The sequence below is a fragment of the Indicator indicator genome, chromosome 19 (genome assembly GCF_027791375.1).
Source record: "Indicator indicator isolate 239-I01 chromosome 19, UM_Iind_1.1, whole genome shotgun sequence".
In the NCBI taxonomy this organism is placed as follows: domain Eukaryota; kingdom Metazoa; phylum Chordata; class Aves; order Piciformes; family Indicatoridae; genus Indicator; species Indicator indicator.
This window is the reverse complement of record NC_072028.1, coordinates 5,837,623-6,096,655: the sequence shown is the minus strand read 5'-3', so window position 1 is coordinate 6,096,655 and position 259,033 is coordinate 5,837,623. Positions and strand designations below refer to the sequence as shown.

The 259,033-nt window shown below is 42.4% G+C and overlaps 3 protein-coding genes across 4 annotated transcripts; all 3 read right to left on the bottom strand.

Annotated features, from left to right (window-relative positions):
• Window positions 1–33,448: 33,448 nt before the first annotated feature.
• Window positions 33,449–167,404, bottom strand: CMIP (c-Maf inducing protein). The gene is made up of 21 exons (XM_054389606.1): window positions 167,108–167,404; window positions 95,637–95,762; window positions 85,350–85,400; window positions 68,131–68,292; window positions 66,967–67,008; window positions 64,537–64,599; window positions 63,023–63,103; window positions 59,633–59,736; window positions 58,958–59,062; window positions 57,393–57,746; window positions 48,453–48,518; window positions 47,351–47,377; window positions 46,833–46,881; window positions 45,328–45,435; window positions 42,557–42,673; window positions 40,994–41,134; window positions 40,009–40,056; window positions 39,123–39,269; window positions 37,500–37,605; window positions 36,284–36,354; window positions 33,449–33,780 (listed from the first exon to the last, which is right to left on the bottom strand). Exons 1-21 carry the CDS (start codon window positions 167,402–167,404, stop codon window positions 33,727–33,729), a joined length of 2,319 nt encoding a protein of 772 aa, XP_054245581.1. The 3' UTR covers window positions 33,449–33,726.
• Window positions 167,405–205,879: 38,475 nt separating this feature from the next.
• On the bottom strand, window positions 205,880–233,171 carry GAN (gigaxonin). Of its 2 annotated transcripts, none has more exons than XM_054389804.1 (11): window positions 233,005–233,171; window positions 219,384–219,534; window positions 218,222–218,572; window positions 217,293–217,510; window positions 216,261–216,382; window positions 215,662–215,774; window positions 214,477–214,626; window positions 214,057–214,193; window positions 213,456–213,584; window positions 206,846–206,955; window positions 205,880–206,061 (listed from the first exon to the last, which is right to left on the bottom strand). In XM_054389804.1, the coding sequence occupies exons 1-11, from the start codon at window positions 233,169–233,171 to the stop codon at window positions 205,880–205,882; spliced, it is 1,830 nt and encodes a 609-aa protein (XP_054245779.1). The 2 variants fall into 2 exon arrangements, with proteins under 2 accessions (XP_054245779.1, XP_054245780.1); XM_054389805.1 differs by having other exon boundaries at window positions 219,384–219,498.
• Window positions 233,172–237,928: 4,757 nt separating this feature from the next.
• BCO1 (beta-carotene oxygenase 1) lies at window positions 237,929–253,987 on the bottom strand. Its single transcript, XM_054389818.1, is given in 13 exon segments — window positions 237,929–238,101; window positions 238,791–238,902; window positions 241,071–241,165; window positions 242,013–242,115; window positions 243,841–244,098; window positions 244,937–245,157; window positions 245,514–245,661; window positions 246,541–246,688; window positions 248,357–248,486; window positions 249,803–249,931; window positions 253,425–253,524; window positions 253,526–253,586; window positions 253,935–253,987. Coding segments are annotated over 13 exon segments (1,731 nt in total).
• Window positions 253,988–259,033: the final 5,046 nt, after the last annotated feature.

The following is a 259,033-nucleotide window of genomic DNA, read 5'->3' as shown; positions in this document are numbered from 1 at the left end:
TTCCAATATAGATATCTACCAGCAGCACCAGTTCAGTACCACAACGCCAACAGCAATCAACTCACAGGTCTCTGCACAAAGCTTTACAATGCAGCTGCCAACCTCAGAGTCCTGTGGTCTGACAAAAAGCAGGGGAGCGGAACCACAGCAAGACAGTTGCTCGCCTGCCGCGGCCTGGCGGGCGCTGAAGCCCTGGCCCCAGGCTGGGGCCCTCACTCCTGGCCAGAACTGTGCATGATGTAGGGCTGCTGTGAGGCACACGCCGACACTGTGAAGATTCCTTTCCTTCTTCACTAGGCGGACCGGTGGCACAGAACGGCCAAACCACAAGGTGCGAAGTGTCTGAATTACTTCTGAGAGCCCCCAGATTCTCTTGCCCATTCCAGGCCCGGGCCCCTCCAGCCCCTGGCACAGCCCTCCCTCACATCCCACAGCCCTTCGCCTCCTGCCCAGCCCTCTCACCGAGCCACCTCATGCCGACAGCCTTCGCCTTCCCTCACAAGCTCGTCCCTCACACCCACCGTCCCCGATAGGTCAAATCCGCGCGGGACACAGCTCCCCGCCCCAGCTCTGCGGCACCTGCTGCCCACCGCTGCCCGAGCAGAGCCCCTCACCTCCACGGGGTGCGTACTGCTGCGGGGCCACCCCGCGCCTCAGGGGACGCCCTCACCTGCTCAGAGGCGGGGAGCTGCCTCCCGCGGCGACGCCGTGCCGGCGGCTGACAGCTGCCGGTGCCTCAGCACCCCGCACCCCAAAGCGCCTCTCCGGGGCTCCCACTTCTGCTTCTGCCCCAACCGGGAAGGGGCGGGGTCACGTGGCCCCCGCGGCCACCTACTGGCGGCGGGGCCGGGCGGAGGCTGGTGGTGAGGGCGTCCCTCGGCCGGTTCCCAACACTGGGGGCTCTGCTTCGCACTGCCCTGCCCTTCCCCTCAGCGGGGCACGTCTCTGTCCTTCTGACTTCCCCGGGGCTGCAGTGAAGCTACGAGCTCCCTGCTGCCACTATTCACTCAGGGGCCCAGGCGCGGCCACTCTCCCCCGTTGCTCACAGCCGTCCCCTGAGGCGGGAAGGAGAGGTGCAGCTCGGCTGCTGTCCAGCCATTTGCGGTAGATAGTTTCTCCCGCTCCTCGGAGGGCGAAATTTCACTAGTTCAGCTGAGTGTCGCTAAATGGTTAAACAAAACCTTGAGACACTGCCTTTAGAAGAAGGTTTTGAAACTTTACTGTCACTGGAGCTAGGTTTTCATGTTAAAATTGACTTGCTTTACGGGATCCACTACAAAGTGCACTGCATCACAACCATTTCATTTTACAATCCGAAATACTAAACATATTTCCCAGTTTGGGGTTTGGAAGAGTAGTGACAGGACATGACATGCTGTTTGCAGGTCAAGTCCAGATAGTGCCATGAAACTTGAGATACCAGTCTTGGCCCAGACCTATTTGATAAAGTTGAGGGAAAACCCTACAGCCACAGGCAGAATATCAAAGTCATCACAGAGAACAAGTCTTGCTGGTTCAGAACACTACCAAACAAATGCCTAGAAACCAAAGCTGGAGATGGTACAGTGTTTGCAAGGGACTCCTTTCCCCACACAGAGGAAGTCCTTGGCCATTTCTGCAAGGGCCACTCCACATTGCAACAGCAGAACCTGAGGTTAATTCTGATGGACATAGCTCTTCATCTCTCCTTCCAACATGTGGTAGTCGGCACAAATACAAAAGTCTTCCATAATTTCAGTTAGCTCTCTAAAATAGTTGAACAGTGGTCAAACATTATTTTTTTTCTTAATACTTTTACCCTATACATGCAGAAACTACTGAAACAAATTGATACCTGGAATAGGGTTGTGACAAGTACTGCAACGAACACCAATACTAGAAAGAAAAGAAAACGTGCATTTTATCCAGCAAAAGTCGTAGGAACAATCCTGGAAACTCTTCCCAAAACCAAACTAACAAGGCTTTATCATAGTTTAAAAAGTCAGAGGGCTTCAAATGAGTCTGACTTATCAGGAATGGAACTGAAGATTGCATTTGAAATACACCACCTCAAAAGGAAAAGAGCCTAAAACCCAATACGTGTGAAGGGTGTGGATCATTTTAAATGCAAAATTAAAAGATCACCATTACAATTTCATCATTGTTCACTATTTCATGAACTATTTTGCTAAAGACTCTTCACATTTTTCTGCAGCAGAATGGGTATCAATCACACCAAAGCATCTCTTCTATATTCTGTTTTTAGCTCTTCATCACTGAAAACTTCAGTGTTTCACATTGAAGCTACCTTTAAAATATGATGAACAGTGACAGAATACTACTGACAAACAACCAGCTTCCTCAGCTGCAGAAGTTAATACCAAAACATTCACATGATCAAAGCACTAAGGCACACACCACCATGCACCACAGAGTGCTGAAGAGCATGATGATCCCAGGCATTTCACAAGCAGGAGATAAGAATATTCCCTATATCCCAGCTGTCAGATCCAGGATTCATCTGGGCAGGTTGACAGTAAATCTAAGTTCCAGCAAATACCAGTCTCAGCAGCCCTTCCTGGTTCTGCTTCACTAGGCTAGGTACCAACAGGCTCCTCACCAGTCATATGGTGTAGCTTTGGCACAGGAACTACCCTTGAACAACCTGCAAGCCCCACAGGCACCTAGTTGACCAGCTTTATGGTATTTAGAGGGCTTGCTACAGTTAAGCAGTTAAGCACTGCTGTAAAGTATACCAGACTTGGGGCTAGACTTTCTTCAGGGTAGTTCTTCCTCAGTGGTGTCCTGAAAGGAAGACTAAAGCTTATCACCTCCCAACATCTTGCACAACCTTAGGCTTACCTTATAAAACTCTCTCTCTTGAAGCTGAACAGTCGTTATATAGTCAAAGAAAATACTTACATGGAAGAATATCATGGCTGCTGTGGGGATCATAACACTGAGTTCTGTAAATTGCTGGATGTAACAAAATCTCAGACATATAGATGAAGTAAACAACCTTTAAAAACAAACCAGTAAGACAATAACTTTTAGAAACACCAGCTGTCACTCAGTACATCCCCTACACCAGAAGTAAGAGTTCTTATACACCTTTGCAATCACAAGAGAAGGTTCATTTAGTCAGAACCAGCAGCTCCTACCATCCAACTTTCAAACCGCAAAAGTAGGACCTTCCAGGCAAACAACAGAATATGGACCTCAGAGTCATAGAAAATTATTAGTTGACAAGCTCAGTAGCAAAAAAGCCTGTGTACATGTGCTGAGGAGAGGTGTGGAGAAACTAATTCTCTGAGTTGAAGAATGTGGCCTCAGCAAAGCCTGTGTATTTGAAGAAGAGGAGATTTGCCACTAAAATAAATCCTTCTTTCTTCTTTTTCTTTTTTTTTTAACAGTTTTACTTCTTACAATTTTAAAAAGCTCCTTGGATTATTAAAAATTATAATCACAGTTCATACTACAAGAACTGAAAAGAGAGTTTTTCAGCTGGGAGTACATTTTTACATTTCAGTCATAAATCCCTCAAAAAAAAAGGGAATTTATAGTGTTAACACTGACACTTTCTTAATTACAGCACTGGAAACTTCAACTGTCTTATTGTCGTATTTGGTAATGAAGTGCTGGTTGCTTCCCCTGAAGAATAAAGCAAGGCATGAAAGAGAATCACAGGACTGGCTAAGCAGCCTCATGGGTGTAACAAATAATGGTCACAAAACCGATGCCACTTCCTCACAGGAGCTATGAAGAAAATATATCTTCTGTGTAGAAGACAGAAGTTGAATAGTTTTATCCCATCAATTGTGAGAAATGTTAAAGAGTCATTAGGCAAGAGGAACGAATATTTTAGAAACTGTCACTGCCAGATTATCTAGCCTAAGTACTTATGCACCACCACAGTATTTACTGTCCTTGGCAGGATGTGCATTAGCTCAGCTAGATTTTCTTATTAGAGCTGCAAGACCTATAAGCAGAACTTTCATAAAGAAAGCAACGTTTTCAAGTTTATCTTTCATGAACTCTTCATCTGCAAGACTCTGAAGAAGCAGATTTTACACTCATCGTCAAGAGAACTTGCTTACCACCATCTCAGGATTAGGCATCAGTCCAGTTTCCTATCAGAAAGCAAGTGCCAATTTGTGAGGGAGAAGTTTGTGATCAGTTCTTATAAGTGGAGTGGTATTACCTATGCATCCCTCTTGCATGGTTTTATGAGGGCACTCACACACATACATCCCCATGAACTGTTTGACTGCTGGGATTCTGATTCTAGGGGCCAGTGAATGCAAAGAATGTGTTTGGTTTTGATAGTTTTTATTCAAAAGCTCATTTATTTTATCAAAGTTTTTGTCTGCCAGAAAAAAGATTAGATTACTTATGAACAGGACATAGTAATCAAGGCTAGTCCAAGACTTGAAGTTGCTTGTGGTGGCCAAGCAGCCATTGCCCAGTTGTTCTGTTCCAGAGAAGAGATGCAGCAACTGCTGTGGTCTGGAGGGAGAAGGGGAAGAATGTCACTTCCAGTGGCTGTTGTCACTGGTGGAGCAATCCTGTATGATCCCCACTCCTCATGGTAATAGCTTTAGCTATACTGGAAAGCCTTGATAGTGTTGTAATGATCACCTTCAGTGGTCTCAGAGGGCCTTCATAGCATGAAGCCGACCTTTGAGAACATTCTCCAACTGTATCAGCACAACTTGAGTAAGGAACTTCACAGGGAACCCACCTTCAAGCACGATTACACCTTAGCATATCTTCTCAGCATAGCAGAGTTCAGGCTCCTTGCAAAGTGTATGTCTTGTAAAAATTGTTCTAGTGTGTATGCTTGGCTCCATTCTTATCAAAGTTTCATTTAGTCTTGATAAATTATTGTCACTTAATCATAATATTTAAAGTAAATATTGATTTAAAGCAGACTACTTAAGTTGCTAGCAGAAAAGCTGACAAAAAGGAAGGGAGGTTTGTGTTTTTTAGTAGTTGGCCTGTTGCCTGCTCCAGTGTTTGTCTGGGTCCTAAAACATTCAGCTACTCCTCAGTTCAATCACCCTATCCCTTGTTACTTGCAAGCACTGCATTTAAAATAACTTCTGAGGAGTTACTGCCCTCTGTCCTCACACACAAAATAATCCCTTACAATTTCTGTAACAATCTTCATTTGTAGCTGTCAAAACATTTTCTTTTTTTTAACGGAAGTCATTATTACCCATTTTCAAAAGCATCAAGATCAGAGAGCAAGGAGGTTTGCCACAGATCCCACACCAGTAGGGTGTCTTGGGCAGAGTATAGCTTCCAGTTTTTATACCAGTGTCCTGACTTAGGCATGGCATTTCCTGATAGCAGAGCTAGCTATGCCAGAATAAAACTTCTCTTTTGTCAGAATTATTTTTTTTAAGCTTCTATTGAGGAGCAACTCTGCTGTGTGATTCGAGATGATCAATAAAAACCTAAAAGTACATGCAAAAACATTTGAACTAAGTGTCAAAGTATGTGTCTAAAAAACATACTAACTACCTATTTACACAGCATCCTGAGCTGGTTTTGCTGGCTGCACAAAAAACCCACTGTAGTTAAAGGGCTTGCAATCACCCACCTTCAGATGAAATATAAAATACTACAGCCACTGTATTCACAGTGATAAAATGCCAGCAGCTCGTTACCAGCACTGCCAACTGTGAGAAATTCAATGTTACCAAGGCCTCAGCAGAACAGGAAAACTACAGGAAGCTCTGCAGGGAACCAGGAAAACTTTTCTCACGAGTTTTTTTAAGCCAATAAAATGAAACTCTTTCACAAAAATGACAAGATTGCAAGTGGGAAGCACTGAAAACCCCTCAGCATTTGACAAGAGTTTTGAATGAAGTGAATTGCAACTCAGCAACTGGGTCTAGATCTTCCACCCCAGCCACCTCTCAGCCTTTCATTTTTTGCCTGCTACAGAGTATCACCACAGGCGAGTTTGAGAGAGAAAAACACTCTGTTACTCATTATCCCTGTAAGCTCTCAGAGGCATAAAGAAGGGTGAAGTAAGGCAGGCTGGGCAGGGGGTTGAGCTAGACTGTTCAGGCACTGCTCTGAACAGGCAGCCAGGGTGGGATCTTGCAGTGTGCTGCACTGACAGGAAGAACATACACCAAGCATTACTGCAGTGTGCTCTGTCCCTGGTCATTTGCAATTTTCCTCCCGTTCTGCTGAAGCCTTCTTACCACTGACTTTGCTGCTGCTGGTAGAAGCTCTTCTGGGACCATTAAGCAGACATAGCCCAGGTCTTTCTGTACTTTATACATGGCTGGCTGCAGGGATTTATTATTGTCTAAGGCCTTCCCTCAGGGCACACAGGAAGGGAGGAGAAGTTCCTTGCATCTGTGCTCACTCATGCAAAGCTCAGCTTTAATCTGACACATGCTACATCAGAGAAAAGTTTAGAAAAGCCCTCCAGCTGATCAACCCACTAGAATTATCTGGGGATGGAGAGAGAGCGAGCACTGGTCCTAATACAGATCAGCATGTAATCATGTCAAAAATGTCAAAATCTCAGTGAAATCAAAATATGATTGAAAAATTAATGATGTACTTGAGTTATAATTTCTGAATAGAGATTAGATGCCTTAGATGATTAGATGATTCTGAATAGATGCCTGTGCCTTGGAAGAGCATCCATCTGGTGTATCTCTAGGATCAGCATATTTGTATAGAATGCAAATCGTTATTGCACCTCCTGTTACCTTCATGCACTGCAGTCAGAACCAAACGAGTCACACTAAAGGGTCAAAACCCTCTGTTCCACTTTTTATGATAAGCATCTTTTTAACATACAGCAGTGAGAGATCCTGTGCGTCAACAGGTCATGTCAGGAGCTGGTATTGGGTGAGGCATGACAGAGCCTGGCACAGGAACCCAATCTTACTAACATTTGTTAACAGTTTAAAAGAGGGAATAAATAAAGGGGGAGGAAAATTAGATAATGTCTACTAATGACTAAAATCTTGAGATATCAGATATTTGGGATAGGCTGCTTAAGTTTTCTAGCTTGCAGAACAAATCAGAGTAGCTGCATTAGAGGGTGCTGGGTGGGGATGGCATGATACTGCAACCTGCAGAAATTGCTGCGGCCCATGGTCTGTAATCACAGCCTTCTGAGTGCCCTGTGGAACAAATTCAACTTTGCAGCTTCAGAAGAGCCTCTGTTGGCAAAGGTCTGTTCTTCAGAAATTCAGACAGATAGCAACCACCAGGTGATATTCCCAAATATATGTGTTCACATATAGGTAGAGTCATATTATTTCACTCATCTTATTAATAACCATATCTATGAAAGCTTCCACATCTCCCAACAGATTTTACTTGTGCTACAGAATTCAGAAAGTTCATGGTGTGCAATTGTCAGCTACCAACACCTTCTCAATCAGTAACATTTGACTGAATATCTGAGTTGATGCACTGTGTGAGCTGTTTTAAAAACCAAACACTAAATCTGAACTTTACTCCATCCCACTCTCAATGGAAAATGTCTAACGTGTCTCTCATTGAACAGGAGACAATGTCTAAAGAACCTAGTGATCTGAATGTGCAAATGCTCATTTAGCCTGATCTCCAAATTGGAAGGAGTTAAAAATAGCTCCTTTTTCTTCAGCTGAGCATCCAGGACTTATTTGCGTGTGTTCATAATGATATTAAAAACTTCACAGACACACAAATTTTTTCTTTCACTTTCTTTTTTTCATGAACTGTACTCATAATTTTAAGATATTATCCCCCGTTTTCAAAGAAAATGTTCTTTAGATTTCCTCTATCATTGAGAAAGTCCTTTTATTCTGGAGCTAAGACACAGAATATTTTACAGGAGAGAAGACAAAAGCTAGACCACAGAAGTCTCTGCCAGGTAATTTAAACCCCACTGCCTTCTCTCCAGAACCTTTCTGCCACACGTCAGGAATTATTTAACCCCATTTCTGCAAAGGATGCCTGCCCTGCTGAGTCTTAAAGGCAGCAATACAGAGCTTACCTTTAATCCTGTGCAGAATAATGAATGATGCACTGCTGAGATTAGTGAGTCAGTGTCAAATGGAGGTTCCTTCCTCTTTGTATTTTGATTCCACCTGAGTAAAAGCACACTTTTAAGACCCCTTAAGCATACAAAATCTCAAATCAAGTTTTCAGCAGCCTGAGCCTTTCAGTTAATTTAAAATTAAAAAAAAAAAAATCACCTTTGATGACACTCTCTTCTCCTTCACAAGGACAGATTTTGTTATAGCTGTTGCTAACAGGGGAAAAAATAAAAAAGGAAGTCATAAGAAAGTGGAACATTAATACTGAAATATGCCACTTCCAACCAGCAAGACTCTCTCCTCTTCTACCACCTTCATGGGCTGAGTTCTTCTCATGCTATGCAACTTGCATCATGTATTAATAATGCAGTAGTGCATTAAAAAAATCCCCCACCTGAGATCAACACAACAGTTGTTACTTTGTCTTAGGCAAATTTTGAGCTCTTTGCTTTCTGGTTTCTAAACCTTTGGGATGCCTCCTCTTCCTGTTTTCAAGTTTTTGCTGCAACCAAGGGAGCTCATAATTTACTTGTCCTACAAACAGTGAGAGTCTCATGGACTCTGCCAATTCCAGCAGCTGGGATTTAAGAAAAAACATCTAGTATCTTTAATCCTCAGGGGAAAAAAAAAACTTATGGAAATTTAAAGCACTCATTTCTGGTCTGAGATACACATTTATATTATGTATATGCAGCCTATGTTCAGCCACGTGCTGTCAGGACAAAAATGGCTTACACGTGGAACTGAGGATGTAAAAGTTAGACCAGAAGACAACTCCTGGTTTATTACACCAGAGGGAAGTAGATTAAAAGAAAGTTCCCTTTGTCAACAACTGACAATTTCCACCAATTTTAACTTTTAGTTTAAAAACAATGAAAATATTGAAGGTGAGTAATACTGAATAACTTTCTATTCATTTATACTCAAACAATAAGCATAATTTCTAACCAGACTTACAGATAAATCCATTTCTAAACAAATATAATTTTAAACAGACTAAACCACAATACAAATATTTGCATCAAACCAGAGTTCAGATATGGCAAAACAGAGCTTTTTGGGGGGCTTTATGAAAAGCAAGCAAAACAACAACACCATTTGACCAGAAAGAAAATACATAAAACAAAATGTAAAATTAAAATATCATGCAGAAATATAAGTGGAGATCTGGTTCCTTATAGGACCTCTAAAGAAAAGTATGAAAAATCTGCTCCCTGTACATGACAGGCACCAGCTTCCACTGGTCAGGCAGCACAGATGGAGGTAACACACAGAGCTGCTGACTTGATGACTGGAGTCTTTGGTGGAAAGAGGATAACTTAGCTACTCCTGTGGAAGGAAAGCCTCAGTTAGAGAGCAAAGACAAGGGCTAGTTGATGATTGCTGTAGTCTATCAATAGCTAGACTTCAGCATCTGGCATTGCAATAGCAGAGTTGTTGTAGAAAGGATATATTTTGCTAAGAAAAGAGCCAAAATAAAAAAAGCAGGAAAAGAAAACGCTTTGCTATACAGAAAGAGAAAACCTAAAGGTTTTTAGTTTCCTCCTACAGTGGAATCAGCGAGGTACTGTGATGTCAGGGAGGAGACCAGTCAACAGAAGCACTAAAGACCAGGGATGGAGAAGTGGATGTCTCAAAACCTTCTCCTCATGTCCAGTCTTTAGCTTACCTTCTTGTGCAGTGCAGTTTTCTGCCTGCAGAGGATGAGAAATCAGGTCAATGGGAAAGCAAGGTATGGCCAGGCTGTGGCTAATTTTTTTATTGTTTGGTTTTGTTGGGGTTTTTTTGTTCAAAGAGAGGAAATAATGCTTGCAGAGCAGCAGTGGTTCACACTGGGTCAGCCAGGAAGTGTGGGGCTGGGCATTTAAAAGACGTATTTTTGTTTCAGGTTCTCTCAGAGAAGAAGAAAACTTTTTTTTTTTTTAGCTAAAAAAAATGCAAAATTTGAGTTCACTTATAGTTAGCTAAATTATCAATGGACACCGTGGTTCACACTGAAATGCCACTTCAAGTGAAATACTTTGCCTCTGCAGCTGCAGTTATTATAGAATTGTAGTTATTATAGCTAAACTCATGCTCCTTTGGATCACAGCACAGATGACAGCAGAAGAGAGGACAGGAAAACAATGGGAGATCATTATATCTGTCCCCACAGGTGAAGAGCTGAGGCATAATTGGTTTAAAGCTGAAGTTTCACATACATTTTCATCCAGCACTAATAATAAAAAAAGGCAGCCTCTCCTCCTGCTGTCCTTGCCTGCCTCTTGCTGTCTCTACTCTGGCTTGGCCCACAGAGATAAGAAAGAAGAGAGGTAATGCACCTGGAAATACAAATACAAAACGGACTTTGTGAATGTTGCAAGTAATGGAAAAGAGACTCAGCTGGAGGTATGTCTCTTTAAATTGCCAAACAGCTTTTAATTTGGCCTTGCACGGTCATTACGTATTAGCAGTAAACTAGCTGATAATCTTTACTGCTGTAAATGTTCATGAAGAATTAATGCAACAAAGCCACTCAGAAGCTCACACCAAGTCCCTGCACAGCATAGCTGAAATACCAGGGATTGGATCTGCATGTTACACAGTCAGTTGCACCTGCCTGCTGATGAGGAAGCTGAAAAGAAGTGACTCTGTACTTAAGCAAAGCATTGTGTGTCTGGAAATTTGTTAAGGAAAAATCCACCCAGCCAGCAAACAACTGATTCTTATGGTGACAAAGCGAAAATGTAAAACCTGTTGTGCCAAGCCATCTATGAATATCTTAAAATGCATTAAGACATCACAGCTCATTTGAAAAAAATAAAAATAAACAATTTGTCAAAAAGCATTTTGCAAACAGAAAAAGAATCACCAAGTTTTATTAAAACCTCCATGATGATTAAAAAAAATCCCAAACCAACACACCAATATTTCAGTTGAAACATTCAGACAGAAAAGTTGAGGGTAGAACTGCCTTGGAAATGCTGTTTCTTGCTGGCATATCTTTTACAAATTTTTTTAGACCTTCAAACATCATGGCTTTATTTATGTGTGCACTGAGAACACATTTGCTGTGTTCCCAGGCCTGTTCAAAACTTGTGTTTAATCATTCTATCAAAAACCAGGCTCTGCAAAAAGAAATGGATGAGCTGAAGATAGCACAAGCTACAATTGCACCTCAGTGTGTGGGGGGCCCCTGGCATCACACTGGTTTAACCCTTCTTTTCATTTCTACTATTCAAGGGAAGGATGAATATTTGGGGCATAGTTCTACCAGTGTAATGAAGATGCCTTCTAATTAATGTTCACTCAAAGTGGAGAAAACCAGCAGTGCTTCTAGATACATTTTAGTTGAGAAAAGACAAGGAAATAATGGCTGTAGTTCTTGTGCAGAAGTGCTAGGTTACTGCAGAAGGAGAGGAAGGCTCAGGCAGGGTGACAATCTGAGGTTGACAAGAAATGTTTCTTTTTCAGACATCAAATCCATATCTTTAGCAGCTGATTTGCAACAACTTGTTCAGAAAAATACCCTAAAATCCCAAACACAGGCACTCTATTTCTGTAGGGTTTGCTAGAGGCCCCTGAGAACAAAGAGCATCATAATAAGACACAGGACATAACCAAGGCTGTGCGGTGGGTTTGTAGCATTGGGTCACACTTCAAGCACCACCATCTGACGTGCTGCTGTTGTGTGACCACTGTCAGGCCTTTTATGTTCAGATGAGAGCTGAGGTGGCTCATTTGGTTGTTCATACCATGGTGGCCAGAAGTCAGAGTAGGGCTAAACAAAACTCTTACACAGCATCAAGGAAAGCCAGTAAACTCCATGGAAAGCAGCTGGCGGTTCATTTGCTTTCCTTATTTGACCTCAAAATGTTTGGACAACAAATATGATGGAGGTGGATACGGTGAAGAGGGCAGGGACAAGTCTCTGCAGAAAGCACTGCAGAGGCATTTTGAAACAAAGGCAGCACTGGAAAAGGAAGCCTTTTTCAAGGGACTCAAAACATCTCTTTGCAGCGTGGTCTTCCTGGTTTCCCTGGCACAGCCTCTGTGTGGGTGCCAGTGGTCTGCACAGCACAGGTTTTGTGTGTCGAGGCAGACTCCCTCCTGGGATTGCAGCTGTGCTCTTCTCCCCCCAGCTCTACAACTGCTTCTCAGTGACTTTGTGCAAGCCAATCTGTGCCTCAATTTCCCCAGCTGTAAAAAGGAAACAAGGATACTTCTTCTTTGCTGTGATATTCTTGCTTCAAGAGCACAGGAGGCAGTATCTGTGAATACAGAATTTATCAGCAAGACACTACCACTAATGTTGGCATTACCAATTAACAGTGCTGGTATTTTACTACTCAAATGGAATCTGTGCTAACAAATACTATGTTGCTGTATTTAGAAACTAAATCTGCTTGAGTGCAGCACTGAAAAAAGACAATTTGTAATTCTGAGGCCAGTATGCCAAGTATATTTGTCCATACTTCTGTTTTCTCAGCCACCATATGATAGAATCATATTGGCAAAAAAACAAATTTACTTTAAAACATCAGTTGTGTGTGGCAACTTTAACATTTTCTATGCTGGCTTCCTGAAGAAAAGGATTATGTGATCAAACAAAGTCAATATTACAGCACTGAGGTTTGAAATCAGCATGGTAAATTTAATTTTTAATCAGTACAGGCCCTATCATGTACTTAGAGATAAAAAACAGAGGAGATGATTTATAGGTGCTGCCACTGAGAATACAGCACAAGAGGAGACTGCTAAAGTAATATTCCTATTCATCTACGTCACCTTGCATTTATATGTCCCTTCTGTTATGTTTCCTAGAGCTAGAAAGCCATGGTGAACAGCCTCAGCCAGCAGACTCAGCTGCTGTGTTTTCAAGTCAGTGACCCAGAAATACCAGTGAGCAACTTTGTGTTATACAGATCCCTGAAGTTCTCCTCTCCCGGGAGGCTAAAATTCCATCTCTGCTTTGCGAGCACCCTAATGCTTGCTGTTATACCTACCAGGATTCATGCCCTTTCTCTGGCATCATCTCCCTGTAATGATAAACTAGCTAAGGCTGGATGACTCCAAACATACCAGCTGTCTCCATCATCAAGATCTGTTAGTTGTGCTGTGCATTTGTACAAGTCATGAAGAAGGCACGTTGGTTCATAGGGGGAGAGGAGGACATCAGGGCAGAGAGGAAGGAGCAACACAAACTCCACTGCCAAATGATTTTACTCCCACAACCTGCAGTGTACACAGCTTATTGTGGCTGGGTGTATGAACAGGACACTGAAATACAGGTGGGCTCCTCATCCTGAGAATAACCCGTCCTCAGCTTCTCATCTCTCTCTCTGTTGTGTCTAATCATCTCAGGGTTTTGCTCTGCTGCTTCTTCATCTGTGATACCACAATGCCACTCACTGCCTACATCCAGTATTAGCAGACTCTGATCAGATTCGTTTAGCAGGAACGTTGCTATCTCAGCAGGAGTGTACAAGTTTCTGGCTTAGCTCCTAAGTGCTTTTCTTCATGCTGTGCACCCACTGGATCTTTTTTGACTGGTCTCTTTCTAAGAGGAAACGTAACTGAGCAGCTAAAGCTAACTGCATCAGCAAAGTCACCTCCAGACACCTCAACAGCCACCAGCACAAAGTCTGCTCCAGTGCTGACAGCAATGAAACTAAACCAAAAGAGATGCACTCTTTCTGTCTGTACCACAGCCCTTCATTGATCTACAGAGATGACATTGCACGTGACCAAACACTTACATCCCACCTCAGCAGCTATATCTGCTCATCCCAAGGGTGCTGCATTTGCACAGACACATGGTAAAACAGATCAAGGAACTAATCCAGAGTAACATCAGCCATGTTTTGTTTGCCTAACAGCAAGAAAAGATATCTACCTTTTTTCTGCCTTGCACTTCTTACAACTATGGCATTACAGTAGGTTTTAGGCTTCAAAATCTTGACCTTCTCTGTGATTTTTCTCAGGTTTTAACACATCTACACAGGCTACTTAGTACCTAGTGATCTCCTTCAAGATCATTTACAAGGATGGATTAAAGATCAGTTTAGCTATTAGCTCATTTGATGTAGTCTTTTCCCAGCTTGACTTTCCCACAATGATAGGCCAGTTTAGGAACTACTCTTCTCAAATCTGCTCTTGCACCTATATTTGAATACAGCAGACATCCCATGATACAATGGGTTTGTGCCTTTGTATGCTATTTGTTACAAACGAGCTTACTTTGGGTTTAGTAATTGCTACAAGAGCATGAATGCAGTTGGGCATCATATTGCAAATATTACCTTGGGATTTAACAACAGGGAAGTAAGCAGTAAAAGCAGCTTTGTACTAAAATTAAGTTTAAATAAAACAAAAGGAAATGTCCACTAGGTTATAACCAGCAATGTATGTGGAATACCTCACTGACCACATTCAGAGCACTAGAGTTTCTCATCAGTGAGATGCAGACTGAATTCAGACTTTCTTGATAGTTAGATCTATAATATGACACTTGTATAAAATACAGTTTAGTAGTAACAGCAAGAAGAAGACCCTAGTGCTAACAAAATTTTTATTCTTACCATCAGGTTGGAATATCCTTCTTTTTTATCTGTTCAAAGCAAGGCTTGAGGCTGTGTTTAGTCTTCAAGATAAGTAATATGTTCCTAGGTAACGATTTGCTCTTGGGAGGTCTAGCTGATTAGCTTCCTGATAACCTTGGATGGAGAGCATTAGTGAAGAGCAAAATGACATTACAAAGAACAAAACAAAACAAAAGAAGCTGGCCAAAAAGCAGACAAGGACTCCCTGCCTGGGCAAGCACAGATTGATAGGCTGTTTTGTTAGGTATATATGTTAATACCTTTCTTACAGAAGCTCCGATTTATTACTGAGTACGGCTTTGAATGTGTCCAAGTCCAGCGACGATCAATTTTCAGTATTGTTGCTGCAGAGAGGGTTACAGCAGCCCTTGCAGCGCCTGCGAGCCTTTCAGCATTCACAAGTTTTCCAGCGTAGGCTCATTTTCTTTCCGAGCCGGGCCATGTGAGGGCAGCAGAGATTGAGGAGCGGGGAGCTGCTGCGCAGGGGCTCAGCAGCACAGGGGTGGCACTGCCCGAGAAGGTGTCCCCACCTACCCTGCCTCCTGCCTTGACTGCCTTCGCGGCTGCTGGGGACAAGCTTCAATGCTCCTGCATCCGTGCTGGGCATCCCACAGGGTGCAGAAGCTGTAAGGAACCGGAGTCAGTGTCCGGAGAATCAGATGATTGGTAAATATCTGCCAAGGCCACAACTTTTTAAACTTTTAATGGTTTTGATTTAGTTCTGATGGGAACAGCACAAAGCACGCACAAAGCATGGCTCTGCCTCGGGCTAGCAGATGCCACATTCCTGAGCTGAAATACTGCACAAAAGCAAAGGAAAAGGAAAGTAATGACGTTTGAAAGCCTGTTTTAGAGCAGCACATTCACATTCTCTCATCCTGTGTCCACAGCTAGTATATTTTAGCAGTAATTTCTTCAGAGCAGACAACTAGGCCTGCAAATTTTCAGCCTCCCAAAAACTCATAAACAAATATTAAGAAATACATGAAAATGGAGTAGTAAAATAGGAATCATAGAACCATAGAATTGTTTTGGTTGGAAAAGGCCTCTGAGGTCATCAAGTCCAACCATTGAAGTTGAAAGTATCAGGTTGCTTTCTGGTGGGCAGCATTACTCATCCCACCTGCAGCACAGATTGGGGAAACAATGCAGAGCAGCCCAAACCTGCATGAACCTTCATGCCTTGATTATAAAAAGCTCAGCTCTGAGATTTGGCTACCCCTGGTTTCCTGAGTCCATTTCTCTTGGTGACTCTCAGCGATTACTTTCAGGAAGAAGGAAACAGCGTCATTCACGAGGCCAAAGCACAGCTCTCGTTCTTTCCTTGCCCATTTGTGCAGCTGCCATGAGGTGGAGCCATGCACCACATCCATCCCAACTGCGAGTACGCTGCTGCCTAGAGCGTTTTACCTCTCTTTATTTCTACTTCAGCCCGGACGACCCTAAGCCTCCATCCAAAGCCAGCTGATTGCTTCCAAGCACCAATAAATCAAGCAGAAAGCGCTGAGGATAATGCTGGTGGTTATTGATTGGGTGCTGTAGGTGATGGTCTGGGGAGGGTTAGGTGTTCCCTAGGTAACAGGTAACAGGTTTGCCTCAGGATGCAGTCAGCCACCAAGGAGCTGATGAGATAATGCTTTGGGTGCTGTTTCAGTGGCTGTGTTGTGCTGTGCTGATTACCCTTGGAACAGCCACTGTTTTCTGAAGCTTAAAGAGGGCTGCACAACTTTGAGTGGAGAAACTACAGGTGCTTTTCTCTAAGCTGCCTCTTGACCCTGTAATCTTCTTGTCCTCTAAAAACTGTAATCTTCAGCTTTTCCTGTAGGCTACAGTGTGATTCCTTTTGCCTTTACAGCCAAGGGCCTCTGCGTTTGCTGGCTGGCGGGACTGCATCTTTACCCCCAGAAGATGACTGCAGGTGCCTGAGGAAGCCAAGCCTGTTTGCAGAATCTGGTGGGTCAAAACAACTGAACATAAATCCCATACACCTGATGGCAGCACAGGCAGGGATGGGCAGCTGTTTGAAACTGCTCCCATCAAGCACTGTGATTTGGTTTCATTTGGACTGCTCCACCTTGAAATAGCTCTTCTATTCCTGGTATAATTTTCATGAGGGAAAATTGAAAAGCTGCAAGATTTTAATTTTGCAGGAGCAGTATTTTCCACCTAAAATATTTCCACTTGGAAATATTCCCAAGAAGGTCTGGGTAATAAGGCTGTAATATCAACAGGCATGAACCCCAGGATGGTTATTGTCTTTCAATGCCTGGGGTCTATTTAACCTATAAATCCCATTTGATATGCACAAGGGCAGCTACTGAACATCCAAGTGAGAGGTGTGATTTGTCTGCAAGTGCACCACAGACTAATGTGTTCTAATATTTGGTGTAATAAAGGAAATACTGTCGTCGGTTACCTCACTGACATGTAACTTTCTGTTGGCAAATCTTTCACAGTAAGGTTATAATAACATCACTCTTTGGCATCTCTGCCAGATACTCAACTCTTTATTTTCTGTTCTGTCATATAAGCTGCATAATTTATACGCCTGTTCAATACAAAAGGTGGTTATTATATGTTTGAAGAAAGAGATTTGACAATACCTGCCTTGTAAGAAATACCGAGTCATAGAGAGGGAAGGCAAAGGAAAATGTTGTAAATCAAAAGGTAATCTTCCATCTGCAGATGGAAGATTAGAACACTGTTCAGGGTTCCACAAACAAGTATGTTGAATTACAGACAAAAAAGCCACTTTCTAGCACTGTGTCCTATTGCTGCAGTCCTTTTAGGGACATAAATCCCACTGAAGCCAAATCGGGTCTATAAACTAAATTCCAAAATTAATCCATAAGTAGAGTCTGTCATGGAAATGCTTATTATTAGTGTGATTTGTACAAGATGTATAGATATGATTTCAAATACAAGCAACATTATGGAAAAAATTACGTCAATTGCAGTTTCGCCTGAATCAGGACTGCACAGTATGAATGCTCTCCCAAAATAACACATCTGCAGTCATCTAACTGGAGCTGAGCTAACAGTCCCTGCACTGTATTTTTACACAGGTAATTTCATGCAACTGCTTAACCACAGCTCTAAAAGGACATCGATCCCCAAACTCTGTCAAAGGCATGGCAGGAGAGCCCCTTGCTCTACCTCCTCAGACAGAGCAGTGATGGACGCTGGCCTGAAGCCAGAGCTGCTCTTCAATCCATACAAAGATGCAAGTAGATGTATTTTAACTGAGGGAGTAAAAGCAATTTGCTGTTTGCAATTCTGCTAAAAACCTGCCATCACAGGTCTGCCTCCTGCCATGCAGGCCGGCATCTGGGCACACAACTTGGAGAGCTTAAACAAGGCAAGAGGAGGAGGTGAGAGAAAGCCCATCTGGGTGTGGGACTGGGTGGCAACACAGCTACGAGGGAGCTGCAGAAAGCTCCTGCCCTGCTCTGCCTTGCTGCTGCTGACCAGGTCAGTTAACCCCAGCCCAGCAGGCAGGACTCAGAGCATGATGTATTAGGTAGGTTGGGAGCCAAGAACTGATCATTCACACTGCCTTAATCCCCCTGAGCAAGGCAAAGGAAAATGCCTGAGCACCGTGGGAAAGAGCAGCTCATTGTGGACAAACATCCAACACTGTCAATCTAATGCTGAACTCCTCTTAAGAGGCTCATAGGAAATGACTACCTAGCTTGTGCTGGTCTATACTGTCCTACTTTCCAGCCCTGTTCTGCTCTGTCAGCACCCACCTCTTGGGTAATCTCGGTGGGGACCATCCTGTTTTTCCTGGGCCCTGGACACCACCCTCCAAGCTGGTGGCCCTCAGCAGCTGCAGGGATCAGGGCTCATCCTGCCCCTGGGGAGCACCTGGCTTTTGCAGCATCATAGAGAAACAGCAGACCAAGGCATGGGAGGAGAAATTCACCCTTCAGCTTGCCCTTGCCAGCAGAGACATCATTTCCCATTCTGAGACTTGGAAGTCCAGCCCTGATTCAGAGACCAAGGCAAGCTTATATTTAGCTCTTAGTTAAAACAGGAAGATCATTGCCACTGAAGATGGAAAGAGAGATTCCTGTCTCAAAAAAGTCCACTTGGAAAAGCACCCTCACTTCGCAGTGGGGAGAAGAACACAGGTGGATGCTCTTTTGAAGTGGTAGCTCAGGTGGAAACCTGGTGGCAATGGATGTAATCCTTCCTTTAGAGGAGCTGCTGAACTGTGAGCATGCAGAAGTGGATTTCCAAGCCAAGCAATACCTGCTGTCTTGAGTGACCTACTTTTTGCATGCCATGTGAATAGGGTTAGGCAATAGTTAATTCAGTGCTGAAAGCTAACACTGTTAGGCTGCAACAATTGTCTCACATTTGGAGAACGACATTTGGAGAACCCCATGGAGAACCTTACTGCACTGTGACAGTGGTTACTGGGCAATGCCCCAGTTCAGACCTATGCTTTGGGTACCCATCTAGCAGGATCACAGACATTTTCTAAATTGAGCATAATCATTCAGATTCATTGATGAGATCCAACAGCTTCTTGCTATACACAGTAATTTACCAAATGTAGAGTTTTTTATGTGATCTCATCAAGGCATTTTCATGCTGAGCATCCAAGCAGTGCTGTGCCTCTGGGTGAGCAAGGCTGTCAGCAGGATGAGGACACCACAAATCCACCTTTCCTAACAGCCTTGCTACCACTAATCACACCATCTACAAAGTCCCACCTTATGCCCTCTCCTGGCCGTGTGCTATCAGGTCTCTCACAACCCTTCCCTGCCGTTGCTTCTTCTCACGTGGACCAGTGAACGCTCAGCTAAATGTGTACTGAGCCATCACTAGCTGAGTTTCCACTGAGACTTTAAATGTCACCTGTACAAGGAGGAGAAATAAATTAATAAGTAATCACCCCTTGGGACTTTGAATTAGGTGCCCATGCTAAATGGCTAACAGCTGTTTCAGAAGTTGGGATCTAGTATAATATTTGCTGACACTGTGACTCTGTACAAATTTTGACTTTTGAAAAAAATCTAACTTCTTCCTGCACTGGCTAGTTGAACAGCTCTCCTCAAACAGCTCAGAAGCCCACTATATTTTATCTCCTTCTTTTTCCCCCTCAGAACAAGATCCTGGCACCCTAATTCGTAGGCACCAGAGCTGATCTCCACAGAGAGTCACAATCAAGTCAGCTCTTTCTTTGCAGCACAAAGGAAATCCTATTTCTTTGAAACGCTGAGGAAATCTGAATGTGTGTTCCTGTTTAGCATGATTAAGGTGTCACATAGCACTCCCACGCACCCCGACACACAGAACTTCTTGCCGGCTGCTGATGTCAAAGCAAATCAGCTGCAAACACGGGGGGGTTCTGAGAAACACAACTAGGACGCACCAGGCAGGCTGCCAACGAGCCACGCAGTGTCACACAGACCAGGGAACCTCAAGTGCCACCTCCACACCGGGTGGAGGCAACACTGCAATGTCCTCTGCCCACCCCCAGCAGGTTTTTAATACAGGTGTTCACTGTGCAGGCATTTCGGCATGTGAGCTGCTAGTTGCTGGCTGTAACCCCTGACAAATAACACCTCATGTGCCCACAGCACTTGGGAAGAGCACTGAGAGGTGCTCTTCTTTGCTTTGGGGTTTGCCCAAAACCTTCTTTGCTTGTCCCTGTCACCTGGGACATCTCTCTCTATCCCAGCTCTGTCTCTTATCACCCTCATGGTTCCAGCTGCCACTCTCTTGCTTTCCTTCAGCTCTTCCTCCTGTGTGTATTTGCTTACGTCCTGCGGTTTGTCCACTATTAACATTAATAATTTAGGGAATTGTCTGTTTCTGCTAAAATAAATCCCTGTGCTACTGCTGCTAAGTGCTGAACCTGGGCCAAAGAATTGTTGTGATGGGGCCCAAACAAAGCAAGTAAATGAAACTAAAGGAGAGGAAAGGAGGCTCTTCATCCTTCACCACCCTGTGAATTTGGGTGGGGATGCCCAAAGCCTAAGAAACATGAGCATCAAAGTCCAGTTGAAAACCTTTCTTTTTCCAAGCTCTCCCATGTATGTGTTATGGTCCTCATGCTGAAAGAAGTCAGCTTCGGTGCAGGAGCCCCACAAGCTCCATGTTACCCCCAAAACAAAGCTGCTTAGATACAGGCAATGGAGCTGACTCAGTGGAAAATACTCTGCCTCTGCAGGCATTCACATAATGGACATTGTAAAGGACCAAAGTGCTCGTGCAAAGCTACGGATCCAAGGGGCTCTAAGCTACCTGTCACACCTCCATCCCACTGCTAAGAACCATTTCCAAGAGCTACACCAACCTCATGCAGAAAACCTTATTTTAGGCTGTTTGCCATCTTGATAGCAACCTATTTCCTTGCAAGAGGCAGAGGAAGAAAAGTACCTTGTGTCTCAAAGTGTAAGCCACTGGGGATCAAGTTCTTCTTACTATTTCCTTCTCTGGCATACACAAGCACGCTGCTGCAGGCCACACATGGGGACACTGTCAACAGCAGAGGTCATGGACTCTGTCTTGGGGAGACGTTTTATGTTCTTAAGCCCAGGGCTTTAACAGCTCTGTGAAGGAGACAGAATAAACAACAAGACAACACAGACAATGATTTAGGGACCAGGTATGCAGACAGTTTGACTAAGGCTGAGAGGATAAAGTCATCTGATATAACATCACTGTAGCTCAACTGTCATCCCTGTCACTGAGCCATACAACTGGGTCTCTGTTCTTGCTTGAGTAGCATTTTAGCAGGAGGACGTTTTAATAGTTTATTAAGAGGCTGGATTAAGGTGCTGTCCCTGAAGACAGACAAGCTGCAGCTCTCCCCTGCTGGCAGCAGATGTTGGCTGGAAAGTGGAGGACTTGTGCAAGGTCTGGAGCTTGGCTCCCAGCAGGAGCTGCCAGCAGCCTGCAGAGGGACCAGCCCCAGCTCTGCATAGCCTGGCTCATCCCACACCCCAGGGCCTGGAGGATTACTGGGATCACACTGGGGAGCAGGCATGCCAAGGAGGGTGTGGACACCCAGTGCTCCACTTGCCTCTTCCTAAAGGGCTTGGATGAAGTCCCCCTGGGCCACAGGCCTGGATGCTGGGGACCTACCTCTTCACTCACCAAGAACTCAGCTGGGTTCAAGCCGTGTCCTTGCTCTGGTGTTTGCTAACCATCCACAGCACCTGAGAGGCAGAGATGTGAGGACACACTTCCCTTCCCCACCGGTGTTTGAATCACTTGGAGGCTGGGCAGGAAAGCAGTGCCAGTTGCGATGGGTTATGGAGGGAAGCCAGGGCAGCATACCATGGTCACATAATTAAATAACAAGAACAGATTAGGCAATCTCTGAGCCTCATGTTGACAAGCCTGAAGGAAACAGCAGAACATGTAATCAAATGAGGAGGGTTCATTCTTTCTTGATTTTGAAAGAAAGACACTGTAAAAGCAATAGCAGTGGTGGCATAGCATGCACTAATTATGCTGCCCTGGATGTTTCTTTCTTGCCAGTCTGAGGAGAAAATGGAGATTTTTATGGAAGCACTAGGGAGCAAAGAGCTGGAGGAGCTGGCATTCACTGGGAATGAAGCACCCAATTAATTTAATTTATTTAATTCAACAGCTCATGCCCCCTCCTCTTGGCCACCCTGTGTAAGAACACGTTCAGCTCTCACATCAGCAACCTGCAGCTAGAGAAATGACTGATAATGCAGCTTCCTCCAGGAGCAGACCGATACCCACATGGTCTTCTTCATGACAGATCAGGCTAAATAAAAAGCAGATTCCCAATCTGCAGTCAGGAAACGTCAAAGGCTTCCTTCTTGTGCTGATATCTGCAGAGGTATTCCTGCTGAGTCACTAGGTTTGCAGTGTCATGTGCTAGCAAGTGCTGTGAGAGCAAACCCAGGGCAGGGGCTGCCTGCTGCTGCTGCCACCACCAGCTGTGGAGGCTGTGGGAGATGCCAGGAGGACCTTGAGTCCTTTCCTTGGGTCAGAGTGAAACTGTACCAAAGAAATCATCTAACCCATACAGGAGGCTTTTCAGAGGAACTGCTTCACTGGCTTAACAGGCAACTAGACATCAGTTATCCATTTCCCAAGCCAAGGATGTGATGTGATGACTCACCACAGGTACCAGCAACAACAGCTGGGGGTTTTCCCTAAATAACTGATTTCAGATCTGTAATTTATTTAGATCCCATTAAAAACCTGCTCCTGATTATTGTCTTTGTGGTGCATCAATATCAAGTAACACTTTCTGCAGCAGTGACCTGGCTTACCCTAGTTTTGGGAATCATCCAGACAAATGAGGCTCTCTGCTTTTTTGAATCACCCTTCTGAAGTGATCTGAGGAGAATGATCTGCCTGAAAAGCGACAGCCCCAGATTGCTAATAAACATCCCCAGGCTTTAGCAAGCTTGCTACAAAGCTCGCTGAAATTAGCCCAGCAGTTCTGCTTCAGTAAAGACCTCCTGCAAGGTGCCAGACAGGTAGCCTAGGCTGCAGTGATACTCACAGCAGACCTGCAAAGAGGCTTTTTGCCCTATTTAGGACATTGCTGGCTAAGTTATGGATGACACCAGTCACTCTCACTGTCATTTATCCCACCACCTTTTCAGTGGGAAGACAACTCATCACAGCTGAGATGTGTGTGGAGTTGCCTTATTTACTCTCTTGGGATGGCATGAATCAGAGTTGAAAAGTGCAGTATGTTGAAGCCAGCCCCAATTCCCATGATGTGTGAGCATGAGTCACTCAGCGGGGAGATTCTGCCAGGGTCCCTCCTGGGCGACCCAGCTCTGCTAAACACACCGGAAAATCCGTGGATAAAAACAGCCCCAGTGACGCACAGGAGCCGAGCAGGATCCCTGCCTTTTTGGGGAAGCTTCTGAAACGCCAGCGTTTCCTCTGGATCAATAATCTGGCTGACAGAACAGGGCTTTGAAGCAGTCCAAAATCCAGAGCTTTCTGCTTACACAGCCACTGCTGTTTCTGCCCAGGAAGGTGACAGGCTGGGTCGCTCCAGCACAGGCAGGACAAAGGATTTCTCTTCCATGCATCCTTAAAGCCTGGCACTCCTGTAAGAGCTCCTGCTCACAGAAAAGATCACACAGGCTTCCTGTGGCACGTGCAAAACAATAATTTACAAAAGAAGTCCCATCCCAAGTTCCCACCTCTGATTTCTGCTTTTCCTCATCATCTTCTTTCTCCCTTCTCTCCCCAGTAAATACCACTTGTAGGGTTACTGATGGAATTAGGGAGCAAACTGGGCTGTGTTCTGCGGCAAGTCAGCCTGAACATTCAGAATGAGATGTTTTGCCTTAAATCCATCACTCATCTGATCCTGCACTCTCCAGAGCTGATCCTGCAGGCCCCGCAACCATCACAGCAAAGGCACCGCTCTCCTCAGCCATGAATTCCACACTACTGTCCCGACTCAGACTACAAAGAGAAAAGCCACTGACAGGAATATTTCCAGATAAATATCTCATTAATTTCAACCACAGGCAGCCATGAGTCACTTCCCCTTGACTACACTCCTCTCTCGTGACCAGAAATCTGGTAGTAGAGACCTGGTACTGTGTGAAATTCATAATTACTTTGAAAGGCTATCAATAATTAATCTTCAAAATTCAGATCGAAAAGAACCCTTTGTTTTCTCCAGAGATTTGCTGGATTTCCCTTTCCCTTTCCCATTTCCTTTCCCTTCCCTTTCCTTTCCAGCAACTGGCTCAGCTCACCCGTGCTCTCAGCAGCAGCACGACTCAGAGCCTGATTAATCGCAGCCCCCGAAGCCTGAAGGCCAGAAGCGTTTTATGTGTATCAGCAGATGTTTCTCTTTGAGAGGGACTGGCTCTGCCTTCCTTTTCTTCCCCCCTTTTCTTCTGAACTACCAACAGCTTGACCAAGATCCAAACCCCCAACTTCTAAACTAAAAGCTAGAGCAGTACCTCAGTGTGCAGGCAGGCAACCAGAGGGGCTCTGAAGGGGTCACCAGAGCTGGCTGCTGCTGTGTTTAAGGTGACCCAGGGGCATGCACAAGAAGTCACTCAAGCCATTAAGCCTGTAGTCAATAACCACTTAAAAAAAAACCCAACACAAACAAAAATCTCTAGATTGCTTAATAATCACTCAGGCCTGCCTTAAAATAAACTTAAAAAAAAAAACCCAAACTTTTTTCCATTAGCTTCTGTGGGATTTGGATTAATTTTTCATTGAAGGTGATTTCATGGCAGAACAGACCCCTTGGCCATCAGTCACCAAACAACCTCCCCTGATGCTGGAGAGGCCTTGGGATCCTTTTGGGCTGTGAAAGCTGCTGTGGGAGCACTGGTCAGGATGCTCACTTGGCCAGGCTACAGCATGGCTGCAGCTGAGCCTAGCACTGAAATCAGAGCTTTATTCAGACCCAAGCCTCTCACCAAATATTTTTCTCACTTCAGTTACTGCTTGTTAGCCCATGGGTTCACCCTGGTGACTAATGACTGCTCTTGTGTGACATCAGTGGATTTCAAGTGAATAATCAAACTTTAGGAGGAGTTTCTAATTTGTAGTGATGAAAAGGGGGAGAAACATGGTGGTGAGGGAGGATAAACAGAATTGCTTCACCTCATGAATTCTTCTGGGGGGGTGATTCCCAATGCTGAGGGCACTCACAGCTTTTTAATACGAATCACAGGGCAAAAAATGGCATGGAGCTGTGTTGGCACAACCTCTCAGTAAAGAAATAGCCACAGATGAGCTTGCATTGTGCTGTATTTCAAGCCATGGGGGAGTTTGAAATGTCCTTCCCACCTGCTGCTCCATGGGTCATGCCTGCAGCCACTCACTGCCCCACAGATGGGACCACAGCACACTGTGCCTTGTAGCTGGTGCTCCCCTAAGACAGACAGGGGCCCCACACCAGGCTGGTCTCCCTGTGGCCCCTAAGCCTGGTGTTGGCCCAAACCAGGCCCCAAACTCCAAAGAAATTCAATTCCTGAGCAGGTGGGTGCCAATAGCTTTGTCTGGACCTCCATGAAGATGCTGGAGTCCATCCCCAGGGCGCCGGCAATGGCAGGTGACAGAACCACTGTGTCACCATATCTCTGCCGATGGCAGTGCTCCCTCCTCATTCCCGGGACACAGTGGAGCTGCTGGGACAAAAAATGGGAGATTCTACCAACTAACCGCCACGAGGGACAGGGAGCAGGGCTCAGCCTAGAGCCCCTAGCAGTGGGGCAGGGCGAGGAGGAAGAGGAGGAGGAGGGGGAAGGCCCCAGGGCCGCTGCAGTGGCTATGTGCTGGAGCTCGGGCGGGTTTCCTTGGCAGCCGCAGGCTCAGGGTGCTCACCATACCTAAGTGAAGATTTTGTCACCATGGCAACATTGATGTCATCAGCTCTGCAGCAGAGAGCAGCGCTAACCTCAAGTGCAACTTTTTTCCTTCTTTTCTCTCCTCCCCCCCACCTTGGTCTGGGGTTTTTGTTTATTTGTTCATTTCTCTCAGGAGATGACCCTGCCACCAGGGCCTGCAGCAGCATCTATGGATGTCTACCAGACCCAGACCTCTCCTTACAACATTTGGGGGTGGTGGGAAGCCCCGTCACTAGTTGCAGAGGGACAGGGCTGTACATTGGAAACCAAGTTATTTGGACCATCCTCTGCCCCACACATGCTGACATGTTCCCCTTGTCCTCATAAACCAGGGGTATTTCCAAAGAAGGTGGTTTGGAAGCTCCAAAACATGGAGGTGACCTAGGGAGAAGGTTTGCACCCAATGAAATGCTTCACACTGGCAGGTCTGTTTTGGAGAGTGTTTGCATCTCACCATGCAGGAACCCAACAAGCTTGCTGTCACACCATGTTACAGCAGAGCCACCACCACTTGCCCATCAGGAAGGCTTAGATGGCCCCACCAAGGGGGAAAACCCACATCTGTGCAAGGCATGCAATGACTGACTCATGGCTGCACGGTGGAGGCCAGGCTCTGCTCTTGGCACTCAGCTGAGATCCCCACATGCACCAGCACAGTGTCCTCCCAGCACTAAACCAAAAACTCCTCTTCAAACGACACATTTTTTGAAGAAAAGATTGGTGAGGGACTGGGACCTCACTCCCTCACCAGGCTTGAGCAAGGAGCCTCCAACCTCTGCTGGCCCCCATTCCAGGGGTGTATATAATCCCATTAGACAAGTCCTGGACTGCCCTGGAGCCTCCATTAACTTCCAGCTATCAGGCCTACAGTCATTAATAGCGGACCACTGCAGAAGTCTGGGTCAGGCTGTTCCAGCCAAAAATACTCTACAGTTCAGGGTGATGTTAAAACACATCTCCCCTAATTGCCAGGGCAGGAGTAATGTAACAGCAAAGCTTGGCTGTCTTGGCTGCCCCTCTCAGACACAGCTCTTCTCCCTGAGTCGTTTTTGGTTTAGCTGTAGCTGGATTTTTATGTAGATCTAATTCATTTCTTTTTCTGTTACACTGGAGAAATCCTGCTTCTGCACTAGCTCATCACAGCAGAGTGGGATCAGCTCTTTTCCTTACTGGGAAAGGAGATCTTGATGGACCTCATCTGCCCAGCTCTGGGGACCAGGAGGCTCATCCAGCCCCACAACTGCTAATCCTATCCCTCAGGGCTGGTGAAAGCACCACATGGAAGGGAAATGGCTGGTAAAACAGGATCAGAGAATGACAGAAAATCCTAGCCCACAGGCTAGCTTTACAATACTTTTCGTCTTCTGTGAACAACAATCAGCCAGAACTTGCATCTTTCTAATATTATGATGCTTAAACTGGGAATTCAAAGCATTCCTGATAAATTTGTCTCTTCAGCCTTCAAGATTCACAACCTTGCTTCTCAGTGCAGCAGTAGTGAAGTAAACCTAGATCCAAGATCTCAAAGCACCTGGCAAAGGAGCCAATAACATCAGATACCCTAAATATCATCATAATTGGTAAAATATGGGAAGAAAAGTATCCCTAAGCCAAGATTTCTGTGCTTTAAATACAAGGCACACTACATACCAGAGACACCAGCAACTCTTCTATTAAAGAGAGGCAGTCAGCAGGTCTCTGACCCCATAGTCAGAGCAAACTTTTCCCTTAGAAGAAATTAATATAATTGAATACCAACGCAACGATTCAGTACTAGAGGCATACATGAAAAGAGGAGATTCTGTGTGGGAGAGGCTGCTAAGATTTAAAAGCATCTCAGTTATCTGCTGTGAACAATTCAACTTCAAATGTATGCTGTGTTACACTCTAAGGGGTAATGCTTGATATTATACACCAGCTGGAAAAAAAATTAACAAGATACTGGTTACTATACCAACTGCCTGCTCTCTGAAGCAAACTGCTTCATTTAGGTGTTGAGACCAATTCAGTGCTACTAATGCTGAAGATGAGCTGTGTCCTGCTATCCAGGTTGGTAGGAAAAGGATGGGGATTCACACTGGCAGTGCTGCATCAACAAGGCTCATTCATGAGCAGTGGATCCCTGTGAGATTTCTCTACATAGGTATTTAAAATCTAACAGGGCTTATTTTAAAATTACAAATCTCTTCCAGTACTTGTTCTAGCTGGCTGCTGAAAAGCATGAAAGTGAGATCACCTAAAATAATAATAATTTTTAAAAAGCAAGTACCAGACTGGCAGGAAAAATACCTCCATGTTTGATATTACTGGCAAAAAGGGTATTCCAAGATCTGTTATGAATAAAAATGGCTTATCTCAAATATTTATTTAAGATGTTCAGTAGAAAAGAAAATGGAAAAAGAAAAAACAAAATAAAACAACCCTGCATGGTAACATCCACTTAAAACACTCTCCCACTGGAAAAAATCATTAAAAATTCAAACAGCAATGCAGCTGATGGATGTGTTCTAAAAGGTACAGCTGGTTGGCTTCAGGGAGGCTGGGAGAGGTCAGCATTGCCTTCAGTGTGGGAACGATGGCAGCACTGTGGTCTTATTGCTTATTGATGTGTAGAACATTTCGAGAAGCTTCCCCCCCTCCCCAAATTAGAAATCCTTCTACATAGAGAACAGGAGGTTACTTCTGCTTCCAGCCATTAGGGGAGTGAACATCCCCAAGATGGAACAGCCTCACCTCCTGCTGCTGTCCAGAAGACAGAAGTCTTGGGTGGAGCTGGCATCCATTCATGCTTTGCTTTTGAGCCCATCATTACTATTTCATACCTTTACTGCATTTAGGGATTGCCAGCCCAGAGTCCAGGCAGACCAATCTACCAGCTGGATCCTTCTACTCACTTCAAAAACCTTCCTGCTGTATTTCCAAGAGGACTTCACCTGAACAGAGACTTGATGTTCTCTGTGAAGCATGTGGAGTGAAGAATATAAGACCTTGGTTTTGTGCTGAGGCTCAGAGATGGAGCCTCTCCTCTGCTTGGTAGGGGTGGCCCTGACACTAGGGGCAAGGCCTGCTCAAAGCCTGGTACAAGATTTGCCTGCTCTGGGAACACACAGCTGGCTTTTAGATGGAGATACTCATAGACCTCAAGAGGGCACTGAGCAACCTGAAGACCTGCCCTAAGGACAGCCCATGTGCTCCACACCTGCCCTGGTGCCACCAGCTACCACATCTCCAGAGGTCCCACAACCAGCCTTAGGCAGATAGCCCCAGGTCCTCATGCACAGGACTTGTAGATAACTCAGGCTCCACCTTGTGTGGAAGGACCATAGGAACATGGCAAACCAAGCTCTTACCTGGTGAAAATACAACCAGACAACAGTTCAGGTCAGCAGCTGTGCCAGCACTTGCCTCCAAGCAAATCCACACTGAGCTGTCAGAATTTGAGGTGAGTATTTTACTCTCTCAGCAATGAACAAGCTGTACCCACCCAGCCAGGAAACTGGAGGCAGCTTATACTTCGTGAGAGTCATCTCTGCATTTGGTCTTCTGAAATACAAAACATAGCTGTGAGCTGTGGCAGAAGCAATAAGAGGTAGGAAAACTACCAGGGTTTTAACGAGGACATGAGAAAATTGCTCCTGAAACAAGGTAGTGCTGCAGCTTTGTGCTCTTTGGACTTGCATCAAAGCTGTCGCACTAGTTTGGGTTGAAAGCCAAAAGCTGCAGGTAGACAAACCCCTGGTATTCAGAGTTCCTGGGAAGACAGGCTGCAGTAACCTCCCAAATCAAATCAGGCAGCTTTCTAATGGCTCAGAGGATGAGGAAGCAGCAGCTGAAAGGCAGACAGAAAGGCATGATCCAGGCAAAATCACTGCAGCCCTCTGCAAGCCCCAGTGCCGTAGTAGAAAAACCTCCGAAAAGCCTTTCGGAGTGCAAGCTGGGATAGAGCAGCTCTTGCCCTGCCATGTCTGATCCTGCCTTCTGTAATCCATATGAGAACCCCTGACCCAAGACAATGCTCACAACTCCCTGACAGTGCTGCACCTGCCCTGCCAAGAGGCAGCTCGGTGAGGTGAGGCAGCCACAGCTACCATTTTACGGACTAGCTGCTGGTTCAGGCGAGGGAACGAAGCACAAAGGAGAGATTTGCTGGAGGTCTTGGTAGGATGCAGGACCAGGGGGTGATCTCACATCCCACCCTTTCCCTGCTCTCTCTCTCTCTCACCCACGTGGCATTTGTATGGGGTTTGGCTGAGCTGGAGCTGCTTCTCCCCAGAACTCTCGCTTCAGCGTGCAGCCTTTGCTTTTTATCGCATCAAATTGCTTCTATCTTGACTCGTGGGCCTTTGCTATATTCTCCCTGTCCCCTCTCCATCTAAGAAAGGGAGGGGCAGAGCAGCTTTGGTGGGCATCTGGGCCCCAACCAGGGCCAAACCACCACAGCATGACAGTGAAACCAGCCTGCTCTGCTTTTTCCGGCTTCTGCCACTGCTGCCCAGCCAGCTGGTGTTGCAAAACCCAACTGCTGGCACTGATTCCCCAGAAGGCAGAGCCAGGGGAGCAGCAGGGAAGAGGATCACTGCCCACAGGAGGAAAACCAGCCATGTCCAACACTTTCATGTTTCACCAAGGCTTAGGGCTCTCCTTCCTTGGGCAACTTAGTCCCTCATGCAACACCATGGTGTATTTTTGGCTTCTCAGGGTCCAGAGGGCTCTGAGAAGTCCTGGCTCTTCTGAGGTAGGACAGAGCTCATACACAGCAGTGACTGCTCAAGGGGAGAAGACTCAAAATACCTGACAGCCTCAGCTACAGCTGTGTTGTTTCAGTGGAGAAAAAAATGAAGGCATGCTTTATTCTCTTTATCAAGGGCCATCCTGTGAGGACTTCTTACCTTAGCTGAACACAGTACAAGTGCTTGCATTTGTCTAGGTCCTTTGTTTTGTGATATAGGACAGAAATACAAATGAGAGTATAGGAGCCAGGTAACACAGGTGATGAAGGTGGCTCTCAGCACGTCTGCAAGAATTGGTTTCAAGCAGAGCTTGTTTATTTACAAGCTGAAGAAGTTCAGTAATTGTCTAATGACCAAAGCAGAGTTGTGAAGCTCCAGCTGGATTTTCTGCTGGCATCCAGCCCACACACGGGTGTGCTTTATCAAGGACGGTGAGCAGAATGCAAATGCAGCTCATCTCTCCCTTTGGATGCGTCCCTTAATAAGCAGAAACCCCTCTTGAGGCTGGAAATGCCCCAGCATTTCCAGTCCTGCCTAATCCAGGCAACCAGTGCAAAAACCCCACTAATGCAACTGTTTTGATGGCAAGTGCAGGAACTCCTTGAGCCTGTGAAGGATTAGGAATGGTGCAGAGATAAAGTCTCTGGGAGGGATGCAAGACTCAGCTGTCCTCCTCTTCCTCCTCCTCGCCCCTTCTAGGCAATGGTGCCTCAAAACCCGGTGCCTGGTGGGAATCACCCATGATGGGTGCCTGCTGGTCCCTCTGCTTTACAATGGGAGGAAGGAGCAGTGCCCAGGCACCGGTGTTGGGAGCAGAGCTGCAAGAGCACATCCCTCAGGCAGGCATTGACTGTCCTCTGGCTCTGACGCCTCTGCACCTCACACAGCATCCCCACGTCATTTGGGCCAGGGAAAGCTACCTTCAAAGAAAACACAAAGCACACAGCTAAAAGATAGTCACTTACAGTTTATTTTTGCCTGAAATTATTTCACATCTCTTTGTACACAGCTACAGAACAGTAGTAGTAAACCATTGGTAAAAGCAACAGTGCTAAGGAAAATGTTGGCATCATTTTTCTTCTCTCTTTTTTTTTTTAATTTTCTTTTTTCTTCCCATACTGCATCCACACAGAGTTTGGGATCTGAAGGGAAAAAAAACACACAAAAAAAAAAACAAACAAACAAACAAAAAAAAACCACCAAAAAAACAAACCAACCTGGCACACTACATGAGTTAAGACTCAATTTCTGTTTCATTTATTAAGAAAAAACAAACCAAAACAAAAAACAAAACATGACTTGGGCAGGGGTTGTCTATGCAGCAACAAAGTTTAAAAAAAAAACAAACAAAAAAACCCCAAAACCAAAAGCTTGGCTTCCATTGAATAAGATTAAATATATATATATTTATATATAAAAAATTACATTGCCTGTATGTGAAACCTTGAGGTGCTGAAGAATAAAATAAAGGTGTTAAACAGAGGAAAAACATTTTATCCTTTTTTTTTTGTTGTTGTAGGTTTTTGTGTTTTCTTTTTTAAATAAGCAGCTCTGTACAATGAAGGCTCATTATGAAAAAAATAGTCGACAGCAATAGTTATAAAAGAAACCACAATTTTTAAAAAAAGAATCATCTTCTAAGCAGTTGTGGAATTTGAAAAATGGAGCAGTCACATTTACAGACAGGTCAGAGCTATCGGATCAGCACAACGCGAGTTTTTCAGTCTCCCCAGAGGAACATGCAGAACAATGCGTGCACAGAACAGGTAGAGGGGAGGGAAGGGAAGGCAGAGAAGAGGGGGTGGGTAGGAAAACAAAACAAAACAAAACAAAACAAACCAAAACAAACAACAAAACCCAAAAAACAAACAGAAAAAAGCTGATGCACAAAATGGAGGGAGAACTTTTTCTTCTCTTTCTGAAATCTTGGACGTAAACAGAAAACAACTGAGGCCAGTTGCAATAAAATCTACAAAGTTTTGTGAGTACCCCACGGGCGAAGTCAGCGATGGCTGCTCCCCACCTCCCGTGTTGCAAACTGAAATGGCTTAAAAGACTAAAGAAGAGTTTTCAGACTTTGGAAGGAAACGTGACTTTTATTAATCCCTGCATCCCTTCCCCCAACAACCACACCCCACACCCCTCTTGATAAGAGATTTTTCCTTCCTATTTGATAACGTTTGAGGCATTTTGAAATCCAAGACAAGGTGATGATGAATGTTGTGACAGAGAAGGAGTATAATACAGTATGCATTACTGAAAGGCAATTCTTCAAGAAGGACATTTCCTTTAAAAAAAAAATTAATAATAATAACAACAAGACAGCAAACTAGTTTATACAGTACTATATGCAAAAAAAAAAAAAAAGGGTAAAAGAATTAACAATTCATAAATAAAAGACAGGTCCCAGACCTGTTATTTGTGAACCATTTTCTTAAATAGGTGCATTATGTAAATCTTATGTACAACAAAATCACTTTGCATAACAACTGCAAGGACACAGGGGGAGGTGAAAATCATATTGGTTTTGGTTTTCTTCTCTTGAGATTTTTTTTTTGTAAGTTTGATTTTTTTCTGTAGCAAAACTGGTGGAAGAAGAGTTCTGACTGGACAGCTGCCAGCCAAGGAGACTTGGGTAAATAATGAAAAATTAATATTTTTTTTTTCTCTCCACACGGCATAAAACACAAAGGCAAAGAAAATCCACAAAGATGTTTTTTTTCCTCTTTATAATCCTCTTGCTGCTACAGTGTCCTTTCTTTTTTATTTTCCTTTTCAATGTAAATTATGTTGATTCCAAAAGCACAAAGCTGCAAGAATCCGGCTGGGTCCAGGCTTGCCCTGTTCCCCCCAACACATACAACGTCACTCCTCTACCCCACAACCACGACTCCTACCACCAAGTCCCAGGACTCACTGCTCTACAGGTATTAGCCAAAAAGTTATTTTCTGGTTCATTTTTCTCTGTTTGTTTTAAAAATCTTTTCCTTCTCACAAGAAGCAAAAGAGAAGAGTCGAAGGCAGGGAGAGTTCACCATGCTTCGGTGTAGCGGACGTCCACTTCTTTCAGATTGGGTAGTTTAGCCTGTGCAGGAGGCAGGAAAAGGTCAGAATTAGTGACACGTGTTCAGCACTCAGCAGAAGTTCCTGTCACAGCTGTTCTGTCAGCAAACTGGGAGGCCACAGACTGCAGGGAGATGCGCTATGAGCTCCCCCCTCCAGAGCAGCACTGCAATCCAGCAATTAGGCTTAAAGGTGTGAACGGAGGAACAAGATGCTGAGCCTTTCCAGACACACAAGACTAAGTCACACCTGAGACAAAAGCCAGTGGCTGCAGTAAAACCCATGCACCAGCCAGCCAGCCGGCCCAGATCAAGACCTCCATCTTCACTTTTTATACCCAGCAAAATTTGTCTGGCAAACTCCAGCCATGAAGGCAGTGGACTCAAACCGCAGCAGCCAGCCAATGTTCCTTCTTCAACCTCCACACTAAGTCACTGCTTGATTTTTTTCCCCTCCGTGTATTAAAAGAATTTGGAGAGTGTCAGCAACTTCTGGTGTCTTTGTGGTCTTCTCTCCACAGCTCCACAGCATTTGGATGTATTGTTCCTGAACAACCCTGCACGAGGTAGAAGGCAATGGGCTGCTTGCGTTGTTCCTACTTGTTGATCCCATTTCCATGCTTTGGCCATAATTGCACAGCTAATTCTCTCAAAACAAATAAACATGTTTAATTAGACTAGGGCATAATTGAGGAGTTGGAAGTTTCTAGGAGTCATTATTACCTCACTCCTTGATTTATGTGCATGCATATTTTGATAAGAGCTAGTCATAATCCTACAGACACTGCCAGCAAATAATTTTTCAGTTAGGCAATAATGACTTCAGTAGTGGGTGTTTATTTATTGTCTGGTTCAGCCTGCCTGGTACATATGTGGGAGTCTGTGTGTGTGCAAGCGTGTTTAGTGGGGTGGGGGATGGAGTGGAGAGGAAATGTCATCACTGGCTTGTGCCCCAAATACTCTGCAGACCAAGGGGAGAAGGAAAGACTTGTATCAAGACAATGTTTCTTTGAAGTCTGAGCTGTTCTGTACAGACCTACAAACATGTGCCCCAGGGAAAGAAACTGTTACCCTGCTTCTGAACACACACAGAGCTCTAAAATAATGGCCACTAAGATAAGTCTCAGTGCAGGAGGTGAGAGGGGAAAAAGTGACACACGCCTGTTCTCTCTTTCGATTCTCTCCAATCATCAGGACTTTGCTCACAGCCAGTTTTGCTGTTTGCCCTGGCAAGTCACTTTGTGTTGCTGCTAAGGACTCTTAATGCAATACCAGAGCAGAGGGAACCAGCTAGGAAAAAATGAGTTTCGGTATGAAGTTAGTGGCAGAGGGGCTGAGAAGCAGGGCTAGGAGTGGGGGAGCCTTTCAATAGACTTGATTTCAGAGCCTCGGGCCAAATGCAGCATTGACCTTGATTGTCTGTAAATGCCAGGGGCCTAATACAAGCCTCATTGTGTGAACCCATCTGCAAGCCAGCTGTTAATTCCAAGGACGATGTCTTTGCATATACAACTGTGACACAAGTTTTGAAAACTTGATCTTGAAAACTCCATGCCAGCAGCATTACAGCCGAGTCCCTGGGGAAGCCCTGGCTCCACAGCCAGAACCAAAGATGTATGCTTGCAGTGAATTCTGAAAGCAGAGCTGTTTCAGGACTTGCCTCAAGTCTGAAACTGAAGCCAAGGTTGCGACCTTTTAGAGTAAACCTAGCATGAGCTGAGGTTTCAGCACACAAGACAACGTAACGTTGAGTTTCACTTTGAGTGCTTGGGTTTGTGAAGTGAGACTTTGGCAGATGTGACTTAGTGCTAGAGTGAAGACAAAGTCCATGGGAAGTCACGAAAGCCAACACATCCCAGGCAGTCTTTGTCTGAAACCACCTGGGACCATTTCCCTCCCATAGCTACCTTCTGGTTTTTTACACCTTTCGCCCAAGTGGTTGTGAATTCAAAGTACAAAGAGTAACACCAACCACCTTACATGGCAAACCTGGGCCTTCGTGCAGGTGTTTCTGCTTAAACTCCTGTTCCAATCCATGAGGTACCAAGTTAAACTTGCCCCTCCCTCAATGCTTTTAATTCTCCCTTTGCCCTCTGAATCAAAGCTCCATCGTGCTGTTTGCCCATGCTACTTTTGGTCCACTTAACAGTACAGGAGATGGCTTTGGGGTCATGCACTAGGTTTTACCTGTCTCTGTATCCTCACTGGAAAGAACCAGTATGTTCCTAGTCATGAAACCTTTACTGTTGATAGCACTGGTGAAAATGTTCAGTTTTTGATTCCACCTCATACTCATCTACTCAGCACGTTAAATATTTCCTGGCTCTACTGAAGCCAGCAACTCATAACTGTTTTCAGTCATTCTCCTCCCTCTCTTCAGGTGACTTTCATGCTACCCACTCCATGGGGCCAGTTCTCTCTTCACTATCTGCTACCACCAGGCACTTGCTAAACGTGTACACCAGGACTTGCTAATCCTCCTGGACCAGCTACTTCTCATCTTTAGTAGATGCAATTCACAAGTACCTTGAGATCTTCATAGGTATCTGCCGAAAGTTTGGTGCTGTTCATATTTAAACTACACAGACTCTTCATGGCTGAAAGAAAAAACACACAAATATTTATGACCATGCTGCATTTTCTTAAACTTCCAGGCTTAGAGTAGGCCAAAGCCTAAACAAGACAGGACTATGTGCAGCACTCTCAGGAAAAAGCTGAATAGGGTAAAATATAGAAGTACAAATGGATAAACAGCTGTTTGGGCCCTCATCCAGGAAAAAGTCCCTATTTAGGAAGGGCCATTAAGCATATGCTGAAGGCAGCTGACTTCAAAGGAGTTGAGGCAACTTCTCATAATCAGTTTCCTGCACACTGTTCTGAATAGTGCCCCTTCTCAGTGCTCTGCATGGTGCACGCAGGGGCCATGCTGATCTAGCAGACCTCCCTCACCCCTTCCTCCCCCCCATTTCCATTTCAGGCTCCAGTACTTAGCAGAATAGTTTCCTAAGATGAGCCATAACTACTGGCCTGTCTGGCACGTCTGTGTAGGATCAAGCCTATTAAAGGAGCCCTTTAAACCCAGTAGGCAAGGGTTAAAATGCACTCTTGGATGTAGGAAAGAGTCTCATTCTGGCACGTTGAGCAGCTCTCAGTGCACAGGGGAATCCCAAATGCTGCTGAGATGGCCACACTCTGCCTTGCCCTGTGTAAATTAAGAATTGCATGAGTTTCACCTCCTCAAAAATGAAGGAACAAAACATGCCAGAGAGGGTATGAAACCTGCTGCATAGGGTTCTAAGCTCAATAGTAAGGTCATGTGGCCTTGCAATCTTCCCCTCCTGCAGCACAATGCCAGACTCCCCCCCAGAGAGGACAGCCACAGTCGGGCATGGGAAAAAAATCTGGGAAGTCCCAGGGTAACAGCTCACCATGTGAGATGGAGACAAGTGCCATCAGCAAAGTCAGAGGCAAGAGCCAGAGTACAATCTGGGGCAACAGAGCCCACACGAGGTCACTAAGCTTTGTCAGGCTCACATCACCTCCTGTTCCCCTTGCTTGCAGCTGCAGAGCCACTTGAGTGGGCAGGGAAGGGGGAAGTTTAAATCCAAACACAACCACGGCTTGTCCTAAATCCCTGTGGAAGCAGTGCTGTGGCAGCCAAGAAATCAATCTTCTGCCTGAACCCATGTAAATTCCTCCAAAGCCACATAATTTTCCTCCATGGCTTATTTTGGTCACTTACAGCTAAGTGCCAGCAGCCCAGCATCCGTGACAGGAGTCTCACACAGGTTGAGCACTTGCAGCATGGTGAGGTGTTCAGACAGAAGCCGCAACCCTGCGTCTCCGAACTGCGGGGTGCAAGAAAAGTTGTTTTCAAACAGAGCAGGAACATCGTGTGCAAGCACCTCACTGCAAGCAGAGCACACTAAAACCACCTCTGCAGAGGAGGCTTCAAAGCCACACTCAGATTATTTACCACAATCTCAAATGACAGGAGAGAAAGCAAATAGTTTTATCCCTGTTTTGCAGATGGGGAACAGAAAAGTGACTTGAGTGCACTTAACCACAGGCCATCATTTAATTAAAGTGCTGCCTTTGAAGTCTGGACTTTGTATGAGAGAGCTCCCACCCTGGCTATTCAAGATGGTTATGGCAGTCCCAGCCAGTTCCAAACCACATCACACACAAAAAGGCATGATGCAAGTGGTATTAATTAGTTATTTTGGTCTCAAGAACAATGTACTATTGATTGGCAATTGTTCTGCTGACCCACTTCATTTCTGCTGTTTCTGAATTCTAGATTAATGCAAATGAGGGTATCACAAAATAAAATGGAATCTAAACATTTTTTTTAATTAAAAAAAAAAAAAGAAATCCTACAAAACCCAGGCTCTTTGTCCAGTGAAATCAAACTCATTTTGAGCAACAAGCATCAAAGTTTTCAAATCCAAAAGTTACATTGTTAGGACAAATCTGGAGGCAATACAAGGCAGTCCTAAAACAAGCAAGCAATCAGATTCTATTTCATATTCCCCACACAGAAAGAGGAAAGTTATGGGATACAAAAGTAGTTTGGAAAACAAACCAAGCCATTTACATGAACACTTGAGTGAACAAAAATGCTGCTTTTTGTGGATAGACAGAACAACCCTATTTGCAGTCAGTATTACGAATAGGTGCTAATAGAAAATGGGGAAAACCTATTCAGTGGAGAGACCTCAGAGACCAAAACCAGTAGAGAAACGTAGAAGAAAATTGTAATTTCCAAAGATTTTCTCAATTAACAGCTGAACCATTTATTCAGCTCATTTGGCGTCTTTTTGCTTACAAAATAACCACATTATCATTATCTTTTCCTTCTTTTTATTCACTATTTCAGTTTCACTTTGTTACTGCTGTTTTAAAGAAAATCTGGCTGATTGTGGTTCAGGGCAATTCACTGCCTACACTGCACAGACTCTGTGTTTTGCTTGACCAGAGGAGCTGCAGCACAGCATCACTTTTTTTATCCTAAATAGGTGAACGCTTGAGTGTTTCTCAGATCAACAGCAGCAGGTGTGCTGCAAAGTCCACAACATCAACAATGCCTAACTGGAACATACAACCCAAGGCAACAGCAACCCTTTTATAATTAAAAATAAAACAAAAATTTTAAAAGACTTTTGAAATGGAAAAAGGGAAAAAAAAAGAAAAATCAGCCTCTAAGGTGAGCTAGACCACAGAAAGGCCCTGTAAAAATATCATGAGGACAAATTCATTCTAAGCAAGCCTCTTCACACACTCTTCTGGGTGCTGACGTAATGTGAAATTTCAGAATTAGTCAGCACTGGTTCCTGCTCTGAGTTTCAGTCTGCAGAGCACCTACCTGAGTCGACCACAGGTTCAGCTGCTTGAGTGAAGGCAGTTTAATGAGGTGCTCAGCACAAGCACTTGTCACATTGGTGAAGGCCAGGCTGAGGTTTTCCAAATTTCCAAAAGATCCCGAGCTTAGCAAGCGGGCCAGGTCTGCATCCTGAAAGCAAACACCAGATTGATAAGCAAGATTATTGACTCCTCAGCCTGCAAGCATCTGCAGTGGTGTCACTGATACTGTTAACCAGCAAGGGTTGCACAATTACACCACTTGTTTACAGTAAGAGAGAATCACACAGAGAAGTTTCTGCCTCTTTGGCAAGCAGCTGGGCTCTTGTGGCAGCGTTGCTTCACACACCCTGGGAAAAATTTATCCAGAAATCAGGACGAAAATTTTCTTTGCATGTGTATCCTTATGAGACATGAAGTGGCAGAATAAATGTCAAAGATGGGTCTTTTAGTTTAATGAAGATTTCACTGCAGGTCCTAGATCCAAACTGTTCAGGACTGTTACTTGGCCTTGGTAAAGTTAGTCTGGGTCTGTACCCAGTGCAACAGCAAAGGGTCTCTTTCAGACCCAGAACTGTACACTGTGAAGTCTGCTTTCGTACTGCAAAATTCTGTCCCCAAATCTACCACCACATCCTACTGTAACTTCCAGATCTGCTCACCAGTATAAATCTGACAATCTGATGCATGTGTTGGCCTTGGGAAACTGCTGCACAGACCCAAGAGTAGAAATGTGCCCTTACTTGTGTAAACTCCAGTTGTGTTCACAGAGCAAGCAGAATGGTTTCTCTCTCGAATGACCAAAACCACTGTGCCACATGACAAACATAAATTAACTGCTTAAATATGGAAAGACAAAGCTTCTTTTTCTATTGACATGATTAACTTACTGTGGACTTGGATGGCAGTGTTAACCTTGTGGGACCACCTTTTCTTTGCTGTAAGAGAGAAGATATTTTGGTCAAACAAGTTGCCATTCTACATTTTAGACCAAGCAAAGCTTAGCAAGCTCTTCACTAAAGTAAACCCTGCTCTGATTTCAAAGTTCCCTGCCAGCCCTTCCACCTCTTCCCTGCTTTTTCTGCACTGACAGATTTTTTTCTGACTGTGCTAGATGCAGGCCTCTTGCTACCCAGGGGACATCCACCAACCACAGCTAGTGGTCTTCATGCCATAGGTCAGCATTCTGCTTGCTTCAGCCTGCCACTATTTGGTTACTTTCACTTTAAAGGAAATAGCCTTAAAATGCTGGACTAAGATAGCAAAGGGGTTGAGACTGCACAGCTGATAAAATAGTTTGTTTGACTTCAAAAACAGCATATACTTTTCAGGCTGGGAGCAGAGCTTAAAGACTAGCTTAAAGCTAAATGTGAAAGAGGGAAGAGGAAGATGGTGGGTATGCTTGCATAGGTGAAAAAGTGCTAATCAGAACAGATCTATCTCCAGTCTGCAGACCTTGTCTTTTTTTCATAGGCTTTAGCTCTGAGAACTAGGTCTTAAAGACCACCCTCAGTGAAATGTTGTGACTGCTGAAGCATTAAGAAATGCTGGCCAGCAGTAGAACCATTTGCTGCTCATATGTCAAAAGGTGGCAGAATTTGACAAGCTGACTTGTAAGACAGCAGGACTTCACCTTTATTCTTCCACACAGATTCTAAGCAGGTTATTGAATATCACTCATAAGCACAGTGTGGGATTAGACACATCAGTAAATATCACACAGGATACATATCCCCAGCAAAATCCTCCCAATACTGCTCCCATCCTGTTGTTAACTGGGAATTTCACACCCTGCTTGTCCTTCTTTTGTAGGTCCATTTCTGGAGAGTACAGAGCACAATGTGCTATGGCAATACCCCATGCAGGGTGACATACCAGCTCTTTTAACTCCCTCTGCCTGTCACACAGCTGTTCATACATTCTCTTTCCCACGTCTGTGCTTTCCAGGGTAGAGATGATCTGGAGCTGGGTGTCGTTATTATCGATGATGTTGTATTCCAGCATCAAACACAAAATCTAGCAGCAGAAGGAGAGAAGAGTGGTCACTGCAGAGCTCACATGACATTTCTTTCAAACATGCTAATGACACTGGGCATGCTAGTTTAAATTACTGGGGAAATTATTCATTATGCAGGTCGGATTAGAGGACAGTAGCAACATTTATTGACCTTCCAACATAAGAAACCATTTTTTTATTCATAAAGAATGATCTCTGATCTCTCAAAGTCAGTCTATCTGTCCTGCCTTCCATTAAGTGCTCATTCTTTCAGACCAAGAGCTGCAATTACTTTGCATCAGCCCTGGAAGATGGCTTCATGCCATGGCCCTCTTCAGAACAGGTACAATCGATCCAGTACTTCCCAGGTACATCAGCTAGACTGCAGATTGGCAGACCTGGGACATTACACATGAGCAGTACAGCCAAGCAGTCCTCTCAGTGCTGGATTTTTCTGTCCCTCAGTGCCAGCAGAATGCATCTGAAGGGTATCCAGCCTGTGAGGCAGGATGGGAAAAGGCCAGAGAAGCTCTGAGAGAAGATGATGCTGGGAGCTCACTGCTGTGGCAGGACACCCTCCAGCTCGCTGGGAACACCTCTGACTCACCCCTGGGCAAGGGGCTGCCAAGAACAAGTTAGATACCAGCGAATGATTCCAGTGGGTCACCATGGGCTTAGGACACAAGCTCCCCTCTCCAGGCTGCCTTTCCCTTTCAGCTACACATCAGACCATTGCAATCAAAATGCAGATCTTTTACTCCCTCCTAATCTTAATTATTTTTAATGAAAAAAAAAAATCAAGGAACATAATATTCAATTCATGCAGCACACTTTTATTTACTGGTTTAAATTAGCATGCACAGATTTAAGTCAATGAAAAATTATAACTTCTTCCAAGTATTTAACCACTCTCTATTTCCATTTAAAATAGATGATGACATTAATCAAGAAATTCTCTAAAGAAACCTAGAAAAATGTGTCTAAACTATTAGTGAAAAAAAAAAAAAAAAAGAACAAGCCCAAAACCAAACCAATCATACCCAGGAAAAAAAATGTGTATTAACTCAGGTCCATGAGGTTTTGTAAATGCACTTCTTGTGCACTGCTCTGTTTGCAGGTGGCAATACAAGCATCAGGCATTTAGTGATGGAAAACCCTTGCAGTTCTGGGTTCTGACCCCTTACCAGAGTCTGTACCATCATGGATGTTTATTTCCCATCCTAGCCTCTGCAACTGAATTACAGTAAACAATCTCTCTCCAAAAAGTCTTGCACACTCAGATCTGCAGAACAATGCTATTCCATTCCACCTAATCAAAAGAAACACAACTGCCTGAACTCATCTTCTCTAGTTTCACTAGATCTAATTCTGGGAAAGGCAGTGTGATAGAGAATCTGAATACTGCTCAGAAACCCTTATGACTGTGTATGTTTAGGGCTTACCTCAACCATTGTCTGGTTACCCCTCAAAGCCAGTAGCATGCAAGGTCCTAATTTATTTTCAGCCAGGGAAAGCAGGAACTTCTTCGTTTTATAGCAGGATCCCATTAAAATATGAACCTGTTTGAGAAACAGCTACAATTAGAGCTGTAAGCCTAAGCAACACAGATACCTCTAGAAGGGACATTGTCAAACAAATCCAAGTGCTTAAAACAAATGTAAAGAAAAGGAGGTCCTCACTATGACTATGGTTGCAGCCTCTCAACAGCTTTATTGCTGACTGGAAGTGACTTTTTGGAAAAGGTGATGCCTACAGATATCTGAGGGAGCAGGTAGTATTCCTCCATAAAGGAGCTCAGCTGATAGCCCAGAGGCCTGATACAAGCTCCACAGGAAACATCAGCGCAGCTGTGCAACTGCCCCTGGTCCTAGTAATGTGATGAACCCAACCCCAGGGGAACCACAGGAGATTTTGCTTTGGCATCTGTTTATGGCTCAGTTTCCCTCTGCAACAATGCCAGCTGGTGAGCAGGGGTTGTGTGGGCTGGACGTTTAGTTAAGAGGCCGTGTGCTGGCAATCTGCTGGCTGAGCTGGCCTTGGTTAAGGGGTGGTGATGGTCAAACTCAGAATGACCAGACAGGAGCTGACTGGGAAAGGAAGGAGTGCCTTAAGAAAACCCAGCAGTCCTGAGCCCTAAGTCATGTGCTTTCAATGCTCTTGGTTCATTATCTTGCTTTCCCTTTTGCTCAGTTTTCCCTGAAATGAAAGAAATGCTGAGAACATGGCCTGAATAAGACTCCTTCAAGTCCACTAGCAGACAAGAGTGCCCTGCAGACTCTCCCAGCTCCAGAAGCATTGGATGATATTGCATAGTACCACCTACAGCAGAAATGCAAAGCCTCTCTACAAATCAAATATGAGACGCCCTTCCCACAAAAGAGGATGGCAATATTCTTCCCCATTTAAAAGCCCTAGGGATTAGCTGCAGAGAATTTTGGGTTCCTAGCTGAGAGTCTTATTTTACAGCCCAGATGGCTGATTCACCAGCTTGCTGGCAAAGCACTGTGTGAGAATTTGTAGCTTCCAATACAAGAGCTCTATTATGTAGCCTCAACATCAGCACCACTCTACAGTAAGCTTGTAAATGCTTTCTCTGGTCCCTCAGGTTCACAGTATTGCCTGGACTATGTTCAGTACTGCTGAAAATACTGCAACCATGCCATTGGTGGGGTCTGTTTTATGTGGACCATATGCTACCACGCAATTCTTTCTCCTCCTGGCTTCCTTACCAGCAAGGCCAAAATACAACAACTATTTTTCTTAAGTATCCATCAGTTCAGGTGGCTTTTAAAAACAGTAAGTTTCAAGCCACAAAGGATTTCATGTCCTGCATTTATCATTGAGCCTTTTTGGAGGTTTTCTTTGAGCTAGGGAAAATACTGAAGCTGACACTAATGCAAGGCCCATCTCAGAACAGGATGTTTTTCAAACTTTATGGTTAGTTGTTAGCAGCTCTTTAAGTATTTATCAACAGCCTTGCAAAGGGCACAGAGTACTGCACATTAATGTGTGTTAGCATTGTGCTTTCTCATGCACACCACCTCCTGATGCTCATAAATATCTTGGACCACGAAAGCTCTCAGGAGAAATGACATAGTTCTGAAGAAATTTTCTGTTCAAGCACAAAAGAAATGGAACCAGTGAAGTGGGATCAAACCTTTTGCTACCAGTCTTTGTTCATTATCTGTTTCAAAGGTATCCGATGGATCTGAATTTAAGTCTAGAGCATAGACAGACGTGCATGCTCTTTATGTTCCAAAATGCTCAGCATGTGGATGATGCACCAAGTGTAGATCCCTCCTGAAAGGCACTTTGTGTATACACAATAGCCAGCTTCAGCAAATGTTTTTCCCTTTACCAGAGAAAGGAAGTAGCATAATTTCCATCTTACTTGCTATATGGAGAACTCATACACAGCGAGCCCTACGTGACTTGACCCAGGTTGCACAAGAAAAGAGTGCTATCATCAGTGATTAAAACCTCTCATTTTCTGTCTATAGAAATAACTGCAGGAAATGGAATGCTGGTTTCTGTTACAGCTCCCCACAACAATGGAACTGGGTAGAAAAACTGCTAACATCTTTCTATCTCTCTTTCTTTCTCCTTCCTGCCTTCCCCCCCTTGCTTTCCTTCTTTTTCTTCTTTGATTAATTCAATGTTGCTGTCTTCCCTGTCTCCTAGTATTCCATGCTCTCTGAGAGAGTTTTATTATACAGACACACAAGCACACATATTTATAAATACAAAAATACATACACAGCAAATCACAGAATCATTTTGGTTGGAAAAGACCTTAAAGACCATCAAGGCCAATTATTATCTAACTAGCAAGTCTGGTGCTAAACCATGTCCCTCAGCACCACGTTTAAACACCACCAGGAATGGGGATTCAACCACTTTCCTGGAGAGCCTGTTTCAGTGTTTGAGAATCCTTTCAGTGAAGAAGTTTCTTCTAATATCCAATCTAAACCTGCCCTGGTGTACCCTGAGGCTGTACCACACAGATACATAGATGTGTGGTGTTGTGCATTACACTACCAATGGGAAAACTCACCAAAGTTCAAAAAGAGAGAGATAATATGTTAACCAAACTGTGGCTGTGAGGAAGTATGATGAATTTGGTGATATAAAGATTTAGATTTCTTACTGCCAGCTATGCATTAGCTACTTACTGCAGAGAAGTTACTAAGCTCACACCATTACAGACACGTACCATACTGGCAAAGAGCTCTCCATCATCATCACACGCCACTCCTCCAGGGCTGTAGAGCTGGAACCAGCCATCTTTGCCAGCCCGCACACTCAGCAAACATGAGTGGACCTGCCAAAAAGCGAAGACATTGGGAAGGTTACAGCTCCTGCCAATAATCACCAGCATCTCCCACACTGTGCCAAAAGAAGTAACTGCAACACCAGGGACTGATGGAAACCTCATGGTTAATATTCCAACCTACAGAGCTGCAGGCAAGTATCCACTCACAGAATCCATTTTTTTCAGCACAAACAGGGAGGGAAAATGTATCATTACCAATCACATGGCCTTTGCCATTCCCTTTACACAAACCAACCACAAAATGGCTCTAATCTAGAACAGCTCTTTTCACTTAGGAAAAAAAAACACAACCGAAAACCAAACCAAAATCTCAAATTTCTGAGCTTCTGACATTTATCCCCCATCCTCCCTGCATGTGTGTCTATACCTCTGATGTGATCTGCTATAATAAAATTTGACCAGAGTCAGGGTGAAGGAAGTTTACCAGAAAAATTCAGCAGGGATATGTAAGACAGAAAATGCACAGAACTGGCACCAGTGAGCAACTATTAGTCTAAATTTGACCCACAGTATAAATTACTACATCTAGTTCCACAGTCAATAGGAGTTATAATCAAGCTTTTTTTCCCCCCCTTTGAAGAGACAGGTGTTCTACTTCAATTTTTGAGGAGGGGCAGAGAGAGGTGAAGTCCAGGCTCCTTCCTTTGGGAATGTAACACCAGTGACAGATGAAGTCCTTGTGCCATTCTTAGACAAGAAGGTCTCTCTCTTCTGACAAGGCTGACTCTGCCCACAAAGCATAAAAAACAGGGCTTCTGGGTAATGATGATGACAACACAGCCTCCTCACCCACAGTCTGGGGGAGCTTTCTCCTCTTTATGCCAGAACCAAAAATTAATGTGGATGAGAGGTTCCCTCTGACTCAGCCAAAGCTGATGATGTTGAATAAGCTACGTGTGAAGCTATAAAGAAGTCAGCCGCCATGAGGCTACAGCTACGCACTCCAGTAACACACCTCCCACCTCCTTTCTCCTGCTAATTCATGAGGATTACGGTCATTTGCACATAATGTAACTAAAATGCAGCTAAATAAAACCTGTTATTTTGTAAGCTGTATGGATCCAATGATTTTGCTTTCCTTTTTTTTTTTTGGTACCCAAGACGAAAAGCTCTGAAAGATTCAACAGAGTGGGAAAACCTTGCTGGTTGCAGTTTACTGGAGAGCAAGGACATCAGCTGATGCCAGAGAAGGAGGACATGAGGCACGTTTATACATAGAGCAAGAAACCATTCATACCAAGACTGTGTGCCCTGAGTGGCTATTACTCCCTAAGAGACTTCAGCACAGCATAATCACACCATGTTCTGAAAGAAACTACCTAAAGAGAGAGCTTCTGAACAAGCACACTTGCAATCCCTCCAATTAATACCAGCAATAAACTCACTTCTTGCCTCGGGTCTTCTGCGAATCTCTGAATCACGTATTTCAGCTCCCTGAAAAACACAAAACAAAACAAAGTTAAAAGGACAAGGTAAGCAGTTGCTGGTTACAGCATTCACACAAGTGTCATATTTCTCTTGGATTACACTTTAAATAATATATATTCATGCACCTTTGAGAGAAAAAGTTGAACTGCTTCCACAGGAAGGAAACATGAGGTCTCCTAATTACAAAGGAGAGTGTCTATTCACAACAGCCTATGAAAGCTTTCTTTTCAGACAAGTGCAGTAACAAACTAATTTCTAAATTCTATCAGCATCCCAGTCCTTGGGTTCTTGCTGTCACAGTGAATTACAAAGAAAACTGTATTTTTTATTGCTAACAGAACATGCTTACAGCCCCTCACAGATGAAAAACATTAGAGACACAATATTGAATAATGCATCATTGCTATTACTGACTAGTACAAGTATTTTAAGTAATTACCCCCTTCAATAAAACAAACCAACCCCACAAACTTACTTTGTGAATTTCTCATGTGCAAGAGCCCTGAAATTTAAAACAGAAGAATATGAGGATCTGGGAGAAGGGGGGGGGGGGGAATGAAAACCCAAACAACCCCTTTTCAGTTCTTTCCAAATAATAAAAGGATGTGCTAAGCAATCACAGCACACAAGACAAAAAAAAGTATAATCTTTCCAAAAAAGATCAGGTAAAGTCTCCTTCATTAATCTAGGGTGGAAAAATAAAATAATCAATTGGAACAAACCTCAAAGCTTTTCCTGAGTCCTGCCTTAGACAAGGCTCTGACTAACGTCAGTGGGAGCTTTGGGTCAGAAGAAAGTTAAGTAAAAGGCTCATAACACAGCTATGTAATTAAACCCAGAGTTTTGGCTACCTCCAAGAGCCAGGTGAATTCTCTAATTGCAATGCAATTAAGGTACAGTCACAACTAATGAACATCAGACACCAGTAAGGCAATTAATGGCCATTTTGTGAAATGCCTTGCATCATGGTATGGTTTACACCTCCCCCAGGACTGATGTTTGACTTAGATAAATGATGTCTCTGTTGCCTATCTCCAAGCTCTTGCTGTAGCCCAGGTAACCTGGCATGGACGATTAGACCTCTCTGATTCAAGACATTAGGGGATGTGATAAGCTGGCAAATTGTACAATTACAGGTTGTAATGTTTGTCCGTGGAGGTCTGCATTTCATAAACACTACTGTTCACTAATAGGTTTCTGAGGGAGCTTGGCTGATCCGTAGGGTAGCTTCTTCATTTAATGCAAAATACAAATGGGACAAGTCTCTGTGACGCCAGGAAAGCATCTTCCTCCACTAAATCTCCCACTGTCTCCTCACCAGCTTCCCTTCCTCTCCTGTCTGCCTGTCTCTAGTTAACCAATTTTCTCTTCAGGATCATCTTAGAGAAATGAGGACCGGAGACAAAGATGGGGAAGTCTTCATGCCCCTCTGCATCAGCCAAAATCAGCTCTAGATTCTCAATCCGTTATTAGAGGCCCAAAGCTCCTATTACCATCAGTTTTTATTTGACACTACGTCACCATAAAACAACAGTAACAAGAATAACCCAGTAAATGCTAAGACAGTACAAACTTACTCCTTGGGAAACGGGATAGGTTGAAGCAAGCTGGCCAGGGCTGGTCTCCAGTCATCGTAGTCTGACCTGAAAAACGAACATTTTATGAATGGGTTATCAAGTATTACATATTGTTTGTCAACAGTTAGTTTAAGGAGTCAGAAGTTTTTTATTGCAGGCACCAACAACCCTTCTGCTTTACTGAGACACTCTAAAGATCTACAGTGACATTTCCCTTTCCACTTTCAGCACATTCTCCACTGAGGCACAATAAATCTGGTATTTACAATGACCTCCATAGAGAGGCCTTCTTTATGTCAACTTGAAGACATTTGCTGTTTATGAAACCTGTTGACATTTAATCACTAAGGAATACTTTCAAAGTTGGTACAGCAATTACCAGTCCATTGCTATTTGCAGCCCTGCTCTGCATTTAATTGGATTTTATTTAATTTTTTTTTTTTTGCTATAAGCCCATTTCTAAAAACAAAGACACCCCCTTTTTTGAGCTTGGCATGAAGGAATGGGTCAACTTAAACAGTACAAAGTTTTTAGCTTAAGAGGCAAGACACTAGACAAGGAAGTATTGTCAAAATCCCCGAGTGAAAAAGGCCAAGTGAGGAAAACCATAGCAGAGCGCTCGGGCCAGGGCGCGCAGTAAGAAGTGTCCCCTCTCTGCTGTGTTAGCACCACAGCTCCCAGCTGATGCACTTCATTTTCCTCTCTGCTGTCAATACCAGAACTGCCCTTCTATGAGGAGACATCATCTGAACCCAAATAAAGAAAACATTTTGCTTTACAGCAGGCCAGTGGCAGCACATCATCTCAATCTAGTTGCAAAGTGCCAGCACACCTGGCGACACAGGTATGGCTTCTTGTGTAGGAAAGGCACTCTGCACACTGCCACCCCTCCCCTTCACATCATCTCCAATATTTAGTGGTTAGTTAGCACTACTTAACTGATGTGCAAAGGACATAGATTAAGATGGATGAAGTGAAGAACACATAAGATAACAGAATTTGGCAAGTCAGCACCAAAACAGGGTACAGCCCAGACACCAGCACCGCCTGCTAGGCCACTCTCACTCCGATCAACACCAATGACCACACACAAAATAAATCTCCTGGGGGTGCAATGCCTTGGGATGCCTGAAGAAGGCAATGCAGAAGAGCCTGTTGTCTCCTCTTACTGCTGTTACCCTTTGGATCCCAGTTTCAAATGCCAGACTGTTGCCTGCAGTTTACTGCAAACTTGGCACAAAAGTATGGTGTTTCTTTAGGAAGGAACGACGTGTGATGTTCTCAAATGGACAGTTACCTACTGATAGCATTAGAAGCAGACAACACATGCATAGGAAACATTCCAAAATAATGCATTTTTTGCAAAGAGAAGGCTCTAGCCCAAAGAAATTGAAGATGGATGCATTTCTAAAACTCTCATAGTTTTTTTGTTTGTTTGTTTGGTTTTTTTGAACCATAAACCCCAGAGATTTCCATGAACAGCTGATGCAGGACAGTCCACAAGGGCATGTCCATAGGTACAAAGGAAACTTATGTGCATGAGCAATGTATTAAGAAGCAATATGCAGAGAACCTCTAATTGAAGGGATGATCAACCAGGGAGGAAACTATCACCTGCCCAAGAGTGGTATGAGTTCAGGTTACAAAGATCTGTGATGTTTCATGCAAGTAACCCACCTACAAGAACAACTGTGATCTGATAGTAGCTCCATATATTAAAAAACAGATGAATGCCATAAAAAAAGCACTGTGGGATGGATAAGAGTAGCTCTTCTTCCATGCCACTGTGCAAAAGTCTCAAGTTCAATACAGACACTTTTCCTCTGTAGGCAACTTCAACAACTAGTCCTGCCTCTTTCATGGGTGCATTACCAGGCAATCCTGGTACACACTTTCCAATCTATTCCGAAAATCCCTCTACCAAGAGGCCAAGAACCACAACGTTGTGTTGAGTTCCAGAGGATGTCTCCTCCCCCATCTGCAGCTGTTAATCATAAAAACACTTAGATACAAGGCTGGGGCTTAGAGACAGGCAGTTCTGGAACTGAGGTGGCACTGGCCAGGGAAAAATCTCAGTACTAGTTCTCTTCAAAACACCAAACAAATAATATTTATTTATTATGGAACATCACTAAGACTCTCAAATCTTGTTTTCTTTTCTTTTTAGCATTTGAGGTACACAGCATTGCACGTGTGAAGCTCCACTGATGCAAAAAAGAAACCTCAGGCCCGTGTCAGTTGTGCTAAAAGCCATTGAGTCTAATTTTCATCTCCATCAAAAAAATCTGTTCTCTGGTCTAAATTAGGAGCAACTCTTGAGATAAGGGGTATTACATCAACCTAATGTGAGCACGAGTCCATCACAGACAGACCACACCGTGATCATTGATTTTCAAGGTTCTTTTCAGAGACAAAAATTCCTTTCCTGCTTGGACATGAAACATGAAGATCATCAACTGTGTTTAGTGCTTCAGAAAAGCAAGACATGAAGCAGGACTTCATTACAAAGGGTTGTTTTTCCACTTTGTCTGTGTAAAGTGACTATCATGAAACACTTGAGGATGGAGCTTGCCATATAAACTGAAAATAAATCAAGGAGACCTCTGACATAACACTTCTAAGATGAGCTCTCTGGGTTCTTTTAACAAAGCTTGGATTAACTAAGGCTCTCTACAGGACTATTTTCTGTTTCTAACCTACAGACAAATTGAATGAATTAGCGACAGAGAACTCTGACCTGTGTTCAGTTTCATCTCAAAGTGTCTTGTTTACCTAACAGGTCTCTGTAGGAGACAGAGGATGCAACAAATTTAGAGCTGCAGCCACGAGAAGTGCCAGAGGTCTCTGCTGCACACTGCCTGGGTTTCACTACATTTGTTAGGCATGACAGCATAGTCCAGACCACAAATAGTCTGACTTTGAGCTGGCACCACACTTCCACCCAAACATCCATCTCTGTGCTCAAGATGTTTTGTGTTCCTCCTGTTACCACCTACATCCCCAGAAGAAGTTAGTCCCCTGGTGCTGTCCTCTTGGCATCACTGCTGTGCTGAAGCCTCAACTCTCTCCCCACTTCTCACAAGAGACCTCTGGATGCAGCCTGAGCACTGGCCCTGAAGAGCTCATGCACGGACCTCAGTGCTGGCACTTGGGTCCTCAGAGAACTGAGAAGTCTAATGAGCAAGTGCTTTCTTTTTTTTTTTTTTCTTCTTATGAGAATTCTACTAAACCAGTATCTGAATTTACTCTAACTGCAAACAATTTAAGAGCAGATTTTTGAGCAGGAGAGATCTGCAAGTTAGAAGGCTGAATTAGGAAATCCAGAAGTGTTAAAGGTGTTTCACATTACACGAAATACAGCACCTACAAATCTCTCCTAACAGAACTTTAGAAGCTGAGACCCACTTGGAAACTCAGTTGCTGCAACCTCTCAAGTTAAGCATTACACCACTCAAATTCCTCCTTGAGCAATCTGGAGAGTTGTGATTAGTAATAATATGAACCAATCAATTTTTCATGGCTGATCTTCAAAGGAAACTGCAAAAGGAAGAAAAAAGCTGCTTTGTAACAGACTAAGAGCGAGCGAAAAGCTGCAGACAGAATTGGGCAGCATCACCCCCTGACTTCTCTTGAAGCTGTGAGTTATGTGTGGCAGCCATTTGCAGAGCAGGTCTCTGAGGGGGCCGTGAAAATAAACCATGGCCTGTTTTCTAGGAGGAGAAGGAAGAAAACCATTTCCTATTAAATACATAGTTTGGTCACGTGAGTGGGACCTGAACATAGAGTCTACACAGCCTGTAATCCCTTCAATCTGAGCTAGGAAACATGAAACAAACACAGCACAAGAATAAAACTAAACTACTTATTAAAAGCCTACGGTGTTTCTCCTCCTCCCACCTATTCCCTTTTTGAAAACATCTTCCTCTGTCTCTGCTCATCTCATCTGCACTTTTCTTTTATTCTAGACAGTTAATGTTTTTCTTTTTTTTCCCCCTTTTTTTTTTTTTGGCCCATTCAAAGCTGTAGCACAAGACAGAAGTGTTTGAAGCAGGCAAAGAAAGGGAGATAGATGAGCTCTGGCTGCAGTTAACCACCACCTCAATGAGCCAGACAAAGAGACCATGCCAGGAGGAGGAGGGAGCACAGAAGTACAGGGAGAACTCAGGAGAGTGCCTATGACGAACTCCCTTTGGAGCTCTTCAAAGGGTGCTAGGCTGAATGCTCACACTCAACTCACAGCCTAAATCCCAGGATTGGCCTTATAAAAGAAGAGGAGAAGAAAGACTCCCTGATGTACTCACTGGCTCTGATTTTTGCAGGATGTGCAATTTCAGGCAAGTCAATCTGGCAGCAGTCAACCTGCAGCCCAAGCTCTGGGTTCCCTGGAACTGTGCGCTGGGCTGGGGGTCAGGGTGTGAAGCAGCTGAAGGCTGTCATAACAGTCACCTGCTACTATACACAGCTTTACTTATCCAGAAACCCTTTTTTAAGGAATTGGCCAGAATACTGACCAACCATATAATTAAATAATCCCAAACTGTAGTGCCTTTGAGCCACCATTGCTGCCAGCATGATACATTTTCCTTCCCCAGGATCACCTTTCACCAAAATGAAAACCTGCCCATATGTCATGTGCAGCACAAACAATCCAAAACATATTAGCAGCCCAGGGCAACCCTGATAAACATGACATAAGAGAATCCACTTGGGATATTCAGAGCATGCCACTGACCTATTGGGGAATGTGGAGAAGGCAGGGGAAGCTCCAGTGGGTGCTCACATTCACAAGGCTGTCAGTCTTACTGCTCAGAGACTGTAAACCCCTCTGCTTTTAGAGGATAATAAAGAGACAAGGAGCAACTGCTTGGACACAGGTTGTTTCTCCAGACTGAGCAGCTTGACAAGGCCAGGAATCTTTTAGATAACTCCTCTGTTACCAGGTAATAATAAGATGATCAAGTCCCCCACTGTGTACTTTATCCCTTCTTTCCCTGGCTCCAGGTTCAACTCCTCTGAGTTGCACAATACAAGGTTTAGCTCAGGGCTCCAGAGCAGGATGAGAAAAAGCCCCATCAGACCCCCTGTCATATAAGACAAATCTATCTGCAAAACACATTCAGCCTTCTTTTGAGCTGGGTTTGTTCACTCAGACAACCAAATTTAGCACCATTGAAAGGCTCTGGAACGGTCCTGCCCTAGCTATTGAGGACAGAAAAGTCCTCCACTGCTCACAGTTGGCATGGCAGCATTAGGAAACAGCAATGTAAGTCTGCCCAAAGGAGCAGACTCTGCCCTGGTCACACAGGTCCCAGAGAGGGGTACAAGTGTTTGGGTATCTGGAAGGGCCCTTGCTACTACAGGCAGCCAAGGAAACAGTAAATAACACAGACGAAGGGTGACAGCTTATGATATACCACCAGCAGTGCCACAGCCTCCCTGTCTATTCAGGCAGCCAGTTTCATCTGCTACTTGTTGGCACAGCTTAAGTGTCCCCTGTGCCCCCTTCATATGCTGGGGTGCTGCCAGGGGAATCAGCAGGGTGCCTCAGGTGACACACAGACATTGAAGTTTTCCAGTCCAAGGAAGACAACTCACAGCTACTTTTACTGCAAATTTCTCTAATCTGAATTGTGCTGTTTGGCTGTACAAGAAATTCTCCAGTGCATAGAAACATTAACGTGCAAGTGGGAGCTGGACAATGCTAAACAGCTCTCAGAGCCTCTAATTTAATACGATGAACAGAAAGATTTCAATTCATTTAGTGCATTTACCACACACCAGTTTGAGACTCGTAGCATTCAGGAGGCACTGATGGCATCAATAACCCCTTCAGGGTCCAGAATAGAGAATTTTGACACAGAAGTTTGATCCACTTTTGAGTTCAAGACAAAAATACCATCTTCAATTAGAGATTGTCTCCTTTAAAACATGCCCAGACTTCAGGTCATCTGCCAACATCTTTAAACCCATGATTTTCTCTTTTGCTTTAGTATGCAATAGTTGTGTTCTGTTACTCAACTGCACTGGAAAAAGGGTCAAAGATGTTCTTGGTGCTATGATAACAGCCACACAGACGAACTGTCTAATCTGCATTTAGCCTTCTGTGCAAAAAGTATTGCACTGATTATTAAGTAACTGCAGTTATATTTTTATCAATATAGAAGTGGGGGTTTTCCACCCAAAAAAAGTATTGTGTGAGAGCTAGGTGAACAATAAAATGTCCTCTGCTGAAGACAGTGTTAAGAATTCTTTTTTGTTACACTTTCAATAATTAAAATCTGCTTAAATAGATAACTCCCTGCTGCCCTAAGTTAATTATGTTAAAAAAGATATAATTGTTGGTGACTCTCTTGTCTTGCCTAAAAGAACAATTAAATTCAATGCTAAGCAACTTATTTATGTTTGGCTTACCATTGTTATTAATAAGAACATTTTAGTGACTGTCTGATAAAAGCTCAGCTCCTGAATAGCACTTGGTTTATGTTTTCTTCTTACTGGCAGGTTCTTCAACCCTCTTTCTTCATATTCTCAGTTTTCAAAGTATAGTGATAGTATTTAGTGCACCAAGAGGAATTTAAATAAGGAATCAGCATCACAGCAGCATTATCTTACATTTTTGTTAATAACTACTAGCACCTCTACAATGCTTTTACATCACTGGTTTCAGAGTGTAAAAAAAACACCATTCAAAATCTTTACCTGTATTTTACAGATAAAGAAATTGAGGCACACAAAGAAGTGACTTATTTAAAATCTCCACTTATTTTTTTCTGCCAGTGGCAGAAACAGGAGCAGAACTCCTTTCTTCATTGCTGCTTTCAGGTCCAGAAAAAAATAATCAAAGGATGAACCATAACAGAAGGGAATCCAAATCCTACAATGGCTTAGGCTGGAAGGCACCTCAGAGATCATCTACTCCAACCTCCCTACCATGAGTAGGGACACCTCTCAACTAGACTCGGCTGCTCAAGGCCTCATCCAACCTGGCCTTGAATACCCCCAGGGAGGATGGAGCTACAATATATACCAGCCATGGCTCTGCCTTAGAAATGCTCCTCTATTCTCACAGCAGGGTGTGGACTCTGGCAAGGCAATCTGAGGAGAGCTACACCAATTCTGTCGTATCTCTGGTCCTTCACTCTATGCACCCTGTGGGCTTCACCCTTCAGAATCCCCATTGTACAAGATGAAAAAGGACACAAAGCTGCCCCCATTCCTACAACCTGTGCAGTAACAGATTCCCACTCTCACTATTGCTGTTGAAGAGCTTGACTTTATAAAAGACAGCAAGCACATTAAAAAAAACCAAAACAAACCCCAAACAAACACACACTATTTTCAGGTATGGAGTGAAATAAGAGTTCTTCGTGTAGGAAATTATATGGGAATTGAGACCTGGTATGTGCGATGCTTAAAATGTGGAGAGAAGGTGAGGAAGAACATGCCCATTCCTGAATTTGTTTCTAAGTGTGTGTCAGCTGCATGATGAAATCAAAACCGTCAATGCTTAGTGAGTCAGCATCCAAGCCAGCATCAGGACTGAGAGAGCCCGGAGTGTTTATGGAAACATCTAGAGTCAAGGGGATGGGAATAAATACAGAGCATGTTCAATGCAGCAACTGGGTCTGTGAAGGCTTACAAGCCACCAGATGAAGCAAAGTCAGATGCTGTGCTTTTTTAATGCAAAAGAGGCTAGGCCAGGGGTGTGGGGAAATAAAATTAGCCTTCAGCAACTTCCTGCTCAAGAATCTAATGGGAACAGCATCTGGGATTCACCTGTCCTGTCTCAAGTTCCGAGTGTGTGCTTATGTATGCATTTGCAAGCCAGCTCTGCAGTGAGTGAAGAATTATGTTGAAAACTGGTACTGTGTACTGGGAGGGAAAAAAAGAAATACATGGAGCGAAACTTCCACAAAAAGCTTCCATCATGGCAGCTGAACTTCATTAAATTCCTCGAGAACAAACACCCAGATTTGCATTTGACTTCAGTGTAGCCACATGCTCGTGGTTTACAAACAGAGCCCAAATTTCACCCACTTTATCTTGCATTCTAAACTCCTCAAATACTCCTTCATTAAGCCTTACAGGGTGTAAAAATTATTGATGTAGAAATATGCCCAAAGACCTACTGCAACTCAGTCGCAGCAGAGCTGACTGTCAAAGTCAACAAAGTTGCTGTGAGTTGTTTTACTGCACTTCCATTCTAGAGTCCGCCTTTAGTGTTACTCCTTTTCATTCATTTCTCCAAGAGAAAGACAAGCTTTTCCTAAAGAACTTTTTATTTCATATTTCTCTTGAAAACATTCAGAGGATTTGCCTCCCAGAAAATTGTGGAACCATCATTCTGTAGAGACCATTTGAGCATTTGTTCTTTAACTCAGGGCTGCCTTAGCGAAGCAGCTGGTTGACCAATAGAGGCTCCACTCTAATACAAGTAAATCTGAACAAGTCATAACACTTCTACAAACACGTGAAGGGAGAACACCTAAGAAAAGACCCTAAGCTGATCCAACTCCTTCTGAAGCCAGAGGAGCAGTGCTGCCTATCACTGCACAGGCACTAAGCCTAGCACAGGTCTGTGTTTTCTAGCTCTGTGTTGGGCAATCCTGAGAGCCCTGAAGGAGAACAAAGGGATTTTTAATATTTTTTTTTAATTGGGCAAGAAGAAAACAGAAACCACTTGCAACAACATACCATCTTCTCTAATATGCCTGCAGCTCACTGCACAAATAAGCTTTCCATTTTCATCTCCCCAATGCTATTTTTAGAACATACTGGCAGTGCCAGATGTCTCTTTCAAAGGCTGGACTCTCTAGAACTGGATTTAGATTTAGACCATGTGCTTGCTGGCCACAGATGTTGGAGATGACAGGCCTGTGGGAAAAGCCCCCCATTGTTAAGATGACATTGTTCAAAAAGCTGTTTAAACTAGTTACTCACAGCATCTTGAGTATTTCCACATAACAGCCAAGGATCCTGTCTGCCTGGGCACTCAGCTCAATGCTCATGGTGCTGCAGGTAGGACTGACCATCAAGCAGTCGATCAGATTTGGCTCACTGTCATTGCCAACATTAGCTGTCATCTTCTGATTAGCTGTGTTGTTTCGCTCCAGTTCCACGTGGATATCATTAGAAGTGACAATAACTGGTTTGAGGCGGGACTCAGTCAAGGTGGCCTCTTGAGAGACCAGGTCAGGACTTGTGTGAAGAAGGCGGAGGGGCAGATTGGGCTTTCGGTCACACTGCTGCTGGCAGCCATTCCGAATTTCCTTCAGGCTTGGCGAATTGTCTCGACTGAATTTCAAAGAGAAACAAAGAGTTTCAATAGACAGACAAAACAGCAGAGAGCAGGAGAGAGTGCAACACTGAGAAACCAAGAGCATCTGCAGCTTTCCCAGTGCACTTCACCCCACCCCATTAGACTGCTTTATTCCATATAATCAGATTACTGAAATCAATTAAAAACATTAAAAGGGTCCAATAGGACTGTTCTCCAGCCCCAGTTCTACCAAGATTCAAGCCTTTCATTACTCTAATTGACATGCCAGATTAGTATAAAGGTGAACTTTCCCATCCAAGTTGTGCAAAGCTGTAAAAGAATCCATGCCCAAGTATGTATCTGGCTACAGTACATGCCCAGGCATTTGTCTGAAGCCCTTGCATCTGGAATCTTTGTTGGACACTAAGCAGCCCCTGTCCATGTTCCACCAGGAGGAAAGTCAGATAGGCATAAACAAAGAGGAAGCACAGCAGAGGGGAACCCTCAGTGTCTACTGGAAACTGGCTCATGTGTCAAGAACTGCAGCATCTCTTTCATGCAGTCAGGAATCAAACTTTCCACAATAACAAAGCCAGCATCATGAAAGCAGCTCAGGTTCAAAGCTGCAGACACACAGACACTTACAGACAGCCCCTCCTTCAAGATCCCATCCTTCCCTTTGCTTTTAACAGACACCTCATGTGCCAGAAAGGGAGCAAAACAGACACTGCTCTGGGTAGTGCTTAATTCCAACAGACTCTTCTGGAGCACTCTCATCTTCTGCTGGTTATGGCTGCAGTCTGCCTTAGAGGATCATCTCAACAGCACCTAAGATCAGCATGCAGCTGGCTTTTGAGCTTCTTCTGGGAAGTTACAGTAGCCTGCAGTACTTCTGTCCCAGAAACTGCTGAGCACCACCAGCACTTCCCCCATTTTAAAGCATGGACGCCAAAGACATGCAAGAACAGATCGCCCTGCTCTGTACTCACCACAGTGAACACAAGCAAAGGGAAGGTTCAGCACCTTTTGGGTTTCCAAGCACATAGAGTGTAACAAGTATCTACAGAGCTATAGAAACATGCATGTGACTGACCAGAACATGCAGCACTAGTCAGAAGCAGAATGAGACTAAAGACACACTGGACACACTCTCACATACCCACAGCCATGCTCACACCAATCTTGTTTATGGATGTCATGGGTTTGAAAGTGAGTAACACATGGTCAGCTGGGAATTCATACTGACCTGTTGATAAATTCTTCATAACATGAATAAATGGCTGCTAAGCAGACAGCTACAAGGTTTGGTAGGACCCTGGGATGGGGGCATTGTCCAGTTGGACCGTGCATGCTGAAAAACAAAAACCAAGGCATCGTTGTGAGGAAGATTTCTGTGAGGATAAACCAGGCAGAACACAGTGACAGAGGGGAACAGACAACCTTGGGGAAACTTCAGAAGGGCCACAGCAGAGAGTTATGTTAATCCTATAAATCCCTACCCAACAGCCTTATTTACAAACAAGGCTAATGTGCATTGTTACTTTATTTGGTGTGCTAGCTCTACAGTCCTCCCAAAATCTCACATACGACTGAGCATTGTGATCTAAAATTAATAGGAATCTCTCTAAAGAAGTTCTGAATCTAGATGTATGAAAAGGCTGTACACCCAGCAAAGTCCATTAGCTTCTAGTGTGTAAGTAGGCAGAACCCCACAGCCGTATCTGAGAACTGAGGGTGTTTTTAAAAAAGAGACTTTAGCAACCTGCCTCATGGACTCTTCTAATTTATTTGCTGTTTTCCAGTACCAAAAAGAATCAGCTACTCTTAACAGCCAGTAAAGAGATAAGCAAGGCTGGGAGAAGTGACACAGCAAAGCATGTACACAGAACTGGAGATCTGCCATAAACCAAAGGTAACTAACCTATGAATAAACTTCTTCACCACCTCCATTCCAGCATTCAGCTCATTCAAAGCCAGAATATACTCCTGAGTAAACAGCCGCAACCGAGGGCACTTCCCAAAGTCCTGTCCAAAAAAGGAGACTCAGTGAAGATGGTGAAACATGCCTGCAACATCAAAACTGTGAGTTCTCAAAAGAAATCAGCTCAGATACAAGTGCCTTAAATATTCACTTTGTTGTTATGCTGACAGCTTTCAACAGCACAGTATCACTCTGTGCTAAAGTAACGATCTTCCCACTAATAGTGACATACTTTCAAAGTCTCCTCTTTCACCTTGAAACAAAAGGCATCTAATGAAAAAAAAAAAGAACAAAAATTCCTACCTGCACATATATTTCTTTGATACACCTTGATTATACTTGTATTTCAAAATGCCTTTTTTTTGTTATTTCATGGTTTTGCTTCAACTCATAACTGCTTTTTTTTTTTACAAATGAAACCCCAAAATAATTCTTAACTTCCATGTTTGACATCATCATACCCATTCTGAGTTTAGAGAGCATCTTTTTGACAAGCTATCAATAAGCAATCACATATAAAATAGAGATCAGTCCTTTCTTCAGGGATTTTACTCCAGCTTCTGTGTGAACTTGACAGGTGAGCTCAACAGCCCCTTTCTTCAAATCCTGCAGTCGGAAAGGCACCTGCCAACTGAAATCCTGCTTCTCCTCACATCACATGCTATTTTTAGATGTGAAAGCAGCAGAATCTACTGTCTGGTGAGTGTTATTCCACAGCACATTTCTTCACATTTACACAGAATTAACCTTATTACTCAGGTGTTACAGAACTTTCACAAAGCTAGATTTCCAAGTGGGGAACAAGGCCCACCGAGGGAGGACAAACAAACCCCCCCAGTTATCCCCCAAGCAGGTGGCTGTGGAAAAAAAACCATCCTGAAAAAAATAAATGGCAACTGAAATTTTAAAGGAATGCCACAAGTGGTAATGAACTGGTGATCTGTAAAAGGGAACACACACTCCCGAAACACTGAAACCTTCTGTTACCTACTTTGGTTTCAGGCACTCCTATAGCACAACCTAGGTTAAAGCAGGATGGTATGAACAGCAGGAGATTAAAACTCAGCCTATGACACATCTCATAGGTTTTACAAGAGAGAATTGCCAAAAATGTGAATACCAGCCTAGGCAGAACAACTCCTTGAAGTCTAAGTGTCACTCTTTGCTGGTACCAAAAGGCTACCTGGTAACTTCACCCAATAAAGGGACTGTGGATGATTCCACTGTTGGTATTGCAACTAAAATCATTACATTTCTACCAACTCATTCCAACAGGTGCAAATACACTAGGTTCAGGGGCATGGGAGCTGTGTGTTTTGTGTATCATTAGGTGCCATTTCGTTTCATGAACACTTCCTGCAAGACTGCTTTGGCAGTTGCAATTTGTTTAGGAAAGTTTTCAGCCTGTATGAGCGTTCTAACTGTCCAAGGGATCATAAAGAGGTGACCACTCTAAAATAAAATCTCTCTCTAAATAGAACGATGCCCTTCCACTATACCAGTTACAGAACAATACACACCATCAATATTTTTTGGTATAAAAATATCTAAACAATAGTCCTTATATTCAAATATTTGGGCTGAGCCTACAAACAGTTGAAATCCAGAGCTGAGCACTCCCCAAATGTCTCTTTATAAAATAGTCTCCAGTCCTGCACATAACCACTAGTATCAGCCAGACAAAAAGCTATCCTTGTTCTTTTGAGACTTCAAGATGAGAGATAAATGAGGTACTCTTTTCCCACTTCATAGGTGAGAAACTGTGTAATAAAACTTCTCATGAAGTTATCAAAGAGTACAGAGCACATTAGTGCCAAAGGTGGGGACAGACAGCTAGGTCTGCCCTAAGCACACTGAAATGCATGGGGCCTCCTAAGGTTATGAAGTTTACTGCCAACAACACTGTTCACCTAAAGGATAACTTTATTTACATGCACACACACATTCTCTAAAGGACTATGCAGTACAGAAGTCCCTGGAGAGCAGTAAAGTGCCCAAATCCACTCCAATTAATAGAGGACACCATAAAGTCCCTGCCTGCACACTGCGGTACAGACATGTTGATTTTCAATCTCCAAATGCTAAGTATGGCAAATACCTCCAATTCTCTGAAGCTAACCAAATACAAGCATTCCACTATGCATTTAGATTTTATTTGAGACCCCTCAAGAGCTCTGGATGCTTTAAAAAAATTCCATCTGGAATCCAAGAAAAACAGCTACAGAATATTTCACTGAACACTACAGAATATTTTAAAATGTTTACATGTCTGCAGAGTGCAGGCACAGAGCCAGGAACAGGACCTTTCTGCCATCTTAGGCTTTCTACCTAGTTCTGTAAACTCATGAAGTTAAATAATAATACTACTGTAAAAATAAACATGAACTGATTTCTACTGTGATGATGCTAGATACAGCCAGACAGCAGGTGGTCTCTAAAATTATATTAGTTAGCAAAAAAAAGTTGATTGTGGCCTTACAGAGGTATGAGATCACTGCCAAGTCAACTGACTGCAGTATTTTATTTATTTCTTACTCTTTGGCACAGCATTGCGAAGTAAAATTTCTACATGTAACTTTAAAAACTATGGCAGGAAACTTCAAACACCACATAAGGATGGGAGGGCTGGTAAACACCCAGACATCTCTTAGGGAAGGAATATGGATGATGTAAGAACATCTTCAGACTCAGTGGGGCAAAACCTTGTATACAGGGTGCAGAAAGCAAAGCTGGCAGCGAAGTCTCCTAGCATTCATTTGAGTTACTAGCAAGGAACCGATCAGCAGTAAGAACAAAGAAAGCCTGAGAGAGAATAATTATAAAATTACAAGTTCCTGGAAATGAGAAGAAAGAATAGGAGAAAAGCTAAGGAAATCCAGGAAATCTTGGTAATAACTCATTGGACATGAGTCTAAAGAAAAATGCAATCCAGAGCTGGAGGTCTTAAAGAAAAAATGTTGAGAATCTCATCTCAAAATCAACAAAATCTTTAGTCTGATTTTGTTAGTTAGTAGATTTTAAACCATTATAACTACAAGCACGGCATCTGGAGAGTAAATAAGGAGCCAAGAGCCAGGAGGGAGAGAGAGCTGGAGATGCACTTGCTGGCACTACTGCCAAAAGAAACGTTCCTCACATCATGGCTCTGCTTAGATGCTTTTGAAAGTCCCACTGAACGCTTACTTAGTTCTGCATTTATAAAGCAACACACATCACGCGCAGCACTCGCGATTCAGGACATTAGGTTTAGGTATCGCTGTGCTTTGTTCATTGCAGGTAACAGAACAGTAAAACTTCTGCAAGCTCAGTTCCCACAGCATGCACACTCACCATGTTGTGTTTGAGAATCCTCTGTACCACCGGTGTGAACACTTCTATCACAACCATGGACCGCGGGCGCTCTCGGCAGTGCTGTAAGGAGCAACGAAGTCATTTTGTGAGCTGCAGAAATTACGATAGGTTTCCTTTGGCTTCACACCCCATGCATGGATTACCTCAAGATTAACAAGATCCAAGAGCTAAATTAATCTTCCCCGGGACTAGGGTACTTGTAATACTGCTCCCTCCTATGGATTTGCTGGCATCTAATAGAATATTACCATGGCAGCCTACTTGAGTTTCTTCTGCTACTGCCTAGTCTGCACAAAACTCACTGGAATACAATATTTGGGGGATTTCTAGCACTTTTTACATTTTGGTTGAAACTTGCAAAGAGTTTTAAAAGTAAAGGAGTTGGGAACAAAAAGATATGTAGACACAGGCAACGTAATGGCACAAAGATCCTTTGGGACCCAGACCAAAAACCTGTGATGGATCTTGGAGGGTACCAACCATTTCCCATCAGAGGCTGAAATACACAATCCTAATGTATGATTCAGAGTAGCGTAGGTTAGAAAAGACCTTTGGAGCTCATCTGTTCCAATCCCCTGCTCAAGGCATGGTCAGTTTTGAAGATCTATTAGCCTTGTCTAACTTACTTCTGAAGAGGGAAAGTTCATAACTTGTTTTCCTTCCTGCAGGTATACACAGCCCATTCCACACATTTCAACATAATTAGGTGCCTAGTTCTGGTGCGGAACAAAGGCAAAAAAAGAAATTAAAAAAATCCCAGGAATAAAAGTGTCTTGAGAGTCTGAGGCTAGACATACTTCTAAAACTGGCTTATAAAAATGCAATAGTCAGAGGAGTGTCTGAAATTTGAATTTCTGTAGGAAGAAGCTGCTGCTGCTGAATAACTCTGGATGGAAATCAAAGGCAGCATCCAGAATGTTTGACAAATGCACACTCAGTCATCAGTAAGTAAATCTAAGCAGACTTGAAACTGAAATACAAACAAGCCTAAAGGAAAAGTAGGCTTTTCACATTCAGAAGCTGTGCAAGCCAAAGTACTCAGAAGTTTATGGAAAAGATGCAAAGTGCAGCACAAGCATGCATTCACCAGAAAAGAAGATGGGTTCTTACAATTTCCCCACTGCCATTACCATCAACACAATACCATTAGGGCTCAGCTGTGCATCCCACTACTAATTCATGTGAACACAGTGAAAACAATGATTTTTGCATTAGCTCAACAAAAGATGCAGTAGGACATCTTCTCTACCCAGACTGAGGTGTGGGAGTCTGAAGATTTTTACCTCTCAGAGTATTAGGACTATGCAGCCTGATGTACTAAGGACATGAATCTATTTATCATGACAATGCTGTTAACTATTCCAATCTCACTGGTTGTTCACCAAAGCCTGCAATCGATTTGGAGATGATATAAGAACAAAACCAACCAGCTCCTCAAAGAGCTATGCTCATGTACAACAAGGAGATTTCAGAAAGCAAAGCTGTTCTCATACCTTGCAGAAGAATTCACAGAGGTCAGGAGGAGGATGGTTGTTTTCCAGCAAAGGTGCAATTGCCTTTAAAAGAGAGAGAGAAATTTAATTAAAGACTTCAACCAGAGTAAGCATTTTCCAGGAAAGTACTTTTCTTGGGAAAAAAAAAAAAAGCTCACTTCTAAAAAAGGACAAAAGCATCAACAGAGAAATTAGAGGTGGCCAGTGTTTACTTCACACATGAGCTCAAGCACACTTCTGCTATGAATCCCCTGGAAAATTTTGCTTTTAACAACATCACTTTAAATACATAAAACACCGCAAAAGGAGTACAATTTTTATAATGGTTTGAATGAAAACCATGAAGAGCAGACCATTTGTTTTAGAATGTAATACAGCAAGGATGATTCTGGCTCACTGTTTTAGTTATAAAAGAAACCAAAAAAATGAAACCCACCACAGATACATACATCCTTTATGAAAGGGTTCTTTCTGTGAGAAATAACTCACTAAAAGTTACATAGCCCTGTTCTTACTTTGGAGGACCTTATTCATCAAAATAAAGCATCTAACTTTGTGACAGCTGAGATCAACCAGTCCTTCTTTGTTGCTACACAAACCAATGTGCTCAGTAGATACGTTAGAGGTCATGAACGTATCTTGTTGTTACTTCCTTTGTAAATTAGAAAATGGTACTAGAATCATATGATGGTGCCTTTGGCCTTTTCCAGCCTGGATCTAAAGGGATTCCCAGTACCCATTTAAAATCAAGACTCTAAAGACCACAGCTAGGACATTTTGTATTAAGCTACTGAACACCAGATATTTTATCTGGATGGCATCTAGAGTTTTACTAAGGCAGCCTGCTTGGGTTTTTGCTCCCCCTCTTGGTCTTCCCTTCAGGATTTCAGTCCCTGTGAGTCTGCTCGCAGTGAGGAGGTTTCACAATAGCTGCTTTCCCACATAAACAGGTCAAGATTAATGTGCATTTTAACAAAGAAACCCAAGCACATCTGCAAATGTCTGGTTTGTTTTCACATAACATTTGTGGAGTTTCTGTTCATTATCATATGTCATCCTTCTGCAGCTGTTCACTCTGCCTTTCGTGGTGGTCCAGCAACAGTGAACTGATGGAGAAGGAGACACTATTTGGTGAGACTAGACTATCCTCACTCCCCAGCCAGCACCTGACCTCAAGATCTTCCTTGAATCCATCTTTTGGGTCATAGAACCTCCCAAACCACAGGAGCCATGTACTGCAAAATCCCCATTTGTTTATACCTGTTTGAGAACTGTCAGGGGATCATTGCATCAGAGCTGTAACTGGCTAGTTGTCAGTCTCACAAAAACAAACTTTATTGTTCCAGCCCAGTCCTTACTGAATGTAGGGAATGGCCACCACAGATACTGCCAAGGAGGTCATGGCTCAGCCTGCACTGTAGGCTGAAAAGACCTTTGGAGGCCACCTGGTCCAACCTCCCCACTTACAGCAGGGCCAGCTTTCAGCTTTTATTAAAAAAATCCTTAGCTAAAATAACCAGCTGTAACTGGGGGCCTGAATTACCCTTGGCACTAAAGTGAGATAGATCTCAAAGAAAAGTAAATACCACTTCAGAATCTTATCTCAGTGACTGATTCCAGCTAAAACGGTATCTTAAGCAGCAGTTAAGCACAATTCACACCTACTGCACCTAGATGCCATCTTGTCATTTTGCAGAAAGAGTCATGGAGATGTGATACAATCAGGTGGTGGTGAGGTTCTAGATTAGATTACTGGGAAAATCTCCTGGAAGTTGCCAGTGACTGGCAATAAATTACAGTGTTGGGGCAACACCAAGTGCTGCCCCTCTCTTTAATTGTTAAGATTTTATATTTTGTTGCACAAGGGAGAGAGTTGCTATTTGATTCACTTATTTCTATGTCTAAATAAATGCAGCCTACACAAAAGAAACAAATTGAAGAGTATATTTTTGTAAGTCAAGTAAGCAGGAGGTTAAACTGCAGTGACAGACATATAACCACACTTACACAAACAGTCCCTTGCTCACATACCATCAGCAGTGTATGGAAGCATCAGACCTTTACGAAACTAAGGGTTTTATAGGGCACATCTGGAAATGATGGAGGGTTTTCTGACTATTTAAAGTACATCTAGAGATATGAACATTGCACTGTATAGCCTCATAAGGAGGCCACTCTGGGAGACCCTCAGTATGCTGTGAATGTTTCACATAAGGTGATGAGGAAACCTTACTGTTACTCATCTATGAAACAAGAAAACATAGATGACAAAGCCACATTAAAAAAAACACAGTAAAACAAACAGGTTTAATCCTGCCTAAGTTAACCAGCATTGGTGGAAATACTTTCATATCTGCCCTACTTCACTGAAGCACAGAAGTATCATCCAACAATGCAGGTTTGTCTTCAGATTTTGACAGAGATACTCACCACAATAATGCTCTCATGGTCTTGAGTGGTTAAGTTGTTGTTCTGAAAGAGTTGAACAGAAGAAATGAGTGAGCTTGAGTTGGCACATCAGCATACACAGTCCTCTTAGCTACCACCAGACACAAGCAGAAAGGCTTAAGACTGCAATTCCTCATATCCAGAATAAAAATCATCAAATTAAAATCATTCTCTTGAAGTGTGGCGTACTGCCTGCTAGAGAAGTTGTGCAAGCTTCCATTTCTCCCCTCAGCACCATCAGGATCAAGTCACCCCAGCCACAAAAGCTGAGCATAGGAATACCAGGATGTCAGAGGTGTCCGTCAGTTGGAAAATTAAAGCCAGCAATACAGTTCTCAAAAAGGTTCTCTCAAGATAGGCTGTATGTTGCTATGAAACTTAATAAAATGATTGTTGTGCTCTTGTGTCACATTTGTTAGGAATAAACTAACTGCTGCAGTTTTCCCAAAATTCCTTCTTCAAACACGGAACCAGTAAAGGGCAATCAATTTACTCAAAGAGTTTGGTTTTGGCTTTCTCAGCAGCAAGATCCATTTGGAGTTTACAGACTCGTGAGCTGCTAATATCTCTGCCTGCTGCAAGACAAATAGCTAGCAACTTTTTTCCTTATCACAAATCTTTGCACATCAGAGCTCAGACATGAAACACCTGCGTGGCATTACATTTCCTGTTAACAATCTGAAATAGATGCTAAAGAAGGAGGATAGATGCCCCTGAAGAAGGAAAACATTTTTCTTTGTCATAAAATAGCTACACAATGAATTTATTGGTATCCAAATACTGCTACAAGAATTATTGGTCGTGGAAACAAAGCCAAAGGAATGGAAGTCAAAGGGAGTTTTAACACTGACTTGAAATAAGACTTAAATCAGACCCATAATAAATTTACCATAAATAGTCAGCAAGAACAAAAAAAGCCCCAAGAGAAATGTGTTTTGTTTCTAGAGATCTACCTAACAGGGGTCAAATTCTCCTTCTGCCCAGCAAGTACAAATTCCATTCAAGTCAGCAGAAGTCACAAGCAGACTCAAACGCAGAATTTTGACAGCCCAAGTTAAAATAAAACCCACTCACAAACTTCTAACTGTTTGTCTTTCTTCTAAAGGTGAAACTAAGTGTTTTTCAGGAGCACTGCTGAGGTCATACCTCTGAGAGCAGTTTTGAGACAATCTCCAGTGGTGCTTGGTGAATGGAGTCATCCTGAAGTGGCGACGTCAGTGCCATGTCCACCAGCGTCCTGATCTCCTTCAACACCACCTCCCAGCGGCTGGGGTTACTGAGCACCTTCTTGTACTTGTAAATCTTCTTCTGCAAGAAAAAATAAAAGGGTCACACTGACATCACTACAAAACCCTTGAAAAAAATTGACTGGATATATACCTCCCACAAGCAACAGTCAAGTGGGCTCCTTTGTATTTTGAGTTTCGTATTTTTTGTTTGTTGCAAAGCTGTACTCGAAACATTTAAATGGAAAAGAAAACCTCATATGCCTAAACCAATTTCTTCTGTGGAAGCAATGAAAACTGTGACTCTCTTTTTTTTACTTTAAAATATATTTTTAAACTCTACAGCATCTTTCTTCACATCCTCTCCTCTTGCACACACCTTGTTTCTCAGACTAATAACTGATGCCTGCTATTGCACTGTTTCCAAAGCTGTAGGTTCTTTTCACAGGAGTTAGTTAGTCATTAAGAAAGGAGAGAGAGAGAGAAAGGTCATCGAAGCACCATTCGAGAGATACTTTACTGGACATTGCTAACTGGTGAGTTCACATTCATTATTACTTAAATTCCATTTCATTAAAGTGCAATATTTCAACAGACCCACAGGTGGTTTTTTTCTGTCTTGAAGGATGCTGAAAAATCAACCATCACCCTACAGCTGTAACAGAAACTAGCTCATAAAGTCTGCAAGTCTTTCGGGCAACAGCATTTCCTCTCAAGCAAAGCATTCCTCACTGCCTAACCCCAGCTGCTCCAGGCCCCTGCACACCCCTGCCGTACTTCTGGCCATGCCCAAGCTGCTTCAGCAATTGCCCGGTGCACAGACCAGCTGGTAAGCAAAAGACAATCCTTACCTCCTCGGCAGCCATGTTGCCACAAATGACTGGAGCAGAGGCTGCTTAGCATTATAAATAGCATTCTTTAGAGAAAACCCACCCTCCCAAATTCCCAGAGGTGGCTTGATGAAACTCTAGAATTTGAAGGAAACGATGACGAGCGATAAAACGCCACTCCCAAAACCAACATGGAGCATGCACTGGAACCAGGAGAGGCTTGCCAAAGCAGGCAGTGCTGGAGCTGGCCAGGAAGCAGATCTCCTGGCTGATGGAGAGTCACTGCCAGGACTCTGGGCTGTTGTTTAGTCCACACACCCTTCCACTGCTCTCTGAACGTGAGTCTGGTCCTCTGGTGAAAGGGATAAGTCTGATAGATGCTCAGGTTCATTAACCAGCACAGGCTGGACACTTCTCTGTTTACATGAAAACATCAGTGTTTTGCACTAAAAATGGATCTTGCATTTCTTGGCAGCACTTCCAGGGAAATCACAAACACTGCCCATATCATGCAGCTTGCAGATTCAGCTGCACATTTTGGGCTATAGGTTGTCAATGTAGTAAAGGCAGAGGATTTTCCAAAGGGTCAGTCTGCTCTGCTTGGTTTATTTTGTTTTGGAGCTTTGCTTCTACAGGGCATTTCCCTCTCAGTTCACAGCGGGCAGCCCTGCAGGAACCATCTGAACAGGCTGGCTCTCTGCTTATGAGCTGTTTCCTTCCCACTGTGGCACCAGATCTGATGCTCAATACAAAACAGTCACTTCCGTACCTCTATCTGAAACATGGCAGAAGAGAACAATACAGAAAAATACAGAGGGGAGAAGAGGGTGGCACAGCACTGACATGTAAAGGCTGATGAAACAACCCAATTATCTTTTTAATTAAAGCCATGCAAGTACAAAAGCACACTAGCCGTAGTTTACACTTTCCGGTGTACTTCAAGGCTCTGAAAAGCTAAAGGAACATAAAAACACAGGTTGTGGACACCATTGAATCTGTTTGGGATTTCATAACTGAGCAAAAATCTTTGTACTTCTGAGCCCCTTGGGGCAGAGAGGGTCCACCAGCTTTTTTTAAGCTCATACCATAATCAGAGAGTTCTCAGACTCTTTAGGAAACTTGAGTTTCCTCATAGAGTTTAATTTATCTTATTCATGAAGTGCCTCTTTTATGGTCTGTTAGACCCACTCCAGCACTGAATAAACTCTAAACTTCAAAGCCAACCAGCCAGCTCTGTAACTTGAAGCAACTCCTTCCTGACTGACTGAGGGCACCAAACAAAGCCAGCTCAACAGATACATTTCCATGCTGAAATGTATTCCTTAGTCCTGTACAATGATGGAACAAGATTCAAAGCACAATTCAAAGCTCCATAAGAAGTGGGGGCAGGGGGAAGATGAGAGCTAGACCACTGGGTTATTGAATCCCTGCCTGCTCTGTGCTGCCCCTTACTTGGGTGAGTTACAGTGCAATTCTGGAGAGCAGCTCCTTCAGCCTAGGGGACAGCTGCTGAAGGAAACCCTCTTGCCCAACAGGACGCTGCTCAGACAGCCCTACCACAAATATCTTTGTTCTGCTGTCAGATCCACTCTTGCCTGGGGGGAGGGAGGAGCATAGGAGGTTTCCTCTCCCTTTCAGAGATGTCCATTAAAAATCAAAATTCTGATGCTGCTGACGTACATAAGGGGAAAAAAAAACAGCAAGTGCTGTACTCCCTGCTATGCAAGGGAAACCTACAAAAGCTGCTGCTCAGTGCAGGCAGACAGCAACTAAGAGGTAGCACCAGGGGACAGCTACCTTTGCAGATGTGCTGAGCCTGCCATGAGCAGAAAATCCAAACTTATCAGTCTCTGCTCCACAGTTTCAGTGCAGAGGATCGCAGTGCACTGATAGACTGAGCTGCAATCTGCAGGCAACATTACAGAAGTCTTGAATGATGGTGGGAAAGCAGCAGGGAAATAAATAAATAAATTGAGAAGCCATCCCCAAGAGGCTTGAACTCTGCTGTCCTGAACCTTTGCCCATGGTTACACTGCTGTTTTTCTCAGCAGAATGCTTTTCACTGTTCAGCGCCTTGCTGAAAGCCTCAATTAAAGCTTGAAACCTATCAGTAGGTAACAGAAGCCAATTTGCTGTGTATCAGCAAGCACTTAGCCATCTGCTCTATTCTACCTGCACTGACTCCAGAGCAAGGAGAAACAATCACTCACAAGCTTAAAAGCAAAGCTGCCTGGTAAAGACCCGTATGGGGGAAGAGGCACGTCAACACGTGCGAGGAGGGTGCTCCCCTCTGTGTGGAGGTGTACAAGAAGATGCCTTCGGTTGCTGAAAATGCTCACACGACATTCGTCATTAACAGCACGTACAAGAAAAATACTGGAGCGGGAATCCAGTTTCAGTGGGATTTCGCTAAAAGCAGCAGCCCCCCTGACAATTTATGTGAGTGAAAATGACACATGCCAGCTTGGAATTCGACCCTCCTGGTTACTGACCAGCCAGAACCGCGCGGCTAGCGGCATGCCGAAATCTTGGTATGCTGACTTTAAAAGCAAAACCACGGAATTTATTAAGTACCTAGGAGCAGCAGCATAGGGAATAGGTGACACTGACAGTGCATCCTTCATTCTCAAATCACTCTAATTAATTAAGTCTTGCAGAAACCTAAAGACCTAAGTCTCGGTGCTATTTTAGAGGAGGACAAATTGAAGTTCATATGAGAAAAATTACTTTCCTAGCGTTCTTAAGCAAGTAAATGTGACAAAAGTCTGTAAGCAGTGGGTTTTCCCATCAGCTTAAAAGCTCCTGAACACTTTTGTGAACAGAAAGTTCAGGAGAGCCTAGGAAATTTTAGCCTTTTTTGAGTTACATCCTCATATGTTTTTCTATCCTATAATGGCCTCATCCTGCAGCCCTTGCTCATACACCACTTCCTTGAACAAGGATGATAATCATGATGTAGTTAACATCTCTCTAAATAGACTCTAATGCACAAAATGGGACAGCATGGAACAACTGCCTTTTTCAGCCCTAGCAAGCTCTTTCATGACAGGAACATCTCAAAGCAGCCGGCGCAGCTGATCCAAAAAGGGAAAGATGTGAAGTTAGCCTTCTTGATGACCAAAGTTCATCCCTGTTTGTCCCTGTCCTTCATGGTCAGGAAATGTTCTGTACTCTTGGGAAGTTGTCTTCCCGTTGGCAAATACTATCTTCATTGCATTAAAAAAATTAATTGCCAATCATCATCCAGAATGGCCTGTTCAATTCTAGCTCTCTGCTCTTCAGCCCTCTACTGCGCAATGGCACACAACTAATCACTTCTTTATTGGAGAAACTGGAGCTACTGCAGGAACATACACTGACTTTGAGGGCTGTGTGTGCCAGCAATTGTTTATTTCTTGCTGAGCAACGAGGACAGTTCCAGCAAAAGGGAAAAGGTCAACCTCCCGCACAGAGGTCCTCCCCAGCTCATTGCGGGGATGGCTAAGCCAAGCTAGTGTTACAGTTTCATGTTGATGGTGCTTGTGTAAAATGGAGGCACCTCTTCCTAGATGCAGATATACAAAGGGAAAAAACCACAGACAGCAGACACCAGAATGGTTTTCTCCACTGCATTTCGAACATTTTGTTAAAACCCTGTTTAACAAGAAAGAGGAAGAGTTGGTTGCTATGTTCAACACACTCGCTTGGTTTGTCCTACAAAGTCCAGGAGCTGTACCATGTATTCTTCAGCACCATCTGCTGGCATTTTGTCTATTAACTCGTAACCTTCATGAATAAAAAAGATGGTATGGCATCCCCTAGATCCATATGCTGCTTTAAACACTAGCAGGCATCACTTAACGTCATAGTGTTCTTGAATAGTATGTAAGAACAACTCGTTGCTAACAAGTTTCCCTGAGAGCCAGAGATGGGCTTAAATCACCATGTGGATCCACTGGAAGCCTTCTGCACTATGTTAATTTAACAATATTAAATTTTAAAAAACCCCAAACAAACAAACACTAAAAAACAACCAAACAAAACCCCCCCAACCTTAGCTGAAAAGTCTAAATCTATAAAAAGTTCCATTCTAGGCTAAAAGGTCTGGGCCAGGCCAAAATCAGAGAAGCTTTTCCAAATCGTGGATTTCACAGGCTGCTCATACTGCAGTAATCAAACTTTTCAAGACCTTCTGAAGGTTTTTCACAGCAAGACTAATGCGCAACCTCTCTGAAACAGTTACAAAACAGCAGCAGCAGAATTTTCCACTCTACCATGTTTTCATTTTACTCAGCGCTAAATGCTGAAGTGCATCAACTTCTCTGCTTTGTCTGCTTCTCTGAACACAGTTGCTTTGGTTGAGGCTCACTTGCCCACAAGCTCCTTGCCACAGGCCAGAGAACTGACGGGAAATATTACAAGGTAGACAGTTCCTGATTCTCACTCAGTTAAGCTCTAAATAAACCTTCAGGTTTTGCCAATTCATATAAAAAAGATCTTGATGAAATTGCCATTGTTTTACTGCACTGAGTTCGGCACCCAGGAATCTATGCTCTGAATAAATGTATCATATGGCAGTCTCTGCCCTGAGCAGCTCACAGTCTTGATGATTAAAAGCAAGAAGGAGAAACAGAGCAAGAAAACCAAGGTGATTTCCTTGAGGTCATATGGTGCATCAGGTCCAGAGCAGAACTGAGGTCTTCTGATTCTCAGGCCTCCAGGGTAACTGCTAGATCATGGCACCCTGAAGTAAAAGCACCATCGACACGCACTGGAGCCACAACAAGCAAGAGAATGTTGGTAAGCTATTACTGTGCAATGTCTTCCCATCCCCCTCTTTTTCAGTCTACATTTGTTCACCTTTTTTTTTCCCCACCAGTGTCTACCACCTTGCTCCAGACCTCAGCTAATCCCAGCAGGAACACACAAACTCTCAGATCAGCACTGCTTCAGAGCTGGCAGAGTTCAGTGGGTTCAGCAAGTGGTGGCGTGGGTTCAGCTGTTACTAATGCACCAGCTGGAACAACCACCCAGATACTTCCCACAGGCACAGAGTTTGTCCTTTGCTCAGACACCACTGGGACAGTACCACTGGCAAAGTAAAAGAATGCTGAAATAAACAAAATTTTAAAAGGGACAAAAGACACTTCTGCTTGGATCAAGAGAAGGGCAAAGTGGAATTGGGACCAGGGAGCTCACAGAGCAGCCTCCTCACTCACCTCCCAGCATGACACTAGACAGCTGTGGTATCAATGCATTTTAGAACTTGCTCCTGAAGCATATTATGTATCTACATATGTATGTCCACCTCCTTTGCACACAGCTGTCACCTGACTGACCACCCTTCTGGTGGGTGATCAAGACTACTGCAAAGATATTCTTCAGCAACAAGGGGGATGAGAGGATGGGAAGGGAAGGCTATTCCCTCTGGAGGAAAAAAAAAAATAAAATCACTGGGCAAGCAGATATTAAATTTATGGGTTCCACTGAATACAAACCTACATGCAAATACAGTGAGTGCACCTCTAAAACCTGAAAGTAATTAAAAAATTGTGGCCTTCTTCTAGTCCCCTAAGAGGGAAGGCAAGAGGTCATCTTTGGCAGACCATCCCACTATCAAGCAAGAGCAACTGGGCTTTGTTTTTGAGGGGTTTTGCTGGGCTTTGGTTTTGCCTCTCTCTCAAATCCCTGCGTAAAGGAGCACAGCTGGCCCATCCAAACTCATCTCTCCCTCAGCCATGCAGTTGAGATGCCACTTTCCCAGCTAGAAAAGCAAAAGCCCCAGCGTGGCTCCAGCTGCACTCTGCACAGGCTAAGGCAGCTTCTGGCGTAATCAGACCTGTCCACAGGGGAGAAGCTTTTTGGCACGGCCGACTTTGATGCATTCCCCGAAACCCTCCATCCCTGCTTCCATTTCCTTTTGGCAAACACTCCCATTCTTCAGGCCCCAGTTCCAGCACCAGCTTTACACTTCAGGTTGGCAATACATCAGCTTTCATCCTGCACACAGCAACTGCTGTTCCGTAGTTTTCGTGCTGGAGCCAGGCTGGGGTTTGTTTTTAACGTTGCTTTGGCTATGCGGAATTTCACTATGACTGCAGATACATTTCTAGCAGGAGCACAAGCCACTCCCTATGTGCAAAATGTGTTGGTAGAGACACAGCTGCAATCTTGGGTTGCAAATCACATGCAGCATCTCCCCAGAAGAATAAATACTTAAAAAAAAAAAAAAGATGATGTTGTCCATGGTCATTTGAGTGGTTTGTTCTTAGGTTTGGTTTGGTTTTTTAAGCAAAAGTCACACAGTATCTCTTCCTCCTGATGTTGGACAGGAGGAAAAGCCTCAACAACTTCAGTACAACAGTTGTCCCACGCATACAAGAAAGATCTACCCTAAGTGCAGGGTTGGAGGGGGTTACAAACCCTCCTGAATTGCTTTACATTCTTACGAAGCATGAGGGAGAAAATCTTTACATCAAAGCTGCTGGACTCACACAATCAGGGAGGAGCCAGTCACCCTGCTTGATCTACAGCACTTTAACAAGCCTCTGACTCATCATCAGAGGGAAGGTTTCAAACATGTTTAGGCACAACTACCTCCTCCTCTTTCAGGACCTCACTGCTGCCTGCTGCAGCATTTATGGCCCTTTTCTCCAGAGCAGCAAATGTTCAACACGGACACTGTGTGGACATCAGGATCTGTGTTCTGGCACAACCTACAGTTTCCTGAGGGGTGTGAGTTTGATGTGCTCCTGTATTTAGGATTATGCAGCAAGAGCTGGACTCAGCAAAATCGTTCCATTTGAAAACAAAACAAAATGGCAGACTACTAGATGAAAAGCAGAAATATGTGTATCATATACATTTTATTCTCTACAAAACCTTCAGTGGACTAACTGCACTGCAGTGTAAGGCTGGAAATAGCATTAAAGAAACTATAGCAGACACTGTATGCCTGTGAAGTTTAGCTTGCATCAAATAGAAAGCAGAAGACACAAAGCACTGCGATATTAACTGCCACCTAGATGTGGTCCTTGCTGTGTGCTTTATGTGTAGAGACCTACCATTACTGAGTGCCTCTGACACAAGCTGAACTGATCCTGGTTCCTAATACCTTTAACATTCACACACTTTATATTCTACACATGATGGCTGTGTTTAGTCCTTGGCATTCACCAGCCCTCAGCCTGTGGTGGGAATAAATGACTTTGCTACTGCAGAGAAGAGATATAGCGTGTAGGAAAAAAAGCACAATCTTATCGTCACTGCACTTTGACCAGGTCTGCCAAAGGGAAAGCTGTGTGCAAGGCCACTGTGGAAAATGGCCAGGCAGCATACCTGCTGTGCAGAAAACCCCACACTGACTCTACACCCTTCAGATCCCACTCAAGCATGAGAGAGCTGGTCATTACCAGGAAAACAGGATGCTGCCTCATCTGCAAGGCTGCAAAACATACACCAGTAATTTCAGGCATGTGAGAATTCTGATTGGAAGAACTTGCCACCTGAGAAACCATCTCAATTTGGTATAAAGTAGCTACTAAGGCTACACATTGTAGTAACTGCTAACAAAAAATAATCTCTGAAAGATAATCTATCCCCTTTCTACTTTGCAGGAAATGCCAGTAAGCTTAGGCAGCACTGAGGAGCACACAAAGCAATTATTTCTTCCCAGATATGCAAACTGGATTAAAAAGCCACGTCATCCCTTTGCCTTATTACTTTGCACTGCTAGCAGTGGGCACCCTCAGCTTCTCCTGCCCTCCTCCCTTCTCACCCGTCAGCAGAACCTTCCAAATGGACATTTCACCTGTTTCACTTTCTCCTCCTAGGCAAATATATTATTTTACTGAGTTTCTAGCTCTTCAGCACCATAAATGGCTTTGAAATTGGCTTCTCTCTCTTGTGCACCTGCATCATCAATGTCGTCAGCAAGAGAGATGTGCACGGCTCAAGGAACATGTCTGTGTCAGAAGGCAGCTGCAGAGCCTTAGGGAGAGCACAGATACTGGATACTGATGTGATGCTTGCAAGCATCTTAAAAGGGATGCAGAAAGGCAGGGTATTTCCATCTTCAGATCACTGGGCTTTGGAGCTCTGGATGTTCCAGTTTCTCACAGGGAGATACCAGATTTCAGAGCAGCATTTGCATCTGAAACAGTCCCATCACTTTGTTCTGTTTTTATACTGCATCTTATTGTGCCACATCAGCACAAACCCCCAAACCTCCTGCAACTCTTTAGCCTACCAAAACGCCACTGAAGCTCTGCTATTTGCTTGTTTTCTTTCTCCTTTTCACAAAGGCTGCGCTGATGAACCAAGTCTCACAGCATTCAGTTTTCTGATCCCATGGCAAGCTTCCTCCAGAGGATCAGAGATCACTGAGGTGCTACGGGAACCACTGCCCACCTCACTGGTGCAAGTCACTAACAACGGTTTCACTGTCCTTGATGGATCTTGCCTCTGGTCACACAGCCTCATCTAGTATTGCCATCTTACATTCTACAGTAAAGATCAGCAGAGAGCAGGCAGTGGTAAGTAGCTGTGATGCAATGGCTTACGAATGAGGACAGGCATTATTTTCACTAGTGTTGTTTTCTGATACTTTTTGTTTCATTATGAAACAATCATTATCCTGGGGGAAAAAAAAAAAGACAAGGAGGTCTGACAGACAAGATGAACATGTGACTTACAGCAAGAGCTGGAGCAGACAATACAGGCTGTGACACTTGAAATGTACTGTTTCAGGGGGGGTTGTGTTGGCAGCAGTTTCATAATCCTCTAATACATTATGTATACTAGGATGCACTCAACACTCATTTTATTAGAAGGAATAAATGCAAGGACAAAGCTGTGCAAGAAGAAAGACATTTAAAACAACACTTAGATCCCCTTTGCTCCTTCAGGCTCGTGTAGATTTTCTGACACCAAGAATCCTCACAATGTCCATAATACAGAACTGGGCCCCATGACAGCAGCTTAACAAGGCACTTAGCATGTGTCAATTCCCAGAGTTCAGTTTTCACACCCAATGCAACACGTGAGGAGGGTGACTGCACTGCCGGGAAAGAGAACCAATTTTGCCCTGTCTTCATAAGAGATCTCTTGAAAACAGATTTTTCTGCAGCTAGGAACCTAACCAAGAGACTCGTTTTGGTGCAGCTCTAAGTTATCACTGCTACAGATGAGAAATTGTAATTTAGTGAAACTAGTGGTCACCATGACCTGTAAGGCCCAAATTGCAAAGAATTAGTCACAAGGTCACTCCTGGAATAATGCAGAGGAGCAATTTACCAGGACAAAACCAAGAATCCCTCTTGGCCAGCAGTTCAGCATTCCTGAGAAACAACATACTCCAGCAATTGTATTTACTCCTCTTTAGAGCTGAGACCTAAGTACACAATAAGAAGTTGACCTGTTTATTCAGCTGGTTTTGACACCCCTCTATCTTCAGACCTAATATTAGTTTGCATAGGATAGCATCCAAGTCTAGAGGGGAAAATTTAGGGCTGGTCCTGACATAGCGAAAGCAAGACGGAAAATAACTATCTAGTTTCAACTCAAATTTCACTACTAGGCTATTAATTGGCTCGAGTTCTGTCTCCTTAAAAAAGCCTGTTTTGGCAATGCAGGAGAAATCTATGGGTATACAAACCAAGCAGACATATGGCTGGATGAGGGCAGAGCAGCTCAGAGCAGCAGCTCCCATCCAGGCTGGCATCTATCTCAGCATGTTGCCAAGAGCCTCTTCTGGCTGGACAAAGTGCTGTGCTGACACAGATATGCAAGTCCCAGATTTAAAGTGATTCATGTTGAGCCAATGCAGAGCACAGAGGGTGATCAGCTGCCACTGTTGCAGATGTATCTTATGGGAGGAACCTGCCCCAATGTTCCCCAGAAATAAGGAGGTCTTTTCTTAAGGCAAAAGCAATGAAAGCTTAAAATAACCTAACCACTCTACTTGATACAGATCTTTAAACTGCACCATTAAAATTAAAAAAAAATTCTGTTAACATCTTGTCTGATTTTCACCTATGCATTTCCACTTCCCAAAGTGAGATCAATGCCATTCTCCTACTACTTCTAGCAAACCAAGATCTCAGCAACAGAAAACAAGGCCAAGATTTTTCACGTTACTTCAGGTAACAGATGGTCTGAGACTGTCAAACCTGTGCAGGAAAATGGGAGAGTCAATGAACTTCACATGTTCATGAAGAAGTGGATTTGCAACAAGGTTGTTCAGACTACAGACCCGGCAGAGTTATCAATCACCGCATGAAGAGCAAGGGTTTGTCACTGGATGAAGAGCCCCAGCTGCATTTCACATTATCTTGCAAATACAAAAGAAGAATGAATCTTGGAAGTAAACATTGACCTAACTATGAGAGGGACCACTGTGGTCCATTGGAAAGCTCCAATTGGTACCAGCTTCTCTTCCTGGTAACCCAGATCCATTAACACTACTTGGACTCTGCATCTGTTCCCTACGGTTTGTAAAGTTGAGTCTGAAACTCTATCAGGATGCTCAAAGTCCTGCAGGGAGGAGGCCCTGGCTATCTTAAAATCTTGTTCATGGTCTCTCACAACTGGTACTGGGAAGAGTAAAGCCATCAGACAAAAACTTGTGGGCTGCCATTTATCTGTCCAAGCAAGAAATTTGCTCCTCCAAAACTTTTGTGTCCAAGTCCTAAGGCTTTGAAAAGCAAAACTTAATCCTACAGCATAGGTTTCCATCAATATACTGTTGACTCATACACAAACACAAAAGGAAAAAGAAAAAATGCAAAGAAAGAAAACAATCCACAGTTGGCCTAATTGTATGATCACAATCTATTGTTTAACCTCAAAATAACAGAAAATGGGAACTTCTGCATTCTGTGAAAATGCCTCTGGTTTTCAGCTAAAGAAAGCAAAGAAGCAGCTAAGACAATAACAGTTGTGTGTGCTGTGAAACCACCAAGGAGAGGGTCGAAGTCCAGGAACTGCCACTCCAAAGAACTGCTGAGCTCTTTGAATAATATCTTCACCATGCAGTACAGCTCAAGCCTACTGCACTGTTACAGGGTATCAAAGCTTCCTCTCTCAGCTCATAAACCAGGTGATTAAATACACATTACAGACATGGGTTCTTTTAACCATAACCAATGTGATTTTTTTTGCCTGATCTCATAGTTTTGAGGCTATCAATTTCTTTAATGTCATAATTTAAATTCTATACAAACCCCACTCCTGTATCAGCACTATTTTTAATCATTTCCATGGTGACAAAACCTTAAAGGTGCTTTACACAACGAAGGCTTTACCACACGTTTGAGAACAGCTTCTCTCAACTTCATTTTTTACAGTTTTAAAGCACAGAAAAATAACTCCCTCTGAACTTTCACCATTAGAAACAAAAAAAAATATACTCACCCACACCTATTGTATAAAAAATATTTGGGAGTAATAAACAAGGAATTCACACTCTGGACACAGTAAAGACCAGTATAAAAAAAATATTCAGGACTAATAAACAAGGTATTCACACGCTGGACACGGTAAAGACCAGAGAGTATATCATCATTCACGTTAAGGGTGACTTTATATGACAGTGAAGCCCTTTGCAATTAATAAAGCTGCTCATGCATGGAAGTACCTGCTTCCTGAAAGCACAGAATACAACACTCCCCTATGAGAACCAGAGAAGTATTAATCAAAACCTGAAGCTCTTGAATGAAAGCCAACATTGCTTGTTTCAGCATTCAATGCAAAATGTTTGCAAATTCCAAATGACAGCGGTGTTCCAGTTTCCCAATATATGGGAATCACAACATAGCATCTGTGTAGAAAATAAATTCTAAAGCAAAGGTAATGTGACTGTTGACTGCAAGGCAGGGATGTGCACAAGCACAGGCAGCTCCCTTCCACCCAGCACTTCTGAGATCACAAACTGCTTGTTTGGGGCTTCACAGCTCAGCTATACAGGCTCTCAGGCACCTCACATTGAGTGAGAAGTAGGACAGTGCTGGTTCAGAGAGGACTGCATGATGCACAAAGGTCCCTTCTCACCTAAACAATTCTACAGTTAACACATTTATGCTGTCTATGCCAACTGATGGGGAAAACCCCTAATAAGCAGCACTACTCATTAGGGGACAGTCAAGGACTGCTTAATAGCATCTGTAGGAAAGGCAAGGTATAGGCAAGCCTTTCTAGAAGATCCAGGTCAGAGGCACACAAAGCTCAGCTTGAGTCATGCTTTGTGTCTTACTGCAGACCTAGATCTGTTCTTTCTGTGTTGTGTCAGTTCAGGACATTTTCCCAAAGGCTATCAACTGACATGTTTCACTGCTGCATCATTCAGCTAACTAGAAAACACAAGCAACCCACATCCCGCAGCGAGGATGGTGCTCAGAGTATATGATCAAGCACGCCGGAAAATTCAGCATGCTGTGTGCAACCTCTACCTATACTGTCTACAGTAAGACAAGACCTAAAAAGCCCTGGAGAAAACCTCACTGGCGTCTCTTTTATAGTTCAAGTGCAACATGGTACTAAATCAGTCAAGAGGGTCTTTTAATGACTAATACTTTAGGCATGTGGTATAGTAGGGCTCAACGTTTTCTTCAGAGGATGGTCCCTCTATGTGCTAGACACTGTACAAATACACAGGAAGCCCTTAGCCTAAAGACAGCAAGATAAAAAGAAGCAACAAAGCAGATGGATACTGTCTGGCAAAATGCCAAGGGTACATATTTGCTTATTTGTGTGTGTCCCAAAACTACTAGAAGCCAAGCTTAGCTGTATTCATCCCCTACAGAAGTGGCTGGTTACCACTCTTATCTAGCCTAGATCCATAAAGGGCAATGAGCTGCATGTGTTACTCCCTTCTGTATATTCACAGAAAGCCTTGTTATCTTTATTGATACACTGTTATGACTTATCAGCTTCCACACACCAAAGATTACCTATCATGGTTTCAATCCAACCTCCCTGGTTGAAAGGACCATTTCTTACACAATGGATCTGTTTATGTTTGAGGATCTGGACACCTGTTGAAGTTGTTCTGTTTATTTTCTGGACAAAGATAGTTTGGCTTAGCTGTAACTTGAAGGAAACCAGGATTTCTAAAAACAGCCTGAGGTGACCAATAATCCTTCAGAAATTGTGAGACACACTGATAGATTAAATGAGGAATTATGACTAAACCTTGGTGGGGGGAGTGGGGTGTGAAATGGAAAATCCAAAGAAAAAAATCACTACATAAGGAACAGTCTGTCCCCACATCCATGCTTTCTTCCATGAGCACTGTATTCAAGGAGAAAGTCACATCTAAAAAGCTGCGTAAGCATCCTGACAGCTTGTTAGTTGGATGACACATAAAACCTCTTGGAGCTGGATCTAAAACATGGATAATTATGTGTTTGGCTTTCTTTTATTTCTGTTTATCTGTAGCATCTATTATTCTTGATTTTTATTTCAATGTCTGCCTCTAGAACAAAAATTATTTCCAGGTTGCTGGCTGGCCAACTGAATTCCCACAGCATGTTAATCTTTGCAGCTACACCACCTAAAGGCTCTCTCACAGACCTTAGCACCTTCATACAAGACCAAAGGACAACCAGCATGTGCCTGAGTCTAAAGATATTTAATATTAAATATTTAATATTTAATAACACAGCTATTCACTGGACCCAGCCATTTTCCAGGTAGCTCATATTATGTGCAGCATCTGACTCCCAAGGCTTCAAAGTGCAGGAAAAGAAGCCAGAATGACACTGACAGAAAACAACTCTGCTCCCACTGTTGCAATTCAGGAGGCAGGGGGCAATCCCTACTGCTGAAAACTCTCAGAATATCAGTTTGGCATCTGTATAACACACTCCCCCAGCCTCGTTTGGGCAAGGTAGGAGAAGTGAAAGTCTCCTGCTCCACTGACATCCAGTGTACATCCAGTGAGGTTCTGGGTTTAGCTGGACCCCCAAAATGCTCCCGGCTACAGGAGTACAAACAATAGCAAGCTCATCTCTGTTCAATGTTTTTCCCTTGAATAACTGCCTCAGCTATCTGCACCAGCTTGCATCTGCGTTCTGCATGCCCGCAGAAATGTTTTGACCTATTATTTGCAAGACCACTGGACAAATATATCATTCATCAGCACAACCACCCAATTATAATACAGCTGCAGCAATCTCTCTGCCAGCTGGTGCTTTGTGTAAATGGCCCATTCCAGAAGAATAGGTTTCCTAGTTTTTTGTGGGTTCCCTCACTACCTGCTTAATCATCAAACCATACAAATTATGGAGTGAGATGAGCCTTGGCACCTGGCTCTTAAAGTCACAGGCTGTGGCGCTAGTAAGGGGATAAACTTCGCTGAAATAGACCACAGAACTGTACTCCACTACTCTCCATCTAGATATGCTGCTTGTCTGCCTCTTGGTTCTGTTGTGACCTCACTTAAAGCATGCCAAACATCAAACTACAGAGCAGAGAGTCACCAGGTCCTCTTCCTCTGAACTCCAAAACAAAACCCATCACAACTGCCTCCATTTTAGCAAAGAGGAATTTGTTAGTGTAAAGTACCTGGGCAGTGACTAAACCCTGTCACTGCTCTTATGGGAAAATGCTACTTGCTATTCTTGGTAAAGGGAAGGTCTTTCAAATCAAGATAATGTTTCACTTGTTTTTCAGAAACTAACTTAATGGGGGTGGGGAGAGAGGCAAGGAAGCAAAAATAAATTCTACTTTGCAACAAGTTATATTACTCAGAGTTTTCCAAAATGAGATGCTTGGTCAGAAGCACTGGAAAGTTTAAGAAATACTCCTTTAAAAACAACTCCCACAGAGCAAAGCTCCCTCTCCATGGCCAAAAGAAAGGCATGTGAGCAAGCCAGGTCATTCTGTCTAGGCTAATTTTTTTATCATTTAATTGATGGGGTGGGTGGTGGTGGAGCCAGGTTGCATCTTTTACCACTCTTCACTGTTTTTTCAGAGCAGCCACCTCCAACCTTGATTTTCTCCTCATTGAAAGAGTGAAGTGGACACAAGCCCCAAGCACATTTTACCTGGGGCAAGGCAGAAAAACAAATTCCATCTTCTTTTTCTGTCCATGCTTTCTCTGATTATCCTTGTCTGCACAAGCAAGTGGGAAAATAACTACCACATGGAGAAACTGTCTCTGCATGCTTTAAGCTCTTTGTTATCCTCAGGAGCTGCAAAGAAAGCTAGACTGGCTAAGCATTGTGCTAATGATACTGCCAAGAGGCCAAAATAAAGTGCCACGCCACAGCCTAGCCTTCTGCTATCAGCACTACTGCCCCACACTCGTTGGGGCAATCAGAGTAACAGGCTGGAGACTACGCCAGTGGTCTGGAAAAGGAGATCTCGACACTTGGCTCCTACTGATAAGAACCTGGATCCACTCCAAATATGATTGTGCCAGGCACTGATCACCATACAAAGCACACCAGTACTGTAGTTTTTGCCACACAACTATTTTGCAACTATCGAGCACACCTACAACAAACCCAGTTTGGTGGGAGGGACTTCCTTGTATTTTCACATGTGGTTGCTGCCAGCAGGCTGGAATCTTGATAAGCAACAGTCAACCTGGCTGACTTCACTGAAACCTTGCCGAAGACAAGTCCTGAGCTGAGAACCTACTGCTTGTGTTTCCCACCACAAGACAAAAGGGGACAACCATAGTCAGCATCTGGCCAAAACTTGTTTCCAACTGCATCAAAGATCCATACAGATTCCATCCAAAGGTCAGCAGCTACAGTTCTCAATGAGGAATGTGCTGCTTTAGAGAGACAATGTTGTCACTGTGATCCACTTCCTTTACTTGGGGCAATCAGTCAACTGTCCACACTGAAAATGAGAAAGGGCTCGAGACCTCTCAAATGCAAACTGCCTTTAAATTCCAATTATCCTAAAGCATAAACACAAATTGTTGATGCTTACAATAACTTTCTCAAAAAAAGAAAAAACAACCAAACAAAAAAACCCCAAGTATCCCAAGATTCCAGAGGATATGATTAGGCTGTAGTCCTTTTGCAATACCTCTCACTTCTGAGTATAAAACCAAAAGCATCCAATCTCTGTTCTCTTTTAAAAGTGAATTTACTGGCTATTTACTATTTTAAATCAATCACACACTGATAAAGCTGGGCCATGAAATGAGTTAACTTGTCCATTTCACAACATGAACAAGTTGAAACTGCATACATGTTCTGATTTAGGTTTTCTGTAAAAGACTTTATCCATTCAGGGCTCTTACAATGATGGAACAGGAAATGCTAAAAAGTACATTTAGAGCCAGACAAAGAAGACAGTGAAGTGCAGAACTCACCTTCCACTGCAAAGAATGGAACCACTGATCCCTCAGGTAACTGTTTGCAGCCTGCAACAAACAAAAGTTACAGAATCATTAGTTTCTACCTGTGTTTTAGATCACTCAGCCAAAACTAAGCGCATCACCCATGTATGCCCGAAACCCAATAAGGCTGCGCTCAGGAGGCTCTTCTGAACTTTATAACCCCAGCTAACTTCATCCCCAGTCTCACCAGAGTAAGGGAAATTCCTTGCTCAAAGCTACAACTTTACATTATAACCAGTTTATTTCCACAGAAACCAGTGACACAAAGACATTGGTGTAAATGTAAATAAAATACTAAGCCAAAACCTTACAGAACATTAACCTCACCTGAAACCGTGTCCAACCCAAAGACTGTGAAAAACCTGCCCTGATTTCAATCAGGTCTTGGTCAGACCTTTCATATCTGTAGAACATTTGCCTCTGCTATTAATCATCAAGAGCACAGTAAGAAGATGGGTTGACATTTTAGGAGGAAGGGTGGGGTTTTCCATATTCTAATTTCCCTTCTTCTCTCCTGTTCCTCAGGTAGCCCCCAAAGCAATTCAAGTAACATCTCAGCTCTTTCAGCGCTATTAAAACAAGAGTGAAAAGCACAACACACACAGACGTGCAGATACATGCACAGACTGTTTGCAGCAATGGCATAGATGTTGCAATAATCACTCCCAGCGAGCCCTCCTTTTTGTCAGTATTAAGCACAGCTGCCAGAAACTCAGTGTGCAGCCAGGTTCGTAGCCAATGAAGGAATAGTTCAACGCTCCCAAAGGTCAAAAGGCTTGGTATCAAAAAATATAAAAGGATCTAGAGTGACGTAAATATGCGTGCCTTAACAAGGTGACATCAGCTTGAAGTATTTGAGTGGGTAGAGATGCCCTTTGGCTTCTCCACTTCTATCACATCGCTGCTGCTGGGCAATCTTCACTTAAATCACTTTACACGATCAGTGAAATTTCAGGATAGCTTATAAATCCATCTCAAAAAAATAAAAGTGAGGTTCTGCACCAGCTGAAAACCATCTACTTTTTCCAAATAAAAGCATCATTCAACAAATTTCACTCCCCAAGACCTCTGCAGGTAAATATTCAAAACTCACACCACAGAATGAATTTCATTTCCCAATGCTAGTTCTGTTCACTGATAATGGCAAGAACACTAGAAGTTAAAACATCGCATGGTTACCAAAACCATGTTTAATAATCTCAAGGTCAGATGGGAGACAAATGTGGACTGATTTATCTGAACTAAATGAAGTAAAGCTCTTTTATATGTGCACTATGTATTATTTAATTCCATATTAATGAGAATTGATTGCTCCTCCAGTAGCTCTTTAAGCAATAAAGCAGAAGAAATCTATCAGAGACAATCTTAGATGCCCACAGAGTTTATAAAAAACAAACTTTCCATATCAGCATACGAATTTGCTACAAATGGAAACAAAAACTTTTCTTTTTTTCTTGCCTTTTCTTTTCCGGCCTTTTTTTTTCCTTTGCATGCAATGAAAATTGTAAAATCATTGAGTTCAGATTCCCAATATTTAATTATTTTCTTTATTTACACAGTATTTAATATATGTGTGCTTTATAACATATAAAACAGACCTTTTACCTCTGTATGTTACAGAACTGAATTTCAGTTCAAGAGATTTCATCCTTTATTTGAATATAGTAAAAAGATAAAAAATAATTTGCCACAAAAAGCTTGAAAAACCTTTTTAACATGAGAGGCATGACGTATATATGCCTAGATATTTATCTTTGTCCAGACAAAATGCTTTAAAAACCCACTAGATTTATCTGACACATTCAGTTTCAAGTCAAAGTTCTTTTCCTTTTCTTTCTTTCTTTTTTTTTGTTTTCAGGAAAAATGATAGCATCAAAGTCATCTAAAGAATAAGTAAAACTGAATTTTTTTTTAGGCTTCGGCATGTACAGTAAGACAGCACCAATAATACTGCAAGACATACATCCCTTACTTCCTTCAAACATACACGGATAATTGGGAGCTATGTAAACTAAAATATTGTTACTTATACTAATAAAATCCAAAATGTTACAGGGAGATGAAGTACTTCTCTCAAACAGGCAAAATGTCAGCCTAATTTAGGCCCTGAATCTGACTATTTCATGACTTGAACCAAAAGTGAATGAAGTCTGAAGTAAGAGCAAACACTAAAATCTTAAATGGGAGCCGTTGAGAACTTTTAATTTGTTCTCTGGTGTCATTCAAAACCTGCCTGGATGCTGTTTTGTGCAACCTGATCTAGGTGAGTCTTCTCTGGCAGGGGGGTTGGACTGGATGATCTCCAGAGGTCCCTTCCAACCCCTATCTTTCAGTGATTCAGTGTGATTCTCCTATTTTGGGGATGTCAGTAGCTACAGATTATAAAACCATGATGAATAATTAGAAGACACTACGTGTAGATAGAGTGTGCAGCTGACTGAAGCCTCACATAACCTGGATGCCAGAAACTATTACTGAGGACAACAGCATCAGGCAGATGTAGAGACAAAAGTGGACTGCAAATACTGAAGAAGAAAACAAACAATAATGCTATAAAAGGCAAAGCCAAAGCCAGCAGAGGAAAGTCTTGTTTAACTTAACAGCAGCAATATACAAAAAGCATTTAAGAAATAAAATTGGCAAAGTGACCAGGTTCCAAGGTGTGGGACTAAGCACCAGCTACATAGTGCTAGCTATTGTAGAGAAGTGATGAAGAAGAAAACTTGAGTCTGGATATAGGTTAAGAGCTTGAACCATTCTAAAAACAGAAACCCTTAAAGCTCAGGCTGCTGTTCAAGACCACTCCCACATAAAATGAAGTCAGAGTGAACATAAAAGTGGAAAAACAGACCTGTAGGGATTCCCCACACTTCTACTAATGATGAGGGCTCAGCGGTAAGAGGACTCGGCAAGTCAACGGTCATTTCACCAGGGCTCTTTCCAGAGTGTTCAACACAGACAGACTGAATGCATTTAACCCAGTTACTGTTATCTGGATGGAGCTGTGAGACACCAGCATTCCCCACTTCTCCAGGCACCAAAGACTAATCCTTCCAGTGCACCCTTCCGCCTGCCTGACTCCAGCAAGCTGCAAAACCACAGCAATGTGCAGGAAATGCTGGATCTTTCGCAGAGGACAACGAAGAGCTTGCCCTCACACAGCCTCCTTTGTTCCTCCCTTCTCTTTTTAAGGCTTACACTGAGAAAGGGACTAAAGAGGGATATTTCTTTCCTACCAAAAGAACTGGGAGCTTCACCAAGGGATGACAGAAGAGCCATCAGGCTCTTGTCAGCACTCATCCAGACTTTGCACATACTGACTGACTTAAGCATTCAAGTTATTGTGCAAAAAGCTTTCTGAAGTTAGGAGCGCTAAGCACCAAACTGTAAAGCAGTGGAGGGAACTACAATTCATTTACAGGGGCTGCACATACACGATTTATCTGATGTGTGTTCCCAGAGCCCAGCACTTCAGTGCTGAAGTCATCATTTAGCAGGAACTCACAGCTACATTTTTTCACTCCAGCTGAGGGCATAACCTACTGTATTTATTCAACTCCAGGGTACAATGAAGAGGAGAAAATGAGACACAAATGTCTTTAAACCAGGCTTTCCTTAGGCATTCTAACCACACAAAGAAAGTTTTTCCTTAACCTCAGCCCTGCCCACACAGTGGGTCCGGTTCTGCACCGCTAATCTTCCAGTTACCTTTCCAGCTCAAAAGATTCAACCTGGAAACGTTTCGCCTGCCATTGTTACAAATAGCCAAGAGACAGGAATGAAGGACAATGGAGATTTATAACCTGTCTATGTAAAATAAGACTTTGAGCCCTCTGTGTGTTTGACATGTTTAGGCCTCAGTTCTGTTAGAATTTTGTTGTCAAATGCAATGGCCTTAGCAAGGTTGTGGCTTCCACATGATCCAACTGATCAGAGCTTCTTGCACAATCAAGGCCTCCGGTTGTTTTTGCACAACCACAACATAGTAGAGAAGTACTTTAGAAAACAGGAAAATGTGGCAGAAACGCTCTTAGAAGGTGCAAGAAGATTCAAACTACTCGTAGCTCTACTGTATGTAGTATGAATTGATCCTGGAACTGTGTTCTGAAAGATTTTATATCCTAATTTTTGGGGTGTCAGTCAAGAGAGGAAAAGGCACCTGGGATCAGCTGCAGTACCAACTTTGCTCATAGGATTAACTTCATCAGCTTCCAAAAGACTGCCCACAGGAGGAAAACTGTGCAAGAGATTAAATGCCTGTGTATGTAGAGTTTTGGTCAACATACGTAAATTTACCTCTCTGCTCAAACAGGGAAGTATTTTTCGCTGCACTCAAATGACTTCCTTTCTTAGTCAATGGGTAAGAATATAATTCTTCATCAAAAAGCAGCACACTTTTTTAAAAGCAGATTTTCTTTTAGCTCACAAAAATAGGAAAATTAAACACTTGTTTTGTGCCAATGTTACAGCCCCTGCAATAACTTCCATCCAGACAAGAAGACAAAATCAGAACCTGTGTGCCGTTGAGAAACAGAACACCTGAAACGCTGCAAGAAACCAACCACTCCAGAAATGATGGTGAAGACCTTCAGCTAATATAAATAGTCACAGCTCCCCTGATACCAGTAGGTCCATAGCAACAAGCACCAGCAGAGTATTTGTCATTTCCACCACATGTGCCATGCTATTGGGTTTCTTTAACAGTAAGTAGCACTACAGCATCCCTTTTTACTGGCATGTGTGTTACTCAGAAGAAAACACGAACAGGCTTGTCCACCTACCAATAAGCTCCGAGATTTATCCTTACAACAGCATCCTTCATATATAACCTTTAAGGGATTTACTCATCTGAAAAGATTTGGCAGTAAGTGGGACGATCCAGATTCTGTTTTTAACTCTTTGGAGTTTATTCTCTTTCTCTCCCTCACTTCTCTCTGGTCAGCATGATGGGGTTTTGTGATGCTTTCCTCTGGTTGATACTCATTACTGGAAATCAAAATATTGCAGGCTTCTCTGTATCAATTTATTATCAGCTACAGGAACAGTGGAGCAGAGCAGCTCAGGGGTGCAGGAAGTCAAAGACCTATGGCACACACACACCCCACTGCCTCATGCAGACTGTACAAAACCTTCAATCCCAGCATTGCACCTCCACGACACAGGCAGGCCTGCAAGTGACATCTGCCAATCCTCTGGCTTAACTCAAGGTATGGACAGACTTGCTGTTAATTGCTAGAAATGCCATCCTCCTGAAAATATTCCCCATCTCTGCTGGATTCTGGTCCTTGCATGACCTCTCCACACTGGCAACAACAGCTGGATTTGCACTTAAAACAAAAGCCAGGTTCTCCAAGGAGACTGAAATTAAGTGTTACTAAAAAATCCAGTGGAAACATTTACTGTGGGGACTCCCTGGCAAAAACAGTGTGCTCAAACACAGAGCTGAACGTGTGACTGTTGTGCTTGTCAAGGCTTCCTGCTCTGTTTGTTTTTCCTTCTCACTACACTTGATTGCCAAGAAACTAATAAAACAACACTAGTGATAGGAATGGAAGTGGCAGCATTGAGGACTTTAGGACCCATTTGAAAGAAAGAACACCACTGGAAAGCAGGCAGTACTGTCCTGACTGAAATATCAAAGCCTCTTTCCTGGGACTCTTCCTACATTTCATGCTAAGCAGCTTGTGAAATTACACTAAGTTGTTTTCAATCTCTTTCAAAAGGCTATTCCTGTTATTTCACTACCAATAGCAGCATCGTCTTCACAATCATCCACCCAATACTATAATCACACATTGTGCTTTACAAAAGCAGACAAAAGAACAGAAGTTGAGCCCAACTCAAGGAGGCCCTAATATGACTGATACTGAAGAGCTCACACTTCTTCAAAGGCTAAATTTAGCTCCCATTTCCTGGCCTGAAGAACTTGTTACCTCCAAGCCAGCTTCAGCAACACCTTCTATCAGAACCTGCTACCTCAATTGTAGAAATGAAAAAAAAAAAAAAAGCCAAAAACTACTGACAGTTGATTGCTGCTCATCAGAAAGACCACAGACCACATCATTTGGCAGGAGAAAAAGACTATGACTTCCACAATGGCTGATCAGGATCCCCAAATGCTGGGCAGTGAAACACATCAGTGGCTCAGACAGTTGTGCCTAAACAACAAACACTGAGTGGGAAGCACACACACAAAGACAACTTTTCAGTGTGATCCCAGCTCAGACTAAGCTGTTTGCTGCTTGAGAACCAAATCCTCCTCTGAAGCTCAGGTAAATATCCCCTATTACAGTGATAGGATTTCCTAAGAGGACCTTCATCACCTCCAGTGCTGCTTGCCAAACTTCATGTGATAAAATAGGTTGGGATGGGTCAACATTGCTATGGGAGGACAGTAGGATGAGGTAAGGAAAGGCACTCTTCCTTCCCTGACTCATTACTGTGCAGTAATGAGCCAGAAATAGACCTCGGTGACAGCAGACAGGGGGATGAGAACTTCACATGGACTCAGACTCTCTTGTGGCATTTGTCATGCCTAACACAGACAAATACATGAAGGATGCTCTGACACCACAAGCTGGCATCCTCCCACAAGCATTGTTGGAAATTAATTTCCATCTGAGGCAAACACCAGTTGTCCACAATTTGCTTCTGCTTCAAATCAGCAAAGCAGAAGCTGAAATTTTAGATTTTTCCACAAAATGCAAAACAAACCAACAAAAAAACCCCACAAACCCACACACAAAAAAAGAACCCCAAAACACAAAACCCCAGGAAAGCCTATGATTCAGAACTACTAAAATGTTTCATTTTATGTCAAACCATGTCAATAGAATTCCACAGTATTAAAGAATTTACAATACAGCATGTGCAAATACATGCATCAAAATAAACAATTGAAATTAATCAATTGGGGGCAGGGGGTAGTCAAAACACTTCACTTAAACATTTCTATATATGTATCAATCTCATTTAGATCAAGTCTTTAAAGAAAAATTGACTTCAACAAAAGCATGCTTCAGAAGAAGCAGCACTGGGAACAAGTTTTGGACTAGTTTGACTTGTTCCACTATTTAACACTTCCTGATACTAGATTTGGACATTACATCAGAGCACACTGCTGCTCAGGCTAGCAGGGCAGAGTGATTTTATATAAGATCAGAAGTCCCAATTTCCCATAAATATGTTGAAGTCTCTCGGAAATCTGGAAATAAAACTGAGGTATGCAAGGACTAATTTCTCAGCATCTCAGTTTCCCAACACCCCACTGGCTGTGTCTTTTGGATACTTAAGATTCTTTGTCACACATTCTAAAGAAAATCTGCTGAACTCTACTGCTTGACAAATCCAGTTTTTGCATCTTGGTTTCTTAAGTACACTAAGCATAACTTTTAGTACTGTTTTGGCTTTGCGACTACACATTACAACTCTATAAGGGAAATCTATTTTTATACACTCTCCAATCTAACCACATTTGATGAATTGAGACACTACCAAGGACCAAGTCATACTAAAAATATTTTTCAAGTTTGTATTTTCAATTATGTTGAAATTCCCATAGAGTTATAACGTAATCTGATCCTGTCTGCACAGCCAGCCAGCAGTAAACATAACAGAAGCCCAGCTCACTCCACTTCTTTATCAGCTCCTGAGAGGTTACATAAAGACACTGATCTTTTAGAAGAAAACAGCAAAGTGTCCACCCTAGGATGTTAATTAGTCACAAATGTTATTATTTATCTGTTTGGTTTGCTGGGTTTTGTTTGAAGAAACAAATGGCAGGCAGCTCCAGATTAAAGTCTGCACACCCTACCAATTTCCTTTAAACTCAGCAGGGTGCTGTGGGTTCAGACTTTATCTTGTTTCCTATTAAGCAGGCCAGTAAAGGCAGCCACCATAAACTGCAGAATAAAGACTTAGAAACAGAATTTGGAAAGGCAGGTGTAACTATACTAGTTGTTTTCAAACAGATATAAACATCAATGTTACCCCTACTAAGGAAATTTATGAAGAGTCAAAATTACCACATGGAAAACAAAAATAAATCAAAGTCATCCAACTTCACAATCGGGTTTCTTACTAATTAGTTCATTTAACAGATTAGGTAAGGCAGAATTTGCCAATAATGAGGACCCTAAACTAGCTGTTGGGAAACCAGAGCTTGTCTTCCTCCCTTCCCCAATGTCATGCACAGTAGAAGCTTTTCAAACCACAGAAGCAGGACTTTGATGGACCTGCAGCAGCCTGTCTGAAATCCAGTCTCCCCACACTCCCCAGTAACACCTAAAATTGACCTAAGTCAATTTTGAGCCACAGAAATTGCCTAGGCACCAAGCAGAGGCAGCTACATATACATGTGCTCCAAGGACATGTGAAAAGGCACAACAATGCCACCTATGCACCAGGAGAGTCCACAAAGTTAGATGTTCTCAGGCCATTCCAAACTAATTTAACTGCACCATTTTCAGATTAAAATGGGGGAATGGCTGCAGCCCCCTATTGCAGGGCTGCAAAACCCCAGGATGACATCTGTGCAGTAAATGAAAGGGAGCTTTAGAAATATACTCCACAAAGGCTGTGTGGCCATGAATTTTTCCATGTCCACCTCTACCCATTTCAGAGTAAAAGTGTATTTCCTATACTGAAAATCATCGAACCCTCATGATATTTTTATGACATTCCAAACTCATCCCAAACCCCAAGCAAAGGAACCACATGAAGGGCTGTGCCCTCTGGGCTGCTGGTAAACAGCTCTGCATATGGACAGACCCATCAGCTTGTCTGAAAGGAAGGCAAGGGAGAGCTGGACCTAGCATTAGCACAACCTCCTGTTAGTCATGGTGGCTTCCCAACTCAGAGGCAACTTTGTTGTTCCACGCCTCTACAGAAGTCTATAGTACAGAAAACATGGAGCAGCTTGGCACCTAGCCTTGGGTTACGGAATGATATCACTTGGGTTAGTTTTCTCATGATCTGCAGATAAAGCCATTTCAGAAGAGCTCTAACTAAATCCTCCCCTGGATACAAATGGTGTCACACATTTTGTGGCTCTACAGGAGCTTCAGCAAACAATTCAGTACCACAAAATAATGAAATGCTGAACTGTGCACTATGCATCAGTGTACTGTGTACCATGATTTTCTTGGGCAAATGATGCAGCAGACATGGTCACCACAGTCATTAGAGTATCATTCAGGATGTTCCCATCTTTTTTGTCTGCTGGACTACATTTTATGCAGAAGTGATATCACACCCAACTACACAAGCTCTATTATGATCAGTTCTTTGAAGCTGTTCATACTTCTTCCAAGAAAAAAAAAAATAGGCTTTTTAATTTTTTCATGAGTTATCCACAGTTTAAACTGATCTCCCCTTCACATTTTCTGCAGAAATTGCTCACATGGTCTGTTTTCAGTCCTTCCTACATGAACTGCATAAACACAGAAGCCATGGCTGCATATTCAACTGAAAAAGTGAATTCCCAAAGGGTAACAACTAACAAATTGTCTTTGAAACAATATTGAAAACTATGGTAAGTGTTAAGACGGACTGAATTCAGTCATTTTAAACTATGGCTGTTCAACTTTTCGAGGGACGAAGCAGCTGGGGTTTCAGTTGCTTTTCTTTTCCTATTCTAAAGCAGTTCCACAGCTCAGTGCTGTGGAGTGTTTTCTGTCACTACAACTTGCAACGACCTTACTGAGTCCTAGGAATTCTCACAAGTGGATGAGGAAATCTGGAATAATGTGAACACAGTGTCTTCTGTTTCAAACCAACGCTTAGAGAACTACCATATGTAGACATCCACACAAATACACTGGTATCTTCCAGTGAAGATCTAATATTTTTCATTAAAAAAAAAAAGATGCCTGTCAGTTCTGGTGCAAGTTGTGGGATTCCTGTATGAACTGAAGGATGTCAGTTTCAACTTTTTTCATGCAGGAACAGGACTACATGTGAAAATGCAATTGCTCCAGGCCCACACCAATGTGCTTTGCCACAGAGCACTATTTTGATGCACAAAATCAGCAAGAAGATTTAATCACTGCAGCCCAAAATTCCCATTCTGACTGCCAGACAACAGGAAGAGTTTCAGAGCTACCACCCTGTGCAAATTTTGTGGTGGTTAGGTAATCTGACAGAAATGAGTTCTTTACCTTTTCTGAGTCCATCTAATTAACATTTCATACATAGCAAACAGAATTTAAAGGAGATTCCCAGTAAGAGAGAAAGAGAATTACACTTCTGTGTTTACGGTACCTGCAGTAAGACGGTACCCCCTGGGATCGTGAGCTGTAAACAGTACTTAGGGGCATTCTCCCAGGAGAGCAGTTGAACATCTTCAATAGCACTGTAGGAAATGGAGTTTTCCATGTACCCAGTTGGCTGCAACAAAGATGGAAAAAAAAAATAATGTTTACTTAGTCATCAGAAGTTTCACAATTTCAAAGTAAGAACTGCACTATCAAAATAACTCTTGGTTGTTGAAAATATCTAAATTCCTATACAGGTCATTCAACAGAAAGATCCATCCTGCTACCTTCATCCAATCCATTCAAGTGTTAAGATCACTCACACAGAAACAAAACCAGACCAGACCTAGGTGCCTGGAACACAAAAATGTCAAACTGCATTTGTTCTGGGCCCCAAATCAATGGAACATAGTCCAAAGTTGAACTGAGCTATGAAAGGGTCTGGCCACACACACACTATCCATGTATGAAGCATCTTCATCACCCAGCCAGAACAGCAGTGTACTACATTAAGGGAGTTTTATTCCATGCATTCTTGTTCTCTCTGGCTGCAAGGTTAATCAAGCACATCATCAGAATCTACGCTGCTACATCTGACAGTGGTTCTTGGGGCTCCAAAGATTCAGCCCTCAGCTTTTAGACTCAAGCAAAAGCAGAGCAATCAACCTACTCATCTCAGCTTATACATAAGCGCTGGTTTGCTCCACAGGCTACTGAAGCTCAATTTAAAGTGAAAGTCACAATTAAAACATAAATAAGTAACTCTGCTTTGCAATTACAAGTACAATACAAATTGATAGCAGCAAGGAAGGAAACTTAAACATGAAACTCCTTATTAGTATCCCCATAATTCTTAGGCATTACAGAAATACAATATTCTCTGAGATAAGTTGAAGTATAAACGTATATAATGCAAGCAGACATAAAATTATGTTCTAAATACAAGTAAATACACAGAGCTATAGCTGTGATACAGTAGCGTATGCCTACACAGACTGTACTTCATGCAAGTCTTCATATTGTTTAAGCCATTTGAGTAACAGAGATCCTCGAAGATGTTATTTATTTTACTTGGCTACAGCATGAGCAAACTAATCAGTATTGCTATGGCAGAGAAACTATTTTCATACAGAAACGATTAATCCCACCACGTGGATAAACCCTTGGGTTGGCCATGTCTTGCAAGAGAATAGAGCTCACTATGTTTATGAATTAATTTTCTTGCTTTACTGGTTTACATATAGCTTAAACTTCTCAAACTTACTCCCACTGTGCCCAATACATAAGTTATTTTTAACTGACAGTCTTGAAATAAAGAAGGCAAGGGAGAAACCACATCTATTTCAGGGTCAAACAAGGCCAACTCTTAAAATCACAACACAAGATTCCTGGGGGCGAGTGTGAAATAAGCAAATTGCATTTGGAACATCTCTGCTTCTAATTGGTACAACATTCTTCCATAAGTTAAGTAGGTGGTGCAGCTGGAAACTGCACTTTGAAGTTCTACACTTCATACATGTTCATAAGGCCACAAACGTCATCTGCCAAAGTGCAGTGATGGCTCTGTCCTCCACTTTTGCTGCTACAACAAGTCAGCTGTCTCTCCAAGAAGGAAAACGTGGCAAGAAGATGGGATTGAGCTCTCAGTATCTTTTCAACTAACTTTTGCTGTGGCAGTGTTTGTTTTACGCTAGTCCTGGCTGAAAACAACCTTCGTTGTCTCCTTAACGAAACCCTTGTGGGGCAGGAAGTCTGATAAACTTCTGCTTATTCATTTACCCACAATATTGTTCTACTCTAGTGACTGGAATCCCCGTGGCTTACTGCTGATGCTGTACGTCACGCGTTGCCTACTGGAGAGTAATTATCTTGCTCCAACAGGAAGCCAAAGGCCCAAGATCCTTCGGTAATCAGCATTACAACACTCAGGGAAAAAAGATGAAAACAGCCAGCATAAAAATCGAGTATGCTCAGGAGGCAAAGTTATCAAAAACATGCTCTGAAAGAGTGGAGAAGGAAGAAAACCAGAACTAGCTGAGGCAAATACAAAATGAAATGAATCAAAGCAATTCAAATTTATCTTAAGAAGGTGCTGACTGCCCTTAATACCCTCCATTAACTTCAAAGAAGATTTGAAAAATTCTCACAGAATCAGTTCCCAAGAGAAGCTTCTGTACCTTAAACCATCCATTTAAAGAGCATTAAAGGCAACTGATCCACTTCAGTCACAGCTCTGTAGCCATACACAAGCCATTTCATCCCAGGCATAAACCTCTTCTCAAAGGACAGTCGTCCTTTTTGTTACATAGGATGGGGGAACATCAAGCTCTGCAGTTGGCACAGGGTGGGAAGACTACCTAAACCATAATGTGGAATTACATAGATGGTTAATCTCTCCTTAGGAAAGTACTATGCCAATGAGGTAGTCTATATAAGCCCTTCTATGACCTCACTTCCAGACCTTCTGTCTAGCCACACCACAGGCAAAGTTTCATTACAGTTGTTTGCCATCTTACTCAAAAAACGAATACCCTAGCTCTGCTTTAATCCCTCTAAGCAATGTTGTATGCATTGCTTCTGCTTTCATTAACAACACTGTATTATAGGAGGTGAAACATTTTCAATTCTGAAAACACCAGCTACACCAGAGGCAGCTTCACCTCTGCTTTACATCCAAAAGAGTCTAAAGAAAAGTGATTTATCACTGTGTAGAGCTCCTTGAAATTGTGCTTCTAGATGCTGTCAAACACTGAAGATTATACTCCCACATGAGAGCTGTGCAGAAACGCTCTGACAAAGCACTGAAACAAGAGCTGCACTTGGACCCGAGACTTCCTGAACCTCACAAGGCTATGGTGCTCCTCACAAAGAGCCCATGGCACCAACGAGGTGAAGGTCAGCCCCACACAAAGGAGGCCTTTCCCTAATCCCTGCACACACACAGAGGAGAGGACAGAGTCGTGGTTCCCCAGTTGTGTTTTCCCAAGACCAAGCACAGCTCAGCTGTTTATCAGGAAATGGCCTGAGGTAAAACCACAGCCTGAGTCACTGGTTCCTCTTAAAACACAGGCTATTTTGACGTTCAGGTATGCAAACGTCAATCATGGTGAATCATTGTGGTAAAAAATAAGCAGTGCAAAAGTGTTGCATGTTCTCATGTTCCAGCTGGTCTTGCTTGCACACACCCCCAGAAGACTCATTGTCAACCTCAGGTCGCTCCATAGGAAATTCAGATTAGAACAATGCACAAGAAAAGTGGATTCAGAGATTTAAAATTACCTAAAATGAGACAGATCCTCAGTGGGCCACCAAGAAGCATGTGGCATCAATACTAGTCTTAAGCATTATTCCCATCTCCATCCACCCACTTTGTCTCTGCCCATACTAATATTTGTCTGGCTGTGGTGTCAGGCAGATCAGGGAACACATGCAGCAGTGTCCAGATTACTTTTTAGCTCCTTCAGTCCCATTTATAAGATGAAACAGAAACTACTCCGTTAACACAACTTAGAAGGCAGCATGCCATGGGGAAGGGAGTGAACAGTAAAGATCTGAATATTTCAGTCTAATTATTTCCATGAGACAGACTAAAGCTACAGCATCTCTGAGCAGTAATACCTCAAGTTCAGTTGAAAATATCTTTATATGATAAAATAGTAATTCTTATTTTATAGCTGTCATTTTTGAAAGGAGATTTAAATTTCTTGCCAAAGTCAGAAATCTATCAAACAAAGCAAGATAATGCACTTTTCTCATTCACTTTACTGAATTAATCCTGACTTTGGAAACTTTGGCCAGAGAATCTACATATGTCAGCTCACAGATTTACAGTTTTAACTTCTGGCTGTTTGCTGCAGAACACATACTGAAAAACTGCAAGAGATTCAGAAATGAAAATCAAATTTATTACAGCAAACAAAAACCTTAAGTCAAGGCAACGTTTTTCTCTTCACATTAGCCTTTAGCCTCCTAATGAAACTGCTAACTTCTCCGCTGGGAAATCAGGTATGTTTGAACCTCAGTGAGAACTTTGTCTTTTTTTTTTCAGTTCCATAAAGACTTATTAATCATCCAGCTTTGAAACAACTTTGTACCAGAATAGCCACAGACCAAAATCTCCTATAAATCAAATCATAGGGGAATCCAATGCTCCCAAAGCTGGGGAACATGCAGGCTCACACATGAGGGTAGTTTTCCCTTAGCGTTTCTGGGAAAAGTCCGCAGCAGCAGACTACTCAATAATGCAAAAAATCTGCCCACTTGTTTCCATGGGAAATTCTAAAAGGGAAAAAGAATAAACATGACGTCCGTCGTTAATATGAGCCTTGTATGCACTTACTCTTGTAATAATGCACTCAATCTTCAGCTGTGTATAAGTATCTAGAAAAGATGAATTCTGCAAACAGAGAGGGCTATTTGCATTAAAACATATTTTGACTGACAACTCCTACCAACACAAAAACAATGAAGAATGATTTTCCCAATTAAGTACTCCAGATGGTGGAGGGAAACACGGTTGTTCCAGACCCGTGCCCTTCCACTGTCAGGTGCTTCTTTCTTTTGGCTGCTTCTAAGGACAGGCCATGCTGCTGTAAAACCCAGGATGACAAACATTCTGTATTACATGTAAGCTCTCCACACCCAAGTAGGAATCAGTTCTGATGAGTAACGTGTAGGAAGAGTCGATTGCCCTCAAAACTTTGATGGGGGTGGAGACTATTCAGTTGGCACACTGAAGAGTAATGAACTCTAAAACTGCTGAAAACAATGGGTGGTTTGAAATAAATCTGTTAGAAGACATCCATGGCTCCAGAGAACGCCCCTGCAAATGTAGCTATTTCAGATAAGAGCAATTAACATCTCTGTTCATTAACTATATAACCTATCAGAAGACATTTATCAAGTTAAGCAATTAGTAGTACTACACCATAATATGCAGCACAGTACAATTTGTCTCACTCTTGATATGGAAGAATTTACTGCCATGCTCACTTGTCATAATGACTTGAAGGGGTTTAAAATCAGTGTTACTCTCAGAGATTAACGTGATAAGGAGAACACAGAAAGACTAACAGCAGGGAGACACCAAACTCTGCCCCAAAGCTGCACAAAGGAATTTCTAAGCTTCCTTGGATCAACATTCTCATCTAGTCTGTCACAGTTCCCAGATCCCCAGTCTGCCCATCATCACCATTCCCTTCCCACTCCTCCCTATAAGTAGGTGGTTTCATGTGTTGGAACTGTAAGACCTCACTTGCTCTGTGCCTTAGGAGTAGGACTACATGGGGTGAAACAGGTGCTTAATCCAGGAACCCATGGGGAAAGGAGGGATCCCTCCATGGAGTGAAGCTAAATTATTTCTGCTTGGAGCTGCTTCGTTCCCAAGTGTCTCCAAGTCTGATAGCAATGCTTGGTGAGGTTTTCTTTGGTTGGTTTTAGGAGCTTTTTGGTAAGTGGAAACAAATTTGGACACAGTGGCCCAAATTTTCAGTGAGGCTGTACCCTTCCATGCCAGTGAAAGCCTGGGGTGCACCAGTGCCTAATTAACCACAAAAAAAGAAGGAGAGCTTTTCCTACCACTTTTATTTGTATCGGGGTGACTGTGTGTATAAACATCTGTGTGTGTGGATAAATGTACACCACACACCCTGGTCTTTCTTCACAGCCACACAAAAACAAGAGCCAGTGAAATACAACCCGTATTTTCCTACACAAAAATACAGCAGCAACTATCATATGCTCAGCGCAAAGTAAGTGGCACCACTTAACCAAGAAAGGCCAGACCCTCACTCAGGTGAGCTGATCACCCAAACGACTTCAGTGGAACACCACTGATTTATAGCAGCTAAAAATCTAACACAGAAATTCAACCAAATCTAGCTCTGCAGCAAGAATTTGCTTAAATCTCTTACTTCCCTCTAAGTATTTGAGACAACTAAGTCTGGAAGCTGTTGCATTGATTAACCTTCCAGAACTGATAAAAATGTAAGAGCTGCCAGTAAGAAACAGATTACTCCAGATTGTGCAGAAAACAAAAAATCCTTCCCAACTGCAGTCAGGCTGAAGCACCAGTTCTGTGGAGCTATCAAAAATGGACAGGTCAAAACTGTCATCAAAGAGCTGACAAGAAAAAAAATGGTTTCACCCTGAGGACATACAAGCTACAAAATCTGCAAAACCAGTGCAGCAGGCACTAGCAATGGGAAGAACTTCAAATTAAGTCAGATCTGAAACAAGTTTAAAGCACAGAATTGAAGTTCATCATCAAGAAGAGAAAATAAGGTCATAGTATTGGATATGTACCATGACAGGAGAGTTAAATAAGGGTGAAAAATTTATTATGTTAGCTAAACGTATATAGATTTTATTTTTTTGAATGAGGAGAAGGAGAGCTTGTGAGTGCTTAGTTTCCTTCATCAACAAGAACTACTTGAATTTCTGAGGGTAAAATAAGACACTGTACCTTGAAGATTTTCTGAAGATGTCCATCATCAGCTGTGTCTAAGTAGCCCCTAAGAAATCACCTCTTTCTCTCTGGCTAGCTTAGCATGGCAGAGGGAACTTCTCCACTCTGACTTCCAGTAGCACTGACTACTTAAACAGTTGCAGTGCTGGTATTTGCAAAGCTCTCTCTCAAGAAGCCTACATAAGAAACCCTGTCTCCCACTCTCAAACCTCAGCTAACAGGGATGAGAGTACGCTGCAGGGCACACTTGCATCATGCTGCAGGGCTAGAGGCTGGTCACAGCTTGCAACTGAGATGGTGGCCAATCTTCTACATCACCACCCATGGGCAGGAAGGCTGCTCCCAGGCCACTGATCAGGAGCAGGAATAGGAAAGAGCTGTGTTTGACCCAACCTGCCAGACACAGGCATGACTTGCCTGCCAGGTGGAGCACCTCTGCTTGAAGCAGTGATTCTCCAAGCATGTGCTGCAGCCTTCAACCCCTCCCAATGAATGCAAGGAAACTGAAAACAATTACTGTCCCCCACTGATCAGCTTAGAATAAAATCTCAGTTAGGGTTGTAGCTGCATCGTGCTCTTGATTGTGCTTTAAATAACACGAGAAGCCTGACAGATGTGGGAAAAGGGCTCAGACTACCTGACTACAACCACGTGAATCTGCTCCAAGTGCATCTTCCTCCTCCTCCAAAACTGCATAACTGATTCATAAGAAGGATCATTCTTCATGCAGGGATCTCCATCCCTTTGTGTTTATCACTGCACTCTATATGCCATCCCTCCTGGGAAGGAAATACCCAGTAACCTTGATGAGATGGGTAGGTTATTTACCCACCTTCCTTGAAATTACTCCAGGAAGGAAAGGGCACTACCAGCTAAAACACAGCAGATCCACACCTTCTCACAGAAGCAGCAGTAAATTAACAAGACTAACAGGTACTCATTGCAGGACACCATACCCACATGTACTTCTGTAAAACAACTGTTAGAGGAATGTTGGAAAATCCCAAAGTTTTGCTCAGAACATGAGACATCTAGTGACTGCTAAACAGATCTTTCCTAAGTCACCATAGCAACAACAATGTGACAGAAAACAAAACTGCATCCCCAAACTGTTCTTGACTCAGGACTGCTCTTTATTTTCAATTCTCTTTCAATAAATCAGCGATGTCACATGCCATGAAACGTATCAAATGCTGATAGACCAGAGACAGGAGAAAGGACTGGGAGTAAGGATTTCAGATCAAGCCAGTCACAATGTATGCTATAGTAAAACACCACCCTTATATAACTGCTTTAACCAGGGGCAGCCCTGAGAGCTGGAAATGAAAGACCATCAGCTGGTTTCAAATGCAAAGTTGGTAGTGGAAAATAATCAGTCTGTCAAACAACCAGAAACATGGCCAAACTGACATCTACTACAAACAGGAGATCTCTGTTCAGCTGTGTTTTCCAGTTTCTGTTGTGCATTGTCCTCACTCTCAGAGTGTTTTTATGTCTGGTTTACAGATCTCCAAAGGCCTATCATTCATTATCTCCAGTAGGTCAACAAAAGGTGAAGAAGGAAACCGCCTTTGTTATCAGTAGGGTCACATCTGCTGTGCAAGTATCTGCACCTCCCATGGAAAATTTTAGGGTTGTACAAACCAAAAACACTGAATGCAGCTGCAAGGGAAGCCATACATTCACCTCTGTGCCTTTGAAGACTAACCTGAAAGATGCCCCAAGTCTAAAATAGTGGATTAATAAGACGCTGAGCTATCCAGGATCCCAGGAGCCACCAGAAATACAGAATTCGACTCATGGATTCTTCAATCCTGATGGTTCTCACCATCTTCTTAAGGTGCATCCCAGCTCATTTTTTACTATGATTTATTTACAAGATCTAGAAATTCACTTGTTGCAAACATAGCATAAATGTACTCATATATATTAAGCTCCTGTTCTTCATTTCAATAAGCATTCTCCAACACTTATCGTGTCCATGCCTTTTACCTAGAGAGTCATGAAACCTTCTGACACTATCCATGGTCAAATGGTTTCTTTTTATTTTTTATGCACCTTTCACTGTGCAGTTGCCTGGACACCATACCTCAGTCTGATGAGCAAGTACAGGACAGAAAGTACAATAACCCAACTACACTTCTAAGTTCCCAGCAGAAAATGCTCTTTTCTCCAAAAAGTATCAGAATAGATGGGCAGGTCTTGAGTTCCCAGCAAAATATTAATACAGCTCTCTGTTGTACATTCGATGAGAGAAAAAACACGCAGCAGGGTCTTCAAAAAAGCTATAGATATTCTGTTAATGATAGTCTCATCAAACTCTCAGTGGTTCTGGGCAAAAAAATCCAAGGACCTCCTGAGGATGAGTCACAGCTGCTTGAAATCACATTCTGCTACAGGAGGAGGACAGAAAACATAGTTAAAGTGACAGTGTTTTGTTTCAGGTCTCTTACTCAACAATAATTTGGATGGTTCTATAAAATTTTAAGAGATGTAGCTCTAGTGTCTGCAGCAGTGATTTCCCCTTGATGCTGTCTCTCCCTCAGCATTACAGAATGACATCCTGACACTAACACAAAGTGTCCTTTTATTCTCTTCAGCAGGAAGGCCTCTGCAAAACTGTGCCTGCATACTCCTGGTGCCACCCATAACCTCCTCCAGTGTTGGTCTTCCTCATTGTTTAATGACTGACTGACTGTTTGTACTGGAAGGGAGTGCTGTTATTTAAATAGAGGGTAACTGAAACGTGTGATACTTCCATGGAAAAGAGATGGTAAGGGAATGGAGAAGAAGGAGGAGAAAGAAAAAGTCTTTTCTTCAAGGAAAGATTGGATGAGGCAGGCATTTAGTGCCATGGTCTAGTTGACTGCATAGGGCCGGGTGATAGGTTGGACTGGATGATCTTGGAGGTCTCTTCCAACCTGGTTGATTCTATGATTCCATGGCAACTGCAGTGAAATATCACAGTAAATATTTGACAAAAGTGTCATTTGCCATGAAAATGCACCAGTTAGAACATCAATTACTTTGGTAAGTTCCATTAACTATGCAAAATGATACAACAAAGAATTTAAAGTTACATTTTCTCTTTGGTTCAAAAAAAAATTCATTAAATATGTAGCTAAAATCATAAAGGCATTGTGTTTAGAGAATACAGTGGTAGGAAACTGGTATACTCAACTAGCAAAGTTTTTGTTCCAACACAACTTTTATTGGCCTAGCAAGTTATTTTTCAAGACAGCTAAATAAGAGTGCTTAAAGAGAAGCACAGGGACCTGCTTATGAAAGGTGTACTTATCATCATCTCAACAGACACACTTTGAAAAACAAAACAAAAAGCAGCCCTACAATTATTTACTGTGAAACTGACAAACTCTTTTATTCAGGTGGCTCCTGAAAGGCTGAAGAAGAATTCCAAGGAACTGCAACAGTCTCCTCAGGGATCACAATGCACATGGCTCCAAAGAGATGCCTATCAGACACTAATGCATCATGTGCTGCTCCTCTCTCTCACACTGTTGTTTTTTGGGGGGTTGTTTTGCTGGTTGGTTGTTTTTTTTTTAAACCAAACAGTCTTACTCCTCCACGAGTATTTTCTGCTCCAGCTGGATGATTCATCCCTCAACAAGCCACACTCATTTATTTCCCCCATATTCTCTGATACATGGCTCACATATGGACAAAGAAACACAGGTACCTGCCCTCCCTACTACTGTTTCAAGAGACCAACCACGGGCTCACACTACACATCAGGCCATGCAGATGTGTCTCTAAGTGATGTAATGTGGCAAAAAAAACCCAGCTACTTACCCAGCCAGCAGCTAGTGTTGCATAAAGATGGCCACAACACTACTGCTTACAGGAAAAAATATTTAGCACGCTACATACCAAAATAGTTTATATGGTATCACTTGAGAGTTAAATGTTCAGTGAAAAAACACCCTCCCTACAAAGCAGCTTCATATACTAGACTAGGTTGGTTCCCCTCCACCACTTCTGGTTTCATATCAAACTCTGCTTTAAAATAATTCCAGCCTTTTAGACAAGCTAGACCTTCAGGTTGTGGCAGCACAATGGTTGTAGATTTCACTCCCACCCTTGGCAATTACGCTTTGGTTTTCAAGCTCAATTATGCTGTCAAGTAAGCTGCATAATTCTGCAGCAACATCCTTGCTCTCTGTCAAGATTATTTTATTAATTTATTTACTACCCCTAAAGGAAGTAGATCATTTTTGCAAAACCTTACATATTGCAAACACAACTGTGTAGGCTGTGGTTTCAGAGCCTTCGATCTCCAAAAACTGAACAGTTATTGTTATCCTCCAAGAAACGTCTACCAAGGAAATCTGAGTGGTCTTCAGTGACCTGTTTGTCCAAAGTTAAACTAGTCACAGCTTTTCCAAAAGAAAGTTACCAGAAAGCAAGTATCACCAAAGAGCGTTAGTATTGAAATTTGAATCCAAACCACTACAAACTGAAAACTACCACTGAGTCTTGTGATATGGATTCCAAACACTGATGAAAAAAAACAAGTTGCTTCCCCTCTGTGGCATTTTGGGGCTATTTAGTCTTGAGAAGACTGAGAGGGGATCTCATTAATGTGTATAAATATCTGAGGGGTGGGTGTCAAGTGGAGGGGGCCAGGCTCTTTTCGGTGGTTCACAGTGAAAAAACAATGAACAATGAGTTCAAACTTGAACATGGAAGATTTCACCTCAACATGAGGAGAAACTTCTTTACAGTGAGGGTGACACAGCACTGGAACAGGCTGCCCAAGGGGGTTGTGGAGTCTCCTTTCAAACCCCACCTGGATGCATTCCTGTGCAGACTACCCTGAGTGATGCTGCTCTGGCATGGGGGTTGGACCTGATGATCTCTTGAGATCCCTTCCAGCCTCTGATATACTGTGAGACTGTGATACAAAAGCTTCCAAATCAGACATATGTTTGAACTTCACCTGATACACATCCTGGGTTTTGCCCACTTCTGCTTGCATCACTTTTACCCAAGGCAGGAACAGAGAAAGGCCAACCGTTCCTGGGCTGCTCTGTAATTAAAATCCACAAATACCACCGGGTCCGTGTGTGACACTGCTGGTCATAACGGTGACTGAGGAAAAGCCTTGCTTCCTGCTAACCCACAAGTCAGGCTCCCTGCAGCTAAGGACAGCTCTGTGACACACACCTGGCCTCCTTTTCTGATGGCAAAGGGTCAATGGCACAAAGGCCAGCCCTAAGGTACAGCCAGGCAATCACACAGAGTTGTGCACAGATTTGTTCCTCATCTTTCACTTTCTTAACGTTTCATTCAATAAACTCAACTCTCACTAAATTGTTTGGCTGAACAAAAGGTATGTATGAACTTGCTGTTAGCATCAGCTTTCCTCCTTCTGGTTTCTTTGGCTACACGTTACTGCCACTGCAGAGCAAAAGCCAGCGACTCAGAAAAGCCACCAGAGCAGAGTTAGTCGGAAGGGCTGGGCATCAAGAATATAACAACTTTGTTTTCTTACGTACATCTTCCCAGATAATGTTTAAAGAAGAACGCTTAATATAGAGACTGTTTATCAATCATTTCCCCAGAGACAAACAAACATGTTAAATATAAAGCATCTTAACATAAGGCATAACAACCATGTTAACCTCTGAAAAAAGCCCCAGTGATCAGCAAGCTTCAATTAGATGTTATCAAGGCATTTTAGGGAAGTATTACAATTGGAAAGCGAATACAGTGCTTGTATAAGAAAGTAACCTCTGCCTTTTTCTCTAGCCTGCATCCTGCTAAGAAAGACCTTTCTGCTTTCTGTTCCTGAAAAATACATAATTAAAAAATATATAACTTTGAATTCTGAATCAGACTTTGTTCTTCTTTCCTTGCAACAGATTACAAGCGCTTAGTGGAAATAAAACAGAAACTAAAACCAAATTCCATGCTCTAAACACTGTAGCAGATTATTTCCAAATACTCCCCATGTTTTGCAAGATTTTGGACCACTAAACCTAACTCAAAAGTTCAGAAAACAACTGAGAAATGTGCTTCTCTGCTTCAGATATGAGTTCAGGACCTTAACCTCAAATTCTGTTCCTTGCAAAATGAAAACATCAGCCTCAGATCCAAAGCACCAATATAAAGTTTTGGGTTGACCCACATCCTAACACCTCTGCAGCAAATGCTAGTAATTTTCTGCCAATATCTCTTTCAAAGTACAGATCAAAGGCTTTACTGTACATTCAGAATCATTCCTGTGATGCAAGTATTAGGCATGAAGAAAGAGAGTCATATTTTCAACTGCCCGTAAGAGTATCTTGTGCATATCAGAGCATTAGAGCTCAGCCACAAACGCAACTGCCAGACAAACCACACCTCTGAAATTCTCGTCTTGTCTCCCATTTTCTTTTTTATCTCATCTAAGCACACTGTCTCTACATGCCCAGTTACAAGGAAGATCTACCCAGTCATCAACCCCCACTTTTTATTAATATGTTCATCGACATTTCCAGTTCCTTTCTAGTATAACATTCATTTAGGAGGTTATTACACCAAGCTGGAAACACAATGTTCCAGCCTGCTGCTGTGACCCCTGCAAGAGGCAGCGATGCAGCAGTAATGCCTTAATGGCAGCAGATGTACTGTAGATGTCACTGAATTCTAACAGCCCTTCTTAAAACACAGCCTGCACATGTAATCCTGGCAGTAATCTAGTGCAAGATTAAATATACTGCTGTCAGTCTAGAAGCATTATATCTGACTCTAAAAAGACAGCTGCAGATGCACAAGTTTCAACAGCACTGCATAGAGAGTCCTGTCTCTAGGAAGAATACAAGCCTTGGTGCTTCCAAGAACAAAGGCTGCATCCCAAAGCATCAAATTGTTTATTTCAATGGCTGCACTAGGCTCTACTCAGGTGAAGAAAGTGAGACATAACTCTGTCCTTCAGCACTACAAGCAGCCTGGATAATTCATTAGGAAACTGTTGGTGCACTTCATTTAGAAGTTCAGATCCTGCAAACGCATTCTGAGGCAAGCCACCAGTGGCTGCAACAACCTTCATCACAAGTAAAGAATGGAGATTCAACTCCTAAACTCGTCATCTATCCCCTCACACTTTCACGAACAGAATGAAAAGCCAGTGAACTGCAAATTACCAATCAACGCAGAACTCACTGGATGAGGTTTTGAAGACGTCAGACCAGACAATCACAATGTTTCTTCTCAGGCGTTAAAAACTACAGTCCTTGACTAATGCTGTTTTCCTGGCAGGAAAGAATCATACTAGGACAAAGAAGAATGGCAGCTGTATTGTCCTTCCTAAGAACTAAGTACCACAGGCTATCAACACTGCCACAACAAATACACAGAGCTATTGACAAGGTACATTATGAGAACTGTCCCTCAGCCTTACCAGACACGAAAGCATTAATAGTCATGTCAGACCATTAAAGTGTTAGATAAGAAGAGCAGAACATGACGCTTTTACTGCCAAAAAAACCCTAGTGTTTAACTCACACACAAATCATACATATCACTAGTCAATGCAGGATGAACGCTACCCTTGGCTTTGTGAGTCCTCTAATACCACCCAAATGTGTTCTGAGTATCTTGATGCAGCTCAGAGCTGCTGAAAGTCTACGGGGGGAAAAGGAAACCTCAGTGACTGAAGGTTTATGGAGTTTATTTTTCCCTAATAATCTACATCACACAATGCATAATTAAAATGCCTTTGAAATTACAATTCAACAGGAATCTTGGATGCAAGTTATCAGACCATTCCCAGAGATGACTCTAGTTGCTCCCCAAGTCAGACACAAATGATCAGCAGATTTTATGCCATTACACTTGGAAGTTTGAACTCCTTGATCTTAATTGTCTTATGAACCATTTTAATCGATTAATCATTCACTAATATGCACTGATATTGTCCGGAGACAGAAATAAGCAGCTCAGTCATGAGCAAAGCTCGAGAAGACTGAGATTGAACCTAGCTGAGGATGGAGATGACTCAGGTGATATCTACATGACTAATCAGAGACTGACACTTGTCTTGTGCTGTAACCAAGTCTAATGCTCTCCACAAAAAGAAAGCATTGAAGGTGTGAATTCAAGAGACTAAAAGACATCCCTCTGAGTTATGTAAATACAAAAGCAGAGTAAATCTAGTATAGCCACATGCAACTGCATCACAGAAAATAAGAAACAAATACTCCTTGAACTTCCTTTTGCCCTTGAATGGCCCCAAAATGCTCTAAGGCTATCATTTAAACCACAGGCGAAGCCTGAGAATTTACTAAGATGACACTACTCTTCACTTCTCCAGTTTCCACATGCACTTGAGTCAAGGCCAGAAAAATCCAGACCCCAAATCAGGTGCCCTAGTTTCTGTACTATGTTCCAGTCTTGGCATTTCCCCATGTCACCAGAACCAAGCCCATTCAGGTCACTGTCCAGGAAACAGACATTCACACGACAAAAGCTGCACTTCTGATCTTACTTGTTCAGCTGGCCAAGCTTGTACACATCCTGCCAACATCCAGTGCTACACATTCCTCTGTGCTTACACTTTGATCTCAATAGAAAACTCTTACAGAATGTAGGATCTCAAAGTTTTGAGACCAAGTGGCTTTTAGCAGAATTTAAACTTGGGTTTCCAGAACTGGCAAACAGCAGCAGCAGAAGTCCTTTCTCCTGGTGTCAGCAGGAGTCCTGCCCTTTCCCCTGGTGTCAGCAGGAGTCCTGCCCTTTCCCTAGAGCCCAGAGTGCCCAAGACAAAGCTAACTTCTATGCTGAAGAAGCCTACCCTCTATAAAATTCTTCCAAGCACCTTATAACATGTCACAGATTTTTCTTCTAAGTTTTTTGTGTGTCTGCAGTTCACAAAACACAAAACCTTACCAAGTGAACCTGTCAGTTTTCACAAGTCTCTTACTTCACTACATTTATCTGAAATGGTATTTAGAGATGAGTTTAGTATCACCCAGCAGAAATGGTAAAAGTAGAGAGAGGAAAAACAGAAAAAAGCACCAAAACCTCAATCATGTAAAAAAGTTACCACATGTTGTTGGGGTTTTTTAATTTTTTTTCTCCCAGCAACATACATCTCCAGAACAATAAATTTGCAAATGCATTGGGACTGATCAGAAATTCTGCCTCCTCAGATGTTGGCAACAATTCATCAAAAACATGCAACAACATCTCCTCTACCAGAAGAAGGTAATTAGGACAAGAAGGAATGGCTTTAAGCTTGAGGAGGGCAGATTTAGACTGGATATTAGGAGGAAATTCTTTACAGTGAGGGTGGTGAGACACGGGAACAGGTTGCCCAGGGAGGTCGTGGATGCCTTCTTCCTGGAGGTATTTAAGGCCAGGTTGGATGAGGCTTTGAGCAACCAGGTCTAGTGAAAGGTGTCCCTGCATGGCAGCATGGTTGGAACTAGATCTTTAAAGTCACTTCCAACCTAAACCGTTCTATGAATCTATGAACTTTCTACAGCCATTGTTCAAATATAAGCCTTAAATTCCCAAACAGGGCAAGCACACTGAAAAAATGAAACCACTGATTTGGTAATAGGTAATGGCAGGTCTTTTGAGCTCTCCTTCTACAACACTGCACTTCATAACTCATGCAAAACTCACATTCACAGAAAAACGAAGAGCAAAAGCGCCATATGGTGACAAGCAGCAGAACTGAAAATAGTCCCTCGCTAGATGTTTTAATCCTCTTCTGTTAAAACAGTGTGTTTGTATCATGCTAAATAACAAATGATGTGTCTGTAGAATCAGGCTCCCTTTTCAATTATGCGCTCATTATTTCAATACTACAAAACAGAAAACCCCAGTCATCTTTCCTGCTCCACTCAACTTCTTCATAAATTAGTCTCAAAGAGCAAATGAGATTTCTCATTCCATTTGCATTCCAACATGATCAAGACATACTCCTTTCAGCTCAGAACCTGTAACACCCTTTCATTTTAGGGACTATTAGAAATAAAGGGATGCCAATATTTTATCTGGCAGTCAAGCAAGCCTTTGAAGTTTGACGTCTACAATGTCAAAAGACAAGTAACTACAGAACTTAATTTGTGCAGATGAACAACTGTTTAAAAACCAGCAAGGAAAACTTCAGCAAAACCCAGTCCGGATCTGGGCTCTCTGAATGGATTCCAGCAAACACTCCCACTTCCAACCAGAATGTTCCTGTACACAAGGGTGTGAGGTGGAGATGGTGACCCTGAATACACACGAGAGGAGTTTAACATCCACTCTCTACATGCTTAAAAAGAATGGGGGGGCGGGGAAAGGCACAAGCAGTACGTGCTGTGAGATCTCACGGGGTAGGGACGGTGCTGGATCAGCCGTCTGAGATGCTCGGCTGCTTGAGCGGTGGGGGTGGGGCTGGGACTGGACAAAGGGGGGCGGACTGGGGCCGTATCGCTATCTGCATCTACTGGCACACACGGGGGGCCTGTGGTTTGGGCAGGAACACAGTTGTTTGGCTTCCCAGTTATCACGGATCACTGGTAATCGTGTGGCGGAGTTGTTTTTAGCTAAGGGTGCCCAACGCGTTGGTCGTATCCCCCTGAGGTGGCTAGAGGGGGCATCTATTGCTCGTTTTTCCACGGGGATGTTTATATTTTTTTGCTCTTTATTTTTACTCGTCAGTCTATTCAATCCTTAGCGAGTGGTGGTGGTGGTGGGCGGGGCCGCGGGGTGATTCTCTATACTCCCATGGCATGGGATGGCCTCATCTTCGGTTGGTGGCGGGTGTCCATCAATATCCAATGATCAGCAGGGAGCTATTAGGTGGGATAGTTGTGGACAGTTAGCTGATGACACGTAGGTATCATTGGGGTGGTTTGGCGGGTTCTGCATATTGTATATTTATGCTAGGCTATTTTATTCATGTCTCTATATTTTTTGCCCCACATCGGGGGGTCTTAGGCGTTGGGGGGTTGGGAAATGTTAGCTGATGATCGGCGTATAGAAGGCGGGTATCCAGCTGCGGCCTGTTGGCATGATACAAATTTGGGTGTTCATGGTGCCTACGGTTAGTAGGAGACGTGCCCATAAGGTTTGGGTACAAGGACACTGTGTCACGCTGTCTCCATGTTAGGGGTCTTGGCAGCAGCTGGATGTGTGCATTCAGCTTTTGACTGAGCGAGTCCCCAGCCACCAGGTAACCACTGCGTGTCACAGCAGGGACAGCCTCACTGACACAAAGATTACTGCACCCAGCACTCAGCCCCAGAGTTCTGTATGTTTTACACACCCACCAAGTCTCCACATTCCAGCAGTATCAGCTCCTCGTGCCAACAAAGCACCCAAGGGTGGAGGAAGACCATATTTACTACTCCGTATCAGTGTTGTGATGTGCGACTTTTGAAGCTGTTTCTCTGCAGTGACGTGGTCTGCCTTCCCACCAAAGATTAAGAAACCACTTTCAATCAAAGAGCTTCCTCCCTCACATGGCCTTTCAGGACCAGCAAGGGGAGCGCTGAACTCTGCAGCTAGCACTCCCTAATTGCTTCATCAAACGCTGAAAGACGTCAGCAACTGGACTTATCCCCTGAGAAAGCAGAGAAAAATCTGCAGAGAGCAAGCCTCCAATTTCGGGTTTGGTGTGAAAAGCAACCTGATGGTTGGCCAGCCATGCAAATAAGATAAAGACTGACCTTGCAGGCAGCAAGCTGTGGTGCCTCACCAGGGCTCAGCAAGGGTTACTTCAGCAAGCACAACGTCACAATGTACCGAGAGTGCTACTATACTCTCAGACATCTACAGCTAAACAAGTCCCAGGGGCAGAAGCAGATCTTTCAAACAACCAAACCTGGAAAATCTGAAGTGTTTTAATTGCATGACAACAGAGAAGAGCCCATCAGCTACTAAGTTTGACCAGCATGTTACTGCATTTCTGGCAGCTTTGCCCCAGCGTCCATCCATCTAGCCTGCTGATTTTAGCAGATTGCTTTGACCTTTAACGCTCTTGAAGTTTTCTAGGTTTCATACACCTTCCTTTAGGCCATGCCTCAGTCTGTATCACCAGCCACCCACAGAGTTTCAAAAAGAGCTAAGCAAGAAAGATCTCAGACCCACAATCTACCCTCTCTCTTAGGAGAGTTACTTTTAATCTTGGCCAAAGGAAACAGAGTATGTCAAATACAGAAAAAATAAATTACTCCAACCCATTTGCTGTCAGAGAGAGATAGTTGCTTTGTCTTTATTTTGTATAAAATAATGAAAAAGGCACAGCTCCAAACCTGAAGTATCTGTCAGAATAAAAATCCTTTCACACATAAGATGCCTTATCACAAAGCAGCAAGCAACAGCTGAGCTTGATTTGCTTTCTTAAACTGCTTAAATTAACTTGGCAAAAGTAAGGACAGCACCACTCATAATGTAGCATTGTACAAGCTTACACTACGTGCCATTTCTATGAAGCAACCATGCAGCCTGCAAGCTGCACACCCTTACAGGCACTGCTAACCCTAAACTTCTCAGCCAACACTGTCAACTTACCAGCAAAGAGACAGTTTCTTTCAAAAAACGACAAGGGTTACTGGGATCAGCTCTCCATAAGAGCCAGACACACAGTCAGAGCACACTCTGGGAATCAAAGTGCAGATACCAGCAATATCCTGGATGCAGCTCATCCTGCCCCCCACATCACTACTGATAATATTCCTGCAGGACACTGACTACCTTATGACAGCAAACAGAACCTCTTGCTTTGACCAAGTTGTCAACAGATTTCAATGCAAATGAGTCCAAGCGGTGTTTATAGTTCATTTAATTCAACAGCAATCAGTCCATAAACTATACTGGTGTCAGCTTTCGATGAAGCACAGGTACTAAATCCTTGGACCACAGAGAATGCACATCCCAGCCATCAGCACAGGTGGCTGTACTGACCACAGGTGCTTCAAGCAGAGAGAGCACAAAGGACATTTCACTGCAAGTTACATAAAGTGGGGGAGAAACAAGGGAGAAGCATACCCCCTAGGACAGGAGACAGCATTCACATTGGTGCTCTTGATCCAAAAGCTCTTGTTACAAACCCAACACTGAGGCTTTGCAAAGTGACATCTGGCTATCAATGAACAGAAGGAAAGCAACGTCATTCAGTCTCAAAATCTCTTTGTCTACCCCACTTAATTTCTTTGTGCTAAAATTTTGGAACACAGCAAATATAAAGCCACCACATATTTGTCTCTGCAGGAAAAGAGACTGGTACCAGTTATGCTAGACAGACCACTGTCTAGAACAACTGCACTTGGTGTGGACTAGGAGTGATGAGCAAAGACAGAAAAGAAGCCAGAAGAAAAATTGGGTCAGGAGTGTTAAAGCACCTCTGACCTTGCACGCTGTCCCCAGTGAGCAAGGATAGGATGTGTACTAGAGGAAGACTCTATTGTTGATTGCTGAAGAGCCCTGAAGATAAACAGAAAGATTCTGGCAGCAGATAAACATATTTCATCAGGATTAAAACAGATACATTTCAGAGCAATGTGCAACTGTCACTGATCCCTATCAGAAAGTCCTCTTTTGACTTCAGTTTCAGAAAAAGATCAGCTTACACACTGAGAAACAGCACTGCAGCTAATAACCACTCTCCACTTAGACAAGCAAAGCCTTGCCTAACTATATGTGGGGTTATTTGACTACGTCACAGAATCTGTATGTCAGTGAAACCACTTCACCAGACACCTTCTGAAAAAAAAAAAGGCATCAGAAAATTAAATGCGACACAACTCTCTTTGCTCCTCTACTATCCTACTACCAGCTCTAGAGAAAATGGGAGGTGACACCGGCATCAAAGGAAATAGAAAACCCAGCAGAAAACACGCACCTAACTTGCATGCAACAGCAATCTCCAGAACCACAAACTACAACAAAATCTGAGAGGCTTCGAAGGAAATTACATGTGACATTCATTCAGTTAGGAGAAGAAATGCAAGACAAATCTTCTAGAAAAGGATGGGCACGCAGTTACACAGCATGCAGCACAAGGGTATGCAAGCAGTTCAGTAATGGTAGGCACTTGTACAGAGAGTAAGTGCCACTGAGTCTGCTAGGACTCAGAAGACCTGGCTTCCCCTTGGGTTCAGTCACCGTCAAGGTGGATATTGACTTTGCATCTCTGTGCCCCAGGTTCCCCATCTTCTAATATGAAGGAACTTTCTTTGTACGACACTTGGAGATCCACAGATGAAAGACAGGGCTGCAGAAGTAGGTCAGACGATGCTGATGTATGCAATTATCTCTGCAATTCACACGGCTGGGAAGAGTAATTAAAATGCTAGATCCTTTTTCTCAAAGGTTCAGAATAAGACAGGGTGGTTATGATTCCAAAACTCAAGACATATACTTGCACTTTGGTTTGTAGAGTTGCATAACAACTTTTTAAAGTAAATGCTGCCGTTTAGAAGAAAGCAGAGGACAAACCTAGGGATTAGCTAGCAGCTACGTCATTTCCTATGACCTATCTATTACTTTACCAAAAGCTTTTTAAAAAGAAAACACCACCACACACACACCAACACAAACTTCCTGTCTTCTAACCACTGAATGAGCAAGCACAGTTACACTCCAAGAGATGTTCTGGGTAGTTGTTCTATTGCACAATCCACTGCATACAACACCCAAACCCCAAATCCGGAGTTGTTGGTTTCTTCCAGGGCTACCTCACCATAAATCAAAAAGCATGGTTGCGTGCACCAGTTAGACTGGGCCAAAAGGATTTCTCTTGGAAGACATATGCAAGCTACTGCCTTCATGGTGGCATGCAGCGATACCAGAACGTACACATTTCGGCCCTTCTCTTCTTCAAGAGCAAATCCCACCGGTTTCCCTGATTTCAGTAACTAGTAGACAGCACAAAAACCACCACCACAGCTGGCAGCAGCCAGCACCTTTTCAAAGAACATCTGTGGAGAAGCCCAGAAATGACTGGCACGGGATCTCTTAGAGGTGGTCTCACCACAAGGGCAGCGCACTGCAAGGAAACCTCTTTTTCCAGCCCTCTGCCCTCACTGCACACAGATGACATCACTCGGCGAGGCTGCCTGCAAAGCGCCTCCACCAGCAGTAATTCCAGCCGTAGGAACGTACCGACTACTCATAACCAAAATTATCAGGCTCCATCTCCAATGCAGCAGCCAACACTGCCTTTGAAGTGGAAACCGAAGCCCAGGGCTTTTTCACTGCGTGAGGGTGCAGATAAACAGAAGCAGCCTTGGTTTCCTGGAAGAGAGGACAGGATTGAGGGGAGCAGTGCCTGGCTGGGGAGGTCTGACATTTGATTCAGCTCAGCGTTCAGCCTCCTCTACTTGCATACCTTTGCACAGAGGGAGCTGGTATGTTTACAAAGGCCTCTGCTTGCTCACTGGAGGTATGACAGCGACTGGCAGCTTCTGCTCAGGAAGTGACCAAGAAATGTAGCCACTCACAGAGACAGTTGTTGCTTCCCCCATGCTTCAGTAGAAGAGATCGTCTCTCTGTTCATCTTTTCCTCCCCACTGACTCCCCAGATTGCAGGAGGACAAGACACAACAAATCAAGCAGAAACTGATGTACTATTTCTTCTTTTTAAAGCTGGTACAAACTATGTTTCTAGGCAACAAATTCAAAACACAAAGAAGGTAAATTTAAGTGAATACTCCCAGAAGTTACTTATTTCAGTGGGCTGAATTTATTGGAGGGGGTGGGGAAACAAGTTATGAAGCAACACTCACCCAGAGCTTTTTTCCTTCTCTGGGATACACACAAAACCATAGGTAAGGCCATTTTACAGGCCACTGACAAGGAGAAAATGTAGGGAAATGGACACAGGTAACTGCATAATCCTTCCTATTGCCCAAAGGGTTAATGCTAGTCTGGATGATCTCCAATTGCATCAAGATGATGTACTCAAAATGAAAAGGCCAGGCTGATGTCCCCTAAATATTAAGGATTTTTTCCCTCTTCTATCTCAAGTATGTCAGCTGTTACAGAAATTTATTGGTTAAAATGGCAGCAGAAGACCATTTAAATGAAAAGAAACATAACCACAAGGGAATTTATTTTATGATTTGCAATGAGGTGCAAATCCTGCCAACCACTTTAAACAATCAGAGCAAACCTAATTTCCCTGCACTGGAAGGACAGAGAGTATATAAATCCAGAACAAACAGAAAAAGGTTTGTCTCACTTCTGATCCACATATACTTTCCTGGTAGCAATTCTGATGAGTTGTGTTATGACTCCTGCTTTTTGGACAGGAAAACTAAGACACAAAACAGTCATTTCTTCTTACTTAGCAAATCAATAACGTGGCAGAAGGGCTCAGGTCTACTGCAGGTTGTCACATCTGCCAGCCTGTGTATGTCCTGGACATCTTTAAGCATAAAAATGGCCCCTCACTCTTATGTACAGGTAACTGAGTCGCATCCTTTGTAACTAATGCTCCAGAAAAATTGTTTAAGACTGCACTCCCCTCTCCTCTCCTCCCTGTTTCAACACCATTAAACTCTTAAGAACATTAAACTAAAACAAAGGTGACAGAACAAGGTTTTCTTCAAAGGGCTGGCACTGGGGAAATGAAAACAACCTGTTAGAGATGCAGTTGTATACACCAGCTGCACAAACCACCATTGAAATTCTCCTGTACGTTTGGCATCTGTCAGAAAACAAACCAGGGAAAACAAAAAAAAGCAGAGTCTTTATGGGGCAGCACACTCCCAACACTGTTTATGGACTGCCTCTTGTCAAAATGTTGATTTGTATTGATACATTTAGAAGGGTTTTAAATGCAAATGCTCCCTACCTCATGCTGGTCTTTCATGGAGTCCACTGGTTACATCTGTTAGTATTTATACCAGAAACAACAACAAAAAATTTGCAGCTCTTGCAAACATGGGTAACCAACACATTATTGTGTGTGTGACTGTGGTGCATTTCTACATTCCTTGTGGTGGAGATGAAAAGGCAGCAGAGGCTGCAATCCGAAAGCACCACGCAAGACCAGCTACTCCAAAGAGCTCAAACATCAAGAAGCCTCCACTGTCCCACAGGAGCTCAGCAGCTTCCCTCTGTGTACTGGAGCCTGTGATGCAGCCCATTGCGGCTCTGTCCCAGGAGTCAGCAGGCAATAAAAGTGGCACTCTGCTTTGTATGCAGGCAAACGAGTGCTCTCTCTTAATAACTCCTTCTGACTCAGAGCAGGACAAGGTGAGGGACACATCGATCTGCTGCCATTTACGCCAGTGACTGGCTGACCTGGACAGAGGCACGGCACCAGCACATTATCAGGGAAGGCTGCAGGAACGCTGCGGTCACACCCGGATGAATTACTTAAGGAAGCTACCTGATGTCATTAACATTAGTTTCAATTCAGGGAAAAGGATACATCAAAAAGGGCTTCTTGCATTCATTAAAACAGGGCAGAGCCTACAGCCAGGACTCCTGTCTCTCCTAGACATTTACTGCTGTACCAAAAAGACATGCTTGAAAATCAAAACCACAAAACTGGGAAGGACCCAGTCACAACTCTGACCACAAACGAGCTGATTCCATGGTGCACACCACAAGGATTGGGTGCTTCCCCACCACCCAATTCTGATTACAAAGACTGGGCACAAATAGGCTATCTCAGAGAAATCTTTTTAATCTGGGAAAGGAATGAGAAAGCAGAGATTAGTCCTCCTCCACTCATGGCCAGGAAGCCTGAGCCAGAAAGGCAGAGGTGAGCCTGCAAGCAGAACTGAAAAGAGGATTTCCAGTGCCAGAGCTGGTTGCTGAGGAGCACGGGAATCATTCATAAATGCTGCTGTTCCAACAAATGGCCTCAAAAGTGTGGCCACTGCATATTTACACAGTTGCTTTATCTACTGTAGCTAACACGGCATGTTTGCTTCAGTTTTTAGAAGTACAAAGTACCCACAGACAGGAGCACCACAGCGAAGATAAATTAAATAAATAAATAGAAACCTAAAGAAAGACTCTCCAAGGAGCTGTCTTCCCCACCTCACCAACAAAAACAGACACTGCAGTGTCCACAGAGCAGAGGTCCACAGGTCACGGGTTAAACCCTACTGATCATCCTAAGAAATTACCTCTTTGCCTCAGTAAAGATTCAGGCCTGAAACATGGGTAGATACTTGCACATCTAGCTCTGCATATTTGGGATGCTTGTATTACAAATTGCTGTCATCTCAAGAGGTCAGCATCAAGAGGAGAGAAATCACCTGAAGGTCAGCACTGCCTATAAGTAAACAGAGGAAGAGAGACACACACCAGGAGGCAGAGCCATGTACGAGGGTTCCTGCTTGTGCACAGCTGCTGCCTCTAACAAAAATCAATTGCTGTGTGATTGGAAATGACTGCGTGCCTGGTCTGAGGGCTAGATGGTAAATGCACAGCATGGGTGTTGCTTCCTGTCCAACTTGTTGTAGGAGTTGTTGATTGGAGATTATTTTTGTTGTTGTCCTTGCTATCAGCCTCTAGGAAAATGTTAACTAAGTTTTCTGTGCAAAAGATAAATGAGTTCAAATACCACGTGTCAAAAATCCCAGTAGGAATTGCAAGGCATTGACGAAGAACAATCAAGTGAGCAGTGTGACAGACAGATTAGACATTTCAGGACGTTAGACTTCTAGGCCTGCAATTAACCAAAACCTCATCACAACTCCTAAATTAACTCAGGTCAGAAAAAACTACCGTTAGCCTGTAAAAGAAGACAAGGGTGTAAAAGGGAAGTAAAGTATGTAAAAATAAGAACAAAGAAAGTACCTCAGGGTAAACAGCTAGTTAAATTGATTACCCAGCTAGTTAAATTGATTATCTTGTTGATTCAATCTTCTAAAACAAAGATTACACACTCAAAAAGAAACCAGAAAGTCATTTGTATTTCATGCACAGAGCTATGTTTCACTCTCTGCTCTAGCAAATACTATTTGAGATATGACTAAGTTTCTTGCAATCAAACATTTTTGGAATTTCCCATTAATTCTTGGTGCTTATTTCAGCCAACAGGACCTAAAGGGGGTCTACAAAAACACTGGAGAGGGACTTTTTACCAGGGCATGTAGTGATAGAACAAGGAGTAATAGCTTAAATGGAAAGAGAGTAGACTTAGACTAGGAAGTTCTTCACTATGACTATAGTGAAGCACTGGAACATGTTGCCCAGGTAAGTTGTGGATGTCTCATCCCTGGAAGTGTTTGAGGCCAGAATGGATGGGCCTTTGGGCAACCTATTCTAGTGGAAGGTGCCCTTGCCCATGGCAGTAGAGTTGGAACTAGATAATCTTTCATGTCCCTTCTAACCCAAACCATTCTATAATTCTATGACCTTGCCATCTAGAATACAGGCCCCTGAAGCCCTCATCACAATCAGGCTTAGAAGATATGCAGCTGCTCTGAAAATGGATCACAAGTACCTTCAAATCAGTCACCCAAATCTGGAGTCAACCAAGCAGCCATTCACTTTCAGAGCTTATCTTCCAGCACATCAGTTTCCCCTCAATTAAACTAGGCTATTAAAACTTAACTGTAAAAGGAGCTATTCATTAAAGTTTTGTCACATCCTTGGATGAAAATGTCCAAAACAGATGTAAAGAGTTTCAAGATTTGCCCTCACATCTGAACCAAAAATAAACGTAAATAATTCTGGTACATTTGCATCCAGCATGGGAGATTCCCCCTCCTCCTGTCTCCCTTCAAGCTCCAGTGCTCCCTTTTCAGAGGATGGCAGCTGTTAGGAAAACAATGAAGGAAGTGAGAGTACAAGAATATTTACACCAAGAATGTAAGATTAGATCTCAGCAAGCAATCTTCTCTCCTACTCACACTAGCCAAGTACTCAAATACGTATATATGTACACATGCACAAAGGATTTGGGAAGAAGAGAGATCATCACCACAGTTTGCATCCTTAGTCAAACACTGTTAGAAATTACTAGATGTTCAAGTTCTAACTGTAATCTCTATTTACACACTAAACAGTAAAATGATTATGGTCTCCACCCAGCTGCTGCAGCACACATCATAATAAAGGCCATGCACCCCAGGTGTGTATGAAACAGTGGAGAATTCCTCCCAGATTTATTTCTCCAGAGTCTGTGATCAAAACCAGACAGAAGTTAGTGGGAATGGTATAAACATGCATTCTTTGGAATCAGAAACGCACTTTACAAAGTATAATTTGCAAAAATCACTGTTACGTGAAAAATAAAATATTACATAGATCTAATTTTGTAAAAAAAAAAAAAAGACACCTCATAAAAATCTGTTGTACTTCAAAAGAGTAAATTCAGTATGTTGTCAGCTATCAGAAATTTTTCCACAACAAATGTACTTTACCATCACATTTGCTGGAAAGCAGGCCTACTTCTGAAGTGCTACCACTTTCCTCTAATGACCAATAGCAATTACAGTAGTCAAATTTCCTGAGAAACTTGAGCAAATTATGTCTTTGGCAACCACAGAGAACACTGCATTTCTGTTCATGCTCTTCCATCTTCTCTACTCTTTGCCTGGTGCAGGTTGTTCACATTAGTGTTAGCTAGAGTTGAACATAATCCAGATGCTAGAACTGAAGCACCATTCCCAAAAGAAGTGAAGCTTCTTCTTCATGTGCAATCTCTGTGCAAATCCATGAACCTTCCCCACACATGAACAGACCCACACTGCAATGGCTGAATTCATTCCCACCTGCCCTGAACTGGTTAAGTGTGTGACACGAAGAAAGGAAAGCAGGAAGAAGGGACTGGATTGAAAGCAATGCAGAATGGTATTTGAAATGTAGTTGATGGAGAAGTTTAATAGAACTGGTACATGAGTTTGCTGGGAGAACTATTACGCAGGTTGTGACCTTCATCAGCCCAGACTTTTATCGAAAGCCATATTATGAGAATGTCAGAATGCCACACCACATTGCAGCATTCACATCAAGTCCCTTCTCTTGGCCTCTCTCACTCTGGAGAGCTGAAAGCTTCATACAGTGCTGAAAAGACTATATATACATCTATGATCCAGCAGATACTGGGGTAAAACAAATCTTCTGCTCAACTGTCACAGGAAAGGTTCCCCAGAGTTCCCAGGAGATGGATCAGACACATGTGTTGGTGTGCCAAAAAAGCCAGAAGTTTGTTCATGTGCCTAGGTAGGGTCAAAGACACAGTAAAATACTCCCTGCCCAAGCTTATCTTTATTAGCCTGCTTAGGCCATGGGTGGTCCTTCAGAAGCCGATTTGTCTATCTGCAGTAATTAACAAGTCTTCTGTGCTCCTTTGGTTTTCCACTCATCAGAGAGCCCTACCCAGCAAGGCAGCAGTTCCTGGCAGCCAATGCTGGCACTGAAAGTAAAAAATACAGATGCCAATTTCTCAGCTCAGTGAAAGACAGTGAGAGTGAAGCCAGATAAATTGAGCTGTCTTTCTCTGAATGTTCCCATATGAGGCCTCTTCCCACCACAGGTCTACTGCCACCAGGAAAATCATTTCACCTTAGCAGAGCACTTTCAAAAAATAAGTAAAATTATTTCTCTGGAGAATGAACTTTAAAATGTTGCCTCATCATGGACACTGGACCAATTTTTTTTTTTTCCTTCATACAACTGCAGATATTTATACTGGTTAGTAATTAATATGCAAGAGTTTGGGGCCCAAACTCCCTAAATATCTACAGATCGTTCCCAACTGGCTCAGAAGAGCCATTTGGGGAAAGGCAAGAAGAAAAATATCCCTTCTCAACATGCTTTTGATAGCCAACCATTTATCTATTTATGGTAAAAAACCTTCCAAATCCTTGTGTGGCATATGACACCAGGTTTGGAAAGGAATAGAGCACTCAGGAATAGGAATAGAGCAAGTCAGTGAGCTCAAGCAGGAAATTATTTGTGTCTGACTTGTGTATTAGTGAAACTTTGCTGATCTCAGTGTAGGTAGCCTCAGTGGAGTTTACAACAATGAGCAATCAATTTGCAAAAAATGAATGGTGAAAAGCAACTCTTCCCCATGAAGTTAGTTCTGTAACAGTTTACATCACTCCAGAAACTGGAAGCACATTAATCTTCTGAAAAAGAAAGCCAGTTAGCAGTGTCTGGCAAAAGCTGTGCTAAGAAAATATGAGATTTTAAAACCAAAGTATTAGCTTTTTAACTAAAAGCTTAGTATGACATGCCAGAGGGTCTTGGACATTGTATTGGCTATTTTTGGATAAATCTACAATTGATGCTATGATTGGTAGCTACAGGGGCTGGCAGAATTAGCTTCTCTCCCCTGCAGTCCAGAAAGGAATCCTTTCGCCTGACATGAGCTCAGGGAGATACTTCCTGGGGTACAAAGTCATCGACCCACCTTTACATTTTACTTTCATAACTCAAGGCTTGACAAAGCAGCAACCCTGAAAGTCAATCTGACATCAACAAGTTAATCCTTTCTAATTGCACTGTTGCCTCCAGAATTTAATATATTACCTGATGAGAGAAAAGAGAGGGGAAGAAAAAAAAAAAGAGGGGGGGGAACCCTTCTCACACACACAGAGACTGCACCACACCTTTCCCAGCAGGATGGTGCTGGGAGGAGATGTGCATTTTAATGTACCTGGTGTTTCAGCATGCAGTTTAAGAGTCGTGACTTTCTGGAGCAGATTGGTAGGTGACTTGCCAGTTCCACATCCTTCATTGCTTACTTGGGTACCAACAGTAAATGGCTGAAGTAGTCACAGAGAAAGGAGCAGAAATGTCCTGCTTCAGTTTTCAGTCAACCCTACTTAACTTCCTCTTTTCATCTTTTTTTTTTTCTTTTTTGAAAGGGATAATTTAGCTTTAAAATTCCCAGTACTAAACCCACAGTTATAACAGAACTCTAATTAATCTAATTATTACAGGAACAGTGTAGTAAGAACACATACCTTTACTGAAGCTCATATGGCTGAATTTGTCCTAATGAAAGCAGAACTAGGTGAATGCTAGATAACCAAAGCCTGAACTCTCCCAAAAAGTTTAGCTCTGAAATTCACTGAGCTGATCAAATCAGCTTTATTTTTAAAGAAAATTTGCTGCTTGGAAAATGAATGTCATAAAGCCACTTCTATTGCTTACGTGACCCAGAACAACATAAAATAAACTTCTGGCCGAGAAGCTAACCTTGAAGGTCTTTATTTAACCTATTTGGCTCAGAGTTGCGATCTAATCTGTTCCCTCCTCCTGCATCCCATTTTTGTTTTACCATTGACCCCTCAACTGGGGGTTCAACCATTTGCAGGCCTGGAAAGTAAATGGCATCAGAGAACTGATCCAGGCCAAAAATAATCCCCTCCTCCTTTTTTCAGCACTGATGAATTTCTTGACCTCACTCACCCAGCTGCCTGTATACAGCTGGACCACCCAAGCAAAAGATGGGGTGGGGGTGGACAGGAGGCCTGGACAGGAGGCCTGAGGAGCTTCGACTAGCACTTAAGACAACTTTTCAGCTGACAGCTTTAGTCAGTGTGGTGATGGTGTTTTCCACCAGCTCAGAAACACCCTGTTCTGATCATGGTACCCTCCTTCAGAAACAAGGAAACCCCCTCAATTCACACATTTCCTTTCCTAAACCTTGCTTTACTTTTAAACTTGATCTCATTTCTCTGCAGATTTACACTGTAAAGGATTTGTTTCTATTTACAGTCTAGGGAGGGGTTGTAAAGCACCTAGTTCTCAAGCATTTGATTTGGCTTCACAAGACATATTCAGCCGGTTAACCACGAAAGAGCTGGATGGCCATGATCCCCAGCATTCATCCTTGCACTGTGTTAAGAACGACCAGGGGCACCCTGAGCACAGATTTAGAGAAGAATGAACAGCCACCCACACATATGCTAGATCTCTACATGTGCAAGACCAGACAGCTCAAACGGCTGAGCAGCTACCAACTCCCAATGACAACAATGCTATTAGAGGCACTGCAGACCCTGCTCAAGGTGCAGGCATCTAGTTCAGCACATACTGATTTCTACTAATTGCTCACCAACTCTGAAAGATACTACAAGAAGTACTTCGGGCAACATTTCTTACAAGTAACTTCACCTTTTACAGCCTACATTGAAGATGGTTGAAAGTTAACTAAACTTTTTCAGTGGTTACCCAAACTGAACAATCCAATGTAGTGAGAGGTCAATGAGTAATTTCAGCTTTACATTCACACTGCTTCAATAACTTCTCAGTGCTGCAGTGGTTTGTCTTTTTTAAAGAATCCCAATTCAAAGGCTGAGAAGAAATGCAAACACAACAAGCTCAGTCCCATGCAGAAGCACAGACAGGAATTAACATGAAGGTATGCATGTCATTCAGCTCTGGCAGCCTACTTCTCACAGCTCTGAAGAGCTTTGCTTAGGTCAATGATGAAACACGAATCAAAGCTGAAAGCAGAGCCCAGGGTCCATACAAAAGTGTGGAAAACCAGTTAGTTTCCTCCATGGTTAGGCCTGCCTGTGAAAGAATTTCAAGCAGCAATGACCTATTTCAGTGTTTTATCCTTTCCAAGTCCAACAACAGCTGACAACACAGGACCCATGTTACTCAAGTGATAAAGATGAGTAAACTCACTATCCAAATATCACTGGATTGGTCAAACACAGTTCAAACCTGAAGCAGTGTGGTGAGAGCCTGCTTTAAACTGCTGTTAGAGCAGGTTATTGCAAAAGTAAAAATTCCTGAGGAATCTAACGCCCCATCTGCCCACTCTTTAGAGACAGCACTGCTCTGGCTCCCAGCAGTCACAGACCTGTGTACAAAACACTCATTATCTGGTATTTCATAAAGACCATTTAGACACCACTCCAAGTGTAGCAAAGGAAACTGCTCTCCTTGTGCTGTTGATGCTCCTCTCTGTCCAAACCCAAAAGAGTGTGTTAAATTTAACACGTTTTCAGAAGCACATTTCAGTATCCCAACAGGGAACTGGAACAGTTTTAAAATACTTGTCTTACTTCAAACTATTTTAATAGAGAGCAGTTCTAAGCCTCCAATAGCACAAGTAACATTTTCCTAAGAAGCTGAGTATTCTCCCAGATACACACACATGCTCCTCTATTCAGCTCCACAGCCAACCTTAAAAAGTGCAAAGGCAAAGCACAACCAGCAATGGTTTCCATTCAAAACGCCCTTTGTAATCCAAACCTGGGGATGGCACACAGAGAGGAGATAGGGTCTCCAAATAAGAATGCTGAACTAGAGGCCACATTTGAGAAACATTGAGCATTCCGTGGCATTCTTCATCAGCACCTCCAAAGGGCTCCACTCTACTGAAAATTTAGGCACTTTAGGTTTTGGCCAAGAAGATTCCAAGTTTTAGGTATGCTTGAACCAGGAGGTAGGGCACTTTATCTGCTGCTCTGTATTAGCACAGCCAGGCACATACAGATTCAAAAGCCTCTGCACCTGTACAAAAGTCTTTGCATTATTTAACAGAGAACCTTGAATGCATGTACACAACTGTTGCCTGTCGACCTCCAATGAACCTGTAGACATGTTGATTTTATCTGTTTAGCAGATTAGGTTTGCACTGACAGATGGACAGTGCTACTGTTAAATTAATTAAAAATGAATACCATTAATGTTGGATGAGCATGAAACAAATTACCTTTGAGGTAAGACCCTCCTAAATAGAGGGAAAGAAAAGCAGTTAATGAGGTTTGAATAGCTTCCAGTACCTTTAAAGATATTTACTTCCAATTTTTCCTTTTTCTTCTGTTTTTCCTTTGGCAATGCTTTTAGCAGCCTATACTCCTGCGTTATCTATTTTGTTTGTGCTAGCTAACTGCTAGTGTACTTACTCAAATTTACAGAATATAATGGCAATGCAAATCATTTCAAATGTCCCTTTCATAGAATAAAACATACTAGTCAAGATTTAGAGAACTATTAAAGCTACATCCAATCACTCCATTTTCTATCATCAGCTTTCTGTTAGCAAAAATCAAATTAGTATCTCTTTCAGTTTCTCCTAACTGGCACTTTTACAAGGCCCATAGATCACTCCAGCTCTCACTCTCCTTACATTTCTGAGGCAGAAGATGTAGGCTTCTGGGTAACATGCAGCTGGTAAATGTTTCTGACATCACCACCCACACAGTTTTGTGAGTTCGCCCATTGAACCATTGTTAGCAAGCAAGTCTTCAAAATTACTAACCAGGGCAAAAATTCTGTAGTGCCAAGAAGCCAAGCTGAGCTACTCATTTCTTAGTATCCACAATACAATTAGCTGCAAATACCACACTAGCAGCAAACTAGTATTTCAATTTCTGCTGGCACATAACTCTATAAACTCATTTTAGTGTTTGGATTTAATACAAGTAACCTCTCCAATGCATAAATCTTTCCAAAAGAAAGATAAATGGGAGCGAGGGGGAGATGAGGAGTATTTTAAGATCTGTTATTTTAAATCTAAACTATGAGATCCATGACTGCTGCAATTATGAGCTTTGCATTTTTATATCCAACAATGGAAGATTAAATATGTGGTAACAGAAGACAACTGTATCTCCACAATGATACCCAAGTATTAGAAATCTGATACATGCTACAAGCCTACAATGTAAAGAAACTAGAGAATAAAACTTTCCAGTGGTCATCCTGGGAAAATCAACCCAAAGAGATGAGGACTCACATTACTAAAAAGGATGTTCTTGACTTCAGTGGCAGCCACGTACATGCATAAACTTTAGTGATGTACATAAAGGGCTGTCAGACACATTTTATGGTCCACAACAATCAATATAAACTGGCAATAGATGGCAGGGTTCTGTATATTTTGGCCCCAGCTGTAAAATTAGCTGAAATATAGTATTTGGAATTCAAGGTAGTAAAAGACCTCGTAGCCCACACACTGCACAGGTAGGTTACTGTAAGGAAGAGTAACGTGCAGAATATGGGCAACAGCATGCAGTGTAGTTTTGATAGCTCAATCTTCATAAAACTGTATGTCTCAGGGTCTTCAATGAAATGTAAAGGAACTTTTGCAATCCACCTCAATGGCAAGCACAAGTGATAAAGCTGCCACATTTTGGCATCAGCTGAATACCTACAACACAACCAGCTTTTTACAGGCCCATGTATGATTCTGGCATTCTGTGTTTCTGCTCAAAATGGCACATTTTCAGCACATTACTCAGTGCAGCACTTAATTAAATACACTTTAGATTACTGACAGGGATTTTTTTTACACTTTTCATGTAACTATTTTGCCCTAAGGTCGTCTAAAATCCTTCTTTTATATTTCTTCCGTGAGGGCAGGGAGGGGGGAGGACTGGAAAGAGGTCTCAGCTCAGTTTCTGGAATGTTTGTTTTCCTAACTACTGCTTTCCATTGACTTTCTTTGGCTTACACTGCTACGTTCCCACCTTTCAGACACAGTGCCAGAGTACTAGCAGCTCCTGGCCCAGCTGTTCACTCATGCAGGCCAAAGTAAAATATTGGTATTCTCTCCATGGCACAAGCTCACTGGTAACACTGGACAGTAAGAGCACCTAAAACACTTGTCACATAGGCTTTTTCTCTGGCCTCTTCAGCTGCTGAACTGCTCATGAACTTTGCTGCTTTTGACATGTGCCACACTTAAGAAAGAGTAAGAGAGAAGCTGTTAAACAACCACTTTTGACATCAAAGAGCCATCCAGCATCCCTATTGAACACAGATTAACAAAGCCTGTTTGCACTCCAGTTGTCACCACATAACTTAGACCAGTGACTTGGTTTCAAAGGTGAACCTGAACAACAGATATGAGGAGGTGAAAGGCGTCACAATGAGGTCACCACCCTATTCCACCAGAGAGCAACCTCTACACACATAGCAAAACAGCCTACGTCCTTCGGTCACGTCTTGACTGAGTCTTGCATCCAAGAAGCAGTGACATTTGAACCTCCACCACCAGTTTGTTCTTTGGCCTCTGATCCAAGTCCTCCAACAAGAATACTGATAGCTGCCGTGGAACTGCAGTTACCTGATGCTTTGTTTGAATTTTCAGATAGCACAAATACAGATTCACAAAGGGACAGAGGTGATACAGCTCTGCAGCACCTAACTTCCAGGAGCACATCGTCCCCACGGAGTGCATGCAAAACCAGTCCAGGACTTTATTGTTCAATCATCACACAGTTACCTCTCACCAAAAGGCACCTGTGTGCATAAGAGGCATTCCTAGAGAGGACAAAACCTGCATCAGGTGTGACCTGAGGTGCACAGACGTGGAACACGCTAATAGTTTTCCTGTGAAATCAGCTAATCCGCTTACACCCTTGCTGCTTCTGGGTAGCTACAGGGAGAGAGTACAAATTAAAGGGAAAAAATCCAAAACATGCAATTCAGTTATCAAAAATAACAACCAACTTTGCTGGATCCTGAGATGCACTAGATGCCAGACAGGCAGTATCAATGCCAGTAGAGATCAATACTCCCACCAAACAGTGTTAGGCTATGCCTAGAAAGCAGAGGGAGTAGTAATAGATATCTAACACAGAAACACTCAACTCTCTTCAAGAATAGCTGTGAGAGTGCTAGGAATGATTGTACCATTTGTACAAGTAATTACTGTCAGGGCTCCATCTGGATCAAAAGTTTGGCAATAGTTTTACTACAAGTTAAAACTGAATTTTTAGTCATGAGTCAGTACCTCCCTCCAATTCTCCTTTCTCCTTCCGGTACAGCTACAGAACTTACCTAAGGATACTTTTTTTTTTTTTTTTTTGGTCTTTTGTTCTCATCATCCAGAAGAATTCTGGTTCACCCAAGAAATTTTAATTCAGAGGTACAAGCAATATTTATTTTCACCATAAACAACTCCACTTTTCATTTCCAAACTATTCTGTCACAACTGTTTTGTGCTCCAAATAAATATAAGATCAAAAGAAAAGCAAACAAACATGCAATCTAAACTTCCCTCTCTCAGATCCAAATGAAAAGAAGAGAAGCAATCCCTGCAAAGCTATAAAGCCAGGGCTTTCAGGTGAAACCAGGGGGACTCAGGTTCAAGCTTTGTTGTGTCCAATTTCCTGCCTTTTATAAAGTTCTTATTAGTGAAGAAATGAGATCATGCAGGAAGAGCTAATTAACTGTACTTTCTCACTACTGCTTACCTTGCAATAACTTATCTCTGTGGAAAAGTTCTCAGAGCAGAGACTCGAAACCCAGTCTCCTCAGTCTGACCAAACTAAATACTCTTTCTTAGATGACATCTCTCCTGGCATCCAGTGCTAGAATTGCTTCTCATTACTCCCTGGCAGAGAGAGAACTTAAGCCAGCTCTGCTGACAAGCTCAACATGCACTTCATCCTCTTCCTCCAACACTGTCCACCAATGTGTCTCTAGAAAAGAATCTAACAGGGAACAGTGATTTCCCTCGTAATACTTTTCCAGCCTTCAGCATCTCCTGGCTCCACTGGAGAGAAAAAAAAAAATACCAGTCCTACTATGAAAGCCCTTAAACTTAAAAATAAAATTAAAAAAAAAAGTAGGCAATAAAAATCAAGGTCAAAAAAGTCAGTTTTCAGGTCTATTCTGAATAGACTTCTTTTCATACACCAGTTTTAAGATCTTTATTCCTTCTTCCACAATAAAACCACCTTAAAAGCCAGAACTACAGTAACCCTGGCACAACCTGGAAATTGTGTACTGTGCCACGGAACAGGCCACAGCTACTGAAAGAGTTCAGATAGCACATGGAAAATGACCATCTTGCTTTCTAGTCCCAGTGTGGGGATTCTTATTTGCAGTGACAGGCTTCAAATAAATATGTCAATATTGACCAAGAGAAGCTGTCTTTACCAGAAATTATTATTAATTGCTGCCTTTTTTAATTCCTTTTTTTTTTTTTAATAGCCTTTGCCTCCTTGATATTAACTGAAGAACAACTGAGTTCAGTATTACATTCCAGGGTAGGACTCTGTTTTTGAATAAAGGGACATGCCAAGTTGTATGGAGCAAAAACAAATTATGCTGCAGTTCCACCTGTAAGGACCTTTCTTTATCACACTCACAAGCTCAAACTGTGCCTCAGAAGTTCACCCTGTAACACTGGTAACTCATCAACCACTTCCTGCTGAGCCAGCCTCGGCCAGCTCCCTCGCACGGCTCCCGATGGCTCACACCGCAGTCACTCCTTTCTCCACACCAGCACTACAACAGGAGTGTACTCATCTAAGTGACTATGACACTGAAGACAAACCCACTGCCAGAACACTAGATGATTAATACTTTCATAACCTATGGTGCAAAGAGTTAAAGATTAATACTGGTTTACAAGGAAAGAAACTTAGGTGGAAACAGAACATAAATACCACTCTGAAGACTATACACAGGGTCAGCAGCTAGTTAAAAGTTCCTGATGTATCACTCAGTGAAACACACAAAGTTATTATCATGAGACATGCAGAAATTACTGATGCCCTAAGAGATCAACTGCAAGTAAGCAGAAGTTCACATCCATTCAAAGGTTTCATGTTCAAGTAGAATTAATAACTGATTAAGCTAAAATTAATTAGAAAGGTGAACAGAGTCACTGCCAATCTTTGAGGAATCATGACTAATTCTTCTTATGTATTGAGGACATGATACAACACTGGTTTTCCTCATGCATCTCAAGAACTCTTTCCTCAGCCCTCTGGCATTGTTTTTCATTGAAATCATACCCCATCTCTGCTTCACCTAAAATTAAATCAAACAAGAAATAATGAACATGTGTGTCTGTTATAGACCCTTCAGCGCCCGAGGAGCATGAGCTGGAGTTGAAAGTAATCACCAAGGATGGAGCTTTTTGGGACCCAGTTCCAATCTGTCTGTGTGAGCATCACTTGTATAGGAGGCTAATTTAAGAGCAAACCAGTGAGTGCCAGGCTCAAGAAGTCAGGATTTGGATGGTAGGGGTGGGGGCCCAGGTAATGTTGTTTTTCACTTGCCTGCCAAGTTCCCATGCAAGTCAATATATTTATGAACCATGTTTTGAGACACCAGGTAAAGCCTCGTTAGTAATCAAGAGAATACAGGAATACAGTATGCCTGAATAGTAATCAAGAGAACACAGAATACAGTATGCCTGAAAAGGATTTAGCAGTCTTGTGTTTAATCCTCACACCAAAAAAAAAAAAAAAAAAAAAAAAAAAGTTAGCCTTCACTTCAAGGCTGGTTTACTAACTATAACTGTTTCCTACAGTGATGTAAGTCAGTGTGGCTTTTCCAGTAAAATAGGAATAATTTGGACCATCTTCTGTTCTGATTAGAGAACTACCCAAGAAGCTGAAACACTTGGTTATCTATGTGGCACAAACAACCTTACCCAAGCACAAGTATTCTTCTAGAAGGAAACAACCAACCTCAAAACACAAGTGGAAAAATGCAATGTCAGCACCATATTGTTTCCTGAACTGTTCTATATTAGGTAGTATGTTATTTTCATCTTGGATACACCTAAATTACCACAACACCTCACCTAAAAATGGGAAGACGCCTACTTAAGGTCTATTGCTGTTCCAAGATGAAGGGAAGCAAAGGGCAAGCATATTCTTCCAACAGCACTACCATCTTCTAGGGTTCACCCGGGACAAACCCAAAAATGTAACACTTGAAAATACAAACAAGCATTCAGGCTGAGTGTGAGCAGGTGAAGAAAAGTTCTAGCCAGTGGTGTCAAAAAGTGTAGTGAGGAGAAACAAGATTTAAATAATAGTGAAAATACTACAAGGCCATTGCATCAGACTGATCCATTACAAGGGATTAAGGAAAAACCCTCCCTGTGACACTTGGCCTGAACGGACCAAGGTATCACTTTACCCCTCTTGACTGCAGAGCTCCTGACAGAGGCTTTCCTTGTGCTCTGCATCAGTACACTGGAGCTCACAGATGCATCATGATACAAGGAATACAAATAGCAACTGATGAAACACTGTTGTTTATAATACTGCACTGAACAAGTGACCCTATCTCAGAAACATATGAAAATCTCCAAGACTCCAGAGACAAATAAATTGCTTATTTCCAGCCCACAGGTCTGCCTCATATTAATTTATTGTTGCATGAGTTGAACAGCAGCAGTACTGTGCTGCCAAACCTGAAAACCATACATTAGAGAAAGCCAAAGTTTTAGCAAAATAATTTTGGTGGAAACTGAGGGATTACAAAACAACTCCAGATTTGACATCTTCCCAACAGTTGTTAGACTTTTAACTGTCTGCAAAATAGATTGCTCAATGTACAGAACATACATAAATGGATTATGTATGCAGAGCATTTATGTAAGCAAAAACACATGTCATTTACAAACAAAGAAGAGCAGCTAACAAGAGGGGTTTAATTTTAAAAAGTCTTGTCTCCCTGTCATTGCAACTTGTGCTCCAGAAAACTAATTTGCATGGCTTCCATGGTAACACTGCAGTACTGCTCATTTTGACAAATAATGATCCAGCCACAAAAAGAGCAGCAACTTGAGGCTTTTTCTAAGGTCAGTCTCAAAAGGAAAAGAAAGGGGGTCTGGGGGGGAAAGAAAGCCAGCAAAGTCCAAAAATCAAACAACTTTACATTGTTCAGCATCATCAGTGAAAATTGCAAGGCTCCTTCAAACCAGGACAAACAAGCTTATAGAGTCAATAATAACTTCCCATGGTCATAAATACAAGCTGCCTGCTAAGGTCCTTGGTCATCTGCCATACAGTTGAGAACAGCAGCAGCAGCAGATTCACATCACATAACAGGCAGCACTCATCTTTCTGCTGCTAAGATTCAAACCCTACCTTAACCAAGGCTGTAAGACAGCTGATAAAAGTCTGGGGGTTTGGAATGGGATGTTGAAGATTGGTAGCAACTGGGAAAACTCTGTGCAACTTCCATGGTACCTCACCTGTGGCACACAGAAAGGTGAAAAGGGTTTTGGCCACAGGTCAACTACAAGGAAAGTTACACTTCTGCTGCCTTTTATGTCTCCTCATTTAAAAGACATAATTGTTTTAAATGGCCTCTTGGTTGCATGTTGGGTTCAAACTTTGTTCATTATGCTCAGGTAATAAATCCAATTCCTCAACTATGATGTTCTGAGTATGTGTTTTTGCATAATTATTTCTTTTGTAAAGACTACACTACCACAGAGAGCCCTTCTGGCCAGAACACAAACACTGCTTGCCTCTTTTTTTCCATGGAAGTCTTTCCTCTGACAGTTTGCAATGCAGGAGCATCTCAACAAAGAAGTAAGCTTTAAAAGCAAGGTCACACGAACCTACTGAAAGCACCCCATCATTTAATGGCCCTAAGGTAGGGGAGCAGCACTATTCACTGAACTGAATCACTTCCCAGCCTTTTGACTAAATTTATTTTAGATCTGGATTTATATCTTTTCTGTTAACAGAAACATAGCCAAGATTCCCAAGACACTGCTCCAAAACAAACATGCAGTCATTTATGCTCACCAACAGTCAGCCTTCAAGGGTTTGCTTAACAGAAATGCTACAGGATGTTTTAGGTACTATTAATTTGATTTCATTAAGATGACACTCAAAAAGGAGTCCAACCAGCAGCTATGGGGAGAAACACTTGTCAAAGGACTGTCATCATCTCACAGTGTCCCTGTTAGTGTTTCTCAGATCTGCCCAGGAAAAAATTCAGACAAGTTACCAGCCTGCCAAGGAGCTCAGCAATGGGCCATACACTTTGGGGGCATCTCAAACAATCAACATATCAAAAATTGGACAAACACTCCCAAACAACAGTGTCTGTAACAGCTAAAAGGTCTTTACATAACAAAATTGTATAGTCACTATCCAAGCAGGCCAGGCTTAAAATGGGATACAGTGTAAAAGCTTTGTTAATTAGTAGTTTCTTCATCTCTGGAGGTTTTCATACAGCTTCAAACTCTTTAAATACTTTTAAAATATAATTGCCTTACAAAGCATGGTCCTGCATATTTTAAAAACCTTCATTCTGTCAGCTGGTCTCCTTAAGATGCTTGGAGTTCAGTGTGGTACATAAGCAACTACTGAGCAAACCAGCTGCAGGTGCTGCCTGCTATCCCTAGACATTCACAGGCAGTGATTTCAAACTTGTAACCACACATGTTATGTGTGTGCACTGGGGACAAAGAGAACTCAACATACAGCCCAAATTTAAAAACCCCTGTGGCATCTTAGTCTGTAGGTTACATACACTCAGGACTACCACCACAACCCTACAGAAAAGTAGCTTCAGAGTAAGCTGCACTGCCCCAGAGTACCCCTGCCCCATAAATACCTGTTTTGAGCCCTGACTATATGACTGTCCTTTGGACACTAATAACTTAACCTGCAGAGGATGAATTGCTCTTAGCAGCCACTGACAACAAAAGGATTTTAGCAGACTGGTTTAATTAGACTCCTTAACAAGAAGCTTCATACCACTGAAGTCAAGCAAATTCAATTCCATCTTCATTTTGAGTCAGCAGTTTGGCTACAGTAAACCTGTCCACAGCCCAAGGCAAGACTGAAGGGAAAGAGGAGAGATCAAATATTCTTCTAGTGGAATTATCAAGAAAACACACAGAAATTTTAATTTTTAAACTAAATTTACATTTACACTGTAGGCTATTTCCTTACATTTCTCCACAACGTCCACTAACAAGGCACTGAAGGCAGTAAATCCTGACTTCCATAAACCTTTTTGGCTTTTAATCTTGTTAATCTGTACTTGAAAAATAAAAAACCAAACAAATACATAGAAGAGTTGTTATCAGGGAATATACAGAAAAGCGATTAACCACTTGAAAAAAACACTGTCCCTGATGACAAACTTGCCTGGGGCCAAGTAAGCAAGTCTTCAAAGGTTAGTTGTGTAGTGGATGGAAGTTTCCAAAGCCTGAACCAAGGAAGATGCATGGCTGTAAAGAGGTTTGATTTCTAGAGCAGCAGTGCTAGAAAACATCAGGTAGTGCAGACAAGGAACTAATTTGGCTGCCTGTTTCTGAACTCATGATTAGCAGAGCCAGTGCTGAACGTAAAATGAAGCCACATGAGCAGGACCTGCAGGTCTGTACAGCAGCCAGAAAGAGAAGGGAGGAAAGCGTCAGGGATCACATTTCAGCCCTCAAGCATCTCATCTCTTTGACCCTCTGCGTCTGATTCCAAGCTCAAATGCAGTTCTGACGTCCAAGGTGTCACCCTATCTCCAATTAATCAAAGGAGAGTCCTGTTTAAGTAGCCCCTTCTCAGGAATCCCATGGCTTGGCTTGGAATTTGATCTCTGTCATAGCTGTCAACAGATCCACTCCTTGCTTCTCCCTTGCTTTTGTTTTTATCTAAGGCAGCTCAGTGAGCCTGGAATGAAGCATGCATGGACAAAGCAGAGGAACACCAGGGCTTTTTAGCAGGAAAGCATTGGGCTTTTTGCTATGGTAAGTAGACAGCAGCTCATGCAGGACAGAACTAAGGACTAAATGCTTAGGACAGAACTGCTAATACTCTGAAGTTACTACTTAAGACCATGAATTATTCTTAAAAATAGAAGGAACATGAAGCTTAATCAAACTTCTCAGTCAAACACCTGCCAGGCCCTACATCATGAAGCTTGCTGTTTTCAGATTTGGGATTTTTTAGTTGTTTACCAATCCATCAGCAAACCTTCTTGCAGTGCTCCTGTGAGCATAAAGGACCTGAACTTTAAATAAACTGCCTGGAGAAACCAGTCTGATAAGCAGCAAAGAAATAATTATGCCATTCAGAAATCAATTTATTCTCAGGCAGAAATGTATTGCTGCAATTATCTTAAATATGGGGTGAAGTCCAAGCAAAATCAGTGAGCCAGACATTAGCACAACACTTTATTTCAGTGGAGCACGGAAAGCTGACAGTATTATCATCTCTGCCTAAGAGGTTAAGAGTGAGACTGACATATCTTTTTCAGTGACTTTTGATCAAAACATACCCAATTACGTAGAAGGAGGTCTCCACTCCCTGATAGCTAGAGCTTTCAAAAAAACATCTGTAGGAAATCAATGCCCAGCCTTTTCAACACACACCTAACCTTTGTCCTGTCAGTCATTACCACGCATCTAAGATAAACACCGTTTCTTTCTGCACAGGATCCACCCATCACATGCAAACTGCTGAAACAAAACCTTCACAGCCTGAAGTTATGAGAAATTATTTGATTTTTTTTCTGTACCAGAAAAGCAGGAGATCCCCTACCTTCCCCTAAATATTCTTCTACTCAAAATATCTCAGGCTGATACAAATACATACACTGCAAATCACCACAGCACTTTGTGGTCTAATCCTGCAAAATGCTGAGAGCTTCCTGTAAGGGCTGAATACCCTCAACTCCTACCCACTCACAAGGAAATTTGAGACACAAATTTGCAGTTTAAACTGAGAACTGAGGGCTAAAAATTAACTCCACAATAAATAAAATAATTGTTTAAATCTGCAGGTTGACCACATCCTTAATCCAGCTATGCAGCTGCACAAGTTGAGCGGATGTACAAGAGACACGGGACTGGATGGCAATTTGAGGGGGAGATAATCTCTACTGGATACAGCAGAGTTAAGCCAGGCTTAAACCAAACCATGAAATAGCATCCTCGGGAACTTTTAGGAGTTCTCAGGCCCAGAATACATGTTAGAGAAATTCAGAATTGACAGAAGCCTTATCTGTTAATATCCAGCTCAGCAGCAGGACTCTCCTTCTGCTGGTTTTGGTTGTTTTCACAGAATTATAGAACTGTTGAGGTTGGAAGAGACCCTTGAGATCAAGTCCAACTGCTTGCCAAGACATTGCAATCCCACCAATGCTAAGCCACTCCCACTGAGCCATGTCCCTAAGCATCACATCCATGCATCTGTTAAATTACTCCAGGAACAGAGATTCCACCAACCCCCTTGGAAGCCTGTTACAATACCTGAAGAATTTTTTCCTAATATCCAACCTGAACCTCCCCTGGCACAACCTGAGGCCATTTCCTCTTGTCCCATCCCTTGTTGCATGTGAGAAGAGACTGACCCACACCTCGCTCCAACCTATCTGAGGTCTCCCTTCAGCCTTTGTTTACTGCATCAGAATCACCACAACAAAGCAAAATAAGATAGAAAATGGCAAAAAAAAGAGGGTATCACTAATTCTAGAAACAAGGTATTTGAGCCTGGTTACGATCAGCTACTGAAATGAGTAAATGAGATAGAGAGGTGAATTTTATCTCCAAACTCATCATAGACCCAATGTGAATCAGGGAGAGGAGTCCACTTAATTAAGCCTGAGCAGAACTCCAGATGAGAGCAAAAGCAAAAGAAAATGGAGCTGCGTGCTGCAGTTCCTTCTAGCTAAGACTAAGGAGGGGGCTTGGTTGTTGAGAGTTTTCTCTTTAAGTCAGTAAAGAGAAGGCCGTGTGTAAGGTTAGTCTCTCACTCTGAATCTTAACCTTCTGGAATCTTTAGACTAATAAAGCTTTCACCTTGCATATCTCTTACACAAAGCAGCAAGTCATCCCTATAAAATAAGAATTAGATGAAAGGACTTTGTCTCTCCTGACATTTCTCACTTGCAGTCATTCACATAACCAAACATATATTCAACTGGCAATGAGTCCTTCTCATAGCTCTCTGCAGAGCCGAACATAAAACCACACTTTCACACAGATTTTAACTAAACTAGAATGTTTCAGTTCTCCCTTCTAGTGCTGTATTTTTATTTGCAACACTTTCATTCATCTTTGCTATGGAGACATTTTCTGTTCGTAAAAACAAAGGAAAGGATTGGGTGAAGAATTTCAAACCATTCATACCTGAGAAAAAGGATGCCTGATACAACAGCATCAACCCACCAGGAAACAGAGAGTTAAATTTTGTTAAAACAGGGCATTCCCCTCCATAAAGCTGATTAATGTGCTGAAAACCCAAAGCCAAGGCACTGGGAATGGGAAGTAGAATTACCAAATGTGTGTCACTGATTCAAGGTTCCTCTTTTCTCCTCTTGCATGTTCTCAGGGTCCAAACTTGAGTAACAGCAAGAAAGCCTTTCTCCGAAACCACTGAGCTGAAGATCTGCCATCATTTTTGGTGAAATTTCAGTAATCAGTGGTTCAATAAAAAGAAAAAAAAAAGGCTACTGTGGCCAGTACAGAATGACACACTGCAGCATTTTAATAAGTTAAGCCATTATAACTTGCTCAGCAGAAACGTCAAGAGGCTTTGTTTGCTTAAAACGAAACAGTTAAAGTAGCTGTTACAGTATTTGCAGTGACTCTTTCCCCAGACACAGAGCTATTAATGACTGTAATTCTGACTAGAGTGTGATTTAGCAATAGTCACGTTGACCCCATACAGTGTATCATGGGACCATACAGCTTAAAGCACTCAGCAAACATTAACCTGGTTATTTCTGAGGACACAGATATTTTTTGTTGTTCTATTTTTCAGGTAAGGAAAGCAAGACTGAAAGAGTAATGGTACCACACCAAAGCATCAGAAGATGGTAAGAGAGAAGTAATTCTGAGAAACAGCAGTGCTTTCGCTGATGAAGCATCTCTTCAGTAACAGAAATGTCAAATTTTGATTGCAGCACAGCAACTTGCTTAAATCAGCCATGGTATTTCAGTGGTACTCAGATTGTGCAGGGCTTGTGCAAAACGATACTAAAGGTCAGTGTATTTAACAGCTACACAAAGTCAACATTGTTTATTCAATGCCACTGGCCTAATACAGTAAAAAAACCACACAAATAAAGACACAGGGATTTGCTCAGGATGACCACAAGTAAAGCAAAATCCCTGTTCAGGGTGAAAGGGAATGAATGCCCTCAATTCTTTAAATAATACAGTGTGTTGAATGTCTGCAATTCTGGTCAGAGCAAGCTTCCCAATATGCAGTAAAACTCTTCCTGAGGAAAAAATCGCTTCATTTTTGGAAGGTTCCAGTCCCAGTGTTTATCATCTCTCTGTTGCTGTTTGAAAGACCCAGACAAACAGAACAAAACTCTGACTCACTGAAATGGAGAAAACATCATGCCTGACATAATATTCATCCTGTGAGTTAAAGCAACTTTTCCAACCGGAATCACTCTTTGCTTTCATTCCTTGCAGTGGTCCCTCCTAACCAGGTAATGTCAGGTATATCTGCAGCACTTGCTCTCTTACTCTTCCTTCAGCAGTATACTATGAATTGTCCCCTTAGCTGTTACTAGAGGGTTCCAATTCATCCTCCAAGAGAAGGAAATAGACACCAGTACAACCCTTGAGGAAACAGTCGACAACTGTGCTAATGAAATGGATGAAACATTTTTCTGGTGCCATATGGAAATTAGTAATAATAGATTCATCAGGCAAGCCGAAAACCTGCTTTGTAAAAATCCATCTCTGACCTCCAGAGATAAAGAAAGAGGAAGTGAGCAGCAAGAAGAATACGCAGAAACTGAAAACTGAAGTGTTTCAACAGTATTGGAGATGGAGATTCTTACTGATGCTGACCTGTTTTCCTGGCCTTTTTTGTACATCACACATATGACTGGGAAAACAGATTAATAATGCCACGTAAGACACAGACACCTTTACCACTGCAAAACAAGTCACCCATGACTAAGAAGCGTTCTTTTATTAGAAATTCTTAGTGAACAAAGCTGGAAAGAGAAAAGGCTGAATGAGGCACTAGAGTTGAACATTATTTTACAGTAGCACATAGTTAAGTGCCTTATTTCATATCTGTACAAGGATTTGAAGACATCAACCTGTCACCCAGCATTAAAAGCACCATCTCTCAAAAAAACTTCCTGATGTGGGGGAGGGGGGTCTTGGAACAATTCTATAAAACTTCTCGAGCATTTCCAGGAGGGAGTATTATTTAAGAACAGTTCATCAGCTCTTCTTTTGAGTCTTTGTACAAATACAAACGCAACTTGACTTGAAACACCATCATCACCAAGGGTAATAACAGCTGGCTTGCCATGTTAAGAGAAGGTTGCATCTGGGTTAGAAATGCCTCTATAAAGGGCAATCTTTTTCAGTATTCATTCAGCTCGGTTGTTTAACTTCCAACACAGACTTTGGATTTGGTTTTGGAGAAGAGTACATGGTTCCACTTCTCCATCAAAGATACATAAGTAAATACTACCCAATTATAAAACCTATCATAAGAAACTACATCATGATTTATCAGAGTCACTGGGGTAGCAGGCTACAAGAGGTATCTTAAGAAGTGGTAGAACTACACCAGACAATCTTAATGAGTGCTAATCAATGTCCCTTTGTATGACACCACACCAAGATTCGTTTGCCACTTGACATGTGGCACCTATCAAGCTTTTAAAATTCTTTAGAAATATTGTTCCCAGTAAATTACACTTCCCAGTACAAGACCAAAGCAGTCTCCAATAATAACAACTGTTAGAAATGATGCTCTTCAGTGTAGATGTTACTTATACACTAAGTGAAAGTCTTCTTCACAACTGAAGTGTCAGGATTCAATCCAAAGTAGCCAGTTCAAACATCCTCCAATTTAATTAGGCTTTCTATCAGGCTTCGAGACTGCCCTTGTGCATGGCTCTAGCTCAGGACTAAAAGCATAAGGATCCCATAAGCATTTACTACCAGAAATAGCTCTGTCATGACGAAATGAGTGTTTGCCGAATCACTTCCTAGCGCACGTCTACCTGGCTTGATAGCTTCTTGGCTCCAATTCTGCACATTGCAGAGCGCTCAATTTCCAGCAGGATTTCAGAGTACGCAGTATTGCACACTACTGAGACCTAGGACTCCTAGCTGTTGATTCTTCAGGATCTTAAATTCATTTTTAGAGTGCTTGACACCTACAGTTTCATTCCCACTTGATACTGCCAGAAAGCAAGGTCTGAAATTAGCACACATCTCCGGCAATTTTCTAACTCTCCACACCTCTCCTATCTCCAGGTTTTCTAAACACACACCTCAAATTAAAAAGCAAACAAAACACAAATATGAAAATTCAAATAAAATAAAACTCAATTTCAGAAGAGTCTTTTGTCTCCAGTACGACTGCCTTAGTATTTTCAGTTGACATTTCTCTAATTCAAAACATTTTACTTTTCTTTGGCAAGCTTTACAAATGCAGTTTGGTCATCAGTCTCATATACAGACTGGGGTTTCCTACCAGTAGGTAGCTGTTCTGACTTGCATTATTTAAACTCCTTCCCACTGACCTGAGCATCATGCAAAATAATATTAAAGCAATTTTACAGATGTAAAAATAATAAAGGGAACCCTCCAAAACTCATAGCAGTTTTTAGTATATGTCTACAGAAAATCATTCAAATGGTTGTCATGCAGCTTTTTAAATACCCAAGCAAATTCTCTCTGCATTGAGCAGGCAAGCTGGCCACATTAAATATAGTTATAAGGGAACTGATCTGTGAAAACTGCTGCTAGCATTATAGTGGAGGCTTTTTGTTTGTGTGTTAACAGTCACTGCAAAAGTCTCAACACCCTGCGCTCCATGAACATGCACTAGCTGGCAGTTTAGAACAAGCATCTACATTTATTTAAAAAAAAAAAAAAGGCAGGCCACCAAGAAAAAAAAAAATCCCTTCTCGTTTCTCTTTTGCACTCACAACCTAAAGCAGACTTCTTGTCATTCTGTCAGTGACCCCCACGTAGCGTGGCAGTGGCTCTGCAGGCAGAGCTAGGCTAAGCAGGGTATCAGTGTTACAGTTTACTATCACCGAGACGACTACATGTGTAAGAAGCACATTCTTCCCATCACTGCACTTACTCCATAAGGAAACCAGAAAGGGCACCAGGCCAAAGTCTGGTAGTTAAGCAGACACACTATCAGGTTTCCCACATTCAAAAATCTTGCTGCCAGGGAAGCATGAAAACTGCTTCCCACAGCCTGGGTGGCAGAAAGAAAATTAAGCAAAACCTAGGCAAGGGTGATCTGCACAGGGCTTTTAAGATTTTTATCTAGCTGAAGTCCAGCTCTCAAAACACAGCAGCTTCCCCTTATCACCCAGCAGCTCTTTCATTTTCAGCCTCAGCTCTTTTATCATTGTCCCCTGACAGAGCTTTATCTCCAACCATCCCTTTTTCAAAGACTGAAAGATCTCCTGAGTAGTTTTTATCTATCTATGACCACACATATGAAGGTTGTTCCACTGTAGCCTTTCTCCCAGCATTTCTGCTGCTCCCACCAAGAAGCTCTGACCAGCACTGAAGGAAAGAAAACCTCCTGCATCTAACAGGTACCTCCTGCTGCCAGTTCCCTCCAGGCCAGAGCACAAAATCCACCTTTACATCCTTCCTGGCATGCCAAAGAAGGTTTTACATAGCCAGTAATTTCTGACATGGGGTAGATCATGCAGATCACAGTGTTTAGGCTGGGGATGCCACAACAATTTACCAGCAGCAGAAGACCAGACTGCATCAGGAACTGTTCTCCTGATGCCATGCCAGAGAGCTCAGAGGGTCAGCCCTGACAGAAAGTTCACCTTTCCAAACAACCAGGTCCAGCCACAGCAGAGAGACTCTGACATGGAGGTCAGGTGGGCTCTACACTCAGTAGGGCAGAACCTCTTGACAGTGCATAAAGCAAGGGAAGATTAGCATGACTGGCCAGTTCACATCTGACGTTCCACACAGAAAGCAAACCAGTCCTGAATATCCAAGAGATGAGCACCAAACTCATCATCTCACAGGAAACACAAGCCTTGTGTACACAAAAGCTGTGCTAAGTGATGAAAGAATTACAAGACACACAAGGGCTGATTTTTTTTTAAATGGCATTTCTCTGTAAAAGAACTTATTTACTGCTGTCCCTGCTATTCATTGGTGCCTAACAACTTCATAACTGCATGTCAAGTGTGTAGTATGTGAACAGGCAGGTGAATATTTAGCTCAAGTTAGAGAATTCATCATGAAAATCATCGTTTTTATGCACGTGACTCTTCTGGCTGTTTCTGAAAGGTAAACTGTGTGCTCTCAATTCCCAAGGCTGGATCTGTTAGTTACCCATTTCACATTTATGCAGAATCCAGACAGACACATAAGATGGCTTGAAGACCAGAGGGAACAAAACTAATTAATAAAGTAATCCAGTAGGCCCAGATAATATGTAATAGCCAGGCCATGAGGCATGTTTCTATCAACTAGGGTCCTCACTATTCCCTTCTTAAAATGAGCTTCCTATCTCTCTGCAGAAATGTTTTATATTAGTATTCCCTGAGTGGCAAAATACACATATGATTGCAGTGGGAATCCCAAAAACACGAACTAAGGCTGACACGGAGAATGCTAGAAGACAGTACTGTCTGAAATGCCTTCAGGCACCTGCATTCTACCATCCTGAATGCTGTCAGAACCAAGTTACACCAAATCACCTGGTAGACCACACACACATTTGAGGATCTAGTGCAAAGCCCACAAAGCCAAAGGAAAGCTTCGCATCCATTTCAGTGGGAGTTGAGTCTAACAAAGGGTTGGACAACAGATAGTTTTTAATTAATCTTATCTGAACCTGGGCAATCAGAAGATAAAAGCTAAGAATTAAACCAGCAGATCTCAAACCTGTTGATGTTCTGCAAAGAGCTTGAGTCACATACTGGTAAGTTTTCTGTGGTCCAGCAACCGAACTGTTGATAAAAAGTAACAGTAGCCTCCCAGTACCTTTTTCCCCACATAAGATGCTGTGCTGCCACTAAATGTTAAACAAAATGGGTGGCCCATTCAGTCACAGCTTATTTGCATGTTAGGCCAACTTCAACAGAGTGCTTAAACAGAAAGGAGACAAGTGCTTCCATAAGGAAAGCTAAACCACAACTTGTCCTAGAACTCAGTTCTGATGTTTTATGGGTTGTGGAGTTTTCCTATCCATAATTTCTAACACACCTAGGCAGAAACATTTGGAAAAAAGCACTATGGAATATTTCCTTTGGTTGCTATCTCATTGTTGACACCATGCACACCTCCAAATAAATCTTTTCCCAGTGTGGTCATATCGTGCATCCTGACCCAAAAACAGGAAAAATGATGAAGAATCACAGTGCTGGAAAAAACACCACTGGTGTTTCAACAAGCACCAGGTCCCAAGCAATGCAGTTGCTTCAGCTGCACGGATGTCGCACAAGCCTCTGTTTAAATACTGCAAAGTGGTAATCTCCTGCTTTTGCTACTTTGAAACTGAGGAGGCAAAGGAAAATATTTGAATGTGCAGTCCTGAGGTCAGAGCTGAAGTTTGATTTGGGTTGGTTTGGATTAAGGAGAAACGTCCAAGAACAACTCTCTGATTTACTTTATTTCAAGACTTGGCACACAGCTTGGACAGAGTTCAAAATCCAATGACACTGCGCCAGAAAATGCTACAGAAAGAGCAGAGATAGGAGACATCTGGACTGTGTTAGGAACTTAGAGCCATAAAGTCCTTTAAAAATATTCTCTGCTCATGTTGGGACTTCTCTTGTTTTTGTTTCGAACAATCTGAATGTTAAAACTGTGTTTCAAATTAAAAGTTAAAGAAACAAAACCAACTTAAACCCAAAGCCTCCCCTCCCCCAAGAAGGGCAACCTGAGCCAACTAACAAAAGTAACAAAAAATTACTTTAATGATCTCAGACAAAAGTGAATGCTCCTACAGTGAAAGTGGTCATTTTCAATAGCACTGCAGCGAAAGTGATAATTTTCAATATTATTGCATCACTGCCAACTTCTCACACAAGTAGGACAGCAAACATGCCCTATAAAAACATGGCCTCTCTGATCGTTTAGATTCCTGCTTTGCCAAACTGCTAAACCTATCCAGGGAATACTGAAAACAGTGGCATTACCCAAAAAGCTTCTTTCTGTCTAAAATATTGTGGTCTGCATTCTAGGATATAATTGGAAAAACATATATATTTTTAAAGGTCCTTAAATTGTTTCCATCTTAATTCCAGGCATTTGGCAGCACCCATGCTGACCATTTGATAGGTCCTTAAATACAACCTAATCAGTTGTTTGCTCCCTTTCCAGGAAGGCCATTAAAAAAATGAAGGAAGGAGATGGATTTGGGGGGAAAAAAAAAATCTATTGTCCACTTTCAATATTTATTACAAAAGTAGAAGAAATACAAGACAAATTATTCACAAAGTTCTACTGGAAAATCAAGTAGTTTTATAAATTAATTAGTCTCAGGAATTCCATTTGATGATATCTAATAGACGAACCTTTAAAATAATGGAAAGAAAACCTATTAGCAGTATCTCTTGAATGGGAAAGCACTCAGGGTTCCCAAGACCTAGTCCCATCATCTCTGCCAGGGTGACCATCCCCTTGGTGAGCAGCAGAAAATGGACACCATTAACTCTGGCATTTTACTTACCTCAGGTAGATCAACTGCTTTGTTTTTCTTAAACACTTCCCTCACCTGTAGCTGTCCTAACTGGCTGGAGCTGCATGACAGCTAATGCCAGCAAGGTGCTGAGATCCACAGCGCACACATAGTGTCCTCACCTGCATGAGGCTGCACCTAAGCTAACTGCAATGAACGAGTCCCCCCCCTTCCCCCTTGCTCCTTCAGTTGACAACGTCCTTGTAACAGAGTGCTGGGATCTTGTAAGATTCCACAAAACATAGGTCAAGATAGTAGAAGAGGAAATTCTCTGCATACAAACTGCGCTTCCAAAGGCTTGCTGCATGTAAAGATCTCATCTTACCTTAAAATAAGTATTTTTTCATTAAAAGGTAAGGCAATTCTAGCCCAACCTCTCTTCCAATACAAGTTCAAGCAGACATTTAAGAGCGAATAACAAGCAAAAATAAAGTATCAAGAGAAGAGTCTGCACAGCTTAAATCAACAAAGTTGAGACTCAGGTTTACTTAAAATGGAAAGTCCATAACATATTCTCCAATAGTGAGAACTTCTAGTAATGGTGAGTTTCATTTCAATAGATGCTACCCTTCCACTCATTTGAAATACTAATTTTTTTTTAATTAGTAAATTAATAAATAAACCAGGCAGCCTTTCATTTATTGCACAATATTGATTATTTATACCAATTAATAGAACAGAGTATTCCATTCTTCCAAGTACATGCCTTGGCACGGCAAGGACTATTCTGCATTCAGCAACGTGCATCATTTCCAGCAGTCCAGCTCCAGGAATAGAAACCCAAGGAAAGTAAGGCAGTCAGACAAACAAATCACTCAGATACCTGAAAACCCTGCAGATACTGTAGCCATTGTCATTTTACACCTAAGCTCCTTTGAGGCATTCTGACAGGGCAGATATAGATGAAAATAATTAATGGGCTTCTTGGAAGTGAAAGGAATTCACGGAGCTATGCTCATAGGCAAACAATCCAGAGATTCAATCCTGCAAAGGACATTTCTGCCCGCACTGAACACCGCCCTGTTTAACATAGTACACTCTGTTTGTTGACTGCACTATATTTGTTCAACGCTCAAAGACACACCTTATTGAAGATTATTACTTGTGTCATCTGCACATTCTTTGTTATTTCATAGGTCTGGTGCTGTTTTTACCATTTGCAGTCATTTGCACCAGCAACATTTAAATGCAAACTTCTGCTAAACCTCTATCACAGCATTTCACGTGCAGTGCGGGAGAGCACAGTTTCAGCTCTCAGGCAAAGTATTTTATTTTAAAAGACCAAGAGTATGAGAAGCACAGGAACGACAGAAAAATTACCTGCTGAAGACTGCCCATTACAGTAAACATCTATGCAACCAACTACCCTCACCCATGATGGTCCTGCAAAGACATCTAGGCAGGGAAGTTCTTCCACTCCAACGGAGTTGGGGCAAATATAAAATCCTCCTCTCCCAAAGTCCAACAACAAACAAACCCTCATCACTGCAGATAATATTCCTCTCCTACTTTGCCATAATAACTTGGAAGGTCAAATCAAGGAGGACAGATGCATGCCTGAGTTATAAAATCCAGATTTCATTTCCTATCACTCCCCTCCCCTAGGAGAGCTCAGGGGTGTTTGGATTCTGCGCTGTGGTTTAAGTCCATCTGTGTTCTTCAAGTATAAACATCTTCACTGAAACCAGACTCATCCTGCACAGCCATTCAGTTAGTGAGCTCATCTGTGAGAGACACAGACTGGCACATTTCTATGACAACCCAAAAAAAAAAAAAAAAAAAAAGGTATCAGCTGTTTTAAGCCTCCCAACTGCTCCTGAGGCTGCTTTCTCCTCCTCTAGCATCTATACTTATATCTCAGATATACTGCCCAGAACATCAGCTCTCCCTAAAATGGTCCTCTTTTCCATGGGGAAATACAGGTATTTGGTAAGATTTCATTCTGGGACCAAATGCTCAAAAAACTCAAGAATCAAAGCAAAGGGAGTACTGTCCTATTTAGCTCCCTACTGGACACGTACAGCCTAAAGAGACAGTCCAAAGAGGGATTGTAGAAGGCTGAACCCATAAAGTGTTCCCAAAAAATCCTCTCTTCAAAAGTGAGTCCAGGTAGCTTGTTTTGTTCAAATATATTTGTAAGAAAAGTAAAAGCATCATTTTCCCTCCATTGAGAACAATAAAATTCAAACCCAAGTATCACCACTTGAGAACCATCGATCCCTTTTCACTTGCTTTTTTCGGTTTTACACTAAACCATCTTATTTTTTTTATTACAAAATAGAGGCAACAGAGCACAGGAAGATTGTACGAGTATAATCAGTTTAGGTCAATGGTTAATCTTCCTCCTTAGTAACACCAGATAGACACATGTGGGAAAACATGACAGGGGTTTAATGTCACAAGACACATGATACAATATTATGCCATTTTTCCAGCCATGATATCAGCTCCAGCTCAAGCAACTGATACAGTCTCTTCTCTTAAAGCACTGCTTATTTCAAAGTCCACACACCAAAGCTATTCAGCACTAGAAAAGTAAAGCAGCTCTTTCTCTGACATACATTGCCAGTCAGCGCAAAACTCACATTGTCCTTATTCCAGCCCCTCAAATCAGTGACTGCCAACTTACATGATTCATTAATTATAAGCAGTTAAGATTGTTTTTACTAGTATGGTACAGATGCCAAATCACTCTTAGTGATTCTTAACAAAAGAGAAAAATGTTATGAGTAAAAACAATGAAATGGACTCCCAGATTTAGATGTGCCAAGCCACAAATACAATGCCAGAAGAATAATTTTCTGTTTATTTTTTTTTACTCCCCTTCTCTCCACCTTAGTTCTTTGAGATTTTGTCTCAAGCCAGACTTTGCTGAAACAGGCAACCTGTTACACCTTCTGCTAAGACTCTTGCATTCACAGTAGCTTGTCTCATATGATCACATGAAATAAATCACAGAAATAAAGGAGACTTCTTTTTTCTATTTTTTTTTAAGTCACAGAAATCTCAAGTGCAACTTTGTCTGCTATGGTCAATTTTTTCCCCTGGCATCACTAAAGGTTTCCCAGTCACAGATACACTGCACCCATCAACTCGATGATTTCAACTCAACAGTGTTTTGACTTGATCTTTTACTCACAACTCACACAGTTTAATTTGCTTCAGACATTTTTCCACACACGATTCAGAGCAGTAGTACACTGCCAGGCAAAGTACTGAAATGTTCCCAAAGGCATAGATGAAGGAAAACTCTTGTTATTAGTGGATCTAAAAGGTACTTCTTAATACTTCACCACCTTGCCATGAAGAGCATAGCTACCACATCATGGCTATTTGCAGCAGATGTGAGCTTGAGTAAGACAACTGAAACCACTGTGACCTCCTGGTGGAATCAGAGGCTAGAAAGACAAAAGGTGTCCAAGGTCTCATTGGTTCCCCTAAAAGTCACAGGATAGCAGTAGCACAGAAAGCCACAGGAAAGGGCATCTCCTCTCACTGACCAGCTCTCCTCAGTCAAGGATCAAATCAGAAGCCATAAGATACAATCGCTTTCAGAAATGCTTAGAAATTCAGTCAAGATGCAGGAATCTTGGCTTTGACTAATTTCTAGTAAACAAAGGCCATCCTTTTTTTTTTCATTAGCAAGTATCTATTAAAGTGTTAAACTGTGTTCTTCTGTGCATAAAACTAATAGAGGGACAAAAACACAGGCTGAAGCAGTGTTTTAAGAGGCCAAGTGATAAACTATGGCAAATGCCACAGGGCTCATTCTGTACCAGCTCTCACCTGGACCTGCGATGAGCAAGACAGAAATACAGACACTTGGGGAAAACCAGAATTAGGGTGCAGCTGATTCTGAAAAATTAGATATCCCACACGGCAAGTCTGATTTCCATAACTGCAGCACATTCCCTTCTCCAGTTTAAATCTGCGAAGGGTGGGCTGCACTGTTTATTTTCTGCTGCCTACACAACGCATCTGATGTGCGTACGAGGAACACGCTACTATCTGCGGGAGCACGTTCCCCAGAGACAGGCATGCTCCCATCCGCTCCGGAACAGGCAAAAACCACACAGCAGCACACTGCACTTCCAGCTCTCTGCAGGGGTATCCAATGCCACATCCTCTCTCTTGAGCATGAAGATAGGCCACTTCTTCTGAGGCCGGTGCAATCGCTGCAGATGGTGATCAGTGACAAACAGGAAGCATCTATCCTTCTGCTGTTCCACTGAAGAAAGCAGCAGCGAACAGTTTCCTCCTTGCCTCCACTGCTCACTTCTGTACAGTCAGAAATGCACATCCTTACACTGCTGTCTCTGTCCCCACAGCTGAGAAGATGCCACGAAAACATTCAAGCTACATGGCAAGAGGCTCGACACAGGACAATATGGTGGGCAACAAATACAACTTCTTTTCACAAAGGTTAAGATTTACTCACCACCAGAGAACTCTTGGGTTTTTCCTATATGGATTAGGTTTCCATTTCCCTGATGAAGAAATGAAGTGATGTGACTTTAAGCAGCTCATGAATCTCTTCAATTAATGCACTCTGCACAACAAAGATTTCCAGGGAATTATCTGCAACCACAGCAGTGCCTCATTCCCACTGCCATGTCCCTGAGAATGAGTCACTTCAATTCCCATATTCTTGCTGTAGGCAGAGAGCTAAGGACTCTTCCCTGTCTTCGTTAGTCAGGCAAATGGCTGGAATCAAATGCTGAAACTACTTGCACAAAGCTTCAATTAGGGTTACCTCATTTTCTGCAAGTGTTTGAGCATGGTTACCATAAGCTCTTCACTATTCATGCTGATTAGGGCTTATGCTACAGCAGACAACATTTCCACCCCACTATCTTCAGGGAACAACCAAAGAATTAAAAACAGTACCAAGATAACCTGAACTGCTGCTTGCAAGCAGCACATCTCCTTATTATAAATTCACTGCAAAGCCATCTGGGCATAGGACCCTAAGCTGCAGGGAGAAATAGGACAGCAAAGACTGAAGAAGCAAACACCAGTAGATTACTCTGGGACCCAGATGTCTGACCAAGCACCATTCCACAGTGAGATACAGGGCCACCACTCTTATTTGTAAACATGTCACACCTTTCCTGAAAGTCATAGGGAAGCAGAAGGGGTAAGAAGAGAGTTTTGAATTAAGCGGTATGCCTTATGCTCCCCATCATCTGGAAAGTCAGGAAGGTCAGCTACACCTGCAACAAGAGCTCTCCTAAGCCATCAAACTCTTTATTGTAATAGTATGCCAATTTAAAAGATATTTTTATAATTAGTAAACTGATTTGAGGGGCATTATTAAACTGGTTTACTGTGACTGTGGCTGTTTTTACACATTTAGGGATACCCTAATCTTGATTTAGAAATACATTTCCCAGAAGAGACACAAACCCTGTGTTACAAGTGTTTTCAAACTTGATAAAGTCTTTGCTGAATTCAGCTAGTAGTCTGTATATGCTCCATGTGGTCTTCAAACTAGAAACACTGCAATTTTAGGCCAGGAGGGTGTCATTGACTAATGGGGATTCTCCCTTCCCTCTGAGTATAGGTTTATAGAGGCATAGGATCATGTTCTCCAGGCAAGTTTACATGAAATGATTCATCTCTAGCCAGCTGCAGTCAAGACATCTGCTTGTTTTCATTTCACTACAGAGAGATTTGGCCCCCTCCCCTTACCTCCAAAGGCAGCCAAGATTATATTCAATCATAAAAAGAAAACCTCAACAATTGCAAAACTAAAACTTCAGAAGTTGGTTAAATTACAGAGGGCACAGACGCACCTCTGCCCCACCTAAAGCACTCCTAAGAAACATGAAGTCAATACTGGGCTGAGGAAGTCCTATTCAGTCAACAGCCTGCTGAATTGAACACAGAGACATCACCTCTATATCCTGTGGTTTAGATGCAGATGTGTCCAATACATGAAGGCATTTCTTTGTTTTGTGAATCCCTCACACATTCCACATGGGATCATGCAGACGGTCCTCGTGTGGTCAAATAAAAGTTTGTGAACCCATGCCTTTATAGCTTTTCCATATTAATCTGCACTCTGGGCATATATCCAATTAAAGCCTTATGTATAGATCACTAGTTACTAACTGGCTTGCATACTTGGGGGGAGGGGAAATAACAAACTCATGACTGCATAATTTAACGGTGCCTGTGTTTTCAGTTCTACAAGCACAAATCTTTTTCAGTCCGATCATAAATAAAGAGTAACAGCACTTGCTGAAGAGAAACTCTGGTCCCTGTGTGCTGGAACACACAGTAGTTAATGCTAAATGCATTTAGATTAATGCTAACTCCAGTGCAAAGAAGACAAGGTCTTCTCACAAACATGCTACAAAAACAGGAAGCAAAGGGGAAAACTTCACAGCGTTTAGAAACAGCAGAGCATTGTTTGTACAAGCTTTTCTTATAAATGCAAAAGTGAAAAAAAAAAACAACAAATGGGCAACATGAAATCCAAGCACAGCAAGAGTCTTAGGTCAGACACAAGGGTCTCAAGACAGCAGCTCTCAAAAGATCTCCAGGTACAGATAAGAAGATGCACAGCATAGGTTGTTTCCTCCTCTTTCTCCTAAGAAAATCCAAGAAGAGACACAACCTCCCAAACCCTTGATGTTAAAGCTAGATAATGTAACACAGCACTGCATCTATATCTCAATTGAAGTCGGTATGATAAATGAAGAGGCATTAGGAAACATATAATCCACTAAATTTATATATTTCCATTATTTTTAAACTGCATTCCAATGGGAAGATACAACAGCACAGGTCTCACATGCTGTGGGCCACTCCAGAAGGCCATCTTCACCTCTTACTAAGAAGCTGCACTGTGGACTATATCCCTTGAAGATGAGTCAAAAAGCTCCAGTTAAAAGTACACTGCAGTCTCCAACTCTGAGACTTCCCTTTTCTCTAATTTGAAGCTGTTTTGTTTAAATTTTTCATATCATTACCTCCTTTCCTTCCCTTCCTCTGCAAGTCCTCTTGGGCCAGGCTGTAGAAACACAAAAATGTATGTTGCACAGGCTGTATGGGTAATGCATATAGTTAGTGCTGCCTCATCTCAACTCACCCCAGGTGTAAAACCAGCCAACCTACACTCCAGTGCATAGGTTTAGAGCACCAGAGGCTTGGTCCTATATGTGGACAAGCAGCAAAGAGGGCTCATAATCTTCCCATGTTGTCTGTCTCCATAAGGAAGCAGCTTTAGGCATGGTCAACTCCCACAACAGGCTTGACTTCACCAGATTTACAGTACATGAGTCAACCCAAGCCACTGGGGGACATCTGAAGTAACTTACAATAAACCAGAGGAGATTAATTTCAAGGGAAGTAGTGGTGTATCACCAAAAGAAGCATAAGTTAGTGTTTAAAAGATAAGCCAGCAGTAATATTTCTCAATGCCAGTATTTTTTTTCACCATGAACACAAGAGCAAGAGGACATTACAGTCTTCAGGCAAATGCTGGGCTCCAAAGGCAAGTGGTTATCTAGATGGCATATGTCAATATTCAATACCAAAACTGCAGGTCTGGTCCTGCACATTTCATTTCATTTCAAGCTTTTCCAGCTTTATTTCGTGTTTCATTGACAGCAATCACAAAAGACAAATTACCTAACCTTAAAAACGTGCTTTCAGTCAGATAAGACATACTGACTGTGCCTGTACTTTCACCTTCAGCAACAAACTTCTGTGCCAGATGAATTTTAAAACTTTCCTCAAAAATCACCATAATAGCAGGGGAGTGGGGGGTGGAAAAACCAAAAAAACCCACAACAGAAAACACACACACAAAAAAAAAACCTGAAGGATCCAGAAGGATCTGAAAGAACCACAGAGAGCTGAAATAAAAACTAAACAAACTAATGACTAATAATTTGCACTTGCATGTTATCTTTCATCAACACTCCTCACTTTCATATGCCAGGAAAGAAAATTGGCTTCACTTAATAATAATAATAATAACAAAAAGAACAGCTGGAGTTGCTATTCCTTTCCTAAGGAATAGCTGAAGAAGCACCAGTATTCCTGTACTGGAAGGAGAAGCTGAAGCTCCTTTTCCAATTCCAAGATGATGCTACTATAACCTATTCACTTAAGATAGAAGTTTACAACAATTGCATAGATTTTCTTCTGGTTTAAACACTGGCTAAGCAACATCTGTAACGTTGTTTTCTCTGTTTCCAGACATCAAATAAACCTCTCTGTTCTATGTTACTGTTGGACAAGGAACATGACTGCTTCACTGAACATGATTCACCTCCCACAAAGAATCCACCAGTACTCAAACAAAGGGCATTTCACTACTGAGCAGCAAGACAAGGACACAAATGCATCTCATTCAACAGTCCACTGAAGCAGATGGAAACCTCTGCCACAAATGTTCTACAAAGACTCACTAGGCCTTCTGCAGTTTTGGCCCCCCCCTCACTTTCTTTCTCAGGGCAAAGATACTAAGCAAACTGTTCAGATGATGGAACACCACAGCTAGAGTAAGAGCACCGTGGAGCCAGAGCATCCAAGGCACGCACGCATGAGCTCACACCTCTCCGTCACTGACATCCAATGCTCTGCCTGGCAACGTAACAGCCAGGGCAAAGAAATCTCTCGTTGTGCAGCTACCTTTTCAAGCTGCCAGGAACAACTCAACACTCAGAGCCCCAACTAGAATAACTGCATAGCTACCAGGAAAAAGAAAAAAATTACAAGAAAAGTCTTCAGACTTGCATTAGCTTACACCAATGGCTCATAGTAACTTTCTACTTTCAGTTTCCTGCCATCTTACAGCTTGCATTGTGGTGTCTCAAGATGCCTCTGCGATCACGTTCTTCTCAAGTGATTCCTAAATTTTAGAGCTTATCATCAAAAGGTTTATATTGCAACGGTATGAGAAGGGAGAGAAAACTGTCAATCTTTTTCCAAAAATGGGATTGTGACACGCTGCTTCTACAGTAATTTTGCAGGTTCACTCTCATCCTGAAAATTTCAGTGCAGTCAAGGCTTCTCTGACTTACTCTCTACTTCTGAATTCAATCTTAACAGCCTGTAAAGCAAAAGCAAAGTGGTAGGTTGTCAGAAGTGACTATTAGAACACACAAAGCGTGCACAAGGCAGAAAGCAAGAGACTCGAACTGATTGGCACCTGGTTCCCTGACAGATACTTTCTTTGCAGGAAGATTGAAGGGTTGTAAGAAGAGCATGACACCCTGGGCCACGTTCTGCTGTCAGTCACTCTCCCACACTTCCACTGATTTTTAATGAGATTTACAACCATTAAGAAAAGGAACAGCCATCAAAACCAGGAGGGAAGACACGGTCTGGCGGCCGAAGCATAGAAATTTCATTTCTGCTCCAACTCCTACGGGTGATTTATGGTGAACCTTAGGACAAGGCACAACACACCAACCTAAGACACTCCAGAGTGAACCACAGATGCATATGCCAACTAAGAAGGAACTGCAAATTAAGCATGAACCAACAGCAGCAGACACATCTGAGAAGTCTGATAGACATTTATTGGTCCTTTTGTTCTCCCCACGTGTAAAAGCACTGACCATAAAGTGCTTTAAGACAGCTGAAGCACAGTGAGGCTGGAAACCAAGACTTGTAGAAAGAAGTAATTATGATGTCATCCAAGAATCACTTTTTCTGATTTGTTTCAAAGGCCAAAAATAATCCCTCTTTTTTGTTGTTCACAAAAGGTCAAACGGACATTGATATTTATGGAAAGAACATACACACCCTTAGGATTTTGATTAACAAGTTGGATTCTGCTTAGCAAGTTTCAGAAACTTTTTTTTTAAAGCAGTTTCTACTTTACTATTAATAATGCTCATCCCTGAAAACGGGTAACAAAATCATTCAGTCTTATTTTAGGTGCTTGCACAGACAGAGCAAAAACGTAGCCTGCTCACAACAGTCACTAATTGTATTACAGCAGCAAACAAAAAATTCCATGATACAACAGAACCCCATTACAGCAGGAACCAGACAGGGTTAAGAGACACCTGCCAGTTCCCAAGCAAAGACCGGGAGGAAAGGGCCTCTGCCATGTGAAAAATGGCAAAACCACAGCTTTACCACTGAGGAATGCCTGCTCTACACTGGCTGAAGCATCCTGTTGGGAACACAACATGGGTATCTTCAGGAAAGTTAAGGGGAGAAGAGGAGTTTTATTTTAAAATTATCCATACTGTCTGCCTGCAGTTTGTTTGTTCAGCTAGATGTTAATTATCTACACACAAATAAAGAATGAGGGGATTTTTATCGTTTACAAAATTCTCACCTTATCTTTGGGCTATCATGACCAGAAATCTCATCCATTAAATATGCATAGACATCTCCACACTTCAGTAATATGTGTAATTTATTTCCAAGAGGAAAAAAAAATACTATTTTCTATTATCACTTGCAAACAGAGTTTATCTTTATGCCCAAGAAAAATACTATACAAAATAAAGCTACAAAATAATTATATTTGGGGATATACTTAAGTCTTTAAAAAAAAAAAAAATCTTTATTTGGCTTAATCTCAGCTTTCTTCAGGCAACACTTATTGTAACACGTAGCATTTTCATAAACAAAAACTTACAAAACCTAAATCCCTTTCTGTGTGTTCTTACATTTTTCAAAATAAGAAAAAGATTTTCTTTTATTCAGCTTTTCTTTAAGCACTGAAAATCCAAGGAGCCAAAGCCCTTTAGTGATAGTTCTAAGCATTCAACATCCACACGCTTAATATCACAAGATTAGAGACGAGTTTGAGAACCATTGCATATTCAGGTTTTTATTCATCTTTTTTGAAGCCCTGGCTATTCCTCTTCTCAATGAGAGTGAAAGCAGTTTTTCCTTTTAAATTTTTTCATTCAATGAGAAAATCATGCAACCTCTCAGTCACAGGAACCAGAACTTTAGTGAAACAGGCAAAAGGTGCAAGAGCTCTTACCCCGAAACAAGTGGTAATTCTGAGCAGGCAATGAACAGACATGTCAAGGGCCCATGACAAGGGTTATCCCATTTTAAATCTCACACTTTCTCGTTGCCTACAGAGTGAAAATGGCTACAGGTGTGAGTATCAAGCAGACAATAGCAGAAGCAGCAGCACCATCTTCTTACACCTCCTCCAAGAAATTGGGTGCAGCTGGCCCTGCAGAGGATTCAGCTTCATGCAAGCTTCAGCCAGGACCAAAACCATGGCAATACTTGAGCAAATTTCAAGTCCAAGTGAGGGAAAAGAGATCAATTTGCAGCGAGCCGCACATTTTCCTAACAAAACTCTATTGTCTGGAGAAGAGAGGCACAGGGGAGCTGGCACATGCCCTATGGAGCAGCAGTGGCAGCTGGCAGTACCTTTCTTGGGAGCCCTGAACGAGAAGGACATGCACCCCTGTGTAATCTGGCCCAGGAAGGCCCAGCAATTCCCATCACCCTTCACTCCATCACTGACATCAGCTCACACTCCTCCCACAGTTCCTTGACTTTTCACCTACAGACTTGTGAATGGAATCAAAAAGTGAACAAAAAGCAAACACCAAAAGCCCCTGCTCTGTCAATAACTTCATTTGCTGATCCACCAGGACTCCACCAAATAATTAAACATTAATACACTGCAGCAAATTGCACAGGTTTTCCCCAGCTTTGCAAGATAAGACAGTACAGAGGAAGCACTTGGTCCCATGGTCTGTAATGTCTTGAGGATGATTACTGCTGTCCTTGCCAGGGCTTTCAGACTGTAGTGAGCAGTCATAGAATCACAGAATGGTCTGGGTTGGAAGGGACATCTGAAGGTCATCTAATCCAGCCCCCTCTGCTGTAAGCAGGGGCATTCTCAACTAGATCAGGTTGCCCAGAGCCCTGTCAAGCCTCATATTGAATATCTCTGGTCCTCAGTACTTTCTCCTTCCTCAGACCCAGTTTTCCACACAGAAGAAAGCAATGTCACAAGCTAACTTTCCACCAGGACAGCACTGTCTACACATTGGCGAAACAGCAAATTGCTTCTGTCTGTCTGTCTAGCAGGGACTTTTCCAGCAAGCCTCTCACTCATAAAAGAGCTACTCACTCCTCCTAGTGCAGGCTGCTCAATGACTTGAGATATGCCAACCCAAAAAAACCAAAAGTGAGGCTCTATTTTGTGGAGAGCTGTACAAGCCTAACAGTAGTGTCAGCCATCCCTCCCAACCAGAAGCCAACCTGAAAGCTGCACGGTGATCTTTCGCTGAACCTTCCTGGCATTCTGAACAGCACATCCTGCCATTCACGGCACAGGCAATGAATGATAATCCCTCTCCTCAAATTACCCTACTGGTTTCAACAGAGCCAGACCAAGAATGTACGTGACTGGGTGTACTTCCAGTTCAGATTTTAGTCACTGCAACTTGACGAGTTTCTTGGTCTCAATTAAGTAACAGCACACATCTAGCAGACACCCGCAAATCCAGGAAAAAAAAATAGATACCTTTTCTTCAAAGTTTCTCCAAAGAAAAAAAAATGGTGAAATACTTAAAATTATCTAAAACCATAATGAAAACTCTGATCTAAGTAGACGCATGTTACCTGTATCCGTATTTCCCACTCCACCAGCACTGTCCCATCAGTCATGGGACAGCCCAGGAGGCAAAGTCAAGAAATCACTTTAAGTACTGGGAATGTCAGTACTGTTAACATCAAATGTCCCTGAAACAAGACCTCCTCTTCCAAAGCCTAGGGAGTATTGTTAAATTCTCCTAACTGTTAAGCCTCATGAAGTGAAGGCCTTTCAATTCAGCATCTGGTTCTGACTCTGTGTTTTCCTCCACAACCACAAGAGCTGAAACTTCACTCACCACTGACGTGTTCAGTTATAATGTATGCTTTTCAATTGTCTTTTCCCTTTCCTGGTATTGCCCCTGCTTTCTTAAATATTGTGCAAAACAGGAAAATTTTACGCAATGATTTAAGAATACATTGTTTTTGGCAGCAATTCCAGCCTACCATGTTTCCCTCTCTCTTCTTCCTCAACAGTCTGCCGGACTATACACTGAAACAGATCAGTTCCCTGATCCAGATAAAAGAAAACAAATCAGCAAAAGGTACAAAGAGACAAAGGCAGTGCACACAGATATTCTCAACCTGACCTCTGCAAACTGTTAAGTGCATAGAAAAGACAGGTTGGCACAGTATGGCACAGATACAGAAATGAACACCAAAGCCGGGAACTGCCCAAGACAGGATTATTGCCAACAACACTGCAGCATCAGACTGTGTGAAAAAGTATGTGACTAAGTGCACACACTTGCACAAGCACTCTCTATGGATTATACATACTAAAGTATCAATCATCTTCAAACACAGGACTGTTTATGGAATTAAGTACTACATATCTATAAACACATGTAGACACAGAACAAAACTGATGCAACTAACATTGCTCAAAACACTAATAAAGAAGCCACAATCTACCCATGAAACCCACAATCTAATTACTTCTAAAGACTCCAAAAGGCTTGAACTATTTGAGGTAGGTTTCTTCTTCCATAAATCCTATGTGGGGAGATGAGTAAAACCCCATTAGACCAGCCACACTTACTAATATAGAAGGAAATGAGAGAAGCCTTTGTGTATCAGATTAAAACTCGCCTGTTATTTACGAACTGCAAAAGTAAATTATATGCACCTCTTTATGTACAAAACCTACCACCCTCTTCCTCCAAAAATTCTTTGGTGTGAACAGTTCTGTCAACAAATTTGGTGGGACCAAGGCTTCAGCCTCTGTTCCCCAACCCTGCTAACCACACAAACCTAAGCTGCACGTTGGAACGCTGATGCAGGTAAGACTCTCAACCTAGCCATACACCTCCAAAAAACTAAATGTCCTTTTTGTGTTTCACAGATTCACAGACGTGTCAAATGGTTTGCATTGGAAGAGACCTTTAAGGATCATCTAGTCCAACTCCCTGGTCATAGGCAGGGACACCATTCACTAGATCAGGTTGCCTAAAGTCCCCTCTAGTCTGACCTTGAATACTTCCAATGACAGGGCATCCCCAACTTCTCTGAGCAGTATATCCTTTCCTAGAAGGACCACACACCAACTCTGATGATCTAGTGGGCTCTTCCTATCACTAGTTAAAATATTCCACTACCAAAAAAAAAAAAAAAAAAAAAAAAAAGAAAGATGATCTCACTGCTCCATGAAGGCTCAGCCCCATAAGTGATACTGAGCTCCTCTAGTCCCTGCTCTGATGCAGAATCAGATCCCTGCTGAGGACTGGAGGCAATTTACAAGCGTCCTCAGGGGGACTATTATCACCAGGTAGTGGCTAGCACCACATCTTTACTCCCCAGCCAAAGTGAAAAATGAGGCAGAAGTATTTCTGAGTATCCTTTTTATTTAGGCTCCCAAACATGTAAAATTTACTGGCTGGGTGTTAACACTGCCTTAAGAGCTCTCACTCTATCAATGAATATAGCTTCTGTTTTCCTATTTTAAATAAGCTCTGTGACATATAAACACATACCTTAACACTACTGACTTATAAATATGCTTTTTAAGCACGGCAGGAACTATATATTCTAAGGTATGTTTGATAGGCATTGAACAAATTTAAAGAAATAACGTTTTAGGTTTTCTTATGCTGAGCTACTAATATAGCAATAAAATAAGTTTTGTCACAACAGAGTAATATTTCAGTAAATCTTCATTAAGTCTTCAGAAAAAAAGACTGGGTTTTGTTAATGCAGGAACATTCCTTTGTCAGTTCTGAAACAGAATCTCAATTTCACCAGCACAGAAAACATGGAGTTATTTGTTCTCAGTTTGCAGAGAATTCTCAATTATCCTGGGTTGCATGCAGATTATGAGACCCAGTGCTACTTTTGATGTGCCTGGAGAAAATACCTGAGAGGTAGCAACAGGGTAACTCAGAATCAGCAAAAACAGGTACCACTTTTTGGCAAATTAAAGCAATCATCAGCAATAAGCAATTGAGAAATAGTGAATTTAAATAGCAATTTATCATTGCATTGTTACAATTTATTTAGAAATACAGTATTGAATTGCTTTGTTATTTCTATGTTCAAATTTATTTATCCATATAACGATGACAGGCCCATCAAGCTAGTTTTAGGTCACATTCACAGAGCCCCATCAATAGCACAGGACTTAAAGACAGTTCTTTGTTTACCAAACACTATTTACTTTACTATTATTATTATTATTATTGTCATTACAGCAAATTCATAATCATCCGATTTGGATCTGGATAATGCCACAATCTTCCTTTTCCAGGAAAGCTTTACAAAAATTCTTGTAAGTTTGTTTTGAAACGTCTGAGCTCTGCATAATACTTCCCACTTGAGCTAATTGTTTTTCAAGGGAAACTTAATTTTTTTAAATGTGTTTTTCTAACTAATGGGAACCTGTGCTAAAGTAAACAATGAGTCCAGCTCAATAAGAATTTTTGCTCTATCTTTACCAAAAGAAGGAAGGAAAGACATATCATAGCATGCTGAAACACATGCAGTGGCAGAATTGTTGAATGTTAAGAAACAATTAGAAGACAATTTTCTACTCCACTTCTCCTATTTGAAACAGATCATCCTGCCCTGCCTCATTTAATATTAATTGGATATGTGTTCTTGTCTCTAGAAGAAAATATAAATGCAGTTCCCTAATCTACTTATATTCTTCTTTCAAATATATTTCTAATTAGCTAGCTTGTCAATAAAATACTGTCCTCACATGAAGAAACTCAAATCTCTTCAGGACTGTCACAGGCTTTGTATGTAACATTACATTACACCTGCCATGGCAAAACCAAGAAGTGTGAAATAGGCACGAAAAGTCAATGTTTCCACCTCCTTGAGGGATATTTATGGGTAACTTCACAGTTTCAATTATGTCTTATCTTCCCAGATGGGAATTAGAGAGGTCATCACCAGTCAGTGAAAAGGAATCACTTGTTTATTCTTTCCTGTTCTGCTGCACATGCGTGTGTATCACAACCTTGTACTTTTAAAACTCATTGTCCTAAACATCATCTCCCAACTGGTACAAGAAAAAGAATGAAAGAAAAGAGCTGGGGAGAGACATAAAAGGGACAAGGTGGAAGGATATTAAAGACACAGAAGTAGTTCAGTTATCATGGCTACCTTTAAAACTATTGAAAATTAAATTTTACCAATTCTGCTAAAGAGGCTCACAGAGTTATTCTTCAAACACACACACAAAAAAGTAATCACACAAGGAATACTAAATTGGATTTCATTTCTTTGTTTTTACTATCACCGCCCTTCAAGCTGTGCAAGGACAGATCTCACTGGAAAAAAAAAATTCGTAAGGGCACTACACTTGAGTTGGGTAGGCGTTTATAAAACAAACATTATTCCTCCCATGGGGGAGAAAGTTAGATTCATCCCCAGGCAAGCAGTTGTCTGGCAAACAATGTTTCTAAGTGTCAAAATTTCCTACTAGGACCTCAGTATTTACATTAAAAAAAAAAAAAAAACAGCCACCCACCAACAACACCTTACATATCTTTATTTATTTTTTCACTTAAGCAGAATGAAAGCCTGGACAAGATAGGAGTGAAACTGCACTGTCTTTAACCCATTCTTTATGACAAGTGAAACAAACAATGGAAACAACATGTAAATCAGATAAAGTCCCAACACCTACAGTTATGGGACTCTCCACTCCACAAGCTAGTATCTTTCCATTTGTTAACTGAGTGCATGTATCAATTCAGAATACAACTTTTAATTATTATTACTAACACTGACTTATTTTGATTGAAAAAAAATCACGTGTTCATGTCAGAAAAAGCACTTTGTAGAGAACAGGGTTTTTTTTCTCCCCACGTTTTGCTGAAGTAAGATGGCCTAACACTTGTTCCACTGCACTGCTGCATAATGCTCTGCTATGGGAAGCTATCTTGTCAGCACAAAGCATGTAACTGTCTAATCAAACAACAGCAGTGGTTACCTCTCACAAAAAACCCGTGGGTAGGGTCTCATTATTCAGACTTCTATGTGGGCACATACAGTGTCTACTCGTGGAAAACCTGCAGATGGATAATGCACACACAAAGCAATGCTAACTCCTATGCTGCAGTCCGGGCATTGACAAGTAAGAGCTTGTGGGGAGAAGACTTCAGTTCAAATGCCTCAAGTGACAATAAAAAGGATAGAAAGTGCCTAGAATCAACAAATAACTTAACCCTTGTACTCCGGGACACAATTTACCAGATCTGGATTTAGCTGCCATTAAAACTTTTGCTTTCAAATGCAAAACCAAAGTGATGTTATTTTCCTGTTCCATTTTATTCATCTTGCATAGAATGCAGTAAAACTTGTCATGCCAGAGGATTTGCAAAGGGATGGTGTGAAGATTAATTACTGGCTGCTCATCATAAAGCACCCTGCCTGCAGAAAGCCCTATGTGTAAAAATGACCTTGTTATCAAAGTTGTTGAGTGCTCCCAATGCTCACTTTCAATGGATGATAGGGATATTTTTCTACAGCTCTTGAAAACCAAATTAGCTGCATTTAAATATCTACCTACCGTTTCAGGAGGTTTTGGCATTGTGCCTCTAACCTACTTCTGTAGGGCGTGGGGGGCTAAAATGTCACATATTTTGCTTAAATCACATCTTTTCAGGTCCAAAAAACATAAAAAGGTACGAGTAAAATCTAGGTATCACAGACTCAATGTCTGAAAGATACTTGCTAAATCTACCTAGGCATTCAGGCAACAAGTAAACATGGATCTTATCCTAGTGCCCTAATTACTCCCTAGAAACCAAAGACACTACCTGAAAAAAAGTAAAGCATAGATATTTCTGTGAACAGCAATATTTACTTGGTGAGTTAGCACTGAAAAAAAAGGGTAAGGCACAAGACCAAGCATGAAGAGCACTGCTTAACAAAATGGAGCCTGCAATGGTACATACAACGTTTGAGTGTCTTCTACTTATACACAGAAAATAATTAGGAATTAGAACACCTCAACATTAATTAAAGCACCATCCCATAGGACTTTAAACATTGTTTCAGCAATGCTTTCTTCAATGACAGCAAGAAGAGTTGGACATCGCCTGTACAATTACAACTTCATGCCCAGTATTGCCACATTACAGAGATCAATGTCTGAAGCATGATCGTGCTTCTCTCTACTGGTATCCTTCTCCTCTGCTCAGAAACCATCAGCTATGGATATTGCCAGAAAAATGCCTCATCTCCTCTGATTCCTATTCACTGGAATTCGCTTCCCATCTATGCTGATGGTATCTTAATAAAATGAAGAACTGCAAAAACTCCTTTTGCTTGTGTCTTTCAGGGGTTTTCTCCAACAATGCTCGAAAAAGCCATCCTTCTCCTTTTACACAGTAGTTCTACCAAAGAAAGAAAAATATTCCCTTGGAAGCATCCTCTAGAGCCCAGTAGAAATGTCAGTGTGGCCGAGAAAAAGAGCTCCGTGAGAATAGGCAGCTGGCCTACCTGAAGGTTAAAGTAGCTCACACTGAATACCTGCTTTGAATACTTCACAGCAAAGCACGATGCAGAAGAGATTTACACACATTGTGTGTCTGCGTACCCAAGTGTGAAAAAATCCAACCTCCCAGCACAACAGAGACTAGGTGAAAGCCACTGAAATAGACCATTACAGAAATCTACACAAAAGCCAATCCACTCTCTCACATCACCAGTGTCCTATAGGAAGGCCAGAAAGAAGCCATTGAGAAAAATGATCCATTTACATATAAATCAAAAAAAACGGCAGGGTCGAAGTACTGAATGATTAAAAATCACTGTAAAGCATGTTTTGTGAACTATCAGACAAAATTTGGGTGTAATCATAACATTCACCATACAAACGTTCAAATAACAGTAGCCACGAAATTTTGAGTTGTACGTATAAATACAAATTATAATTTTAAAGACTGCATTCGTCTATTGTACAGCTCTTGTACTGATGAGATCATCACCTTGCATTTTTGTCTTGCATCATTTTCCATTAAGAAAGAAAACCCTGAAGGAATCTCCATGTTTTACGACCGCATCGCCTGTGACCACCAAATCAGAACCCCAAACCCAGGCCTAAAACAAAGCAGAGACCTTGTAAACCCGGAGCCTTCGCTCTCGAATTAAAAGCATGTTCCTCATCTTCCTTCACCTCTAAGTTGGCCAACATGCCAGCAGATATTTGCCGGCTTCGGTTTCAGAGAGAGATGGCTCAGTGTGTCAATTTTATGTCTGTGTCATGTTGAGAATGGAGGAGTTAAAACAAAAAAAAAAAAAAAAGGGGGGGGGGGGGGAGAGTGGGAGGGTGGCTTTAAAAAAGGAGGAAAAAATCCCTGTCAATAATACTGATAATCATGATATTATTATAATAATTAATAATAATAATAAACAGACTTGTTCGAAGAGAAACACCGGAATGATCAAATTACATCTCCCCAGGATTACAAAGAAGGAAAACGAAATGCCCACAGGCATTCCGGGATCCAGTCAAGACAAGTCCCAGATCACACACCGACCCCCTCGGGGGGAATCCCGCTGGGGCCGGCAGCACAGCGACCACAGGCACAAAGACGCATCATCCCCCGCCCCGGCCCCGCAACGGCAGCGGGTCCGTCCTCGCCGATGCCCCACGGGGCGGTGAAGCCTCCGGCGCCGCAGCCGCGCTCTGGCCGCCCCCCGCGGCGGTGGTGGCGGCGGGCCCGGCCGGACTCTTACCGTGGCCGAGGCGACGCTGTTGTCTGCCAGGGTCAAATGGTGCGGCTCCCACCGCCGCAGGAACTTGGAGGTGAGGATCTTGCTGAGAAACGTCCGGGGGTGCCGGATGACACACACCTGGATGTCCCCCTCCTGCAGCAGCTTGTACCTCATGCCGTTGCAGTGGAGCAGGGCTCTCCGGCACGGCGCGGCACCCATTTTATTCCCCTCGGGAGCAGACATCTCGCCCAGCAGCGGCTTACTCTCCTCGGTCTGCCTGCGGTCGCTGCCCCCACCGGAGCCGCCGGTGCGATCCATGGCAGCCCCGCAGGTCGGGGTGGAGGGATGGCGCTGCCCGGAGAGACCGGTCTCTACGGGCGGCAGAGACGGGTATAACCAAATCAAATTAGAAATGCTAACAAAATATCCAGCCTCACGAGGCGGATTTTTAAAAAAAAAAAAAATTAAAAAAAAGTTGAAGAGGAAAATAAAATAAAATAAAAACCTGGGAGGGAAGATGGGGGAAGGGATCGAACCGCACCGGAGCGGGGAGAAAGGGGAAAAAGGGAAGCGATAAAAATCCTTATTCAAACTTCAAAATCCGCCCCCCTCGGCGGGTCCCCCTCTCAAAGCGCTTCGTCCATGCTCCCGGGCGGACGCCGGCCGAGCGGAGGGTCGGCTCCCGGCGGGGGCGGCAGACAAAAGCCGGTGATGGTGGCGGTGGGGGCTCCTGACGGCGGCGGGGGCTGCGGGGCGTCCGGCCGCGGTTCCTTCCTTCCCCCCGGGGCGTGTGCTCGAGAGCGTGCGGCGGCGGGCGCGCGTGTGCATGTATGTGGGTGCGGGTGTGCGTCCGTGGGTGCGGGTGTGTGTGGTGGGGGTGTGTATGTGTGTGTATGTGTGTGTATGTATGTGTCCAGGCGCGCCGCCGCCACCGCCGCCGCCGCCGCGGGAGGAGGCGGCGAGGAGCGAGCGCTGCCGACAGCCTCTCGCCGGAGCGGCTACGGACGCCACTGATTGGCTCCGATGGGGTCATGTGGCCCGCCCTACTTGTGACGTCAATGGCCGTGGATGTGCTGAGGGCAGCGGCGGTGGCTGCGGAGAGGGGCGCGGGAAGAGCGGGGGTTGTGCATTTCCTCTTCTGCTTCTTCTCAGAGGGGTCGCGTCGCCCCCCAGCTCTCCTTCAGCCTCGTCCTTCAGAGGGGCGGCCATCTCGCCGAGGCTGAAGGGGAACAGGAGGGCGACGCTGCACGGAAAGGGCTGAAGGTGTGCAGGCACACACCTGCGCACCCGCGGGGGCAGCCCGGCTGCCGTCAGGCCCCCTGCGCCATGAGGGGAACCTCCAACACTGCGGGGGAAAACATGAGGAAAACAGTAAATCTCCTTTTCTTTGAGCTCCAGCGCTGACAGGAGTCCGGGGCCACCTCTGCCGTAGGAACAATTTGAGTTTGATCGTAGAATCGTTCCGTTTGGAAAAGACCTTTAAGATCATCGAGTCCAACAATTATGTAAACGCACATCGCTGTCTTTTAAACACCTCTACCTAGTTGTGTTTTGAGCACCCTTTTCAGTGAAGAAGTTTCTTTTAATATCCAATCTAAGCATCCCCTGGTACAATTTGAGGCCATTTCCTCGCATCCGATGACTTGTTACTAGGAAGAAGAGACCAACCCCCAGCTCGCTCCATCCTCCTTTTAGGGAGTTGCAGAGAGCAAGAAGGTGTCCCCTCAGCCTCCTCCAGACTAAACAACCCCAGATCCCTCATCCGCTTCTCGTAAGACCTGTTTTCCAGACCCTTCATCAGCTTCACTGCCTTCTGTGAACTTTGCTCTGGCATTAAGCTCTTGTGCAACCACTGCAGAAAGTGGCAAGGGACGGCTGATGTCGGGTGGCTGTTGCTTCACCAGTGTCTCCCACTAGCGTTTCAAAAGACAATATAAACCCTCCTGCTGGAAAGTTTCATCCTATCTCTGCTTGAGGGAGGTCAGGAAAAGGATGATCTGCTCTGTGACAAGATGATTATTTCACAGTGTGTACCTGCTGCTGGGTTTCTGGCAGCATCTCCTAGTGCAATATTTTTCAAATGAGAGGGCACCCTGCCATGCGAGGTGCCAGCAGTTATGAGTGTAGTCAAGAGCCTTCCCAAGAGAAACCTCTTTCATCTGCTATGTTCATATCATGAGCTGTACAGATTATTTTTTGGGGAGGAGAGCTGCAACTGGAAGGGTTTGGAAGCCTTTGCCATAAAGCCTTTTGTAGTGGCTGCTGTAAAAGACAATACATGACTGGCTGGACCGCAATTGCTGTGAGCACATCCATCACGTGTGTTATTATAGAGCTGTTGTGTTGAAATAGGCTTGCACTGGACAGGAGAACTGCTATTTAAACACTTTCAGAAGGAACTGTTTTTGTAACCTATTGATTACTAGCAAATTCGAGGGATCCTTTTGTTGCATGTTAGCATCAAAATTCCTTATAGAAAGTTTGGAATTCTCCAGAGTAGCCCCAAGTACCAGTTGACAGAATGATGCAGAATTACACAATTTGGCAGAGGTTAGAAGACGCTCATTTAATGTCATGAATAATACAATCAACAGGAAGTCAAAAATCTCTTTTATAGCAATTCAAATTGTCAGTATCTCAGAGCTCTGATAATTACTTACCTCCCAATTTTAAACAAACTGACTGATCATTACGCACTAAATGCTATAGGCAGCTCCCACAGAGCTTTGTATACCATGCACTGCTAGGGGTGAATAGCACACGTATCTACATTGAACTAAATCCAGACCTACTCATACCTCTAAATATGCATGGATCTGCAATAAAAATAATAAATAAAAAAGATTAGCAAACCAAATTTGAAAAGGACAGCTTTGTTTAGATGTAAGCTTTTTACTGCAGGAACTGTCTGTTTCTAGGAGTTCCTAGGATGCCTGGTACAAGGGAGACCTGTTCTTGTGTGACCTGAGGCACTGTTCTGGTACAAAACAAGAAGAGTGTCAATAGTAGGACTATTCACATACTCTGACCCACATCCAACGCTTCACCCAGCAAGAACTGCAACTCGTGTGACAATTTTAGTGCAAGTTTGTGCAAACTCACCACCTGCTCAAACCACCGCTTTAAATCTACTGTAATTGTCATCTCTGAGAGCTCACCAATGAGAGGACTATATGCATAGAGTCTGCTGTTCTTTAGTTAATCATCTGGCAAATGAGAGCAAGTGTTTTCCACTTGTGCTTCACAGAATGTAGCAAAAAAAAAAGCAAGGATGGTCTATAGCGGTCAACCCACAAGCTACCTGAGAGGATCCAAGCCTCTGCTGGAAATCCACTTTCCTGTGCATCCTGCACTAAATTATATGGTCCTGCTCTGGCAGGTCCCTTCCAACCCCTAGCATCCTGTGATCCTGTGTTCCCAAGTGTTGAAATCCATTGAGGTAGCCAAAGCACAGCACATCAGGCGGTACCACTCTTAGCAACCCATCAAGGACACAGCTCCAAATCCTTGGAGGTGCTCTGCATTTGCAGCTCCCACTGAATCCACACTCTCCAGCTGCAGGTGTTCCCTCTGAAGTAAACTGAGCACAGCATGATAAGATCAAGGTATGAAATCTCACATTGCCTGCCAGAATGGGGCAACTAAAAACCCTGTCTAGACAAGTGAAATTGAAACACGCTGCTTGCTGCACAGCTTGCCCAAATGCTCATTAGCCACCCAACCTGCAGTAAATGGCTGCTCTGTGACCCAAGCCTGAACACAAACTAACACCCCTCCCCATGCCCCTTACCCATTATGCCAAGTAGAAGCTGGATGAATTGCATTCATGTTTTTCCAGCCTCCCTTTTCTGGCTCCATGCAGCCCAACAGACATCTCAGGTATATATGCTTGGCAGTATTTCAAGGTGGTGTTTGGGGATTGCTGTATGTTTTGGTTTTCTCCCTAGACTCTAATATTTGTCAGCAAATCCAACTAGAAGTTCATCATGAAAGTGGGACATATTTATTTATTTATATAATAAACAGTGAGCAAATAATTCATCATAAATAACACATCAGTGAGAATGTTCCTCTAGCTACTCAGAAGGTGCTTATGGGCATGTTGTAAGTTCTGAATAATTCAAGAATTTATGAGGTTTTTCCGTGAAATATTTTATTTCTGTGCTAGGAGACAAACACAGGTTTTGGCAATGAAAATTTAGTAGTTTAGGGTTAATATTACTAACAAGCAGAAGTTCTTTTAAGTCAGTCTTAAAGGAGAGAGATTTGTTCTACTCTGCAGAAATATCCTTGCAATTAGACCAAAACAAGAGTGGGGCTGGCAAGGAAGCAGGCAGACGTAAAGATGCTTCCTCCAGAAAAGAGGTCAGTGGTAGGACAATTCAGATCCACCTGCCTGTCCTGTGCCCTACTCCTGAGCTCTGCCCTTTCATTTGCACTTTGTATCTCGCTCTTTTTTAAAATTATCCACTCCCATCCAAAGCCCATAGGCTTTGTCAAAAACAGAACTCTCACTTCCTGAAATACACCATGGCCTGGAAAACTGGGATATACCCACCATGCAGTTTAGGGCAGGGCAGACTTTTGGATCAGCAGCGGGGGAATAGACTTAGACTTTTGTTTCCCTTTCTCAAAACTAATTTGGTTGTGATCTGTATTGTTCAGAATATTCATCTGTTCAGTTACATGCACATAAACCTAGGAATGATTTGAAAATACCAGCTGGAACTCCAGTCTTAAGAGAAAACACTTTTCACACATTTCCAGCATTAGGTCTTTTGCCTGTCTGTCAGGTATTCTCCAGAGGTCATAGCTGGGTACCAAAACAGCAGCACTGTCCTGACATACCTTCTTAAGCTCAGTAACACCCACTTACAAGCATGTGTTAAAACAAAACCAATGTGATATTCTGAAGGAAAATAAAACAATTTGTAAGTACTGCTCAGTGCCAATAACACAGGCTGCATGGCAGGGGGGGAGCTTGGAAAACCCATGAGAAAACACTCAAGATGCCAAAACCTATGCAGGGAAGAAATAAAGCCTAGAGGCACCTTTCTCATGCCTTTAGCAATCTGGACATGCATAAATCCATAGGTCCTGATGGGATGCACCCATGGGTGCTAAGAGAGCTGATGGAAGTAATTGCTAGGACACTCTCCATCATCTTTGTTAAGTCATTGGGAACAGGAGAGGTGCCTGAGGACTGGATGAAAGAAAATGCCACTCCAGTTTTCAAAAAAGGCAAGAAGGAGGACCCAGGTAAACATAGACTGGTCAGTCTCACCTCCATCCCTGGAAAGGTGATGAAGCAACTTATCCTTGACATTGTCTCTAGGCATATCAAGGATAAGGTCATTGGGATCAGTTAGCATGGTTTTGCCAAGTCATGCCTTTTATGAGGATGCATAGATGATGGTAGAGCAGTAGATGTGGTTTATCTTGATCTTAGGAAAGCATTTGACACATCTCCCACAGCATCCTCTCAGCTAAACTGAGGCAGTGTGGTCTGGATGATTGGGTAGTGAGGTGGATTGTGAACTGGTTGAGGGAAAGAAGTCAGAGAGTTGTGGTCGGTGGGATAGAGTCTATTTGGAGGCCTGTATCTAGTGGAGTCCCTCAGGGGTCAGTACTGGGACCAGTAACCCTTGTAGCCAAGAAGCCCAATGGTACCCTGGGGTGTATTAGAAGGGGAGTGACAAGTAGGTCAAGAGAAGTTCTCCTCCCCCTCTCTCTGCGCTGGAATACATCTGGAATATTGTGATCACTTCTGGGGCCCTCAGTCCAGTGCAGAGCCACAAAGATGCTGAAGGGAGTGGAACATCTCTCCTATGAGGAACGGCTGAGGGAGGTGTGTCTCTTTAGCTTGGAGGAGACTGAGGGGTGACCTCATTCATGTTTAGGAACATGTGAAGGGTGAGTGTCAGGAGAACAGAGCCAGGCTCTTCTCAGTGATGTCAAATGATAGGACAAGAGGCAATGGGTGCAAGCCAGAGCATAGGAGTTTCCACCTGAACATAAAGAAAACTTTTTCACTGTGAGGGTGACAGAGCCCTGGAATAGGCTGCTCAGAGGGGTTGTGGAGTCTCCTTCCCTGGAGACACTCAAAACCTGCCTGGGTATATTCCTGTGTGACCTACTGTAGGTGATCCTGCTCTGGCAGAGGGGTTGGACTGAATGATCTTTGGAGGTCCCTTCCAACCCCTAACATTCTGTGATTCTGGAGAGTAAATCGATCTGGTGGCATTATCCGACAAGCTGTATGAGGGGTGCAATGGGGCAGCTGTGGCAAGGGCCAGATACAAACACTGAGATGCCTCAACAAGGGATGCACTTACCAGGGAAAAGATCACTGTCCCCAGAGGGGCTTTGCTGGATCCATGGTTTATTTTAAAAGAGAAAATGATAAAAAGAAATAAGGCCCTACTACACCTTTTAATTATTCCTGATTTATTTTACAGAAAGTTACAGTATTAACAGATATTTTGACAAACTCTTTCCCCAGTCAATCAAAGAGGAAAGGAAAAAAATCTTTTATTGTCTCTCACCCAAATGTTCTGATGGAGGCTGCAGAGTCCTACCAAATTCACGCTTTCTGTGAAAAAAGACTGCTGCTCTTGTCTGCTTAACATATACCTGAGAGCTGTTTGTAGAGAGATGAGATAAAGTTTTTCCAAAGAAAAACTGGAATTCCCAACATGCATGATGTATCCATTTAGACTCTTACACAGCAGCTGTCCCTTTCCTGTTTGAATCCTCAATGCATATTAGAGATAATGGAGTTTTCTTCCCTTATTCACAGAGGTGCTGCCTGGATTATGGAATTCATTAGTCAATGCTTGCAAATTGCCACTGTTGACTCAGAGCAAATTCCTGCTATCAGACTCACTAGTCAGCTCATTTTCATAACAATGCTGTATTGTTAAAAATACTGTGAAACTGGGGAATACAACACATTGAAGCAAACATATCAAACATAAAAGAGATGCTGTATCAGTAATGTTGAAAGTCCTGCATTTGAAGTTTGTTTAAACTAATCAGCATGGTGATGTTAAGAGGATTCAGCAAGTCATAAAACTTTGGGAAACAGAGTTGTTTCCCAAAAGAGCTGATAGATATTTAAAACCTAACTAGATAAAGATTAAAGAAACCCATCCTGCAAAGAGCAGTTCTGTAGTTGCCCCTAAGGGAAGTCAGGGCTTGATTAGGGCACCACTGATCACAGATGCATAAAATAAAGATTCCGTTTGCAAGCAGCTCTTTCTTTCCCCCAATTTTCTTATCACCCAAATCTTCTGAGCATAACACTAATTTCGAAGGACAACTCACAGGTGGAGTAGTAATTGGGAAATCAGACTCTGATGCCAACTTGTAATTCTCTGACGTCTCTGACATTTAGATTTCTACCATTCACTGGTTTACTCAGCCCCTGTGTTCTTGTTTTCCCAGCTGATGCACATTATGCTATGGGGCGAACTGCGTGCTGCAGAGACTCTGGTGACAAATATATGTTTGATTCCTCACTGACATAGTGCACACTTTTTGAGTGCATGATGCAGAAATCATACTTTTTTTCTGCTTGTCATCCTCAGATGTTCTGATGTAGGGGGATGTAGGATGAAGCTGGTGGTATCAATTGCTAGAAGGAGCCTGCCATCTGCTGATCTGAACAGACTCCAGTTTGAGTTTTACCTCATCTGATATTGGTAGGATGGAGCACTGTACAAACTAGGCAAATTATATCTGAACAGAAGCAGCATTAACAGACTTGCTGTGGTGAAGGACTTTATTTAAGTGGAAAGAGGAAGTCTTTAAGTCCATAATCTCAGCTCTAAGTCTCTTTCTGTTTGCCCAGTTCACAGAGGAAACTAAAATAAACAAATGAGTAGAAAGAAAGGAAATAAGCAGAAGATACAAAGAAAAGGGGGAAGAGACTGAAATTTCTTTTCTGCTTTGCTGCACCTGATCAGATAGCACAGCTAAGGTATCTTCCGTCCTTCCCATGCATTCACCCTTCTAAGTAACAACAGCCCTAAGTGGTAAGCTGCTTCACTCTGAGCATCTACCTCCTTCTAGGGCCACCCACATGCCCAAGCATAGATAAAGTCCTGGAAAAAGAAGAGCTCCCAACAAAATTCATCTGGCTGTCATCTCTTTTTCCTTTAGTGCTTGCTGCCCCCAAGATGTCATTTGGCAGGACATAGTGACAAGTCCCCATTTCCGTTAGACTGTCTGCATGACTGTTCCCACAGCCCAGCTAATATTTCCTATTTCATCAATAGGTCACATCCTACCAGTCCTTCCAAGCTGTGAGTGCTCTTCAGGCCAAAACACTCTATTAACTCTTGACATGTATAAAATATCATTGGAACACAAATAAGCATTAAAAGTCAAAGGGAAATGGGATATGATGCAGAGCTGTGAGCTTGTCACAGTAAGGTAAAATTTCCCCAAAACAGAGGAAGAACAACTAAGAAAGAAAAAGGTAGTCCAGAGATTAGGGAAGTGTATCTTCACTCACTGAACCAACACATTGAGGAAGTGAAATTAAAAGTGGATTGAATACTAAAGACACGGATTAAATACTGAAATACTTGGATTATTGTTTTGAAAGACAAGGAGTAAAAAAAAGGCAGAATGGGAAAAAGTGTCAAGTATTAGCAGGATTAATATCCAGAAATTCTCTGGTGAAAAGGCATCACAGAGGAAGAAAGAGAAGATAAAATAACATCCTTAATTATTGCTTTTATTATTAAATTCCTATCTTACAGTCTTTTCAAAAGCACATTATACAAAAGGCAGCTGAATCGTTCCCTCTTGTCCTCAATCCTTTCTTCAGCTTAAGGTGAGCAAGGTTATAGAGTGAAGCATAAACCCCTACCTGATGCTAGTGCACATCATGCAGTGCTTGTGGCTTTGTTGCGCTAAGCACCTTGTAAGTACATCTAACAGTCCTTGGCCTAAGAGGCCTAAGAAAACAAATACAAAGGACAGAGAGAAGCATCAATTTAACGCAATTATCTTTCAGAGCTATAGATTCCCAGATACCACTAAAGGAATCAGCTGTTTGGATAAGCTTTGGTAATTAAACCCTTGTAATTTGAACCTGTCCATCAGCTGAACATAGCTGAAAGTGTATCTACGGAGGCTCTATAAGCTGAGGAGAAACACAAAAGAGAGCATGGCAGTGGTTTGCTTAGGACAGTCCCTGGCTGACACACAACACAGCAAGATGATAAATCCAGAGAATTCTCTGAAAAGAACAGTTGGTCTGTAATGGACAGACTGTACCATATACCTGGAAGAAATACGTCACATCATAACCAGGGGGGGAGACAAAATTAGGCATATAGCTTTGATAGTGCCAAGGCTGTGGCTGACCACAGAAATCAGAGCTTCTGAGCTACCACAATATTGCAAAATGGAGATGGTTTCTTTGATATATAAATTTGGCTTCCAGTATACTAGAACATTTTTCTGTAATATGAAAAAGGACTAAAAGGAGTACCTCTTGACTGAGCTTTTCTTTGATGCTATGGAAAGCTTTAAGGTACAAATGCAGAACAAGTTATTGTAGGAAAACACCACTCTTCCATTATCAGCTCTTAAAGTCTTTAGCAAGACTTTGAGAGTATTAAGGATGGTACAAGGGTTACAGCAAAACAACTTGTGGACTGGTTAACTCTATCAGCAAATTGCACCCCAGTAGATATCAATTTACTTTTGTTTACCACATCCACATAGCTGATGGGAGGAAAGGGAGGAGCTGCTGCAGTTAGTGAATGTAACTGTGGGCAGTGGCATGGAATTGGGCTAGGTTATCATTAGGAGCAGTAGCAGAATTTTCTGTGTACCAGGTCTTGTCTGTGAGGACAGACAGCTGGGGTTTGGCCTCTTGTTTGTCCTTTACTCAAGAGCAAAGATGATCATTATCGTGCTCAATACTAGCCAAACGTTAACAGTGAAACAAGAAAAAAAATGTTGGATTTTTTCAATCTTAATGAATCTGTGATTCTCTATCTGTGGGTAAAATGCCTCCTTGAACGGGTGTGGGGGGTAACCAAATACCAAGTGTTAATAAACTGCAGTATTTCCTCATTCCCCATGCTCTGAGGACAATAGGTATTCAAGAAAAAGTAGATAATACTTTAGGAGCTGTGTAGCTGGGGTCTGGGAATAAGTCTTCCCATGACTGTGTGCAGGGAATTCAGTTTGCTTTTGAAGACAGGGCAATCAAAAGAGGGAGTTTAGGGATGCAGGTTCCAGGAATCATTCCTTGCCTGGGAACAGGGGATAGTTTCTGGAAAGACTGCTGCACTGTTCTCACACTGATTTTGATTATGAAAGTGTATGAGTTCACACTTGCTATGCAGCTGTAGCTGCCCTTCCTAGGATAAGCCAATTAGTCTGATTAGAAAGAGTGATTAAAGAGATATTATCACCTTTACTATTTGGTGCTGCTACTGCCACTGCTTTTCCAAAACACTCTCCTATGGGCATTAAAGTGATGTTTCCATTCATCCACCAGTAAAAATGCAGCCTTAACCCATCTGTCTGTCCCTCTGTGTATATATCTGGGTAATTTATTAAATGCTTCTGGGTGTTGCTTTACGTCACTGTATCTCTACATAAGCATGCCTCTGTGAGCATGCTGGTGGTTGTCTCTGAGCACTCATTGTTCATGTTTTGTGTGTCTATGCCTGGCTGTCTGAATGCGGTTTTGTTCAAAATTTTTTCCCTAGAAAAAACAAGGAGCCAGACATTTCATGAGGTTGTTAGTAAAAACCAAGGGAAGGATGGAGGAGAGTGTAAGGGATAATTTAGAGAGAAAAAGATTTGGCTACAGTTAATCATCTGCCACAGTGTTCACTAGAGAAGATGGGAGAGTTCATTCCAGACATTAAAGTGTCTCAGGGGAGGTTCATATAGATTGTGCTGGAAGAGAGAAACAGTGAATTACCTAAAGGCTGACAAGGGAATGGAGCCAGATGTCATCTGATCCCAAAGAAGGGATAAAAACAGGGGGAGAGAAAACCTTCCCAAGGTATGCCCAGCATTCCTTTGGAAACTGTAGGCAGAGATAGGGAAAATTATTTCTGACCTCTTTCAGTGAGTTAGATCTCTGGGATAGCAGATTAAATTTGAACCTGTAACCTGGTTCCAGCTGTAGTTCCAGCTCACAGGGGAATGCTATTATTCCGAGTCAGAATGCAGAACAAAAGAACATTAAAATCAAAGTAAATGCAAAGTTTCCCAACATGCCAGCATCCCTTGAAAAATAAGCCTTAATAATAGCCCAGGAACACTTTCATAATGTGAGCCTCCTCAAACCAACAGCAAAAGGGTTCAGACGGATTTTCCAGCCCTGGTGCCCAGATCACTGCGCACACACAGCTTGTTTTCCTGCACTTAAACAATCATGGCCCTGACTCACCGCCCCTTCTCTGCACTATTTGGCCAGTTCAGCTAGAGCATAAACAACTGAACCCAGTGGCACCTCACCAGGGTAAACACGGGGAAGCAGCAGTGGCCCTGTATACAAGACAGTGACATTCTCCATTTCAAACAATGGAAGGTATTCCTATTTCAGAAGCTGGTATACTTCCTAAGAGCACAGATACAGTCATTGGACATGTCTGATATACCAGAATCAGAAATTGTTGGCATTGTTACCCAGGTGTTCAGAGGATCTGCTCACGCCATCTTGTATTGGCCTTTGTTTGCCAGACACAGAGGAAAACTGCCATGTTTCCACATGGCAGTGTTGGATGTGTTACCTATATCCTCCATAAAATTTTGGCTGTGATCCAGTCTAGTTCCTGAGAAATGCCCGGGATGTTCTCTATGTATCCTCTGTTTGCAGAGGGACTCCTACGTGGCACAACTCTTCCCTGTAGTGCTATCAGACACAAGCAACATCAGCTCCAACTGCTGCATGCATTTCCTACAAGAGGTGAAACAAACTGAGGAAATTAGGATTTATGTCCTCACATTGGATCCTTTGTGCAAGAACTATCTCAGGAAAATAGTTTTTGCAACAATTTAATATTATCTTTCTTACCAAGAAAGGCATGACTCAAGTTTTGAGACAGTTGGACACTTGCAAACCAGCTTCCCTATAGAAATTCCCACTAAATTCATAAGCCTTTGATGATCCTGTTCACACTTGTTTTTTCAGGAAGTTTTTCCCATGTTCCCAGTTATGTTTCCCCTAATTAACATCCGGTATAAAGTAATTTCTTTCCACAGCCGCTATCATCAGCGTTTACATGTCTCCAGCCTGCACTCTGGGTGCCGGCAGTGACCCTTCTGCAGGGACCCCCAGTGCCACCAGCCCCAGCCATGGGGCCCAGCTGCCCATGACCCTCCCCAGGCCATCCACGGCACTTTGCTCCGTGCATTACGAGGCGATGTGTCAGCCAGGGCTATTGTTTTTAACAGGAAGCAAGTTTGACCGCCTCTGTAATTTAGATTGTGGGCAATAAGCAGGGGTGTGGTGTGCAAAGCAAACAAGGCAGCATTAACAGCTCTTTTCACTTCTGGACGAGGAATCGGTATGCAGGTGGCCCACGGGATCCCGTCCCGTATTGACTACAGCTTCTCCTCGTGACCACAGCCAGGAGTCAAAAACCAGAGTGTCCTCCAGGTTTTCAGCTGGAGACTGAAGATAAAAGTCCAAGCCCCATGTTCTGACAGACCTTTATGAGCTAAACATCTTGAAATGAGATTATGAGAGAAAATTAAGAACAGTCTTCTCCTTTCAATAGGTCTTTAAAAACAATAACCAGGCTTTACTGTAAATTCATTTATTTACCCTCAGCGTGCCAATTCCCAAGCTGATATCTCCTCTGTGTACCAGGGATATATATAGATCTAAATGTGGCAAGAAGACAGAAAGATTTTATTTATTTTGCGTAAGGACAGCAATGTGGGGAATTCTTTTTTCCAGGAAGAATTCACATCAGAGAGCTCGTTAAAGAAATACTGTGAGGTAAATAAAATCCAAATTATATTTAGCTCATAGGAGGTGACAAATACTAGTTAGGTTGACTATTGCCTTGCTGGAAGTCAGTCAGAAACCACAGTCAAATGGAGCACAAAAATAGAGAAAGGAGAAGAGCATGTCTTGCATCTGCTAAAGGGAGCTACATTCTGCAGTTCCTTGCCAGCGTTTTTAAAACTAGTTGTGAATGCAAGGAAAGGTAGCTGAAGCCAAAGCCTGGCCTGCGTTCTGTTGAAATCACCTACACTGCCTGGTTTGGCCCTTCAGAAAGGTCAGAAAATGCCTCACACTACACATAGGACTGTTGGTGTCAAACAGAATGTGTCCCCCTCATCCTGCCAGATCATTACCTCCGTGGCACTACAACGTCTTTCTGTGCCTTAGCACGGCCAAGTGTGAATATCATTCCCCTCTGCAGCAGCCATGGATAGGGCAAGTTGGGTGGAACATCGGCAGACTGAGGAAATTCGGAGGGAAGTTGCCTTGCAAAAACTCAAGCCTATGACAAAATTGGCCTAGAGGTCAGTGTGGTGGTGTGCATTAGCTCAGGAATAAACTCAAAGCAAGGATGAGGCAGCCATAAGCAGTAAGCATTCAGATCCCTGGATCCAGACATTCCTTTAATCCCTAAAGCTTCACATGCAGGGCTGAGCTTTGTGGGGTGCCCTAGATCCATCCAGTGATCAAGCACTCTTTAATTTGCTTATTAGGCAGAAGTGCCTCCTCTTGCCAAGTGCTCCCTACCCTCTCCACAGCTCTCTTCTGGGTCATCCCTCCCCACGGGGCAAGTGGGTGCTGCAGGAGGATCATCATTCTTTCCTGGCACAGCAGCTAATCCACCCAGCCTGACTGCAGAGATAGTTGGCTGTTTGGGAAGGAGCAACCGTACAGGGGTGTGGGGAGATTTTTGTTAACCTATTCTTGACTCATTCTATGTAAGGAAGCCACAAAATCTCTCACTGAGGCAGCTGATAAAATTGCCTCTGTTCAGCAGTAGAACAGAAAGGACAGCTAACCAGAGCAACTGGAATGTCACTCAGAGTTATTAAAATTTGCAAGCACTTGCAGGCATTTATGGGCACTCTATCGAATGTAATTAGCAAATGATTCCCCCACCTATTCTTGGTTGTTGGGATTATTAAATGAAAGCAAAGGATTATATTGCTCACCTGAGATAAAAGCCTGCAGAAAGCCTGCGTTAGAAGACTTTGCTTTGCTAAGAGTTGCTATCTGTAGTCAGAGTTCCCTCTCTAAGCACTTGAGCACTGTAAAGCGCTTGAGGGGACATCTAGAGAGAGATTTTTAGAAGAAAGGTTTGCATACAAGTAGCGTTTGATCACCGCTGGAATGCTGGTTTCCTGCTAGACACACACACACCGATTTCATGACTCTGTGTTCTTTTACAAAAGCAAAGTGACCTGCAAAACCCCAGCCTTTCATACCTGAAAGCGGTGGGGCAATACAACAACCTACATAACAATAATGAGTCATTGGGAAACAGAAGGATCAAGCTCCAGGGATCTCCTCCTCAGCACAGACCTGCAAATACACTGGAATTATTTGCATTCCACAGCTTGCCTTGCAGAATCCACAGATAAAAATCAGGCTTGGCTTGGCTGAGATAACTGAGCAACGTTTACCAGCAGCAGAAGGAACCAGACTGGAAAGCAGGAACTTAGCCCAATTCAAGTGAGCCACTTTGGGCAAGATGGTTACCTAGGGATTGCCTGCACAGGGAGGCTAGTACAAAGTAAACTAAAATTTGAAAGCATGGCATGTAAAGCCACTCCAGACAAAGGGGGTGTAAACAGTCCAGTTGTTCTCAGAGTAGTGGATGAGAATTTGCCTGTGGCTTTTCTGGCTGTATGAGAGTTGAGGTCCCCAGCAGCTGGGGAGCTGGCAGACCCACTTCCTATTTCTGCCCATGGCCTGACACCTTGGCTTGAGATGTTGCCTGTTTCCTCACCCCTTGCAGAAGTTTCTGCTTCTGTAACAGGGACTGGAGAAGCAAACCTTCCTCACTTCCTCAGGCCCACCATCCCTTCTTTGCTGGCATCAGTACGTAGAATCACAGAATTGTTTTGGTTGGAAAAGACCTTTAGCTCATTGAGTCCAACCATTATCTAGCATGAAGCTATGTGAAAGCTACACCAAACTTGGGATGAAATAGCAAACCAAAAAGTAAGCTGCACAGGGCTCTGTGTAACCCACTAGCCTATGAACTGGCACAAATGAAGTGTGGATCTGAGTGCTGTTATTGAGGGTTCAGGCTACATGTTGCAGGAGGCCCAAGAGGAGAGATGGAAATGGAGCAGACCCCAGACAGATACACTAAAGGCTCTGATCAGACTTCCCTGTCCCTGCACCCATCAGGCATATGACCTGGCGTGCTAATACTGAAAGAGCATCAGAGGAAGTGGGATTTGGCACCATGTGCAAACAGAGGGGAACCAGATGTGCTTGGTCCACAGTGCATGACCAAGGCCATGTGTATTTGTGACACCACAGCGTCCCCAGGCACCTCTGGCCCTGGCTGTGCTAGCTCTAGTGTGCAGGCTGGGGCTTGGCCAGCACCACCTGTCAGAATTAGAGAGAAAGGACACACAGGGCTACCCTGCACTGCCCACCCAGACAGCTCTCCATCCTGTCTTGGGAGTGTGGCCATCACAGCAGCAGCCACATACAGAGTTTTTCCCCTGGAGTGCCTGCTGTGGGGTTTCCCTGTGGCCTGGGTGAAGTGGGCTTCTTTCTGGACAGAGCCACAATGATACTGATGTGGCAGAACAACCTTGCACCATTGGGAGGGCTGGATGCTGCAGCAGAAGGGCTTTCAGAGTATAAGCTTGAGCCCAGGAAGTTTCATGAACCACCAGTGCCCCTAAATTCTCTACCCTTTGGGGATGCTCCAGGTTTGATGCATGCCTCAGGGAGCCCCTGGTAGGACATGCCACTCTAAGCCCCAGGACATCTGTCAAAAATGGCATTCAGGCATGACTTCCCACATGTTGAGAGTAAGTTTACATACAATTTGCATAGTAATTTGGGTGAGAAGTCTCAGAAGAAGCTACTGTGTCACTTGTCAGCAACTAGCCTTATGAAAGCAAATTGCAATGTGTGAATCTACTGAAGAAGCTTGTTTAAGTTTCTAAGGAAAGGGGCTCAGCCTTCCTTTAGCCATCAAAAGCACAGAGACTTGCACAGGAGGTTCATCTCCCTGAAGAACATCTCACAAGATTTCTGCTGAGCAGTAGAAAAGAATTAAGATGACCAGAAGAGCAAAGGGAGCAAGCAGGGAGGGCTAGAGGTGCTGAACAGTTTCATCTTGTTCGTACTTCCCCTTCCAGCAGCATTGCTGTGCACTGAAGCACTAAAGACAAGATCTCTTTGCTTACTGCTGGGCCCTATGGCAAATGGAGACATCCATCTGCCCATACAGCTATAGAAGAGTTTCAAAGCAGGAACAGTGCAAAAAATTACACCTGCCTCACACAAGAAGTCAACTGACAGTAGACTTTTCTGTGTCAGAAGCTCTAGGCAAAGCCCTTCCAACTGTAGTGGTATTACCCACCCGTATAGGCAGCCTTTCCTCCTTTCTCCTGGTCTGCACTGTTGTGGTGGTTCTGCTCCCCAAATAATATCCAAGGCTACCACAGGTACTTCAACAGCCCCCATTAAGGTGTGGTGAGAGCCTCTAGGTCACCATGGATTAGCGCTGCAGCCCAGTCGCAGGATCACAGGATGTCAGGGGTTGGAAGGGACCCACAGAGATCATCAAGTCCAACCCCAGTCACTTTGGTTTTCTCCTGTCCAAAAAGGGGGAACAGGACAGAAGCATCTCTTCCAAGGTATGAGATGACCTTGAAGTCAAGTCAAGAGATCAGAGGATTCTCTTGAATGACTTTCTGGCACACCTGAAGATCTGCCTCTCTCTAGCCTGCCAGTCACACAGTGCAAAGAAGTGTGAGGACTAGAACTGAGGCCCCCAGGGACTGATTCTCTGTCCCTGTTGTTGGATCACTTGTCTTCATCTCTACTGAGTTTCTTGTAATAGTTCACCAACATTATTGCTCCTAACTGCTGCCTGCAGTTCACTCACTGGTAATTGGCACATAGGTTACTTGCAGTTAGCCAAAATAAGAACAACAATTAGCTGAGGGAGACAGATAACAGACAGGTAACATTTTAGGTGCCTGGCTCCAAACAATAAATATAAATAAAATAAAACTACCTTTGTCACATTTTTTTGTTATGGAGAAAAGTTAAACTGCCATCACTTCCAAGTTTCTAAGAGCTTCTTCCTTATAGAAAAAAAAAAGAGAAATTATTAAGATTTGAAGGCCCCAGTATAAATAGAAACAGATCCTATTTATGAGATTAAGATTTAATATTTTAAGGTAGTATTTGTGAATTTGGTGGCATTTATGATTTACTAGGACTGCAGTGCAGAAACACTAAATGTGCTTTGTGCTTTGGACAAATCACTTAACCATTCTGATTCATGGCTTCCAGTGCTAATGAGAAGAGTCTCTTCTGCTGAACTTATCGCACAGGCAAGCTTTGTTTTGCCAGTCAGGACTGTGCCAGGAAAGTGCAAATGCCCAAAGATTATAGGCAGTGGTAACCGGTGTAGCACTGAGGATGATCTTGATAATTATGTACCTTCAAGAGAGAAGAGAAACTTGTTTTGACTTGCAAATGGAATAACTTCCCATAGCTGTGGTAGGAGTCACTCAGGCTGGCAAGAGCTAAGTTTTTTTCAGTCAGTAATAAACTGGCACAGATGAGGAGTGGTAGAAACATCTGTGAGAAGTTCTGATGAAAATGTACTCATTTGGTCCTCCAAATTTTCACTTTTCCTCATCTGTTCTGGTTTTGGCCATGCGTCATTCCAGGTCCAAGCAACACTTCCCTGTCTAGCAGTCTGCTGTGTTCACGGGGGTCACTCAAAAGTCAAACCAAAGATTTTCCAAATAGGAAACCTAAGCATAGCATTAAATAGCTGTTGGGTTGGGGCCTTCCTTTGCAATATTAATGCTCCTTATAACTCAGGATCAACCCCAAGAGCAGCACTGGTACCACATGTTAGAAACAGGGTGTTGATTCAGCCCAAGAAATTTTATGGAACATTCACAGAATCACAGAATGGTAAGGATTGGACAGGACCTCTGGAGATCACTGAGTCCAAGGTCACACAGGAACATATCCAGGCATGTTTTGAATCTCTCCAGAGATGGAAACTGCACCACCTCTCTGGGCAGCCTGTTCCAGTGCTCCAGTGCTTAAATTAAAGAAGCCCTCCTCATGTTTAGATAGAACTCCAGATTTCTCTAAAAACAGCACAGAGGTATAGATGCCTGTGGCTATCTGTGACGATGGTTGTTTCCTCTATGAAACTACTTTGCTCTAGTATTCTTCAGCTTAGGTAACTCTTTTCTAAATGGTTAAACCCAATCATAAGAAAAAGAGAACTGAATGTCCCAGAGAAATCCTGTAGGAAGATGTTCTCTCACACATTGCCAATGACAGTGAAAGAGTGGAAACAGAGAAGACATCTGGTTCAAATTCATTTTGACAGACACGAAAACATTTGGAAGAGTATTACACCTTCCTTTTCAAACTCAAGGATCAAGTATACAAACAGCTATGCTGCCCCTAAATAACTCTCGATACCTGTTTAGGCAAGAAAAAGTTGATGGAGTGGGCAGGTCATAGCAGGTAGCAGGAAATTATTAGGTTGTTTATGATTAGATTTTTAAAATGTATTTAATTATTATGAGATTAGGTTATGTTTTTCACCAGGCTAATATCTGGAAGATATAAAATGCCATTCAGCATGGAGAAAAAGTTGGGAAATGCTGTAAACATTGAACCGAGTAGCAATGCAATTGGTTCTGACCCTGTGTCATGGGTTGAGTTGAATCTGCTGCTGATATTTAATATCATGCTGCTGTCACACCAGCTTCAAAATGAAAGTGCTGGCTGGAGCAAAGTATCGTGGGGCTTGAAGTTCAGATTCTAAAATGAGAGGCTTCCTGTTCCAGTTCTGCTGCTGGTTTCTCGGAGTGTTGGGCTTTTCTGCTCGGCAGGCTGTGGGTCAAGGTGGAGGGAGGCTGCTGGCTTCTGCTGCTGCTTCTGAATTTTGCTGAGCTTTTCTGCAGATAAGATAATGCAGTGCACAAGTACCTCAGCCTATTTCCAGTAAAACTCTTTATTTCACCCCAGAGGTTTTTTTGGTGTTTCCTTCCCTCCTGTCTGTGTGGAGGGAGAAGGCCTTGTGAGAGCAGTCTATGCTAACCCAGGACACACTGACACTACATCTTTGAATGGACACAAATGGATCGTGCCTGCCTTTAAAGCCACTTTTCCAACTACAACGGCATCTTAATCCCATAGCAAGTAAGAAGTCCAGCAGATTTCTCTGAGCAGGGACTGTTTAACCTTAGCCACTGCCCTACACCTGAAGGGTTTGTTTCAGAATGTTCTTCCTCAACCCTTTGCTTGTCTCGTTTCTTAACACGTGGGTTGCACAATCATTCAGCTGCAAACCTGTTTTAATTTTAGCTTGCACAACCTTCCTGTTCTCTTTAAACAAGCACCAGGTAGCAGAGGGGCTTCTTTTTCCAACTTTCATTGAAATATTCATAATAATATGGAAAATTCCAGGGAGCATTTACAAAAAGAAGCAGCCTTGACTACCATACATCAAAGGGAAGCAGCATTCACTAGCTCCTTCATTTCATGTGTGTGTGATTCACAAACGGCTTCATCAAAATGGAGAAACGACGGAGGAATCGCTCAGGTCCTGACAAAAAACCCAAATAGTAACAACCTAATTTCCATGAAAATGGGCTGGTCTCCAAAGCATCTGCCAAGACTAGGCAGAGGTGCTTGCAGCTTTTCTTTGTTTGCTCTTCAAAGCAGGTAGAACCAAGGAACGTTCTTGTGCCTCATGGCAAGCTCTAAGATGTGGTACATGATGTTCAGATGAAGGAATTTCACATTTCTCCCTGAATATATCACACTACAACTGCAAGGAGAACAGTACAGATGCAGCTGAAATGAGGAGGAGACAAACTCAACGGCCAAAAATGAATTCTTCAGCATTACTCTCTAATACGTGGAACGAAAAGGGCAATTAAAACCAACATGAGATAAGATTTAATTGCAAATCAGAGAAACTCTGCTGAAGTGCAGATACAAAGAAGCAAAGAATCCCCCCACCTGATGTCCAAGCCCTTCACAGAGAAGAGTGTTGCCCCTAGCTCCATGGGCAGCTGATGGGAACAGATAGGCCTTTCACATTCAGATCTTGGACCGAGCAGTCCCTGAGGGAAGCGACTCCTGGCTCCTCTGCGCCCAGCATGACTCACCCTCAGACACAGGCTTATCAAGGAGAAGAAATCTAAGACAAACCCACTCAGCCACTCCATCGGGAGGAGCAGCACAGCACAGCCCTCCCGTCCCTGCGAGGTCCCCATATCCAGTGACAAAAGAAAAGCTGCGGTGAGCTGTAAGCAGGCGCTGACGGCTGGCCCCGGGGTCACGCCCGACCCGCTGCCCGGCTGTGCCATCGCACGGAGCCTGCACTCAGCGCTGCTGCGCTGTGCAATTAGTTCCGTGTCTGGGCTACAGCTTCTACACCTGAGACTGCAGAAAAGACCATCAGCAGAAGCGCCAAGGACTCGACCATCCTTAGGGAAGGGGGCACTGGGGAAAGGCGGGAGGGAGGCATTGCAGCTGATGATGCTTGCAGAAGGACAGGCAAAACTAGTTTTGAGGAGGTGGGCAGCAGCACTGCTTGCACATGGGAATGGTACGAGGCACCCTGGTAACACCCTCAGCCTGTCTCCTTGGTCAGGCAGCTTTTAGCACTTCAAAGCGTTTTTCTTTGTGACTCCTACCACTGCTTAAAACAGCCCAGTGCTGTTTACGGGATCAGCAAAGCCCTCCTGCCTAGAAAGGCAACCTTATTGTCTGTCCTGCAAGCAAACGGCAACCTGCCTTTGAAAGGTTTTCCTAGTCCCGGGGCAGGATTAAGGAATGAGCGAGCAGCACAGGCTGTGGAAAATGTCAGGGCTCCACTGCTGTGGGTAAGGTGAACCCTGTGCTCACTTCAGCAGCCAAAGGCAGGCGTTGCTGAGTGCTTTCCTGGGGTGGCGGAGTTCAAACAAGCACCGTACGAGGGGACGTACCCAGCCCCGTTCTGCGCTAAGCACCCAAGTCAAAAGCAGCTCATGATCGCAGGCACCTCATGTGCTGCTTGTTCCAGAGGCAGCAGGGTGGGGTGCTGGCAGAGGAATCTGCTTTCCTCTTCAAGACAGAGAACACCAAAGTTGCCCTGAAAATTTGAAAGCTCTGGACAGGCTCTTAGTGTATTCTAAAAAAGCAAACGAGATTTGTTTCGAAGCACTCTTTCCAAAGGGCTTTCCTGAATGTACCATCACATGCAATGGAAAAACACTGCACTCCTGGCACTTCATATTTTTCACCTGTGACCCAGGACTGATGCCTGTTTAACTCCCTGATTTAATCCAACGACATGTCTCAGCAAGAAAAAAAAAAACCACAACCAAAAAACAAAAAAACAAAACACCCATACACACACAAAAAAAAAAACCCACACCAAAAAAACAAACACACAAAACACTTCTCAGAGTTTGGAAAGAAGTTAGAAAAAACTAAAGTCACGCTCAACACTTCCCCTTCCCTGGAGAGATAGGAGTGCTGCTTGCCCTTTCCTGACGATAAGCATATCCTGGTGGTTAAAAATACATTTTGCTCTTACCGTAAATTCTCCATCAGCCAACTCCTTCGGCCCAGCCCACAGTGTTGGGGTTCATGAGTCCTTAGAGGCCACACGAGGCAGTACTTGGCCTGTGCACTCCAAATATGCTGGAGAAAAAGCAAAGATAATAGCTCTGATCCTGCTGCTGTTGGCTTCACCTGGAGCAGCAAAATCTCTGGAGTGGCAACATACATCTCAAATGAGCTATACTTTTCCCAGGACCCTGTGGACTCTGCATCAATTTTGGACTCTGACTTTACAGTGATTCAGTTAATTTTACTGTTTCCAGTGATCATTGTGCAAAAGGGCAACACCAAGCTTAACGAGAAGCAAGGCTTGCTGCTTCATTTGAGGCTCTGGAGGCCAGGAGAGCATTACCTGCTCTGCAAAGCTTCTTGTTCTTCCCACATTACTTCCTTTCTCTTCTTCACCTGGAAACCTGGCTTCATGAAAGTCTGCTCTGAGACTTGGACTCTGCAAAGGGCTCAGATGCCACCTCTTACCAAGGAGTCACTGGCCCTGGGAAGAGCCTGGCTTAGCAAAGCCAGAGCTGTTCATGTACCCAGACAACTCTGCAGCAGCTCCCACCTGCAGGGAGCCTTTGCCAGCTGCATTGCTTCTCCCAGCACAATCCTGACAGGAAAAAGCTGGTGGGTCACTCTCCTCTCAGGCTGAGGTAGAAGCTCATGGACAGCTGTGATTCCCTGTGGCACAGATATCACAAGAGTCCCAAGTCGTGTTTTGCAAACTCTGAATGCAGCCTAACTGGCAAGCACCTTGCAATAAAGGAGGCACAGGGAGGCTTTGCTCCCAGGCCTTCAGAGCCTTGGTTGAAAATCCTGTTTAAGGAACCACCCGGATAAAAGGAGGAAGAAATGGAAACCTCAAGTTATGTCTCCTCTGTGCATAAAAGGTGAAGGAAATCAAGTAGCGGCCCTCTTCCCTCTCTGTCAGGATTCCAGACTGTGGAGTAAAGATAAATCCAAGTTCACCCTCCTTTGTTTCCAAGACTCAGTAAGACAAGGGAGATATGGCAGAGCCCATCTATGCAGCCATAACCATGGGAACACCAGCAACAAAAGTAAACCAACACGAGATTCCCTATCATCAGCCCATGTTTACACTGGAGGCCTCAGGCTCTCTGCACCAAACTTGCTGGTGGTTTAGGACCTGTGCTGGCATGGCTGTTGAACTAGGGAGGAACGGATTTTTATTGAGCAAATATCCACCTTTCTGTCCTCATACCCATTGCCTCTTTTAGAATACATGTTTCCAGCACCTAGATTTGCACTCTGCTTTGAAGCTGTGGCACTGACTTCCCCTTTCCTTGCCCAAGCTACCCCAAACTTCAGCTTCTCCTTGGCTCCTACCTCACATCTGGCCATGTCTCAATATCCTTTTATTTAAGAAAAGGAGAGGCAGAGCTCTGGGTGAAATCCACATTTTCCTGAAGATGAAAAGGTCTAGGACTGCTGCAGTGGCTGAGCTCATTGCTGTCATCATGCTCCCATCTATAATCACAGGTGCTGGTATCCCTTCTATTGATAATGGAAAGCCTTTGCTCTGGCTCTTGGGTCTCAGAGGAGGCAACACTAGCAGAAGCAATGCAGGAGCACCGTACAAAGGAAGCATATGGCTTAACTGGAGTTGCAGCTGCTTGGCATCTTCAAAAAGCCTAGATCTCTGAACTTGAAGAGGTTACAGACGCATGCCATGGCGCAACTGAGGGTCGCCAAGTATCTGGCAGCCCTGGAACGAGCTCTTTGTACCCGCCCTTGGGAGCAGTTATGCTTCACATATTTTTCTTCTCTGCTTTTAAAGGTCACATGAAAGCAACAGTATTTGTGAAGAGGACAAGTGAAGGTGACTGCAGGGGAGAGCGGAGACCTTCAAACAACTGTGAGAGCTTTCACAGGTGAGCAGAAGATCCTTCCCACTCCCATTTCTCCTGGAGTGGCCATCACCAATACCTATGGCCCAGTGGCCGTAAGCACTTACTGCCCAGACAGAGCCGAAGAGGGACTGCTCCTACCTCCCCTAATTTCCTTAGCCTTTCCTCCTCCATTTATTTCCTTTGGGTTTTCCCCTTTGATTAAAATTCTGGCATGTAGCAATGTTTAATAATAAAACAGGTAGCTCATATGATATTTATAAAATCTACTGATTTTTTTTTCCTCATTTTTCTGTAAGACCTTGAGAGAAAAAAGATCTCGAGCTGCGTTCTTCCTTTTGTTTAAAAATAGAAAGAAAAGTCGTAAGGAGCAGTTAACAAGTTTTCAAACCATCAATGTTTTATTTGGTTAGTTTATTAAACACCTTTAAGACAATTAATTTTGGTCTGTACCCTTCTATAAAATAATTCAAGTTCTGAACAAACCTCCAATACGTAAAGCAAAGTTACTTTTACCATACGTAAATTTCAGATCAAAATACAACACTCTGTTTTCTTACAGTTATAAAACCCGGTCAAATACAAACGACATTAAAAAAGATAAAACACTTTCACTGATCCTTGGTACAATATTACAGCACAATTTGCACAGTGGCAACTAAGTCTCCAAAGCACAAGTCAAATACTTTGAAAGGGAACCTCCCTTTAGTCACCCAACATTATACTGAACACGTAAACAAAGCGAGCGCTACTTAATCCAGGAGAATTCTCGCCTCCCTTTTCGTATCTCGTGAGAGCCACAAAGCATTTTCACCAGGGTGGTTACTGCTAAGTAACCAAACAGCTTTCCTGCTTTGCTGATACAGATTTATGTGCAACTACTCCATGAAAACAAATGGATGGAGGTGGACCTGACTCTGCACTGGGCAATTTATGGCAACAGAAGTAAACCAAGAAAAATCTGTTTTTCTAATAACAGATCATAGAAGTAATTAAAAAAAAAAATCAATACCAAATTATCTGTGGGTACAATTGGAGTAACTGCCTTTTTCTTCACTTTCAAGACATCTAACGTAGACACAGAGTGTTTTCAATTGTTGAGTCTGTCCCATTGCAAAACCCAGTGTTTCAGCAATAGGTCAAAGTGCCATTAAAATTGCACATTTTTCTTCAGCTATGAGCATAGATGGTAGCATGCAATGTTCCTTTGTTATACGCCTAGAAGTTTGCTCTTACACTAACCTATGAACAATGTGGGATCTCTTACGAAACAGACACTAGGACAAAAAAATAAAATAAAATGTAACATGATAAAAGCTGAGTGTCAGTTGACAAACATTCTGGGAAGGTTCTATTTAGCAAGCCTGACAATAACACCTTGAGAAGAGAAAGTAAAAATCCCAGCAGTAACAGAAGGGTCTGACGCACCAAACTCAGGTTGTACTTTGCATAGGCAGTCAAGGCAATTGCGCTGCAGAGCAACTAAAGGGTATTTTCACCTGCAGTCTTGCAAACCCCTTCTTTGCTTCCCCCCACCCCCATACCACTTAATTCAATTGTAAGTTCAGTTAGTCTCAGCTCATGTGAAAATGTGTACATAATTAAATGGAAAAATACACTAATGGCTCTAACTTTCCTCTCCTCCTTCCCCAAGCTCACGTCATATCCATTAGGATATCACACACTTTCCAAAAGTTTTCCTATCTGATAGCATTAGTATTATCCTGACAGAATGAAGGAGAACTGCATACTGCACAAACAGGACATATTTAAATAATGCTCAAGTGTAAACAATATGGGATGGAAGCAGTTTAAACAAATCCCAGTGAGGTACAGCAAAAAACTTAATTTGCTAATTTAGTCTTTTAAGTGCAATTGAAACACTGTGCACTGCCCCTCTCTGAAAAGATCACTCCATAATTAACTACCCTACTAGGCTTATTCCCTTAAAGCTACATACGCATGCTAGAACTCATTATATTGACTTAATGCAGAGTTGTGTGGGGGGGAAATTAATTTACAGGGTTACTTAGAATCTTTGTAGTACTCAAAAGGAAAGATAGTAAAGGGATTGACCATGGAAAATGTGGTAATACACGTTTTTAAAAATATCTCCAATAATTCTAACACAAACCAGCAAGTATATTTTGAAAAATGCATAGAAACCCTGTCAATACAAAAATCCCCCCTGAAATTACACAGCTAAACAATTTTTAATCTAAATAGTTTATGTGCTTTTCCTATAAAGGCCACTGACATACAAATACAAAAAAATTTACATTTTCCCCCCAAAATAAGCTATTTGTTCCTTAATTAAAAATACTGAATATGGAAGCATAACCACCGTCCTGCATGCCAGCTGCTCATCTGCAGCACCTTCTTCCAAAGAAGAAAATCTCCAAGTATTTTCAATTGCCCAAAGAAATAAGAAACACCTTCAGACTTTGTTCTGCCTAGCACTAAGGAAAAACCTGGGGTTAGGGATGGAATAGGCTGAACCCCCTCACACTACTTGTGCTGGGGAGTGAATGAACACACACACAGACACCCATAGAGAGAGTCTCTGCTTGTCTCCTGTGTTATGCACTGAAATCCCTTCTTGAAATCAGAGAATTAAATCAAGGTTAACCTGAACCGAAGGCAGATAGAATGGTGAAGAGAGTTAGGAAGGAGAAGCAGCACAAGGTACAAGGTGGGTTGAGTAAAATCTAGACAAACTACTCAGAAGGATGGATGTCAATGGGAAGAGACATTACCAACTGGTGGGGAAGAGACATGATCAACTGGTAGAGAAGAGATACTCACCAGGGGAAAACAGCGTACCGGCTCTATTAGTATTTAACAGGGAGAAGAAGAGGAACATAAGGAACAAACTTCATTGGAGAAAAACAGTAACAGCAGAACAAAGAACCTTTACCACCAGTCCTGACCATGTGGGCTTTTATCCCTGAATTACCATGGAAGCAGCAAAATCAAACACAAGCAGCAGAAATGAAAACTTGGACTGGATTTGAGACATCACCAATATTCTTTACATTATTAAGCACCAGACCCACAATGGAACAACACAGGAACAGAAATGCAAGACCCACATCTACCTGGAGGGGCACAGCCAGCCCAAAATTCCTGACATGCTCTACAGCAAAGAGAGGTGAGAATGCCAGGAAGCAGCCCCTAACTTATACCAGCAGGGAAGCCACACCAGTGGGTTTACAAGACAAGATCCAGTCGACAACAGGAGACTGACACAAGGGATACACTTTGACACCACAGCATTCAGAGTCAAAACATCTAATAAAGTGATGGGTGAGGCAGAGGGGAGAGAGGAAAACCAGTGAACAAGAGTTGATTTGGATGAAGGATTCTTGGGCAGCCACTGAGTACAAGTTCTCCTAACCTTGGACCAAGGACTGGATTTGGAAGGACACGAGCTGTGCGTCTTCTGTATCAGAAGGAATTCAGCTCTCTGGTGCACGGTATTGCATAGTTTGAGGCCAAAGAGCACTTAAAGTCGTCTTTTCTCCTCCTTTTAACAGAAGTAACTCAACATACTCAGGTCAGCTCCAAAGCCTGGCCCCAACCAATTCAGGAATTCATTTCTAAAGGAACACAAGATGATCTTGGGGTGGACACACAAACAAAAGCAGAAACTCCATCCCCTCCCAAAGCACAGCAAGACCCACAGAAAACATGCATATAAACAGCCTGCCACAGTAACCACATCTGCAACGCAGAAGTCAAAGCACAACAGCTGGATGATGGGAATTAACCTTGCTGTCAAGCTGCATGCCAGTGATGCTCAACAAGGTCAGGTGTTTCTACCACACCACACTGACTTTATTTATTATGTATTCTGACAATCTCCTGCTATTTATTTAATATTTTAGATCCGACAGAACGCTGAAGCTTTACGAGAGCGGCAGCCGTGCGGCATTAGGTTCCAACACCCTCCTACTGCTTGGCTCACGGAACACAGGTATCATAGCATCAGTGGCATTGTTATTTCATTCTCCTGTGCTAAAATAGAGTATTTGTACAGTATAAAATCAAAATATATTGGTCATCATTAATCATAGAATGGTTTAGGTTGGAAAGGACCTTAAAGATCATCTAGGTCCAACCCCTCTGCCATGGGCAGGGACACCTCCCACTAGCCCAGCTTGCTCAAGGCCTCATCCAACCTGGCCTTGAACACCTCCAGGTCTCAAGCTCCTGTGCTGGGTAGTGAGCTGGTAAACACCCAGATGTTTGTTCTGAGTGTGTTATGGTTGTGCCTCCTAGGAATCCCTGCAGAGGTCCGAGAAGCTGTGATCAGCTCACATAACAAAGGAAAGGAGAGGAAGTGAGATGACGTAGATTTAGAGGAGCATGAGTCCTGGCTGACGCTAGTGGAGAAGGACTTGTTAGTGGAATACTCTGACACTGGAAAAGAAATCACATCTGAGGATGACCACCTGGCTGCTATTTAGTCTGTGTGTCTCCTGCTAGAATGGGAGTGTCACTGTATTTCAGTTCTTTAGCCCAATCCTACAAGATTCATGGTACTCAAACTCAAAGGGAGAGCATCTAACATGAAGAAATTTTGCTTTTTCCCTTTGAAGGCAAAATTAAAACAGTCTCAGCTTGTCAGGCTCCCACTTCAGACTACCAACAGACATGTACAAGCTGGAAAGTACTTAAGACATTTCTGTTGTCTCAAAAAAAAGTGAAAAGGAAAACCAGGTGGCAGGAGCTCTCCAGTTATTTAGGCAAATACTTGCTGTTCCATCCTGCAGAAATAGTTCCAGAGCCACCAATATTTTCAGATTTTAATATGAATGCAAACTATTAGACCTCCCCTAACACTCAACCTATAATCCTTTACATCCTACCCTTATGTAAAGGACAGGGCGGACTCATGCTTACCCACGCTGCCAGGCTCAGACTGCACACAGGCTGGGCAATGAATGGTGATGTTCTTCAGCCTTCCCTAAAATAAGAGGATCAAGCTTTTGCAAGCTCACTGGCATTCTCCATGGTGCCTCATTTGTCAGCTGTTTTTCAGACAGTGCTGCAGGTAACACTCCTCATGAAGGCAATTAGCCCATAGTTTCTGGATGAAGACTGGAGGAGTTAGGATGGTCCAGAGGGCAGCACCCAACATGTGAAGTAGGAGAATGACAAGGCAGTTTCTGGACCATTTTCAAAAGGCTGAAGGGCTCTTAGATTAAGGAGACTGAGAAATGCTACGCCACCAGGACTGTGAAGCTTACAAAAAGGCACTAACCTGATGTCTGGAGATGGGACAAGATCAAACACTGACCCCCTGGTACTTCCTGCTGCTTCAGCCAGGGCAGGGGTCTGATTTTTTCATGTCTTCACAGAATGAAAAACTTTTAGCAACTTTAAGTTACCAAATCCCTAACCTGAACCAATGTTACAAATTAAAACACTCAGTAAGGACAACAAAGATCCCACACAGGACTCAGATTCAGACTCTATTCCATGATGCTGCTTTAGCAGGAGGACTGGGCTAGATGATCTCCAGAGGTCCCTTCCAAACCCCACCATGCTGGGATTCTGCAAGCTACTGCCCCTAGAGATATTTAAAAGACCTGGCATTTAGTGACAGGGTTTAGTGATGACTTGGCAGTACTGGGGTAATGGTTGGGCTTGATGATCTTAAAGGTCTTCTCCAATCTACACAGTTCTGCAATTCTACAAGAGCCTTCTCTTCAGATCTACCAAGTTGGTGCCACTCTACCAATGACAGGAGTCAGCAGCTTCCCTCCTACCCCCCGGCCACCCGTGGCACAGAGCTGCTAAACCTGCCAAGGTGCACAAATCTCACCAGCCAGGTGCATGCCTCTGAGACAAGAGCTGAACAGATGAGACTTGGGGCAAAACCCAGAGCTGGTCCAACATCCAGATGCTCCAACAGCCACACAGGTCAGCGTGTCCCAGACATGCAGGGAGCAACACACAGCCGCGCCCTGGGACCGAGCCCAGGAAGATTAATATTTATGGAACAGCCACCATGATGCCAGTAGAAGGCTCTGGAGTTAGCAGCCAATTGGTTCAGTCTGCAGAGGCGTGAGTAGCTCCTTGTCTTATCCCTACTGTTGGTGCACAGCCAGTAAAATGTTTGCTACACTTAATTCAGCATTAATGTAAGCTGCTACTTAAAATTTCAGAGGAAAACACTCCCCATGAAGCATTTCTTGGTTTTGCTTTTATAAAGAAAGAAGAAAGGAGACATTTCCCCATTACATTGTGTGTTATTAAGGCCATTGACAGGTCAGCAGCTGTCTTTAGGAAAAGGGATGGTTTTTTAAAACAAAACAAAAACCCCCAAAGAGACTGAGCACCCAGAAAAACCCAACCCCAGAGAACAAACATGAGCTGATTATCAGCTCACATTGGTACTTTAAGAAGTCAAGCACAGTGTAAGGAATTAAAAAATGTCAGAATAGCACCTTTAGAAGCAGAAGAAAACACATCTTTTTTCTGTTTTTTTTTAAATCCTTCAAGCTAAGCAAAACCAAGGGTACTTGAAGATCCCAAAGAAATGGGCAAATAGCTCACCTCAGGTAGAGAAGGTGGCTATTTAGTTGGACAGCTTCTCCTCTGCAGGCGAGTAAACGAAAATCTCCATGAAAAAAACCAACCCAACAGATTGGACATTACAGATAATGCAATTAACTTCCCTGCTGAAATAATGGATCAAGTTCACAGGCAAAACATTGCCGTGTGGAGGCAGAGAGAAAACTACCTGATCTGTCCCTAAAAGGGCAGACAATTCTGTTTTTTAAACAGATTTTTTTCTCTCTATAGAAACAATCAGGACAGTCTTTCAATTTCTTCTCCCTTTTACAAGTATAATAATTACTTTCAAGTAATATAAACTTTTATTTACTTTTTTTTTACAGCAGCTGCAGGTCAACCTTGGTCTTTTTGTACAGAAACATGCATTTAAAATGAAATTGAAGTAAACTGTCCTTGGACAATGGCATCGTTCTGCCCTGCTTCTTCTCTGCTTTCAGTTTTTTATTGAAGGACAAAATGATATGGAAAACAAAACAAAAAGATGTGACAAAGTGCAAAGAAAAAAAAAATAACTGAGGTAGCTGGGAACAGGGGCTTTTCCCCAGGCACAAGGCAGCAGGCTTCCAGCTACAAGCAACATGCATACAGGGGAATGGGCTACAGGTGTTCTACCTGCTGGACTGCTTACAGATGTTCAGGTGGTCTCTATCCCATTGATATTAATTTTACAGGCTTGATCAAAAGTCATTTCATGGTGTATTAAGCACTCTCCCCACGTACATCAAGTGGAGCTAAAAGATGGAGAAATGTGAAAAAAGCACAGGGAGCTCAAGTTTGTGAGGATGCCCTGCAGCCCACAGGAGCTCTTCCTAGTGATTGTCAGCAAAGGCAATGCAGTCGGAAGTAAATTCAGGGCAAGAGTGAAAGCAAAATTGTGTTAACAAGAGCAGAAGACAAAACAATGGAGACCAGGAAGCAGCATTACGCGTGGGGTATCACCAGGAATCTGCATCTCTTGGTTTGACAGGCTTCTAGGGGTCGATTCTCAGCCAACCACAGCCTTGAGTCCCCTAAGGCTCTCGACATCTATGCAGCTGAGCAACGTCCCAGCCATATTCCTAAACACTGAGAGGTGTTTAGGAATAGGTGTTTAGGTGCAAGAGGTGGCAATTACATCAACTCTGTGCCTGAAACAGCCTCTTGCCCCATCAGATACACTTCACAGGGCCTTGCTGTGTGTAAGGAGAATCTTCTTGTCTCACTGACATTTTCCTCCCTCCTTAATTCTGCAATGCTACCTTCCAGGAGTCCACCAGAACACAAATTGCAAAATACACCAAATTGCAAAATACACTCTCAGACACTTAAACACAAAAAAAGTTTCAATTACAAGAAGCAAATCATTAGGGTTTTGGAAGTCAGGGAGGGGAAAAAAAACTGCTTAAAATTGATATAGTAGCTGTTTCCTCAAGCAAACAAAAGCTAGAACAGATCCCAGTTTCTCTAAGCAATCCTGAAGAGTCCTTTGGGCTAGTTTAAGGCTAGTTCTGAAAGAGTTTGGAACTATTTCTTAAGGGGATACTCCTTGGCTTCTCTTCAGGAAAAACAAAACAAAACCAAACCAAACCCAAACCAAACCAAAACATTTTAACAAGTGCTTTATAGAGTGTCACTTGTTTAACTTGACCACCTCACCAGATACTCCAGTGTACTGGTTCACTTATTCTATTAATTAAGCAGACCTCACTTTTTAAGCCCTAAAAGTAGTGAAACAAGAGACAAGGATGAGGATGACTTCCTACTGTCATATCTACATTACTAAACCAGATGCTCCCTAGCCAAAGCATTAGCAGATGAGATCACTGAGGTGAGAATCTCCAGACCAGCCAGAGTTAAGGTTTTTGTAGCATGCTCCTTACTGCATACTGAAATTTAGACCTTCCAAAATGGCTCTTGCTTTCCTTAGGTGCCGTCTTGTACTGCAGGGTTTGTTTATTTTTTTTCTGCTCTGAAATTAGTAGAGGTAGCAGCAGGCTAACAGAGAGCACAGACTTGATCTTTGTAAAAGCAGCCCGCTGTACAGCCTGCTCAAATGGCATCTTTCAAGCTCTGACTGGGTTTAGGACTTCAGATGGAAGAAACTTGTACTTTGACAAAAACAGAGGATGTTTCTGCATTAACTGAAAAGAAAGAAAGGAGGAAAGGCAAAAAAAAAAAATCAAGGGCATTAAGAGGTGATTCAAAAGCATCTAATATTTAAAAATCCGTAAATTTACACTTTTGTGTTTTACCAATAAAATAATGTCACTTACTCTGGGACTGCTTCTTTCTGTCCTATCACTGTAATCAGATCCATCAGCTTGTACAAGGGCTATAGTCTCATTTCATTATGAAGATTCAAGGGCATAGGTAGGCAGTGGCATTGAGCATGTTCATCTACTGAGCTGCTCTGGCAGGTGTTCACATGAAACCCTGCAGAAATACTGGGCAACAAGATGTATTAGCCTTTTGCATTGCAAAGTTCCAACCCTCCAGCTCAGTGCTCAAGACATTTCAACAGACTGTTTCAAACAGCCTTCAAACATTATCCTAAGCAAATCCTGCATGTAGTTTAATTATTTTTTATAACTAATAACCACCTACCTAGAATAAGCCATTTTAAAAAAGATCTTTAAGATTTTGTATCACCAACAAATTTACAACATAAGCAGTTTATAATTTAATTCTCCTGTTACCCTTGATCCTTTTGGAGCAGGTGTTTATCTACTTAGGCATTTGCCATGGTTTCATTCTCTTCTTTCAGCTCACTTGTTAACCAAAAATTTGAGATAACTGACTGCTTAGAGTACAACAGCAGTTAAATTAGAGAGTAACATAGGGCATGACTGGATCAGAGATGTCACCTTAAGAGCCCGGCTGCAATCCTTCTTACAGTAAGGAATTTCCCAGAGGAAAAACCACCCAAACCCCATGGTGATGCTGAAGAGCAGGTGCCCAACCTGTCAATAAACCTGAGAACACACAGATGTAAACCCTACAGAAAATAAGCAGTGCCTCACCCAGATCTTACTGTCTTATAGCAGTAAGATAGCAGTATCTCCAAGCCAGCTTTTACTAGCTCACCTTCCCAACTTTAGGTGGTGATTCAGACCTCCTTACTCTCCTTTCACAAGTAGCATGTTGGGGAAACACAGACCTGACCCACACAGCTCAACTCCAGTAACAAACAAGGAAGAACAACAGAAAATGGCAAATGTCAAAAGGCTACAACACTGATGACTGAAACACAGGCCTGGGCTACTTCCTCAACGGCAAAAGCAAATACTCCAAGCTAAGATGGAAATAGTTTCTAACTGCAAAACAAACATGCATATAATTAACACCCCTCCCACCCACCCAAAGAAACTCTTTAAGTACTCCAAAGTGAAGACAACACAAGCCCCAAAACCTCAACACTAACTTTAGAGGCAGAAAGGATCCTTACCCCAAATTAAATCCAGCTCCTTGGAAAGCATGGCTGTGGGTGGCACCAAAACCCACCTTAGTCTCAGTGTGCCTGTGTCCTGAGGTGCAGTCACACTTCTTGAGACACAGCTCCCTTTCTGCAGGTGAGATTAACTCAACCAAATTCCACTTAAATACTACAACCTGTTGCCAGCTGCCATTTGTTATATGGCTTGCATGGCACTAGTGCTCTGATGAAGAGCAAAGTGTCTATGGGTATCACATGGAGTGATGTCTCAAGGCAGCTGTGAAGAGTCACAGAAACCTGCAGAACAGTATTTAAAAACAAAAAGAAAAGAATAGCAGACTTACAGTATTTTCAGTAACACTCATTTTAAGAACAGAACCACTGCTTTTTTGGAACACAGTAAATTTGAAGCATCTCTGCATTTTAACAGAACCACTGAATTGTTGTTACACACAGAGGAAACCAAAAGTTTGGCACTTCAACAAGTTGCAGTTGTTATTGCATCCTGCACTTTGCTGGCACATGAGCCTTAGCAAACCCATGCAGGCTGTACAGCCACAGTATTTATGGAACCAACTGCAGACACTGCAGTTCTAACAGGGAAGAATGCTCCCTAAGTCCCTCGATTCTGTACTTGTGCACTTACCAAGTCATACAGGCACCAGAAATATTGCAAACTAGAAATTAAGCTGCCTGGTGTTTTCTGGAAGGGGAGTTTGTAAAGCAAGCCAGGTGTTTCAGTAACTGTGATGGAAACCTCCTCTCTTCAGCAAAATCTCTGTCTCAGGAGGCAGGCTGTGTGACATGCAAAAGGCATACAGCCTGCCCAGTCATTAGTGAGCTGGTTTTGTAAACTCACCTCTTTGTTGTCAGATTACCTGCTATCCCTTTGTGTAATTTCATGGTAATTTGCCTTCCATTTGAAGAGGAGGTATCCTCAAAGCTACAGAAAGTCACTTGCCCAGGAACAGCTGCATGGATACAGCATCTTCATAAGAACTACAGCTTCAGGAATAGGTGATTAAATATTAGAGGACAGGCAGACTTTGCTGTGCAAAACAGAAGAGAAGGCTCTTCAGAAAGCCTTTTTCAAGGTGAAAAAACAGTGAAGATGAAAATTTGAAATCCAAAACTGACTCTTAAGGAACACAAGCACCTCACAAGGCCAGGTGTGCCTCTCTAAGAAACCCAAGAGATATTTATTTTATGAGAGCAACAGCACTTTACAGCTTTGCTTCTTTAATCACTGCTTCTGCTGTGCAAAGCAGTCACAAGACTACATGTATAAAACAAGCACAGAGGATGCTCTTGTGTGCTTATGGAGTCATCTCTTTTTTCCCCTACTTGTGCACTCACAAACTTTGATTTTACCCTTAAATTAGCAATTTCATAGTTTGTCCAAAAGGAGGAGGAGACTTTTTGGGGAGGAACTCTGGCAAGAGGTGGAGTGAGGGGAGAAAAAAAAGCCACCACTACTCCCATCTTCCTGATTACAATGGCTAAGATTTGTTCAGTTCTACAGCAGGGGGAAGGAAGGAACACAAAGGCCCAGGCCAAGTCACTGAAGCCTGCAAGGTGACCCAGCTAGTTCTCACCCGGGATTGTGCTGAGCTTGGCTCAAGATGCAACCACCTGAGACCTGCAGCCAAGGACCCAGCCCCAGTCAGAGGTGTGGTGGGCATCAAGTCAGCAGTGCCCTTCAGCAATACAGACACTGGTCTCAAATCATTGGCATTTGGCTGCTGTGATGAACTCACAACCCCAGGGAGGCACCCAGTTTGGTAAGTCACCCGTGAGGGAACCGTCTGAGTCTGAGAGCTGATTCACCAGCTGGAAGGAATTAAGGCTACTGTGCCAAGCAAGGGCAAATTAAACAACTTAAACTGCCAAACCACCTAAACCCCCTGGACTGCAAATGGAGAGAATTTATGGGTCACTTCCCATGCGGTTCGGCCATCACAAGCAGGGGTGTGCAGCTGCCAGGAAGGCAGAGGCAGCTGGGGTGGTGGCATGTGCCAGTGAACCCAGTTCAGACTATAGCTGTTGGCAAGTTCAACATGCTCAGGAAACTGGTGAGCTCCCTCCACTCAGCACCTCTGGTATCAAAGCCTCCCTCCCCTACTGAAGTCAATCACCTCGTTCCCTGGAACAGTCAGAGGTCAGCTATCCCTCTCTCACACAGTATCACCTGTACAATGAGGCTCTTCCCAGAGGAAGGGAGTCTTGGCTTCAAAGACCTGCTCCACTCTGGGAGGCAATACAGCTTGGTTATTGCACATCCCCAGAGATGCACTCACCACAGGGCTTGCAGATCAGAACTGGACAGACAGACACAAGTAAAACCCCAGAAGATGCATCCCTTCCCTCCTATATACACACAGAGGCCAGAGCATCTCTTGGATTGGCTCTACAGACAGTGCAGATGAGAAACAATCCCCATCCCCTGGAACCAAGGCCAAGGAAGTCAGTTTGAGATCTCGGGAGTGCTTACATCTTCCCCTTGAGCAAGCACCTGACACTCCAAGAGATATCATCTCCACAGACTTAGTCCCTGGCCACCAACCACAGCAAGTGACAGGAGTAGATGTGCTAAGAAATTAAGCTGGTAGCTGTTTCAGGGGAAGAGGCTTAAACTCCTTGGTCAAATCCCACACCGAGTGCATTTACAACATGCTCCAATTACCAGCAGATTTCTTGTACTTAGTAAAAACAAAACCAGAAGAAAACCCTAAGCAAACTTACTGTTAGACCTACCTTAAATGTAAACATTTGGTTCAGCTTCAACTGCAAAACACTGATAGACTATATATGATTTGGGTTTATTCTGTGCATTTATTACTTAGGTCTTCTGGATTCTGAATGCCCTCAAGTGTTCTGGGAAGCTACAGAGATTCAAGAGATAGCAGCCTGCAATAATCTGAGTAACATCTTTGAAAGTTCTCTAAGCCACTTAGAAAATTGAGCTCAAAAATTAAAGAGATACTTAGGAACATTCATCACTTTTGAATGTGGGATCTTGGCACTTTGAGAAAAAAAAATAAAAATTTTGGAACAATGTTAAGATTTTCGAAAAAGGGAAGTTTTACAGATAAACTAACAGCACTTGATTTATTTCACAAGACAGCCAAGGATGGAAAATAGTGGTTCACATTTCTGTAGTAAAGCATTATATATAAATTTAAAATCTAAAGACATATATATATTTTATATATATATATATATACACACCAAGTTTACTGCACTGCATAAATATATAAACTTTTTCTATATGCCAACTAATATAGGTCAGAAAATTGATGTATATAGTTCAAGTTTTGCACCACTTCAGCATTGTATAAAATAAATTAAAAAAAAATAACGGTCAATGCTTGGCTGCTGCCACCACCCAACTCCCTCCTTTGCTCAGAGAAATTCCAACCACGCATCAGTGCTATGGAAGGACTGAGCAGAAGTCAGCTTCAGAATGGCTCTTCAAGGAATATTTAGTGAAACAGGACTATCTTGTATCAGGTTGGGACTGCATTTCAGCCTATCTAAGATGATTCAACAAAGATGACGAAGGTTTACACTAACAGAACTGAGGGCAGAGATTGGCTTGTCTGAGGTCCACAACAGCTGCAGAAGGGAAAGTTAATTGTTTGTAGTTATAATACTGGTTAGACAAACTCTCTTTTTCTGAGGGGCAGGAGGTTTTATTTCTATTTCTGTCTCTCTCATTTTATTCTTTCCAAATAAATACAGGTTATGTCCCACCCACCACCACAATAACTAAATAAAAAAATTGAGGTAAAAGTGTTCTACCAGCTGATCCTGACTACCAACAGAAGTCAATTAAATATCGCTATCGACATGAACAAGACTTGGTAAGAAATAAAATGCAAGACACTGAATTCTTCACTATCACCACACCACAAACCCCAGCTTTCCAAGTCAGACAGCAGTAAACAAGACTGTACCTTAGCACAGAAATCATTTAGTAAACCAACTTTTGATCCCAGTTTAAAGTCGCTGTCCTACCTTTCCTTAACTTAGTCCCAAATCCCTGTTTTCTGCAAAACAAATGTATCCTCATTACCTTTCACCTTTGTTCTAGCAGAGACAAAACACACCTTGCTAAAATCCTCACTCTTAAAAACCATTCTTAGTTTAAGCAAGAAGGAACACAACCTATCTTCTTGACTTTTGTCAAGTTTTGTTGTCTTTTACCCAAAGCATTGATCACCATGAACCATTCCAAACGCTGTTCCCCTTTTGACTCCAAGGAGAGGGCCACCCAAGCCCACCTGCAACACACCCCCACCCCATTTCTCCACCAGGGCTATTCAAATGACAGCGTAGAAAAAACAGTTTACTTCTCTGTAGTATACTGTATCCATTTCAGATTAGTCCATTTGAAATATATTAAAAATATCTGTAGGAATGAAAACCTTGCAAATGAATGAAAAATATCCTATGTACACACCTCCACCTTTTTTTTTTTTTTTTTTTTTTAGGCACAGACCTTAACTTTTGAGGAAGGACTAGAAACAAAAGGTGCAACCACCAACATCTCCTACGGCATTATGGTCAAGCAATAGTCTCTGCAATATACCAGGGAGGTTGGTTATCATATAGCTTCTGTGTGTTATAGCTATCCAGTCCAGGACAGCACTTTTATTCTCAGCAGTTCCCCTCAGGGGAAACACAGCTTAAATATTATTGTTGTTGTTCTTTTTTTGTGTGTTTGCTTTTGCCTTTTGTTTGTTCGGTTTGGTTTTTGGTTTTTTTTGCTTTTCAATAAGTTTATCAAAGGAATACCAATTCCCACCAGTTTCAGACACAAAAAACTCCTTCAACAACATGGTTTAAACTCCAATGGTTACGAGTGAAGGTGTTTCCTCGATTCCCCCCTTTTATTTTACCCCCTCTCTTTCTTTTTAATGTATACTTAAGTTATTTGTTCCCAAAACAAGAACTGAGACTCAAGCTTTTTAAGCATTTAAAACAAAAACAGTTACCATACCAAAGCACAGCATACAGTGTAAGTTTCAGCTGTAATTTCTCAGCTTTTCCTTTATATAGAGCTATGTTAAGGTGGACTGAGCAGAACTCTTCCAGTCTCCTCCACTGCCAGCACGGGATCAGGGAGAAGGGACACGGATGCGGAACAGTCCTTGCTGAAGCTGCAGCCGGAAGAGTTTGCAGTTTGCGATCCGCAAAGCTGCGCAGCCGGTACGGCGCAGGTCCGAGGGGAAGAGAGGTTTAGTGCGCTGCCAGGTCCCCGTGCTTCTCTTAAATTCTCTAACATAGTCATAATTTGTACCTGAATTCATACATGCACCAAAAAAAAAAAAAAAAAGAAAAGAAAAAAAGAGAAAAGGTTATTAGAATACTTCAAACATGCTGTAGCTCTCCCCACGTTCAACCTCTCAAAGGCAACCACACAAGGGCACGCACAGAAACACAAATCCATTTCTGGATAAAAAGTTGAAATTTTTGTCCAAAAACCCTCCTATGACACTTCTTACCCACCTAAACCCACCACATTTGGAGCTTTGCTCTTTCATATATTTTGTTGCAATCTCATATATGCACAGATGGCCATGAAAGCATGCAGCCTTCCAAATGTTTTTTACAGCATCTGGCCAGATGCTGAAAGCTGAGTATTGAGTATGCTCATTAGCACACATTTATTCAGTTGGGATTTACAGCCAAGAGCCCTATCCCATCCATATGAACACCTGGATGATGTTCCAAAATTCAGCACCACCTGCTTACCACTGCAAGGATGGGAGAAAACCCTCAGGCACTAAGATTTTTACTTCTCTTCAGACAAATGCAGTGACACACTCTCAGTTTTACATCTTCTGATTTTCAAACTGCTAAGCAGCCAAATGCTTGTAGCACTGAATGGCTCTGAAGAACTCCAATGCATAAAACCAGCCTGTGCATTTCTGTATGTCCAGCATAGTTCCCCTGAAGTCAACTGTAATGGAATAAAGCATAGCCCCTGCCTTTTCTTCTAAAAAACTCTGCTCCTATCATTAGTACATATTTAAAAGTGTGGAAGAAGACAAGTAACAGGAAGTTACTGTTCTAACTCTGACCTGTATCAAGATCTCCAATCACATATATACTGGCTCCAATGGGCACAGCTCCATACACAAAGGAAGAACTAGTTGGGATACATAGGTTCTGGTCATTTAGATAAATCCACCTGTAAAAAAGAATAATAAAAGAAATAAGGATGGTTCTCAGCCATCTCTAAATCAAAAGCAGAGTGTACAAGTTAATTAGCTATATAAAAACTGCTGGGATAATTGTCTAGTTCAGGACAGTCTTGGCTTTTCCTAAACAGGAAAAGCAATTGGTACTGCTGTTTGGGAAGCTTGGGAGACTGTCCTAAAGTTACTTCATCTTAGAATTGCTCCACTCTTGCAGGCAGCCCCTGTGACCTTCTGGAAGAGACCAGGCAACCAAGAGCCTCTTCTACAACAGCTATGCCAGTCAATTTTCCCTACAGAGAAAATTTTTAGGCAGCTTTGTCTTAAAATCAGTAGAGTCATAAAAGCACATAAGCTTAATAGTCTTCACTTGGAGAAATAAATAAATCGCCCTAGGTGATCCTGCTTTGGCAGAGGGGTTGGAATCAATGATCTCTGGAGATCCTTTCCACCCCCTAATATTCTATGGTTCTGTGCTACTGCTGACCTTTGAAAATTCTGCATCATTTTAACTCATGATTCAATGTAAGCCTCTCTTCTGGAACTGAAGGAGAGGCTGCTGCATATCATTATATTGGAAAGGGAGATCAATTTTTAAAAAGCCAAGTGAAAGGATCAGCTGTCCATTATTTTGTCTGTGCAGTTAGCTGAAAGACTAAGATTCTGCAGAAAGCAAGGGAATGGTTTGTAGCTGCTATAGAGGATGACAGATGAACTAAGAACAGAAAAGGAGAAGCCCTCCACACTGATTCAGAAACCGTAATTTCATTAGCTTCCTGTCCGTTCCGTGGGAAGAGGGCACAGCCAGTGTGTCTGCTGCTTTTAGCACCAAGTTAGCTACAATTATGAAAACTCAGTAAGCAGCACAGCAATGCAGGAGGAAGACTGCAGCTCCTTTCTTCCTCTCACCTCTTTTGTTTGTTCTTGGTTTGCTGTTTTTTGTTTGCTTTTTTAATTTTTGTGTGTGTGTTGGTTGTGGGTTTTTTTTAAGTAGTAAATATAGGACTCTGTTGAAGAAGTGGAAAACAAAAAACCAGATGAGTTTAGACTAGCTACTGATCAAATTTGAGCTTGCAAAACCTGTGAACTTCAGTGGTTTGTCTGCAATACATAGTCAAGGCTTCAGGTTTTAAATAAAAAACAGCAGTGAGGGACCCAAACATTTTCCTACTGCACATCAAGGAAGGACAATATTAAAAGTATCTGTAGCTGCTTGTGAAAATTTGTTCTCAACCTTTCTCAATGTTTTTACTCTAAAAAACAGACACAACTTTTCAGGAACGCTTACAGCAGCTTTAGCAGTTAAAACTAGGAAGGAACAAAGACAGGAAGGGCAAGGAGTCACGTTTCATCAGAATTTGACTAAGCTCCAGCTTAATGTGGGCTGTGCCTGCCGTTTGAACAGTATGGAAAAAACACCATGACCAAAAATTCACAATCTTCAGGAATTTGAAAACACTGCTTGGAACATAACTCTTGCGTACTTCCCTGAGACGGCTCCGCTCACAGCGAACATGAGAGCAGGCGGGGGGAAGGCAGGACCTTTGTAACCACAGACAGCAGTGGCTGCTCTGAAACTGAAATATGCTTCCACTCAAGAAAAGGGGAAGGAATCCTGATTTTTTTTTCTTTTTCCAGTCTTAAAGTGATATAAATTAAATAATCCATCCACACTGTTGTAATTAACAAGCAGGATGGTAACCTTTTAATTTTCAAGCAGGAAGTAACTAAAGATGAAATGCAGGACCAACATATTCCAGGCATGTCACACCAGCTGGCAAAGGAAGATTCCAAGTGAATGAAAATCTTCTCCATGTTCCTCTCACTTGACAGTGCTATCAGCCAATTAGTTTTCTCAGGATATTAGCATAAGCACTTTCTTTTAACAAAATTCCTGCACACTGAATGTGAGAATCTTCCTAATTACAAGATTATTTAGCTTACTAATGATACACTGCTGAAAGCATTTCCTTATTTTATGATGTTCCAGGATCACAAAGAGAGTATTTTTAAGGAGTCTTTACCAGGTACTGCCTCTGAAGAAGTCTTTTATCCCCCTCAATACCTGCAAATTTTTATAATGCTTTTGAACCGGGAGCTCGTTAAAAGAAGAAGAAAGCCTACCCCAGTACAGACCACCGGTGAAAGGCAGCAGTGGCTGTGCTCAAGGACAGACCTCCACCAGCAGCTCTTGCAAAGAATCCTAAAGCAAATTTGTGCTCTATTAAATACTCCCAAATATCCACACAGAAAGGAAAAACCCAAACTCTGTGTACAGACATCACCCAATTCTCCATACACCTATGTGATGTAAAAAGGCATTTTTCAAATGATGCACTCTGGTAGAAGGCAACACCGACCCATCAAGGTCAGTCCTCTCATGTCCAGAGAAGGGCAACAAGGCTTGTGAAGGGCCTGGAGCACACGGCCTATGAGAAGGGGCTGAGGGAGCTCCAACTGTTCAGTCTGGAGAAGAGGAGGCTGAGAGGAGACCTCATTGCTCTCTACAGCTCCCTGAAAGGGAGGTTGGACCGAGGAAGGGACATTGATGACAAGCAACAGGACTAGAGGAAATGGTTGCAAACTGCACCAGGGGAGGTTCAGGCTGGATATTAGCAAATATTTCTTCACAGAGAGGGTTATCAAATGCTGGAATGGTCTGCCCAGAGTGGTAGTGGAGTCACCATCCCTGGGGGTGTTCAAGCAATGTGTGGACCTGAGCTTAGGGACATGGTTTAGTGCTGACCCTTTGTCAACAGTCCCTCTGCAGCCTTCTTGTAGCCCCCTTCAGGTACTGGAAGGCTGCTATTAGGTCTCCATAGAGTCCTCTCTTCTCCATGCTGAACAACCCCAGATCCCTCAGCCTGTCCTCACAGGAGATGTGTTCCAGCCCCCTGATCAGTTTTGTGGCCTTAACTTGATTTATTTTATTACTTGTTTATACAGTCTAGTTTAACAGGAGTCTTACTCTTTATTTTGGTGCTAGTGTGAAGATCTCAGCACCCACCTAGTCTATAGTGGAGTCTGTGGTTAAGAATAACAATTCTGAAAGACTGTACAAAACAATTTTGAAAGACTCTACACTGTGAGTTATTCTGCAGCAAGTTACTGCAAAGCAAGCAATACTCAACAAGTAAAGCTTCAGTCCTTTGATCCAATTCAAGAATTATGCTGGTTTATATGAATTAATATGGTTATATACTGATTTAAGTACATACTTAGACGTATACACTAAGTAAAACCAGATCCTCATGGACACTGGATGCTTAGGACAATGCTAGATCCTGCTTTCTCAGTACTCTCAGGTGGTGAGAGGTGAGGCAGGTACGAGAATGGATGCAGATCACACATGTGTGCCTTGTTGCACACCACTGGAAACTAACAATGGTTGAGGGCTGAACTCACAGTACAAAAATTTCTTTCCATTCAAAGAGAAAAACGAACACGACTGAGTTCTGCACTTACTTAAGAACAGCTGAAAGAGCCTGCAACTCATTAAGAAGTATGCAATGCCAACATGTAGCTGTTAGAAAAACACTGAATTTTGGGTTGAGACTGCTGGAATTTATACACTGTGCTTCTGACCAACTGCTGATAAACGATCTTGCTAGCATATGCCTCCTTCCACAAATCTATCTTAACTCATCACTTCTGGATTTCCATCACTAAACCACACATACCCTGTCAATGTGTTTCAGCTCTGAGGGGTTCAGTATTACTCCTTCACTGTAACTACAAAAAGACCATGCTCTGTGGAGTCTGAAGGTATTTACATCCTTCACATTGACTCTTTGGAGCTGCTGGTTTGAAGGGGACTAATCACCTTTTTTTGTTTCAGAAATAGTTTCTGAGGAAATAAATGCACTTTTCAATTATACACTAATCACCTTGTAGCCACTGCATAAGGTTTAAGATGAAGAATCAGTCTCTCTACATATCACACTAACTACATTGTCCATCTGTGGCAAAATCTACAGCAGCACTTACGCCTTGCTGCGTATCATGACTCAAGAGTAGAGCACACAATACTCACTGCAAGGGGAGTTGCTGAACTAATCAAACACATACACTGCTATTCAGCATAACATTTTCACAGACTTAAGTATAGTTTAGTTTTCATTCTTCACTTAAAGTGATTTAGACTTGGTTTTTGCTATTTCTGAATCAGCACAGGAAATAATACCCTCATGTTTTCCAGAGAGTCAATTTTTGCCTTTGTTTGGTATTCATTTGATATTTGTGAAACACCATTATAGTGAAATTATGGTAATTTTCCAGATCCAACCTTTCTTCAAAGAGGAATGCCAGACAACAAAGTATTTTTTTCTCCATATTCGGCAGACAGAAGTTTTTGCTAACTGCATTTGGAAGGGAAGTCCCTTTGTGGCCATTTTGTCCCTTTTCCACACAGGTACAGCTGTTCAGGTGTCTCAATCACTGCCACAGCCATTCTGAAAGGCACCCATCCTGCACACCACTCCAGGGGTGCCAAACACCTGTGTAACTGTGAGCCCCCACAAGCTGGGCTGTGACCTCATGCAGTCACACTGCACCCTCTTCTGGCCACAGCATCTCTTCTGCCTCCCGGGGCTGGGTGCCTCCCAAAGCAGAGAGCACAAACCCCAGCCAGCAGCACTTGCTGCAGAAGTGGCCACTGTCCTTTCTCTCCGTTTCCAAAGTAAAACACACAACCTGTGAACCACCTGCAGCATGAGCACCGATTTATGCAGAGTTCCATTGCTAAGCTTAATTCTGCACACAGGGGCAGAGGAGAAAGGCAAAAGCTGAACATCTCATCAGCCCTCAACGCATGCCGCCTCTAGCAGCTCCAGCCCAGGTTACTTGCTGCTGCCTTACCTTCCTCTGTGCCACACACACAACATACTGAGTGCTACAACACCACCTGAAGCAACTGGATTTTTGTTAGAATTTTATTTGAATTCTGTACCTAACCCCTCTGAGATGCCACCAAGCAAAGACACAAAACCACACACTGGGGGTACTCCCAGGCAGGTGTCTGTGCTGCAGTCAGCAGGTGGCACCACGGACTCACCTGCAGCACCCAGGCTGGATTCTCCAAGCTTTTTCAAACTCTGCTTCGTTACAGCTCAACCTGTATCAACCAGTGAAGCAGGCTTACAGTCACTGGTAAGGAATCATGAGCTCCTACACGCCACCCTTTGAAGAACAGAATCAGCCTGGAAATATTTCAGGCAAATCAACTAAAAATAGCAAGTAGGAAATAGGGGAGCACTTCTTTCCACAATTTTTTCCCTTTCAAAGACCTACTGCCAAGAAGTTAATCAGCTTTTAGCATTTCCCAACACCACCCCAGGACTTAAAAACCCTCGAGAGCATCAGCAGCAATAGCCTTTCTTATCTGTCTGCTTCCTATAACCAATTTAAATGTTTTTTTTCTCCAGCTTCATTTGATTATGGCTAATTTAGACATCACTTTGAACAACACAGAAGACCTCTTCATACAGAAATTAAAGTCTCTTTATATCCATGTCTTGCATGGAAATTATATAATGAACTTCCATCTACTCTTCTATTTTTGTGTGTTTTTATACAGGTTACAGTTTTCATATTGTAATACAGATAGATTCAGCTCTTCCACTGTCCACAAGTGGAGACAAGCCTTGAAATATCTGACCACAAAGTCTTTTTTTCAGTTTAGTTTATAAAAAAGAGTATATTTCAATTTATAGTTATATGCAAGGTTAAAAAAAAAAAAAAACAAAAAACAAACCAAAAAGCAAGGAAGGAATCAAAGCTTGTCAATTATGACCAGAAGGCAAGGTGACTAGACACAAAATTCTAAGGCAGTATTTTGAATAGTTACAACATGTAGTAAGGTGGATTCCAACATCAGAGCCAAGAGATAACAAATTAAGTCATCAGGAGCAGATTCAAAACAAACGAAAGGAGATCAGCCACGCAGAGCTTGGCAAGGTGGCTGTGGATTGTATAGCAGCCATAGTGACTTTCCTATGGTAAAAGCCACAGGGGTTCAAAAAGCAATCAGCTAGAAATGCTTGGAACAAAAACACAGGAAACTTCTTAACTCTGTCTTAGGAATTCCCTAGAGATGCAAACCTGGACTGGACTGGATCGTGGAGAAGCATCCCTGTACGCACACTCCTCCACAAGCACTCACAAGGAGCCTAGGGCATGAGTAGGGGTGAGGGACAGCAGAACTTTACCCTTGGGGAAACTGCAGGATGCAGGAGAAGACCCAGGCAAACCACCTGTGTGATCAAGGTGTTGTTCCTGTTCAGGGGCACCCAAGACAGGACTTTAGGTTTGGTGTCTTGATGGAATCTGACAAGTCACTTGTCAGCAAAATGACCTTTGGAAAACTGCCCTACTGGATCATAAAAGACCAAATGAGCAACAGATCTGCTGTGCTTTGAAGTGCTGGAGCAAGTGCAGGGAACAGAGAGGGAGTATGTAATGCACACCTTTTCTGTTTACAGCTGCAGATAGTTACCTTTTAAACTCATCATGATAAAATTCAGATTTGCACGTCACCATCTCACTGGCTTGACTGTCATCCCGACTCCTCACCCCACCAAATACATAAAGCTCAGAGGCAACTCCACAGGCCACTGCCCCAAATCTGAGAATCCAAAGAAGAAAAAACAAAAAGAAAGCAACGTATGAAAATCATTTCATAAAGCCTTCTGAACTCTCCTTTTTCTTACACTTTTTGTTTTTGAATGCACACACATCCCCCATTTATATTCAACCAGATGAGATGAGTCATGAACACGAATCGCAAGCACTTAATTCAGATTATGCAAAAGAACAAAACAGCAAAGTATTTCTCTTTGGTCAAAATCTGAATCTGAAACTACAATTTCTGTTTTTCATTTTGCTGCATCAAGGCAGTACTAATTGTAACATCAGGAATGTATTTCTACTAAATTCATAGTTATTGCTTGGATGGTTACCTTTGCTCAGCCAGGTTAACTTCAGGCCACCATGATTCAGAAAGACAAGGCCAAATTCACAGGGCCTCTGACAGCCATTTTCATGGCTAGCAAAGGTTGTAAGCAGCAATCTAGCTCCTCCCTTCCATTTTCACTCACCTTCTCTCTTTCAGAGGACAGATTGCTGTCCACTGCTGAGTCCTTGGGTCGTAACACTCAACAGACTCAAAAAGTTTTCCATAGGAGCCTCCTCCCATTGCATAGATTTTCTTCTTCATAGCTGCATAGCAGCCAATCTTGTGGAAAGAGGAAAAGCACATCTAAAATTACACACCAGTCCAAAGTATCAAGACCTCAAAGCTAACTACACACACACACACACACACACACGGATGTATTTGGGTTCTCTGTATCCATGGCAAGCACTGCTGTGCATAGCAAGTCCAAGCCACAGTTTTGTTCTGGTATATAAAGAAAGAAGCTGCTCTCCCTCATTTAATTTTGAGACTAAGATTTATATACATATGGCATTAACTACTTAGCAGTAAGTAATGTGCTAACACATGAGATAGTTCTCACCTTTCTAACCATGGTCAAGTCTGGCTGCTTGGTCCAGGTCCGGCTATAAATATCATAGCTCTCCATAGAGATGAGCTCCCTTTCACCATCCTCACCTCCCAGAATATACAGAATTCCATCAATCTCTACCACACCAAAGTTGTGTCGTGCCTAAAGGAATATCAACAAAGTCAACACTAAAACGTGGCTGTAAATAAACTAACACAATCTTCTTTTTCAGCACATCTGTCTGCAAGTTGTTATTGGTATTGTGCCTGAGTTTTGTTTTGGTTTTTAAATACAGAAGTTCTAAACTCTAGAATAGGATCGTTAATTTAGTCAAACTAAACCAAACAAAGGGTATGTAAAAAAAAAGGCAGCAAAAGTCAAAAGAGACCATACAGAAATCTAGGAACAGAGCTTGGCCATATTTCATTTTGCACAGCAGTGGTCTCCATGATGAAGATGTTGCTTTCAGGTCTCCACAGCAGCAAAACTCAGCCTAATTACTTTCAAAAAGGCAACGCTTCTGTTTTGTGTGTAGGAGCACAGTTACCCTCAGCCTCACAGGAAATGGGAAACATAATGTATCATCAAGTCTTACTCACAGTAAGCATGAAAATTCATGCATCATAACTAGAAAAATGGCCAAAGCTGCAGGCCTTTGCCAACCAGAGACTGTAACGATGAACGTCCTGTGGGAATCAACATTTTTTTCATAAACAGCCTGTGCTGACTTAAGAAGCTAAGAACAGGTGTATTAAGGATATATGTTTACAAACAATAAACTGATATATTTTGATGGAATGCAAATTGAGGAAGGAAGGATTAACTCAAACCAAACCTAAGTATGTCTGTATCGTCCAAGCTCTGTATGTTGGCCAAGCACATTCAGCTTTTCTGCACAGCCCAACCCCTTTGTCCATGTACAAAGTAAATATTAATTATACTATAGGACTGATTTATTATGAAATTCCTGAAATTCTGTAGTTCATCTTTCCAGCTAGCTTTTCCCTGTCTAGTTTGTCCAGATCCAGCAGTCAGTATCAGACCACAAGAGTAACAACAGCACATAAACAGAAGTCGGTCTAGCACAATTTAAATGGGTAAGATGCAAGTGACTGGAGGTCCAGAATAGAATTGTGCAGAAGAAAAGTAACATTTTGCCACACTGAAAAATTAAAGCCCATCAGATAGTGATCTTGCCTCATTCATTGGTGGTAAGGAACTCCACGAATTGGTATCTGGATCATATTTCTCTCCAGAGTTCAGTGTTCCTTTGTTTTCATCTTGACCACCAAGCACAAATAAAAATCCTTCTGTAAAACAAAAACATAACATGATCTTAAAAAAAGGATTCACACCTCTATGCTGAGCAAGACAACATGACTGGTAAGCAGTACCCTGGAATTTGCTAACAGATTCAGACCAGCCACAGGTCAAACTCTGAGCTGCAGAAGTGTAAAGCACATTCTTATATCTGGAATCAAGTCTACCCCTGCAGATACTCTTCAACATATTCAGTGATGCAGCAACCAGAATTTACTTAAAACATGAAATACTCCTGGAGAGACAGATGTAGCAGATTCCCACAAAATGTTGCAGGAATAGTGACTTTAAGACACTCAGATGACAGGGATTTTCACAGAATTAAGTAATGTTTTGGGCAGACAAAGGGGAAGCAAGAAATAACCCCAGTGCAGTCAATCTCAAAGGAAAATATTATTATAAAGCTGTATCTCAGATTTTGAGGCACTGGTAAGTTTTCATAATATTGACTTTACAAATACAAAGTTCCCCTTTACCTGCTGACAATACTCCATGATTGATCCTTGGAATACTCATAGGAGCAAGTTCAATCCAGAGCTGTCTATTGGGATCATAAAGAGGACACATACACCGCATCACTGAGGTTGGTTTCCGTGATCTGAACACAGGGTGGGGAAGGAACAAACAAAAACAGAAAGACAAGACAGAGTTTTACGAGTTCACTGTTAACAACTTGTGTCCAAAGCTTCCTTCTTCAGGTTTTAATGTATAATCATAAAGCCTGGTATTTCCCTGGTAAGGAGAAGACCCCCAAACCATATATGTGTGGATTGAGTTGGAGGCATAAAAAGCAGATGCACTCCATTCGTGTCATGTGTGCCTATACTATTTTTTAAGAAGGAACTTTGAACCGATCAAAAAGAACTGACAGGGAGTATTAGTAATGTTTGAGTAAAGCAACTCACAAAATGATCTGATAAATATTATCTGAGTATTTTATTCACTTCTCTAAAGAGGAAACATCTAAGTGTTAAACTTATTTAAACAGGACATACCCCCATCTCTGCTGCAGGGAGTACTCAAAAACTGAAAAAGATTGTTGTGTGCAACAGGAATTTTCACCTGGATTTTAGATGCACCAATAATGACCTTTTCTGGAATTAGAGCTACTACAAACAAGACAGGTTTTTTAATTATTTTAATGACTAACTACAGATGCTTTTCAGATCATTAGAAAACTGTTTCTCTAATGTTCTGAGCTTATTTTGGGTAAAGGTTTAAAAAAACAAAAAGCAAACCAACCAGCCAACACTCACTGAACAAACAACATGTCCTACCCTCAATCTGCTACAAGTCGAAATTGTCACAAAATAACTACTTATTGCTGACTCACTCTCACAGATATTTCAGGTGTGTCTGACCAACTCAAAACCAAACTCAAATGACAGAGTAACAAGCCCACTGGGTGCACACATTCTCTCCACGCTGCGTTTTCAGGCGTGCCATGAACGCTTCAAGATCTGTGTTTTTACCAGCCCTGGCGACCTGTGATGTCACTTCATACTTACACTCGTTCTTCTCCACCAACAGTCACTATACACTCTGAGTAGCCCCGGGGCTTGAAGGAGGCCAGCATTGCCTCTCCCTGCTGGGGTGGTGTGAGGGGAATATTGTTGCATTCCTTGACAATCTCCCGTACCAGCGGTTCGCTCATCATCTGCTCACGTAAATACGCCGCGTCTAAGCCCGACACCCACACTGCTGACATGACATCCTTCATGTGAACCTACAGAGAGAGGGTGAAATGCCAGCAAATCCCCCAAACCTGACACAGCACCACTAGGGCACTTGTACACCCAGATGCTTCTGTATTTATCAAACACATAAAAAGAGTATTGTTGATACTGGGCAGCTGTACCAAAATCTACAGCCAAATGTTACTGAGCAAATGAATCAAGTCTTCAAAGCTACACTGCATGTGCTAATTGTTTTCAACAAGACTGTATCATGAAATGCCAAAAAGATACATTCTTTCCTTAATGACTACTAAATAAGAGAGTAGATGAGGTAAGGGACAGTAGGTTCAAACTGGATCTTAGGAAGAAGTTCTTCAGTACAAGGGTGGTGAGACTCTGGAACAGGCTGCCCAGGGAGGCTGTGGATGCCTCCTCACTGAGGGTGTTTAAGGCCAGGCCCAATCAGGTCTTGAGCAGCTGAGTGTAGCTGATGGGCATCCCTGCCCATGGCAGGGAGGTTGGAGTAGATGATCTCTAAGATCCCTTCCAACCAAAGCCATTCTAGGATTCTATGATAAATCAACATAGCTTTCACTCTTTTACTGTAACCCTGCTACCTGCATTGCATGCAAAATTCAACTAATTCCACGAAAGGAAGACCACCCCTGAAAGAAATGTACCTATTTTAAGCTCCCACCGACTAGAATAAACACACACGGACTTGGATCCCATTCAAAATATCAACACCTGGATGTCCTGACCTTTCTGGATTCTGGATCATGAGAAATCCACCTAATCACCGCTTCAAAGACGTATCTTTCGTTTCCAACATTGAGCTTTTCCATCGACAGCACTTCTTTCAGTTTGTGAGGAGTCAGTTCCAAGAATTCCTCTGTGCTGCTGACATCTCGAAAGTGAGTTTCCAGATACTCTGAGGCAAGGTAGTGAACATGATGCAAACAATAGTGCAGTGCAAAGTCCCGAATACCAATACAGTTCTCAGCAGCTATGCAACCTTCTAAAAACTCACAGCAGAGAGTTTTTAAGTCTGTAAGCAGCAGGAGATCAGCTGCCTGTACCACATCTTGGATAGTTTCTTCATTTAGCCTGATCTGCAAGAATTAATTTAGAAGTTATAGCTACTATCACTCATTTGTTTCATGACATGTCTGCTTTCATTACACTCACTCTCAGTAGCCGAAAAATGGAGTATTAATGCCCGTCTAAAAGGTACCAAACAATAATATGAGTACTACATGTTTATAAATTAGCACAGGGATGGAAAGGCATCTGCTTGACAGAAGGTGTCAAGCAGCATTTTGCCTCTGAGGTAACCATAAAATTCCTCATCTCATCTGGGAATCTAAAACGAATTTTGCTGTGATAAATAACTTCTTAAAACGCACGTTCAAGCCATATCTGCCTCTTCTTTTTCTGCTGAAAGTAAAATTCATTCAGCAATCTCAGTCTGATTCTGAATAAACCAGACACAGAGACTTTAATTCCTGCTAAGGCTACCCACACAAAGAGCTGAAGGGGCATGCTGTCAGCAACAAGCTGGGCATGAGGGATGCCTGCTATACTGTAAGGTTGAGGGATGGGTTCTCAATCTCTGTTGCTATCAAACCAGTTCCCTTTTACAGCTGTCCAAGACTGCATGTTTTAAAGCAGGTTACTGAAGGTAGCCACAAATGTTAATAGAAGCATTTGACATTGACTCTTTTGAGTCCTCCCCCACAGCATGAGAAGAGCAGAGCCTACTGACTCTGCTTCACATGCACAGCCCCAGTGTGACACATGGCTTTGATGACATTTTAACACAAAGCTTTAAACCCTGACAGGTTTATCTTGCAGGTCAAACCTAGAGTATTTGCTGAACAGATCAATTTCCCCCTAGTTGTTTGGGGTTTTTTAATACCATACCTGCCCACTGAAGATGTAATCTAGGATCTCTTTCATGATATCAACAGATATCCCTTCAAGTTCAATCTTGTATGTTGAGCCATCATCCTTTGGAGGATTATAATTCAGTTTTGTTCTAAAAGAGGAGAAAAGAAGAGAGAAAAGCAAAAAACTCACATCTGGACATTGCTTGCTCTCATTTCTTTGAAGAAACAAATAGTAGCTGTGGGTCACTGCAGCTATAACAGAGATGCTAAAACCTTACAGTATGATGTGGAAATTGTCTCCAGAATTAGCATGAAAAAGGATGTATGTATGGTTGCTAATAGCATTCATCACATTTCCAAACTGAACAAATACCTTACAAATACCTTGCAAACTACCCCTGGCATCAAAGAGCCAAAGTAATTTTTTTCCCAGCTCACTCATCACAAGCATTCAAAAACTTCAATCAAAACTTCAAACAGAACAGCAGCTCTGCTGACAGATGAAACACATGAATTTGCTTTGATAAAGGTGGCAAATAACCCCAAAACAAAAGAAATAAAAACACTGTAACAAGAAAAAAAAGTAACTACAGTGAGCAGATGTGATCAGAATATACACTGGCAGCAGAAATATTTGGACTGCATTACCATTTTGTGTAGTTTATGATGTTATCAGCCTAATGCTATGCCTGGCTGTGTGCTCACAGCTGAAGGAAAGAACCCATGTGTTGCTCAGTCAAGCTTTAAATATTCATCTGCATCAGTGGATGCTTCACTTATGAGCAATTTCTTTAAAAATACCAGGAACAGTTTGATCTGCCTTTGAACAGAATGGAGAGGGACTGGGGGAAAAGATGAGCAGATAATAATAATAATAATAATAATAATAATAATAACAACAACAACAACAACAATTCAGCAAACAGCTTTGCTTTCCATCATCTGTTAGTGCTAACACTTTTTCCAGGAAAGACAACTGTTAAGTGTTCAAAAGGCAGCAGTGTCCTCTTGTCTAGTGAAAACAACCATGAAAGCCAATAAAAGATCATTTTGAACAGGTTTTTCCCCCACTTTTTAGGCAGCAAAGAATACATTATATAAAGGCCAGAAAATGTGTGCCACTACCTCTGTGTATAAACAGAAATCTACATCACAGCACATCAAAATTAAAGTCTTAGTAACATTTTTATATTCAAGTCCTAACATGAAAAGCTGTGGCTTTGCCAAGCTGAAAGTGTCCAGTTGGTCACAGTCTTCTGCTAGCCACACTCATCTTAACTAAATACAGGACTTGGCTAAGGGCAGATTCTGCTTCAGTCACCTCAGAATACATTTGTTTCTCACAAAAGAAGATACAACTCACATCAAATCCAATCCCAGTCTGTAAGGAGCTATTTTTAAGTGTGAGTCAAGATGGTAATTCTAGCCCTGAAGTTACTAGTATTTGTGGCCTTGTTTTCCTATTACTTCCCTGTGCTGTCAGAGAGCAGAACACCTGGGAGACAACACTGCCCTGATGCATACGAGGTCTGAAGCCAAGCTGTTTCACCCTGTGTGTGTGTACAGCACCTAGCCCAAGTTACGATACAAATAATAACAATATAAGATGGATTAGGAAATTGTTTCTTGCCCAACAGTTGGAAGGAGATGAGAAAACCGAAGCCTGCTCTCTACCCAGCGTCCGCGACTCCTACCAATGCGCATGCCGCAACAGCAGGCCTTGGTGTGCAGCCTGCCAGCTGGAAACTCCTACCCCAAATACACAGCCCAAGCAATACTGTACAACATGTAGCTCAACTCCTGCCACCCTTGCCCATTTGGAATGCGTGTCTTCCATGCCTACAAGCTCCAGATGAATGAAAGCACATCCACACAGAGCAGCACCTGTCCTCAGCTCTAACACAGTGCCAAAGCTTCTTTAGCACCGTCCAAACTACCTCAAATTTTCATCATGCTGCTGCACTCAAGTTTGAGGATTTTTGGTTTGTAATGAAAGCTGCACTTTGTTTTGTGGAATGAAACTATGTTTTAATTTAACACAAAATGTTTTGAGGTTTGTAGTTTGGCTTCCTTCACCATAAAAGTGACAGTCAGAAGGTTATCTGTATCTCAGCTGTGAGTAGCTGGTATGGTCAAACACACTGCAGTATCCACGCAGAACCTAGGTAGGTCAACACATTGCATGGCTTAAAACAGATGTAAGGCACATAATAAACATGTTGCATGCCAGCACTAATGGGGAGATTTAGGGAAAGAACTAGAGCTATTTATCACTAACTTTCATCTCAGCATCACCTGTACACACCCAAGCTAAATCACCTCATTGCGTGGACTTTACACTGGCTCCTCCTGGTAACAAGTGTTGTTCAGAGGGTTTGGGTCTTATCAATCTAGATGCTCTAATTACTGTGTACTTTTTCAGGCATCAACAGTTTTTAACCTGAAAGGAAACAAACCTGACGCAAGCCCAAAACACAGAAAAATAACCTTGAGAACAAATCAATTGATTTCAGAGTTAGAGATGCTTGCATGTAGGTGAACATTTGCCTTATGCAATTGCATCCCAGTTCAGACTAAGCTTTGCTCCTATCACCTGTCCTGAGAAGTAGCAATTATCCCCCTGTCACACAAATTTAATTCATTAGTTAATAAACAACTACATTATTTATTTTGGTACCAAGATTTCTGAGCTATGACAGGAGAAACATTCGCAAATGGCAGCTGGAGGTACTCCTTGTCACTCACATCAAGTACCACAGGACAGCTACCGGCTGTTGGGAAGAAGGGAGGAAAAGAGTTATCCAAGGACATATTATAAACAGGTTTGGGGCTGGAAATTTTAAGACAGAAAACTGTGAGCGTAATGTGGAAAGAAAGCTGATAGAGGGGAAAGAAGTAGGAGGTATGTAAGTGGAGAGAAAGGAGCCGTGCCTCTTCTTGCATCACCCAGCATCAGCTGTTACCTGCACCCACACCTGCTGGCAAATCCGGCTCCGGGCATCCTTGTCACCACACATGCAACAAACCAAAGAAGTTTCAAAACACATCAGTTCCCAGTTCAGAAAGAGTGGACATCACATATGGAACATCTAACCCTGCTCTTTCACCTTACAAAACAAGGGTCCAGCTATATTTCAGTACAGGTTCTGCAGTCTGTCAGTACTGAAGGAACGAGGATGCTTGCTTTCCAGCATGCTCCTCCTCATGGTGATTTATTCAGCCTGTGATTTGTGTGGCACAAAGCTGGAAGTGGCAATAGCAATCCAAGGTGCAGAGATGTTCCCAGCTGCAGGACAGCTCCTTCTAGCACATGCATGTGAGAGCTTCCTACTCCTAATAACATTTCTAATTACTTTAAAAGCACTCTAAGCTGCCAAACCGCAGCAGAAAAGGCTGCCTCAGTCTTCCTTAATTCAGATGAAAGACCAGAACATCAAGATCTAGAAGGAAATAAAACTCCCCCAACCAACCAGAAAAGCCATTAGCTGGGAGCACAGCACAGCTGGGGCACACACAGAGCTGGGGGAAACAAAACAAAGCAACTTTGTCCTATTTTCTTAAGTAATTTAATTTTGACTCTGTTATGTCTTAAAATAATCTTTTCCATTTTTTTTAATTAAGATAATCTCTGTGAAGTTGAAATTACTCTCAGTAACATAAATAGTGCTCTACAAATGCATAACATCTACTTCAACCTCTTCTGTCTGGTCAGGAAAACTGCTTGGCACAAACTACACCTTGAGCAAGCAGCATAAGGACAGTTGGGTTTCGTTGTGTTTTGGTGCTGTGTGCCTGTATGACAAATTTAGAATCTGCTCTTCCACGTCACTTAAGGAAAACAACCCTAATGAGTCATCTCAGATGACACCACATAAGGCAGAACAAGGAAAAAAAATCCAGTACCTCTTCTGTGTACGTAAACAACGATATAAGCAAGGTAAATCATTAAAATGAAATCAGGGACTCAAGGGCCAGGGTTACAATTTACATCTCATGCCATATAGCAGATTTAAATAACTAAAATAAAAAATAAACACAAAGAAAACCAAACCAATACAGCTGATAAATCTAAGATTGTCCACAGTTTTTGTTAAAATTAAAATGCATCTTCCAACCTACCTCTCATTTTAAGAGGAAGACAAAGCAAAATACAGTCACACTTCCAACCTTGGGGCCAAGCCCCTGCAAGAGCACTGCTATGGGACAGTCAAGATGCACGAGAAGCATATTGAGAAGGGTCCATGTCTTTGAAAACTTGTTTTTCTTACCTTTTACAGTTGATGGTTTACAGGCAGGGGAATAATAATTGTTAAAAACCCAACTAAACAAGACAACAAACAACATGAAAATCAAACCAAAGAATTCAACCACCACTGGTAACTGCCTTCCTGAGTCTGACCTCACTCTGTGGGGAGAGTTTGATTTTCAAAACCTCTGCCTTATTTGTAAACTGTCGTGAAAAGATAACTGATGTGTTTCTATAACAGGGGCATTAAGTTAAGCAGAGAACACCAGTGTACCTCTTGGAATGCTTTAATCCTTAGAGTGCCAGTATATTGGTACCCCAACAGGTAAAGAAGACATCTGTCTGCAAAGATTGCACCTTTGTACAGGAGAGTGCTGGAGACCACATTCATTTCAAGCAGGTTTATGGTATTTACAGTGAACAACAACTGAAAAATCTGGGGAACAAAAGACAGACACATTAGTTTTGAAGCAACCCAAAACTTTTACCTGCTCTCACGTCATCGCACTGCAAGCAGCACAGTTTGCTGACCTACTTACACAGCTGTAGCAATGTCAGGAACCAAACTGCAGGAGGCAAGAGGGAAACACTTCATCTTCTTGAAAGGGGCAAGTCTTTCCAAATGAATGATTTTGCTCCAGATTAACCGTAAGGGTTAGACTACGCAAGCTTAACCAATATTGCCACACTAGCAAACCTTAGTATTAGAGTAGCAAAGCCATCCTTACAAACTGAAGAGTAATAAAACTGAGTTTTGATGATACATCCTTTAGCTGCACCACTGTTTTGGCTTTCTCCAGACAGCAGCATTAGCATTTAAAAATGGAGTTATACCTCCAACAAATGTTTCCAGCAACGACATGCACCAAACCTAAAACACGCTCACAAGGATGACTCAGTCCCATAAATGACAATGAAGTACTTTGAGATTTTGCATCAGCAAAGAGAAAATATTAAAACTCTGCTTTCAATGCAAACATAAGGTCAATTTAATCTCCCCCTGAGCTGCTCTTCCTATGTAGGTTTGAGTCTTTCAAGTACAAGCATTCCATGTTAAATCTAAGTTCTACTTCAGACTGACCATTTTAGTGGGACTTTTTTTTCATCTGTCTGCCTCTATCCCTGCAACATTTTCTCCCATGGTCTTTCTGCATGTAAAAAAACCCCTTAATAATCCCATTATTAAACAGGTCAGACACAAGAACATGATGCAGCAGTTCACTCCACCCACTGCCATCCTCCAAAAAGATATTTTACAACCAAATCAGAAGGTATTCTTTGAGGTCGCACCCTGGCCTTTAGCACCACACATAAAAGACAGTCCTCACCACACCCTGCAAAGGGTGCCAGCTCTCAGAGGATTTTGGCTATGCCTCTTGTGAGCTGAAGGTGCAGTTACAGATAATCATAAGAGGAGAGACATACAAGGCAAAGTAGTTCATCTAACAGCTCAGCACAAAATCCAGCAGATGTTGCTTTGCTTGGTTTAAGTGAAACAATGAGGAATAACTTTAACTTTTTTTCATCTGTTGGAAAGTTGAAGCCAGGCAAAAATACAGAGGTTCTCCCCTCAGAAAGAGAAAGCACTGGGGACAGGTACAGGGTTCATGGGCTTTGCTCAATTAAGTGCTTGTTTACCCTGAAAATCCGAAGCTATTCTGACTACACTGAGCTCATCCCAAGCTAGATTGTAATCTGAATTGGAAATCTACCTTCAACCAGCACGTCTTGCCTAAACATGTGGGTTAGCCTTAAGTAGACAGAACACACGCTTGACAAACACAGTCCCCAGAATGGACCCGTGGAGCTTCTCAGCCCCAGTTAAGTAACTGCCATTTCGTTAGTTTTGGTTGGTTTTGGAAAGCAACCAACCAACTGTACCAGCTGAGCTTACAAACAAGGCGACCGCAAGCAATGCCGCTGAGCTGGCTGCTGGGCACCAATAGTTCATCTCACGCACCTTGAATGCAGCATGAAGTGGAGCTCAGCCTCATCTATGAGTGCAGGCAAGTAGACCTGATTCAGCAGTCAGCTGGCCAGCTCTTCTCACATGAAGCCTTCCTGTATTAGAAAAACCTGCCACTGGATTTAGAAAGGTGATTTGTTTGGTTTTTTTTCTTTCTTTCTTTCTTTTTAAAAAGTGGAGGGAAAAAATCTAATTCCTGGAATATTAATCAAAATATCTTCTAAAGTAACTAAATATGTAAACACATTTGTGCCATTTTTGTGCTACATATGACACTCAAGTTCACTCACTAAACAGACAATTGATGAGATTTCCAACCCACATCAGCTGAAATTTTAGCTTTCTACTAACCATCAGTGCTACAGCAGTTTGGGACTGAAAGTAAAGGAAGACATTTTTGGAATACAGTTTTAAACTAAGAAATGACGTGTGTCTTAGTTTGCAAAGGGAAGTATTTTTTACTAACTCTGCTTTTAAACTTGTCAAAAATGCATTGTACACTGCCAGACCCATTCTGTTAAATTTGCCATTAAATATATTTAAGAGATGCAATGTTGTGTAGCGTGTCTCTAACACTCCAAATATTCTTGTGACTTAATAAAATCGTTATTTGTAAAGTGTCAATGAGTCTGCTGAGAATACTTGGTTTAATCAGGTTTTTACACCTCACTCATCCTTACAGCTCATGGGGGAGTCAGAGAAATTTTCATCATTGCTGGTAAGTTGAATGGACAAAATGACAAGTGCACGAGCAGTATCATGGGACAGCTAGAAGATGGGACAAGAACTGTGTTTCTTTGGAATCCAGGGGGGTACCAGAACTCTGGATGTGCCAGGAGATAGAAAATGGAGATCTGCAAGACCATCACAGAAGGAGATGACATGGCCAAGGGAAAAAGGAACCAGGAGTGTGGATTTCACAAGCACAAGAAGGAAGAATCTGCAATTCAGAGTACTAACCGTGTCCACAAACAATAACAAGAGCCACACTAGGCAGCTTAGTTGTCTTTCAGCTGTAAACCTGCCTGAGGATATACACCAGCTACTAACTACGTGGTTTAAGAACAGATTTTCCTGACAAGCAATGCTGGAGCTGTCCATAACAGTGATTTTTTGTTTTAATTTCTTGGAAATATTTGGCAGTTGCATAGATAGGAGAGATAAACACAAAACTGGGGACTCTCCTATGTACAGGTAATGCTACACTCGTACTCAGTACCAGGACAGACAGAAAGCTGTGTATGATAGTGACATAAGAAGTCTGAACAGAGAGTGAAGAGCCAAATTCTTCACAGCCATTAGTTACTTTTCACATCTGTCAGTCCACACGAGGAAGAAGTTCCTCTTGTAACTGCTGTCAAGACCAACACAAACAAAACAGGTTCAATGAAAAAAGAACAAGAAAAACCAAACCACAAGAGGTCTGGACTCATCAACTCCAGACCTTTCTCCAGACACAAGCACCTTCAGAGCAGCCTTGTTACAGCCACAAAACTCATTGTAAAGTGTGCAAGAAAAACTCTTAATAAAAAAGGGTCTTCTAACAATAAAAGTTTTGCCAAAGAAGGCAATTAATACAGGTAACCCAGAGAGTATAAATTATCCAGACATCCCAAGCAGCTCCATCCTGCCACACCTCTCTCCATCCCAACTGGCCTCTTGCATCAGGCCCATGGATGAACTGCATGTCTTCACATACAAAGAGAGGACAAGACACCTAATCCAGGTTCTCCTGAGTAAACAAGGTGTTCTGGTTTCCAGCTCTCCCTTTGCCTGACATGTAGGAGCAGCCCAACTGTATTTTCTTACTATTCTGAGCTGGGTAAGAGCCCTATTGCTTCCTCTCTTCAGGCCATCTCTAGAGGCTTGTTGGAACAGGAAAATAATTAACAACTCCTCATTCAAGCCTGGTATAGTGATTTTTAAATCCCTTTCTAAATCATAAGCTTTTAATGTACTTTATTACTGTTGTCCCTCAACCACTCATCCGAACACAGCACATATCGAAGGCACTTCTGAGTTACGTCAGGTGGAGAGGTTCTGGAGAAGGCAACTATTTTGATCAATTGCTTCTCAAGTTAGAGACTTTACAACTTGGTTACCACTAAAACATCACATGTGACATTGTAGTTTCACTTTTTTTAAAAAAAACAAAACTACACCTAATTTAAAAATCTGCTTTAAAAGTCTGGAAGGGAAATCTGGCCTCATGCGCTCCCAACTTCCTCCTGCCAGGGCAGCCTCTACCATTCTCAGGAAACTGCCAGAAAAACTTCTCATAATAAGAAATCTCAAAGAAGACATAGGTTTAGAGCCCTCCTTGATCTCTTGTGGCCCAGTGACCAGAACACTGTCCTGCATGCCCCATTCAGAGGAACCAAGCCCTGGCACAAGCACAGCGTGATTTGGCTAAACCAGAGAACACTGGGTCCTGACAGGTATCTTCCAACTTCAGCACGGGTTTACACTGGCCACTTCAGTACTAGTCACAAATCAAAAAAGTCTTAAAACACTATACAAAGTCTCTGTAAATGTCAATAAAACTCAAACAACTGTCAGGAAATAAGCAGCAGAAGCTGCTGCCACACATTGGCTTCCACCTTGCTTTGCTCTACCATATTTATTGTCTAACACACTTAACAAAAACCGCCAAGTACCCTTTCTCAGTGTGCTGCAGAACCCATCCCATTCCACTTTCTACACCAGCACTTGGGGATGCTCTCAGGCACACTTACACAAGGACAATGTCTCAGCAGACCAGGCTCTCACAGTGTCACAACAGCTCAAAATGCTCCAAGTGCCAGCCCACAGGGGATAGGACAGGAGATCTGTGATGGGGGAACATCCCACCACATCTCTGTGGAAGTCTATTTTGACATTGGCAGAGCAGTTACAGTTTTGTGGCTGTGAAAGGGTTTTACAAAGCCTGCAGTGTTTCAGGAATGTCAGAAGGTTGAACAGCCCAAGTGAGAAGATGCAAATGCTGTCACGTTATCTCTGACCAAAATCCACTCACAAGAAGTATATCTGTTTACACGTTAGCGGGATTTAATGTGAACTTAACCTTACATTTTTATTTTTGTTTAGCTATATTGTGCTCAGCTGGAAAAATGAAAATATGGTTACTGCTTCATTACCAAGCTAGAAAAGCCTCAGTGAATGGCACAGAATACATCCATCTATCTGTAATCTGTTCACGCAGATGTGTGAAAACCAAAGACAAATCAGAAATGCCTCAATTTAATTTCCAATACAGCAGCACAATCCCTGTGTAACAATGTTTAAATTCATCTAAGAATTCGAGTTTAAATACCCTCTTTGTTAAGGTAGTTTCCACATGCTCCCTCCCATACATGCAAGCAGACGGCAAGCCAGCAAAATATTAGGACTTGCAAGTTTCAGCTGGCCAGGAACAACTCATGCCAGGCAGTGACAGATCTGTTGGGATGAGAACATCTGCTGCTACCACAGAGGATACCAGGAATACTTGGACCAACTCTATCCTATAAAAGGTTTGTGGATATATGCTCCAACTCAGCCTAACTTTACTTGTGCAAGCATGGTTTGTTCTGGTAAAAGCACTCTTATGCCACCGTAATTTACACCAGGCTCACAAACTAGATAAACTAAACCAAACCTAGGCAGTAGAAGAGTATCTACACCAGAGCAAAAAGTGCTAAAAAGAAGCACAGCCTCCTGGCTGATTCCTTACAGAGGAGAACATCAAGAGCCAACCAGGCTCAAATTTAGCTTCTCTGGGATGCACAGCAACATCACTTTGAGCCAAGCCATGCTTCGTCCTATGGGAGTTTCTTCCTGAGGAATCCTCCTTTTCTCAGGCTCAGGAACATACCACAAGATGTTAGAGATATGCAGGAAGACTTCTGTGTTTTGTAAATGATAGGATTTGCTCCAGGGGCACACAGAGAGATTAGATAAACCTGTACACATAAGGCAGTTCTGTAGGAAATCACACAGCCACCCCAGATCTCTCTGCCCTCAAAACAAACTTGGCGTTAAGCAGCTGAGGCAAGACCTCAGGAATCAAACTACCACAAAATTTAAAAGTCTTACTGGTCCCACAGACTGAAAAATCCTTCATGAAACACACATTTATTTTTCTCCTGGACTTGCAGAAGCTAGCCTCCAGGTTAGAAAGGCAGATGGGACCTGCAACCCCAGTAACACTTCTGCATGTTTCTTCATCCCCTTCACATCTTCCGACCTCCCCCACTGAGGCTGCCATTTTTGAGCAGCATGGATAATCTAGCTGCCAAATAACTGGAGGGAAGCCACATCACTATAATTTACAAGTGTCCTACTCATACCCAGTTAGCCAAACTGCTTCCATGCAAAACTAAGAAACAGGTAATGCTTCTCTCTGTGGCTGCACAAATCCTTCAGCACATGCAGACTCTGCTCACACCCAACCACCCCCTCAGAAAGTCCATGCCTACTTATTTTCCTACTCACACCCTAAACTAAGCATTCATGCAAACCCTACAGCTTCTGAACTCGCCCACCGCCTTGCCCACAGCCACAATACGCAATGACACAGCCAGATACCAAAAAACACCACACCAACTCACACTTCCACTGCTTCACTCACAAGTTTCATACAGCTACTCAATTTTCTTCCAAGTTTTACTCCTGAAGTTATTTAATGGATTATTCTGAGTTTTATATGGGAATTTCTCAAGTGAGAGTGACCCAAATCAATTGGCATTTGGAGAGTGCAACAGCCTCTGGTACCAGAGCATGCTTTGGAATCATCTACCCTTGAAAAACAGGGAAGTAGAATTCTTACGTCTCCTGCAATAACTCTTTGTATAGAAATCTAACCTGATCCTTTTACTTGAAAAACCAACATGTGAGTTAAACAGTACTTGTACAGACTAGGTACAGCCTGGACATGAATTTTATCTCCAAAAAGGGTCACTGAAATATCACTCTTGGCTGGAAACATAGCGCTCCAACATTGGCAACCTACCTGACCAATTCTACCCAAAGTGAAGGACAGCTGGACTAAGAGGTAGATCCTGGAGTGACAAAAGAGATAGGCAGCAGGTAAAAAACTAGGCTCTGCAAAGGTAGATACTACAAAAACATTTCTTAATGTGCCATACAAGAACTAGGTACATGCAGCTTTGGTTCTTTACATCTTGCAAGCCCATGGAGAAATGATGAGTAAGCCTAAAAAAAAAAAACCTAACAAACAAAAAACAAACCCCACACCAACAAACTTAATATTTATACATTAATGCTCCTAACCTACTTTCACACATACCTAATGAGTTCCTTCATGGGATTTGAACCTGAGCAATTCTGAGTTTAAAAAAACCACAAGTCTAATGACTACAGGTTTTGCTGCTAATGTAGCTGTGTCTGGCACTCCTATCCTCAAGCATGCTTAACTCACGTTTTCCCTGGACATTCTTTAGAGTCTGTTTAGAGATTCTAAAGTCTCTTTAGAGAGATGAAGTGATGTGAAAATGTATTTCTCCACAGAATAATTTACAGTATCTTTTATTTAAGCAGTCTTTTGCACAGTGAAAAGTTGCACATTTCCTGTAAACTCATCTTTCTGTTACAGCAGAACAGCAGTTGTTCAGGAATATGACCTCCTTCCATCTAGAGCAACTCTTCTCAACCCTAATGGTCATGGTCATCTAAATACCATGACCAAACATCTAAAAAGCATTCTGAAGACTATTGGATCAATGGCTCAGTTCAGTTCAAGGTCTTTCATTTGTCTTTCACCAGAATCTTCCAAAACTGCTTCTCAAGACAAGCAGTGAAAAAAAATATTAGTAGTACACAGGCTCTGTGGCTCTTGATCTTTCTTCTCCGGCAATTTTTGTTCACATTGTATCTCAGCTCTGTGAGTTCAACCAGTGCAGGGAACTGTTTCTTTAAGTCTGTCATCTATCAACACCCATTTAAAAGTTAATCACCAACCTCACATTCTATTTATTTTTAACTTATTTTCATACTAGAAACATTGTTGTACTACAGTGGTCACCCTAAAATATCGTATTGCCTAAAAAGCAGATGATAATATGACTTTGATGCAGGCTGCACTTGTTTGGAGAGTATCCTGCTTTACAGGCTAAGGCAAAATTAATGTCTTTGTCACCTGCAAACGACAGGACAAATGACATAGAAACATTTTGGAAGAAACTGCTTATACCTTTTGTTTACCCTCCAACATGCAGATATGTGCTATACAAATCTTACGGGGGGGTATATTCACAGAATGCCAGGTTGGAAGGGACCGCCAGGATCATCTGGTCCAACCTTTCTAGGTGATAGTGTAGTTTACGGAATCACTGAAGCTATTCTTAACTTTGAACTCATCACCACTGAATATGATGCAGAGAAGTTCCACGGCTGCAGCAGAACCTTCCACAGAGTGGATTTCCCAGGAAATGCAGTGCTGGATAAACTCTTTGCTGGTGCACCTCAGAAACCATGATTGTGCTAAGACAGCCTGTCCTCCCCAGCACTCGCTGTCAGGCTGCCTAGTTGTGACTGCACATGCTGCTGACACCCACTGCCAAGAGCAGGCAGCTCTCCTGGCACGGCCCGGCTGTGGTACCTCTGGCAATTTCCGAGTTCTGTTCTTAGATACTGTGCAAGCACAGGGGAACAAGAGATGGGGAGACAAACCGATATTTTTTAATTTAAAAGCTGATGTACTTCAAGATCCATAACCACCACCTAGAGCTCTGTCTTGCTAAAAGACATTAAGGAGGAAAAAAAAAAATCCCGAAGTGCTGACTCGGTGCAGCCAAGGGACACAAAGCCCAGCATCAGCCAGGCAGCAGCAGGCTGTGCTGCAGCGATGCGCGGCTCCCAGAGCTCCGCACAGGGCAGGGGCACAGCGGCTGCCCGCGGGACGCGCCCCTTGGCCCCGCACGCCTTACAAGTTTGGGGTTTCCGGGTCTCTTGTTTACGCCCGGCACTCGGCAGCGCTTCAGCTGTTCGGGGAATGCTTCCTCGGTCGGTTAAGCAGCCTTTGAAACCTGGGAAACGCAGCGGTTTAATGCAGAGAGCGTGGCCGCTCCTCCGGACGGGCTCGGGGCGGTGGGGGCAGCGCTCTGCGGCTCCAGACGGGCAGAGGGCGGGAAGGAGAGCAAAGGGGAGCCCGCCGGGCCGCGGCTTCCCTCAGGACGCTCAGGTAAACTCCGGGGCCAGCCCCGGGAGGGCAGGAGACGCTCGCTTCGCCCCGAACCGACCCCCTCCGCCGGCCTCCCCTGACTTCTTCGTCCTTACAAGCAGCCAAGCCCGGTCCTTATGTAACCGTAACGGCCCGCAGCGGGCGCCCCCGGCCGCCCCCCGCCGAGTGGTCGCTCGTTGGGGTTAGGGTGGCGGCTGTGGCCCGATCTCGACCCCGGCGGCCTCCCTGCCAGGGTGCGGGCCGCGCCGCCGTCCCGACCGTACCTGATGTAGGGGCTAGCGGCCGCCAGGATGTTCTTCTGCACCGGGATCTCCTCCCCCTCCAGCACCAGGTGCGCGTCGCAGAAGCGGCTCTCCTCGCGGAAGGAGCTGAGGGCCCGCAGCAGCCGCGCCGGGTGCTGGGGGTCCGACACGGCGCTCGGCCCCGACATGCTGCCGGGTCGCGCCGAGCCGCGCCGGGCCGGCCGCCTCAATCACTGCCCTCACACCATGGCTTCCAGCCCGCCGCTGACATCATCTCCCCGCGCCGCCCCGCCCGGCCGCCGGCCTCCGCCTGCGGGGCGGGAGCGGGGGCGGCCCCGGCGCCGGCTCCCCTCCAGGCACCGCGGGTAGCCTGAGTCACCCGGTACGGAACGGCACGGTACGGTACGGAATGGCACGGCCCTTCTGCCGGGCAGCCGGCGGGGCAGGGTGGGGTGGGTGCCCGCTGTCGCTGAGAGTCGGGCACCCTGAACCCAGCATCGCCTGCGAAACTACCTTGTTTTGTCCCCTCTTGGCTTAAAAATGTGACTAAACCCAGCCTTTTATTTTTCTTCCCCTTACATGAGCGGAAGGTGAAAATGATAGGTGCTAGCAGGAGAAAAAGGGAACGAGAATTAAATACAGCGAGGCTCATTTCGATAGTGCCGCTTTCCGTAGCTGCCAGCTGGAAATAAGCCTTTTTCAGGCGAAAAGGCTCTCTTCAGGACTGTTCACAAGGGCTTAGGCCGTATATTTAACCTGCTTATTTGCACATTAAGAGACGACTTGATTCCATCTGCTGCTGCTGTCTTTAACAGCACCCAGACTTTAAGCAGCGAAACTCTTTGCACCGAGTGGAAGTGTTGGAAAAGCTGTGATCCACCTCACCGACAGCTCAGGCGGTGCTGCCAGGAGGGGGCAAACACCGCATCTCACCCTGGCCCCTCGATTGTGACAGAAAAAAAAAAAAGACTTTTGTTTTTTTAGGCTGGGAAGCACCCAAAAGCACATCACCCTTTCTGCTTAGCCCTTGGGAGAATAAGATTTTCAGAGGGTACGATCCAGTGCTTTTGTTATTTGCATTTCTTTACATCGGTGATGTCAAGCATGGTATTTAAAATTACATTATCTTTGGAATTGGACAACTTGGTTTTATTTTGTAAGTCATCCCAGTCCAGTTTTATGGTGTCTCCATTTTACCACTAGAAAATAAATAGAACAAAGGTGTGTGGAAACGTCCCCATAGGAAAGAGAAATCAATGACTTTACAAAGGCAACATTGTCCTTTCCAAGCTAGACACAATGCTGTTTTGTTCTCCAGATGGAGATTTCAGCTGGGACATCTGCACATGGAGACCCCAGTAGTCAAAACACTGCACCAAGCTTGCTTGTGAAGAGTGGAATGGTCCCATTTAAGCCAGTGTTTACAGGCATTGCTGAAGTGCTTTCTGACTGGAGAGGGGTCACAGAGAGGAGTACTGGCTCTTATGTTTGTTGTCCAGCTTTGAACAAGAGTTCTAGACGAAGCAGAGGATGCACTTCACATCCTGGTAGGATGGAAGGCCTCAAAACATGCTAATCCGCATGAAGCACCAGCAACCTTGCGTCGCTTACTGTTACAACATACCCATTTAAAAATATTAGAAGGCCACTTCTTCTGGCTTGGATGTAATTACCCAGGATGTCAAGAGCAGAATGAGGAAGAGCACAGCAGATGCAGAGGACAAGTCCCCAGCTCTCTTTGAGGATAATGAAAGCAGAGAGCACTCTGCATCTTGACTGCAGCTGATGGATGTATTTTGCTTGTTATTAATACTTAGCTAATTGCACACCCAAGGGAACGGTGGTTTAAATTATTGCACAAGCTGTCATTGAGTGGCCTGGTTATTTAAAAGTACTGGTTTGTTTCTCTGCATCCTGCACAGATTGTTGTGTAGGAAAACATAGTTGTACTTCTGGTTTTTAACTCATCGTTGTAAACAGCATTTCTGCTTACTCCTGCTGCGTATGTGGGGCAATGGGACAAGGTGTAACAGATAATATCTACTTCCAGGGAACAGATTAATTCTTATACTTTGTCATTTGTTCCATTTAATGAAACCTGTTGATAAACAAACAAACAAACAAACAAAACCCCCTCCCACAACTAAACCAAAACCAACCAACAAACCAAATGACTCTACCAACTAGAGAGCCATTTGAAACATCTTTGAAGTAACTATATGTATGCATGCCTGTGGCCTGGTTCTCTCACTCAACTCTGTTTTTTTCCTTTCACAGAGCTCTCTCCCTACTATTTTTATTTGCAGTCACCAAATCAAGATTCATTTATATGCCACTACAATAACTCCTATAGTTTTCCTGGGTTAATTTGTGACTTACACTGATGCAGAAGAAGAATCAAACCTTTCTGCCCCCCAGGATTTCATTCATAGTGAAGGAAGTCAGAGAAGAAAAGCAAATGACAGATTCATTACTGTGTGCCATGTTACCACAACAAAAAACCCACAAGCCTTGCAGCCACTTGGCAAAGCACATGAGCATTCCCTCTTGTTATTGTCAGCCCAGAAATGAGACAGGGTATTACCATGTTCAGGGTAAATGTTTCATCAGATTACTATTGCAATTGCTAAAAGCATCCTTGAACAAATTCATGATTAGCCATATGGGTTTATCCATATTGTCTCTGCCACAGGAGGATACTGGGAGTGGCAAATCCAGACTTACATCACTGTCTTTCTCCTCAGGCTGACTACAGACTTGATGCTAATCAAATCCTGTGTAATACTGACCAAGACAATACAGCAGGCTTTGTCTTAAAAAAATCATACCCCAGACAAGTTTGTGTCATTTATTTTTCTGTAGTATACATAAACGTAAATAACACATTTGCTTTCATGGACTATAGATAATAAATCTGATTTGTTTTTATGATTAATATTCCCCTATCATGTCATCTCTGCCAGTACCAATTAGCTCCTCAGAAGTCAAATAATTCCTGTATCCCAACTGATGATCATGTAAAACCACTATGAATTCTACAGAAGAAATTCTGCAGACAAGCTCTAAAAAGGAGATCTATAACAATGGTTAGACTACTTCAGATTCCAGAAATATTTGTGGAACATTGTTAAATCCAAACTTTTTCAGATTAAAACAAACTACCTCACAGCTGGTATCCTTTGCCAACGTAAGTTAGTCTTTCATTCCAGTCCTGGTTTCATATTCTTTAGAAGATAAAGTTCTCTTAAACAGTAGTGGTCATGGGCCTTGAAAACACTAAAAATTACTATTTCTGCAGACACACCTTACTGAAGTGCCTATTTATATTATAGGGAATATATAAACATTTGAATGTCCAAATCTCCATATTTTAACTCTAGATCTGAGCACTTTTACATTAAAACTAGCCTGTATATTCTTTATGCTTACAAACTGCAAAGGCTTAAACAGAGAAAGGGAGCTAGAGAAGTCATGGAGCAAACAGAACTGTGGAGGATGATGGTTCAATTCCTGCTCTGCTGTACACATCTTATGTAATCGTGAACCAGTCACCAAAGGCCTGATTCTCCTGTGATGGGGAGATAGTAAACAACAATGATTTCATTCTCTTTCCTACCTGTAAAGCACAGTGTGCAGCAGAGACACCACGAGAGTGTGTATATAAAATGGTGAGAGATACCTGAGTGGTGTGGTGGTATGTACAGACCAGATAAATGCCTAAAATAGATGGAGATGGAGTTTTCTTCACTTGTAAATATGCCTCCAAGAGTAAAGTGAGCTACAACAGGAAAATCCAATTCAAAGATTTTTTTAAAAAAGCTCTTTTTTAAAGAAAAATCAGAGCCCCAAACCAGAAAAGAGAATCAGGGGATCAGGAAATGCCATTGCTGTAACAAACCCAGTCACAGTATAGTTGGCATTTGCACTCTAGCTTGAAATGTGCTCTTGAATTGTGACTTTCAACAAGAGCTGCGTTCTTTTATTGGGAAGCAGCTGTTACAGACAATGTAAAACTACCATGTCAGAACATGGATTCTCCTAAGTAGACAGTAAAGCTCAGCTATAGCAACAAGAGCTTGAAGTTTTGTTCAGACGAGGCCTACATTAGGCCTTTCACTCTTTTACCTAAACAGTTGTTGAACATGTGAGTTCTGCTAGAAATATACTGCTCTCATTTAGATACCTACTCTCATTAACAGAGACTAGTAGCATTATTAATAAAACACTACATTTCTGCTTATCTTTTACCCAATGTAATCATCTTGTTACATAAATGGTCAGAGCACTAAAGTATAATTGAATGCTACACAAAACTGTATATTCTATTTCAAGTTACTTGGTTTTGCTAAAAAGGAAAAATGCATCATGAAATTAGGAGCAAAGCAGGTTTCTTTAGATTCTAAATTAGAAAAATTGTAGCACCTCAATGTAATACTTTGGTTACGGTGGACTTAAAAAAAATAAGCACCAAGAAAATGCATTACCATGAATTATTATTATTATCACAGCAGATTACTGTGAGGTTTTCTGGCAGCAGACAACTTGCACCATGAGCTGCAGTCTTGAAACAGTCTGTGACCTGCAGACACATGTGACTCATACCATGTACCACCCTATAAATACAGAGCTTCATTTGCTCAGAAAGCTATATTCTATTCAATTAAACCACTTCTTGTTACCTTGGTCTCCTGTTCCCTACCCCCTGAGCTGTATACAGTATTAGCACTTACTACTGATCACTTTTCTTCTGGAATAGTTGTGTACCAGTTGTGCATATCATTGTTTTTACTAAAAATTATTGCTATCTCGTATAAAAGATTCTATATAGTCACTGAAGAGATTCTATTTAGTCATTTCTTGCCATAAAGTAAGGTTGTTCCTGAATGGTATTGTCCCACATTCAGTAGAAGGTTGTCTCAGTCTGTGTAATAGGATAAACAGCATTTTACTCAGTCTCACTCTTCAAATTTTTCTCTGGTATAAATATTCCATGCAGGTCCAGATGCATTTCTACATTTATTATGGCTCGGCCCAATTCCTTGAATGTTTTAGCATCCAAGACAAGTAGGTAGGGAGCTTGCTTTGGATCAGTCATCACAACACAGGATAGAACAATACCTGTGACATACAAATGAAGAATCAGAAACACATACTAGTTGAAGCAAGCAGAAAAGGTAACACTTTTTGTCCTAAATGTTTCCTTAGGAAACTCTTGGTTCCTAAGAATTTTAGGACACAAACTGAAAGTGCTTACTAGATCAAGAGTTCTACAGAGAGTGCTAAAGAACTAATTAATGCTTCTCGTCTGTGCTTTTTTGCAGTCTGCCTGCAGTTCTTTGGGAAGGGAAAAGGCCAACCAAGTTGTGTGCCTGGCAGTTTTGGGACTCATCTTTTGAGCTGTTTGCCATTTGCCTTTGCAAGGAGTCACAGTCTGTTCTGAGAACAGAACTGCATCAAGATCACAGGGACACTTGCAGTGCCACTTAATGTTCTGTATCTGCATGTGTAACAACACTGACTTCCTACAGCTTCAGCTGCTTCAAACCATTGATAAATTCAGCTCCAAGAGGCTGTCTGGAAAGTCCTAAGCCTTTGGTTTATTGTTTATGGCTACCTTGGGACATTACACAAGCTAATTTCGGTCTATTGTTGCTTGGGGGTTTTTTGGTCTGCATAAGTAAAATGGCTGGTGCTAATTTTAATCTCACAGTGGAAGCGTCAACCCAGCTTTCTTGACCGGAAATAATGAAATGATTCAATGCAAAACTGATGCCACCCTAGCTTTCAGAATGTTATCATTATTTTACCGTCATCCTCTTCTCTCGCATCAGGGCTGGGAACAAAAACAGGCTCAGATGGCCAGCAGTGGTCCTCTCCCCACTGGAGTGTTTCCTTTGTCTGCACATTAAATTTTACAATCTAAATTATTGAGACCAGGAAAGAAAAATGTCAGTGACCCAGAGAGTGGTTTGTTCCAAAGGTACAACATGAACAGACTGCTGGCATGGGGGGCTAATAAGAGCTAAGGAGCAACAAGAGATGCTTCATCACAGGAAGGGAACACCTGGAGCATGTTAAGCTTGAGAGTCACAGAACTCACAATGTTCTTTTAATTTCATTTAATCAGATTTCAATTGCATCTTTCATTTATGGGCTATAAGTATTTTACAAATACTATCAGGTCATAAGAGAACCTTCTCTATGAATAATGCCCTCACTATGCAGGGGAAGAAGCTGAGGCCAGAACATTTAAGTGACTTGGTCCAAATCACTGCAGTTCTGTAGTAAAGCAGGAAACAGGATTTAAACATTGCATTTTCTAATCCTGTGAATTATTTTCCTTTTATTGTGACCTCAATAGTTCCCAAGGCCTTCTATTGTTAAGTAGGGTAGATATATGCCCAAACAAAAGCTTATAATAGTAATGTACAAAGATCAAACCAATGGGGCAAGAATTCCTCACAGATACTGGTATTTACTGGAGGAACAGCATACAGATTTTCATCTCATTAATGGGTTGAGTGCCTGATCAAACCAATTGCCAGTGGGGATGCATGGCATTTGCAGTTCAGTTTCATTAAGGCCTTTTCCCTACCTTTTCATATGCAGTTACCTTCTTTCCTCATTTAGTCATTACTCAAAAAATACGTTTACGAAAAGAAGAAACTATTCAAATTACTGGAGGAAGAATTTGGAACAATTCTCCCTTCTACCCAAGATAACAGCAATTTTGCTGACAGACTTTACCTAAGGATTAGACACAGTTGTTGTTGTTGTGCTTGCATTCATTAAAGAGCATTGATGTGAAAAAAAACCCAACTTTTAACAGCAAGTTTTATTATATTTAAGTCAAGCAGGGACTATCTATACTGGAAATCACAAACTTGCAGATTTGTTTGAGCTACTGTCAGATGTGCTGCAATAAATTTTCTTGCATCATGCAGAACTCCAGCTTTATTTTGTAATCACTTGTGGTAATTAAATAGAACCAGCAGTGAACTCCATTTGTGCTGCATTATAGTCCCAGAATATGAGTATTAAAGAGGGTGTATGTCTGTACAATACTCTTACCTTCAACTATTAATACTTTTTATTTTGATCTCTTTGTACTACTGGCTGTCTCCTGAAAAGCTGGCACCATGCATACACAAATGAAGCATTTGCCTCGCTTGAATACAGAATTAACCAGCAAAAGACAAATCTTTCTGAAAAATCAGATATTAGTTTAATATTTTGAAATTATTAGATGCTGTTGCAATAACTTGGGTTTTTAATTAGTTTTCCTAAAGGGCAAAAATATTTCAGATGTATCTCTGCCTGGTACTTATTTTCCCTACTCTCTCCTTTGTAGCTCTTGACACACTAGAGAAATTCAGCCCAATTTAACAGAAAAGTGAGGTCTTAGTAACTACTGTGTTCAAGAGAGTTGGTGGTAATATAAAGCTGGGTAAAGAAGCCTGAATTTATTAATACATTTTGAGGGAAATGGTACAACATGATCTCACCCTTTGAAAGATTTAGGCATTTCATGTTTCTTTGCATGTGATGAATGTATATTTGATCTCAACCTCAAACAGTTATTCTGTGATTCTGTGATTCTGTGCTTGACCTACCAATAGGAAAAGTTTTGACAGAAACACAAGCACTATTGAATACTCGAGAACCCCACCTCAAGTCACATCTGTATGAAAGCATTTGTTCTGTTGTCTATGGAGCTACATGTTTTTAACAGCTGATCATAATGTTCCACACTTTCAACTAGTGAGAGGAAGATATATTGTTGCCATAGTTTGGAAATCATACAAGTAAGAGACCATGTATGTCCAACTTTTCACCTCCCTGCCTTCAGGTGCTGAAGTTATGAACATCATACACAGCTGCAGAGTCATCATTTAGAAGCTTTAACTTGATGCTGAAAAAAGAGTTCTGTTTCTGGCTTAAGGACTACACACTTTGAATTCACATGTATAAATGCAGAGTAGGTCATGTTTTGAGCCAAACTAGTGAAGCATGGTCTACCTATAACTGCTTTAATTTGATTTGTGTTCTATAAACAGAGTTTCTGCTTTGGTAAATGTTAATTTTACCTTTGCAGGAACTGGATTCCACTGGACTTTTGTTGCAAAGACGTACTTGTATTTTTTGCCATTATAGTCATAGTTGATGCGAGGCAGTTCTATCCCTGGGTAAAATAAAGTGAAAGGATTAGGAACAAGAGAAGAAAAATATTTCAAATGTAGATTTACATATGCCAGCCTTCAGGAAGTTTTGCCCTCTGAGAAACCTTGACAATGTTTAAAACAGTTGCATAGCTTTTCTGTGCCTGAATTTCTAAAAAGCTGAAGATGGGTATTAATACAATATAATGAAGCCAGGGTTGTTAGTTCAAAACTGGTAATTTTTCATTCTTACGTATTCATTAGATTGGAACTTATGAAGGCTTCTTGGGTTTGTTTCTTTTTTTTTTTTTTTCCCCTTTCTTCATAAATACACAAGATGTGAACATGTGAGATAGAACTTGAGGCTCCCATTCTAAGAAATTCATTTCACTTGGGTAAATTTATACCCTTTACATATTCCTGTTATATCCCCTACAAAAAGTTTACAAATCCTCTTTCAAATACAATCTTTATAAAATACAACAATAACTGAAGTCACCATTTGTAATAGACCTATTTAACTAAAATTCTGCTTATAACAGGTAGATTTGCAAGCTGTATTCATAGCTGTAAGATCAAACTTGGGATCTTGTATTAATATAAAACTGACATAATTTCAGACACAGGATTTCATTCTTGATAAACATATATCTGAGAGGTTCAGGGCCATATATTACTGGATAGGCTCAGTGGAGGGAAGTAAAGAAGGGAAAGATACTGTCAATACCTATGCTAATCATATTCATTAGAAGTTTTCATTAGAATTTCTCTTAGCTTTATAAAGATCTTACATAAATGAACAGCATTAGGCATTATTAGAATGTGTGTGCAAGAGAAGATATTTGAGATTTGTATAATGGGTAGTCTCACCTTCACATAGTGTTTCAGGTTGGCAGTAGATGCTGCCATCTTTCTCTTTGACAGCAGTTGCAGTTGATGGAAGCGTGACTAAATTAGAACCTACTTCGGCATCCTGAAAGAGACAGATGCTGAAAAAGTCATGTGTCTCTAAGAGTATGCTTCTAACTTAGAGCTTTCATCAAGTCTGATATCAATGTAGGCAATTTTGGAATGAAACAATCCATCTTCAAGAAGTTCCTTCTTGGCATTTATCTCGTAACATTAGATTCTGACCTTTCCATTGGAAATCTTGTTATGCTTGGAGGACTGACCAGCAGGTCAAGTGGGCTCGTTCTCCCCACTCTCATGAAACTCCACATGGAGTTCTGGGGACCCAGCATAAGAAGGACATGAAGCTGTTGGATTCAGCCCAGAGGAAGGCCATGAAGATGATCAGAGGGCTGGAGCACCTCTCTTATGAAGATGGGGTGAAAAAGTTGGAGTTGTTCAGCCTGGAGAAGACAAGGCTCCAAGAAGACCTTATATCAGCCTTCCAGTACCTAAAGAGAGCCTACAAGAAAGCTGGTAAGGGACTTTTTATAAGGGCATGTAAAAGCATGCAGGATAAGAGGTAATGAGTTTAAACTGAAAGAGGGGAGATTTAGATTAGATGTAAGGAAGAAGTCCTTTACATTGAGTTGGGTGAGACACTGGAACACATTGTCCAGAGGAGTTGTGGATGCTCCATCCCTGGAAGTATTCAAGGCAAGGCTGGATGAGGCCTCGGGCAACTTGGTTTAGTGGAAAGTGCCCCTGCCCATGGCAGAGGGGTTGGAACTAGATGGTCTTTAAGGTCCCTCCCAACCCAACCCATTCTATGATTCTATATCATAGAATAATATTTTTCAATTACCCTGAGCCTTTAGAAAGGTTTAGGCAGACAGGGCACAATGAATGGGTGACATAGTTTGTGAATTACGTATCCCACTAAAAGTCACCTGGATTTTTTTTTTCCACCTGCTATAAATCAAGTGCAAAAATAGGTGCAATGCACTCCTGGTTGCAGAATTCTTCAGAGTGCAGGGTACTTTGATAGCTGGTGTGATCTAACACACCCTTTGTCACTGCTGCATAACTGTTTTTGAGACATGAACAAAGCAGCAAGATCCTAGGATGCTGAAAGAAAAAGCATTATCCATTCCCGATGTATCAGGCAGAAACTTGCCCAAGATGCTGGGCTGTGTAAAATCTTCTCAGCAAACAATTATTTAGAATGATGTTTTAAGTTAAACTGCAAGATAAAATCTTTCCTGTTCCTGATAAATCTCACACTTAAATGAAATTTAAGTTTAATAAAAACATTGCAATAGTTGGGAGTGTGCTTATATTATATATAGGCTTCCAGTAAAGTGGAAGAAACAGATGAGGTCTTGGGTGACAGGTTGGACTTTGATGATCCTTGAGGTCTTTTCCAACCTTATTGATTCTGTGCGATTCTGTGATTGTGGAAAACCTCATGCAGACCCCTCCAGTCAACAGCCAGGTTGATAGGTCTGCTTGTACTTGGCAACATTTTACAAATAATCTGACTGGTAAGGAAATGATATGTGCTCCATAGCCCTGTCCTACACAATGGATGGTATCAAAACCTAGATCCAGGTAATGGTCCAGCTGCTCAGTGCTGTTTCTCACCATATATACACAAAACAGAAGTCCTGCACATTTTGTGTACATATTCTTTACAAAGAATCAGAAATCTGCACAGAGGGGCTGGCAACTAATAATTCACCCATTATTCACACTGCTGTATTTTAAATTACTGATCAAAGAACAGATTAAAAAGCCATTTTCTTTTTACCTTGTTATACTGCAGAGGAACAACAAATCGTTTGCAGGTTGGTGTGCTGGAAAGCTTGTCATTCTCTTCAAGGTATTTGTTTAGGTTTTTTAAATAGAACATATCATATAAGCTATTGTCTGCATAGGCAATGAGATCAAAAACAATGTGGCCATCCTCTTCATAAGCATTGACATGGTGATAAAACACCATAGCATCAGTACAAAACTTGGTGGATACTTCCTTTTTAGTCTTCCTGTCTACAAAATGAAACCATGTCTGAAAGAGGAAACATTATTTAAAATCATTAATGTTCATCAAATATACATAGTAGCCATCAACATTCTAATGTATTGCCTGTTTATACTGAAGCATATTAAAATCTCAGGCTTTGCTGCTAGGAGACAAGAGGTTCTAACCTGAAGACCAAAATATTCAGGAGTTAAATGATTGTGGAAGTGCTTTAAACTCATTTTACTGTTGCAAATTACTGTTTGGGCTTGGCTAAGGATTGAAGTTTTCTGGTAAAACCAGGAAAATCCTCTGTTCTATTTTTAAGTTAAATAAATCTGCCTTAGTCCAGAGTCTCTGTAGTGCCCTGTCCTGGTGCCCTCTACCCCAGCATGCCCCACATCAATGGCCACAGCATGCAGAAATAAGGTCCCCAGAAAACAAGTTTTTTCCTCAGCTGCCACAGTAAAAGACTGTCCTTTTGTTGGATGCAGGCTTTTCCACCAGTCTAGCTCTTTTATCTGATGGATCTACAGCAGTTCCCATCAACAGTTACAGTATTTTGTTTAGAGCAGGAGAAACTGTGTGTGTCTGGGATGCTAGTGTGGTTTTGAATTTCTCTGCTATCACACAATGCTTCTAGCAAGGCCAAACTATCCCCTTTCTTAAGCACTTCAGCATCAGACAGTAAAATTTCTAGTGATGGGTGATAGTGTCCAAAACCCACAACATCAAAAAAAAAAAAAAAAAAAAAGTGCAACACAAAAGCCAAGGATTGAAAAAAAAAAAAAAAAGAGGGATTACTGAAATTCATGAACAAGACGAAAAGGAGAACAGTGTGGAAGTGGTGACTGGCCTGTCTATCTTTCAGCATTAGGAAAAATACCTTATCTTCCTTATTATAGGAAAGGCAGGAAGCCCAGTTCACATGTCGGATGTAAGCAGTTGCCAGTTTGATAATATCCAGTCTGAATGGCTGCTCAATGAAGATAATGTAATTTTCTGTCATTCCAAAGCTATGGTAGTAGCTTGGGTGGAGCAGAGAGCGAGAAGGGATGGAGCATACCACTTCCATATGTTTAAAACAAGATTTCTTCTTTTCTTTTTCTGAACACAAATGATAAAAACCAAAGTTATATTTATAATAAATCCCAATCCAATCTTGGTTTTGGGTTTCTCACATGTATGAAGTTGTAAAGAACAGGCTCCTCTTAGTTCTTCACAGACTGAAATGTCCTGTTTACACAGTACTCAAGATGAAGCTTTATGATCGTACATGCCTAGACAGGCTAATCAGTTAAATGTCAAGTTGACAATAAGTTAAAATTACAAAATTAACACAATTGGTTTCTAGAAGAGCTGTATCACCACCATTTAGCCTCAGAAGAAAGGAAATTGCTAACAAGTTGTGACACTGACACACAAGTGTCTAGAAAATACTGATTAGCAAAGACATATCTTACCTGGCACGGAGGGAGGAATCTTAAATAGAACGTATTTTGTCTTCCCTTTATCAGCTATTGAAGTGCCCATGTTGAGAGTATTTCCATCACTGTCATAGTGTGGGTGAGAAGTTGCCATATTTACAGCTGTGTATTTGCTGTAGTCAACCTGGAAAATTATACAATAGGAGATTTTAGAGATGTGTGAGAGAATCAAAATTGATCTCAGTTAACACCACAAATCCACCAGCTTTTTAGCACTGGCAGCCTCTTACTGGTACCCTGTTTTCAAAAGGCCTTTACATTTAAACAATTAAGCCAACTGACTTATGTAGCTACTCACATGATTTCCTAAACCAAAGCTAAAACAAGGATCCGAATTACATTCACCTCGCCCTTGCAGCCACAACAATCCTCTTGCAAGAGAACAGGAGGTTTGGCTAAAGCAGTTACTCTGCAAATGCCCATTTCATCCTGAAAGCAGTTGGTTGAATAGGGCTATGAGTCTAGAAATATTCTGGAGCAGGAAGATTTCCATTTGATTTAAAGCTTGGTTGATTTAAAATACCCCAAACTGTACTGGAAAACCTGTGCATGCTAGGAAAAACCTCATTGTATATTCCAACGTGTCAAGATTTCATTTTAATAATTAAATAATATCTTACATAAGGTACTTGAAAGGTAGTCATGTAACTGACCTACTGAATTGTTTAATTATGCAAATCATTTGATAATGACAGATGCACAATAAGGGAAATAGTCCAAAATAAGCACGTCATAAGCATGATATGTGGTATTATTCCTGCATCCTGGCTAGGTTATGTACAAGAGAAATTGTCCAAAGCTAAGCTTTTCCTAAACTCCCTGGGATTTAACTTAAAAAACCAGTATCTTCACAATTTCATTTGCCATGAAACTAAGGGAACAGCAGAAGAAGAAAAGTATCTTTCCAGTTTTGTGTCCTACATGTTAAAGGATCCTTATGAGTCAGCCTGAAACTGCATTCATTAGCAGGTCAGGAACCAGGATGACAGACCGTTGTTTATACCTTCTCTAACGTCTCCAGAGTCTTCGGATCGATTTTCCTGATGAAGTTAGTCTCACTGGTAGCATAAAAATCATCCCCGGTTCTCATAATGTTGATCAGGCAGTTGTCTGTGAACTCAGGAATGGTGTGAGACAAATAGGTGAATGCCCTGTACAGAGAGAAAGTCCATATGGGTTCACTAGAGCAGCAGAAGCCATCCCAGCAGGGCAGGCTGTGCACAGCAGCAGGGTCAAAGAGCTGGGTCTGTTCCTTCCCTACTGTGCCCTCTTCTGGCAGCTCCACGCTGCCTCAGTGGAAAGGGTGGAAAAGTGGAGGAGATGGACTTCTTCAACGCCCTTGGCCTAAGGACATGCATGCAACACTTTTTCCACACACAAAGGGCATGCAGGTCCAGTCCTGCTGTCAGCTGTAACATAGGCACTGGTTGATCAGGATGGGCCAATTAATGCTCTCCTGTGCACACCTCGCGAGAATTTGGCCTAACAGCCTCTCCCCAAAAGATGGTAGGTTTTTCAGGGTATATTTTCATAAAATACATGAATTCATATACTCCTGATGGAACATTTTTGTTCCTGGTGTTATCCTGCATCACAAGCACGACTTTGAAGAAGATTCGACTTCATGTATGGGCTTGACAGTTTGCCTTATTAGTGTAGGAATTTATCGTCCTCACTGGAAGCCAAGATAAATGTGCTGAATAACCCTTTTGAACTTAAAATATCAGGTGATCACACAATGGCTTACACCTTTCATCCTTTCTAAAGGTATCAAAGTAGCTATGGCAGTGACCCCAAATGGTTCTGACTCTGAACATTAGCTGAGGCCAGGTACAGTCCTCTGAAGCACTGCACCTGACTCAAGAAACTATGGAAATTTCTCATCACTTCCTTCTTCTTTTTTTTTTTTTAAAGATGGTCTTTAATTCAGAAGTTTTTCTAGTTTATTTTTCAGTTACTGATGCTTTTCTTCTTTACGTGAACACACTTTTCATATATCCCTTCCCCAGCTTTTCAGCTTTTCCTTTCCTGCTGCTTCTCCCCTTACAGAGTATCTTTTTTTATAATCTTCCGTGAACAAGTGAAAAAGAAAATATCTGGATTTTCAAAATTACAACTAAATCTACTTCACAGTCTCACAGTATATCAGAGCTTGGAAGGGACCTCAAGAGATCATCAGGTTCAACCCCCCTGCCAGAGCAGGATCACTTAGGGTAGTCTGCACAGGAATGCATCCAGATGGGTTTTGAAAGTCTCCAGAGAAGGAGACTCCACAACCCCCCTGGGCAGCCTGTTCCAGGGCTCTGTCACCCTCACTGGAAAGAAGTTTCTCCTCATGCTGAGCTGAAATCTTCTCTGTTCTAGTTTGAACCCATTGTTCCTTGTCTTACCACTGTGAACCACCCAAAAGAGCCTGGCCCCCTCCACTTGACACCCACCCCCTCAGATATTGATAGACATTGATCAGATCCCTTCTCAGTCTTCTCTTCTCAAGACTAAACAGCCCCAGGGCTCTCAGTCTCTCTTCATAGGGGAGATGCTCAAGTCCCCTAATCATCCTCATGGCAATTTGGCAATACTTGCAATAGTGAGTAACACAGCAAATATTGCTAATAAAATTAACTTAAAATATTTGCCTGAGAATCACCCATAGAGACTACAGTGCTGGATGGATCTCTTGGCCTTTTCAATAATTAGCAATTGTACACGTACAAAACTAATTTTGTGTATTAGTACATATGCGTCAAGGGTAAACAGAAAGACATCTGTGCATCAGAGAGAAGTAGAGAGAAGAATCTTGTGGAAAAAGCATTGCTTACTTGGCAAATATGTTTTTGCATGGATCTGGGTAAGCCATAGTTCCAAACTCAGACACCATGATTCGGTTTGCTTCTACATTGCAGTTGTAGGTGTCACTCCGGAGATACTTACTTCTGTAGTAAACTTCACCTGGCAAAGGCCAAACAGGTTTTGATCACATTTTGTGCAGGGTTCTTCAGAAAAAGAGTTTCTCAAGCAGCTGCCCCTCAGCTAAGAAAAGTGTGCAAAGAACCCAACAGTGCCCCTAAATCCCTGCTTTGGAAGGCATTTTCAGCTCTCTAAGGGACCCAAGACTGTTCTTGTGCCTGCTGAGATTAGTAACAATTTGCCTGCTTCCTTGTCTCCCTGAGCATTCAGACAGTATTGAGGGACCAGGGAGAGGAAAGGAGGGATTTAGAAAAACTCCTCCAGTAAGCTAAACCAATCTGTGTACAAATGATTAATTGTACATCAAAGTGTGGGTGGTGATAAATCTGTGTTGGCAAAATTTAGTTATGAGAGATTAACAGATTGCTTGAAAGAATCAGTGCCCATCATAACCAATTTTATGGACCACTGTTCGTGAACTAACTGAGCTCTCCTTGCTTCAGGTAAGTACAATATATTGGCAATTTAAAAACACTGGTCATTTCTTCATAGGTCATTCAGGTAAGGACAGAGAGCTGGACAGGCAAGGAGATTCTGCAGCTGCATTAAATGCCTCTTGTCACAGAGAGAAACAAAAATGTACTAAGGATGGAGCATGACAGTGGTAAAACCCAGTTCTTTTACACAGGCATACTTTTTGCAGCAAGAATCTAGGTGTAAAACATTCTGTCTCACACTGTAAAACAGCTGAACTGATTTAAAAAAAAAAAAAAAGAAAGAAAGAAAGATGCTTTATCTGAAAACAAAAATTGGAATTGTTTTGGACAGAACTGTTGCCTCTTTTCCCTCCATGAAGTTGACAAGTAGGAGGACTGCTTGTAGGGGTGTCAAGTATACATAAGTGAGGTTTGATATGTGAAGTGACACAGTGGCCCAGTTTCTCCCTTGGCTGCTGTTAGAGCTGCAGCTAAATCCCAGACAGGGAATGTTAGTCTTCTCTGAAACTAGGTTGTTTAGGTACAACAGAAAAAAACCTCTGGATATTGCAGTGCTTTTGATTGATTCAGTTTGAGGCAACAGAGGTTTTGTTGCTGCAGGTGGAAGGCAAAGGCTGCCCTGTAGTACGTGCTCAGAGCTGGTTGCAGGCTGCCTGCAGTGCACAGTGCAGACTTTGGCACTCCAGAAAGAAGGATAGAATAGCCTCTCTCTGAAAATAGCCCTGCAGAAGATACTCCTTCTGCTGTGGGGAGTGAGGTGTTAGTGTATGTTTGGAGAGACTTTCCTCTAAGTCTCACCACACCACACAGGAAATCTGCAACATTCTCATCCTAAACAAAATCTGATGTGCAACCACTCACCATTTTTAAATGTAAAACTGTGCAGCAGAGCCATGCCATCAAACCAGTGGTTGTATGTGGTGTCTCCTATTGTGTGCATCCCTGGGCCATTTCGGAGAAGTATCCCTTGCAACCAAGTGGGCAACTGACCTGCAAACAAAAAGAAAATACCAGTGTCCATTCCATTAGGTGAGGGCCTTGTTACAGGACAATTTTCCTTAGGGCTTCCCACAGGCAGACAGACTGTGTGTGCAAAATCAAGATTTGTAATAGCACATAATTATGTTGGAGCTTGGGTTAACAAAAATACAACCTGATAAAAAAAGTGGCACTAGGAATATTGCTATATGAGATTACTATAGGAAGATGAGATTGCTGGAAAGTAATTTGCTAACTATGAGGAATTGAATTCAAGTTGGACCTTTCTTTCCTGCACTCAGATTTTAAGGTGATACATTTAAATCCCTTTGCTCATGCCAGGAAAAGCTAGAGCTTATCAGAAACAAACATATTTTATATGACTTGCATTGGCCTTCAGTACATCAATTTAAATTTCAGGATAAATTCCAGTAAAAATGCCATTAATTAAATTACACAACATAATGCAGTGTCACTTTGGGAGTGCTTTTCTGACACTAGTCAGAATGTTGGTGTTTTAAATGCAAACAAAGGGTAGGAGTATTATACTGAAAATATATAAATACTGTTGAGGTTTGAATATGGAATGTTTCTCATCAAATCCTTGCAAAAAAATACATTACACACTATCTGAGACACAGAATAACAACAGTTAAAGAATATCATTGGGGTAAGGAGCTGAACAGAAGCACAAGAGATATTAAATTAAAAGCTTCACTGGCTTCTTTGTGCATAGGCCTCCTGAGGGAATATTTAAGATCCCATAGTACTTTTCCACACCATTTCTCTACTGTTGTCTCTGCTTAAAAAGCTATCCAGACTTTTTAATTCTCTTATCATTTAATTTGTGACCTCATGATGAATATGTTGACACACTTTCTTATTAATACACCCTTACAACAGATAGAAATGCCCTCCCATGAAAGTACTCAGTTTTATCAAGGCTGTTGCAGTTGCAGGTAGGCAACAATTGTTTTGCTGTGTAAGACTTTCTGAGATCCTTAAAGGGTCTTTGGCAACTTTCTGAGAGAATATTTCTGGAATGTTGAGCTTTTTAGGTGAAGGAGAGAAGGACGTTTGCCATTTCTTCAAACAAATGACATTAAGGACACAAGGGAAAGCCATTCAAATGCAAAGGAAGGATAAAGAGAAAATGTCAGCTTCACCTAAAATACCTTCTAACCAGCTAATATTGTATGCTGTCATACTCACACAATTTCATTAGGGTTATTATTCTGGAATACATGAGCAAGATAAAAAATTGTTGCCACAATGGATGGAATTATTATTATTACTACTACTACTACCACCATTGAAGAACCTTGAAAACCAACCCTTACTTGCCTTTCTAATACAAAAAGTTCCAATGCAATAATTATAGTACTTATTTTTGTATAAGATGAACAAAGTCTGATGTTTAAGACAGATAGTTGCACAAAACCTGAGTAACTAAAAATAGTTGTTGAGAAGACAGGGAGGAAACCACAAGTTAGCAGAAGAAAAGTTTCCTTTAGAGGGAAGAGGATTATGTTTTTCTGACTACTGAACATTAATTGCTGAACAAGTTTAGTTCCTTATATACCTAAAATGCAAGTATTTATCTTCTTTCCACTTCCCTTTCTACAGTTTTCTGTTACTTGGCAATAGAAGATTGCAGGCTTGGCTGTTTCTCCAATATTAGGGGTTGTGTTCCTGCTCTCCCACCAAGGCCATTTCTGATTGTGCATCTGTGCAATGAGCATGAGCTGCTGGTCATGCCCCAACAAACCTTTTGCTAACACTGAGCTGAGCTGACTGCATGTGATCTTGCTGCAAGCAGCCATTCTTTCCCTGTGGTGAAAATGTCATAGCTCTGCTGCACGAGATCACCATCATGCAAGAAAGAAAATATTTCTGCAATTCACTGAACATCTTGCAGCCTCTAGGGCTAAACATTTTGTTTAGACATTATTCCTCTACATCAAAATAATGATGCTCAGAAAGCTCTGGGACAGGCCAATAAAATAAATTTGCTGGAAGGGTGAAGAAGGGAATCTTCTTAAGGCACTGTGGTCTTGATGCAGCAGCTGGAAATTACAGAGTAATTCAGTGTAATTTCTGACATAATTCAAGTATGAGAAATGTGGAACAAAAAGTCATCTATTGAGATTTTCAGATGAAAATTCATCTTAGTGGGAATTAACAATTTCTGTAAATCACACTGGGTCCCAATCAGCATCCTAAAGTGTTTCAATGACTTTAAAAATCTGGACTTTGTACCTTATTTTTTTTTGCTTCAAACTTTTATCTGAAGTGGAAATAGTGATACTTTTCTGTACCACACGAGGACACAAAAGTGGCACTAAAATATCCAAGTATTTGGAAGTTTATTAACTCTCATAGCCACAGAGTCTCATCCAATCACATAGCTGCACATTGCTTACAAGAGCACGAGTTAAATTACGTCCAAGTTAGAAGTATGGGGTAATACTTACAGCGTAGACATTGAGCAATAAGGAGACAAAATACTGGCAGAGCTCATGTCTAGCAAAATATTTCAACTCAGTGTTCTCTGTAGTTTTTATAATTGGTAAATACTGATCAGGTCTGATAAATGGTTAGTTTGCAAACAACTTCAAAATGTTCCAATACTAAGTTTTTATCCTGAGGGGGAAAAAGAATAATTCAAAGGCATAAGCCCACTGCAAACAGTAACACAGCACTTTGGCTAACTTGAAGCAAAATCGTTTCCAATTCAGCCACCTAACTGTGCAACAACAAAGTCATGAAAGTTTTAAATGTCACCTTCTTAAGTCCTGTGCTTGGGAAGTGACTTTAAAGGTGGTGTTAGATGCCTACTGTTTCTTAGATTACATATTACAAACAATGCAGCGTAAACTACACAGGTTTTCTCAGCAACAAACCTCTCCTGTAGCTATAGCAAAAAACTCTTCTGTAAAGTAAAAAGTACTACAAAAATAGATTGATCAAGCATTCTTGCCTAGAAGGCCACTTTATCTTGATGAAGCAAGATAGGTTTTGCTGGATTAATTTCGGAACCTTCTTTTTAACGGCCGAGGGTGTAACCCATTACTACTGCTTGTCTATTCAGAAAAGTCTCTTGTTGAAAAGCCCCTATCTTAAAGATGTTCTCCAGGAGGCAAGGAAGAGTATGAGGACAGAGAGAGGGTAGGGAAGGGTTACAGAAAGGGGAAACCGAAAGCCTGAGCTAAGGGGGAGGGGGTGTCACCAGATTAAATCTTGAGACCTTGTCCTTGACAACCAAGTTCAGTGAATCCTTTTCAAACAGGCTTTTTGGAAAAGTACACTGCAATGCCCATAATGTGAGAAAAAGTCCCAAAAGTGGAGCACAAATGTTGTCTGAGATCAGCCCTTTAAACAACACCCACTCCACGTCTCACTTTCTGTTTCCCTTTCCAATGTTGTCTCGGGTGAAAAGTGCTGCAGCGTTGACAAAGCTGAAAATACCACAGTAACCACATGTGTTACATTTTCTTTCACTTACCTCGCACCTCAGCTTTTATGGGCTCTGGGTGTTCTTCTTTATTTCTACCAAACAGGTTGTCCGTCTCCATCTCCAGCTGTAATAACAGTTCCTGTGCTCTCTACCCAGCGGCTCCCGCAGCGGTAGCGGTCCCCTCCTGTCTGGGCTAAGAACAGCTCTTTCCTGTTACATAGAAAGATAAGGTCAAAGTGCAGTGCGAGCTAGTGGCTGGTGGCTTATAGACTGACAATTTATAATAGCTGATCTTTAATCCCTACCACATACACTATAATTCTTGAACATTCCCATTAAAATTAACTCTTTCACTGAAACAAAGGAGAAGTAAGAAAAATGTAACTGGTCTGTTTGCTCCTTGTGAAGCCACCTGAAGCACCAGACACACCCAAAGAGCCTGGGAGAATCATTCTGAAACATTCCCTTCAGCATTTCACATGAAATTTAGATACTGCATAGGGGTGCTTACCCCATTTGGCAGGTAGGGAGGGAAAAAACAAAGAAATCTCTAACCACTGTTTGGGATTTGACTCTTTGGGAGTGAGAAAGATTTCAGACCAGGGTGTCATCCTTCTCTTTCCATTCTGTGAAACATAATCTGGGCCGTTCTGTTAAATAACAACCTAGCATCACCAAACAGTTGTGTGCTGTATTTCTTTATATACAAGCTTTTCCAGGATGAACTGAGTGTCACATCTTGGAATCAAACATCTTTTCACAAGCAATCACTGTAACATATTCGCCCATATGTGACCTGAATCTGCTCTGTGAAAGTATAGCAAGAACCATTAAAAATAAGGAGGATTTTTAACTTCATGCTTTTGTTTCTAGATAAGGTACTTAACTGAGTTCAAAGTTGTTAATTTTAAAATCCTCTGGGAAAAGAATTATTTCAATATAAAGCATGTGATTGTAAAGCAAATCATAGGCTCCATTGACCATGAAGGATAAGAATACTCTTTGCACAGTTATATATTATGCAATTCATATCAGGTTACCCTAAAAGCCGATTTGTTTTTTCTTTCAGCTAAATCACAGTTGCTCCCAAAATGTTTTAACATCACTTCCTAAGGCTGACTGATCTTTTATATAGATACATTTTCATTTGATTTAAAGCACAATTTGTGCTACAGACTGCTCTGACACACTCATTACACGTTGCTCCTCTCTTCCTAACCTATTACCTCTTTGGCTTATCTTGACTTTGGGAGATCATCATGACAGCATGACTTGGTCACTGTTGGACTTTGTCATTGTTGGAAAGTATGGACAGAATCAGGTGATAACAAAATAAGAAGCCAGATTTAAAAAAAAAAAAAAAAGTTTTTTTTGGATTTAGTAGCATTAATAAATAGCAGGAATGAACCAGAAGGCTGCAGGAGATAAAGGGTATCAAAGTCCCCATATAGAGACATATGCAGTCCAGTTTGCTCAAGGCCTCATCCAACCTGTTTTTGAACACTTCTAGTGCTGAACCCTTCAGAACTTCTCTGGGCAACCTGTTGCAGAGACTCACCACCCTCATGGTGAAGAATTTCCTCCTAATGTCCAATTTAAATCTAGTTTATATGTATATATGTGTGTGAGAGAGAGCCTGTGTGTCTTGAGCTGTATTTGTATACACAGAGGGATTTTTCAGCCACGTTAGAGACTGAAAAGCAAAGCCATCTAGCTCCATTGCCATTGAGCCAAGGGCTCAGTTTCTCTGTCCATGACATTCTGTTTTGCTTTACTATGTTCTCTTCATCCATTTACACAGCCACAGCCTTAATGTTGCAGTTTCAATTATCTGACCTGTGAGCAGTCTAATCTATAGGAATATATACACAGAGCATGCAAACAATGTAAAGATTAATTCAGACCGCTTTTGCCCTTCTCCAGCACAACTGTTCTTGTAGTTTAAGGTTCAGCCAAGATGAGATAATTGGAAATCTTGTTAACAAGTAGATGTAGAAATCCAGTAGGTTTTGAAATCAACCTAAATGTGGTTTGACAGCTAATTTCAGGTGTGCCTGCCTGAAAGCTTTATCCCATATATTGTACACCTTGTTATTTTACAATGTTTCATCTTCCTTTGTAAAAACACATTTGATGGGAGAGAATGGAGAAGGTTATAGAGGTCCATGTGGGAGAGAACACAGCGGAAATAAACCCCTCTCTGGGGAGACTAGGAGCAGCTCTTTGATCTCAGGTTTCCCGGGCACATTGTAGCTCATATATGTAATGTTTACCAAAACATTATAAACTGCTGTGCTGAAAGCATAATCCTTAATGAAATGCTCCAATTCCATGCTTGGAGTACCCTCTCCCAATGCCTGACCTTATTTACAAATGGTCTACTTGCAGACTCCTTCAAACACAGAATTTCCTCTCTCTTCACCCCTCATGATGACATTTTTGAAGTTACCAGCTCCCCCACACAGACAGGTCTTTTTCACTGTGCATTTTTGTACTTTAAACAACTGTGGTGAAGGCTACAAGCTGTTTCCTTCTGGGATCTTTGTAGCTTTCCCTTTCCTCCAGCCTCTGAGTGCCTTGAACTTCTCTCCCAAACTTACAAAGGGCCATGGAGACATCTTTGGAGCAAAACATGACCCTGCCCAGCACAGGTTGTACCCTGTGGCAATGCAAGTCTGGGGATGACATTTAAGATGTCGTTTCTGTGGTCAGTCAAAACAAAATTTCCCAAGGCAGACCAGCTGGTTAACTAAATTTCCAGTGTAACAATAGGGTTGCTGCCATGTATCAACCTTTGTACTTTTGGTTCCCTCACACAAGAAGCAAACCACTGCCATTTAAATCAGACTGAGACCATTATTATTCCTTATCATGATTTATTTTAATCTCAACCTTTCTCTTATAAAATCTGAGTGCTAATTAGAGCCCATTAAGAAAATCCAATTACTGGAATAAGACTTTAAGATATGCTAAGAACTTTCAACTATCAACTGTTATCTATTATTGCCAAATAAAGATTCCAATAGTAAAACTGATACTAATTTAAGAGTCGTTCTTGCTGAAGTCACACTGATTGCTGTCTCACTGCACTGCAGACATAAAACCTCTTATCTTTGTTAACAAACACTTATTGACATGTTCACCTTTAAAAAAAATACCACTATCTAGGAATATGTCTCTTGCACTGTCCAGATATAATTGTAAACTATAAACTACTAATACAGAGTGTTCAAATTTAATAAACAATGATTTCTTTGTAGTATTTTGACCAGGTTTGCATCAAAAGAGTTTTGATCATACTTTTGGTCAGTATTATTTGTATCTAAGTAACTATTTTTGTGAGATTTTAATCTTTTGGGTGACATTTCACTATTTTTTTGTGATAAAAGGACTTTTCTTTCATAGAGCCATATTTTAATGTATATCACCAAAAATACTGAATTTTTTCTTTGTTTAAATAAAAATAATATGTTAGTATTAGAAGTCTCCAAGTGCTGAGGCACAGACCTGCTAGCCCATCCATGCTAGTATCCAACCAGACTTAGCTTGCCCAGTGATCATAGTGCCCAAGCATTTAAATACCCAAGCATTTAAACACTAGATATTCAAAGGAGTGAACAACCACAGTCCCCATATAAAATTCCTCACCATAAGGCTTTTTTAAGCTGCTCTGCATCTTTCAGCAGCCCAAGACAATTTGCATGTTTCAGTATTCAATGTATTACACAGTTCAGTAATGTGTTTTCAAGTGGGCAGAACGTCAACATGAAGGTTGGCATTCACCTCTGTGACTGAAGGTGTGCAAGTGGTGCTGCAGACATTTACAGTGACAGAAGTTAATGTTGCTACACCTTGTCCTACCTTTTAGCCTACTGCACATGTTTGGGAGGACATAAAAAAACCCTGTTCTTGGGTTTTAGTCAGATGGTTTCTGAGTGTACAGTGCTTAAGACAAAAGCAGTGCTCAACACAAAAGCAGTGCTCCTGAACAGAGAGGCTGCTGGACCTTCAGTCTTCTCTTTATGGGGATTGTGAAGCTGGCCTCCTCTGCAAGTTTGTTAACTACTGATGAGAGGCATTATTAATAAAAACCCTTGTAACACAGGGCTTTTTTGCTGTTCTGTTTTCATGTCCTGTAAGCTCAGAAATAGCTCCTAACAAGTAGAAGAAAAAGAGGTAATGAAATTAAACAAAACAAACAAGAGATGGAAGCTGGACTGTCTTAGAAATCTGGCCAGTCTCATGCTTATGGCAATCTGGAGTGACTGCAGAAACACCAGTCAGTTGTAATGGCTGTAGATTTAGATTAAAGCAAGTTTTTTTCTAGCAAAAGTTGAGTCTATTGTTATCTGCCAGTTAATGTTTCACCCAAAGAGGGAACCTTTAATCCTTAGAACAGTTCTCTTATTAAGATAGTATGGTAATGGCACATCTAAATTGTGCCACTTAGTCATGATTACAAGAACACTTGAGGTATCAGCAGATAATTCAGATAGTTCTGCTACTCTCTATATGTCAATTCAAGGCTAACCTTAGCCATCAATAACACTAACTCAGTTCATGTTCTCATGGGGCACACTTAACCTCTTCTTCCCAACAGCTGAAGTTCTGCTGTGCAAGGCAATAAAACACAGGAACTAGCTGGGAAGAAGGAGGGTATTGAGGCATCAACTGTGTGGCAGGTGAGGAAAGTCAGTCTACAAGCCCAAAGACAATACTGGATGCTTCCAAAAGGACAGTTCCTAGGAGAAGATCCTTAGGCACTTAACCAGGCAACATTTGATCCAGAAGGTAACCATATACATCCTACAAGCAGAAATTATGTCCAACCCAGCAGCTCTTGAGAGTAGTCCTACTTATCTTTATCCTGACCTCATCATGTCAGGCATGAACGTCTAATTTAATTATTGCACCCTGTAAAGATAAGAATTGTTTTCCGTATTTTTCTAAACAAGATAACATCAAAATTGCAGCTTGGCAGGGCTCACTGGTAAGTTCACTGTATTGCCACATGGAAAATTAGACAGTGGAGCAACAACAAAACCAAACCCTTTTCTGACAGCAAATAACTGGGTCTTGCTGTGAGGACAAGCAGCCCACAAGAGTAGCAAGGAAGGAAGTGTGATTGTGATCCACCTTCTTAAACTAATTGGCAGATGGGCTTTTTTAAAAGCCAGCTGGAGCAATGGAAGATGTAGGTGTGCCTATGGGTTCTTCTCCACCCCTTTCTGGACAGTCTGATCAGGACTCAGTACTTCCTAATATTGAAACAGATCTTTTCAAGAAGTGTTTGTGACACACTAAAATGGACCATTCTCAATCTTATCTGAAGTTAATGATACCTAAAAATAAAAGCAATCTATATACATTTTCTATTTGTATGATTATTCAATTCAATTCATAGAAGAGAGACATATTTCTATTCCTGATAAAATCTATACATTCAGTAATATTCAGGGATGCAAAGATGATAATACCCTCCTATAGAAAGAAATTTTTTCTTGCTCTTCCTCAAGGCAAATGACCAAAACCAAAATGAAGAGGGGTGTGATTTATTCCTTCCCATTGGTAACTCTTCTCTTCCTTAACTCTCCAAATCTAGTACTTTCTGGTCTCTAATAGGGATTGTCACACTATTCTGCTGTGCTGCAATGTCC

What these genes read in the sequence shown, in the direction of transcription:
- CMIP (XM_054389606.1), bottom strand. Translation starts at nt 167,404, where the DNA reads ATGGATCGCACCGGCGGCTCCGGTGGGGGCAGCGACCGCAGGCAGACC. An exon ending in CCTATCCCGTTTCCCAAGGA is followed by an intron (nt 47,378 to 48,452) that starts GTAAGTTTGTAC and finishes TTTAAATTTCAG; the next exon opens with GGCTCTTGCACATGAGAAAT. An exon ending in TGAACCTGTGGTCGACTCAG is followed by an intron (nt 37,606 to 39,122) that starts GTAGGTGCTCTG and finishes TGCACCCCGCAG; the next exon opens with TTCGGAGACGCAGGGTTGCG.
- GAN (XM_054389804.1), bottom strand. Translation starts at nt 233,171, where the DNA reads ATGTCGGGGCCGAGCGCCGTGTCGGACCCCCAGCACCCGGCGCGGCTG. An exon ending in ATGATCCAGAATCCAGAAAG is followed by an intron (nt 217,511 to 218,221) that starts GTCAGGACATCC and finishes CTCTCTCTGTAG; the next exon opens with GTTCACATGAAGGATGTCAT. An exon ending in TGTCCTCTGAAAGAGAGAAG is followed by an intron (nt 213,585 to 214,056) that starts GTGAGTGAAAAT and finishes TTGGATTCTCAG; the next exon opens with ATTTGGGGCAGTGGCCTGTG.